The 282,890-nt window shown below is 41.8% G+C and overlaps 13 protein-coding genes across 14 annotated transcripts; 11 read left to right on the top strand and 2 right to left on the bottom strand.

Moving 5' to 3' along the window:
- Nucleotides 1–375: 375 nt before the first annotated feature.
- Nucleotides 376–74,559, top strand: ankrd6b (ankyrin repeat domain 6b). Of its 2 annotated transcripts, XM_085372911.1 has the most exons (16): nt 376–480; nt 21,359–21,709; nt 32,645–32,743; nt 51,660–51,758; nt 53,876–53,974; nt 54,404–54,502; nt 56,713–56,811; nt 59,447–59,545; nt 60,761–60,838; nt 61,190–61,294; nt 62,331–62,444; nt 63,482–63,652; nt 65,995–66,147; nt 68,760–68,873; nt 71,199–71,484; nt 72,472–74,559. In XM_085372911.1, the coding sequence occupies exons 2-16, from the start codon at nt 21,584–21,586 to the stop codon at nt 73,047–73,049; spliced, it is 2,319 nt and encodes a 772-aa protein (XP_085229037.1). In that variant the 5' UTR covers nt 376–480; nt 21,359–21,583; the 3' UTR covers nt 73,050–74,559. The 2 variants fall into 2 exon arrangements, with proteins under 2 accessions (XP_085229037.1, XP_085229038.1); XM_085372912.1 differs by lacking the exons at nt 376–480; nt 21,359–21,709; nt 32,645–32,743 and adding an exon at nt 32,890–33,177.
- Nucleotides 74,560–132,935: 58,376 nt separating this feature from the next.
- On the top strand, nt 132,936–135,057 carry LOC146617818 (ATP-dependent RNA helicase DDX54-like). The gene is made up of 5 exons (XM_085373534.1): nt 132,936–132,986; nt 133,515–133,663; nt 133,754–133,867; nt 133,957–134,186; nt 134,879–135,057. The coding sequence occupies exons 1-5, from the start codon at nt 132,936–132,938 to the stop codon at nt 135,055–135,057; spliced, it is 723 nt and encodes a 240-aa protein (XP_085229660.1).
- A 2,218-nt stretch (nt 135,058–137,275) lies between these two features.
- Nucleotides 137,276–139,976, top strand: LOC146617817 (uncharacterized). The gene has a single exon (XM_085372358.1). It carries the CDS (start codon nt 137,448–137,450, stop codon nt 139,683–139,685), a length of 2,238 nt encoding a protein of 745 aa, XP_085228484.1. The 5' UTR covers nt 137,276–137,447; the 3' UTR covers nt 139,686–139,976.
- A 6,438-nt stretch (nt 139,977–146,414) lies between these two features.
- Nucleotides 146,415–148,838, top strand: LOC146617816 (ATP-dependent RNA helicase DDX54-like). The gene is made up of 5 exons (XM_085373533.1): nt 146,415–146,465; nt 146,994–147,142; nt 147,233–147,346; nt 147,436–147,665; nt 148,660–148,838. Exons 1-5 carry the CDS (start codon nt 146,415–146,417, stop codon nt 148,836–148,838), a joined length of 723 nt encoding a protein of 240 aa, XP_085229659.1.
- Nucleotides 148,839–153,888: 5,050 nt separating this feature from the next.
- LOC146617815 (ATP-dependent RNA helicase DDX54-like) lies at nt 153,889–156,142 on the top strand. The gene is made up of 5 exons (XM_085373532.1): nt 153,889–153,939; nt 154,468–154,616; nt 154,707–154,820; nt 154,910–155,139; nt 155,832–156,142. The coding sequence occupies exons 1-5, from the start codon at nt 153,889–153,891 to the stop codon at nt 156,140–156,142; spliced, it is 855 nt and encodes a 284-aa protein (XP_085229658.1).
- A 4,965-nt stretch (nt 156,143–161,107) lies between these two features.
- LOC146617814 (ATP-dependent RNA helicase DDX54-like) lies at nt 161,108–163,361 on the top strand. The gene is made up of 5 exons (XM_085373530.1): nt 161,108–161,158; nt 161,687–161,835; nt 161,926–162,039; nt 162,129–162,358; nt 163,051–163,361. The coding sequence occupies exons 1-5, from the start codon at nt 161,108–161,110 to the stop codon at nt 163,359–163,361; spliced, it is 855 nt and encodes a 284-aa protein (XP_085229656.1).
- A 2,086-nt stretch (nt 163,362–165,447) lies between these two features.
- On the top strand, nt 165,448–168,148 carry LOC146617813 (uncharacterized). Its single transcript, XM_085372357.1, has one exon. It carries the CDS (start codon nt 165,620–165,622, stop codon nt 167,855–167,857), a length of 2,238 nt encoding a protein of 745 aa, XP_085228483.1. The 5' UTR covers nt 165,448–165,619; the 3' UTR covers nt 167,858–168,148.
- A 6,688-nt stretch (nt 168,149–174,836) lies between these two features.
- On the top strand, nt 174,837–176,641 carry LOC146617812 (ATP-dependent RNA helicase DDX54-like). The gene is made up of 5 exons (XM_085373529.1): nt 174,837–174,887; nt 175,416–175,564; nt 175,655–175,768; nt 175,858–176,078; nt 176,331–176,641. The coding sequence occupies exons 1-5, from the start codon at nt 174,837–174,839 to the stop codon at nt 176,639–176,641; spliced, it is 846 nt and encodes a 281-aa protein (XP_085229655.1).
- Nucleotides 176,642–181,478: 4,837 nt separating this feature from the next.
- On the top strand, nt 181,479–185,684 carry LOC146617811 (uncharacterized). Its single transcript, XM_085373528.1, has 7 exons — nt 181,479–181,529; nt 182,058–182,206; nt 182,297–182,410; nt 182,500–182,636; nt 182,863–182,987; nt 183,748–183,888; nt 185,577–185,684. The coding sequence occupies exons 1-7, from the start codon at nt 181,479–181,481 to the stop codon at nt 185,682–185,684; spliced, it is 825 nt and encodes a 274-aa protein (XP_085229654.1).
- A 9,727-nt stretch (nt 185,685–195,411) lies between these two features.
- lyrm2 (LYR motif containing 2) lies at nt 195,412–197,926 on the bottom strand. The gene is made up of 3 exons (XM_085373064.1): nt 197,868–197,926; nt 195,855–195,995; nt 195,412–195,674 (listed from the first exon to the last, which is right to left on the bottom strand). Exons 1-3 carry the CDS (start codon nt 197,910–197,912, stop codon nt 195,594–195,596), a joined length of 267 nt encoding a protein of 88 aa, XP_085229190.1. The 5' UTR covers nt 197,913–197,926; the 3' UTR covers nt 195,412–195,593.
- Nucleotides 197,927–199,459: 1,533 nt separating this feature from the next.
- On the bottom strand, nt 199,460–257,901 carry mdn1 (midasin AAA ATPase 1). The gene is made up of 102 exons (XM_085373568.1): nt 257,640–257,901; nt 257,217–257,443; nt 256,826–257,050; nt 255,884–255,991; nt 255,394–255,586; nt 255,109–255,318; nt 254,591–254,722; nt 254,100–254,203; nt 253,769–253,883; nt 252,926–253,104; nt 251,860–251,941; nt 251,018–251,113; nt 250,762–250,874; nt 249,182–249,330; nt 248,963–249,023; nt 246,480–246,691; nt 246,285–246,388; nt 246,058–246,202; nt 245,865–245,961; nt 245,509–245,622; nt 244,941–245,088; nt 244,673–244,780; nt 243,993–244,144; nt 243,158–243,336; nt 242,039–242,247; nt 241,701–241,847; nt 241,475–241,616; nt 241,266–241,400; nt 240,278–240,416; nt 239,168–239,300; nt 238,633–238,763; nt 236,748–236,886; nt 236,198–236,312; nt 235,800–236,060; nt 235,517–235,714; nt 234,078–234,286; nt 233,878–234,000; nt 233,551–233,748; nt 232,973–233,080; nt 230,451–230,639; nt 229,780–229,869; nt 229,422–229,685; nt 229,069–229,333; nt 228,772–228,931; nt 228,503–228,619; nt 228,043–228,251; nt 227,809–227,957; nt 226,736–226,935; nt 226,435–226,658; nt 226,137–226,250; nt 225,802–225,931; nt 225,560–225,666; nt 225,349–225,482; nt 225,065–225,231; nt 224,831–224,951; nt 224,488–224,701; nt 223,778–224,018; nt 223,557–223,680; nt 223,175–223,339; nt 222,870–223,084; nt 222,401–222,788; nt 221,963–222,075; nt 220,858–221,530; nt 220,558–220,719; nt 220,058–220,343; nt 219,738–219,976; nt 219,473–219,568; nt 215,620–215,714; nt 215,374–215,498; nt 214,922–215,074; nt 214,625–214,734; nt 214,435–214,508; nt 213,794–213,977; nt 213,561–213,708; nt 212,018–212,164; nt 211,793–211,919; nt 211,286–211,391; nt 211,045–211,160; nt 210,433–210,837; nt 210,119–210,345; nt 209,896–210,033; nt 209,199–209,389; nt 208,852–209,013; nt 208,636–208,770; nt 208,415–208,550; nt 208,130–208,311; nt 207,844–207,975; nt 207,512–207,665; nt 206,999–207,297; nt 206,750–206,905; nt 205,442–205,543; nt 205,162–205,360; nt 204,885–205,055; nt 204,621–204,778; nt 204,225–204,320; nt 203,681–203,796; nt 203,377–203,551; nt 203,105–203,178; nt 202,834–202,948; nt 201,550–201,616; nt 200,531–200,673; nt 199,460–200,448 (listed from the first exon to the last, which is right to left on the bottom strand). The coding sequence occupies exons 1-102, from the start codon at nt 257,733–257,735 to the stop codon at nt 200,263–200,265; spliced, it is 16,596 nt and encodes a 5,531-aa protein (XP_085229694.1). The 5' UTR covers nt 257,736–257,901; the 3' UTR covers nt 199,460–200,262.
- A 113-nt stretch (nt 257,902–258,014) lies between these two features.
- Nucleotides 258,015–276,098, top strand: casp8ap2 (caspase 8 associated protein 2). Its single transcript, XM_085372975.1, has 10 exons — nt 258,015–258,294; nt 259,284–259,355; nt 263,262–263,336; nt 263,433–263,533; nt 267,730–267,804; nt 268,376–268,491; nt 268,645–270,941; nt 271,375–274,024; nt 275,067–275,166; nt 275,254–276,098. The coding sequence occupies exons 2-10, from the start codon at nt 259,322–259,324 to the stop codon at nt 275,305–275,307; spliced, it is 5,502 nt and encodes a 1,833-aa protein (XP_085229101.1). The 5' UTR covers nt 258,015–258,294; nt 259,284–259,321; the 3' UTR covers nt 275,308–276,098.
- Nucleotides 276,099–278,987: 2,889 nt separating this feature from the next.
- On the top strand, nt 278,988–281,461 carry gja10b (gap junction protein alpha 10 b). Its single transcript, XM_085373161.1, has 2 exons — nt 278,988–280,379; nt 281,423–281,461. The coding sequence occupies exons 1-2, from the start codon at nt 278,988–278,990 to the stop codon at nt 281,459–281,461; spliced, it is 1,431 nt and encodes a 476-aa protein (XP_085229287.1).
- Nucleotides 281,462–282,890: the final 1,429 nt, after the last annotated feature.

The following is a 282,890-nucleotide window of genomic DNA, read 5'->3' as shown; positions in this document are numbered from 1 at the left end:
CAATAACTACAATATTTACAAGAATACTGTAAAACAAATTAATTAAATTAATATGTGCTATATTATCACTCTGGTGTTTTCCTCTTCAGACACAGGCGATAGAATGGAAGATAACAATGAAATGGTTGAATCCTGAAATCAGTTAAAGTTAAACAGTTTCTCGATTCTGCCTGTAAAGCCAACGCGTGTTTCAACTGTCTAATTATTGGTACTCCCGTTGGAGAAACTCGGGTCAAAAATATGAGATAATGTCGGAAAGAAAACTGATTCTATCAGAGGAATCAAAGTGTGCGGTTTAGCAGCACTCATGGTCTGTGTGTGAACTGCAGACAGAGAGGGAGGGGGTTGCAAAAGCGGTGCGCAGTTACGGTAGTAGCTAAAGACTGTTTTCACTCAATTTCCCAGTCCACAAGATTGTGAAACTAGCAAACAGTGAAACTCAATCTAAATCCAAGTTCCGTGTGGACGTTTCTCTCCGAGGTGAGTTTCTTCGTTTACTCTCTTTACTTTGGGTGGTTTTATCTGAATGCCTGGCTTGTAAACACGGTGTATACACTCCGTACATTGGATGAATCTTCCGTGTGGACTGACTTGAATTACGGCAGCAGCAGGGACGTAATTCTGTTTACTTCGAAAAAATAACTGCTAGTATGTTAATTATTTTAGCTAGTCCTATCGCCCTCAATTACTTTCATCATGTTAACTTACTGAATATTTTCATGGATAGACAGCTGAGTTCAACATTCTGTGTTCTTTATTTTTTGTATCCTTTCAACTTCTCGGCTGGAAAAGACGGATAGCTGCTCTATTTAGGTCGAACTACAACAACTGTAACAACAAAGTTTATAGTGGCTTTGTTTTACTTAAAAATATCAGGATATGTCGTTTACGTTGGGCCTCTCTGGTATAAATTATTCTGAAAAGTAGTGTTTGTCAGATAGGTTTGTTTTTTGTCAAATTTTACATTTATAGCTTGAAATACCCTGGTACATGTAAGAAAGCTGTTGTAACTTATGCTGTTTATTGTTCAACAAGATCAAGATATTCCCTCGGTGTGCACAATTATAGTGTTTACAAAATAAGTTTGATGTGAATGTAAAGGGTATATGAAAATAGAATAACTGCAGTAGTTAAATATTATTCAGGATCCACATTGCAACGTTCCCATGCTGGTGCAAGTTCAGCTACACCCGATGAGTAAAAGAACTACTTTGAAATAAATTAGGCTAAGATAAGCAAGGAGGGTATTTAATATGGGATATGAGCTAATTAGGAAACGCTTATCAGTGATATTTTAAAATGATAGCTTAGTACAATTTAGTAAGCTGGATCCAGAAGACAGAAAAAATAAATCTTGTGAACTAGCTTTGATGAATTACAATGTGATTTGTCATAAAGCTTCATTGTTTATTAATGCTATTTTCCCATCTAGACTCCACCAGGGCTGCCGTTTGTCTTGTAAAACTGATTTCCCCCCCTCTTTGTCAGTAATTTCATTCATGTTAACATGTGTAAACTGACTTAAATTTTGGGAAAAGGATTAGAATATGATGGTAACTGAAATTCTACTTTGTGCTATATATATGTATGTAGATTAGATGGTAGATGGACTGATTTTTATATAGCGCTTTTCTACTTCCTATATACAACATGCCACATTACCCATTCACACAAGCACTGTCTTCTATGCTTTTAAGTGCTTACTGACTACCATTCACGCACTTTCATACTCCAATGGATGCATCGGAGAGCAACGTGGGGTTACTATCTTGCCCAAGGGTAATTGGCATATTTGGGATAAGCCAGAGTATTTTCTGAGAAACTGTTAATGGATTTAAAAATGATATTTACCTGTTCAAAACTAATTATTCAAGTTAAACATAGGCAAATCAGAAGTGGCATTAGGGCTGTTCGATATAATGATATATATCGGATGACGATATAAAAACGTCTATCGTTTCATTTTACGCTATCGTTTGTTTCGTGGTGTCGCAAAATAAACTGTTTACGGCAATATTTTTTCATCGTTCTGATGGTCACTGCACTGGCTATATTAATTTCTTAAAGTTCTCTCTTTCTCTTATATTTAATGTAACCACAATACAGACGGACAAAATAAACTGAATCACGTGAAAGAGCAGATTATTTACGGATGAGAAGTAAAAAAGAGCCGCCAGGTGCTAAAAAATAAACCTTAGACTCAAATGTTAGAACAGGGTTTTCCCCGCAGCACGCTGTGTAATAAATACTCACAAAGAAAACGGCGGCCGTTACAACTTATGTCTAGAAATGTATAGTTTCATGCATCTGTTAAAACACTCGACTTCAGCTACATGACGCGCAGCTGGAAACAATTTCCGCAAGTCGAGCTGCCCGAGATTCACAGAATTTACAGAAAATGTTACATTTTTGTGATTTATATCGTTATCGGACGATAGAATTCTTATATCGGAATATGAGATTTTGGTCATATCGCACAGCCCTAAGTGGCATTGCATTGCGTTAGAAAAAAATAAATACCCCAGTACTGCTGTAAAGTAGTCCTATTTACTATTTACCTTGGCAGATAAGATAAGATAAACCTTTTAGTCCCACAAGTGGGAAATTTGTGGTCACAAGTTAAGTGCAGTAAAGATTAAGAAATAAAACAATTGAATAGAATAAGATAAAAAAAAAGAACATACTATACAAAATAGAACAAAATACTATATAAATAAAAAAAATACTGTACAAAATAGAATAAAATACTTTGTTATATTGGGAAGATTGCACTTGGTACTATTGCACATAGGAAGACAGAGCGAAAAGTTACCTGTGTGTATGGGATATGTGTGTCTGCACGTGCGTGGTCACCCACAGAGACCATGTTGTAGATTTACTGTTAAGGTTAGTGTTATGGCAGGCAGGATGTTACCCAAATGCAGGACTCAACACACACGGGGATAACTCAAAGAGGCAGCTTTATTTGACAAGGCATGGAGACATGAGGGAAAAACAGAGTCCACAACATTGAAAAAACAGTTCTGGGGATCGCCTGCGACGAGACAGTTCAGGAGGCCGACTGCGTTGAAGGCGGCAGCTCCAAAGCAGGTCCGGAGGCCGACTGTGTGGGAAGCAGCGGTGGTGCAGAAGGGACCCTCCAGGACCCCAACAGGGAAGAAAATGGGAGTGGAAATCTTCAGGTGACCTGGAAGGGGGCTGGTGTTGGTGTGGTTAGGTGGTTGGATGTGGACATGCAGGCAGTGCAGGATGTAGATGGGCAGGCGTGTTGACCTCTGGCAGAGATAGAGCTGAACCTGGTGGCGGAGCAGAAGCCGAAGGCAGCTGAGCAGGTGGCAGTGTGGCAGCCGCAGGCAGTTGAGCGGACTCTCCAGAGCCCCCAGCAGAAACAGGCGGGGGTGTGGAAGCCACAGATGGCTGGATTGACTCTCCAGAGCCCCCAGCAGAGACAGGTACAGAACCAGACAGTGTGGAAACCTCTGGCCAAGCAGAACCAGGACCAGACGGTGTGGAAACATCTGGCTGAGGTGGAGCTGGCTGGAGCTGCATAGGGCATGCAGCCGTCTCAGAATGCAGCAAGGTGCAAGTGAGGCCCGAGGATCGCCTCAAAGGCATTAAGTCCAACAGATATTGTCCTTACGTCCAAGACATGGGAACCTCACCTCACCGGGCTCTGAATCCCTGAAAAGGTACCTCTTTCGGGCTGAGTCCGCTGGGTCCATGTCTTGGTTGCGTCGTTCTGTCAAGGTTAGTGCTGTGGTAGGCAGGATGTGGACCCAAAGGCAGGACTCAACACACACAGGAATAACTCAAAGAGGCAGCAATATAAAACACAAAACATAACCTAAGCCGTGAGTTAACTAGAACCACTCAGGGAAACGAGGAAAACAGGGAGAGACACACAGCAACATGATGGTAACAAGGGCAGAGGAAAACACAGGGCTTAAATACACAAGGGAGTAACGAGGGAATGAGACAAAGGAGAAGAGCACAGCTGGAAGTGGTCCCACATAACGAACGGGGAGGAAGCAAAACTGAAAACACTGAAAAAACTGAAATAGGACCCAAGACTGTAAAAGTAAAACAAGAAACAAGAGACATTCACAAAGACACGGACTAGACACTAAGACATGAAACCTAGAGCATGGGAAGGCGTAGAAACAGAAACCTAAAGACTATGTTATGGTCCTGTGTCTGTGTCTCAGTGTTTTGCGTATTATTATTGTAATTTGTTATTTCTAGTGTTTAACCCTCTCAGGCTCAAATTAAACTTTTTGTTGGTAATGCACAACCAAGTCCTGCAGTGGTATTTCTGAGTAAAAAAAAACTTATAAAATATGTATGTGGGGTAATCAGGTTGTTAGTTTTTAACTGTTGCAAATCGGCAACGCCTGCCTTGAGAAGGTTAAAATAGATTTGGTTCAGTGCCTCTGAGTTTTGTCTATGGATTTCCTATTTTACTTTGAAGGTCTGTGTCTTATGTTGATGTTTCTAGTTTTGCGTCTACCTGGTCCCGTCAGTTAATTTGCATTAGCTGTGTTCCCCTTTTGGTCCTTGTTCCCCGTGTGTTTGCCTCTGTATTTATAGTGTGTTTCCTTCAGCGCTCGTTGTCGTGTCGTACCACCGTTCCTGCCTGTGTGTTCCGTTCATGTGCCATTTTGAGTTTTGCATTTCGCCAGCAATAAACCTGTGGTTGTTTTGAGTTCACTTCTGCCTCCACGAGTCCTGCACTTGGGTCCTTTTTCCTGCCTGCCTACACACAGACCATGGCAAATATGAAACACACAAGGAGAACAGTAAGGAAAACCAAATCTATGAATAATACTAAATCAAAGGATGTTAATTATTCAAAAAACAGATCCAGTACGGTGACATTTACAGTGATTTAGTGTGGCACTTTAATTAATTTGGGGGTACAGGACATTTTGAACAATAGTGAATGATCACATCTTTTAAACTTCATATCCCAAGTTTGCATTGCAGCATTTCTATTTTAAATATTCTCCAAACCCAAGTTAGCTAAAAGATCGTCTGTAAAAGTTTTGGCCAGTTTTGTGTTATAGAGCAACTTTTTCAACAGTCTGTCGGATTTGTTGCAATGTTAGTGATGGAGAAGACTTCTTTGCTTGTACCGAGTTAGTTTGATTGAGAGAGATGAGTCTGCAGCTCAATCGGAAACTATTCTGATGATGAATGAATTTACTGCAGTCTTTTGCTTAGTCTTACTTAAACCTTTATTGTCAGCTTCAAGAATGAATTCTTTGGCATGGGTCATTGCTCTGTCTCATATTACATCTGCTGTTTTAAAGTTCTCAGTGAATACTATTAAGGGAATTGGGCCAATATGCATGAATGGTTTCATCTTTCATTCCTGCCTGTGGCTATCTAGCTGTACAATTCCTCCATCTAAAGCACAAGTACGCACTGCAATAGTTGCAGAGCCTTAATATCTGCATATCGTCTACAGAGAAAATAACAAAGTCAATATGATAGATTTTTATAATTGTAATTATATATTATTTGTATTCATTAATACTATTTTGTAATATTTTGTTACTTTATTATTTATAGAATTATTTAATTTAATTTAGTTTAGTTAGTTACTGTTCTTAATGTCTTGAAGCAACTTTGACCACATCATTTTCTCTGATAATAAAGTATTCGGATTCTGATTGTGATATAGGGCGCTTTGGAAAATAGGGCACAGGGTTAGAATACAGGAAGATTAAAGCTTGTGTATTGGATCAGAGGTGTAAGTGTGGGAGGGAAGGGGGTTGCTGAGGGTGGAGATATGTTGTTGCTCTGTGCCACAGCCAACATGCCACTTTTCCAGCTGGATTGGAGTCAAACAGAGAAGGAGATCATCAGGATCCTGTCTATCTGTTTATGCATATTAAATTATATTTCCAGTTTACTAGAGAGGTGGTCATACAGACACTTTTTTAAATGAATTTGAATTAGGTGGACTTGTGTTGAAAGTTTGGTGGGAGAAAAAGCATAATCATGTAATAAATCATTGTCCTTTAGGAGGGTCATTGACACGCGATTAATCCAACCCGATATCACAGCACAGGGTGTAATAGGCATTCTGGTCCACCATGTCCATTTCATGCTTTATCTCTCCAAAGTGTGAAATGGACACACATGCAGAAGTTGCAGTATTAGCAAGGGGAGATAATATATTTAAAGCCAAGACATTGCAAGAAAGGTATGAAGTACATTCCAGGGCCCTTAATCAATAAACAATTAAGCTAGGTGGCTAATATGTATATGCATGTGAATGTGTTAGTAACGTCTGCTTATTTTCACGTTGGCTTCTGCATGTGTGTCCATTTCAAGCTTTCTCTCTTCTCTTACACATTTTGCTGTTTTACTGGACTAATTAACGATGTGTGTCATCACATTAGTCAAGCTGTAAAAAATAGATTGGGTAATTACCACCAGAGTATTCCATCAGTGAAAACATCATATCATCAGGCCTGCTGAGGTCACCTGATGCAAAAAAGGAGTGGCGATTGAGGCACCTGGGAAACAAACTCAAGACTACATTGTAGCATTGCATTGTAGGTGGCTAACAGTTGATGTCATAACTCACTCCCCCTGTTCAATTATGGTTATTTATATTGGACATAGATGGCCTCTTTTACGCTTCTCTGTCCAAAATGTGAATTTTGGCAGCCTTTTGTCCTGTTGAGGTTGCAGCACTGCACAGGCATTAAATGATCTTCTCTCATTAGAGCATGATCTTTTAACCAAATTTATTTCTACGCACTATGGGACAGTGTTTGATATTCTCTGTTGTGATGTTTGGATTCTTACAGTCTTACACTAAGGTCAGGCTCTGCACGGTGCATGCACTGTATATAAAAAAAAGCGTGAATACAAAATAAAAGGATATAAATAGGATAAATAATATAACAAAGAAATCAAATGTAAGAATTGTGTTTCAAAGTCAAAGTCAGAGTAAACTTTATTGTCATATCCGCTATATACAGTACAGTATGTAGGGAGACAAGACGACGAGGCTCCAGTTACATTCTGTGCAAAAGACAAACAAGAAATATAAGAAGAGTAAGAAATAAATATACACTTTAAGACTAAGGTAAAAGGATCAATAACAATTTAAATTTACAATTTACAGTTTGAATGGTTTAAAGAGACCTTGAAGTGATTTAAAGTGACCAGTGTGGCAGCTTGTAAACATGAGCAGAATTCCTGAGAGTAAGGATTGTCCATAGAGCAGCATCTGCATTACAAAGGCAGTGGTATGTGGAGTGCAATAGAGGCAGTTAACGGTTTGTGTGGGTGTGTGTGGTGGGGGGGGGAGTGGGAGAGCTGGTAGTGAGTTCAAGAGCTTGATGGCTTGTGGGAAAATGCTATCTTGAAATCTGAAGGATTGGGTCCCGATGCTGCGACAGCGTCTGTCAAATGGAAGGAGAGAAAAGAGTCCATGTGAGGGGTGTGAGGGGTCAAGAATTAGGGCTGGGCCATATTATACCGTTCACGGTAATACCGGTATAATGTTAGGCTACGATAGGAAAATGAAATATCGCGATAGAATATGAGTAAAACGCGCATGCGCAGTGCCTTTGTTTTCATACGCACATGGCCGATTGTTGAGTGAAACAGATGAACCAGAATTGGTTTGTAAAAATGGTGCAACTTCAGTGATGTGGAACTGGTTTGGTGTTTGTCCGTCAGATACACGACAAAGCACATTTTTTTGCAGAACATGCAAGCGGCCGTCGGACTAAGATGCCCTTAAATCTGGGAGTAATCTGGGTCCTAAACCCCCCTCTTCAGGTCAAACGAACACTGCAGCATCACTAAGAGTTAAAAACTGTCTAAATTCTTTCATCTTTAATAAAACGATCAGCATTGCTGCTTTACCAGGTGTAACTATGAAGTTTAACTTCCAGGCATCCATGAAAACAAAATGTATTACATTTAACGGAGTTAGAAGCTAGCAGGAAGCTAGCGGAAGTTAGCTCGCTAGTTTCGCTAGTTACCTAAGCATGATATTGCATGTTCTGACTGAGAGATTTCTGAAAAAAATCAAACGTACAGCTCTGCTATCACTTCCAACATAAATGAAGACAGGAAACTAAACAGCAGTGACGTTTGTAGGGTTACTGAAGTTGGGCTAGCTGGTATATAATGATGTGCTACGTGATCGCTAGCGACACAGCTATGTTAGCATAACATAAACAGTGAAGCTGGAGGACAAACACTAACACTTTTCCACTTATAAAAGTTAACGTTAAGGTTCCTCATGGTTAGAGACAAATGCAATCGCATGGCAGGATGCTGTAAAAGGACCAAACTTCAGTCAGGAGAACAACTGAGATAATCCATCCACAATACGAGGTTAGTCATTAATATACTGCAACAACATGGGAATAGAGCAGCTGCCAGAGAATTCAACATTAATGAATTAATGGTACAGAAGTGGAGGAAGCAAGAAGAATGAGTTTAATAAAGTTTGATTTATCTGACTGCTTTGTTTCGCTTAATGTGCCTTATAATCCCGTGCACCTTATGGTCCGAAAAATACGTACTGCACACTGCAGTTTAATGTTGCAAAGCACCTCTTTTTAACTTCAGTGGATATTATACATGGTTATGCTCAGGATATGTCAGCCCATTTCTACTGGAAATGCCTTTTGGTTAAACTTTCAGCAAGGAATTTGCATTTGCACTGTTACATTTTTATAAAGCTTTAATGTACATAAAAACCAGCTTCTTGTTTAAGTGAAAATAAATGATAGGTTGTCTTTTTGCGCTAGTAATGTTGTGGAGTTGTATTTTGTCTCGCATCAATTATATCGTCAGTTATATCGTTATCGCAAATTTTCAAATATATATCGTGATAAATATTTTTGGCCATATCGCCCTGCTCTATCAAGAATGATGCAGGAGGCCTCACTGATGCAGCTCTTGTGGAAGATGTCCTGTAGCAGAGGGAGAGATGTTCCAATGATCTTGGCAGCTGCTTTAACAATCCGTTGGAGCTGGCCGAGATCGCCGACTTTGCATTTGCCGAACGACACGGAGTTGCAGCTGTCAGAACACTCTCTATGGTGTCCCTGTAGAGCATGGTGAGGATGAGAGGAAGAAGGTTGGCCTGCTTCAGGTGTCTCAGGAAGTGGAGGTGCTGCTGGGCCTTTTTGGTGATGGAGGTGGTGTTGGTGGTCCAGGTGAGGTCTTCTGAGATGTGAACTCCCAGGAACTTGATGCTGTTAACAGTCTCTACTGTGGAACCGTGGATGCTGAGTGGTGTGTGGGTGGAGCGAGTCGACAATCATCTCCCTGGTTTTGTTCACATTCAGTGACAGGTTCTCGCTGCACCAGAACGCCAGCTGCTAAACCTTTGCACGTCGACTCGTTGTTGCTGCTCACGAGTCCAACCACGGTTGTGTCGTCAGCGAACTTGATGATGTGGTTAGAACTGTGTAGGGCGGTGCAGTCGGTTTAACATAAATAACTGACATCTCATTGTCTCATTCCAACTTACCGATTTCAAGCAGTTATCTTTTTTCTTTTCTGTTGAAACAGGCTTTCTGTTGAGTGTTTTTTTTATTGATTAATAATTTTATCTTAAAGCTACTTGTTAATCTTACTGTGTTTTATTTAATCTTTTGTATTTTTCTATTTTGGTACCTAGCATTCTTGTTTTTTTTTATCTTTTGTGTATGGCACTTTGTGACTGCCTGTCTATGAAAAGTGCCTAATAAATAAACTTTACTTATCTACTTAGTTATCCATTTGCTGAATCATATCTATCTCTTGCTAACAACTTTTTTACGTGTTTTCAGACATACAAAATACTACCGTGTCTTCACTCGAGCTCAACTTTTGACCAACTCTGCAGTGATGCATTTTGTTTACATGCCAGTTTAGGGTATTATTTTAACAATCTCAGAGATAACCTTCTTGGCACTGTGTCCTATTGTTACACAACAGCTTTGATGACATGTTCTCATGTACAATCTTGAATACCGAAAGATGAATGTCCTTTAGACACCACACATTATTGCTATAACTATGGAAGCAAATACCCGATGTTCCATTGGGAGCTTTGTGTTTTCATATAGCCACATTTAAAGTATTTCCACGGCACAAAGTAGAATACAGCCAAGAGAAAAAAAGGAAACACCTTCTTTTAGACATAAACTTGTATCTGTTTATCATACACTCGGGTTTTATGCATATGTGCACATTCTTACAATTGGTCAGTTTATTGTGCTCTTCTGTTTTCTTAGGTAATATAGTATATAATATCCATCCATCCATTCGCTTCCGCTTATCCTTTTCAGGGTCGCGGGGGGTGCTGGAGCCTATCCCAGCTGTCATAGGGCGAGAGTATATAATATTGTATGCTATTTTCATTCTCATGCTTATGTTTTTATCTGCACTATTTATTTAAATAAATACTGTTACATCTGGCCTAACATTAACGATAGAAGGTTCTTATGCATGACTGCCCTCAGGATTAGCCAGCAGTGCGCATTAGGCCCTCGTTTCTGCATGAAAAAGCACAAATTTTCGGCAGCGACTAAGCTGATTATAATGCTTTATAATGCTTTCTCTTCGCGACTACATGTGGATGATACTTTTCAGATTGAAACAGACACTTGACAGCACATAGTTTCTGGTATTTTCCTCCAGGACATACTTGTTAAGGTTTATGTTTCTTCGTAACTCTTGAAAAAAGCATCTTTTTAAAAACTTAAACTATTTTTAACCCAAGCTGACTCATCTTTGCTTGACATTCTGGCACAAGCAAGCAAACAAGTAAACTCCTGTAACGTTAAAACAAGCAAATAAACAAGGGAAGCGCACAAAACAAACAAACCTTTGATAATTTGTCTTTAAGGAAAAACAAAACCTGAAGGACCTCTTCATTTTAGTAAGGGACGGGGTTACTGGACCGCCAACCTGGAGCCAGGCCTAGGGGAGGTCCTCAGGAGCAGGGCTGGTATATATGGAAATAAATCTTGAAAATGATTTGAGAAAAAAAAATTCAAATCAGTCGATATTGATACATATCACAATATAAATTAAATTGTTATTTATGCCATGTTTAAAGGTTAATTTTGATTTTAAATAATATTTATTTTCTGTCATATGTTGAACATGATAAATGTGCTGTAGTACATTGTGTTACCATGTTTTCAATATAAACAAAAGTGACTTTTGGTGACTTTTGGACCCTCGGCTGTCTGTTAAGGTGTAAAGTTTGGCAACGCTGTTGCTTGAGTATTTGTTAACATTTTCTTTTCTCATTTTGTGTTTTATCTCACTCACACACCTAAAATCATGGTGTGTAAGGCTTCAGTAGCTTAACCATTAGTAATGTGCTTCTGCTGGTCAATCCTCCTACACTGTGTACATCACCCTAGCCTGATATGGCTGTAGAGGGTCTGGGCTCCACCACTCTGGACCTGCCCTCTTTGACAGGTGGTGTACAGGGGTGCAAACTCAGCTCAGTGAATTCAAGCATAGTACCATTATAGGATGCCACTTTTGCATCTTGCCAGTCCAGTTGTGAAATTTCCTTGCCACTAAATATTCCCCAGTCATTTGTTGCTGCTCACAAAGGAGGATCAGCGTATGCTGAGGCACATAGTGTGTGCACAGTAGGGCTGGGCCATATTATACCGTTCACGGTAATACCGGTATAATGTTAGGCAACGATAGGAAAATGAAATATCGCGATAGAATATGAGTAAAACGCGCATGCGCAGTGCCTTTGTTTTCATACGCACATGGCCGATTGTTGAGTGAAACAGATGAACCAGAATTGGTTTGTAAAAATGGTGCAACTTCAGCGATGTGGAACTGGTTTGGTGTTTGTCCGTCAGATACAGACAAAGCACTTTTTTTTTTTGCAGAACATGCAAGCGGCCGTCGTTATTGTCGTATTTGTCGGACTAAGATGCTCTTAAATCTGGGAATAATCTGGGTCCTAAACCCCCCTCTTCAGGTCAAACGAACACTGCAGCATTACTGAGAGTTAAAAACTGTCTAAATTCTTTCATCTTTAATAAAACGATCAGTATTGCTGCTTTACCAGGTGTAACTATGAAGTTTAACATCCAGGCATCCATGAAAACAGAATGTATTACATTTAACGGAGTCAGAAGTTAGCAGGAAGCTAGCGGAAGTTAGCTCGCTAGTTTCGCTAGTTACCTAAGCATGATATTGCATGTTCTGACTGAGAGATTTCTGAAAAAAAATCAAACGTACAGCTCTGCTATCACGTCCAACATAAATGAAGACAGGAAACTAAACAGCAGTGACGTTTGTAGGGTTACTGAAGTTGGGCTAGGTGGTATATAATGATGTGCTACGTGATCGCTAGCGACACAGCTATGTTAGCACAACATAAACAGTGAAGCTGGAGGGCGAACACTAACACTTTTCCACTTATAAAAGTTAACGTGAAGGTTCCTCATGGTTAGAGACAAATGCAATCGCATGGCAGGATGCTGTAAATGGACCAAACTTCAGTCAGGAGAACAACTGAGATAATTCATCCACAATACAAGGTTAGTCATTAATATACTGCAACAACATGGGAATAGAGCAGCTGCCAGAGAATTCAACATTAATGAATCAATGGTACAGAAGTGGAGGAAGCAAGAAGAATGAGTTTAATAAAGTTTGATTTATCTGACTGCTTTGTTTCGCTTAATGTGCCTTATAATCCCGTGCACCTTATGGTCCGAAAAATACGTACTGCACACTGCAGTTTAATGTTGCAAAGCACCTCTTTTTAACTTCAGTATATATTATACATGGTTATGCTCAGGATATGTCAGCCCATTTCTACTGGAAATGCCTTTTGGTTAAACTTTCAGCAAGGAATTTGCATTTGCACTGTTAAATTTTTATAAAGCTTTAATGTACATAAAAACCAGCTTCTTGTTTAAGTGAAAATAAATGGAAGGTTGTCTTTTTGCGCTAGTAATGTTGTGGAGTTGTATTTTGTCTCGCATCAATTATATCGTCAGTTATATCGTTATCGCAAATTTTCAAATATATATCGTGATAAATATTTTTGGCCATATCGCCCTGCTCTAGTGCACAGGTCTTCAACTTTGTCAAGAGATGACTGTTCTCAGAAGAGTTAAAATTGTTAAAGCTACAAAGTGTGGGTCAACAGCATATGAATGGGGTGCCACTCAAATTCATATGCGTATAGGCAGTGTTGGGGAGTAACGGAATACATGTACCATATTTAAATATTGTATTGTATTTAAAATACAAAATATGAGTAACTGTATTCCGTTAGAGTTACCGTTTAAAAAGGTGGTATTTAGAATACAGTTACTTTGTTGAAATAAATGGATTACTCGGCGGTACTTTCCTGTTTCATATTGTGGCGGGTCAGGATTGTTTGGGTTTGTTTGGCATCTCTGTTCTGTTGTTCCAGGTGGCAGCGTTACGGTTGCCATGGTTACAGGGTGACGCTCTCTCTCTGTGTTTCCTGGGTGAAAGAGCGCCTTTTTGTTGTTGTTGGTGTGGTAAGCTAATAGGCAGAATGCTACAGGCATAGCTCTAAAGAATGTAGCCTGATGGGCAGTGTAGTCCGTGCTGCAGGGAGAATGGACTGCCGTACCCGTAATGTGTCTGTGAGCGAGGGAGGGAGAAAAAGGAAAAGTACGAGCTGTCACCGAGCAAAAACGGGAGCTGGAAGCATGTAAATATAATAATAACCACTGCAGCCAAGAAGAGTGCCTGACGAGCCCAGCTGTAAGTAAGCTATTAAGACTCGACTGTACACAGTGTTCGTGTTTTCCTCCGAAACAATAAGTTCCGTTGGAGCAGCCTTTCAACGCCTCTCTCTGTCGCTCGCTAGCAAACTTGACCCAGACAACAAAGTAAAGGTCGTTTTCGGCTACAAGCCCGACACGGAACCCGACGTATTAGCCAGAGGTCCCTTTACTATGGTTCAGAGCCGCGAACCTTCAGTAATAGTAATAAATCACATTCATGTAGTTGTAAACAGCATGATAATATATTAAGTAATCCAAAGTATTCAGAATACGTTACTCCCATTGAGTAACGTAACGGAATACGTTACAGAATACATTTTGGGGCATGTATTCTGTAATCTGTAATGGAATACATTTTAAAAGTAACCTTCCCAACACTGCGTATAGGGATATGACCAAAATCTCATATCCCGATATAAGAATTCTATCGTCCCGATAACGATATAAATCACAAAAATGTAACATTTTCTGTAAATTCTGTCAATCTCGGGCAGCTCGACTTGCGGGAAGTGTTTCCAGCTGGGCGTTATGTACCTGGAGTCGAGTGTTTTAACCGATGCATGAAACGATACATTTTTAGACATAAGTTGTAACGGCCGCCGTTTTCTTTGTGAGTATTTATTACACGGCGTGCTGCTGGGAAAAGCCTGTTCTAACGTTTGAGTCTAAGGTTTATTTTTTAGCACCTGGCGTCTTTTTTTTTTTTTACTTCTCATCCGTAAATAATCTTCTCTTTCACGTGATTCAGTTTATTTTGAAAAGTCTCAATAGGATCTTGAGCTTTATTGTGAAAGGTTTATGTGGAACATAAACAAGCGGACATGCGATGGTGTTACCGTCGTTGTTGCTAACGACAACACATAAAAATAGGCGCTTGTCCGTCTGTAGTGTGGTTAAAGAGAGAACTTTAAGAAATTAATATAGCCACTACAGTGACCATCAAAACGATGAAAAAATATTGCCGTAAACACTTTATTTTGCAACACCACGAAACAAACGATAGCGTAAAATGAAACGATAGACGTTTTTATATCGTCATCCGATATATATCGTTATATCGAGCAGCCCTATATGCGTATGAAGGCAGACAAAAGAATACTTTTGGCAATATAGTGTATATTAGGTATATTACAAAAAGAAAGGATATTTTGTTTTTCATACTTTGATGAAAATCCTTTGGCCTCAATGACTGCCTTAGTCTAGAGCTCAAATGAATATCACGAAATGCTGTATTTCTTTTCTTGAGATAACCTGCTAGGCGTTTACTGCTGCCACCTTCAGTTGCTGCTTTTTGTGGCTTTCTTTGTATTCTGTTTTGTATTGATTTGTTTATTTGGGATCAGGTGACTGACTTTGCTATAAAGAATATCTCATTTCTTTACCTTAAAAAACTCTTGTTTAGTTTAATGTATGTGACTGGTATGTGTGCTTCTTGTGTACAAACATTGACAACCACAAGACAAAGAAAAAGGTTGCATAGATTAAAATAACCCTATTGCATATGAGAAATGTTGTGCAGGATAGGAAAAATAGAAATGGTCTGTCAAAATCTAGTAAAAGGTCTGGTATAAAGAATGGCGTCTGTGTCATGATCGCGGTCCGCCTATTGGTAATCCAGGCTATATAGTATCTGTGTATTGAAAGCTCATGCAGAGCACCATGGGACTCCACAGATGTACTTTACAGATATGAGCACTCACAGAAGCATAACACATGACCTAAATACTATAATGGCGAATGTTCAGCGGGCAGTGTTGTGGCTCAGAGCACAAGTTCATTTTTGTATGTTTATGATCTGCCTCATTGCACAAAGGTAATACAGCTAGAGTTTTTGATGTTTTCACCTTCAGAGTCAGAGAGTCTCAAAGTGCTATTTCTATTTAATAAGCTAAATGTGCAGGCTGTAATCTCTTTTTGTAATTTTCTAAGTTGAGAGTGCGACAGGTGAAAGCAAAACTGAACATGACGCACACCAGACAGGAGGCTATCGAAGAAAAACAGGAAGTACAGGGAACACACACATTGACACACAGACTGATGGAACCCAGGGAACAGAGGAAGGAGAGAGAGAGCGAGGGACGAGAGAAACCAGACACACACACATCCAGAGACATGACTGGGCAAACAGGGAACTAGACAAACACGAAGACAATACTGACCTAACTGGGTGAATGCTGAGGGAAGGACACAGAGACAAGACAAAGACGTGAACAGGACCAAATAACAACTTAGACGAGAAATACTGAAGAAACCCAAACTAAACTAGGAAACATAAAATACACAGAGAACTCCAGAACACAGTAAATTATTGTAATATTGTGTACTTATTTATTACATTTAAATTAAATAATCAAAACATAAATAATGGGCCTTATGTGGCATTAACCCGTAGTGACACACACTAGATGACCCTGTGCAGTCCCTTCCCCGAGGCCTCCAGCTATCACTACTGCTATTCTTTTAATCATCTCATTTTGGGTTCCTGACATCCATCTCACTCACATGTCGCAGTTTACTTCATCATTGCCGCCTTTAAGAACCTTTTTGCTTGATTAAGCAACTTTTCATACCCCATTAGTAATGTAATCAATAAACAGTATTAACAATTGTAAAACAGAAATAACATACAAACATTTATTCATAATACAGGCATTACATCTCTTTTAATAATTTTCCCTTTTCAACTTAAGAAATTCAGCTTGCATGGATTGTGCATGAGAAGGATGTTTTTTTCTGGAGTGAGCAGGTTGCAGGTTTTCCTCCCCTGACCCCTGTGAAAAGTGAGGGCTTGGCATTTCTTGTTTTTTGTACTCAGTTTTGAGTTCCTACAAGTTTGCACAAAAGCTTTGTTGTCTAGCTGTGAGCGAAGAGCCTCACTGTGACTGCCAAGGCTTCTTTGTGTGCATGGGTCTCTGGCTGAACAGACTCTTCAGCAGAATCAACAGGAATGTGGTCTGGGAGAGAATTCCCCCCTTTTTTAATTCAGTTTCACCTGGCAGCAGGGAGCCATTCAAATGTTACTATGGTGCATTGGCACTCTTTTCAGCCTCTGTCAATCAGCCTCCGAGAGTAGTGACATAGGCCTGTGAGCTTTCTTTGCCATTCCACCGTTTGTGTGATCTTATTTTAATTTTTTGGGGAAGTTTCAAGGAAACTTTCAAACCTCCAAGTCTTATAACAGACTGCATGGTTTCTACAAATCTATGTTGCTTATGGCAGCGGTCCCCAAACGTTTTTGCGCCATGGGCCGGTTTAATGTCAAACAATATTTTCACGGACCAGCCTTTAAGGTGTCGCGGATAAATACAACAGAATAAAATGATACGACCAAGACAAAAACTGTGGTATTTTGTAAATATAATAACAAACGCAAATTCACTGTGTAATTGTGTAACTTTATTAGTAGCGTCCTCCTGAAATGTGCCAACTAAACTGAAAGTAACATCCTCCTCTCTGCCCCTTAATGCTCTCTGGTTGCTGTGGTAACACATAAATATTTCTTTCAAAATAAGACACACAACTACACCACGGGAAAAGACCCAGGGAAACCAAGTTAGCAATAAAAACCCTGAAAACCATAAATTTCACACCTAAGCCTCAACTCTCACAGCCTGGTACCAAACGACTCACGGACCGGTACCAGTACGTGGCCAGGGGGGTTGGGGACCACTGGATTATGGGTTATCAGTATTACTGACTAGATGGAGATTTTGGGTATAAGTCCTGCTATGTTAAAGAGAAGCATCTCATGGTCATGTCAAAATTCCTACTCACTCCCATCTACATCTAGAAAAAACAACAGACGCATTTTGAGCAGAATCAGGCAGATGCCTACAGATAATTAAGCCATTTTCTGTCCCTCTTACTGACCACCTCCCCAGCAGACATCTAACTGATAGTCATCACAGTGCTGTAAAAGGTCCTTTGCAATGTTCTGCACGCCCCAAACGACCTCAGCTTGTCCAGCCGATAGGGCCAACTTTGCCCCTTCTTTTCCAGAGTATGAGTGTTATGTGACCAGTTCACTTTATTGGATTTCGTATTGTATTTGAAGTGCAAAATATAGAGGGTAAAGAGAAAGAGAGGGAGCAATGTTCCCTGAGGGGCCCCGTGCTGCATACCACCACCTCACAGACATAGTCCTTAATGTACTGTGGTTTGTTGGTAAGGAAGTCGATTGACACAGTCATTGTTTTTGCAGACTTTTCTTTCCTGTCTTCAATTAGGATAGAGTTTATTCATTAGGTAGATCAGAACTCCATCATATAGAAAATCTGTTGAGGGAATTTAACCTTTGAGTTCCAAAGCAGCATACAAGAAACATAAAGGATTTAGTGTCTCTGTAAAGAGGAGTAGGCCAAAATCTCTCCTTGGCTGTGTGCAAATCTGGTGACTAAGAACAAGAAAAATCTTACCGTTGCGCCACAATGTTTTACTTGAGGATCAAATATTTATTTCCCTCATGGACATCTACATCAATTTGTAACTTTAATTGAATGTGTTTTTCTGGATTTTTGGTTGTTACTCCATCTCTCAATTATTGGAAACTACCATAAATATGAGAGATTTTAGCAATTTCTTTGTAAATGAGCAAACTTACAAGTACAGTAGGGGATCAAAAAATGATTTCTCCCACTGTATCGACATGCCATAGCCTGAGGGACAGCGAATGACCCAATTATACACACAAACATGCATGTTAAAAAGATATCATACACATTAAATAACTTATAGGTGCCCAGTTGTGCAAAGGTTTAGTGATATTAAAACTAATGATGTCAGGTGGAATGAACTGGCAAAAGAAAGTTATGTACCGCCATATTTTATGTGTGAGTTAGGCTAAAAAGTTAGTGTCTCTCTTCTCTGGATTTAGCCATGCAGGCCTGTGGTGCATCGGTCCTGTTGATCTCTTCTGTGCCATGTTATCTCATTCTCTGCTGTTTCCTGTAATGGAAAAAAGAAATAAAATAGGACTGTCATCATAGATAGACTTCAGGAATCAGATGGACCATGCCTCTTCCTCTGTGGAATAGAGCTGTACAATCAGTGCTGAGTGGAAATGCTGTTTTACTCTCTCTCACTTCCTGTCTAAAACGTAGGTTACAAGCTTGTATATTGCTTTTATGATGTCCATGTAAAAAGAAATCATCACAAAGTGCAATAATTTTACTGATCATGTTTCTTTGTGTAGTGATACATTTCTCTGTTGTTGAGGTTAAGGTTACAAAGATTTTTTTTTATATTTGTTGTCATCTCCAACATGTCATTTCTTGTGCCACCTGTAGCACAGAAAAACGTTCTGGCTTCCAGGGTTTGCTGTTCTCTTATGATTGCATGGACAGCTTAACTTTAAGAGGCCAATAAGTGACAAAAGAAAACCTTCAAACAAGTTATGACTGTTAACATTGCATTGTTTGTCCACCAGAAGGCAACGTCTCTGTTGCTATTTAAGCAAATACAACAATCAGCTGACCTGAGCAGAGTTGGCTTGCAAAGAAGTAAATAACTACATGTAACAAACATTGAAATGTTGTAGCAATCTGTTTGTTGTGTATGACAGAAAGAAAAAAAGTTTGGAAGATCAGATTTTTAAATTAGACACAGAAAGACATGAGACGTGTGATACAAAATGTTGGTGTTTTCTCCCCCTTTTTTCGCCCTTTCCCCTTTCGACCCAAAGTGCTTGCTCATAGAGGGTCATATGATTGTTGGGTTTTTCTCTGTATGTATTATTGTAGGGTCTGCCTCACAATATAAAGTGCCTTGAGACAACTGTTGCTGTGATTTGGCGCTGTATAAATAAAATTGAATTGAATTGGCCGGCTGTTAATTTGTGGTTTGCTTGTTAGACCTTGTGAATTATGCTCGTTGCAGCTCTGACTTAAGCGCCGATAAACACCTCACAAATGATATGATATAATTTTCTACCAGAGGACAGAGTTTATGCAAGGGCAAAAGCCTATAGCATAGGATTAGGAATTTTAGGTTTCTGACCCAATTCATATTCCAAACAATTCAATTCTGTGTTGTTTTTATATTTACTTCACCACCAGCACCAGCCATTAGTAGGACAAATTTGGCTTAGAGACAGTTAACAGTAAAGTTTCAATTTGGAGGCATTTACTAAAACACTTGTATTTGTACGTTGTTTATGACATGACTGACATGACTAAAATCATCAAATAACATCTCATTGGCATAACTCTCTCGCTTGTTCATTTACTTTCTCTCTTATCATGTTTGGTCAGAAACATTGAATAATGTAGAAGCTAGAGGGATGTTGGTTTAGTGAAACATCTGCTTGCAGTAACATAACATTTTGTCATCAACTCAGTTGTTATTTCGCTTGAGTTTTCTCTTATCACCTTCAAACACGTGTGTGCAAGGAGGAACAAGGAGAGTAAGTAGTATGACTTTAAATGACAGCAGCATAATTACTCAAATGACTTTCGTTTAATTTATGTCTGGCATGTTGCCATTTATTTTACTAGTAAAGAGCAGTAAATTTATGTTATTTAATGTATTTGTTATATTTGATTTTACAGAGATTTGCAGCTGCTTAAGTTGAGACTGGTCTTGGCTTACACATAAAATTATTTCCAAACTCTTCCTTACAGTAAGGACTGTAGCTTATTTATTTAACATTGATATTAAATCTGTACTTGGTATTTGTAATACCAAGCCAAGGTATTGGTATTGGATTGTTTTTATAGGAATCCACCAAGCCTCCATTGCTCACCTTCAGCTTGTGCAAAATGCTGCTGCTCGATTTTTTTTATCTAGTGCAAGCAAGCGGGAGCACATCACTCAGATTTTAGCTTCAAGTGTTTTACCAGTCCATTTTAAAATTGTTTTATTTGTCTTTAAGTCTCTCTAATGGTTGTGCCCCATTTTATCTGTCTGAACCGCTGCGCCCACATGTCCTGTCTCTTGCTCTCAGGTCAGCAGACCAGATCCTTTTGCTTGGTACAAAAATGCAACACAAACTCAGAGGTGACAGAACTTTTGCAGTTGCAGCCCCAAAATTATGGAATTATTTACCATTGTACATCGGGCAGGCTGTTTCGAAATGACGTTTAAAAACACAGTTTTACTCCCTGACTTTGACCCAGTGTAAGGTGTTGACTGTGTTTTTTAGCTACTTTTTATGTCCTTTTTTATTGTTTAATCTCTACAGCTCTTTTGTGTTTCTATATCTTTTACCTTCTTTTTATGTAAAATACTGTATGGATCAGTGCAGCCCTATTTAATTTTTTTAAATCAGATTTATTGTGTGACTTTCTTTCCAGTGACATATGTAAAGAAAGTTAATTTAAGTAATGTTTGAAAACTTAAATATTCATTTAGTTTACAGCTGTTTGAGCTAGTTTCAGTGTGTATTAAGGGCTTGCTTCTCAGCAAACCAGTCATTAAATTATCAAATTTGACCCCTGTTTTGGGGTTTTACGCTCTCACTAGATTATTTCTGTTCAACTCACTTGATTCTACCAGAAATGTACATAGGCCAAGAAACCTGAAGAATAGTGGTGTCACTGTCTGGTTTTCCTGGTTGATAACCTGCTATGGCTTGTTTCCAGTTCTCTTCCAAACAGCTGTCAGGATGAAGAGGAGGAACCCTGGTAGTGTGAAGAGGTTGTAGAACAAAACAAAAGAACAGAAGAATAAACGGCATCCTCTTGGGCTCTTCTTTGGGACTTCTGTCTGCACTGGCGCTCACTATGAGTTAGAGCATGTCATAGCCCATTTCTACAGCTGCTTTTTGGAGACAGCAGCAACCACAACTGGAGACAGCACCCTGCTTCATGAACCAGCGGGATGCAGCGGAGGTCCTCGCACTCTCCGAGCGCCTCCTCGTAGCTTCACACAAAGGACAAGTTGACAGTGTGGTCCAGCTTATCAACAAAGGCGCAAAAGTAGCCGTTACCAAGGTAAGTGATATAATTATGTACACTACCAGTCAAAAGTTTGGACATAGGACTATTTACATTGTAGATTCTCACTGAAGGCATCAAGACCACGAATGAACACATATGGAATTATGTAGTAAACAAAAAAGTGTGACATAACTCAAAACATGTTTTATATTTTGGATTCTTCAAAATAGCAACCCCTTGCTTTGATTACTACTTTGCACACTCTTGGCATTCTCTCGATGAGCTTCATGAGGTCGTCACCTGAAATGGTTTTCCAACAGTCTTGAAGGAGTTCCCAGAGACACTGAGCACTTGTTGGCCCTTTTGCCTTCACTCTGCAGTCCGTATAATCCCAAACCGTCTTGATTGGTTTTAGGTCTGGAGACTGTAGAGGCCATGGTGCAGCACTCAATCACTCTCCTTCTTGGTCAAATAGCCCTTGCACAGCCTGGAGGTGTGTTTGGGCTCATTGTCCTGTGCTATTCAGTTATATTTTCAAATCCATCTGCATCTGTGCAGGGGCTGCTGCACAGATGGTGTGACCAAATCCTTTTCCTGAGCTGGGACTAATGAATGCTGGTAAGCTAAGGATATCTCAAATGGGAAGAGTTCTGTACCAGATAACATTAGTGAGTTGTGACCATACGCTATCCAAGATAAGTTTAAACTCCAGGAAGACAGAATAATAGTGGACCTATTAACTATGGAGACCATTTGATTTGAATCAAAGGTGAAATCAAATAGACCAATACGGCAAGGCCGGGATGGTCCATTTGGTAAAGTAAATCCGTTGGGCATCTTTCTTTGCCTTTAGACAATAATTCTGATGGCAAAAGAACCAAACGGGACAGGCAAAAAACAAACAAACAAAAAAACAAACTATGGAGACCAGTAATATCTCTACATAAGGAGGTAAGCAAGTGACAAAATCTAATCAAAACCTGCAACACCTGCTGGATAAGATGGTTATTTCCCAGTGTGAAGTCCTAACATTAAGGCCTTCCAGTTACCCCCTTCCACAAAGGTTAGCCTGACTTTCAGCAGGTTGCATTTTCCAATATCATAATTACATGGAACAGGTGTTAGAAGCCGGGAAAAGTAACTATAGGGGCAAAGCTTACTTTCTTGTCCTGAATATTGGAACAGGACTGGACTGACATCGGAGTCTAGAGGCATTTAACTCCACAATGAACTAAAGTTTGGGGTTGGGTTAGACCAGGATGGGTGCTGGTGTGAAACGCTCCTTAAATTTACGGAAGGCAATGTCGATTTCTGTGGACTGAGAGATGGGAACTTTGGGAGAGATGAGTTTGGTGAGTGCAGTATCTGTCTGAGTGAAGTTATGGAGGGTGGTTGGTAGTGGCCACTCATCCATAGCCTTGGTCTTCTCCAGGTCTGTCTTCACCTGCATCAACACATATTCCAAAAATGTTACACATGAAATTCTCACTTTTCAGTTTTCATGTACAGCCTTTGGGGGACTTGGTTTATATGACAGCAGTGTTTACTGAGAGATTTGAACAAGACCTAAATATTGTCAAGATATATGAAAGCAAACATGTCCAAGAAATAACTTAACACATGGTTTTTAAGAGCCATGTTAGTCAAACCAAAAGACATCAGTAAATACCCAAACTGTCCTAGGGGAGTGTTAAAAACAGTTTTCCACCCATCATTCTGTGAGTCTAAGCAGGTGGTAGGCAAGTCCAGTTTTATGAAAATGTTGGCTCTGTGTAATGGTTTGAATGCTGAGCTGATGAGAGGGAGTGGGTATTTATTTTTAATGGTGATCTGCTCTGATTAACTCCATGTTAATCTATACAAGGTCTTAAGCTTATTTTACACTAGTACCTACTCGGCTTGACTCGACTCAAGCTGAGATGGTATACCTTCTGCTAAGTCTATGGCTTGTTGTTAGACTTGGGGACCACGATCTTGGATTTTGTGCAGCCATTTCCTTCACTTTTGGGTTTCAAAAATGTTGGTTTTTGATTTCTATATAGGAATCACACTCACGAATCATCGAGTAACGCGATTGACTGGGCAATTTATGGCATGGAGTCTGTTGACGTCACATTTTTGGATGGACTCAATTCACTTGGAACCTATCAGAACAGGTGCTAAAAAAGTACCTGGTACCAAGTGGTACCCCTTAATGGAAAACCCTAAAAACCCAGTCAAATCAAGTTGAGTCAGGCGAAGTTGAGCCAAGTAGGTACAAGTGGAAAAAGGCATCAGTGTCATGTTTTTTGGTTTGGCAATAAAAAAAACCCTAACAGTAACCAGAGCAGAAGATGGCTGGATGATTCTTGCTGCTAAGCATTTCCGTGTATTTTTCCATGGCCTCTCTTTCTGGCTGAGAGAGGTTGTATAAACTACTGGTGGGTAGTGTGACTCCTGGTAGAAGGTTGATGGCACAGTCAAATGGGCAGTGTGGCGGCAGAGACAGAACTTTGTCCTTACTGAACACCAGATGTATCAGAATCAGAATCAGAAAGGGGTTTATTGCCAAATGTTGAGCAGGTTTACAACATTAGGAAATTGCTGCGGTGCTTCAGTGCAAACATAGTGTCATAAATAGCACTTAAATAGTGTCATAAATAGCACTTAAATAGACATGAAAAAATAAAAGTAGGGATAAGAATTAAAAGTGCTACGTAGAAAGATATGTGCATGAGCTATACATGAGATATATACATGAGAATAAGAATTAAGAGTGCTACGTAGAAAGATATATACATGAGTGCAGGTGGTGATCAGTGCCAAACATGGAATGATGCAGTGACACAGCGTAGGGTCATGTGTTAGTGGTGGGAACAGTCATATGGTTATTGTTCATGTGTCCAACAGCAGAGGGGAAGAAACTGTTCTTATGGCGAGAGGTTCTGGTGCGAATGGACCGGAGCCTCCTGCCTGAGGGGAGCAGGTCAAACAGACTGTGTCCAGGGTGAGAAGGGTCAGCTGAGATCCGAGCTGCACGCCGCAATGTCCTGGAGGTGTACAGGTCCTGCAGAGATGGGAGTCTGCAGCCAATCACCTTCTCAGCAGAGCGCACAACACGCTGCAGTCTCTGTTTGTCCCTGATAGTGGCTCCAGCGTACCACACGGTGATGGAGGAGGTGAGGATGGACTCGATGATTGCAGTGTAGAACTGCATCATCGTCCGTGTTGGCAGGTTGAATTTCTTCAGCTGCCTCAGGAAGTACATCCTCTGCTGGGCTTTCTTGATGACGGAGGTGATGGTGGGCTCCCACTTCAGGTCCTGAGTGATGGTGGTACCCAGGAAGCGGAATGAGTCCACAGAGGTGATGGGGGTGTCAGTCAGGATGATGGGGGGGAGTGGGGCTGTGTGCTTCCTGAAGTCCACAATAATCTCCACTGTCTTCTGGGCATTCAGCACCAGGTTGTTGTGGCTGCACCAGGACACCAGACGTTCAACCTCCCTCCTGTAGGCAGACTCATCCCCGTCAGAGATGAGCCCAATAACGGTGGTGTCATCTGCAAACTTGATTAGATTGACAGACTGGTGGGTGGAGGTGCAGCAGTTGGTGTACAGGGAGAAGAGCAGAGGAGAAAGAACACAGCCCTGAGGGGAGCCGGTGCTGATGGTCCGGGAGTCCGAGACATTCTTTCCCAGCCTCACATGCTGCTTCCTGTCCGTCAGGAAGTCAGTGATCCACCGGCAGATGGGATCAGGCACATTCATCTGGGAAAGCTTGTCTCGGAGATGGTCTGGAAGGATGGTGTTGAAGGCAGAGCTGAAGTCCACAAACAGGATCCTGGCGTAGGTTCCTGGGGAGTCCAGATGCTGCAGGATGAAGTGTAGGGCCATGTTGATGGCGTCGTCTACAGACCTGTTGGCTCTATATGCAAACTGCAGGGGGTCCAGGAGGGGGGCCGTGAGGGTCCTGAGATGGGAGAGAACTAGGCGCTCAAAAGACTTCATGACCACAGATGTCAGAGCCACGGGTCTGTAGTCATTTAGTCCAGTGATCCTAGGTTTCTTGGGGACAGGGATTATGGTGGAGGACTTGAAGCAGGCAGGCACATGACATGCCTGCAGTGAGGAGTTGAAAATGCCAGAAAACACTGGGGCCAGCTCGTTTGCACAGTGTCTGAGGGTGGCAGGAGACACGCCGTCTGGGCCGGGAGCTTTCCGAGCATTCAGGTTCTTAAACTGCTTCCTCACATCTGCTTCATGAATATGAAGAGTTGTGGTGGGAGGAGGTGGTGTGAAATCCTCTTTTGTGTGGGGTGAGGAGGGGGGTGTTGTAGGTGAACAGTTTGAAGGTGGTGATGGCTCTATGGAGGGGGGAGAGGTGGGGGAATTAGTGTCCAAAGTGCCTCTATTGTTGGGGCCGTTGGAGGTGTGAAGGCTGCCTGATGGCTCGTCAAAACGGCAGTAGAAGTCGTTAAGGGTGTTGGCTAAGAGCAAGTCATCAGTGGAGTGGGGGGTTTTAGGCTTGTAGTTTGTGATATTCCTAAAACCTTTCCACACAGAGGCCGAGTCATTCTCTGAGATCTGCTGCTGCATCTTCTCAGAGTGCTGATGTTTAGCAATGTCCACTTCTTTAGTGAACTTGTACTTGGCCTCTCTGTAGCAGTCCCTGTCTCCGCTTCTGAACGCCTTTCTCTTTTCCAGCCACAGCTTTTTGAGTTTAGGAGTAAACCAGGGTTTGTCATTGTTATAACTCACCCTGGTGCGTGATGGCACAATGCTGTCCTCACAGAAGTGGATATAGGAGGTGACAGTGTCCGTAAACTCGTCCAAGCTGTTAGAAGCAGCCTTCATTGTGTCCCAGTCTGTAGACTCCAAACACGTGCGAAGCTCCTCCACAGCCTCGTTGCTCCACAGTTTTTTAGTCCTCACGACAGGTTTGGAGAGCTTCAGCCTCTGTCTGTACGCGGGGATTAGGTGGATCATAACGTGGTCAGAAAGTCCGAGTGAAGCGCGGGGCACCGCGCGATAGGCCCCGCTGATCGTGCTGTAACAGTGGTCTAATGTCCTCTCCTCTCTGGTCGGGTATTTAATATACTGCTTGTATTTGGGAAGCTCATGGCTCAGATTGGCTTTGTTAAAGTCCCCAAGAGCAATGATGAGAGAGTCCGGGAATGTCCGCTCCATGTGCAGTATCTGCTCCGCGAGTGCGCACTGAGCTGCCTGCGCATCTGCGTCTGGCGGGATGTAAACAGCGGCCAGGATGAATGAAGCAAACTCCCGCGGAGAATAAAACGGTTTGCAGTGGATAAAAAGATATTCCAGAGAGGAAGAGCAGTGCTGAGCAATCACTGTTACATCTGTGCACCAGCCACTATTGATGTAGAAGCAGAGACCTCCACCTTTGGACTTACCGGAGAGAGCGGCCTGCCGGTCCGCGCGCAGCAGATGGAAGCCCTCCAGCTTGAGCGCGCAGTCTGGGATGTTCTCACTGAGCCACGACTCCGTAAAACATAAGACACAGGAGGAGGCAAAGTCTCTGTTCATGCTTCTCATCAGGGCCAGTTCGTCAATCTTATTCCCGAGTGAGCGTACATTAGAAAGGAAGATCCCAGGAAGAGCAGTTCGCAGTCCGCGTCTCCTCAAACGCACGAGTGCGCCGGCTCGCTTCCCTCTCTTTCGGCGTCTCGCTTTCCTGGTCAGAGTCAGCAGTAAATCTGCCGCAGATGCGACAAATATTGGAAATAAATCCACAGGCGTTGTAGTCCTGTAGTTAAGGAGCTCTTCTCTGGTGTACGAGTATCCAGAGGAGTGCCCAGACACAGAAGAAATGCACAAAAACAAAACAAAAGTAACGCACTGAAGCACCAGGGCGACCATACGCGGCGCCATCTTGGTTCCATGTAGATCATGGTATTCCTTTGAGACTGAGAAAATACAAAGCAGCAAGTGCTCATGGTGGTTCTGTCTTGGGTAGGACTATAACGATTCATCAAGTAATTAGAATATTTTGATTTAAAAAAAATTGGACACAAATGTTTTGCTTTGATGCATAGTTTAACACATGGCTCTGTAGTGCATCGATTTGTTTAACAATCATGAACATTTCACCTACATTTGCACCTAAAAACAGACCTTCAATATAAATATTTAGGAGCAGCAAGTGAATAAAAAGTCTGACAATGTTAAGCCCACATAACCAAACACAAAACAAAAACACTGATAGCACAACAGCAGCAGTGCTGATGACGTTGGCATAGTGTAACATGGAGCTGGAGTCTGTTTACATACTGCGAAGAGTAAAGAGGCAGAGCTGTTACCAAGATGATTAGCTCAAGTTGAGTGAATGAAAACGTGTTTCTAGCATCCAATACAGCAGCACTTATTCCTGTAATCACCAATAAAACCTTTACTGGGAACAAGCTATCGGGAGTCTTTCATCAAAACACCTGATCAAAAAACTCCAACGAGAAGAAAAGCAAACTCTGTAGCTTCTCCTGTTTATTTTGTCTGATGAATCCAAATTTGAAGCTGGTTTAACAGAAGAGGGGCCTGAAAACTGAAGGCTCGCTGTCTCTCATTCTGCTCATACTCTAGGAACCACATGTAAGCCCGCAGTCCGAGAGCAAAGTGCTCTAATGGGGTGATTATTCAATAATCTGCAGTAAGCCTTCAGAAGTTGTATTAAAACAGATGCAGATGACCTGTTAACTTAGTCTGATACTAGACTTGTTAAATTATACAGCTTACTGAAGGCTGACGGCAGCTATTCTATTGTATATGGAAGTGATACCTGCAGCAAACAGGGGTGAGTCTAAAGGGTGGATGGGGTGTACTTGGTCCATGTACATTTTACATATACATGGACCATTAAACTCTGAGCCACTGACCTGAGGGTTGTTAGGTTAGACACTGAATTAATATTATTAATATTAATATTAATTAATGTGTACATGCTCATAACATGTTTTCAGCGCAAAACATGTCTGCTATTAATTTCAGAAAACCTTCCAAAAAGACAGACTGAAGGTACATTTTTATGCCTTTGTTTAGATTATGTAGTTGATATTTGACTATACTTGAGATTATTTATATAATTTTTGCATTTAAGAAAACGCTGTTTGCATGTTTCAATTAAACATAATGAGTTGAAGTTGGCACTGAGCTGCAGGGATCCAGATGTTTAACACTATCACAGCTGAGCTGCTGTAGAGCCAGATGGATTCCACTGACACAGCTTCCTTAGGGCTGTGCTTCATTCTTTATATATGTCTTGGGTCGAAAGCTGAGTCCACACTATGCTTTTCCAAATAAAGTATGCATTTCTTACTCTAAATAAACAGGGCAACTCGTCCTCCCTCTGCTAGGAAACAGATTTATCAATTACAGACACTATTCAGTTGCCCGTGAACGTTAGTATATGGTTTGACTAAGCTGCTGCTATATGCTGAAATTTTCAGGATTAGTCATTGAACTAACATCAGTGTTAGCTTGCTGTTATTGGAAAATGGTAAGGTTAACATCAAAGTGTTATCCCACATTGCCTTCATTATATCTATATTCATAACTGTGTCATGTCTGCAAGAATGTTCACGATATTGCCAAAAGTATTCACTCATCTGCTTTCACATATTGGCCTACCCTTTTCCCTATAACAGCTTCAAAGCTTCTGGGAAGACTTTCCTTGTGGTTTAGGAGTGTGTTTACACCTGAGTTGAAATGAGCCAATAAGGACTCCTATTAGGGTAGGTTGGCTTGTGGGACTCCGGAGGCAACTAAGAGGTAGTGGCAGGCCAAGATAATTATGGCTCTGGTAGTAACAGAAGCAAACATTCATGTTTGGAAGGCCCTCTCCCCTGCCACCTCCTCCAGTTTGTCTGGGAGAACACCAAGGCGTTTCCAAGCATGCAATCTCTCCAATGTGGGTCTGCCCCGGGGTCTCTTCCCAGTGGGACTTGCCGGGAACACCTCACTGAGAAGGCGCCCAGGAGGCATCCTTGTGAAATGCTGGAAGCACCTCAACTGGGTCCTTTCGATGTGGGGGAGCAGCTGCTCTACTCTGAGCCCTTCCCAGATGGCTGAAATTATCACCCTATCTCTAAGGGAGAGGCACTGTGTCCCAACCTATCGTTATACGTGATTCTGAGCTTCTAAGAGAAATGGTATTAAGTGTGTTGTAACAGAATCATAAGCCCTTTTTTCATTATTACCTACCCGGATCGATTAGCCACAGATCAACACAACTCGACTCAGCTCAACTAGTTTTCCATTACAACCCAGTACTACCCTGTGTGTGCTTGTCATCATAGCAACACATCTGCACGTCCTGTGATGTAATTAATATGAGACAAAGGTGGACATCAAGCTAACGATATACCTGCTGCTTGGGCTGTGGCTTTTCATCAGACTCCAGGGAACACGGCAGTGTTTTTTGGAGCCATTTCCCTCGTTGCCAGTTTCAAAAATTGTGGTTTTGATTTTTTGAACGAGCCACTGACCAGCCAGTCAGTGGCATGCAATCTGACCACGTCACATTTATTACCTGCTCGGATTGCTTGAGCCCCGGCCGAGTAGGTACTAATAGAAAAGGGGCTATAATTTATGTGTGGTTACGCAGACAGTTAACCGTGCTTAATTGCTTAATACTGATCAGAATATAATCAGGTCTAAGTTTAAACTATATAACGAATAGCACTGTTACCTCACAGCAAGAAGGTGGAAGTTTGACTCTACCATCTAGCTGGGGCCTTTCTATGTGGAGTTTGCGTGTGTTCTCTTTGGGTTCTCTGACTTCCTCTGATTCCCTGTCTCTCTGTGTTAGCCCTGCAACAGAGTGGCAATCTATCCATCTGTCTTGCCATTTGGTAGCTGGGATAGTCTCCTGCGACCCTGATAAGGATAAGCAGGAGAGGAATGGATGGATTTTAATAACAGGCCTCTCACTCACACTCTTTATCTTCTGCGAGAGGAGCAGTTCAGAAGACAAACTTTTAACTCTTGGATCTAGGATTTTACAGTTGAAATTCCAGCAGAGACATCAGAGGAATTAACCGCTGTCCAAACTCTGAACTTAAAAACCTATTTTGTGTTTTTTTTGGCTTTTTCTCTGCTCATTTTTGCTGTGTTAGATTATAAGTCTGAAACAGCAATAGGATTTCCATTGTTTTCCTGCTAGATTACAACTTCTATTTTCCTGTGGTTTCCCGTTGGACTGTTATTATCAACACCAAAAACATAGATAAGTGCATCTTCAGGTCTGGATGTACTTGTCTCTTCTCAACATCTCTCCTCTCGAAAATTAGAAAAAAAATCTTCGTGTCAGAGTGCATTAAATAGAAAAGTATAACTCAAATGCTTTGATTATTGTTTTGTTTTATTTTATTTTTTAATAGTTTTGTTTTTGTTATTATTATTTGATTCTGCTTTGCTCCTGTTAATTGCTTTAATAAAATATTGAACATTTAAAAAGTCAAAGTGGTGGACATAAGTATAAACAGCTCTTACTACTCTAGCCTAAAAGTAACAGACTTTTAGGGACTTCGAGGGATCTAGAGGGGAGTTTCCTTTAACGGGTGTGGCTCATGAATGCTGGGACTGCAAGGCTACTTGGGGGCGGCTTTTATCAGAGGCAGTGGGGTAGACACTCGGAGGAGAAAGGTAATCAGCTCTGGGCGGGTCCCCTCACCCATTGGCTCCACCTGAGCTCTACACTGCCTACTGGATAATACCCATAGTAGGGCTGAACGATATATCGCATTTGCGATAATATCGCGACATGATCAAGTGCAATTTTCTAACCGCAAAGGCTGCGATTATACTGCGATTATATTATACAATTCATGGGCTGCATCCTCCTGAGGCCGCATTTGTAGACCGATTACGTCACAGCGACGCGCCGAAGGCTGTCCAAATTACTACCATATCCCAGAATTCATAGCGCGGCCCAGCCAAACTCCAGTTTCCAGCAATGGCGGCCGCTACTAAGTTTTAAAATTACTCATACTAATCTTTCTGGGTCACAAAATAAACTTTTAACATATTTTCAGGCGAGAAAGTAGTTGTGTAAACATCAAATATCTGCTCGGTTTATCAAGATATTGTTTGTGTGTGTGTTTATACAATTGCTATTATGTTTGCACTTTATGTGTAATGTTACTGACTGCAGAGATCAGTAAGATGTGTGTATTTTTTATTTATTAGTTTTATTTATTTAATATTATTTTTTAATTGAATGACTGTCTAGTAGTTCACAGATGTTGAAAAACTGAGTGTGGTAAAGCCACTGATTTTTTTTATGTATATTTCTGCAATCTGCACATTGTACTGACTTTCATTTTAATGTTTACACCAGGGTTCCTTGTCAGCACTTTATGCTCAGATGTTTGTAAGCTAAAAATAAACTATTGTGTATGTTCAAATATACTGTTGTGATTGAAGTAGTTAAATAAAAATGTCAGTCATCAATTCATGCATCACCTCATGTCATCATAACAGAGGTCTGTCTTCCAGGAAAGAACAGTTTAAAATTAATGTAATATAGTATTGGCCATACTATATGATGTATTGCTTGTCTTTGTTTAATAATACAGAAGACAAATACCTTAAAAAATAATCGCATATCGCATCGCAATCGCAATATTGGGGCAAAAAATCGCAATTAGATTATTTTCCATAATCGTTCAGCCCTAACCCATAGGATCAGAGATTATGGCTTTTTTAAACAGTGAGCTGATCCAGACCTCCTTTGTTTTGGTACCGTGCCCCAGATTGACAGTACATATACATATATACAGCAAAAATATGGATTCTACTGTCTAAATGTATACAATAACATTCATATTTGAGGGTCCTTATATTGGGGAGAAACACACTGTAATGCACTGTTTATTTTCTGTGCAAAATGTGTACTATACTTTTAAAGCATGGACTGAGAATTGGGTTTTCAGTTGACTCTCCAGTGATAATCTTATGTGCACTCTGATGTTGTCTTACTGTTTGTTTTATGTCCATAGTATGGCAGAAGTCCCTTACACTTGGCTGCCTACAAAGGCCATATTGATGTTGTTCGTGTCCTGCTCAAAGCTGGCTGCAACCTGGACATCCAAGACGATGTGAGTAGATTCAAGTCTGTCATCCTTCTGTCCAGTTCCAGCTCTTACCGCAGTCCTAAGCATGTCGTCACCAATAGCTGCTTCTCTTTTTGCTTCTCAATAATTTTTTTTAATTCAGCTTTTTACACAAACATAACTGTAGTTTGATGGCCCCCAGTGGCCTTGAATGGGACTCTCTGGTCTGCCCACTGATGGGTCTTCCTTCAGCATGCAAGTCCATCTTCCCCACAGACAGTGATAACCCAGATCTCTGGTATTGCCAAATTCACTCTCTGTGGTCAATGAGCTCTGCAGCAGGTTGCAGTACAGCCTCCAACACTGGGGGGAGCAAGAGATGCAGACTGAGAAAGAAGGAAAAGGACGATGAGGAAGAAGGGAGAAGCCATTGGAGAAAGGCTAAGAAAGAGCATGGAGGATCAGGGAAATTGAAAGAGGTTAGCCAAATCTGGTCCTACTGATTCAACAAAAATCTGTACCCCCCCATCTTTCCTTGAACACTGCTACTACTCAACCACTGCTCAGCTTCGTTCTAGTGTGGATTGACCCTGTTCTTTGCCTCTCCCTCGTGTTCTTTATCTCATGGAAGTCATTACTCTTTTTTTTCTTTTTGTGCTCTGATGTCAAACTACTACTACTGTCATGTCACTCACTGCTAATCTTCTCTATGGCCAGCATTCCATTTACGGCTGATCTTAAGTGTGGAAACTTTTACTGGGACTCGACTACTTTCATTTCATCACATGAACCACACTGGACAAACTGTGGCTAAACAACATTATCTGTGGTTGCTATAACTGCACCATATTAAAACCATTACTGACATAGTCAGGAATAACTCATTACCCTTAGGAATATACAAAAATGTAAACATTAGAATTAGAATAGAATAGAATTCAACTTTATTGTCATTGCACATGCACAGGTACAGGGCAACGAAATGCAGTTTGCATCCATCCAGAAGTGCTTTAGTGATATAGGTATATTACAATATATATTAGCAATAGTATAGATATGTAAGTATATTACAGAAATGGGTCTATTATGGTATGTTATAATGTACACGGTATGAAGTATGTTGTGAATATTCTATAACTAAGTATGTACAGGCTGTAGTGAGTACAAGCTATGTGCAGGCTATGAACAGGATATAAATATGAAAAACTATACAGAATATGAAATAAATAACTTTACAGAAATCTGAGATATACAGCTATACAGAAATGGGAACTATGCAAGTTGTAAACAGTTGTAGGATTAAAGATTATTGAATGTACAGCAGAGGCGGAGCCAGACATTTGAAACACCTGGGGCTTAGCCCAAAGAGTAGTATGCATGTGGGATTTTTTTTTTTTTTTTTTTTTTGGGGGGGGGTAGAAATGACTGAAAGATTAATAGGCTCTGTTCAAAAAAGAATGACTTCATATAGGGAAAAATATATATCACATGTGCAGGACACCTTAAACTAGTTTTTTAATTAAGCAGCAAGGCAGAACAAGGTCAGGGCTGTATCAAGACACGAGGACTAAACCCCAATTCGACCAGACCCAGAACTGATCCAGAATTAAAACAGGACTACAACAGTTCAAAATCAGGACTACTGAGGACTTAACCAAGACAGAACCAGAATCAGAACTAGATGATAGCACTAAAAATCATCATAGACCTGCACTACACTTATTTTTTAATTCTACCAAAGTCCACTATTTAGATTGAGAAAAGTTTATATAATTATTTAGCCTTGTTGTGCAAACAAGCCTGCAGAACTTAATAAATACAGAATTTGAAAAATAACAAACCTAAAAAGAAACATTAGGTATGAGATACATGAGGACCTATGATACGGTGATACTTTTGGTAAACAACCATTTGACTAACATGTCTGTCTCACCTGCTCTTGTTCATCTGTTCTGTCCTCGTTCTCCTCTCTCTCCCTCTTTGTGCTGACAATCATCAAATATACAGTTGAAACCAGATATTTACTCTTCAGATAAAAACACTTTTTTAATTGTAACATCAAATCAGACTAAATGTTTATTTTTTTAGATTGATAAATATAAAAAACATATTTGTTAACTTTAAGAGTAAAGAGAGAAACTATCTGTATTTCTTAATAGCAAATGGCACCAAATTGTATTCAAACTGAGCCACACTTATGGAGCTCCACAGTTCTTTTTCTGGTGTATAGGCATCCACAGGTGTGCCACCAGTTTACTCACATGGACTCTACTAACCTATCAGAAGCTTCTTCAGCTCAGAATGGAATCGTCTGGAGTTTTCTTATTAATTAACAATAAACTTAGTGTATATGTACTCCTTAATATGATGAAAGTGATAATAAATAGACAGCTCTGTCTCTCTTTATTCTGACATTTAACTAATTCAAAATATATTTCAATATTTATCTAAAACAAAAATTTACTCTAAATTGATGTTGTACAGTAAAAATGTTTTGTTTTCTCCCTAAAGTGTAAATATCTGGTTACAAATGTGAATATCCTGCTGTGTCCTGAAATCCCTCTTGTTTTGCATAGAAATATACTGAACAACATACAAAGCATAATATATAAAATAACATTTACCTGAGTTTTTTCTTTGAAAGAACCCTCGAATGTCCATTCTTATGTTTCAGTACATAACTGAAACCGATTTAGTCGGGGAGGGTAAGAACTGAAAATATGAAATAAACACACGTAAGCTAAGACTCTCTAAAAAAAAAATAGCATTTGTTCGGCTTTTCATTTCGCCATTTGTTGATTCACTTGAAGAGCAAGTAACGTAATATTGGTCAAGTGATCAGTTTCATATCAATCTTTCGTGATTCACCGTCATATTTACATTATTTGTACGGTACGAATGATTTGCTTTGGTACCTGGTCAAACTTAAGCTCTCCTTAGTATGGCTGGCTCCGTCTCTCCAACAGCGCACTCACGGGCAGCAGCTGCCCCGCCCCCTCGCTCAGTCGCTTAGTGCCTGAGCTTGGATCATACCAATATCAGGGGGGGATTCACGCACAGTCGTAAATTCCCACAGTGTGCACTATGTGCTTCGAATATTGTGTGTACTTTTTGTTTTATACAGTTGTCAGCCAGGCATCTAACTATGAAAAAATTACACTCCAAAATACCCCGGGCTTCTGACAAAACAACCCGGGCTTAAGCCCCGTAAGCCACCCCCACGCTCCGCCCCTGATGTACAGAATGATTATTTACACAGAGCTATACAGTAGTGCAGTTAAGATAAGTGAGGGTGTAGATAGTTTCTACAGAGGCTATATAAAGTGCTAGTGGTTGTGAGTGGTGGTTCACTCCATGTTATTATTATGTGTTTGAGGGTACAGTTGTCCATTGTGGGTGTGTGTGTGGTTTAAAACTACTTAGAAAAGAATAGAATTCAACTTTATTGTCATTGCACATGCACAGGTACAGGGCAACGAAATGCAGTTTGCATCCATCCAGAAGTGCTTTAGTGATATAGATATATTACAATATATATTAGCAATAATATAGATATGTGAGTATATTACAGAAATGGGTCTATTATGGTATGTTATAATGTACACGGTATGAAGTATGTTGTGAATATTCTATAACTATAAGTATGTACAGGCTGTAGTGAGTACAAGCTATGTACAGGCTATGAACAGGATATAAATATGAAAAACTATACAGAATATGAAATAAATAACTTTACAGAATCTGAGATACACAGCTATACAGAAATGGGAACTATGCAAGTTGTAAACAGTTGTAGGATTAAAAATTATCGAATGTACAGAACGATTAATTACACAGAGCTATACAGTAGTGCAGTTAAGATAAGTGAGGGTGTAGATAGTTTCTACAGAGGCTATATAAAATGCTAGTGGTTGTGAGTGGTGGTTCAGTCCATGTTATCATTGTGTGTTTGAGGGTACAGTTGTCCATTGTGGGTGTGTGTATGTTCAGTCCATGAGTTTAACGTGGGTCAGATGTCAGGAGGCAGAGTTCAGGAGTCTGACAGCTGTGGGGAAGAAGCTGTTCCGGTACCTGGTGGTCTTAGTCCGGAGGCTCCTGTGGCGCCTCCCAGAGGGCAGGAGGGTGAAGAGTCCATGTGATGGGTGACTGGGGTCTTTGATGATTTTCCCAGCCCTTTTCAGACACCGCTTCCTGTAGATATCTTTTATGGCAGGAAGTGGTGCTCCGGCGATGCGCTGGGCAGTTTTCACGACCCTCTGCAACGCCTTCCGGTCCGAGGCAGAGCAGTTCCCGTACCAGACTGTTATACAGTTGGTCAGGATGCTCTCGATGGTGCAACGATAGAAGTTCACCAGGATGTCTGAGGACAGGTGGTTCTTCCTCAGAGTCCTCAAGAAGAAGAGGCGCTGGTGAGCCTTCTTGACCAGCTTGGAGCAGTTGGTCGTCCAGGTGAGATCCTCGGAGATGTGGACTCCCAGGAACTTGAAGCTGCTCACACGCTCCACAGCCGTCCCCTTAATGTGGATGGGTGGATGTGGTTAGAAACATTAGTAGGACCTAGAGTGCTGGTGTAGTTCAGTTGTCCCTGGTTCAAGTCCAACCTGTGGACTTTTGCTGTGTCTTCCCACCCTCTGCTCTAATATTAAAAAAAAAAAGCACACAAAAAGACCCCCCTAAAAAAAGAAGAACCTTAGTTGGAACTAGGGTTGTTTGAATTTCAGGGTTAGAATTTCAAATTTGATACTGATACCCAGGAACATGCACAATACAATTTTTGACCAGGAGGAGAGAGGTTCTCTGCCAGGTGAACACCAAGGAATTTGGTGCTCTTGCCGATTTCCACAGAGGATCCATCGATGTAAAGTGGACAGTGATCTTAACAACCATCTATTAGTTTTTGGGCCTTTTTCACCTTTATTGACAGAGACAATAAACTAAGAGCAAGAACGTGGAGGGAGAGAGAGAGGGTCGGATGTCATGCGGTCGGATTCAAACCCAAGCCAGCCACTCTTAGCCGTATGGCATGTGCACACATGCTAAACTGCCCACAACCATCTCTTTTATTTTGTCCATGTTAAGAGACAGGTTGATGATGCTAAACCAGTCCGCTGTTGCACCCTGTCTCTATATGCTGACTCATTGTTCTTGCTGATAAGACACACCACAGTCGGGTCATCATCGATCTGGTTTGAACTGTGCATTGGTGCACAGTCGTGAGTTAGCGGTTAGTGGGCTAAGCATACAGCCCTGAGGGGCTCCAGTGCTCAGTTTGGCGGTGTTGGAGATGCTGTTACTGATCCGGACTGTCTGACGTCACTAAATGGTAAATGGCCTGTATTTGTATAGCGCTTTACTTAGTCCCTAAGGACCCCAAAGCGCTTTACACTACATTCAGTGATCCACCAATTCACACACACATTCACACACTGGTGATGGCAAGCTACATTGTAGCCACAGCTCCCCTGGGGCGCACTGACAGAGGCAAGGCTGCCGGACACTGGCGCCACCGGGCCCTCTGACCACCACCAGTAGGCAATGGGTGAAGTGTCTTGCCCAAGGACACAACGACCGAGACTGTCGGAGCTGGGGCTCGAACCGGCAACCTTCCGATTACAAGACGAACTGCCAACTCTTGAGCCACGATCGCAACACGTGAGCCTACGTCAGAAAGACCAGGATCCAGATGGAGAGGGAGGTTTTCAGGCCCAGCAGGCTCAGTTTTCCAATGCTGAGGAATTATTGTGTTGAATGCTGAACTGAAATCTATGAACAGCATTCGCACATATGTGTCTTTATTGTCCTGGTGGGTGAGGGCAAGTTGTAAGGTGGTGCAGTGTAACCTGCAGTGGGTCCAGTGTGGTTGGCAGCAGGGTCTTAATGTCCCTCATGATGAGCCTCTCAAAGCACTTTATCATGATGGGTATGAGTGCAACGGGAAGATAGTCATTGAGGCAGGACACTGGGGACACTGGGTACTTTTTTGACACAGGAACGAAGGGGGGTTGCCTTGAGGCACGTTGAGATGACAGCAGTGCTCAGAGAGAGGTTGACGATATCAGTGAGGACATCTGTCAGCTGGTCTGCACATTCTCTGAGCACTCTCCCAGGGATTTTATCTGGCGCAGCAGTCTTCAGTAGGTTAACTTTTTAAAGAGTTTTTCTCACATCAGGCGAGGTCACATACAGAATCTGGTTGTTGTGAGGAGCGGGTGGACTTCCTTGCCAACACGTCACTGAGCGTCAAACCGTGCATAGAAGTTGTTCAGCACATCTGGTAGGAAGGTGTCAACGTTGCAGGCAGGACTGGAGGCTAGGTTTCCATAGCAATCCGGAGTGGCTGGTACGTGTTACTGCCGTGCTGGCATTTTTTTTAATAACCTGCAAGTTCAAACTGAAATATCTCTTGTTTTTAAGTAGCTAGCTAATTTGCTAATTTACACTCAACCAGCTGGCTCAAAATGTCAAGGATGTTCAGACAGGAAATTTCATAACTCAAGGAATTGTACCTTCAACTTGCTGTTTTTTGCAACATCCCGACTACAGAATGGAACAGTTGTCAGCCACCTCCTGTACATGGATGACATCAAGCTGTATGCCAAGAGTGAACGAGACATTGATTCACTGATCCACACCACCAGGATATACAGCAATGACATCAGAATGTCGTTCGGACTGGAAAAGTGTAGTCGGATGATAACAAAGAGAGGGAAGGTAGTCAGAACTGAGGGGATTGAACTACCAGAAGGCAACATTGCAGACGTAGAGGACAGCTACAAGTACCTGGGCATCCCACAGGGAAATGGAAACCATGAAGAGGCTGCTAGGAAAGCTGCAACCACCAGGTACCTGCCAAGGGTCAGGCAAGTCCTGGGGAGTCAGCTGAACGGTAAGAACAAGATCTGGGCTATCAACACCTACGCCCTGCCCGTGATCAGGTACCCGGCTGGGATAATAAGCTGGCTAAAGGAGGAGATAGAAGCCACTGATATCAAGACAAAAAAGCTCCTGACCATGCATGGAGGGTTTCACCCCAAGCGGAAGGAAGGAGGCCAGGGACTGGTGAGTGTCAGCACCACAGTACAGGATGAGACAACGAACATCCACGAATACATCACGAAGATGGCCCCAACTGACAGCGTGCTCAGTGAATACCTCAGGCAGCAGAAACCCAAAAAAGAGGAGGAAGGCGAAGAATCATCATGGAAGGACAGACCCCTGCACAGTATGTACCACCGGCAGATAGAGGAGGTGGCTGATATCCAGAAATCCTACCAGTGGCTGGACAAAGCTGGACTTAAAGACAGCAAAGAGGCACTAATCATGGCAGCACAGGAACAAGCTCTGAGCACAAGATCCACAGAGGCTTGGGTCTATCACACCAGGCAAGACCCCAGGTGCAGGGTGTGTAAAGATGCCCCCGAGACAATCCAGCACATAACAGCAGGGTGCAAGATGCTACCAGGCAAGGCATACATGGAACGCCATAACCAAGTGACCAGCATAGTGTACAGGAACATCTGTGCCAAGTATAATCTGGAAGTTCCGAGGTCAAAATGGGAGATTCCCCCAAGGGTGGTGGAGAATGACCGAGCTAAGATCCTGTGGGACTTCCAGATAAAGATGGACAAATGGTGGTGGCTAACCAAGCAGACATAGTGGTGGTAGGCAAACAGAAGAAGACGGCGGTAGTGATCGATGTAGCGGTCCCGAATGACAGCAACATCAGGAAGAAGGAATGAGAGAAGCTCGAGAAATACCAAGGGCTCAGAGAAGAGCTCGAGAAGATGTGAAGGGTGAAAGTAAGCTTGAAACCTGTATCCCCCATAGTCGGTTACCAAGATTACGTGAAGTACCCTCAGAAGGTCTGCTAGATGATGTTAATGCAGCACTACGGACGATACCTACAACCACGATTACCGACACTAACAAGCTGATCTACAATACGGCAGCAGTGATCAGTGAGATGCTTGGCTACAAGTTGAACAGCCACAAGGGGCAGTACCCTCCATGGAGAAGGAGGCTAGAGGGCAAGATCAAAGTAGCACGGAGGGAGGTTAGCCAACTAACGGAGTTGCAGAAAGGTGCGACAAAGAAGGTGCATAAGAAATACATCAAGCTGTCCATACCTGAGATCTTGGAAACTGCCAAGCAAAGACTCATAGCCTTGGCCAGCCGCTTGAGGAGGTACACCAGAGAGATAGAAGGCAGGAGAATAAACCAGCAAAGGTGTACTCTCAGTGGCAAGGGAACAATAAGAGAACAGCACCACCACGGCTGGAGACGGAGCAATACTGGAAGAGCATATGGGAGAAGGACGCAACCCATAACGGCAATGCTCAGTGGCTAGTGGATCTGAGGGCAGACCACAGCGACCTCCCTGAACAGGGTCCAGTAACCATCACAGTGGCAGATATCCAAGAAAGGGTCTCCAGTATGAAGAGTTGGACAGCACCAGGGCCCGACATGGTTCACGCCTACTGGCTAAAGAAGCTGACTGCACTCCACGAGCGTCTGGCAGCACAAATGAACCAGCTGCTAGTTAACGAGAGACACCCGGAATGGCTAACCGAAGGTCGGACGGTCCTGATCCCCAAGGACCCCAAGAAGGGACCGGTCCCCTCCAACTACCGACCAATAACCTGCCTCAGTACTACATGGAAGCTCCTGTCAGGCATCATATCGGCTAAGATGAACAGGCACATGGGTCAATACATGAGCGGGACACAGAAAGGGATTGGCAAGAATACCAGAGGCGCAAAACACCAGCTACTGGTAGACAGAACAGTCAGCCGAGACTGCAAGACCAGACTGACCAACCTGTGCACTGCCTGGATTGATTACAAGAAGGCCTATGACTCAATGCCCCACAGCTGGATACTGGAATGCCTAGAATTTTACAAGATCAATGGGACCCTAAGAGCCTTCATCAGGAACTCAATGGGGATGTGGCGTACAACACTAGAGGCCAACTCCAAGCCCATAGCACAAGTCACCATCAAGTGCGGGATCTACCAAGGAGATGTTCTGTCCCCACTGCTGTTCTGCATAGGCCTGAACCCCCTCATCGAGATCATTAACAAGACTGGCTACGGATACCGACTACGGAACGAAGCAGTTGTCAGCCACCTCCTGTACATGGATGACATCAAGCTGTATGCCAAGAGTGAACGAGACATCGATTCACTGATCCACACTACCAGGCTATACAGCAATGACATTGGAATGTCATTCGGACTGGAGAAGTGTAGTCGGATGGTAACAAAGAGAGGGAAGGTAGTCAGAACTGAGGGGATTGAACTACCAGAAGGCAACATTGCAGACATAGAGGACAGTTACAAGTACCTGGGGATCCCGCAGGCGAATGGGAACCATGAAGAAGCCGCTAGAAAAGCTGCAACCACCAAGTACCTGCAGAGGGTCAGGCAAGTCCTGAGGAGTCAGCTGAATGGTAAGAACAAGATCCGGGCCATCAACACGTACGCCCTGCCCGTGATCAGGTACCCTGCTGGGATAATAGGCTGGCCAAAGGAGGAGATAGAAGCCACTGACATAAAGACAAGAAAGCTCCTTACCATGCATGGAGGGTTTCACCCCAAGTCCAGCACCCTGAGGCTGTACGCTAAGCGGAAGGAAGGGGGCCGGGGACTGGTGAGTGTCAGCACCACAGTCCAGGATGAGACAACGAACATCCAAGAATACATTGGGAAGATGGCCCCAACTGACCGAGTGCTCAGTGAATACCTCAGGCAGCAGAAACCCAAGAAAGAGGAGGGAGACGAGGAACCATCATGGAAGGACAGGCCCCTGCACGGTACGTACCACCGGCAGATAGAGGAGGTGGCTGATATCCAGAAATCCTACCAGTGGCTGGACAAAGCTGGACTGAAAGACAGCACAGAGGCACTAATCATGGCAGCACAAGAACAAGCTCTGAGCACAAGATCCATAGAGGCTGGGGTCTATCACACCAGGCAAGACCCCAGGTGCAGGCTGTGTAAAGATGCCCCAGAGACAATCCAGCACATAACAGCAGGGTGCAAGATGCTACCAGGCAAGGCATACATGGAACGCCATAACCAAGTGGCCGGCATAGTGTACAGGAACATCTGTGCCGAGTATAATCTGGAAGTCCCGAGGTCAAAATGGGAGATGCCCCCAAGGGTGGTGGAGAATGACCGAGCTAAGATCCTGTGGGACTTCCAGATACAGACGGACAAAATGGTGGTGGCTAACCAACCGGACATAGTGGTGGTAGACAAACAGAAGAAGACGGCCGTAGTGATCGATGTAGTGGTTCCGAATGACAGCAATATCAGGAAGAAGGAACACGAGAAGCTGGAGAAATACCAAGGGCTCAGAGAAGAGCTCGAGAGGATGTGGAGGGTGAAGGTAACGGTGGTCCCCGTGGTAATCGGAGCACTAGGTGCGGTGACTCCCAAGCTAGGCGAGTGGCTCCAGCAGATCCCGGGAATAACATCTGAGATCTCTGTCCAGAAGAGCGCAGTCCTGGGAACAGCTAAGATACTGCGCAGGACCCTCAAGCTCCCAGGCCTCTGGTAGAGGACCCGAGCTTGAAGGATAAACCGCCCGCAGTGGCGTGCTGGGTGGTTTTATATATATATATATATCAAAATAGCCACCCTTTGCTTTGATTACTGCTTTACACACTCTTAGCATTCTCTCAATAAACTTGATGTAGTCACCTGAAATGGTTTTCCAGTCTTGAAGGAGTTCCCAGAAATCCTGAGCACTTCTTGGTCCTTTTGCCTTCACTCTGCAGTCCATCTCATCTCAAGCCATCTCGATTGGGTTTAGGTCAGGTGACGGGAGAGGCCAGGCCATCTGCCATTTACAATGGCAAGTCTCCAGCTTACAATGATTATGCCCTGTTCATGGAGGGTCCCCCTTGCAGGGAAGTGGAGGTGGGGTCTCATCTACTTAATTTATGTCAGGGTAATCAATTATTGTGTCATTTCCTGTCAGAGTTCCGTACTTTGGCTGCTAAGTTAAACTGGGGAGATGCTGCTCTCCAGTCATTTTTTATGGCGGGATTGCTGGATTACATCTGAGAGGAGATGGCAGACTCTGGACGAGACTGTAGATCTCCCCTTGAAAATTGATCATCGAGTTATGTCACCACCTCGTCACACTCCTCGGGTCTATAAACCCCAGTCTCAGAGAGATATTCCTCCGCCGCCTCCCCCCTCCTCTGAAGGAGTAGCTGCTAATACCAGCAATTTTTCCACCGAGGAGCCTATGCAGCTGGGCAGGCTATCCAAAGTGGAGAGAAATATATGCTTGCCTGAAGGCCTTTGTGCTTACTCTGGGTTGGCCCAACATTGCTGCCCCCAGTGTCCTCTAGGTCTGGGAAACAATGTGGCCAGGTAGACTGTGGGGGAGTCCCACTTGGCTCCTCCTGTTTCTCAGACCCCTCCCATTTCCAGCTTAATACCAGACAAGATGGCGGCGCGCACGGGTGCAGCGGCTCTTAGCTCTCCAGTTTGGTGCTCATTTTTACTTTTAATGTGGATATTTTTGAATGTTTGCAACGCCGCCATCTCTTACAGTCGCCAGAACCTAATTGACCTAGGTTTTAAATATAGTTTGTCTGTTTCTGGCGACTATCAGCGAACACACAACATCCTGGTGGAGATAGCGAGACCGCCAGGGTCACCGTGGATGGTCTGCCCGCCCAGCAAGCGTAGAAGGTGACGGAGGGAAAGAAAGCAGAAGAGGGGATGCCGGTCGGGCTCAGACGCTAGGCTACGCAAACATCCACACCGGCCAGCACTTCCGAGCCTTTTCCTATCGAACACCAGATCCATCACCCACAAACTTGACGAATTGGAGCTACAGATAGCCAACACAAGCTTTGCACGTAACTGCAGCATTATTCTTATTACGGAGACGTGGCTTCACCCGCTGATTCCCGACGCTGCAGTCGAGTTAGCAGGCCGCACGCTACACCGGCATGACAGAAACAGCAACTCAGGTAAAAGCAGAGGAGGGGGGCTATGTGTTTACGTGCATAACGAGTGGTGTTGTAACAGCAGGATCATTCACACACACTGTTCTCCTGATTTGGAGGTTCTGGCAGTCTCGTGCAGACCTTTTTACATCCCGAGGGAGTTTACAGTAGTTATTGTGATAGCTGTTTATATACCGCCGGATGCTAACGTTAGCACGGCTCTCAGCCTCTTGCTCAACACCATAAACAAACAACAGCTTGCCCACCCCGATGGGGTTTTTATTGTCACCGGCGACTTTAACAAAGCGTGCCTAAAGACTGTGCTTCCTAAATTTGTCCAGTTTGTGGACTTTGCTACGAGAGGAGAACACACTTTGGACCATGTCTATTCAAACATCAGGCATGCTTTCAGAGCGACACCCCTCCCCCACCTGGCTGGATCTGACCACCTCTGCATGTCCCTCACCCCCACCTACACCCCCCTGCTGAGAAAAACAAAGCCCCAGACAAAGACAATAAAAACCTGGCCTGAAGGAGCCCTTTCTCAACTGCAGGACTGCTTCTCAACAACTGTATGGGATTTATTCTCCAGCCACAACCTCCAGGAGTACACGGACACTGTACTCTCGTACATCAGGAACTGTGTTGACAATGTCACCGTCAACAAAAGGGTCAGGGTGTTTCCAAATCAAAAACCCTGGATGAATAGCGAAGTGCAATCCCTCCTAAAAAGCCGCAACACTGCCTTCAAGTCAGGGGACAGGGCTGCGTATAGGGCGGCCAGGGCAGACCTGAGTAGAGGCATCAGGAAAGCTAAGGCTGCCTATAGGAGGAGGATTGAAGATCACTTTGCTGACAACGACCCCAGAAAAATGTGGCAGGGGATCAATCACATTACCAACTACAGAAGCAATAACCAGGCAACATCTAGGACTGATGCCTCACTGGCTGAGGATCTAAACCGTTTCTTCGCCCGCTTTGAGACGACCAAGCCCTCAGCTGCCACACCACTTCCACCCGCCCCCAGCACTGGCACACTAACACTTAGGGAGCACCAAGTGAGGTGTGTTCTAAGGTCAGTGAATCCCAGGAAGGCGGCAGGTCCTGATGGAATACATGGAAAGGTTCTCAGAGCATGTGCTGACGAACTGACCGGAGTCTTCACTAAAATCTTCAACCTTTCCTTGTCATCAAACACCGTCCCGCCCTGCCTCAAAACCTCCACCATCATCCCCATCGCCAAGAAGACAGCTGTGGCCAGCCCAAATGACTACAGGCCTGTTGCACTTACGCCTGTAGTGATGAAGTGCTTTGAGAGACTGGTCTGTCAGCACATCAGGGCCGGTCTGCCTCCCACTCTGGACCCCCACCAATTTGCCTACAGGACAATTCGTTCCACCGAGGATGCTATCACCATAGCGCTCCACACTGCGCTGAGTCACCTGGAGCACCGAGGAAGCTATGTGAGAATGCTCTTTCTGGACTTCAGCTCAGCATTCAATCATATCATCCCGGAGATCCTGGTCCAGAAACTGTCTCACCTGGGACTCTCCACCCCCATCTGCCTCTGGATCAAGGACTTCCTGACAAATAGACCACAGTCTGTCAGACTCGGCCCCCACCAGTCCAGCACCATCACACTCAGCACCGGGTCTCCACAAGGATGTGTTTTGAGTCCCCTCCTGTTTACGCTCTACACATCCGACTGCTCCCCTACCCATCTCTCAAACACCATCATAAAGTTCACGGATGACACCACAGTGGTTGGACTCATCTCAAGGGGGGATGAGTCGGACTACAGAGATGAGGTCAACAGACTGACTGAGTGGTGTTCAGTTAACAACCTCCAACTGAACACCACGAAAACTAAAGAACTTATCTTGGACTTCAGGAAGGGCAGAGCAGACCCGGCCCCACTTTACATTCACGGGAGCTGTGTGGAGAGGGTACACTCCATGAGGTTTCTGGGCGTGCAGATATCTGATGACCTCTCCTGGACTGCAAATACTACAGCGGTGGTTAAAAAGGCCCAGCAGCGTCTCCACTTTCTGAGAGTGCTCAGGAGGAACAACCTGGAGGAGAGGCTGCTGGTGACATTTTACAGAGCCACCATAGAGAGCATCCTAACGTACGGCATAACAACATGGTATGCAGGGTGCTCAGCTGCAGACAGGAAAGTACTGCAGAGGGTCATCAACACAGCCCAGAAGATCACTGGCTGCTCTCTGCCCAGCCTGGAGGTCACTGCAAACTCTCGGTACCTCAGCAGAGCTGGCAATATCATCAAGGACCACTCTCACCCCAGCAACCAACTGTTTGAACTATTACCGTCAGGCCGACGGTACAGGTCACATAAAACCAGGACAAACAGATTCAGGGATAGCTTCTTTCCCAGAGCTATCACCGTAGTAAATAAGCACAAAAACAATTGAACCTATTCCATACCGTCACTGTCATTATATTATGCTGCTATTCATACTGTCATTATATTAATGCTGCTATCCTGTATATATTGTACATACTATTGTTTGAGTACTTACGATTGTTTTTTTTGTACTTTTTATATTTTACATTTATATTTATTATTGAAACTTGCACCAAGGGAGTGGCACTCCAATTTCGTTGTACTCTGTACAATGACAATAAAGGCTATTCTATTCTATTCTATTCTATTAAGGTAACGTTTCACCTGAAACAAAAACAGTTCCCTCTTGAGGCTCTCATGGACTCAGAAGCGGCTGAAAACTTCATCGACCTGAATCTAGCTTCTCAACTCCACATTTCGCTAACCCCAATTAACCATTTATTCCTGTCACTTGGTAGACGGACACCGTCTCCAACCCTACCCCATTCAGTTCCAGACCCAACCAGTTCGCATGTCCATCGGGGACCACTAGGAGTAGATCCAGTTTCTCGTGGTCTCTGCTGCATCCTCTCCTCTCATCCTGAGCTAACGTTTCTGATAGGGGACCCCGATTCACCGCTAGTTTCTGGAAGGTCTTCTGCAGTCTGATTGGGGCCTCTTCCAGTCTCAGGTCTGGCTACCACCCTTAGTCTAATGGGCAGGCGGAAGGGGCCGCCCAACAACTGGGACGCTTTTTGAGATGATTCATCTCCACCCAACCGTCTCTTTGGCCCAGCTGTTGTAGACAGAGCTGTCTCACAACCTCTACATCTTTTTCTCTACCGGTCTCTCTCCCTTCGAAATTTATCATGGCTTTCACCCTCCTATCTTTGATCACCAGGAGGCAGAGGTTTAAGTACCTGCAGCCCAGCGGTTGGTCTGTCGATGTCGACTGGCCTGGATCGAGGCATGGGCTGCTATTTCTTGATGCAATGCTCAATACACCAAACAACATCGCTGCCGACACCGGCCAGGCCATTCATTTCAACCAGGGTACTGGGTCTGGCTCTCCACGAGACACCTGAAACTCCGTACTGAAGCCAAGAAGCTCACTCGCAGGTTTATTGGCCCGTATTAAATCACGGCAGAATCAATCCGGTCACTTATTGTTTACGTCTCCCACCCACAATGAAGGTCCACCCTGTTTTCCATGTGTCGCAGCTTAAGCAACGCATTACCTCTCCACTGGCACGACCCTCTCCACAGTGTTGCCAACTCCTCAGTAAGGAAAATCGCTATTGGTTGTCCTAAAAGTCGCTAGAAGTCGCGAAATGACGTCATCGCCTAATTTGCATAATTGGTCATGCTAATCTAATTGTAACCTATGTTGTTGGAGAGAGAAATAACATCGTGGAAGAGACATAAAGTGAGTAAAAAATGTCCTAAATGCATTTAGAGTTTATTTAGAACTACAAATTAAATTTCTTTTAGCAATTGTTGTTTTTTTTAATGTCACAATTCCAACCCTGCTCCTTTACCCGGGCTTGGACTGGCAAAAGTGACCCGAAATAGGCACTCTGGTGGAGTTACTTTGTGTGTGTGTTTATAAAAATGTGTGTGCAGTCTCCATCGCACTGCACTCTGTCCTCTCACACCTGGACAACAACAACACCTACGCCAGAATGCTGTTTATAGACTTCAGTTCAGCATTCAATACAATCCACCCCTCACAACTCATCAGGAAACTGACAGACCTGGGCATCAGTTCCCTCATCTGCAAATGGTTACTGGACTTCCTGACCAACCGCCCCCAACATGTCCGGCTGGATAACCGCTGCTCATCTACAATCACGATGAACACCGGTGTACCACAAGGCTGTGTGATGAGCCCTTTCCTCTACTCCCTCTTCACCCACGACTGCAGACCTGCTGATGGTTCCAACACCATCATTAAGTTTGCAGATGACACCACAGTGATTGGCCTCATCAGTGACAACGATGAGGCCGCCTACAGGGAGGAGGTGGATCGTCTGGCTGAGTGGTGCGACAGAAACAACCTGCTGCTTAACACCGAGAAGACCAAGGAGCTCATCGTGGACTACAGGAGGAATGCTGACCCACATCCACCCATCCACATTAAGGGGACGGCTGTGGAGCGTGTGAGCAGCTTCAAGTTCCTGGGAGTCCACATCTCCGAGGATCTCACCTGGACGACCAACTGCTCCAAGCTGGTCAAGAAGGCTCACCAGTGCCTCTTCTTCTTGAGGACTCTGAGGAAGAACCACCTGTCCTCAGACATCCTGGTGAACTTCTATCGTTGCACCATCGAGAGCATCCTGACCAACTGTATAACAGTCTGGTATGGGAACTGCTCTGCCTCGGACCGGAAGGCGTTGCAGAGGGTCGTGAAAACTGCCCAGCGCATCGCCGGAGCACCACTTCCTGCCATAAAAGACATCTACAGGAAGCGGTGTCTGAAAAGGGCTGGGAAAATCATCAAAGACCCCAGTCACCCATCACATGGACTCTTCACCCTCCTGCCCTCTGGGAGGCGCCACAGGAGCCTCCGGACTAAGACCACCAGGTACCGGAACAGCTTCTTCCCCACAGCTGTCAGACTCCTGAACTCTGCCTCCTGACATCTGACCCACGTTAAACTCATGGACTGAACATACACACACCCACAATGGACAACTGTACCCTCAAACACACAATGATAACATGGACTGAACCACCACTCACAACCACTAGCACTTTATATAGCCTCTGTAGAAACTATCTACACCCTCACTTATCTTAACTGCACTACTGTATAGCTCTGTGTAATTAATCGTTCTGTACATTCGATAATTTTTAATCCTACAACTGTTTACAACTTGCATAGTTCCCATTTCTGTATAGCTGTGTATCTCAGATTCTGTAAAGTTATTTATTTCATATTCTGTATAGTTTTTCATATTTATATCCTGTTCATAGCCTGTACATAGCTTGTACTCACTACAGCCTGTACATACTTATAGTTATAGAATATTCACAACATACTTCATACCGTGTACATTATAACATACCATAATAGACCCATTTCTGTAATATACTCACATATCTATATTATTGCTAATATATATTGTAATATATCTATATCACTAAAGCACTTCTGGATGGATGCAAACTGCATTTCGTTGCCCTGTACCTGTGCATGTGCAATGACAATAAAGTTGAATTCTATTCTTTTCTAAGTAGTTTTAAACCTTGTGATCCACAAAACAGCATAAGAGTAAAAGAGTAAAAGAAGAACTGACTGCATTACAGCACCCGCTGCTTGTTGAGAGTAAAAGCGATACGCACTTTCACGTCTTTTTTTAGCGACTTTTTTTTAGAAGAAAAGTCACTAAGGGGTCTGAAAACTCGCTAAATATAGCGACAAAGTCGCTAAGTTGGCAACACTGCCTCTCCAGTGCTGTTAACTTGCAATTTCTCAGGCTGGTGACTCAGATGAATTTATCCTCACCATCAAAAGTGACTCTTGGTCTTCCTTTCCTGGGGCGATCCTAATGTTAGCCAGTTTCGTTATAGCGCATGATGGTTTTTGCGACTGCACGTCGGGACACATTGAAAGTTTTAGCAATTTTCTGGATGGACTGACCTTCAATAAGGACAGATCATTAGAAAGAATGAATATGATTTATTGATTAACAAAATACAGATAAATGTTTGGCAGTTAAACTCTGTTGGCCCGTCCTGTCAGAACAGAACCCCAGCTGTGAAGGGGATTAGAGCAGGACCCCCTGGAGTCTAGACACTGGTGCTGGAGATGAGATGTAGGTGGTTTGAATGGAGTGATGAGAGTTAATTCCATATATCTTGTTTCATATATTTGATACCTTCAGTATGTGTCTACAATGTAGAAATTGGTAAAAATAAGGACAAACCATTAAATGAAGGTGTTTCCAAACTTTTGACTAGTAGTGTATATATATAAATATCTAGAGATATAAATATATCGTAACTTTAAAAATTGTGAATCAAGTCCTGTTGGAGTAACAAAATTGCTAAGCAGTGCCAGATTTCTGAAAATGAGGAGGAGCTAGTGGATCCCAGGTTTTTGCTAGCTGTTTTATCTTCTCACCCCACATAGCATGTAGCAATAGTGCCCAATGCAATGGGTACACATATGGAGGTAGGGTATGACTGAAGGCTCCGTAATAGGCACGTAGAGTCCTCATGGTAAAGCCAATAAACCAATTGCACGCCCAAGGTAAAACAAGCAGAGCTGATGGAATGGGGTATGTCTTCCATTTCAGTTGCATGGTGTTCATAGCTGATGTGTCGTGCTTTTCATCCATTGACGGATGACGATGAATGGACGGACCGCCCATTCATCCATCTTGCCATCCATCCCTCCCTCCCTCATGGATCTGGGTTGCATGTTAATTTTTCAAATCTGATGATCTTGTTTTGTTATTTTAAAATGATATGAGTTCCTATTGCTTTGAACAAAATTCAAATAATAGATTTGAATGAGGTGTGTGAATCATTGCAAGGACTGCAAATTGGGGTAACAAGATTCTCAAACACTTTACAGTTAATCAGTGTTGTGTTGTTACCATGTGTTAGTAGTCAGTTCTGTGTCTTTATATTTCTGTTGACAGGGAGAACAGACGGCATTACATAGAGCAGCAGTGGTGGGAAACAGTGACATTATCAATGCTCTGATCCAGGAAAGCTGCGCACTGGACAGACAGGACAAGGTATGATCATTTAGTATAATTTCAGATTCATATTTAATAAACTCCTTTCTGTGAACCTCTTTACAACTGGACTTTTTTGCTTTTGGTTTTTCTATAGAACTACACATCAAGTCATAAACTTAAATGGTCACAATTTGGAGACTGAATAAACAAATATACAGTGGCTTTGTTCTGTGCATAAATATTTTCAAATATTTATATATTTTTTAACCTGTTCTGTAGTCATGAGTTTAGTATTTTAATATCAACAAGCTGCAAAGCAGTATTTAAAAAAGTTGACTGTCTTCATATTTACTGTTAAATTACTTTTTTGCTTCCTACTTTCAGACTTTTTAGTTTCCGTTTAGTACATTTTGTATAATGTATAATTGCAATTCACAACAACAGTCACCTTGAGATGTTTTATATAAGGTTAGAGACAAAATTCCAGAAATCTGAAAATTCCCCCACAAAGCAAGTTTTAACAATGGTGGACACAACCAAAATGGGTTTTGGCAGAAGAGACCTCCAATATCAGCCACTTCTTTTATCTACTGCTGGTACATGCTGTCCAGGGGCCTGTCCTTCCATGATGGTTCCTCTTCTTGCCCCTTTTCTTTCTTGTGTTTCTGCTGCCTGAGATAGTCAATATGCACGTTATCTGTTGTGTTCATCTTTCTGATGTACTCTTTCTAATGGATTTGTGTTGTTTCATTCTGGATAGTGGTTCTGAAAATCTTCTTTCTTTCCATTTAGCATACAGTCTAATGGTGCTGGACTTGGGTTGAAACTAGTGGTGCAACTGATGAAAAGTCTCACGGTTCGGATCGGATCACGTTTTTTTCCTCACAGATCGGATCAATTTTCGGATCAGCAGAAAAAAAAGAAGACTTATTTAAGTATTTTTTGCCTATTAAAAAACATTCAACTCAAGAATCATTCCACGCAATTATATAAAAACAAATTAAGATGCAATATAGGGCAGTACAGGGCTTTCTATCTACCACTCCGCTGTGATATAATGAGCGGTCATGGTCACGTAGCTTTCCGTTGCCCTGGAGATCCACCCATTTGTATTTTGGGCAACAGAAGATGCCTGGGACAGTTCAGCCATAACTTTAAACTTTTCCTGCTCATACATGCTTGGACTGATCTTGTCACTGAAGTGGACGCGCAACGGAATGTCATAGCGTGGCTCAAGCACGTTCATCATAGTGTAGCGTAAATAGCGTAAATCTCGTTAAAATGACATTAATGCCATAACTGCATTGACGCGGCAAATCTCCGTTAACTAGTTACCGCGGATCTTCCTGTGCGTGGGGCTGCACGGCGTCAATGCGTTAACTAACACGTTGACTAGTTTAAACCCTTGTTTTGCACAACAGAGTACAGCCTACCGTCTGCAGCTAAACACCCCAATAGCTTTTGTAATAGCTTTAGCCTGGTCAGATTGGGCAGCAAAGGGCTGCTTAAATACAGCAAACTCCTCTGCTCCTCCACTTGGACCACTAGCGCTGGCCATAGCTATCGCTGGCGGCCATAGCTATCGCTGGCGGCCATAGCTATCGCTGGCGGCCATAGCTATCGCTGGCCATAGCTATCGCTGGCCATAGCTATCGCTTGACAGACTGACCACGCGCACCATACACATATTTTTTTCTTCTTTTTCGAACCTTCGGATCACGTGCGTGCCGAACCGTGGAGTGAGATCGGTTTGGATTACGGATCAACCGTGATCCGTTGCACCATTAGTTGAAACCCTCCATGCATGATAAGGAAATTTCTTGTCAGTGGCTTCTATCTCCTTCTTTGGCCACCTTATTAACCCAGCAGCAATGTGCTAGCAGCATGTAGGTGTTGATTGCCTGGATGTTGTTCTTCTCGTTCAGCTGACTCCTCTGGACTTGGCTTACTCTGTGCAGGTATTTGGTGGTTGCTGCTTTGTTAGTAGCCTTATGTTAGTAGGTCTACTCTTATATTGTTTAGGGGTGACTGTTGTTGTGATTTGGTACTGCATAACTAAAATTTAATTGAATAAAATTGAAACTTGATAAAATTAAGCTTCTCTTCAGTTTGAGTTGACAGAGCTGTAAACATCAATCTGTTTGTTGTTCATTTGCCTTTTTGTCTTCTGCCAGGATGGCAATACTGCTCTCCATGAGGTGTCCTGGCATGGCTTCACTCAATCTGTGAAATTGCTGGTGAAAGCTGGAGCCAATGTTTATACCAAAAACAAGGTGAACCTAGACTTAACCTGAGATCAGAGCACTGAATACATTAGCTGAAAGTTCTAATCAACATTGTTGTAGTTAACCAAATATAACAAAAATCTTAAAGTGTGAAAGATATGCTTGATCGTTGAAATTAAAAACTAGGCTTTAGGCAATAAAGAAAACTGGGGCTATAATCTATACTTGGAAAAAAAATAGATTAAGACATTTTCTACTAAAGACGCTGGTAAAAAAATGTGTTTAGTTTTTGTCTGTGTTATTTAAAATTTTGTCAATACAGCCAGTCTGTGAATGCTTGAGGACTGTGAGTCAGTTTTTATACTGTAATACTTCTTCCTGAAAAAGACGATATAAATATATGGTATATGTCACTGCAACAAAAGTATCTCCAGGGAACACCAGTAAATGTCATACTCTCTCTGCTCCTGTTTGCAGGCAGGAAATACACCTCTCCACCTTGCATGTCAGAATGGTCATGCTCAGAGCACCAAGGTTCTGTTATTGGGTGGATCCAGACCTGACAGCAAAAATCATGTAAGTTATGTGCATTTGCAAGTGTCTGGTAGTTGTTCCTGTTCAGAGATTAAATTTGGCAGGCTATGGAACCCTAATATCCACTCTGGCAGTGAAGTGTGAGAAAAAGATAGTTTGTCAGGTGTTTGGTGTTCTTAATTTGTATGCAGATCTTGTACTGTCAGGGTTTCTGGTTCGTTGACCCAGTGTTTTCACTTTGTACTTTGAGACTGTTTTTTTTCCATTTGAGTCCTGTTTTATTGTGTTAGCCTCTGTCTTTGGCTACGTGCACATTGCAGACGAAAGCGCATCAAATTCGACTTTTCTGATCCTATGCGACCAATATCTGATCATGGTATGACAGTGTGAACAGCACAAATCCGATATTTTCAAATCCGACCCAGGTCACTTTCGTGTGTGGTACTGAATCCGATACATATCTGATGTTTTAGAAAGCGACTGCTGTTTGAATGGTCATGTCGCATTAAATTCGTCTTTTACGTCACTGACACAAGACAGACGCCAATTATCAGCGCGCGAAAAAGCGCCCGAGAACGCTTCCTGGCCATCCAGTGAAACTGTTGGGAAGACAGCGTTGGAGAAACGTGAACATTTTATTTGTACTGTACAATCTGCAGACTCTAACAGAAATCTGCAGCTATCCTTTGAAGCACCACTCCTCTCTAAAACAGCAATAAGGATAATTATTAGGCCATATATAAATAACAAAATAACTTTATAACTTAAAGCAAAATTGGGAAATGTAAAGTCTGAAACAAGTCTTTATATTAAGGGCCATCAGTCAAACAATACTGTTTGGTCTGGGTCTAAACAGAGGCGTTGTGTGTGACGTCTTCTTTTGCGCATGCGGGCCGCTTTGAGGGTTCACACTAGAGTGCGTTTGCTGTCACATTTTATTTGTAGTGTGAACGAGCAGACAAAAAAAATGGATTTGATCAAAAAATCGGAATTGAGCATTAAGACCTGCAGTGTGAACGTAGCCTTAGTGCATTATGTTTGGTGCTACTTCCCATGTGTCATTAGTTCGATTTAGTTCAGCTGTGTACTCTCCTGTCTCTTATCATCATCATCAACTTGTGTATTTAAGCCCTAAATTTCCCTAAGTTCCTTGTCTTGTCATCATCAGTTGTGTGTTGTCAGGTAAGTTCAGTTCAATTCTGCCAGCCAGTCATTCAGTCAGTCGTCTCATATTCTGTTTATCCTGTCTTCACAATAAACACCGTCCACAGCCTTCATAAGCCTGCAAGTCCTGTTTTTGGGTCCTCTCTCCTCCCTCTCTCCACACACCGACGTGACATGTACTTAATCACTGTGTTCTGCTGAACCTCCAAAGCTCAATGCTCATCATCGCAAAATGCACTTTATTTGTGTGACTTTACTTGTTGTCGTTTTTCTTCATTATTAACACATCAGCAGATATAGTAAACTATAAAAAAGTATAGTGGAAAAATTTTCCAATCTTCATGTATTAATATTTATTGATATAACTTTCATGCAAATAAATGGTACTGATTTTAAAATCCTAGCAAAGTTCACACTCTGTGTTGTAAGCATCCAAGTGCACCATAATTATAGAATAGTAAAATAATAATAAAACAATCACTACTGCTGATTATTATTTTGAGTTTGAATTTAAAAAATATAAACTTGAAAGAAAAATATATACGACCTCTTTTGTTCTTAAAGATCTGATCTTTTTCAGACAGTGCATTTGTTAGGTACAGAGAAGGCAAGAATTGTCACAACAGCAGGGCCAGAGTTGATTCATTTATTGCATGGTAATGCCTTTAATGACTCATAGATGCCTTAAGTTAATCTTAATGTGTTAATGTGTTATATTATTATTTATAATAGGATTATATTTGTGTGTGTGCTGCGTGCCCTACATACTGTGCTCTGTGTTATATTATTATTCATAATATACTATTTGTAATATTGTTATATATTTCCAAACCTTGATTGTTTGAGCTTCAAAAACAAATGAACTTGTTTTTTCTTCTTTTAAAAAAAAAGTTGAATACTGTCAGCAACATTCAAGTGCTGGACAGCATCGATAACGTGGTCCCCCACACAGAGTCCTAGGCTATGTGTGGTATCTGCTTTGAGAGTGAAGGTAGTAAATCTCTTACACTGTGTTTGGGGAGATTTACTACCTTGACCTGAGGAATGTGAATGCTGTAAAATTATTTACCAGTGATTATTTCTTGCAGGCAGGTGATACCTGTCTACATGTGGCGGCCCGCTACAATCATCTGGCTGTGATTCGTATCTTGCTGGGAGCATATTGCTCTGTGTCAGAGAAGAATTTGGTGAGTTGTGGACTGACTGGGGCATTTTTCTGGTAAAAGCTACTTGATGAAAAATTAATTGGAACTTTTTTCCTGTAATGTGAAAAAAATCACGTTTGAATTATAGAAGTTTTTTTAGTAGCTCTTTCTATCCACTATAATCAAGTGCTTGTTTTTCTGATAGTTGGAGTTCTCTTTGTAATATCATAGGGTCTTTACCATATAATAAAAAGTGCCTTGACTTTATAGTTGGTGCTGTATACATGCACTCAACAGAAAGAACAAGTTTATTCCTGTATTTGACATAAAGTGTGTTAATATTTTTATTCTAAGCCCCACTTATTGCAGACACGCAAACCTAGGAATACAACCTGACCAGTCAGGCATAATTTGGTTCCTAAGTGCTGATGATTACTTTTAATACAGTTTCTTATTAACCTAGTGAAGTTTTTCATGACAAACTTAAATCATTTATGAATGCACTACAAGTGACTATTTTGGCTGGCGTCAGAGGGCCTCGGACTCTGGTGATGTGGAAACCTCGGACGCAGGTTCTGGTTGCTTGAGGCCAACAAGTACTGATTTTTGGGGGTTGAATTCTGCTGATGCAGGACTCGCTGATTCAGGCTCAAATTCAGGTGCTGGTGGGGGCTGCCTGGCAGCCTTGGGTTCTGATGCGGGCTCAGATAATGGGTGTCCTTCAGGCTCTAGCACCGCAAGCTGTGTGCCCTGTGCAACCCCAGCATCAGGAATACAGGCAAGAGGTCACAGCACTGCCGTCTGGTCCTGGTTTGCCCGAGCCAAAGGTGCTCCACTGGCCGGTCCTGAACCCTAACTCGAACCCTCCGGTGCAGAGCATGATTTGCAATGTGAATGAAGCTCTTGCAGTGGTTCTATAAGGACCAAATGGCTCATAACATCAAGCTAGACACCCCATACACCCGAAGCACCTCCCATAGAATACTCCCACAAAACACATGTAGACTGGTTGAGCAAACTCCCACCCACCCTGAAATATCCTTAAGAGGCTAGGTCCAGTGTTCCGCAGCCCGGACGAAAACCGCATTGTTCCTCCTGTATCTGAGGTTCAACTAACAGATGGACTCTCCTTTCCACCACCCTGGCATAGATTTTCCCCAGGGAGTGTGTTCACGGAGGGTTGGAGGACACCCTCCAGTCCACCTTCTTGAAGATGGAAAACACTACTAGAGGTACGGCCCTAAATCCCCACATGAGTGTCTGACACTGGGACAACAGAGTGTTAGGGTACTCTTAACTGCCGTTTGGTGCATAAGTGCAGACAACAGTTAGGAATAGTTCCCTGACACAAAGGCGCAGGGAACAGTCCCTCTCTACCACCGGGAAAAAAACAAACAAACCAACATACAGGCAGCAAGCCAAGGGGATCCCAGGATGCCCACCCTAGCCTGCTGCCTCTCACCAAGGGCAACTCCGGACTGGTTCAAGAGCCCAAGCTGTGCATTGAGTTGAGCCCAACTATATTTAGCCTTATGCAGTAGTTTAGTTTCCTTCCCCACATTCCATGTCCCCAGCGCTAGCATCGGTACCTGGAATTGGTCCACCAGGGTCTCTGCCCTTGGCTGACAACTGGCACACAGTGCCTTCTGTGGGTGCTGGGTCTACAGGAAGGTCGTTCCATGTCCCTTCTTTGGGCTGCTCTCGGCCAGGCTCCATAGGCCAAAGCCTGGTCACCAGGTGCTTGCCCTCGGGTACCCTTCCCAGGCTAGGCTCCATGGCGGGGTCCCAGTAACCCTATCCTGAGAAGGGGTTTAGCTGTTCCCTTGATCTTGTACTGGCAAGGTCTTCTGAATCGCCCTTTGTCTGGTTCCTCACCCTGGACCAATTTTCCATGGGAGACCCTACCAGTAGGCAGCAAAGCCCCCCAACAATATAACCCCTCCTCCATGATAAGGCAGTGATTCATGGAAAGGGAGACACATTTTTCCACATGATTACATATATCATATTAGTTGAACTTGTAAAAATATATAATGAAATTATAACTAGTAGATTAAATGAACCATATAAGGTGGGGATTTGCATGTTAAGGATGAGATTATATACATCATATAAGGTAAGATTAACATGGAGGAGTGAGGATATTATGTTGACTGAGTCATATTAAGATCAAAATTAATAAATGAAGAAGTTAACTGAAATAACCTTTTTATTCAGGTATATAGCTCATAGTTAATAATCAGTATGCTTTTTATGTTCTCTTGTAAATAAAATACTGTTTTATGATTTGTAAATCATAGCATTTTGTTGCTATTTACATTTTACACAGGATCCCAACTTTTTTGGAATTGGATTAGTAATTGCATTGTTTAATAGACCACAATAATAAAGAACTGGCATCTGTTTGAGATCTTCAAGTTAAGGTTAAACTTATATTAACATTACCTAACAGACCTTTTTTATGTCAAACATCATCAAAGAACAATCCTTCTCAAATAAATGCACGGTGCATTTATTTGAGAAGGATTGTTCTTTGATGATTTAGCCTATTTATCCCTTCCAAAGAGCACCTCAAAGAGACACAATTTAAATCCAGGAAGCACTCCTTTCTCCTTTGTTTTTAATATTGATGTATTTGTTTCATATTCATGTGCATGTCTGTGTGTGATGCACACAGGCTGGAGACACTCCGCTACATGTGGCAGCTACACTGAATCATAAGAAGGCGATACGCCTGCTGCTGGAGGCTGGAGCAGACAGTCGCATCAACAACAATGTGAGTGTCTCTGTAGACTCAGGAGAAGCATGTCTTTAATTTTAGCACATTGAAAAACCATAGTAGTTATAAGTGGCACTTTCTGTTGTCTAAAATGTTCACGAGTTTTATAGAAATTTATAAAAAATGTCTTGAGTTGAGGTTGGCCTATGATTTTCTATGAGTTCCTGCTTTAGTCCTCAAGGAATGGCTCAGTTTTTCTAATTTGTGTATTTCTCCAACTATATCCAGCCACTAATATGTCCTTGTTGGATCACATTTTAGTCAGCTCCTCATTATTGTCTTTGTCTGTCACAAGTTAGAATCTCAGGGGACTCAACCTCAAGGTCAGAGGTCAAGTTTTCTGAAAATCTTGTGACTGCCATGAGTTGACAACAAGCCAGCATAGAATTTTGAAATTGAAACCATAGGTATGCCTAACAGGAGGCTGTGGATTAGCACTGGCGAGTGCCAGTATTTTTTTAAAGGCAGACATATTGATAATGATGTCAGATCCATATTAAATATGATAAATTCTAACAGGAATTAACATCTATGACTACATCATTTCTCCTTCCACTCACTTGTCAAAATAACTGAAAAAGGAGTTGTCTTAAGAAATTGTAGTGGGTTGACTTGGGATAGGGTCTCACAATGCATCCACTTCCTCCATCAGCTTGCTGCCAGTCCCTGCTTCTTGCTTTTAACTCAAAGCTGTGCTATTCACCATTTCTTTGTAGAAGCAGCAGGTAGCACCTTGAAAAGCATTTGAGCAATTGACCATCAGTAGCTGGAAATTCTCTAATCGCATTACAAGTCATTATACCTTTTTTGGAGATGTCATTTCATATAATGAAATGTTAAATGGACTGATTCTTATATAGCGCTTTTCTACTCTTCTGGAGCACCCATTCATACAAGCACTTGCAGAAGTGCGTACTAACATTCACACATATTCATACTCCAATGGATCATCGGAGAGCAACTTAGGGTTGACCTGCTTTACCGCCTGAGCTACAGCCACCCCGAAATGTGTGAAGGTTCAGATTGTACATTAAAATATCCCATCAATACTAACAGGTTGCTAAGTTCACAGTGATAGAAAATAAGTTAATAATTTGCTTACCACAAGCCAGGGAAAACATCCGGTCTGCATGGAATGGAGAGGAAACTGTGACCAGCTGAAGGTGGACTCATGTTTTGTCTGTCTTGATTTGTATCTCTGGGTGTCTGCAGGCAGGTCTAACAGCTTTGGACCAGGCCAGAGAACACAACAACCCAGAAGTAGCTCTTCTACTGACTAAAGCACCCCAGGTAAACTCTCACTGTGACCAGTACAGGCAGACATAATTTATAACTATAATAAATAGTTTGATTGTTTTCCACGTATATGAAAATGTGATGTGTGATTTTTCTTTCTCGTGGGCTTTTCTAGGTTTATTTGTCATGTTTAGTAACTATAGCTCATATTTTACCAAATTTCACTGCCCAACATATAAGAAAAAAGAATCAGATCACTTAAACTATATTTAACATACTAACAGCTAAAATTGATTTTTTTTTGAAAAGCCAGTAAAAACTGTACTCATCAATACTTATCAATACAATATATACAATATATAATTCACAAATCATACTTGATGAATTGTGTCTTCTTGTGTTCAGGTGCAAAGTTTTGTGCGTGGCAGGAAAGCAAGGAAGAGGAGAGATGAGCTGAAGGCAGAAGGTCGGGCTCAGTCAGTGCCTAGAAATGCGATGCTACCCTGTAAGGTAAATATACTTAAGTGTCAGTGTAGCTGAAACTTACTGAATGTAGACTTCATCACAAAAATAGGAAAATGTGAGCAAAAACTGGAATGAGCAGGAATGTTTTTTTATGGAGGAGGGGAGTCAGGGTTGTTTCCACATATCTCTGGCGTTGGCCACACACAGTACTAGCCCTAAGGATTTTTATATTTTTGTGGGGACAATGCCTTTATCATATCCTTTAGCTAGAGTTAGCAAGAGTGCCAACATCATTGTGTGCCAGGAATTAGTTTCTCCTTCTCTCACCCCTTTTCACTCACCATGTTTTTATACACCACTCTGCATTTAATTAGGAGTTATTATTCATCTCTGGCACACTTCTACAGCATGTCTTTTGTCTTGTCTCCCTCTGCTCACCCCCAGGTGGTCATGACAGATGGCTGCCTGTCGCTGATCCTGGTTCTGCTGGAGGTTTCTTCCTGTTAAAAGGGAGTTTTTCCTTCCCAACTGTCGCCAAAGTGCTTGCTCAAAGACGGATGTCTGATTGTATGGTCTTTACCTTACAATATAAAGCGCCTTGCGGTGACTGTTGTTGTGATTTGGTGCTATAGAAATAAAACTGAATTGACATGAACTGAATTGGCCAAAAGTATGCACTCACCCATCCAAATCACTGAATTCAGGTGTTCCTATCACTTTCATGGCCACAAGTATATACAATTTGACACCAGGGCATGCTTGACTTTTTCTATAAACATTTACGAAAGAATGAGTTGCTCTCAGGACTTTAGTGAATTCCAGTGTGGTACCTTAATAGGATGCCACCTGTGCACAAATCCAGTCGTGAAATGTCCTTGCCACTGAATATTCCACTGAATATAGCAAAGGAAACGATTGGGAACACTGCGATTTTGATAGAATTGTAGACTTGAATTATTGAAAAAAGAAAAGGGAAAAGACAAAAATCCACAATATGTCTCATAATGTCCACTTTAAAATCTTTCATACTGTTTAAATGTTTCTGGAACCTGCTTAGATAAACCTTCCTCTCGTTCTACAGAGTAGTGTATCTGCTGCAGGCGACAGCCAGAGCAGTGACCAAGCTGCCTGCAAACACACTAAGGTAACTGAGTCTAACGCCAGGAGAGGAAAGAACAGGAAGCGGAAAAAAAAGGTAAGACCGTGCATATAAATATGGAATAAACCATGGAATAAAAACCTTTAAAAAAAAAAAAAAAAAGCGAAAGTAACCAGTAATGAGGGCTAACCTCAGAAGAAACTATCCCAGGTTTGTCCTGGACTTTGTCCAGCTGGTCACAGGAAGAGTCACCTTTTTAGATCCATTTAAAAACCATTTAAAACCACTGAAAAATTGTCCTCTGGAGAAGAGCAGAGAAGGTTGAAACAGTTTAATGAGTTTCTAGACCCAAGAACAGCACAGCAAAAACCAAGCAAACCTGGGGTGTACAGCCCTGGTGTTGCACAAGCAGCAGACAAAGACAGACAATGACAAAGACAAGGCGTAACAGAAAGATATAGAGAGAAGGGATATTTTGGCATCTTTCGGACACATTTATGGTTAGAGGTAATTCCGATTGCAACTTATTTATGGCCAGCAGGATATTTTTGTAGCCAAAATCAATTACTTGTTACTCATGAATTAATAACTTACGACCACATAGTGTTGGTTAACTATTGCAGTTTTATGGTCACTGCAGAGCAATAGGTCATAAGACTTGATGCATAGTGTTAGCATGAACCATTAATCTTCGAGAGGAATTAATCTAACTATAAATCACGATATATCCATTCAACATATATAATATAGAGTATATAACATAAAATATAGATACAACTTAAGTCAGTGACACACGGTGACACAGATGATGGATCACATCAAAAAATACCTGCCTGTCTGCACTCTATATGGATGTCTTCATCTTTCTATCTTTCTCCTTCCTAGCCAATGGATTGTAAAATATTATTACCTACGTAGTTAGTTAAATATCTACTACTACCACAAGATGGCAGTAATGTAAAGGATGGATGCAAACATGCCAGGAGCTTTTTAGTTTATGTCAGTTTTTACATGCTTGTCCTGAAGAAGTGCCACTGATATAACTAAAAAATGTAGATAAGGCACAATGTACACATTGCACAATATAAAAACCAAAAGCTTAACATATTAATTCCCTACAAATGCCGTTGCAGCCATCTTTGTCTGACCCTCTGCACTGCAGAGAGACCAGGCACTGTGGAACCATTCATAAGAAGAAAGGTAAACTGCGTGGAACCGCCCCTTATGTTTCCATCCCTCCACACAACTTCAAAGCCTATCAGCTGTACACGCTGTACCGAGCAAAAGATGGCAAGATAATGCAGGTAAGTGACTATCATTACCATGTTTTCGCCAACACTGAGGGTGCCAGTTTGGCACAAGTAAGGTGCTGTTAAATAACAACCAGGCTAGGTAGACACTGAGAAAAGCAAATAATTATTCTTCAGACAGTAAATGCCAGTATCTTGTATCTAGCTTGGTTACTGGTAATTACTAAAGTAGTTCTAACGATAGTATTTAACCTCCTAAGACCCTTCCACGACATGCATTTTTAATTTCTCTTTGATATTTGGGCATATTGGGGCCCGATAAATGCAAAAACAAAGAATTACCAGATTTTTTTTTACCTTGTTTTTGTTTTTAAGAAAAATGAGAGCCACAAATGAGGATATTCATTTAAAATTTTGATACAACAGTAGCAGTATAATGTCCTCGTAAGTGGATATCAGGCCCATGTAGAGCAAAATTGAGTATTTTGGTCTAAATAACCCAAAATGTGATGTCCACATATGTGGACGGCAGGTCCTAGGAGGTTAAGTCTAGGATCCAGGTACATCACAATATGCTGTGTTTTGCCCCTTGAAATTCTTTACAAAGCATTTACTACAGCCACCTTCAGATGTTGCTTGTTTGTAGGTCTCTGTTGCTTCATTTGTATCCTCAGCAATTAAAAAGCATGTACTGTTAGGTTAGGATGTTGTGACCGAGTTGGCCATTGCAGAATATCAATTTTTTGCTTCCAGAAGCTATTGGTTTGCTTTTGTAGTATGTTTTGGATAGGTTTTCATTCGCACTATGAAGTCTGTGTGATCATTTACACCACATGGCTTAATCTGAGTGGAGAGTATAGTTTTGTACATTTCATCAGCAGCCAGTTTGTTCTTGGCTGTAACTAGTGGTTTGTACCTTGTTGTAAATCCTCTGTATTTACATTCATGGACATGTCTCTGATATCTCCTTGAGTGTGTTCTTGACTTGGCTAGTCAAGTTTCTATTAATCAAGAAAAAAAAGTGATTGTCCATTTTTGTGGGCTTACAGGCTTTTTGTTGCTGCTGAGCTGGCTATTAAATTCCTTCTTTTTAAGAATGTACCATATTGTTGATTTTGCCATTCCATTTTTAATAACTATAGTATGTATTAACATGTTGAAGTTTGTATGGATATATCTTGAAAATATGACCTAGTGTCTCAATGATTTTACCTGTATAAATAAAGATGAAATTAAAAAAAATAAAATTCCTAAAGTTTTTTTTTCTATCCTTCAGACAGGTTTAGTTTGTTTTTTAAGACTTCTAACTAAACCACTACATTGGACACTGATGTGCCACCCCATACCCTGCCACCCACTGGTGTTACTATCATGTTACTATGATGTGTTTCATTGTAATTATTGTTATTTAACCCTGTCATGCATGAATTATCACAACCTCAATAAGGATTTTCTTCTTAAATATTTTTATTCTTCCTTTCATACCAACAGATAAATAAAAATACTTAAGAAAAATATCCTGATTAAAGTTGACATAACTTATGGATGAACGGGTTAGTAGTGTGTATTAAATCTTGATAAAATAATTAAGAGACACTTATACCACAGTGACCAGAGCGACTAATGAAAATTTAAAGAAAATGTCCATTTGTTTGTCGTAGCAATGCTTCTTGGCATTAAATCCTCTCTGTTGCTCAGCCCACAAATGCATTTTCCTTACAAATGTGACATCATTTAAGAGGAAATGAAAAAGCTTTCCCATTGTATGATTTATTGCTAAGAAACGTTGTTACAAAATACACAAATCAACAAAACTCGTATTTCCCTTTTTTCTGCTGGAATTTCCTTAATTTCCTCTTCTAACATTACACAAACCAAAGGTTATTATCACACTGTTCATAAACTTCTGGATTTTGTCCATTTTCTGTGGCATGCCTATGGTGGAGGTCTGAAGAAAATTGTGAATTCTGCTTTTGATTCATGCAAGGAGCTTCAGTCTACTACTCTACTACTTTCCTCTGGTGTATTTTTTCTATTTATAATAACCCTGGGTCTATGCTGAGTGTGCGCAGCTGATGGGCGCTGTGTAAAACGCCTGAATGTGGTAATGTACTACATTTTACAGGCAACCCTCCACCTCTGCCCTTCAACCTACCTGTAGACTGTAGAATGTAATGATGGGCTAAAACCCTTCATGTTTAATGTGACCATTGAGGCATATCAGGCAACAGTACCAAGCACTTACTATTTATCTGTTTTAAAGGTAAAGAGTTAATTACATCACATGTGAGTGCTCAGAATGTTTTCATTTATTCCTAATGAACATCCTTGTTTCTGTCATTTTTCCACTACAATACCTTAATGATTTAAATATGGATTGCTGGTTTGTGTTACAGGCTCCTCTGAATGGCTGCCGCTGTGAGCCTCTCATAAATAAACTGGAAAACCAGCTGGAAGCTACCAAGGAGGAAATGAAAACTGAGATCCACATCATTCAAGACCAACTGAACAGCAAGATGGGCCAGCTCGACCGCAAGAACAAACACCAGGTAGCATATACAGTTGCTCATTGCAACTGATCCACAAAAGAAAGTAAGCACTCACATAACATTAACTGCAGTTGGTGCTATTCACGAGGTTAACAGCATTTCAGAGGCCTCCCTACCTCTCAACTCTGCCGCCCTATTTTTTCCCTTCCTTCATGAGTGGTCTTTCTGTGTGGAATTTATGTGGGTTCTCTCTTCTTCTCACAAGTGAGGTTAATTGATGATTCTAAATTGCCCATAGGTGTAAATGTGAGTGTGACTGTTTGTCTGTCTCTATGTGTCAGACTGGCGATCTGTCCAGGGTGTACGCTGCCCCTCACTGCTGCGTACACCAGCGTACACCCTGGACATGACTGAGGCCATTTCTGATAAGGTCTCATGAAGTGTAGATAGATCAACTGAACGGCCAGATTAATTCCTTAAGGACTAAGGCTTTTTAGATACTGTTCATCTACCGTCTAGGTTTTTTTTAGGCCTGCCTTTTGGCTTCATCTTTTGGTTTCCACTTTTCCAAGTTTTCTTACATTTTCAAGGGCGTACTGCACACCAAGTCGTGATATGCCAAGTTTTCTGCTAATGAGTCTTTGGGAATCCCCTTGTTGACAGATTGTTGAAATGGAAGCAAGTTATAGTGCATCCAAAAAAAGTATTTACAGCACATCACTTGTTCCATATATTAAAATCTTACAGCCTAATTCCATAATGGATTAACTTCATTTTCACTTTCACCTCATTCTAGATACAATACCCCCATAATGACAAAGTGAAAAAAGTTGTTTGAAATTCCTTAAAAAATGTATACAAATCCAAAATATACCACACACATAAGTATATAAACATTCACGGACTTTGCTACTCAAAATTTGAGCTCAGGTGAATCCTGTTTCTACCAATCATCTGTCAGATGTTTCTACAACTTAGAGTCCTGCTGTTGTAAATTGGCTAGGCTATTGTAATTCATTGTTATAATTATTATCAGGCTGTCCTACTCCCTGAAAAGCCTTCAGTTGATTCAGAATGCCGCATAGAGAGAGAGATGTCTTCCTTCTCTCTTCCCAACGGTCAAGATGGCCGCCCTCCATGAGCCTGGTTCTGCCGGAGGTTTCTTCCTGTTAAAAAGGAGTTTTTCCTTCCCACTGTCGCCAAAGTGCTTGCTCATAGGGGGTCAATTGATTGTTGCGGGTTCTCTGCCTGTTTGTTTTTTTATTGCAGGGTTTACCTTACAACGTAAAGCTCACTGAGGGAACTGTTCTTCTGATTTGGTGCTATACAAATAAAATTGAATTGAATTGCAAAGATGGGAAAATGGCTGTGCACTGATGCTCCCCATCCAACACGATGGTGCTTGGAAGGTTCTGCAAAAGGAAACTGTCCAAAAATAGGTGTACCAAGTTTGTAGCGTCATACTCAAGACTTAAGGCTGTAATTGCTGCCAAAGATGCTTCACTAAAATAACAAGGCTACATGTACATGTTATATATAAATTTTTATATAAATGTTTTATTTTTAATAAACTTAAAAGAATTTCTAGCAAACTTTTTTTTACAATTTGTCATTATAAGGTATTATGTCTAGAATTTTGATGTGAAAAATTAATGTCATTCATTTTTGAATATGACAAAATGTTGAACAAGTGAAGCGCTGTGAATACTTTCCGGATGCACCTTAGTTACTCCTATTAGTGTGAGTAATTATTTTTATGTGTTATGTGTGTGTGTTGTCTGCAGAAGTAGCAAAAGTACAGAATTTACTTATCTAAGTAGAAGTAAAGAGGTTGAAAGCTACTCCAGTAAGATTGAAGTACTGAAGCAACTTTTTTTACTCAAGTCAAAGTGAAAAAGTGCAGGCTCTGGAATGTACTCCAAGTAAGAAAGTAAAAAGTAGCTCCTTGAAGGACAATTCTACCAACTATTTTTGTACAAAGGTAACTGAACCTTGCGCTATATTCATATAATAATAAAATAATATTAGTACATGAGAATAAAAAATTCAGAATTGGTTTTAGTTACAAAGAAGGAAATGATTTCTCTTTTGGCATATAAACACGGTGTGGTAAGAGGATGCATGTGGTCAGACTGAAAAACACACAAACAGGGAAGAGTGGATTGGTACAAAACAAAATATGGACAGATGGTAATGAACAGATTGCACCATCGTGCAATAAAGAGAATGTATGTTCGATCACAAAACAGCCGATCAATTTGTTTCACCAAGTTTGTTTCTACACGAGTCATTTTGTAGAGGGTATGGCAGCATTGACAGTTTGTCTTAAAACAGTAACTGTAATGTGCACATTTTGGCTTTTTATTATGACTGTTTTCTTGAAATAAAACTTTATTCTCAATTTTTTTTCTTAATGTGGCCCTAATACACCTTTGTAAAACTGTGACAGAACAGAATAAACAGAACAAGGATGTCTGTCTATTCTTGGGTTTTTAGTGAAGCCTAAACTTGAATGCATTTGTAGAATGAAGGTGAATAAAGCTCTGCCTTTAGCCTGTGTGACAGCAGGGTTTGAATGCAGACATGCAGTAAAATGATAGGAAGCACAGTAGATAAATCCTTTATCTTTTTAACGGTGTCAGCCCTGTTTTCACGTTGTTGTCTGTGATTAGATCTGGGCTCTTGACAAGATGACAGTGGAGAGAGCGTCAGCAGAGAGAAGCAGCTGTCTGAAGAGGATCGAGCAACGGGCCCTGCAGGAACGACGTGAAGCAGAAAAGAGACAGGTAACACTGTCAGGATACCTCTGACTGTGGAACTCTGACTGCTCTGTGTATGAAGCCATCACAGAATGATGTTTGTTGTGTGTGAAGTTTGTTCATGAAGAAAAAGGAAATTTAACATATTTGACCTTTTACTGTAATCTCCAGATCAAACAAAGGCAATAGAAAATGTTAACCGGGGTCTGCATGACATTGGGACACAACAAGCTATCGAAATTGGGCATCATCATTGAGTGCTGTGATAAAGTGTTTGCCCCCATCCTAATTTCCTATTTTTTTGTATGTTTGTCATACTTAAATGTTTTAGATTAACAAAAAATCTAAATATTAAGCAAAGATAACACAAGTACACACAAAATGCAGTTTCTAAATGAAGGTGTTTATAATTAAGAAGATAAATTAACTGTGGTGTATCACATCTTTGAAATGCTGAGTTCAATTTCTCTAGTCACACCCAGGCCTGATTACTACACGCCTGTTCGGAATCACTTAAATAGGACCTGCCTGACAAAGGGAAGTAGACCAAAAGATCCTCAAAAGCCAGACATCATGCTGCGATCGAAATTCAGGAAAAAATGACAAACAAAGTAATTGAGATCTCTCAGTCCGGAAAGGTTATAGCAGCAACAACTCATCCAACAGGTCTCAAAAGACTCCAGAATAACATCTAAAGATTGCAGGCCTCACTTGCCTCAATGAACACTGACCTTAGTCAGTGTTCATTTCTCCACCATAAGAAAGAGACTGAGCAAAAATGGCCTGTATGGCAGGCTAAGAGTTCCAAGACGAAAACCACTGCTGAGCAAAAAGAAAATAAAGGTTCATTTCAGTTTTGCCAGAAAACATCTTGATGATCCCCAAGACTTTTGGGAAAATACTCTGTGGACGGACGAGATAAAAGCTGAACCTTTTGGAAGGTGTGTGTCCCATTACAGCTAACGTAAAAGTAACAGAAAAGGAGTACCAGCAAAACCAGGCTGAGGGAGGGGCATTCATCTGCTGTGACTAATTGAGGGTGAGAAGAGGACAAAAGACATGCTGTGCAAGAAAGCCAGAGAATAATAACTAATTATTAAGTGCAAAGTGGTGTAAACACACAGGTAAGTGAAGAAGCACCCAGTGCATCATGGGAAACTGTAGCAGCCTACACCTATTGCAGCATAACTAAGGGAGGATTCAAGGTCACCTGATCCAGCCCCAACTTTATGCTTTCCTCAAAAAGGAAAGTTTAAACCTATTGTTAGGCTTCCACAAAAGAGGGGCTCTGCCTCCCATTCTACTTTTAAATATCCTAGATACCCCAAGTAAACCAGCGTCTGGGAGTGAAGTGCTCTATTGGAATGTTTCACAGGGTAACCAATGCCCTCATGGCAATTGTTATAGTTTTATTACATCTAGCCAACAAAATAGAATTGTTGTTTTAATTGTGAATGTGAAGCTATTGGTGCTGTGGCCCATTCCTTTAAGTCATAAGTATGTGAAGTAGAATAGATGTTACTGTAATTTTTCTAAGCATTTCTTAAGTCGTCATGATTTTCATACTAATAATTACACAGTGGGCCCAAACATTCAATTGAATTAAATTGAAATAACAGTATTGCAAATGCTCACAATTATAGATCACATTCTATGAACCTATAAACTGGATGTGGATGCTGTTGAAGGCAGAGGAATATCTTGCCGTGTAATTACATTAGCACATTCCACCCAGAGTCATTTCACTGCCTCATTCGCACTCAGCTGGCTGTGGAACCCCAGAACATTAAACTAGTCAGATGTTCTCGATATATTACGTATAAAATTTTGTCAACTGCATCATGTTCACACGAGCTGAATCTAGAGACGGTCTATCCAAAGAGATTCCAGGACTTCTCTTATAGCTTGATGCTGTACAAAGAGGCACTGTAATATTAATAGGGTGCAATTCTGTCTGGTCTCTACTTCTTTTAGTAATATATGCTTCAGTATGTCTATTGACTCCTGCAGCTAGCATTATCATTCTTTTTCTGTACTGGTCCACAGTATGCTGAAGTGCCCGTATATCTGCAAGCAGGGGACCTGATCAGTTGACCTGTGCACAATTAATTAAACTGAACTGTACACAACTTTTCAATCTCAGTAGGTGATCTTATACGGGACTAATGTGCTGGATTAGGTGGATGTCAGGATATAATGATGAATAGATGAACTCCATTAAAGATTACATCATTGTTTTCTTTTAATCTACTTTTAGGACAGTGTATGCATTAAATGAATGGGAACTGATCTAATGAGCTCTTCTGTCATTAATAGAACTCTTGTGTGTGGTTCATTGTGTCCCCTAAGCAGACAGCTCTGGCCAGTGAACTGAAGAGCTGGTGTCTGTCCAAACTGCAGAACATGGAGGGCCGTGTCACAGGAGAGCCCAGCAGCACCAAGTTACAGCACTCCTCTACTGTGGCCGAAGCTAATGTAGCACCCTTCGCTGTGGTGCCCATTGGACAAGGGGGCAGCTCCCAGTGCCTTGAGCACCACAGTGACCCTCCACTCCTGGAGTTCAGCCGGGAAGAGTCTAGTGTGGCAGAGGGTGGCACAGCCAGTCACTACTTTGTTGTTCATGTGGAGAGCTCTCCAGGTAACAAATCAGCATAAACAAAGATGCTTTGTTTTGTTTCAGAAAAAAAAGAAAAAAAAGAAGAAGCTTCAAATCAAATTTAAAACAGCGACCCTGTAAATTAATAAAATGAATCCAATGAAACCTCATTTTCCTGTTCTGAGCTGATAGGAGTGATAACTGGTGTGGTCTTCTGCTGTAGTTCAGCTGCTTCAAGGTTCCACATGTTATGTGTACACTGTTCAGTAATGCTCTTCTGAATACCTTGGTTTTAATGAGTTACTGTTTCAGGAACTCAGTTTGCCCATTCTCAACTAGGCATTCGTGCCTAGAGAACTGCTCACAAAATTGTTTTCCACATTTTTCTGTGTATCGTTGTGTGGGAAAATCCCAGTAACCCAGCAGTTTCTGAAAAATTCAGAACAGCTGGTCATCAAAGTCTGTCTTGATAATGTCTAAATGCTAAGTGGCCAGTGATATGCAAAAGAAAACAGCAAGTATCTTCAGTATACATAAACAAATAATAAAAAATGAACAATTATATAATTCCTACCCATTCCCACCCAAATTTGGCATCAGTTCTGGAATCTGAAAAAACAGGAATTCTATACAGCATTTATAGGTCTATTCACACCATGAAAATACAACAGAGAAAATGCTACATGCTATTCGTGACTGCAGATTTGCATTGCATGCTAATTATCAGGCTGCCTAGTGGGTTCTATTCTAATCTTATTTATACAGCAACAGACAGGCTTCAGGGGTCTGTACCTTTGCATTGTAAGGTACAGACCCTAGAATAATACAGAGAAAACCCCCAATCAGACACTCGCTCATGAGTAAGCAGGATGAAAATCTTTGGAAGAACCAGGCTCGGGGAACGCCAACAGGATTAAAAAAAACACACACACATGATTTTTAGGGCCAAATACAGTTGTATCTGAATTTAGAAGCACAGCAGGGTACCGTGAAGCTTAATGTTGGCTGAACCTCTTGTGAATTGTACAGATGGTGATAAGGATCAGAATACTGAGGATGACTCTCCCACAGCAGCCAAGAACCCCCCATCATCTGTTCAGGTGGTTCGGCCAAAGGAGCGCTCTGTGACCTCTGCTGACACCAAGAGGAAGAACCAGGAGCTGAATGATGTGGACATAATGAGGAGTGGGGCCAGGAGCCAAAGATCCAGCAGCTTCTCTCCAGCCACGGAGCGGCGCTGCAGCAGCAGAAATGACATAGGGATCAGAGAGAAGGAAGGACACTGTGATACAGGGAAGCACCAGAAGAAATATTTTCAGGGTAGGACTAAATTGAGAGGGGACATAAAGGTCAGGCCTCCAGAGGTCTTTGGAGGCCAGCCTACGTTTACTCAGGAGAGGGACAACATGCATGCCATTGAGGTGACCCAGTATTTCTTTGAGACGGTCTCGACTCAGATGGAGCGCTGGTATGAGAGGAAGGTGCAGGAGGCTCAATGGCAGGCAGATCAGAAGGCTCAGACAGAGAAAGATGCTCTGATTAATAGGATTGCCTACCTGGAGGATGAGCTACGTATGCTGAGAATGCATCGGGACGAGGACTGTTAAGATACAATCCATTTGCTGGAGAAAAAAACTGCTGAGATCTGTCCAGCATTGACCAAACATCATATAAATGTGATTCCTCTTGAGGACCAGTATACAAAACTGCAGAACCTCAGAACCACAGTCTTAGAGCAAAGTGCTCCATTGGGGTGGTGTGGTAGTATGAAGTTTTTAAGATAAGATGCAGCCTGATTATAGAAGACTTTATGAGGCAAAGGGTTTTAAATTTGATTCTGGATTTGCCAATGAAGCCAATGAATGGAAGCCAGTACAGTAGAAATATGCTCTCTCCTTCTAGTTCCTGTCTGAAGTTTTTTCGGACACCCTGATAATAATGAATTACAGTAGTCCAGCCTAAATGTAATACATGCATGAACTAGTTTTTCAGCTTCGTTCTGAGACAGGATGTTTCTAATTTTGGAGATATTGTGTAAATAGAAGAAAACAGTCCTACATGTATGTTTAATTGTGGTGGAGGTGTGGTCCCTGGCTCAGCTGCAGGGGAGGGGTGGCGCAGCGAGTTCAAGGGGCAGTGCCAGGCAGGTGAGTGGACAGGTAGTCGTGTGGCACTGATGAGCTCTCTACTGTTGTCAGTGATGCTGGAGTGGAGAGGAGGAAAGGCTTTAGAAGGTGTGCGCAACGCCGGGAGAGAGCTGTAGTGAGAAGTGTGTGTGCCAAACCTTAAAAGTACACTGCTGTGTGTCGAGAAGTAAAAAGAAACGTTTCGTACACTGTTTGTGTGGGTCCGGTCCTTGTACAGTGGTGCTGAAACCCAGTGGAGTATGTCCGAGCCTCAGGCCGCGCCACAGGCGCAGCCACTCCAAATCCTGGCTCAGATGCTGGCAGAGATGGCGACCGTGAGCCGTGATCAGGCGGGCGCACAACAGAAGCAGATGGAGCAGTTGTGGGAATAGCTGGACCGGCAGATGGGGGACCTGGAGCAGCTGGTTGCGGTTGCCGCGCCGTGGGGCATTGTTGGAGGCAGAATGGATGGAAGTGAGATGTGTTCATGGTGATATTCACAAGTATCCTATTGTGCCACTGATATTAAAATACAAGGACAAAACACATAGGATTAAGGGTGCGGTTTGCTCGTGCCTGTCGCTCCCCCTAATTCTGGGTATGGATTGGCCAGTCTAATAAACTGTTGTGGCAGTATGCAGGGATGCGATTACAACCATTAATAGCCTCACTAGAAGGTCCCGCCAGCTTGGGAGGTTCACTTTATGGGAGATTTTCCACTGGAGCAGTCTTGTGATAACATTCTAGGCTCAGCCAAGTGATAGAAATTGATTATCACGTGGTGCGCCCTGAAGCCGTGCAGACCTCCCGACTATGTGTTATTAAAAGATTTATCGAGTGAGTCGTGACACTCACGAGAGGAGGAAAGGCTTTAGAAGGTGTGCGCAACGCCAGGAGACACCTCCAGTGAGAATCGTGTGTGCCAAACCTTAAAAGTACACTGCTGTGTCGAGAAATAAAAAGAAACGTTTCGTACACTGTGTGTCTGGGTCCAGTCCTTCTACATTAATGTACGCTTTGAAGGACATATCCTGTTCAAAAAGTATTCCTCAAAATGTTACTGGAGGCCAAGGTAGTGTCATCCAGAGTAGCCATCTGGTTAGAGACCATATTTTGACGATTTTTTTATAACCTCAGTTTTCTCTGAATTTAGAAGCAGAAAATTTGAGGTCATCCGGGTCGTTTTGTCTTTAAGACATTCCTGCAGTTTAACTAATAAGTGTGTGTTATCTGGCTTCATCGGTATGTAAAGTTGGGTGTCATCTGCATAAAAGTGAAAATGTATGCTTTGCTTTCTAATAATACTGCTACGGAACCCTGTAGAACTCCATAACTAACGAGAGCACTACCTTTAATACCTACAGCATGCTCTAATCACTGTAATAAAATATTATGGTCAACAGTATTGAGTAAGATAAAGATCTGTAAATTTCTCTTACTTTACTCACATTTCACAGAATGTATTTTTAGTAATAAGTCTGATATGAATTATTGTGGATATGGGCAAGTGTACGATAATGGGGAATTTAATTTTTACTTTACAATCCTGTTTTAGTGTAATATTTATTGTGAAGTAGTACTTTCTTGCTTATTTCATTTTTATGTACTGTTCTTTTAATACACTGTAATTGCACACAGGGGGAGCAGTCAGGCTTCTGCACTGTGGATAGTGGAGGCTTTAACTAGCTGTGGAATCAAACAGTTTTCTTACCGTGTCGGGCAGTGTACAGGGACATTCAGGCTGATTCTTGTGAATTCAAGACTGTGGAAACATATGTTTTCAGAGGGTTTTCCCAGCAAGTGATCTAGTGGATTTTTAGTGTCTCCTCTCTCTGCTTCTCTTCCCCTCTGTTTTTCTTTCCCTCTCTTTTTCACAGTTTCTCTTGTCTTTCTCTTTCCTATCCCCCGGTCCTGTTGTTCCATTTGTAATAACTTAAAAGTAAAATAAACTAGAAAAAGTTGCATTTCCTGCGAAAATGCAGTGTGAATGCCGTGTAGTGGAATCTGAAAACAGCAGAAGGAGAACTCCGCTGAAAACACTGTGTAGAAGCTGAACTCTGCTTTATTTGAAAGACACCACAGAAGAGTGTCAAGAAAGCAGGGAGAGTTCAAGGATGGAAGACGTGCAGCAAGCACCACAGGTAGGATCTGAACCAGCGCCAACTGGTCTCAAGGCAGCTGCTCATTTCACTGAGCCAAACTTGTTCTCAGGTGACTGAAAAGATATGAAACTGAAAATTGTCCTGAAAAGAGGTGAAGATGCTGAAAATTCTGTTGAAAAGTGTCACGGACCGCCGGGGCAGACCGTGTGGAGTGAGTGGAGGACCCAAGAGCAAACAGAGGTGAGGACACAAAACCGGACTTAACAGAAGGCGAGCCTTTATTTAGGGCCGAAAACATAAGGAACAAGGCAGCAAAGGAACTGAGGGAAAACCTGAACATAGACTGGGAAAACTATGGCTAAACAAGGTACAAACTAGGACTAGTTGAGGCTGGGGAACTATGACAAGGGGTAGGGGAGATAACACAGACGACGCGACACAGACTACATGAAACACAGAGACTAAATACACAAGAGGGATGATCAGGGGAAGTGGCCACACATGGGAACACAGCTGACACAGATAAACATAACAAGACATGGCAGGAGTAAACAACACTGACGGGAGACTGTCAAAGTAAAACAGGAAGTACACAGAGGTGCAAACAGGAGGAGAGAGAGAGAGCACGGGCATAGTGGGCTGGGGAAACATGGAATAAAACATAAGGAGAGACGAGGGCTCACAGATACACAGAGGGGCACACAGGGGGCAAAAGCCACGAATGGAAAACACTAAGGGAACAACACAAGAGGGCAACTCAGAAAACATGGCCTAAAATAAGGAACGAAATACAAAAATACAAAGAACTAAGAATACTGGGCCCACATGGCCCAGGACCATGACAAAAAGAGCAGAAGAGCCTGAGATTTGTGCTGATAAGAGGTGAAAAAGCTAAAAATTCTGCTCAAAAGAGGTGAACATTTTGAACTTTCTGCTGAAAAGAGATGGAGAAACAGAAAATTGTGCAGAAAAGGGGTAAAGAAACTGAAAACTGTTGAAAAGAGCAGAAGAGGCTGAGATTTGTGATGAAAACAGGTGAAAGAGCTTAACTTTCTGCTAAAAAGAGTTGAAAAAAATGAAAATTCTGCTGAAAACAGGCCAAGAAACTAGAAATTCTGCTGAAAAGACGTGAATTAGCAGAATTTCTGCTGAAAAGAGGTAAAGAAGCTGAAGTTTGCAGTGAAAACAGCGAAAGAAGCTGGAATTTGTGCTGAAAAGTATTGAAAAATGGAAAATTCTGCTGAAAAGAGGTGAAAAAGCTGAAATTTGTGTTGAAAAGAGTTTAAAAAAAAAGTTGAACTGTTTACTGAAATATTTTTTTTGTCATAAGTGGGATTTGCCAAAAAATGGCATAAAAAGCTTAATATCTCAAAAAGTATGAAAGGTATGAGCACCAAAAGATATAGCTGGCATTAGCATAGGGAGCAGAACAGATTAAAGTTTAAATGGTGGAAATCGGCTGAAAACTGAGCGAGTAGTTAACCAGCAAAGGTCGGAGCAACTAGAATAAGGTAGAACTAGAAAAATTTGCATTTCCTGCGAAAATGCAGTGTGGATGCTTAAAGCTGAAGCTGTATGCAAAAAGTAGATGAAAAAGCTGAAAAGTTGCAGAAATTGTAAAAACTTTGCAGAAGCAAAAGAAGTTTGCTAAAATGGAATAACTTAGCAGAACTGCAATATCTTAGAGGAAACATAATACTTGGCAGAAATACAATAGCATAGCAGAATTTAGCAGAAATATTGTAACTTACCAGAAACATGATAACTTCTCAAAAATACAAGAATTTAGGAGAAATAGTATAAGATAACAGAAAGAATATATTTAGCCAAAAATACTTAAACATTACAGAAACACTATGATTTAGAAAAATAGTACAACAGAGCAGAACTAGAAAAAATTGCATTTCCTGCGAAAATGCTGTGTGGATGCCTTACGCTGAAGATTTCTGCTGAAAAAAGCAGAAAAAGTTGAAAAAACAAAAAACATTGCCCTGAGCGAGATTCGAACCTGGCCTTTCTGATCTATAGGCGGCGTCTCACCTTACTGGACCAAACTGATTCTTACAAAGAAGAGGTGGAGAGACTGACAATTCTGGTGAAATTAGCAGAAGCTGCTTAGTATTGTGCTAATAAGAGGTGAAAAGGCTAAACATTTAGCAGAAAAGAGGTGAATCAGAAGAAGTTCTGCTGAAAAGAGGTAAAGAAGCAAAAAGATGAGTTGAAAAGAGGTGTAGAAGTGCTTGCTGAAGATGGCTGTATGTGTAATGACACACTGGAGAGTGTCAAGAAAGCAGAGCGCATGCAAGCAGGGAACATGTGTAGCAACTGTCACAGGTAGGATTCGAAACTCTGCCCCCGGGTCTCACGGCAGCTGCCCTACCCTCTGAGCCAAATGAGTTCTGGTCTCAAGCAAATATATGATGAGAGAGAAAATGTGCACTGTGGAGCAGAAGCTCAAATTAGCAGAAAAGAGGTGAAGAGGAAGAACTTTGTTGTGAAATGAGGTAAAGAAACTGAAATTTGTGCTTAAAACAAGTGAAAAAGCTGAACTCTGAAATCCTGCTAAAACAGTAGTAGAGGCTGATATTTTTCAGCTACTCACTGAGCCAAACTGGTTCTCACGTAACTGAAAAAAGGTGGAAAAGCTTAAAATTCTAATGAAAACAGCAGAAGAGGCTAAGTGCACTGTGGAGCAGGAGCTCTAATTAGCAGAAAAGAGGTGAAGAGGAATAATTTCTGCTGAAAAGAGGTAAAGAAGCAAAAAGCCGAGTTGAAAAGAAGTGTAGAAGCAGAAGTGCTTGCTGAAGATGGCTGTATGTGTAATGACACACTGGAGAGTGTCAAGAAAGCAGAGCGCATGCAAGCAGTGAACATGTGTAGCAGCTGTCACAGGTAGGATTCGAACCTCTGCCACCGGGTCTCACGACAGATGCCCTACCCTCTGAGCCAAATGAGTTCTGGTCACAAGCAAAGATATGATGAGAGGGAAAATGTGCACTGTGGAGCAGCAGCTCAAATTAGCAGAAAAGAGGTGAAGAGGAAGAACTTTGTTGTGAAATGAGGTAAAGAAACTGAAATTTGTGCTTAAAACAAGTGAAAAAGCTGAACTCTGAAATCCTGCTAAAACAGCAGAAGAGGCTGATATTTTTCAGCTACTCATTGAGCCAAACTGGTTCTCACGTAACTGAAAAAAGGTGGAAAAGCTTAAAATTCTAATGAAAACAGCAGAAGAGGCTGAGTGCACTGTGGAACAGAAGCTCAAATTAGCAGAAAAGAGGTGAAAACAGCAGAAGAGGGTGAGATTTGTGCTGATAAGAGGTGAAACTGCGGAACCAATCAGAGGTACTGCTTCTGTCTGCTTCATCAGGCTGTGTACTTGTATGTATTTCTGCCATAGACTGTTAACCAGAATCTGAGGTCCATATTAGAAAAGCTGCTAAAATCATTAAACTTTGCAGAATTGTAATAAATTATCAATATGAATTACCGGTCTGTGATAGTGTATAAATTTGTAGTTAAAAAAAAAACATGTGGGCCAAGGTGGAATCGAACCCACGACCTCTGGTCTGAAGAGCGGTGTCATTACCAATCGCGCCACCTCTAAGGGGGCGGGCGCTTTGAAAAAAAGGGTGATGAGGAGTCAGAATTAGATCGCGGTGAGACGCGAAAAACGCCGTTTTTTGGAGTTACAAAACGTCGTGTAACTCAAAAACTAGGTGGGATAGAAGCATAATTCTTGCACTGGGTGAATCAGCGGACTTTGGTGTACTTTGACTGCGATTTACATAGCTCTTTGTATCTCCGTCGCGGAGATATGACGAGAGAAGAAACGGCTTCATTTTCGGAATTTGAAAAATGAGAGGAGGACAGATTTCCACCCCTCAAACAAGTCTAACTCATCTCAGAACGGTAATAGGTGAGAAAATAATTCTTGAATTGTGAGTGTCAGGAGTGTCTGAAGATATACAGGGACAAGCCTCATGTCTTAACTTTGCTTCGTTAAGGAGATATGACGATTTGAAAATGCCTTCAGTTTCAGTATTTCAGCTCTGAGTTTCACAACCTCCCCATAGACTTTGAATGGGGAGTTTTTAGACCATGTGTCACTTCGAGGCAAATTGTGAAAAAAACGTAACTCTCACAATAATTATAGTGACACTGTCTTAAAGCCAGCAAAAATACCTACGTTTTGATGTATAATTTGTGGAAGTTGAGTGGAAATTGAGCGAGTAGCAAGGAGTTGTTCAGACATGAAGAGAAAATTCAGAACGGACGAGTGTGCAGTGGGAGTTAATTGCATAGCAACCATAGCAACACATGTATTTTCTGAAAAATCACAAAGTTGTAACTGAAAACTTAAAGAGTCATTACATGAAAACGGTAACAGATATGAAAAAGCTGAATCACACAGGAATAGCCCAATCATCTGAGAACGTTTTAAAGTTTGAATGGAGTTTCTAGGTGAAAGTATGAGGAAGTAGTTAAGTTTCAAAGACAAGCAAGTTTTAGCAGAATTGTAGAAGTTTCCCATTCATTTCAATGGGACAAATTAAAGGAAAAAAGTGTAATATTTTAAAAAGTATAATAGTAATAAGTACCAAAAGATATAGCAGTCGAAAGCAGAAATAGCAGAACAGTTTAGAGTTTGAATGGTAAAAATCGGCTGAAAACTGAGGGAGTAGTTAAGCGGCAAAGAAACGGAGCAACTAGAATAATAAAGGATAAAGAATAAAGAGAAACAGGATCTCAATAGTGTGGATGCCTACGGCATCCACCCAATAAAGTTTAAAGAGAAACAGGATCTCTTGAGGCATTCACACAATAAACAGGAGACAGTTTTTGGTTGTATGAGTCTCAAACATACTGGTGCTAGTCCGAGTACATATACTGGGTAAGTGACCTGGAAACTTACTGGAAGGTGACTCTAACGCATGATAGGTGGAGCAACATGTGAAACCACAGCCCCTAAATCAGGGGTAGGCAACTCCAGGCCTCGAGTGCCGGTGTCCTGCAGGTTTTAGATCGCACCCTGGGTTAACACACCTGAATCAAATGATTAGTTCATTACCAGGCCTCTGGAGAACTTCAAGAAATGCTGAGGAGTCATTTAGCCCATTAAATCAGCTGTGATGGATCATGGACACATCTAAAACCTCCAGGACACCAACACTCGAGGCCTGGAGTTGCCTACCCCTGCCCTAAATGTTTGTTTACACTGTCTTCTTGAAATATCTACTTGTGTAATTGTGTCTTAAATTATCTGTGTCTTTAAAACAGATAAACGTATGCTTTTATATGAAATTTTCAGACGACTAAAAAGGACGATAACTAAAAGGTGTTTCTTGTAATTCTGTCAGTCTGTAGTCTGTGATAAATGTCTTATAAAAATAATTTATGTGCCACAGCTGTGGCTGTCAAAAATTATCTTAAATAAATACAATGAACTTTGCAAATTCTTCTTTAAGCTGACTGTCCAGAGATAAGCTATCAAACCTGTGATAGATCAATATGCCAGATCTGCAAGTTTTTTTAACTGAAGGAAAAAAAGTGTGTGACTGAGGAAACTTACAGTTTTGCAAAACACCCCAAAAACACATTTTCAAGAAAATGATAAAAGGAATCTTGAGTCTATGTAAACCTGTTTAGAGCAGATGGTTTACTTTATTTTTACAAACATATAAACTTCATAGAAAAAGTAAGGAAACTTATATTTGGGCAATCAGTTCTTTGCTGTCGCACTTCTTCTTGGCAAAAAAACTTGTGCTATTGGAAAGTGTTAGGTCTGCGCTTCCACAGGCCCCGCTGGTTTAGAGACTTATTCCCGTTAACGAAGCAAGACGAACAGCTCAACCGGTTTTTCACATGCTAGCAAAGGAAGGATCTCAGAGCAGCCCTTCTGTCCTCGGTGTCAGACCACTTCAAAGAACAATCAGCCTTTTATTTCTGTGACACACAATTTACACAAACACCCATTATAAAAATAAAAAAAACCCTATGGTTATAAAACACACACTGTGTGTGTGTGTGTGTGTGGGGGGGGGGGGGGGGGGGTGCATTTGTGTGACCTCCTGTTCACCAAAAGGGTCATGAAAGCAGAAAATTTACTAAACAAGAAAACAGAACCTTCACCTGGGATGTGCCTTTAATAAAACACTACAGCCTCCCCCACCTTTCAACAGGCTGGGGAGGGGGTCAGAAACAAAGGAATGTCTTTGATCATACAGTTTGAACTAAGACTTACAGATTTAAGTACAAGAATGGCAACATTTAACATGGCAGGAGTAAACAACACTGACGGGAGACTGTCAAAGTAAAACAGGAAGTACACAGAGGTGCAAACAGGAGGAGAGAGAGAGAGCACGGGCATAGTGGGCTGGGGAAACATGGAATAAAACATAAGGAGAGACGAGGGCTCACAGATACACAGAGGGGCACACAGGGGGCAAAAGCCACGAATGGAAAACACTAAGGGAACAACACAAGAGGGCAACTCAGAAAACATGGCCTAAAATAAGGAACGAAATACAAAAATACAAAGAACTAAGAATACTGGGCCCACATGGCCCAGGACCATGACAAAAAGAGCAGAAGAGCCTGAGATTTGTGCTGATAAGAGGTGAAAAAGCTAAAAATTCTGCTCAAAAGAGGTGAACATTTTGAACTTTCTGCTGAAAAGAGATGGAGAAACAGAAAATTGTGCAGAAAAGGGGTAAAGAAACTGAAAACTGTTGATAAGAGCAGAAGAGGCTGGCATGGTGCTGGACGGGCTCCTCGGGCCCTCCAGCAGACGTGGCATGGTGCTGGACGGGCGGCTCGGGCCCCCCAGCAGACGTGGCATGTTGCTGGACGGGCTCCTCGGGCCCTCCAGCTGACGAGGCGTGAGGCTGGACGGGCCTCTCGGGCCCTCCAGCTGACGTGGCATGGTGCTGGACGGGCTCCTCGGGCCCCCCAGCCGACGTGGAAGGAGGCTGGACGTGCTCCTCGGGCCCTCCAGCAGGAAGAGACGGCTGAAGCAGAAGGCAGTCTGAGGCGGAGAGAAAGCTCACGCCATTCCTAGCAGGCCGAGAAGCAACCTGTACAGCAGACGTGGCATGAGGCTGAACGGGCCCCTCGGACCCTCCAGCGGAGACAGGAGGCTGAACGGGCTCCTCGGGCCCTCCAGCTGGAAGAGACGGCTGAAGCAGAAGGCAGTCTGAGGCGGAGAGAAAGCTCACGCCATCCTTAGCAGGCTGAGAAGCAGCCTGTACAGCCGACGAGGCATGAGGCTGAACGGGCCCCTCGGACCCTCCAGCGGAGACAGGAGGCTGAACGGGCTCCTCGGGCCCTCCAGCTGGCGTGGCAGGAAGCAGCGGAGTCGCTGCGGGGTGCCGGCCTGGCACACCCGGGCATCCAGCAGCAGATGCAGGTCGGGCTGCGAACTGGGCAGGGAGCTGCGCTGCTAGCTGGGCTGAAGCCTGTGGCGAAACAGACCGCTGGGACATAACTCCACGCTCTGAGAGGGCAGGTGAAGAACTGTCCTTAGCACCTGCAATCTTCAAACAGGGGTCAAGAAAGTGAACGCTTTTAATGTTCACAGTACCGGCGTTAGACTCCGAGAACACAATGTCTCCTGAGTCAACAGTCTTAGAATCTTTAAACTCAGAGTTCATTGTCTCAGGTTTAATGTGAGAAAACTTGGTCACATGGACGACCTCCACATGGCTGCCAGCGGAAATATTGCCTAGGGGTACGTTTCCAGTGTCACGATCAGTAACACATACAATGTTATTCGTCATGTCACAGAAAACCAAAGTAGACTGCACTTCAAACTCAGCCTTGGGATCATTAGCTTCATGGGGCGTGGCTGAGGGAGCAACACCTGAAACAGAACTTTGTCCTTTTAAGCCATTAACGTGGCTTCTGCTGCCCTTGGCTGCCCTCGCTGTGGAGCTAAACACAGTTTCCTTATCTCTCACAGCATCCAGAACACAGTCCAGGTTATCCATAGACCCTCTAGCATGAGTCATGACTGTCTCAGGCCGAGCATGTTCTGACACACAATACACCTTCTTGGCTAACGTGCCCATGTACTCACTGTTTATCAGTTCGCCACCTGGTCTCAGGTCCTGGACTGAATTACTCCTGGCAGAGGTGGAAACAGGTGCCCTGCCCTCACGGAATGGAGGAGGGTTAATTTCTGGGTCTAAGTTCCCATGCCTAGAATTCACAGTGGCGTCCTCACCAACTAGAGTGGGTTCATGGTCACAATTCTCAGACGCATTCAACTGGGAGTCAAAAGGCTCAGTTATATAAGCCACACAGGAAACAGTCTCTGGTTTCTCTAAATCATTAACATGGTATCGAATTTCCTTATCTGCTCCCTCAGAACAGGTAGACACAGCCCTGCCATCCTCGCTACATGACACTGGCAGGGTTTCTGTTGGCGCTTGTACGGCCACATGAAGAGCTTCTACATCACAATTCCTGGAAACCCCACTTAATGGGTCACGCTCAGTTTTGCTCACATTTCCAGCAACAAGAATGCCCCCAGACTCATCATCAGTGATTGAGTGGTGGTTAACACAGGTCACACATGGAAACGCTAAACATTCATGTTGAGACACTCTACAACCCTTGGGGGGCCTCTCTAGCTGTTCAATTTCAGTCTTGCTGCTCGTAGTATTACTATCAGCTGGTCCATTTACAGTCTCTTTAGTCTTGGCCGGTAAAACAGATATTTGCACGGACTCTGGCTCTTTGATACGATCGCCTCTCTTATGGCTGAGCCCGCAAGGCAGCAGTTCAGCAGTGGGCATGATCTCGCCCATGGAAAAGACACGTGGAGCAAAAGCACAGTCACTCACCTCCATTTCGGAAGGGGCACGAGATGAAACAAGACCCTCCCCAACCGCCAGCTGCCGCGCGGCGCCACGGTGACGTCGCCGTCGCCTCTTCCCTGAAGGCGACGCGGTGACGGAAGCTCCGGTTGCAGGGGAAGTGAAAGGGGGCAGGCCCTGGTAGCTCCGCGGGCCCCCAAGAGCGAGGCGCGTTCCCCGAAAGACTTGCTCACAGTCGGGGGTCAGCCACGGCTTCCACCGGAGCTTCTCCTCCAGCTCCGCGAGAACCACCTGCTCCCGTTCAGCGATGTCCTGGGCAGTGATTTGTGGGGACATCTCCTCAGAGCCGAAAATCACTGCTGACACGGACTCGGAGGCGGCTTCGGCCAGCGGTTCCGGCCCAGGCGACTGCTCTGACGACACCCCGGACTCTGGCTGCGCTGACGTGCGGCGGCGACGAAGGCGCCGCTTCCTCCTAGCAGCGGCTGTTGACACAACATTGATAGCTGTGACGGCTGGCTCCTCATCCTCCGACCACATCCGTGCCAGAAAGGAGGCTGGAGAAGCGAAGTCCGAACGAAACGGCGAGGGTGAGCGGCTCGTGTACGAAGGAATGGATGGTAGCGACCCCAGGTTGCGTCCGAGTCTCAGTGAGCCAACTTTAATCACCCCGGAGCCGCAAGATGGTGGAGGCGGTGATGGAGAAGTTGCGTGACAGCGGAACGGTGGTGACACGGCCCGTGCGCTGGGCGCCTGCTCCTGAGGTCGGGGTTGGAGGATGGTGCGGAGGTAATCAGAAATCAGGGGGGGGTAGCGCCTCCCACAGCCAGGGGAACACGGTTACGCTCACCCGCAATGGGTGAAGCAACTCCTCCGTATCCTCCTCCCCGGAACGCTGCATCCACTGGCAGCATAGCGCTTCCACTGTCTGAACGACCTCCCTTCTCTGTGTCGCTGGGTCCATACTGGTCGCGTCGTACTGTCACGGACCGCCGGGGCAGACCGTGTGGAGTGAGTGGAGGACCCAAGAGCAAACAGAGGTGAGGACACAAAACCGGACTTAACAGAAGGCGAGCCTTTATTTAGGGCCGAAAACATAAGGAACAAGGCAGCAAAGGAACTGAGGGAAAACCTGAACATAGACTGGGAAAGCTATGGCTAAACAAGGTACAAACTAGGACTAGTTGAGGCTGGGGAACTATGACAAGGGGTAGGGGAGATAACACAGACGACGCGACACAGACTACATGAAACACAGAGACTAAATACACAAGAGGGATGATCAGGGGAAGTGGCCACACATGGGAACACAGCTGACACAGATAAACATAACAAGACATGGCAGGAGTAAACAACACTGACGGGAGACTGTCAAAGTAAAACAGGAAGTACACAGAGGTGCAAACAGGAGGAGAGAGAGAGAGCACGGGCATAGTGGGCTGGGGAAACATGGAATAAAACATAAGGAGAGACGAGGGCTCACAGATACACAGAGGGGCACACAGGGGGCAAAAGCCACGAATGGAAAACACTAAGGGAACAACACAAGAGGGCAACTCAGAAAACATGGCCTAAAATAAGGAACGAAATACAAAAATACAAAGAACTAAGAATACTGGGCCCACATGGCCCAGGACCATGACAAAAAGAGCAGAAGAGCCTGAGATTTGTGCTGATAAGAGGTGAAAAAGCTAAAAATTCTGCTCAAAAGAGGTGAACATTTTGAACTTTCTGCTGAAAAGAGATGGAGAAACAGAAAATTGTGCAGAAAAGGGGTAAAGAAACTGAAAACTGTTGAAAAGAGCAGAAGAGGCTGAGATTTGTGATGAAAACAGGTGAAAGAGCTTAACTTTCTGCTAAAAAGAGTTGAAAAAAATGAAAATTCTGCTGAAAACAGGCCAAGAAACTAGAAATTCTGCTGAAAAGACGTGAATTAGCAGAATTTCTGCTGAAAAGAGGTAAAGAAGCTGAAGTTTGCAGTGAAAACAGCGAAAGAAGCTGGAATTTGTGCTGAAAAGTATTGAAAAATGGAAAATTCTGCTGAAAAGAGGTGAAAAAGCTGAAATTTGTGTTGAAAAGAGTTTAAAAAAAAAGTTGAACTGTTTACTGAAATATTTTTTTTGTCATAAGTGGGATTTGCCAAAAAATGGCATAAAAAGCTTAATATCTCAAAAAGTATGAAAGGTATGAGCACCAAAAGATATAGCTGGCATTAGCATAGGGAGCAGAACAGATTAAAGTTTAAATGGTGGAAATCGGCTGAAAACTGAGCGAGTAGTTAACCAGCAAAGGTCGGAGCAACTAGAATAAGGTAGAATAAAGTTTAAAGAGAAACAGGATCTCTTGAGGCATTCACACAATAAACAGGAGACAGTTTTTGGTTGTATGAGTCTCAAACATACTGGTGCTAGTCCGAGTACATATACTGGGTAAGTGACCTGGAAACTTACTGGAAGGTGACTCTAACGCATGATAGGTGGAGCAACATGTGAAACCACAGCCCCTAAATCAGGGGTAGGCAACTCCAGGCCTCGAGTGCCGGTGTCCTGCAGGTTTTAGATCGCACCCTGGGTTAACACACCTGAATCAAATGATTAGTTCATTACCAGGCCTCTGGAGAACTTCAAGAAATGCTGAGGAGTCATTTAGCCCATTAAATCAGCTGTGATGGATCATGGACACATCTAAAACCTCCAGGACACCAACACTCGAGGCCTGGAGTTGCCTACCCCTGCCCTAAATGTTTGTTTACACTGTCTTCTTGAAATATCTACTTGTGTAATTGTGTCTTAAATTATCTGTGTCTTTAAAACAGATAAACGTATGCTTTTATATGAAATTTTCAGACGACTAAAAAGGACGATAACTAAAAGGTGTTTCTTGTAATTCTGTCAGTCTGTAGTCTGTGATAAATGTCTTATAAAAATAATTTATGTGCCACAGCTGTGGCTGTCAAAAATTATCTTAAATAAATACAATGAACTTTGCAAATTCTTCTTTAAGCTGACTGTCCAGAGATAAGCTATCAAACCTGTGATAGATCAATATGCCAGATCTGCAAGTTTTTTTAACTGAAGGAAAAAAAGTGTGTGACTGAGGAAACTTACAGTTTTGCAAAACACCCCAAAAACACATTTTCAAGAAAATGATAAAAGGAATCTTGAGTCTATGTAAACCTGTTTAGAGCAGATGGTTTACTTTATTTTTACAAACATATAAACTTCATAGAAAAAGTAAGGAAACTTATATTTGGGCAATCAGTTCTTTGCTGTCGCACTTCTTGGCAAAAAAACTTGTGCTATTGGAAAGTGTTAGGTCTGCGCTTCCACAGGCCCCGCTGGTTTAGAGACTTATTCCCGTTAACGAAGCAAGACGAACAGCTCAACCGGTTTTTCACATGCTAGCAAAGGAAGGATCTCAGAGCAGCCCTTCTGTCCTCGGTGTCAGACCACTTCAAAGAACAATCAGCCTTTTATTTCTGTGACACACAATTTACACAAACACCCATTATAAAAATAAAAAAAACCCTATGGTTATAAAACACACACTGTGTGTGTGTGTGTGGGGGGGGGGGGGGGGGGTGCATTTGTGTGACCTCCTGTTCACCAAAAGGGTCATGAAAGCAGAAAATTTACTAAACAAGAAAACAGAACCTTCACCTGGGATGTGCCTTTAATAAAACACTACAGCCTCCCCCACCTTTCAACAGGCTGGGGAGGGGGTCAGAAACAAAGGAATGTCTTTGATCATACAGTTTGAACTAAGACTTACAGATTTAAGTACAAGAATGGCAACATTTAACATGGCAGGAGTAAACAACACTGACGGGAGACTGTCAAAGTAAAACAGGAAGTACACAGAGGTGCAAACAGGAGGAGAGAGAGAGAGCACGGGCATAGTGGGCTGGGGAAACATGGAATAAAACATAAGGAGAGACGAGGGCTCACAGATACACAGAGGGGCACACAGGGGGCAAAAGCCACGAATGGAAAACACTAAGGGAACAACACAAGAGGGCAACTCAGAAAACATGGCCTAAAATAAGGAACGAAATACAAAAATACAAAGAACTAAGAATACTGGGCCCACATGGCCCAGGACCATGACAAAAAGAGCAGAAGAGCCTGAGATTTGTGCTGATAAGAGGTGAAAAAGCTAAAAATTCTGCTCAAAAGAGGTGAACATTTTGAACTTTCTGCTGAAAAGAGATGGAGAAACAGAAAATTGTGCAGAAAAGGGGTAAAGAAACTGAAAACTGTTGATAAGAGCAGAAGAGGCTGGCATGGTGCTGGACGGGCTCCTCGGGCCCTCCAGCAGACGTGGCATGGTGCTGGACGGGCGGCTCGGGCCCCCCAGCAGACGTGGCATGTTGCTGGACGGGCTCCTCGGGCCCTCCAGCTGACGAGGCGTGAGGCTGGACGGGCCTCTCGGGCCCTCCAGCTGACGTGGCATGGTGCTGGACGGGCTCCTCGGGCCCCCCAGCCGACGTGGAAGGAGGCTGGACGTGCTCCTCGGGCCCTCCAGCAGGAAGAGACGGCTGAAGCAGAAGGCAGTCTGAGGCGGAGAGAAAGCTCACGCCATTCCTAGCAGGCCGAGAAGCAACCTGTACAGCAGACGTGGCATGAGGCTGAACGGGCCCCTCGGACCCTCCAGCGGAAACAGGAGGCTGAACGGGCTCCTCGGGCCCTCCAGCTGGAAGAGACGGCTGAAGCAGAAGGCAGTCTGAGGCGGAGAGAAAGCTCACGCCATCCTTAGCAGGCTGAGAAGCAGCCTGTACAGCCGACGAGGCATGAGGCTGAACGGGCCCCTCGGACCCTCCAGCGGAGACAGGAGGCTGAACGGGCTCCTCGGGCCCTCCAGCTGGCGTGGCAGGAAGCAGCGGAGTCGCTGCGGGGTGCCGGCCTGGCACACCCGGGCATCCAGCAGCAGATGCAGGTCGGGCTGCGAACTGGGCAGGGAGCTGCGCTGCTAGCTGGGCTGAAGCCTGTGGCGAAACAGACCGCTGGGACATAACTCCACGCTCTGAGAGGGCAGGTGAAGAACTGTCCTTAGCACCTGCAATCTTCAAACAGGGGTCAAGAAAGTGAACGCTTTTAATGTTCACAGTACCGGCGTTAGACTCCGAGAACACAATGTCTCCTGAGTCAACAGTCTTAGAATCTTTAAACTCAGAGTTCATTGTCTCAGGTTTAATGTGAGAAAACTTGGTCACATGGACGACCTCCACATGGCTGCCAGCGGAAATATTGCCTAGGGGTACGTTTCCAGTGTCACGATCAGTAACACATACAATGTTATTCGTCATGTCACAGAAAACCAAAGTAGACTGCACTTCAAACTCAGCCTTGGGATCATTAGCTTCATGGGGCGTGGCTGAGGGAGCAACACCTGAAACAGAACTTTGTCCTTTTAAGCCATTAACGTGGCTTCTGCTGCCCTTGGCTGCCCTCGCTGTGGAGCTAAACACAGTTTCCTTATCTCTCACAGCATCCAGAACACAGTCCAGGTTATCCATAGACCCTCTAGCATGAGTCATGACTGTCTCAGGCCGAGCATGTTCTGACACACAATACACCTTCTTGGCTAACGTGCCCATGTACTCACTGTTTATCAGTTCGCCACCTGGTCTCAGGTCCTGGACTGAATTACTCCTGGCAGAGGTGGAAACAGGTGCCCTGCCCTCACGGAATGGAGGAGGGTTAATTTCTGGGTCTAAGTTCCCATGCCTAGAATTCACAGTGGCGTCCTCACCAACTAGAGTGGGTTCATGGTCACAATTCTCAGACGCATTCAACTGGGAGTCAAAAGGCTCAGTTATATAAGCCACACAGGAAACAGTCTCTGGTTTCTCTAAATCATTAACATGGTATCGAATTTCCTTATCTGCTCCCTCAGAACAGGTAGACACAGCCCTGCCATCCTCGCTACATGACACTGGCAGGGTTTCTGTTGGCGCTTGTACGGCCACATGAAGAGCTTCTACATCACAATTCCTGGAAACCCCACTTAATGGGTCACGCTCAGTTTTGCTCACATTTCCAGCAACAAGAATGCCCCCAGACTCATCATCAGTGATTGAGTGGTGGTTAACACAGGTCACACATGGAAACGCTAAACATTCATGTTGAGACACTCTACAACCCTTGGGGGGCCTCTCTAGCTGTTCAATTTCAGTCTTGCTGCTCGTAGTATTACTATCAGCTGGTCCATTTACAGTCTCTTTAGTCTTGGCCGGTAAAACAGATATTTGCACGGACTCTGGCTCTTTGATACGATCGCCTCTCTTATGGCTGAGCCCGCAAGGCAGCAGTTCAGCAGTGGGCATGATCTCGCCCATGGAAAAGACACGTGGAGCAAAAGCACAGTCACTCACCTCCATTTCGGAAGGGGCACGAGATGAAACAAGACCCTCCCCAACCGCCAGCTGCCGCGCGGCGCCACGGTGACGTCGCCGTCGCCTCTTCCCTGAAGGCGACGCGGTGACGGAAGCTCCGGTTGCAGGGGAAGTGAAAGGGGGCAGGCCCTGGTAGCTCCGCGGGCCCCCAAGAGCGAGGCGCGTTCCCCGAAAGACTTGCTCACAGTCGGGGGTCAGCCACGGCTTCCACCGGAGCTTCTCCTCCAGCTCCGCGAGAACCACCTGCTCCCGTTCAGCGATGTCCTGGGCAGTGATTTGTGGGGACATCTCCTCAGAGCCGAAAATCACTGCTGACACGGACTCGGAGGCGGCTTCGGCCAGCGGTTCCGGCCCAGGCGACTGCTCTGACGACACCCCGGACTCTGGCTGCGCTGACGTGCGGCGGCGACGAAGGCGCCGCTTCCTCCTAGCAGCGGCTGTTGACACAACATTGATAGCTGTGACGGCTGGCTCCTCATCCTCCGACCACATCCGTGCCAGAAAGGAGGCTGGAGAAGCGAAGTCCGAACGAAACGGCGAGGGTGAGCGGCTCGTGTACGAAGGAATGGATGGTAGCGACCCCAGGTTGCGTCCGAGTCTCAGTGAGCCAACTTTAATCACCCCGGAGCCGCAAGATGGTGGAGGCGGTGATGGGGAAGTTGCGTGACAGCGGAACGGTGGTGACACGGCCCGTGCGCTGGGCGCCTGCTCCTGAGGTCGGGGTTGGAGGATGGTGCGGAGGTAATCAGAAATCAGGGGGGGGTAGCGCCTCCCACAGCCAGGGGAACACGGTTACGCTCACCCGCAATGGGTGAAGCAACTCCTCCGTATCCTCCTCCCCGGAACGCTGCATCCACTGGCAGCATAGCGCTTCCACTGTCTGAACGACCTCCCTTCTCTGTGTCGCTGGGTCCATACTGGTCGCGTCGTACTGTCACGGACCGCCGGGGCAGACCGTGTGGAGTGAGTGGAGGACCCAAGAGCAAACAGAGGTGAGGACACAAAACCGGACTTAACAGAAGGCGAGCCTTTATTTAGGGCCGAAAACATAAGGAACAAGGCAGCAAAGGAACTGAGGGAAAACCTGAACATAGACTGGGAAAGCTATGGCTAAACAAGGTACAAACTAGGACTAGTTGAGGCTGGGGAACTATGACAAGGGGTAGGGGAGATAACACAGACGACGCGACACAGACTACATGAAACACAGAGACTAAATACACAAGAGGGATGATCAGGGGAAGTGGCCACACATGGGAACACAGCTGACACAGATAAACATAACAAGACATGGCAGGAGTAAACAACACTGACGGGAGACTGTCAAAGTAAAACAGGAAGTACACAGAGGTGCAAACAGGAGGAGAGAGAGAGAGCACGGGCATAGTGGGCTGGGGAAACATGGAATAAAACATAAGGAGAGACGAGGGCTCACAGATACACAGAGGGGCACACAGGGGGCAAAAGCCACGAATGGAAAACACTAAGGGAACAACACAAGAGGGCAACTCAGAAAACATGGCCTAAAATAAGGAACGAAATACAAAAATACAAAGAACTAAGAATACTGGGCCCACATGGCCCAGGACCATGACAAAAAGAGCAGAAGAGCCTGAGATTTGTGCTGATAAGAGGTGAAAAAGCTAAAAATTCTGCTCAAAAGAGGTGAACATTTTGAACTTTCTGCTGAAAAGAGATGGAGAAACAGAAAATTGTGCAGAAAAGGGGTAAAGAAACTGAAAACTGTTGAAAAGAGCAGAAGAGGCTGAGATTTGTGATGAAAACAGGTGAAAGAGCTTAACTTTCTGCTAAAAAGAGTTGAAAAAAATGAAAATTCTGCTGAAAACAGGCCAAGAAACTAGAAATTCTGCTGAAAAGACGTGAATTAGCAGAATTTCTGCTGAAAAGAGGTAAAGAAGCTGAAGTTTGCAGTGAAAACAGCGAAAGAAGCTGGAATTTGTGCTGAAAAGTATTGAAAAATGGAAAATTCTGCTGAAAAGAGGTGAAAAAGCTGAAATTTGTGTTGAAAAGAGTTTAAAAAAAAAGTTGAACTGTTTACTGAAATATTTTTTTTGTCATAAGTGGGATTTGCCAAAAAATGGCATAAAAAGCTTAATATCTCAAAAAGTATGAAAGGTATGAGCACCAAAAGATATAGCTGGCATTAGCATAGGGAGCAGAACAGATTAAAGTTTAAATGGTGGAAATCGGCTGAAAACTGAGCGAGTAGTTAACCAGCAAAGGTCGGAGCAACTAGAATAAGGTAGAATAAAGTTTAAAGAGAAACAGGATCTCTTGAGGCATTCACACAATAAACAGGAGACAGTTTTTGGTTGTATGAGTCTCAAACATACTGGTGCTAGTCCGAGTACATATACTGGGTAAGTGACCTGGAAACTTACTGGAAGGTGACTCTAACGCATGATAGGTGGAGCAACATGTGAAACCACAGCCCCTAAATCAGGGGTAGGCAACTCCAGGCCTCGAGTGCCGGTGTCCTGCAGGTTTTAGATCGCACCCTGGGTTAACACACCTGAATCAAATGATTAGTTCATTACCAGGCCTCTGGAGAACTTCAAGAAATGCTGAGGAGTCATTTAGCCCATTAAATCAGCTGTGATGGATCATGGACACATCTAAAACCTCCAGGACACCAACACTCGAGGCCTGGAGTTGCCTACCCCTGCCCTAAATGTTTGTTTACACTGTCTTCTTGAAATATCTACTTGTGTAATTGTGTCTTAAATTATCTGTGTCTTTAAAACAGATAAACGTATGCTTTTATATGAAATTTTCAGACGACTAAAAAGGACGATAACTAAAAGGTGTTTCTTGTAATTCTGTCAGTCTGTAGTCTGTGATAAATGTCTTATAAAAATAATTTATGTGCCACAGCTGTGGCTGTCAAAAATTATCTTAAATAAATACAATGAACTTTGCAAATTCTTCTTTAAGCTGACTGTCCAGAGATAAGCTATCAAACCTGTGATAGATCAATATGCCAGATCTGCAAGTTTTTTTAACTGAAGGAAAAAAAGTGTGTGACTGAGGAAACTTACAGTTTTGCAAAACACCCCAAAAACACATTTTCAAGAAAATGATAAAAGGAATCTTGAGTCTATGTAAACCTGTTTAGAGCAGATGGTTTACTTTATTTTTACAAACATATAAACTTCATAGAAAAAGTAAGGAAACTTATATTTGGGCAATCAGTTCTTTGCTGTCGCACTTCTTCTTGGCAAAAAAACTTGTGCTATTGGAAAGTGTTAGGTCTGCGCTTCCACAGGCCCCGCTGGTTTAGAGACTTATTCCCGTTAACGAAGCAAGACGAACAGCTCAACCGGTTTTTCACATGCTAGCAAAGGAAGGATCTCAGAGCAGCCCTTCTGTCCTCGGTGTCAGACCACTTCAAAGAACAATCAGCCTTTTATTTCTGTGACACACAATTTACACAAACACCCATTATAAAAATAAAAAAAACCCTATGGTTATAAAACACACACTGTGTGTGTGTGTGTGTGTGGGGGGGGGGGGGGGGGTGCATTTGTGTGACCTCCTGTTCACCAAAAGGGTCATGAAAGCAGAAAATTTACTAAACAAGAAAACAGAACCTTCACCTGGGATGTGCCTTTAATAAAACACTACAGCCTCCCCCACCTTTCAACAGGCTGGGGAGGGGGTCAGAAACAAAGGAATGTCTTTGATCATACAGTTTGAACTAAGACTTACAGATTTAAGTACAAGAATGGCAACATTTAACATGGCAGGAGTAAACAACACTGACGGGAGACTGTCAAAGTAAAACAGGAAGTACACAGAGGTGCAAACAGGAGGAGAGAGAGAGAGCACGGGCATAGTGGGCTGGGGAAACATGGAATAAAACATAAGGAGAGACGAGGGCTCACAGATACACAGAGGGGCACACAGGGGGCAAAAGCCACGAATGGAAAACACTAAGGGAACAACACAAGAGGGCAACTCAGAAAACATGGCCTAAAATAAGGAACGAAATACAAAAATACAAAGAACTAAGAATACTGGGCCCACATGGCCCAGGACCATGACAAAAAGAGCAGAAGAGCCTGAGATTTGTGCTGATAAGAGGTGAAAAAGCTAAAAATTCTGCTCAAAAGAGGTGAACATTTTGAACTTTCTGCTGAAAAGAGATGGAGAAACAGAAAATTGTGCAGAAAAGGGGTAAAGAAACTGAAAACTGTTGATAAGAGCAGAAGAGGCTGGCATGGTGCTGGACGGGCTCCTCGGGCCCTCCAGCAGACGTGGCATGGTGCTGGACGGGCGGCTCGGGCCCCCCAGCAGACGTGGCATGTTGCTGGACGGGCTCCTCGGGCCCTCCAGCTGACGAGGCGTGAGGCTGGACGGGCCTCTCGGGCCCTCCAGCTGACGTGGCATGGTGCTGGACGGGCTCCTCGGGCCCCCCAGCCGACGTGGAAGGAGGCTGGACGTGCTCCTCGGGCCCTCCAGCAGGAAGAGACGGCTGAAGCAGAAGGCAGTCTGAGGCGGAGAGAAAGCTCACGCCATTCCTAGCAGGCCGAGAAGCAACCTGTACAGCAGACGTGGCATGAGGCTGAACGGGCCCCTCGGACCCTCCAGCGGAGACAGGAGGCTGAACGGGCTCCTCGGGCCCTCCAGCTGGAAGAGACGGCTGAAGCAGAAGGCAGTCTGAGGCGGAGAGAAAGCTCACGCCATCCTTAGCAGGCTGAGAAGCAGCCTGTACAGCCGACGAGGCATGAGGCTGAACGGGCCCCTCGGACCCTCCAGCGGAGACAGGAGGCTGAACGGGCTCCTCGGGCCCTCCAGCTGGCGTGGCAGGAAGCAGCGGAGTCGCTGCGGGGTGCCGGCCTGGCACACCCGGGCATCCAGCAGCAGATGCAGGTCGGGCTGCGAACTGGGCAGGGAGCTGCGCTGCTAGCTGGGCTGAAGCCTGTGGCGAAACAGACCGCTGGGACATAACTCCACGCTCTGAGAGGGCAGGTGAAGAACTGTCCTTAGCACCTGCAATCTTCAAACAGGGGTCAAGAAAGTGAACGCTTTTAATGTTCACAGTACCGGCGTTAGACTCCGAGAACACAATGTCTCCTGAGTCAACAGTCTTAGAATCTTTAAACTCAGAGTTCATTGTCTCAGGTTTAATGTGAGAAAACTTGGTCACATGGACGACCTCCACATGGCTGCCAGCGGAAATATTGCCTAGGGGTACGTTTCCAGTGTCACGATCAGTAACACATACAATGTTATTCGTCATGTCACAGAAAACCAAAGTAGACTGCACTTCAAACTCAGCCTTGGGATCATTAGCTTCATGGGGCGTGGCTGAGGGAGCAACACCTGAAACAGAACTTTGTCCTTTTAAGCCATTAACGTGGCTTCTGCTGCCCTTGGCTGCCCTCGCTGTGGAGCTAAACACAGTTTCCTTATCTCTCACAGCATCCAGAACACAGTCCAGGTTATCCATAGACCCTCTAGCATGAGTCATGACTGTCTCAGGCCGAGCATGTTCTGACACACAATACACCTTCTTGGCTAACGTGCCCATGTACTCACTGTTTATCAGTTCGCCACCTGGTCTCAGGTCCTGGACTGAATTACTCCTGGCAGAGGTGGAAACAGGTGCCCTGCCCTCACGGAATGGAGGAGGGTTAATTTCTGGGTCTAAGTTCCCATGCCTAGAATTCACAGTGGCGTCCTCACCAACTAGAGTGGGTTCATGGTCACAATTCTCAGACGCATTCAACTGGGAGTCAAAAGGCTCAGTTATATAAGCCACACAGGAAACAGTCTCTGGTTTCTCTAAATCATTAACATGGTATCGAATTTCCTTATCTGCTCCCTCAGAACAGGTAGACACAGCCCTGCCATCCTCGCTACATGACACTGGCAGGGTTTCTGTTGGCGCTTGTACGGCCACATGAAGAGCTTCTACATCACAATTCCTGGAAACCCCACTTAATGGGTCACGCTCAGTTTTGCTCACATTTCCAGCAACAAGAATGCCCCCAGACTCATCATCAGTGATTGAGTGGTGGTTAACACAGGTCACACATGGAAACGCTAAACATTCATGTTGAGACACTCTACAACCCTTGGGGGGCCTCTCTAGCTGTTCAATTTCAGTCTTGCTGCTCGTAGTATTACTATCAGCTGGTCCATTTACAGTCTCTTTAGTCTTGGCCGGTAAAACAGATATTTGCACGGACTCTGGCTCTTTGATACGATCGCCTCTCTTATGGCTGAGCCCGCAAGGCAGCAGTTCAGCAGTGGGCATGATCTCGCCCATGGAAAAGACACGTGGAGCAAAAGCACAGTCACTCACCTCCATTTCGGAAGGGGCACGAGATGAAACAAGACCCTCCCCAACCGCCAGCTGCCGCGCGGCGCCACGGTGACGTCGCCGTCGCCTCTTCCCTGAAGGCGACGCGGTGACGGAAGCTCCGGTTGCAGGGGAAGTGAAAGGGGGCAGGCCCTGGTAGCTCCGCGGGCCCCCAAGAGCGAGGCGCGTTCCCCGAAAGACTTGCTCACAGTCGGGGGTCAGCCACGGCTTCCACCGGAGCTTCTCCTCCAGCTCCGCGAGAACCACCTGCTCCCGTTCAGCGATGTCCTGGGCAGTGATTTGTGGGGACATCTCCTCAGAGCCGAAAATCACTGCTGACACGGACTCGGAGGCGGCTTCGGCCAGCGGTTCCGGCCCAGGCGACTGCTCTGACGACACCCCGGACTCTGGCTGCGCTGACGTGCGGCGGCGACGAAGGCGCCGCTTCCTCCTAGCAGCGGCTGTTGACACAACATTGATAGCTGTGACGGCTGGCTCCTCATCCTCCGACCACATCCGTGCCAGAAAGGAGGCTGGAGAAGCGAAGTCCGAACGAAACGGCGAGGGTGAGCGGCTCGTGTACGAAGGAATGGATGGTAGCGACCCCAGGTTGCGTCCGAGTCTCAGTGAGCCAACTTTAATCACCCCGGAGCCGCAAGATGGTGGAGGCGGTGATGGGGAAGTTGCGTGACAGCGGAACGGTGGTGACACGGCCCGTGCGCTGGGCGCCTGCTCCTGAGGTCGGGGTTGGAGGATGGTGCGGAGGTAATCAGAAATCAGGGGGGGGTAGCGCCTCCCACAGCCAGGGGAACACGGTTACGCTCACCCGCAATGGGTGAAGCAACTCCTCCGTATCCTCCTCCCCGGAACGCTGCATCCACTGGCAGCATAGCGCTTCCACTGTCTGAACGACCTCCCTTCTCTGTGTCGCTGGGTCCATACTGGTCGCGTCGTACTGTCACGGACCGCCGGGGCAGACCGTGTGGAGTGAGTGGAGGACCCAAGAGCAAACAGAGGTGAGGACACAAAACCGGACTTAACAGAAGGCGAGCCTTTATTTAGGGCCGAAAACATAAGGAACAAGGCAGCAAAGGAACTGAGGGAAAACCTGAACATAGACTGGGAAAGCTATGGCTAAACAAGGTACAAACTAGGACTAGTTGAGGCTGGGGAACTATGACAAGGGGTAGGGGAGATAACACAGACGACGCGACACAGACTACATGAAACACAGAGACTAAATACACAAGAGGGATGATCAGGGGAAGTGGCCACACATGGGAACACAGCTGACACAGATAAACATAACAAGACATGGCAGGAGTAAACAACACTGACGGGAGACTGTCAAAGTAAAACAGGAAGTACACAGAGGTGCAAACAGGAGGAGAGAGAGAGAGCACGGGCATAGTGGGCTGGGGAAACATGGAATAAAACATAAGGAGAGACGAGGGCTCACAGATACACAGAGGGGCACACAGGGGGCAAAAGCCACGAATGGAAAACACTAAGGGAACAACACAAGAGGGCAACTCAGAAAACATGGCCTAAAATAAGGAACGAAATACAAAAATACAAAGAACTAAGAATACTGGGCCCACATGGCCCAGGACCATGACAAAAAGAGCAGAAGAGCCTGAGATTTGTGCTGATAAGAGGTGAAAAAGCTAAAAATTCTGCTCAAAAGAGGTGAACATTTTGAACTTTCTGCTGAAAAGAGATGGAGAAACAGAAAATTGTGCAGAAAAGGGGTAAAGAAACTGAAAACTGTTGAAAAGAGCAGAAGAGGCTGAGATTTGTGATGAAAACAGGTGAAAGAGCTTAACTTTCTGCTAAAAAGAGTTGAAAAAAATGAAAATTCTGCTGAAAACAGGCCAAGAAACTAGAAATTCTGCTGAAAAGACGTGAATTAGCAGAATTTCTGCTGAAAAGAGGTAAAGAAGCTGAAGTTTGCAGTGAAAACAGCGAAAGAAGCTGGAATTTGTGCTGAAAAGTATTGAAAAATGGAAAATTCTGCTGAAAAGAGGTGAAAAAGCTGAAATTTGTGTTGAAAAGAGTTTAAAAAAAAAGTTGAACTGTTTACTGAAATATTTTTTTTGTCATAAGTGGGATTTGCCAAAAAATGGCATAAAAAGCTTAATATCTCAAAAAGTATGAAAGGTATGAGCACCAAAAGATATAGCTGGCATTAGCATAGGGAGCAGAACAGATTAAAGTTTAAATGGTGGAAATCGGCTGAAAACTGAGCGAGTAGTTAACCAGCAAAGGTCGGAGCAACTAGAATAAGGTAGAATAAAGTTTAAAGAGAAACAGGATCTCTTGAGGCATTCACACAATAAACAGGAGACAGTTTTTGGTTGTATGAGTCTCAAACATACTGGTGCTAGTCCGAGTACATATACTGGGTAAGTGACCTGGAAACTTACTGGAAGGTGACTCTAACGCATGATAGGTGGAGCAACATGTGAAACCACAGCCCCTAAATCAGGGGTAGGCAACTCCAGGCCTCGAGTGCCGGTGTCCTGCAGGTTTTAGATCGCACCCTGGGTTAACACACCTGAATCAAATGATTAGTTCATTACCAGGCCTCTGGAGAACTTCAAGAAATGCTGAGGAGTCATTTAGCCCATTAAATCAGCTGTGATGGATCATGGACACATCTAAAACCTCCAGGACACCAACACTCGAGGCCTGGAGTTGCCTACCCCTGCCCTAAATGTTTGTTTACACTGTCTTCTTGAAATATCTACTTGTGTAATTGTGTCTTAAATTATCTGTGTCTTTAAAACAGATAAACGTATGCTTTTATATGAAATTTTCAGACGACTAAAAAGGACGATAACTAAAAGGTGTTTCTTGTAATTCTGTCAGTCTGTAGTCTGTGATAAATGTCTTATAAAAATAATTTATGTGCCACAGCTGTGGCTGTCAAAAATTATCTTAAATAAATACAATGAACTTTGCAAATTCTTCTTTAAGCTGACTGTCCAGAGATAAGCTATCAAACCTGTGATAGATCAATATGCCAGATCTGCAAGTTTTTTTAACTGAAGGAAAAAAAGTGTGTGACTGAGGAAACTTACAGTTTTGCAAAACACCCCAAAAACACATTTTCAAGAAAATGATAAAAGGAATCTTGAGTCTATGTAAACCTGTTTAGAGCAGATGGTTTACTTTATTTTTACAAACATATAAACTTCATAGAAAAAGTAAGGAAACTTATATTTGGGCAATCAGTTCTTTGCTGTCGCACTTCTTGGCAAAAAAACTTGTGCTATTGGAAAGTGTTAGGTCTGCGCTTCCACAGGCCCCGCTGGTTTAGAGACTTATTCCCGTTAACGAAGCAAGACGAACAGCTCAACCGGTTTTTCACATGCTAGCAAAGGAAGGATCTCAGAGCAGCCCTTCTGTCCTCGGTGTCAGACCACTTCAAAGAACAATCAGCCTTTTATTTCTGTGACACACAATTTACACAAACACCCATTATAAAAATAAAAAAAACCCTATGGTTATAAAACACACACTGTGTGTGTGTGTGTGGGGGGGGGGGGGGGGGTGCATTTGTGTGACCTCCTGTTCACCAAAAGGGTCATGAAAGCAGAAAATTTACTAAACAAGAAAACAGAACCTTCACCTGGGATGTGCCTTTAATAAAACACTACAGCCTCCCCCACCTTTCAACAGGCTGGGGAGGGGGTCAGAAACAAAGGAATGTCTTTGATCATACAGTTTGAACTAAGACTTACAGATTTAAGTACAAGAATGGCAACATTTAACATGGCAGGAGTAAACAACACTGACGGGAGACTGTCAAAGTAAAACAGGAAGTACACAGAGGTGCAAACAGGAGGAGAGAGAGAGAGCACGGGCATAGTGGGCTGGGGAAACATGGAATAAAACATAAGGAGAGACGAGGGCTCACAGATACACAGAGGGGCACACAGGGGGCAAAAGCCACGAATGGAAAACACTAAGGGAACAACACAAGAGGGCAACTCAGAAAACATGGCCTAAAATAAGGAACGAAATACAAAAATACAAAGAACTAAGAATACTGGGCCCACATGGCCCAGGACCATGACAAAAAGAGCAGAAGAGCCTGAGATTTGTGCTGATAAGAGGTGAAAAAGCTAAAAATTCTGCTCAAAAGAGGTGAACATTTTGAACTTTCTGCTGAAAAGAGATGGAGAAACAGAAAATTGTGCAGAAAAGGGGTAAAGAAACTGAAAACTGTTGATAAGAGCAGAAGAGGCTGGCATGGTGCTGGACGGGCTCCTCGGGCCCTCCAGCAGACGTGGCATGGTGCTGGACGGGCGGCTCGGGCCCCCCAGCAGACGTGGCATGTTGCTGGACGGGCTCCTCGGGCCCTCCAGCTGACGAGGCGTGAGGCTGGACGGGCCTCTCGGGCCCTCCAGCTGACGTGGCATGGTGCTGGACGGGCTCCTCGGGCCCCCCAGCCGACGTGGAAGGAGGCTGGACGTGCTCCTCGGGCCCTCCAGCAGGAAGAGACGGCTGAAGCAGAAGGCAGTCTGAGGCGGAGAGAAAGCTCACGCCATTCCTAGCAGGCCGAGAAGCAACCTGTACAGCAGACGTGGCATGAGGCTGAACGGGCCCCTCGGACCCTCCAGCGGAGACAGGAGGCTGAACGGGCTCCTCGGGCCCTCCAGCTGGAAGAGACGGCTGAAGCAGAAGGCAGTCTGAGGCGGAGAGAAAGCTCACGCCATCCTTAGCAGGCTGAGAAGCAGCCTGTACAGCCGACGAGGCATGAGGCTGAACGGGCCCCTCGGACCCTCCAGCGGAGACAGGAGGCTGAACGGGCTCCTCGGGCCCTCCAGCTGGCGTGGCAGGAAGCAGCGGAGTCGCTGCGGGGTGCCGGCCTGGCACACCCGGGCATCCAGCAGCAGATGCAGGTCGGGCTGCGAACTGGGCAGGGAGCTGCGCTGCTAGCTGGGCTGAAGCCTGTGGCGAAACAGACCGCTGGGACATAACTCCACGCTCTGAGAGGGCAGGTGAAGAACTGTCCTTAGCACCTGCAATCTTCAAACAGGGGTCAAGAAAGTGAACGCTTTTAATGTTCACAGTACCGGCGTTAGACTCCGAGAACACAATGTCTCCTGAGTCAACAGTCTTAGAATCTTTAAACTCAGAGTTCATTGTCTCAGGTTTAATGTGAGAAAACTTGGTCACATGGACGACCTCCACATGGCTGCCAGCGGAAATATTGCCTAGGGGTACGTTTCCAGTGTCACGATCAGTAACACATACAATGTTATTCGTCATGTCACAGAAAACCAAAGTAGACTGCACTTCAAACTCAGCCTTGGGATCATTAGCTTCATGGGGCGTGGCTGAGGGAGCAACACCTGAAACAGAACTTTGTCCTTTTAAGCCATTAACGTGGCTTCTGCTGCCCTTGGCTGCCCTCGCTGTGGAGCTAAACACAGTTTCCTTATCTCTCACAGCATCCAGAACACAGTCCAGGTTATCCATAGACCCTCTAGCATGAGTCATGACTGTCTCAGGCCGAGCATGTTCTGACACACAATACACCTTCTTGGCTAACGTGCCCATGTACTCACTGTTTATCAGTTCGCCACCTGGTCTCAGGTCCTGGACTGAATTACTCCTGGCAGAGGTGGAAACAGGTGCCCTGCCCTCACGGAATGGAGGAGGGTTAATTTCTGGGTCTAAGTTCCCATGCCTAGAATTCACAGTGGCGTCCTCACCAACTAGAGTGGGTTCATGGTCACAATTCTCAGACGCATTCAACTGGGAGTCAAAAGGCTCAGTTATATAAGCCACACAGGAAACAGTCTCTGGTTTCTCTAAATCATTAACATGGTATCGAATTTCCTTATCTGCTCCCTCAGAACAGGTAGACACAGCCCTGCCATCCTCGCTACATGACACTGGCAGGGTTTCTGTTGGCGCTTGTACGGCCACATGAAGAGCTTCTACATCACAATTCCTGGAAACCCCACTTAATGGGTCACGCTCAGTTTTGCTCACATTTCCAGCAACAAGAATGCCCCCAGACTCATCATCAGTGATTGAGTGGTGGTTAACACAGGTCACACATGGAAACGCTAAACATTCATGTTGAGACACTCTACAACCCTTGGGGGGCCTCTCTAGCTGTTCAATTTCAGTCTTGCTGCTCGTAGTATTACTATCAGCTGGTCCATTTACAGTCTCTTTAGTCTTGGCCGGTAAAACAGATATTTGCACGGACTCTGGCTCTTTGATACGATCGCCTCTCTTATGGCTGAGCCCGCAAGGCAGCAGTTCAGCAGTGGGCATGATCTCGCCCATGGAAAAGACACGTGGAGCAAAAGCACAGTCACTCACCTCCATTTCGGAAGGGGCACGAGATGAAACAAGACCCTCCCCAACCGCCAGCTGCCGCGCGGCGCCACGGTGACGTCGCCGTCGCCTCTTCCCTGAAGGCGACGCGGTGACGGAAGCTCCGGTTGCAGGGGAAGTGAAAGGGGGCAGGCCCTGGTAGCTCCGCGGGCCCCCAAGAGCGAGGCGCGTTCCCCGAAAGACTTGCTCACAGTCGGGGGTCAGCCACGGCTTCCACCGGAGCTTCTCCTCCAGCTCCGCGAGAACCACCTGCTCCCGTTCAGCGATGTCCTGGGCAGTGATTTGTGGGGACATCTCCTCAGAGCCGAAAATCACTGCTGACACGGACTCGGAGGCGGCTTCGGCCAGCGGTTCCGGCCCAGGCGACTGCTCTGACGACACCCCGGACTCTGGCTGCGCTGACGTGCGGCGGCGACGAAGGCGCCGCTTCCTCCTAGCAGCGGCTGTTGACACAACATTGATAGCTGTGACGGCTGGCTCCTCATCCTCCGACCACATCCGTGCCAGAAAGGAGGCTGGAGAAGCGAAGTCCGAACGAAACGGCGAGGGTGAGCGGCTCGTGTACGAAGGAATGGATGGTAGCGACCCCAGGTTGCGTCCGAGTCTCAGTGAGCCAACTTTAATCACCCCGGAGCCGCAAGATGGTGGAGGCGGTGATGGGGAAGTTGCGTGACAGCGGAACGGTGGTGACACGGCCCGTGCGCTGGGCGCCTGCTCCTGAGGTCGGGGTTGGAGGATGGTGCGGAGGTAATCAGAAATCAGGGGGGGGTAGCGCCTCCCACAGCCAGGGGAACACGGTTACGCTCACCCGCAATGGGTGAAGCAACTCCTCCGTATCCTCCTCCCCGGAACGCTGCATCCACTGGCAGCATAGCGCTTCCACTGTCTGAACGACCTCCCTTCTCTGTGTCGCTGGGTCCATACTGGTCGCGTCGTACTGTCACGGACCGCCGGGGCAGACCGTGTGGAGTGAGTGGAGGACCCAAGAGCAAACAGAGGTGAGGACACAAAACCGGACTTAACAGAAGGCGAGCCTTTATTTAGGGCCGAAAACATAAGGAACAAGGCAGCAAAGGAACTGAGGGAAAACCTGAACATAGACTGGGAAAGCTATGGCTAAACAAGGTACAAACTAGGACTAGTTGAGGCTGGGGAACTATGACAAGGGGTAGGGGAGATAACACAGACGACGCGACACAGACTACATGAAACACAGAGACTAAATACACAAGAGGGATGATCAGGGGAAGTGGCCACACATGGGAACACAGCTGACACAGATAAACATAACAAGACATGGCAGGAGTAAACAACACTGACGGGAGACTGTCAAAGTAAAACAGGAAGTACACAGAGGTGCAAACAGGAGGAGAGAGAGAGAGCACGGGCATAGTGGGCTGGGGAAACATGGAATAAAACATAAGGAGAGACGAGGGCTCACAGATACACAGAGGGGCACACAGGGGGCAAAAGCCACGAATGGAAAACACTAAGGGAACAACACAAGAGGGCAACTCAGAAAACATGGCCTAAAATAAGGAACGAAATACAAAAATACAAAGAACTAAGAATACTGGGCCCACATGGCCCAGGACCATGACAAAAAGAGCAGAAGAGCCTGAGATTTGTGCTGATAAGAGGTGAAAAAGCTAAAAATTCTGCTCAAAAGAGGTGAACATTTTGAACTTTCTGCTGAAAAGAGATGGAGAAACAGAAAATTGTGCAGAAAAGGGGTAAAGAAACTGAAAACTGTTGAAAAGAGCAGAAGAGGCTGAGATTTGTGATGAAAACAGGTGAAAGAGCTTAACTTTCTGCTAAAAAGAGTTGAAAAAAATGAAAATTCTGCTGAAAACAGGCCAAGAAACTAGAAATTCTGCTGAAAAGACGTGAATTAGCAGAATTTCTGCTGAAAAGAGGTAAAGAAGCTGAAGTTTGCAGTGAAAACAGCGAAAGAAGCTGGAATTTGTGCTGAAAAGTATTGAAAAATGGAAAATTCTGCTGAAAAGAGGTGAAAAAGCTGAAATTTGTGTTGAAAAGAGTTTAAAAAAAAAGTTGAACTGTTTACTGAAATATTTTTTTTGTCATAAGTGGGATTTGCCAAAAAATGGCATAAAAAGCTTAATATCTCAAAAAGTATGAAAGGTATGAGCACCAAAAGATATAGCTGGCATTAGCATAGGGAGCAGAACAGATTAAAGTTTAAATGGTGGAAATCGGCTGAAAACTGAGCGAGTAGTTAACCAGCAAAGGTCGGAGCAACTAGAATAAGGTAGAATAAAGTTTAAAGAGAAACAGGATCTCTTGAGGCATTCACACAATAAACAGGAGACAGTTTTTGGTTGTATGAGTCTCAAACATACTGGTGCTAGTCCGAGTACATATACTGGGTAAGTGACCTGGAAACTTACTGGAAGGTGACTCTAACGCATGATAGGTGGAGCAACATGTGAAACCACAGCCCCTAAATCAGGGGTAGGCAACTCCAGGCCTCGAGTGCCGGTGTCCTGCAGGTTTTAGATCGCACCCTGGGTTAACACACCTGAATCAAATGATTAGTTCATTACCAGGCCTCTGGAGAACTTCAAGAAATGCTGAGGAGTCATTTAGCCCATTAAATCAGCTGTGATGGATCATGGACACATCTAAAACCTCCAGGACACCAACACTCGAGGCCTGGAGTTGCCTACCCCTGCCCTAAATGTTTGTTTACACTGTCTTCTTGAAATATCTACTTGTGTAATTGTGTCTTAAATTATCTGTGTCTTTAAAACAGATAAACGTATGCTTTTATATGAAATTTTCAGACGACTAAAAAGGACGATAACTAAAAGGTGTTTCTTGTAATTCTGTCAGTCTGTAGTCTGTGATAAATGTCTTATAAAAATAATTTATGTGCCACAGCTGTGGCTGTCAAAAATTATCTTAAATAAATACAATGAACTTTGCAAATTCTTCTTTAAGCTGACTGTCCAGAGATAAGCTATCAAACCTGTGATAGATCAATATGCCAGATCTGCAAGTTTTTTTAACTGAAGGAAAAAAAGTGTGTGACTGAGGAAACTTACAGTTTTGCAAAACACCCCAAAAACACATTTTCAAGAAAATGATAAAAGGAATCTTGAGTCTATGTAAACCTGTTTAGAGCAGATGGTTTACTTTATTTTTACAAACATATAAACTTCATAGAAAAAGTAAGGAAACTTATATTTGGGCAATCAGTTCTTTGCTGTCGCACTTCTTCTTGGCAAAAAAACTTGTGCTATTGGAAAGTGTTAGGTCTGCGCTTCCACAGGCCCCGCTGGTTTAGAGACTTATTCCCGTTAACGAAGCAAGACGAACAGCTCAACCGGTTTTTCACATGCTAGCAAAGGAAGGATCTCAGAGCAGCCCTTCTGTCCTCGGTGTCAGACCACTTCAAAGAACAATCAGCCTTTTATTTCTGTGACACACAATTTACACAAACACCCATTATAAAAATAAAAAAAACCCTATGGTTATAAAACACACACTGTGTGTGTGTGTGTGTGTGGGGGGGGGGGGGGTGCATTTGTGTGACCTCCTGTTCACCAAAAGGGTCATGAAAGCAGAAAATTTACTAAACAAGAAAACAGAACCTTCACCTGGGATGTGCCTTTAATAAAACACTACAGCCTCCCCCACCTTTCAACAGGCTGGGGAGGGGGTCAGAAACAAAGGAATGTCTTTGATCATACAGTTTGAACTAAGACTTACAGATTTAAGTACAAGAATGGCAACATTTAACATGGCAGGAGTAAACAACACTGACGGGAGACTGTCAAAGTAAAACAGGAAGTACACAGAGGTGCAAACAGGAGGAGAGAGAGAGAGCACGGGCATAGTGGGCTGGGGAAACATGGAATAAAACATAAGGAGAGACGAGGGCTCACAGATACACAGAGGGGCACACAGGGGGCAAAAGCCACGAATGGAAAACACTAAGGGAACAACACAAGAGGGCAACTCAGAAAACATGGCCTAAAATAAGGAACGAAATACAAAAATACAAAGAACTAAGAATACTGGGCCCACATGGCCCAGGACCATGACAAAAAGAGCAGAAGAGCCTGAGATTTGTGCTGATAAGAGGTGAAAAAGCTAAAAATTCTGCTCAAAAGAGGTGAACATTTTGAACTTTCTGCTGAAAAGAGATGGAGAAACAGAAAATTGTGCAGAAAAGGGGTAAAGAAACTGAAAACTGTTGAAAAGAGCAGAAGAGGCTGAGATTTGTGATGAAAACAGGTGAAAGAGCTTAACTTTCTGCTAAAAAGAGTTGAAAAAAATGAAAATTCTGCTGAAAACAGGCCAAGAAACTAGAAATTCTGCTGAAAAGACGTGAATTAGCAGAATTTCTGCTGAAAAGAGGTAAAGAAGCTGAAGTTTGCAGTGAAAACAGCGAAAGAAGCTGGAATTTGTGCTGAAAAGTATTGAAAAATGGAAAATTCTGCTGAAAAGAGGTGAAAAAGCTGAAATTTGTGTTGAAAAGAGTTTAAAAAAAAAGTTGAACTGTTTACTGAAATATTTTTTTTGTCATAAGTGGGATTTGCCAAAAAATGGCATAAAAAGCTTAATATCTCAAAAAGTATGAAAGGTATGAGCACCAAAAGATATAGCTGGCATTAGCATAGGGAGCAGAACAGATTAAAGTTTAAATGGTGGAAATCGGCTGAAAACTGAGCGAGTAGTTAACCAGCAAAGGTCGGAGCAACTAGAATAAGGTAGAATAAAGTTTAAAGAGAAACAGGATCTCTTGAGGCATTCACACAATAAACAGGAGACAGTTTTTGGTTGTATGAGTCTCAAACATACTGGTGCTAGTCCGAGTACATATACTGGGTAAGTGACCTGGAAACTTACTGGAAGGTGACTCTAACGCATGATAGGTGGAGCAACATGTGAAACCACAGCCCCTAAATCAGGGGTAGGCAACTCCAGGCCTCGAGTGCCGGTGTCCTGCAGGTTTTAGATCGCACCCTGGGTTAACACACCTGAATCAAATGATTAGTTCATTACCAGGCCTCTGGAGAACTTCAAGAAATGCTGAGGAGTCATTTAGCCCATTAAATCAGCTGTGATGGATCATGGACACATCTAAAACCTCCAGGACACCAACACTCGAGGCCTGGAGTTGCCTACCCCTGCCCTAAATGTTTGTTTACACTGTCTTCTTGAAATATCTACTTGTGTAATTGTGTCTTAAATTATCTGTGTCTTTAAAACAGATAAACGTATGCTTTTATATGAAATTTTCAGACGACTAAAAAGGACGATAACTAAAAGGTGTTTCTTGTAATTCTGTCAGTCTGTAGTCTGTGATAAATGTCTTATAAAAATAATTTATGTGCCACAGCTGTGGCTGTCAAAAATTATCTTAAATAAATACAATGAACTTTGCAAATTCTTCTTTAAGCTGACTGTCCAGAGATAAGCTATCAAACCTGTGATAGATCAATATGCCAGATCTGCAAGTTTTTTTAACTGAAGGAAAAAAAGTGTGTGACTGAGGAAACTTACAGTTTTGCAAAACACCCCAAAAACACATTTTCAAGAAAATGATAAAAGGAATCTTGAGTCTATGTAAACCTGTTTAGAGCAGATGGTTTACTTTATTTTTACAAACATATAAACTTCATAGAAAAAGTAAGGAAACTTATATTTGGGCAATCAGTTCTTTGCTGTCGCACTTCTTCTTGGCAAAAAAACTTGTGCTATTGGAAAGTGTTAGGTCTGCGCTTCCACAGGCCCCGCTGGTTTAGAGACTTATTCCCGTTAACGAAGCAAGACGAACAGCTCAACCGGTTTTTCACATGCTAGCAAAGGAAGGATCTCAGAGCAGCCCTTCTGTCCTCGGTGTCAGACCACTTCAAAGAACAATCAGCCTTTTATTTCTGTGACACACAATTTACACAAACACCCATTATAAAAATAAAAAAAACCCTATGGTTATAAAACACACACTGTGTGTGTGTGTGTGGTGGGGGGGGGGGGGGGGGGGGGTGCATTTGTGTGACCTCCTGTTCACCAAAAGGGTCATGAAAGCAGAAAATTTACTAAACAAGAAAACAGAACCTTCACCTGGGATGTGCCTTTAATAAAACACTACAGCCTCCCCCACCTTTCAACAGGCTGGGGAGGGGGTCAGAAACAAAGGAATGTCTTTGATCATACAGTTTGAACTAAGACTTACAGATTTAAGTACAAGAATGGCAACATTTAACAATTTGACTCTAACAGAAAGTCTGTTTATTTGCCCTTAAATGGGGCCATGTTTGTAAGGAAAATGTATTCATGCGTTGAGCAGCATAGGTGAGTATGTGGATTATGCCCATAAAAAATTTATCAGATCTTCTTTGCCAGTGCTAAACAGCTTATTCTGCTATTGACTCTTGTTTTTAGCTTCAGGTACCCCAGGTGCTTACAATCCAGTGCCTGATTGGTGCCTACTTAGTATCTCCTGTGAGCACGGACCCTGGTGCAGCGATCACATGCTCCAAGCACGCTACATTTAACTGATGTGGATAGAGCCCGTGCCATAGGGCAACTTCAAACTTGGCATCACAAGAAGACAGTTTCCGCTCACTGACTGCATTTAGAAACCATAAGCGGTCTGCTACAGATTTGCAGTCAAAGTTTGCAGGATGATTTTGCCAATGGTGCTCTGTCCAGACAGTCCATCAAGCCCATAAGCACCGACGTCAGCGACAGGTGCACTAAGCATGAGCGTGAGGAGAAATTTTAGCAATGAATACAGATTCTGCCTTTAGCAGCTGGATTGTAGTGTCAAAGTGTGGAGAAGACACAGAAAAGCTCTGAGCACAGATCCATCGAGGCTGGGGTCTATCACACCAGGCAAGACCCCAGGTGCAGGCTGTGTAAAGATGCCCCTGAGAAAATCCAGCACGTAAAGGTTGGGTGAAAGATGCTAGCAGGCAGGAAACTCCACAACCAAGTGGCCGGCCTAATATACAAGAACATCTGTGCTGAGTATGGCCTGGAAGTCGGTAACCGCAAGGGTGTATGCTTGGTGGAACACTCCATATCCCACAATTCATAGCACGCCTCTACCGAGTCAAACAATGGCAGCTGCCACTTCGTTTAATATATTCCTCTTATTCGTGTTTCTAGGTCACAAAATAAACTTTTAAGATATTTTCAGGCGAGAATGTAGGTGTGTAAACGTCAAAAATCTGCTCGTTTTGTCAAAACATCCCATATTAGCAACAGTTTTCTCACGATGTTGCTGCTAGCCGGCTACCACCGTGAGGTGGACCCACCTCAGCGGCATCTGCAATCACGCCTCTCAGGCGTAAAGTCTGTGCTCTCTCGGCTGGTTTTTTTTTTTTGTATGTGTCGGGCTGTGAGATGAAAAGCTACAGCCAGCTGTGTGGGTACAGCAACTATGTGTGAAAAGTGGTCCATAACGTAATGCTTCAAAGCGTGTTCATGCAAACATTGTCGGGTCTGCTCATGAACCTCTGCGCACAGCGTCTGCAAATCGGGGCTGTACGAAGTCACCTCATCTTTACACAAAACTGTAAGCTGTCATCTGTGAGGCGCGAGCGGTGTTTGTTTTTACCATAGTTCATGGTGGAGAATGGCTGCTCTGCTGAGTTTTGCTCTCTGTAGCCGTTTGAATGGCAAACTACACTGATTAGCGGCGGCATAGGCACACTTAAAATTTCTTCTGAAATTTTCGCTTTCTAGTTAGTTTTAATCTTTTAACTTTATGCATCAAGCAAAAATTAAATTATATGCAACATTCTCTGACTGGAAGAAATTTGTTTAAACCTATTTTCTGCACATTCCAGCACATAAAATAAAAATTGTTTTTTGTGTTTACACTCAGTCTTTCAAATAAATGCATGTAAAACACAGCAGAAAATAAATAAAATCAAACACTCAGCGGTCCTGTTTTACCCTGCTTAACAGGAGTGGGGCAGGCGGAGGTTTGCCCTGGTGCAGGTGTGCCGCATGTCAGTGGAAGAATCTTGGAGTTTCTCTGTGAATTTCGCATTCCCGTGGCTGCGTACTCGGTGCTTGCTTGGAAGTTTAGGCGTTTTTCCGCTGTAAAAAGAAGTTTTCTTCCCACACAGTGTACAGCAGATGCTAATGTTTTTGTCACTTTTTACAGAATCAAACGCTGCACGGTCATACTCTCTCCCGCACTCGTTATATTATCCATTTTTGATCTGCTCACAGCTGTTGCCACGAACGCCGCACTCGCTTACATCATTGTAACGAGACACTCGCGCAAACGAAATCACGGCGGATTAGTACCACAGTACTGCAGCGTGCTTACAGGACAGTAACAGTAATCTAATTACCTTTTTTGCAATAGTAATCCCTTACTTTACTCGTTACTTGAAAAAAGTAATCAGACTATGCGGTGTTCCCCATCTCTGGTCCACATACAGAAAGTATCATAGAAAGATTTAAGGTATCGTACCACATTTGACCTCTGACCTCTTGTTCATGGTTAATAGATTAAAAGTCAAAGTGAAAGACAAATTTGAAACTTTGTTACTTACTACTGTTGTTTGGAATAGATAAATATATAATTCCCTATATTCCTATTTAAAGACATTTATTTAAAGATATTTAAAGACAGCGTTGTCAAGAGAAAGAGAATGACCTGCCTAGTTAATAGGAAATTTACTTTACTATAATATATAATAAGCTCAAGTTATTCATGTACTTTATTATTAAACATTTAAACAATGAAATGAATGTTACACATGTAGTATATCTGCATATCTGTATAAATGAAAAAGAATGTCAAGTATAGTAAAGTGGATTTCATCAGGACAAAATAAAAGCCCTTGCTCTTGTTTTTATTTCAATACAAATTTCTTTAAGGAAAAACAAAGGAAATAAATAAATACAAAACATCACACTGTCGCCCTTTAATTATTTTTAAAAACCTGACATCTGTGCAGACCACAACTAGACAGATAAGCACATTGGATTCAGATTTGATTTAAACTAACATCAGTCAGTCTCTAGAAGTCTAAAAAGTCTGTTTCTACCATTAAACATCCAATATACTCAACTTCCTAGATAGTTTTGACTTCACGTGTGAAAATAGGAACGATTTTTGTGGTGTTTTGTACCACGACATGAGCTCAGATATTACCCTGCATAGCATTCAGCCCATGTTTAAACAAAATGTGGGATTTTCTGCTATTTGTAGCTCTGCTCTAAAAGTAGTACATACCTGGGCCCGCCTACTATCCTTGAAAACGTAAAATGAAGGGCTAGAATCCAAAGTGTATGACATCTCAGGAAAAAAAAAGCACCGAAATGTGCGCTGCTTTTCGGTCTCGTTACTACCGTTTTTGCCATAGTGGCACCGGATACCGGTACCGATCCCTATTGGCATGTTGGATGAGTTATTGCCTTCCTTGTGTAATGTTTACCAGTTTTAATTTTTTTTGGACTTTATGAAACTCCCTCCCCTCTGTGGTGAGAAATAACTTTGCTATTACAGAGCTAAATTATTCAACAGGTTAATACCTTTGCGGCAAGGTCACCTGCGGCATGAGAAATCCATTTTCATGTTATTTAATGTACCTCGGTACAATGACAGTCCTGTAATGAAGTGCCTAATTTAAAATGTAACATCACCTATTGGTGAAACGAGCTTAGATTATAAGACTCACATGTTTTCATTTCTAGTCTTTAAAACCTGTCTCTACCCATCTAGTATTAATTCCTTCTGGGATACAAGTTACCCATTTCTTGTTTTTATACCTAAGATGAATTATTGTTGAATGAAGACATTTTTCAAACACATGTAAAATGTGGCCAATTGTGTTTATTGGGTAAACGAAAAGGTAGAAGGGGGAAAAAGAGGGATAGAAAGAAGGAAAGAGAGAGAGGAGAGAAAACCCCAACAATCCCCTCTGAGCAAGCACCAGGCGACAGTGGATAGGAAAATCTCCTTTTAAAGTGAAAGAAACCTAAATGAGAAACTTATGGCAGAAGGCAAGGCAAGGCAAGGCAAGGCAAGTTTATTTGTATAGCACAATTCAACAACAAGGTGATTCAAAGTGCTTTACAGAGACATTAGAAACAAGAACAAATAAAATGGCAGAACCAGGCTCAGGAGGGGGCAGTCAACTGCCGGGACTGGTCGGGGGGTGAGCGTGAAAAAAGAAAAAGGAGGGAGGGGACGGGGGAAAATTAAGATGGAATAGAGGTGGAAAAAGACAAGGTTAGATCAGGTGGAAGCGTTTTTTCTTCTTTTCTTCTTCTGTTGTTCTTGCTTTTGTGCCTGGATTTCAGTGTTTTTGTACCTCGTTTCATTATACAATTCTTGGAGTTCTTGATTTTTCCTCTGAAGAATAAGTTTTTCTTCTTCCTGTTGTATTTTCTGTTGGTCTTTTTCTTGAAGCAGCTCTTTATTTCCGTTCCGTTTTTTCTGTTTCATTTCCATTTGCTTCTTGTCGTGAAGCAACTGTTGATTTTTGTGGAGAGTTTTGTCATGCTTCACCTGCAGCATCCATGGCTTGGAGTTTGCTCTGCAGGTCTCTCTGCTCGGCCTGTTGTTTCTTGTCTTGGAGGAACTCTTTATTTCTTTCCAGAGCTTCATCAAGTATTACTTGCAAGCCTTCGTTGTGTTTCTCAATGTTCCTTAGCTTGCAATCCATTTCTTCCTGATGTATTTTCTGTTGGTCTTTCTCATGAAGCAACTCTTTATTTTTGAGCAGTGTTTCCTCAAGAGTTATTTGGAGCATTTTGTATTTTTCCTCCAAGACTTCAAACTTGCAGTCTGTTTCTTTCTCAAGCTTTTCTTGTTGCTCTCTCTCTTGAATGAACTTTTTATTTCCGTGCACTTTTTTATCAAGCCTGATTTGGAGCAATCTGTGTTTTTCCTCCATCTCGTCAAGCTTGGAGTCCATTTCTTTCTGTTTCATTTCTTGTTGTGAAGCAACTGTTGATTTTTGTGGAGAGTTTTGTCATGCTTCACCTGCAGCGCTTTGTATTTTTCCTCCATGGCTTGGAGTTTGCTCTGCAAGTCTCTCTGCTCGGCCTGTTGTTTCTTGTCTTGGAGGAACTCTTTATTTCTTTCCAGAGCTTCATCAAGTATTATTTGCAAGCCTTCGTTGTGTTTCTCGATGTTCCTTAGCTTGCAATCCATTTCTTCCTGATGTATTTTCTGTTGGTCTTTCTCGTGAAGCAACTTTTTCTTTTTGAGCATTGTTTCCTCAAGAGTTATTTGGAGCATTTTGTATTTTTCCTCCAAGACTTCAAACTTGCAGTCCGTTTCTTTCTCAAGCTTTTCTTGTTGCTCTCTCTCATGAAGGAACTCTTTATTTCTTTCCAGAGCTTCATCAAGCATTGCTTGCAAGCCTTCCTTTTGTTTCTCGATGTTCCTCAGCTTGCAATCCATTTCTTCCTGATGTATTTTCTGTTGGTCTTTCTCGTAAAGCATCTCTTTATTTTTGAGCAGTGTTTCCTCAAGAGTTATTTGGAGCATTTTCAGTTTTTCCTCCAAGACTTCAAGCTTGGAGTCCGTTTCTTTCTCAAGCATTTCTTGTTGCTCTCTCTCTTGAATGAACTCTTTATTTCTCTGCACCGTTTTATCAAGCCTGATTTGGAGCAATCTGTGTTTTTCCTCCATCTCTTCAAGCTCGGAGTCTATTTCTTTTTGCTTCATTTCCATTTGCTTCTTGTCTTGAAGCAACTGTTGATTTTTGTGCAGAGTTGTATTATACTTTACCTGCAGCGCTTTTTTTTTTCCTCCATGCCTTGGAGTTTGCTCTGCAAGTCTCTCTGCTCGGCCTGTTGTTTCTCTTCTTGGTGGATTTCTTTAAGTTTTTCCAGAGCTTCGTCAAGCTTTTCTTGGAGCTCCTGATTCTTCTTGACCATGTTTTCCTGTTTTATGCTCTCTTTTTTCTCCTTTTGGATGATATCTTTATTTTTTTCCAGAGCTTCATCAAGCTTTTCTTGGAGCTCCTGATTCTTCTTGACCATATTTTTCTCTTTTATGCTCTCTTTTTTCTCCTTTTGGAGCAGATCTTTAATTTTTTCCAGAGCTTCATCAAGCTTTTCTTGGAGCTCCTGATTCTTATCTTGGAGAGCCCATTGTTTCTCCTCAATAATACCTTCTTTTTCTTGAAGTTGGTAGGATAATTTTTCTAATTCAGCTCTCTTGCTCTCATTTTCTTCCGTCAGGATCTTAATCTTCTCTCTGTTCATGAGATTTTTATTCTCAATTTCTTCCAATCGCTTTTCCTCTAATTCTATCTACTTGTTCGTCCCAAGGAAGAGAGCTGACATAAGGGTCTAGGGACTCATACCATGGAATAGAGCTGGGGTCAACTTCTTGTCTTTCTTGATTTTTCTGAGACATGTTGGAGTCTGTATACCGTGAGTATGAAAAGGATCCAAATGTTTCAAAATGCTTTACTGGTGAACGTTCGAATGCTGCTAACATAAGTGCTGCAAATAACGGACTAAAAGTTGTACATCCTCACCCCTACTTAAGGATTCATGAGGATCAAAGCTTCAAAGGATCAAAGCTTTAGAAGATTGTGACATCAGAATTCCATAAGCCAATAAGGTTGTCACTAGGGATGGGTATCATTTAGGTTTTATCCGATACCGGTGCCAAACCGGTACTTTTGAAACGGTGCCGGTGCTTAAACGGTGCTCAAACCAGTGCTTAAAGAATGGAGAACACAAAATTGGTCCAAAAACCTCATGTTCAGATGTTTTTTTTTGTAAAAAGATAACAATGTTAGCCTTTTCTGCAGCTATGGGGCATATATGGTAACATTCTTGGCTGGAAGCAGTGCTTAAACAATGGAAAAAACAAACTTTGTCCAAAAACCTCTCATGTTTAACTGTTTTCCACTTTTTCTTTGGTCATTTTAGCCTTTTTGGCCAGGGTGAAGGGAGCATCTGCCATCAAACAAGAAGACAGTCGCATGTAGCTATGATGATGTTTGCTAGTTCACCTTACATGCATTAATGTAATAACGTGGTTAGCCTACTCAACGTAAATCACATACGAACAACATTAAGCTACTCACGCAGAGAAGAACGGCTGCTGCTGCCATCCTCATCATTTCTGCTACACTGGCAGGGCTAGGGGCCAGGACTCTCCTCTTCGGATTTTTGGGGGATGTTGCTAACTCCGGGTCCGATAACAGGCAACCCACCCGCAGTAGATGTGCACGGTGTGAGGTCTCGCAGCAAGCTATCAAATATGGCGCATTTCTTGGCTTTTTAAAAAAAACCCGCTATGCGTCGCCAGGTGTTTCATCGGATTTGAGGTGTTACCTCCTTTGACAGTATCACAGTATCAGCTTAAAGCACTTGTTGCAGGCTGCTGAGTTTGCATATTTTGCTGTGAAGTACAGCCAGACTTTTGACCGCTTTGCCTTGGGCATTTTTAATCTGTAGCTCTGCTCTAAAAGAACGTATGTACCTGGACCCGCCTACTATCCTCGGAAACGTAAAATGATTGGCTAGAATCTAAAGTGTATCACAGCTCAGGAAAAAAAAAGCACCGAAATGTGCGCTGCTTTTCGGTCTGGTTACTACCGTTTATGACAGAACCGGTGCCATCATCCCTAGTTGTCACATGACATTCTTGAATGAGGTCATATTTTTGTATGTATTTTTTAAAATAACATCAACATTCCGTAAGCCAGTGAGGTTCTTACATGACTTTTGAATGAGGATAATTTTTTGGTTTGGAAAATTACCAATAAAGTTTCAACCCCTGTTATTTTTGTAAAAAAAAAAAAAGTGTTATTGCAATAACATAAAAAGTGAGTAATGAAAGTAAGTAAAAGTACAATTTTATTTATATAGCACCTTTCAAGACAAATTACTTTTGTTTGAGTTGTTTTGCTAACTCGTTGAAGTGTTACTGGGTATCATAACCAGACAGTTTGCGCATACAGTGAGTGAAAGCCTTGGGTGGACTGAATCAGGCTAAATTAAATTGATAGAACTGAGTGGAGTTCTATCGATTGTATTGACCAGACAGTTAGAACAACAACTAAAAGAAACTTTGATTAATCTGAAAGGAACAAATATACACTCTAAAAAGTAATTAATGGGATCTTTAGTCATTACTTACATATATATGTTGTTGTGAAATGAAAAATCAAGTTCATAAATACTGTTAGACTTCCTAATTAAAATTTTTATTTTATTGAGTTCGGGTGACACATAAATTATGCCTCTTTACTCAATATATAATCGTGATTTGTCTGAATTTAAAATCTTCTTTTAATCAAAAAACAATATAATTTTAAGTTCTGTCGATGTAAAATACAACTTGATGACGTGTAAACAGCTCATAGTTCCCTTCTTCTACACAAGCGGACATATTCAACAGCACGTGTTCAAGGTTTATCAAGAGCTGTGTTCGTCGCGAACGGTGAGTAATTTTATGCGAAATTACACATATCTGCAGTCGCTCTGGATTTTGTTAGTTTACTTTAAAACAACGACGTAACATACATAACATACATCTTAGCTTGCCCCCGCGTTTGTGTGTTTTAATATACACACAGCAGCTAATTCCGCGATAGCATAAATTGTTGGGCTCTTTTTGGAAAATTTAACACTGACGTTACTCTAATGCAGACCACTGTAATTGTCTTATAATTTTTAAAAGATAGCGGACGTTGTTCGCCCCGGCGCAAACTACTATGCTAACGTAGCTAGCCAAGCTAAGTTGTGTTCACTGTGATTTTATTTTTGAAATGTGAAATTTATTTTTTGAAGGGAAGCATTTTATGTTAGTAATTGTTAAGAAACGCTTCTAAATTTTCGTAACGTTACGGGGTGAAGTTCAACCCCATTGGCTTCTGCGCAGGAAGTGCGGTCGCCATTAGTCCGGTGTGTCTGTTGACCGCTAAGAGCGGTTCTTCACCGGCTGCTCGGCCTATTTTCACAGGTAAAAGACCAGACTTAAGTGCACTGTGCCGCATATGGTAGGCTAGTTAGCTGTCCCTAATTTTTGGGTACTTTCCGTGTTTTGTAGAGACGTAGAGGCGACGTGCATTGGCACTGGCTGTAACATTGATATGCCTCAATAAAGGTTGAAAGTAAGAAAAAAATCAATAGCGGGCCGCCATCTTGGTTGGGTCCCCATTCGCCACCAGTGCATTTTTTCTACTGAGGAATGTATTCACCCATGGTAAATAAGGAAAATGTTTAAATATTTTTCCAAACAGATAAGGCAAGAAAGGTCAATAATCCCACATATGGTTTCAGTAGTATGCCAGTTTTTGCAACACTAGGGTGCACAAAAATGACCATAGCTGCTGACTCAGCATTGATTCCAATTTGGTTTTGGAGAATGAAATGAAAACAGATCAAGTGGGATTATTGACATTGTAGCTTGTGTATAAAAAAGTTTGGGTTTTTTTTCGTATTTACTGTCAGAAATGATTCTGTCCTGTCATGCCACACCTTATGTTTGCTTTTGTTGATAAAAAAAAAACTATATATATATATATATATATATATATATATATATATATATATATATATATATATATATAAAATTTTATTTTATTTTATTTATTTATTTATTTATTTTTTGAGTTAACACATTCCTCAGTAGAAATACATGCACTGGGGGCGAGTGGAGACCCCTCCAAGATCGCGGTCGTTGGGGATACACGCTCCAACAGACTGGCCCAGTCCATGTCACCTCTATGTATATTTGATCTATGGAAAGCCACGTTAGGCCTTCCAGCACCCAGTGTATTCAGGTCTATGTAGTTTTGAATGTTTGGTTCTAGCTCACACAGCTTTGACAGGTGAAACTTATTCACTGTATTGAAGACTCACAGGTGAAGTTGAAAATACCATCTTTTGTATTTTTGTGCAGGCACAACTTTCTGGTGTTATACACTGTCCTGGCGTTGCAGATCTAGGGGTTCCAGTTAAGACGTGGTCAGCCTTCTAAAGAAAGTGGGAATCTCACCGAAATATTCAGTTACTTTGCTGTGTTTCTTGCCAGGACAAAGGCTCAAACCATCATCTTCTCCTGGTATCGAATACCAAGGGACCTTCTGAAGTAAGCTTTAACAAGTAAGCTTGAATTGAGTAATTCAGAATCATGAAGTATGGATTGGCCTTGCAAAATCTGTAAATTTGCAACCTCCACTAAGGAAGAGCTGATGAAACATTATAGGTTACGCCATATCCCCAGTGTACAGCCTCTGCCATGTCCTTACCTAGATTGTTTTTGTTCATTTAAGTCATGGGGTAGCCAAAAATCACACAGATCAAGGAAACACTCAACTCACTCAACAATGAGAACCTCTGAAATACTCAGTTTCTGTTGCCAGTTCTGTAATGTGGGCACATTTTCCACTGAAAAAGAGTATTTTGAACACCTATTTTTTTCTATCAATCAGGACAACACAGTTGAAAAGCGCAGAGAAATTGCTATTCGCTGCCTCATAGTCTATCTTGGAGAGAAGGAGGAGGATCTTTTCAAACAATACAGCGCAAGTACTTGAGTTGGTTTTTAATTTTTTGTTTAGTTTTGAATGCATGTCTCTGTTGGGTCTTTGTGTTTTGTTCATTGGATTTTCTGTTCAGGGTTGAGTATTTAAGTCATTCAGTGCCATAGACGTCTTTAGACGTCAAAATGAATCCGAACGCTCAGTGCCATAGACGCCTCTTGAGCTTTTTATTGAATTGAGAAGGTGGTGGAGTTGATTACATGGATAAAATCCCACCAGCGTGACAGTCGGCTCTACTGAGAACGAGTATTGTGGCGCGATTTTTGATCCAGCTCGTCATTTCGAGCTTGAGGTGTCTGCAGCCTGACGTCATGGTTTTTCTAGCGATTCCAGTGAACATGAACCGGATTTATCTGACCAGTATCTCCTGTTAGAAACTTCTGAAGGCAGCAGGGACCAGAATAATGAACGATTTGCTGCATAAAACGCACAGAAATTGTTGATAGACGAACCGATGGCCGGGTGGGGGGTGAACAGACTAAGTCGCGCACTCACTTGTGCGGGAGTAACACACACACACAGACTCTCTGAATCATAAATCAGTCGCTTTTTTCTTATATATTTTTCAAATGTTGAAATTGTCTATAAACAACTATTTTTATACAAAAAATAATCTGCCAAAAGTACATTTTTACAGGTGATTTTTTTACTTCATAGTAGTAAAACATAGTTGAGATGTTGCATGAATCATTGAAACACGAAATATTTACATCAAAGTCACTGATCTGCTAGAAAAACCTATTTACACAAAGCGCTTTTGATCCAGAAACAGGTGTTTTGTCATGAAAGTTTCTCTTTTCTACTGCAGATTTCTAAATAACAGAGGTAGAAACATTTTTTTTTGCTGCTGAAAGAAGAGAGACTCATTTTTGTCATGGTGGTTTCAGAATTCACATAGTCATAGAACAAAATATTCTGTGAGCCTTCAAAATCAGTGAAAAAGCTAAATATCTCTGGCACTGAGGGGAGTATGAAATCTGAGAGTGGCTGGCACTGAATGAGTTAAGGGACATTCCAACCCTAAGTGAAGATATGTCTATTGCCATGTATAAGTGAGAAAAAAGCATTTCAGAATTACAATCTGAAGATGTTTATTGCCATTGTCATTGAACATAATTTGCTGAATAGAAACCTGTTTCCGTGATAAGGTGCAACATAAACACACAGGATAAAAAATTTTGTAGCCAGCGCAGTCATTTTCCTGATCTGGCAGCAGCTTTAGCAGAGCATAAACAATGGAAGTGAATGGCAGGTACTAGCATTTTGTGTGCAAAAGTGATTAAAATCACTCAATAATGATACCAAGTATTCCTGGGGAGCTCAACAATCATGCTGACTGCAAATGAAAAGTATGAATTGACATGAAGGATTTTCAGGAGCCGATTTAGACTTGGGACTACATTACGACAAAGCACTGCTGTAAGCCTCCACATGGTTATAACACAGCAGTTGAAGCCACTGCCGACCAGTGTCTATAAACCAACATGCTATTTGTGCAATATTTCTTCAACAAATCAAAGACCCATCCATTGTTACTGCAGCTTACCATGCTTGTATAGTAGTGGCTGTGTGTGTTTGTTTATGGAAGCTGGAGGCTTTTCCAACTGTTGCGTTATATCCATGCACCATGCAGTGGATGTTTACAGCGGTGTTTGTCGTAACTGCAATGTAGTCTCAAGTCTAAATCAGCTTCTGCAAATCTTCCGTGTTACTTTTGCACTTTTCATTTGCCGTGAACATGATTACTGAGCTCCCAAGAAATATTTGTTTTCATTACTGTTTTCATTTTTGTTAGTCATTTTAATCACTTTTGCACACAACATGCTAGCACCTGCTATTCACTTCCATTGTTTGTGCTCTGCTAAAGCAAATGGATTGCTTCCGGATCAGGAGAATTAGTGTGCTGTTTACAAAAGGCTTGTTTCTCACTTTCTAACTGTGGCAATATGGCAATAGATAAAATTTCACTTAGAAGTGGAATAACCCTTAAAAATGATTTATTAGATTTTCTTTTCAAAGTGGAAAAACAAAACTGTGAAAAACAAGACATTTTTTATTTTAAACGTTGGATTATGGTTTAATTTAGCTTTTAAAAATTACAGAATGACAAAGTAAAATCACTGAAAAACACAAAAGACAACCTGTTTTAGCTTATTTTCCTACCTGTAGTAGTTCATTCCCTTATGCACGTCATCCTGAAGTGCTTGAGCTATGTATTTTATACATCCTAACATTTAATTTCTCCTACAAGGATGAGGAGGAGCTCAACGCAGACCTTGCAATGCAAATCATGAAGATTGCTATCATTGGTGATGGGCCTCCAACCATCATCGTTGAGGGATCCAAGATCCTGGAGAGGATTGATGTTGCCAGATCCTGTGCTTTGATGATGGGAGTAATCTACGCTCTGAACCTTACCTATCCCAAGCAGCTGAAATTTACCTTTGAGGTATTTCAAAAGCTATGCCTTGAGCTTGATGGACAAAAAGCCAGCTCTAAAGTAATGAATCTTTAGTTTGGTATTTTCTAGAGCAGACTTGATAGACCATTCGTGAGTGAGTTTCACAAAAACCTTATTCCTGCATTTCTGGCACTACTTCATTGTGTTTTACTAAATTTTAAAGCGCTGTTCTTAAGTCTTCTGAGTTAATGGTTTACTGTGTCTTAAATGCTGTTATTTGCACATTTTTAAGGAATGCGTTTAATTTCTCCCATGACCTGTGTTCTGAGGGTATTGGTGTGTTTTAAAGTTTGTGTAATGCCCTCTTTAGCTGGCCTTAATCTTGAGGGTGAAAAGTCAAATATGGAAGAGAATCAAGAATACTTTGTAAGAGTGCTGACAAAGTTGAATGAAAGAAGCTTTGCTCATTTTATGTTTAAATTAGTGCATTTAATGTATAGCAGCCTGTCATCTTTTGTTTTGATTCACTGTCACATGTTAAAGTAAAAAAAAGAGGATTCAAGTAGTAGGTTTTATTACAATTTTAATACACAGTTCCTTAAGTTTCAGCGGGCAATTTGTGTTCTAGGAAACTGAAGCCCACAAATCTTGCACTTCGCATGCACGTTAAAGAATTGTGATGTTTGTTATTGTAATTAAATGGGTCTAACTCATTTGAATACATCTGTCTGAATTTCTATTCTTTCTGAGCACCAGGTACGAGTCCGTTAGCTGATGTCCAGGTATTTGGCATCACATCTGCCGCATTCAAACAAATACACACAACATCCATTTCTTTTTTCTGAAGGTCATGACACAAGCGCACACACAGCCCATGTTAAGGCTGACGTTCGTTTGGGGAAAAAAGTGATCGACAAGTTTCTAAGGTCTTAGAACCTTGACTTCTTTGTGGGCAGGCACCACCATGCATGAGCCTGCCTACGCGGTAGTCATGGTTATAAGACACAGCCAAATGATCAAGGTTGTATTTTGGAGCGAATTAGCCTGCTGGGAAACAGGTAAATACCCTTATAGAATCTCCTGTGGGACCAAAAAATTACTACACTGTAACCAAAATATCATATTTGACCAACATAAATACTATTTATGCCGACAGTTAAGTTCATTTTAATTATAAATGTGTTTTATTTTGATCAAAAAGTTACTTCACCATACATAAATATAATCTTGGATCAACTTAAATTCCTGTGTATTTGTTGACAATTATTAAGTTCATGTTACTCAGAATGTGTTTTTTTTTTGTGGCCAAAAAGTAACTTCACTATACATAAAATTCACGTTGGATCAACTTAAATTTTTGTGTTCTAGTCGAAAATTATTAAGTTAATTTTACTTAAGAATGTTTTTAATTGTGGCCAAAAAAGCTACTTCACCATACTCAAAAATATTGCTTTGAATTAATGTTATTCTGCCAGAAGTTGGCTTAACTCAAAAATTCTAGTGGAAAACGTTAACATGTTTTTTTTATTTGAACCAATGTTTTACTTATTAGAGTGTAGGTTAACTAGTAGCTGATACAAATCAGGATTTAAAACCATTTTTTGTTTGTTTTTCTGTTTGACTCCTTGTTTTGTTTAATATTGCAATTTATATGATAGTATTATGGGTTTGTTAAACTTTTCGATGTGCAAATGTTGGAAAATGAAATATCACAGCTGGAAATCAATGAAAGTGGAAATTCAGAAGAAGTTCTGTCCAATATCTCAGTCTTTCCATGTTCTGTGCAAAATATTTTGGCTCATGTGCAATATCTTGGTCCCAGTAGAACTACCATCTCCACCCTAAATGACCATAGCCCTTCCATCCTTATTTATTTATTACATTATATAATTGCCCTTGTATACAGACCCACAATGTTTCTGTTTCAATATTTCGTACACATATACATTGCTTTTTATTTTATTTTATTTATTTATCCCCCCCCCCCCCCCCCCCTTTGTTGTATATTGGTTTCTCTTCTTCTTACTTTTGCACCTTTGTGGTCAAGCTACCCAATTTCGCTGTACAAGAAACTGCACAATGACAATAAAAAGCTCTAAGTCTAAGTCTTTTCCTCATTAATGCACAACATAGATAACTATGTAATGTGTCTGTTGCACACTTTGTATGTCAGGAATAACCATAAATGTGTTGTCTTACAAACGGCTGTATCAGGTCTTTGCATCCACAATAAGCGAGGATAACAGAACTCCTGGAAAGCAGAAAAAAAATCTGGTTCTTGTTTTTAAGACAGCTATCTTTAGTTTAACGTCCGTCAAAATCCGTCAGGAGGGATCAGGAGAGAGCAATGGTCTGCCAAGCCATTCCCTGTTTCAAAGTTTAATAGTTTTGCACCTGCTGTCGCTTTAATATTAAACTAATGAGGTTGAAATGGACTCACAGTGGTTTCTGCTTCTTAATTGGACAGATTTATATCCCTTAAGTATAACCAACTTTGTGTTATCTGCAACCCGTTCTCACTCCCAAAGCGTAACATTTTACGCTAGGTGACAAATCGTCACCATATTACGTTTTCGGTTACCCACCACGTTCCTAAATGACGACCTCGGAAAAAGAGGAAATATGAGAACCGTCTGGACTGCACCTACACATGTTCGCTCTTATTCTTCAAATCGCTTAGAAACACGCTATTTAACATCATTAAAGTCCTGGTTAAGGTCAGGAATAAGGTTATGGTCAGGGCTAGGGATAAGGTTAGGTTTAGGGCTGGAATACAGGGCTGGAACATCTATTACCGCGGAAGCGTCATTGCACTGGATCCCAGCCATAACCCGCCGCGTACCATAAGAACGCCGAAGGTCTCCTTTCGCGTTCCTCAGGAACACCGCGGGACGTGACAAAACGTCGACATGTTACGCCTCGGGAGTGAGAACGCTCTGACATGTCAGTTATGAGGAGTGAAGGAAAAAATACAAGATTGATGATACAGGATCTGGATCAGATGGAGAAACAGGCGGAGGAGGCAGGAAGCCAGCAAGAGGTAGGAAGGCATCAAAATGAATAGCACAAACATGTCTGCCTGTTAAATATAGAACATCAGCCACCATGTTTTAACTCAACTCTAAAGGTAAATACTTCAAGTCCCTCTTCCAGCCTTGCGAGCTATAACCTCCAACCTCTTTGTTGTGTCGTGCCTCTCCCAGGTCGTGGCCGTGGCCGACGAGGTCCAAACGTACAGAGCTCCGGTGACCACAAAGCACGCTCGGAGCTGAAAACAAAGGATCAGATCATGAAGCAGCGCAAGAAAAAGCAGAAGCACCATTCCTGCAGGGCGGGGGGATGAGGAAGCTCCGCTCCAAGAACAAAAAGTGGCTCGGATAAGTTAAAAAGTCAGGTTTTGGAAGGGGTGGCCATAAGAAAGGCAAGCTGAGGAAGAAACTGGGAGGAGGACAGAGGGTTGATGGTGTGGAGGACATCACGAGGAACTGGGTGATAAGCGTCAGAATCATCTGAGAACAGGGACGTGCAGAGGGGGGGGGCTAGAGGGGCTTGAGCACCCGCCCCTTTCCTGATGAGTGCCCAAAGTGCCCTTTTGTTGAGGCAACTTTTAAATTTTTTTTATTTATTTATTTATTTATTTTATGTGTGTGTGCGTGCGGAGTCCTGTCTGTGCCCCTCAACAATAATATTTAACTATTAATCATAGTTTTGCTAAATAAAAGGATCTGGCTTGCATCAGTCACATGATCACATTTAACCAATGATCGCCCTCGACGGCAGAACGCGCTGGTTACGAGCCGGGAACGAGCTCACAAAGAGCACGCGCATTTGTTGCGGTCCGGAGCTGTAGGAGAAACACAAGTTAACTCAGAGACACAGACTGATGCGACAAACCCAGTAAGTAGGTGTACAGCGCACACTGTAGTGTGTAGCACACAGGAGTATTAGCTTATTACATACACGTTGGTAAGCTGTCTTGTTGCAACTGACGAACTGAAACAAACGAGCGTGCTGTGTGTGCAACAGCGTGACAAACATTACCTGTCCTTTTATTAACTGCACAAGTAGTGCTGGTCATAGCTGCTGGCTACCTGTGTAAGGCTGTCATGGGTCTGTAGCTCTGTCACCGTTTTAGGGAACATATTTAGTTTTAAAGTAAGTTTCTGGGCATTTCCTGCCTTTCTGGAGGGATTATATTTCACTAAAAAACGATCTAATATGCATGTCCACATAATAATTATTATAATTATAATATATTAAAAAACACACGCTGTATTTTAAAGAACATACATTAAGAAGCAGATTATATTAGATTTATATTTTAAATAAGACAAAAGTTGGATTTTACAGCAGTAAAATGATTGTATCTCTACAGTTTAAAAATGTAATAAGCTTTGCCCTGCACAGAGTGGATAGTGAAACAAATGGAATCATCATAAATACATTATTTCATATTTATTACTTCCCCCTCCTCATTGCTTTATTATTGTAGCTCTAGTAATAAATAATAATGTAAGGATGCCCATAGTATATACAGTATTCTGAAGAAGGTCTAAAATGTCACTGTGTGTGCATGTGTGTGTTTTATTTAGCTGGATTTAAAAAAATATTACTCATGATATAACATTGTGCAGACATGGCTGGTAAGGACATGAGGAGGAAACAGTAGGAGCTGTATGAGGCTACTAAAGGCAGGGCTATAACATTTTGCTGTCATCATTTTATTATAGATTAAGTGCAAGAGTTGTTAGGTGTGGATAATTAGATTATAGTTTATTGCAATAGCAAGTTGTGCCTTGTTCTCAGATAGACAGCAAGTGGAGAGTGATATATGAAATGATGGGAAGGAAGGAAGAAGAGAAGCAAAGAGTGATTCACAGGCAGAGCCGAGTTTATGTCACAGTTTTTCGTTGCCTTATGGTTCCAAGCGCTGTCACCAATCTTTGCATTTTGTTATTATCTCATGAAACTTGTTTAATCAGCTACCATCTCTCCTGTGGACTTTTTAATGTCTACAGTCTCAGATCAACACAGCCCTGCCCTTCCCATATTAGATTCTTGATGAATGTGTGTTGTTGTTATTCAGCATGGTTCAATGTGCCCCTTTTTAACTTTGAGCACCCGCCCCTTTAAACCTCTCTGCACGTCCCTGTCTGAGAACATCACCAAAGATTTTCCTGGCGCTTTGTGTGACTGTAGATTAAGGAGAAAATCATTTGTGAATCTTTACACTGCAGAAATGCACGTCACTTCTTCCTTGATGGCCTGCTGAACTCTGCGTTTGCCACAGAGTTATGTTTAATTATGATCCACTAACCTGGATTTACTACTTGTAAGCATGTTGGCAGTCTAATAAAAGTGTTTTGGAGTACTGAAATATGTCTTATCAAAATGGTAAAATACAGATATTAAATATTGTGTGCTTAATTTGCAGTTAGTTTCAAAAATCGTCTCGCCCATCTTTTCTTAAAATAAGAGGTGCTCTATAAAAATGACATTAAATTCTGTAAACGTGCTCTATTTGCAATTATTTATCATTACTGTTGTCCAAGTGGTCTCATTTCAAAGTTGAAAGCGAGCATCGGAACGGGCAAGAAAGGCGACTTTTAATTGACTTTGAATGTGTTGTGGTTACTGATATCAGATGGGCTGGGTTGAGAAACTGGCTTAGAATTCCTCTTGCCTTCAGCATGGCCACGCCCCTCTGACTTCTGCAATCAACAAGGCATTTTTACCCAGGGAAATGTTTATTTCGCTTTTCAGTTTGGACTGTTCTCTGTAAATTCCTGAGAAAATTTGAGAAGATCAGGAGTGTCTGAAAAACGTAAAACAGCCCATCTGTCACCAACAGCAATGCTGCCTTCAAAGTCACTTAAATCACCCTTTTTTTTTTTCTGGCATGTGATTGGCTGATTAGATATTTGCATTCACAAGCAGCTGAATAGGTTAGTGCAGCAACCTGCGGCTCTTTAGTCCTTTTAGTGCGGCTCTGCGTGGTTTGGGAAAATAAATTATTTTTTTAAGTAATTAGCTGAAGTGTATTTTATTTGTGTTAGTTCTTTTTTAACTTGTAGTTCTAAATTGGAAGATTACTGTGATATTGAAATGAAATATAAATATAAAATTATATTCTATTAGTTTTTGAACGCTCAAAATAAGCGTCACACTTGCGGAAGCCGATATACCCGCCGAAACGCCGTGCATTTATCGAGACTTTCAACCCCAGGTAGGCTAATTATCAATCTTCGGATCCACATTATGTCAGCAGCTCCACCGTGAACTATGTTAAAAACAAACACCGCTCACGCCTCACAGATGACAGCTTACAGTCCTGCGTAAAGATGAAAGTGACTTCATACAGCTCCGATTTGCAGACGCTGTGCGCAGAGATTCAGGAGCAGAAGTCCCATTGTAAACATATCACGGCAGACCCAACGATGTTTCCATGAACACGCTTTACAGCTTCTCTTTATTGACCACTTTTCACACACGGTTGCTGTATGCATACAGCCGGTGTTAAAGCTCACAGCCCGACACATACCAACACAACAGCATAGAGAGCACAGACGTTAAGGCGCCGAGGCGTGATCGCGGGTGCCGCTCAGGTGCGTCCGCCTCCCCTGCAGCGGCGCTGCAGACCACGCCCCGCCACACACATTAACCAGGTAAAATACATATTGTCAGGGTTCCTGGGTCGGTGACCCAGTGTTTTCAGTTTTGTTCATGTTCATATATATATATAGCATATAGTAAACAATGAATCTGTAAACGACAGCTGTTGACATTTTTAAAAAATGAATGAAAAAGCATATTTAAATAATCAACATACATGATTTAAATATAAACACACACGTGACAAGAGACAGAACGTGTAGAAGATATATGCAGAAAGAGCTTTCAGTGGTCAGCTGATAACATGATATCTAAAAAATACATAGCTCATGTTCCTGTCTGTTAGTTGGACATGCTAACCTGTTAACAAGCTCCTATATTCACCCATACAGTTTGTAGATCAGTTTGCTAAAATAGGTAAAATCTCCACTCTTTCAGGGCACTAATAGGCTAAAGGCATATTACAAAAGGTCATTCATGTATTCACAGATTCTCTGTAGTTATTCTGCTGCTCATTCACCTGTAAAAACCACACCAATCATTATTTCAACAGCCTTTTTATTTTGGAACAAAAGCATTTGACGATATGACTTACAGGACGTTACCAAATTCATGAAGCTATATTTGTGAGTTTATTTATCAATATCAGTTTAATGTAAACAGACTGATGTAGTAATAGACAGTAAAATGTTGGTGCGTGTGTAATATATGAGCGTTTATGTTTCTCTACATGGGTAAAAGTACTCCATGTCGCCCTCTGGTGGTAGCAACCAACTATGAAAAGAATGGATGTTGGATCTTAACTAAATGATAAAAAGTTTTATTACTTTGTATTACTTTCTTTAGTTTGGTAAAATTTACAGTTTTAATCCCGTAAGAAAATAAATCACTATCATAGAGAGGGATATTAGTAATTCGTTTGTTAATAACACTTTGTTTGTGTTTGCTAATGTTTCGACAGGAAAATGGTTTTCTACAAAGTTGTTTCATGTACAGAGTAACACACACACACACACACACACACACACACACGCACACACACGTATGACTTTGCCGGTTTCAGCTGAAACAATTTCAGTGTTTCAAACCATGTTCCAGGATTTTTCCTTCACCATTTATGAGGTTTCAAGAAGAAGATAAACGACAGATATGATTGTTTGAAAAAGTTATAGATGAAAAGATGAAAAATACTCAAAGGATAAATTCAATTGGTTTATTGTTTTATGAATAAGTTGAAAAAGAAAAAGTTAAACAAGTAAATAATGAAACAAGGTAAAATGAAGTAAGAACAAAACGTCAACAAGTAAATAATGAAACAAGGTAAAATGAAGTAAGAACAAAACGTTAACAAGTAAATAATGAAACAAGGTAAAATGAAGTAAGAACAAAACGTTAACAAGTAAATAATGAAACAAGGTAAAATGAAGTAAGAACAAAACGTTAACAAGTAAATAATGAAACAAGGTAAAATGAAGTAAGAACAAAACGTTAACAAGTAAATAATGAAACAAGGTAAAATGAAGTAAGAACAAAACGTTAACAAGTAAATAATGAAACAAGGTAAAATGAAGTAAGAACAAAACGTTAACAAGTAAATAATGAAACAAGGTAAAATGAAGTAAGAACAAAACGTTAACAAGTAAATAATGAAACAAGGTAAAATGAAGCAAGCACAAAAAGTTAAGTAAATAATGAAACAAGGTAAAATGAAGTAAGAACAAAACGTTAACAAGTAAATAATGAAACAAGGTAAAATGAAGTAAGAACAAAACGTTAACAAGTAAATAATGAAACAAGGTAAAATGAAGCAAGCACAAAAAGTTAAGTAAATAATGAAACAAGGTAAAATGAAGTAAGCACAAAACGTCAACAAGTAAATAATGAAACAAGGTAAAATGAAGTAAGAACAAAACGTTAACAAGTAAATAATGAAACAAGGTAAAATGAAGTAAGAACAAAACGTTAACAAGTAAATAATGAAACAAGGTAAAATGAAGTAAGAACAAAACGTTAACAAGTAAATAATGAAACAAGGTAAAATGAAGTAAGAACAAAACGTTAACAAGTAAATAATGAAACAAGGTAGAGGAGAGAAAACCCCAACAATCCCCTCTGAGCACGCACTAGGCGACAGTGGGGAGGAAAAACTGCCTTTAAACGGGCAGAAACCTCCGGCAGAACCAGGCTCAGGAGGGGACAGTCAACTGCCGGGACTGGTTGGGGAGGTGAACAGAGGTGGAGCAAGACGAGGCTACACCTGCTGAGGAAGCAGTAGAGTTCCTCCTCCAGGGCCAGCGGAAGCGTTTGTTCTTCTTTTTCATGCAGTTTTCTACAAGAGCTTTTTTTTCCAGGATGAGGGTTCTCAACTCATCGATGGTTTCTTTGTTTTGTTTCTCAAGCTTCTTGCACGTTTTCTCCACCTCTTCCAACGTTGCTTGTTTTTCTTCAAGCTTTTCCCTGAGCTCTTTGGATGTTTCCTCCTGCATTATCTTGTCCTTGTGCATGTCTGCGTTTCTTTGTTGTACTTCTTTGTACATGTCTTGTAGCTCCTCATTTCTTTTGTGGATATCTTGGAGCGTACGCTGCAGGTCGTCATGTATGTTGTCTTGTTCTTGCTTTTGCGCCTGCATTTCAGTGTGTTTGCGCTTCAAGTTGTTGTATTCCAACAATATCCCCTTAGTGAGCTCGGAGTTGTTTCTCGCCATTTGCTCCATCCTTTTCTGCATGTGCGAGCATTGTTTGTCCAGTTTTTCTTTTTCCCCTTCTAGTTGCTTTTTCTCGTGAAGAAGGTCTTTATTTTGGCGCAGAGTATCATCCACCTTCTCTTTCAGCATTCTGTATTTTTCCTCCGTGACTTTGAGTTTGTGCTCCATGTCTCTTTGCCTTTTCTCCTGTTCTTCCTTCTGTTGGAGGATTTCTTCATTTTTTTTCACAGCTTCATCGAAGTTTGTTTGGAGCAGCCGATTCATTTGGTCCATATATTGGAGATCCCATTCTGTCTTCTCAACAGTAGCTTTGCTGTCTTTAAGCTGGTTGGACATCTCCTTTAGTTCCACGCTCTTTTGCTTGTTTTCCTTAATTAGGAAGACAATCTGCTCTCGGGCTTGTCCAAACTTGATTCCCCAACCCTCATTAATAATATTTATGTCGGGCTGGCGTTTTTGTCTTTCTTCCAGGTTCTTATTTTGCGCTTCCATCTGTCTACACTTCTCCTCCAGTTGAAGTTTCTCTTCTTCAATCTGTTGAATTTTATTCTGGAGATGGTAGTTTTCCTTCTTACTGTCATGTAATGCCCTTTGGACGGCTAAGAGGTCATTTGGGGAAATTGGCCGGCCACGACAGGAAGGAGAAGCGGCGTAATCTTTTTGCCTTGGTTGGTGTCTTGTTGGATACATGTTGAAGGTTGTACACGACAACTCTGAAAAGGTTTCCAAAAGTTTCTGTGGTGAACGTGTGAAGGCTGCAAACACAAATGCTGCGAAGACACGAACTAAAAAACTGCTGTGTGTCACCCCTGTTTAAGGAAAAACTTCAAAGGATCGTGTAGTGACATCATAACTCCGTGAGCCAATGAGATTGTCATGTGACATTTTGGAATGGGGATATTTTTTTTTAAACCGTTTTCAAATTTAACTTAATATTTGACTGTTTCTTAACTGACCTGTTTAGCTGATTAAGAAATGAATTGAAACGAGCATCACTAACGTTATATAACAGACAACAGAAAAAAAACAGGTTTTTTTCTAAGTAATAGAGGTATAATACATTTTAAAAAAATTTTTTTTAAATTATCCTACTTTTTATAAGAGGGAACATTATTTAAAGAATATGTATTTAATTGGAAAACTCTCTATTCGTCTAAAGGCTATAACAAGAAAGGTGAGCTTCCTGCTCAAAAATGAAATGACCAAAATAAATGGAGCATTTCTCTGCAATTACAAAGTCTGTGTAAACAATCTTGGTTTCAAAATAAGGCTAATGCTGGTGAGATGTCATCACAGGTGTAAATATTACTGCAGATGTTACTATGTCAAAGTTTCACAACTGTCTTATGTTTATTTATGTAGGCAAGACCTACTTTTCACTTTTTTGCTTTGCTATATGTTCTTGAGTGTATTAGTTTGCCAGCAGCACGAACATGTACTAGTGTCAATAATAATAGTACGGTGGATTAGAAAACCTGCTCACAAGTTGAATAAACACCCAGGATTGTTTCATCATTTTCATTCAAAACCAATATTTGAGTCAAAATGAGAAAGTTGTTTGTGCTGTCTGATGAAGAAGAAGCAAAATAAAGTGCAGTTTTGATGTAGATGATGTTGTATACAAACTAGAAGAGGAAGATAGTAGGATCTCTGTATCATGCTTTGTCACTTTGTACCATGTAATTCTTTCTATTTCCACCAGGGGGTGTTTTCAGAAGTGGTAGGTGGTAAAAGAAGAGGTCAGCAGGAAGATGGCGAAGAGCGACCAAAGACCAAGAAAAAGAGGCAGTCAGGCAAAGATGAAGAGTATTATATCCCTTACAGACCTAAAGACTTTGACTCTGAGAGAGGGTGAGGCATTAAACTGTTGCATCTGTTTCTTTAAAAAATGTGAATGGCTTTGTGTTTTATGCTGTTTTGTCCTGTGTTATGCGTCGACAGGTTGAGTCTCGGTGGAGAGGGCAGTGCTTTTGAACAGCAGGCCTCTTCAGCTGTCCTTGATCTCATGGGAGATGAAGGCGATCGCCTTAACCAGCAGAAGAAAATGATGAAATGGTACAAATTTCCCTATGTTTGACTCAGTATCCACCAAATGGTCATTTCAAACTATAATTTAAAGTCTTTTTTCCCCCTTCTTTTTTTAGGGACCGTAAGAGGAAGCGTTTTGTGAGAGAAACGGGAAAAGAAGACCAGAAGAAGAAGATCAAAACAGACAGCGGTCAGGTTATCAGTAACAAGAAGAACAGGAAGAACTTGTATCCTTCCAACAAAAAGCTTCTCTGTGTGCTGCTCTCAATGACCCTCTTCTCTACTCCTATGACAATATTAAGCTGTACTGTGAAGATGTTGTATCACTTGACAACATGTCCAACCCGTTCTCACTCCCAAAGCGTAACATTTTACGCTAGGTGACAAATCGTCACCATATGACGTTTTCGGCTACCCACCACGTTCCTAAATGACGACCTCGGAAAAAAGAGGAAATATGAGAACCGTCTGGACTGAATCTACACATGTTCGCTCTTTTTATTCAAATCGCTTAGAAACACGCTATTTAACTTCATTAAAGTCCTGGTTAAGGTCAGGAATAAGGTTATGGTCAGGGCTAGGGATAAGGTTAGGTTTAGGGCTGGAATACAGGGCTGGAACATCTATTACCGCGGAAGCGTCATTGCACTGGATCCCAGCCATAACCCGCCGCGTACCATAAGAACGCCGAAGGTCTCCTTTCGCGTTCCTCAGGAACACCGCGGGACGTGACAAAACGTCGACATGTTACGCCTCGGGAGTGAGAACGCTCTGACATGTCAGTTATGAGGAGTGAAGGAAAAAATACAAGATTGATGATACAGGATCTGGATCAGATGGAGAAACAGGCGGAGGAGGCAGGAAGCCAGCAAGAGGTAGGAAGGCATCAAAATGAATAGCACAAACATGTCTGCCTGTTAAATATAGAACATCAGCCACCATGTTTTAACTCAACTCTAAAGGTAAATACTTCAAGTCCCTCTTCCAGCCTTGCGAGCTATAACCTCCAACCTCTTTGTTGTGTCGTGCCTCTCCCAGGTCGTGGCCGTGGCCGACGAGGTCCAAACGTACAGAGCTCCGGTGACCACAAAGCACGCTCGGAGCTGAAAACAAAGGATCAGATCATGAAGCAGCGCAAGAAAAAGCAGAAGCACCAGTTCCTGCAGGGCGGGGGGATGAGGAAGCTCCGCTCCAAGAACAAAAAGTGGCTCGGATAAGTTAAAAAGTCAGGTTTTGGAAGGGGTGGCCATAAGAAAGGCAAGCTGAGGAAGAAACTGGGAGGAGGACAGAGGGTTGATGGTGTGGAGGACATCACGAGGAACTGGGTGATAAGCGTCAGAATCATCTGAGAACAGGGACGTGCAGAGGGGGGGGCTAGAGGGGCTTGAGCACCCGCCCCTTTCCTGATGAGTGCCCAAAGTGCCCTTTTGTTGAGGCAACTTTTAAATTTTTTTTATTTATTTATTTATTTATTTATTTTATGTGTGTGTGCGTGCGGAGTCCTGTCTGTGCCCCTCAACAATAATATTTAACTATTAATCATAGTTTTGCTAAATAAAAGGATCTGGCTTGCATCAGTCACATGATCACATTTAACCAATGATCGCCCTCGACGGCAGAACGCGCTGGTTACGAGCCGGGAACGAGCTCACAAAGAGCACGCGCATTTGTTGCGGTCCGGAGCTGTAGGAGAAACACAAGTTAACTCAGAGACACAGACTGATGCGACAAACCCAGTAAGTAGGTGTACAGCGCACACTGTAGTGTGTAGCACACAGGAGTATTAGCTTATTACATACACGTTGGTAAGCTGTCTTGTTGCAACTGACGAACTGAAACAAACGAGCGTGCTGTGTGTGCAACAGCGTGACAAACATTACCTGTCCTTTTATTAACTGCACAAGTAGTGCTGGTCATAGCTGCTGGCTACCTGTGTAAGGCTGTCATGGGTCTGTAGCTCTGTCACCGTTTTAGGGAACATATTTAGTTTTAAAGTAAGTTTCTGGGCATTTCCTGCCTTTCTGGAGGGATTATATTTCACTAAAAAACGATCTAATATGCATGTCCACATAATAATTATTATAATTATAATATATTAAAAAACACGCTGTATTTTAAAGAACATACATTAAGAAGCAGATTATATTAGATTTATATTTTAAATAAGACAAAAGTTGGATTTTACAGCAGTAAAATGATTGTATCTCTACAGTTTAAAAATGTAATAAGCTTTGCCCTGCACAGAGTGGATAGTGAAACAAATGGAATCATCATAAATACATTATTTCATATTTATTACTTCCCCCTCCTCATTGCTTTATTATTGTAGCTCTAGTAATAAATAATAATGTAAGGATGCCCATAGTATATACAGTATTCTGAAGAAGGTCTAAAATGTCACTGTGTGTGCATGTGTGTGTTTTATTTAGCTGGATTTAAAAAAATATTACTCATGATATAACATTGTGCAGACATGGCTGGTAAGGACATGAGGAGGAAACAGTAGGAGCTGTATGAGGCTACTAAAGGCAGGGCTATAACATTTTGCTGTCATCATTTTATTATAGATTAAGTGCAAGAGTTGTTAGGTGTGGATAATTAGATTATAGTTTATTGCAATAGCAAGTTGTGCCTTGTTCTCAGATAGACAGCAAGTGGAGAGTGATATATGAAATGATGGGAAGGAAGGAAGAAGAGAAGCAAAGAGTGATTCACAGGCAGAGCCGAGTTTATGTCACAGTTTTTCGTTGCCTTATGGTTCCAAGCGCTGTCACCAATCTTTGCATTTTGTTATTATCTCATGAAACTTGTTTAATCAGCTACCATCTCTCCTGTGGACTTTTTAATGTCTACAGTCTCAGATCAACACAGCCCTGCCCTTCCCATATTAGATTCTTGATGAATGTGTGTTGTTGTTATTCAGCATGGTTCAATGTGCCCCTTTTTAACTTTGAGCACCCGCCCCTTTAAACCTCTCTGCACGTCCCTGATAGAGACAGGTTTTAAAGACTAGAAATGAAAACATGTGAGTCCTGTCTTTAAATAAAAATATATAATTCCCTATATTCCTATCTATTCTTGACATTGAAGCTTTACTCTTCTTGATATTGTGACAAAATACTCTTGGGTTAACCACGAGCTTTCTAAAAACTTGCATATAACAATTGTGCACCATTCATTCCTCATCTTTGCTGCCCATCATTACAACTTTGCTAATGATGGGCAGCAGGTTAGTGTCATGATGTCACCTCAGACATAGTTAAAAGCCCTGTTAACGTAGCTGCTTCTCGCCGGGTGCGGTGGCGCGTGCCTGTAATCCAAGCTACCGGGAGGCTGAGGTTGGAGGATCGTTTGAGCTCACGAGCTCTGAGCTGCAGCAGGCTATGTCGATTAACACAAAATAATTATCCTCATTCAAAAGTCATGTAAGAACCTCATTGGCTTACGGAATGTTGATGTTATTTAAAAAATTCATACAAAAACATGACCTCATTCTAGAATGTCATGTGACAACCTCATTGGCTTATGGAATTGTGATGTCACAGGCTTCTGAATCCATAAATAGGGGTGAGGAGGTACAACTTTCAGTCCGTTATTTGCAGCACTTATGTTAGCAGCATTCAAACGTTCACCAGTAAAGCATTTTCAAACATCTGGATACTTTTCGTACTCACGGTATACAGACTCCAACATGTCTCAGAAAGAGCAAGAAAGACAAGAAGCTGACCCCAGCTCTATTCCATGGTATGAGTCCCTAGACCCTTACATCAGCTCTCTTCCTTGGGATGAACAGGTGGAATTAGAGGAAAAGCGATTGGAAGAAATGGAGAAGGAAAATCTCATGAACAGAGAAAAGATTAAGATCCTGACAGAAGAAAATGAGAGAAAGAGCGCTGAATTAGAAAAATTATCCTACCAGCTTCAGGAAAGGGAAGGTATTATTGAGGAGAAACAATGGGCTCTCCAAGATAAGAAGAATCACGAGCTCCAAGAAAAGCTTGATGAAGCTCTAGAAAAAATTAAAGATCTGCTCCAAAATGAGAAAAAAGAGAGCATTAAAGGGGATAAAATGCTCAAGAAGAATCAGGAGCTCCAAGAAAAGCTTGATGGAGCTCTGGAAAAAAATAAAGATCTGCTCCAAAAGGAGAAAAAAGAGAGCATAAAACAGGAAAACATGGTCAAGAAGAATCAGGAGCTCCAAGAGAAGCTTGACGAAGCTCTGGAAAAACTGAAGGAAATCCACCAAGAAGAGAAGCAACAGTCCACACAGCAGAGAGACATGCAGAGCAAACTCCAAGCCATGGAGGAAAAATACAAAGCGCTGCAGGTGAAACATGACAAAACTCTGCACAAAAGTCAACAGTTGCTTCAAGACAAGAAGCAAATGGAAATGAAACAGAAGGAAATTGACTCCAAGCTTGACGAGATGGAGGAAAAACACAGATCGCTCCAAATCAAGCTTGAGAAAACAGTGCACAGAAATAAAGAGTTCATTCAAGAGAGAGAGCAACAAGAAATGCTGGAGAAAGAAACAGACTCCCAGCTTGAAGTCTTGGAGGAAAAACTGAAAATGCTGCAACTAACTCTTGAGGAAACACTGCTCAAAAATAAAGAGCTGCTTCAAGAAAAAGACCAACAGAAAATACATCAGGAAGAAATGGATTGCAAGCTGAGGAACATCGAGAAACAAAATGAAGGGTTGCAAGTGATGCTTGATGAAGCTCTGGAGAGAAATAAAGAGTTTCTGCACGAGAAAGACCAACAGAAAATAAAAAAGGAAGAAATGGATTGCAAGCTGAGGCACATCAAGAAACAGAATGAAGGCTTGCAAGTGATGCTTGATGAAGCTCTGGAGAGAAATAAAGAGTTTCTTCACAAGATAGACCAACAGAAAATAAAAAAGGAAGAAATGGATTGCAAGCTGAGGAACATTGAGAAACAAAATGAAGGCTTGCGAGTAATGCTTGATGAAGCTCTGGAGAGAAATAAGGAGAACCTCCAAGAAAAGAAACAAGAGCCCGTAGAGCAGAGAGACCTGCAGAGCAAACTCCAAGCCATGGAGGAAAAATACAAAGCGCTGCAGGTGAAACATGACAAAACTCTGCACAAAAGTCAACAGTTGCTTCAAGACAAGAAGAAACTGGAAATGAAACAGAAAGAAATGGACTCCAAGCTTGACGAGATGGAGGAAAAACACAGATCGCTCCAAATCAGGCTTGATAAAAAAGTGCACGGAAATAAAGAGCTTCTTCAAGAAAAAGACCAACAGAAAATACAACAGGAAGAAGAAAAACTTCATCTCCAGAGGAAAAATCAAGCACTCCAAGAATTGTATAACGAAACAAAGTACAAATCAACTGTACTGGAAGAAGAAAAGAAAAAGCTGGAAAAACAATGCTCAGCGATGCAGAGTAGCATCAATGAGATGCTGAGAAAAAATACCGAACTTGAGGAACTTTCTAAGACCTTGAAGTACAAAAACACTGAAATCCAGGCGCAAAAGCAAGAACAACAGAAAACACATAAAGACCTGCAGTGTAGACTTCAAGAAATCCAGAAGAGAAACCAGCAGCTGGAAGACATGCACACAGATGTGCACAAGGCAAAGCGAATAGAGGAGGCAATAGTTAAAGAACTGAAAGACAAGCTTAAAGAAAAACAAGAACAATTAGAAGACATGGTGAAAAGATGCAACAAACTTGAGAAAGAAAACGCAGAAACAATCGATGAGCTGAAAACCCTCATCATTGAGAAAAAAGTGCTGGTGGAAGAGTATCTGAAAAAGAAGAAAAAACGCTTCCACTGGTTCTGGAGGAGGGGCACTGCTGCTTCTCACCTGATGTAACCTCGTCTTCCTCCACCTCTATTCCATCTTCATTTCCCCCCTTCCCCTCCCTCCTTTTTCTTTTTTCACCCTCACCCCCCGACCAGTCCCGGCAGTTGACTGCCCCCTCCTGAGCCTGGTTCTGCCATAGGTTTCTCCTTTAGGTGTCTTTCACTTTAAAAGGAGTTTTTCCTATCCACTGTCGCCTGCTGCTTGCTCAGAGGGGATTGTTGGGGTTTTCTCTCATCTCTCTCTTTCATTCTTTCTATCCTTTCCCCCCCTTCTGCCTTTTCCTTTACCCAATAAACACAATTGCCCACATTTTACATTTGTTTGAAAAATGTCTTCATTCAACAATAATTCATCTTAGGTATAAAAACAAGAAATAGGTAATAGCTGCATGTGTGTTTGTGTGTGTGCATAATATACATACTTGTTTCCCAGAAAGATTTAATACTAGATGGATAGAGACCAGGGACGTGCAGAGGGTGGGCTAGAGGGGCTTGAGCACCCGCCCCTTTCCTGATGAGTGCCCAAAGTGCCCTTTTGTTGAGGCAACTTTTAAATTTTATTTATTTATTTATTTATTTATTTTATGTGTGTGTGCGTGCGGAGTCCTGTCTGTGCCCCTCAACAATAATATTTAACTATTAATCATAGTTTTGCTAAATAAAAGGATCTGGCTTGCATCAGTCACATGATCACATTTAACCAATGATCGCCCTCGACGGCAGAACGCGCTGGTTACGAGCCGGGAACGAGCTCACAAAGAGCACGCGCATTTGTTGCGGTCCGGAGCTGTAGGAGAAACACAAGTTAACTCAGAGACACAGACTGATGCGACAAACCCAGTAAGTAGGTGTACAGCGCACACTGTAGTGTGTAGCACACAGGAGTATTAGCTTATTACATACACGTTGGTAAGCTGTCTTGTTGCAACTGACGAACTGAAACAAACGAGCGTGCTGTGTGTGCAACAGCGTGACAAACATTACCTGTCCTTTTATTAACTGCACAAGTAGTGCTGGTCATAGCTGCTGGCTACCTGTGTAAGGCTGTCATGGGTCTGTAGCTCTGTCACCGTTTTAGGGAACATATTTAGTTTTAAAGTAAGTTTCTGGGCATTTCCTGCCTTTCTGGAGGGATTATATTTCACTAAAAAACGATCTAATATGCATGTCCACATAATAATTATTATAATTATAATATATTAAAAAACACACGCTGTATTTTAAAGAACATACATTAAGAAGCAGATTATATTAGATTTATATTTTAAATAAGACAAAAGTTGGATTTTACAGCAGTAAAATGATTGTATCTCTACAGTTTAAAAATGTAATAAGCTTTGCCCTGCACAGAGTGGATAGTGAAACAAATGGAATCATCATAAATACATTATTTCATATTTATTACTTCCCCCTCCTCATTGCTTTATTATTGTAGCTCTAGTAATAAATAATAATGTAAGGATGCCCATAGTATATACAGTATTCTGAAGAAGGTCTAAAATGTCACTGTGTGTGCATGTGTGTGTTTTATTTAGCTGGATTTAAAAAAATATTACTCATGATATAACATTGTGCAGACATGGCTGGTAAGGACATGAGGAGGAAACAGTAGGAGCTGTATGAGGCTACTAAAGGCAGGGCTATAACATTTTGCTGTCATCATTTTATTATAGATTAAGTGCAAGAGTTGTTAGGTGTGGATAATTAGATTATAGTTTATTGCAATAGCAAGTTGTGCCTTGTTCTCAGATAGACAGCAAGTGGAGAGTGATATATGAAATGATGGGAAGGAAGGAAGAAGAGAAGCAAAGAGTGATTCACAGGCAGAGCCGAGTTTATGTCACAGTTTTTCGTTGCCTTATGGTTCCAAGCGCTGTCACCAATCTTTGCATTTTGTTATTATCTCATGAAACTTGTTTAATCAGCTACCATCTCTCCTGTGGACTTTTTAATGTCTACAGTCTCAGATCAACACAGCCCTGCCCTTCCCATATTAGATTCTTGATGAATGTGTGTTGTTGTTATTCAGCATGGTTCAATGTGCCCCTTTTTAACTTTGAGCACCCGCCCCTTTAAACCTCTCTGCACGTCCCTGTCTGAGAACATCACCAAAGATTTTCCTGGCGCTTTGTGTGACTGTAGATTAAGGAGAAAATCATTTGTGAATCTTTACACTGCAGAAATGCACGTCACTTCTTCCTTGATGGCCTGCTGAACTCTGCGTTTGCCACAGAGTTATGTTTAATTATGATCCACTAACCTGGATTTACTACTTGTAAGCATGTTGGCAGTCTAATAAAAGTGTTTTGGAGTACTGAAATATGTCTTATCAAAATGGTAAAATACAGATATTAAATATTGTGTGCTTAATTTGCAGTTAGTTTCAAAAATCGTCTCGCCCATCTTTTCTTAAAATAAGAGGTGCTCTATAAAAATGACATTAAATTCTGTAAACGTGCTCTATTTGCAATTATTTATCATTACTGTTGTCCAAGTGGTCTCATTTCAAAGTTGAAAGCGAGCATCGGAACGGGCAAGAAAGGCGACTTTTAATTGACTTTGAATGTGTTGTGGTTACTGATATCAGATGGGCTGGGTTGAGAAACTGGCTTAGAATTCCTCTTGCCTTCAGCATGGCCACGCCCCTCTGACTTCTGCAATCAACAAGGCATTTTTACCCAGGGAAATGTTTATTTCGCTTTTCAGTTTGGACTGTTCTCTGTAAATTCCTGAGAAAATTTGAGAAGATCAGGAGTGTCTGAAAAACGTAAAACAGCCCATCTGTCACCAACAGCAATGCTGCCTTCAAAGTCACTTAAATCACCCTTTTTTTTTTTTTCTGGCATGTGATTGGCTGATTAGATATTTGCATTCACAAGCAGCTGAATAGGTTAGTGCAGGGGTCAGCAACCTGCGGCTCTTTAGTCCTTTTAGTGCGGCTCTGCGTGGTTTGGGAAAATAAATTATTTTTTTAAGTAATTAGCTGAAGTGTATTTTATTTATGTTAGTTCTTTTTTAACTTGTAGTTCTAAATTGGAAGATTACTGTGATATTGAAATGAAATATAAATATAAAATTATATTCTATTAGTTTTTGAACGCTCAAAATAAGCGTCACACTTGCGGAAGCCGATATACCCGCCGAAACGCCGTGCATTTATCGAGACTTTCAACCCCAGGTAGGCTAATTATCAATCTTCGGATCCACATTATGTCAGCAGCTCCACCGTGAACTATGTTAAAAACAAACACCGCTCACGCCTCACAGATGACAGCTTACAGTCCTGCATAAAGATGAAAGTGACTTCATACAGCTCCAATTTGTAGACGCTGTGCGCAGAGATTCAGGAGCAGAAGTCCCATTGTAAACATATCACGGCAGACCCAACGATGTTTCCATGAACACGCTTTACAGCTTCTCTTTATTGACCACTTTTCACACACGGTTGCTGTATGCATACAGCCGGTGTTAAAGCTCACAGCCCGACACATACCAACACAACAGCATAGAGAGCACAGACGTTAAGGCGCCGAGGCGTGATCGCGGGTGCCGCTCAGGTGCGTCCGCCTCCCCTGCAGCGGCGCTGCAGACCACGCCCCGCCACACACATTAACCAGGTAAAATACATATTGTCAGGGTTCCTGGGTCGGTGACCCAGTGTTTTCAGTTTTGTTCATGTTCATATATATATATATAGCATATAGTAAACAATGAATCTGTAAACGACAGCTGTTGACATTTTTAAAAAATGAATGAAAAAGCATATTTAAATAATCAACATACATGATTTAAATATAAACACACACGTGACAAGAGACAGAACGTGTAGAAGATATATGCAGAAAGAGCTTTCAGTGGTCAGCTGATAACATGATATCTAAAAAATACATAGCTCATTTTCCTGTCTGTTAGTTGGACATGCTAACCTGTTAACAAGCTCCTATATTCACCCATACAGTTTGTAGATCATTTTGCTAAAATAGGTAAAATCTCCACTCTTTCAGGGCACTAATAGGCTAAAGGCATATTACAAAAGGTCATTCATGTATTCACAGATTCTCTGTAGTTATTCTGCTGCTCATTCACCTGTAAAAACCACACCAATCATTATTTCAACAGCCTTTTTATTTTGGAACAAAAGCATTTGACGATATGACTTACAGGACGTTACCAAATTCATGAAGCTATATTTGTGAGTTTATTTATCAATATCAGTTTAATGTAAACAGACTGATGTAGTAATAGACAGTAAAATGTTGGTGCGTGTGTAATATATGAGCGTTTATGTTTCTCTACATGGGTAAAAGTACTCCATGTCGCCCTCTGGTGGTAGCAACCAACTATGAAAAGAATGGATGTTGGATCTTAACTAAATGATAAAAAGTTTTATTACTTTGTATTACTTTCTTTAGTTTGGTAAAATTTACAGTTTTAATCCCGTAAGAAAATAAATCACTATCATAGAGAGGGATATTAGTAATTCGTTTGTTAATAACACTTTGTTTGTGTTTGCTAATGTTTCGACAGGAAAATGGTTTTCTACAAAGTTGTTTCATGTACAGAGTAACACACACACACACACACACACACACACACACACACACACACACACACACACACACACGTATGACTTTGCCGGTTTCAGCTGAAACAATTTCAGTGTTTCAAACCATGTTCCAGGATTTTTCCTTCACCATTTATGAGGTTTCAAGAAGAAGATAAACGACAGATATGAATGTTTGAAAAAGTTATAGATGAAAAGATGAAAAATACTCAAAGGATAAATTCAATTGGTTTATTGTTTTATGAATAAGTTGAAAAAGAAAAAGTTAAACAAGTAAATAATGAAACAAGGTAAAATGAAGTAAGAACAAAACGTTAACAAGTAAATAATGAAACAAGGTAAAATGAAGCAAGCACAAAAAGTTAAGTAAATAATGAAACAAGGTAAAATGAAGTAAGCACAAAAAGTTAAGTAAATAATGAAACAAGGTAGAGGAGAGAAAACCCCAACAATCCCCTCTGAGCACGCACTAGGCGACAGTGGGGAGGAAAAACTGCCTTTAAACGGGCAGAAACCTCTGGCAGAACCAGGCTCAGGAGGGGACAGTCAACTGCCGGGACTGGTTGGGGAGGTGAACAGAGGTGGAGCAAGACGAGGCTACACCTGCTGAGGAAGCAGTAGAGTTCCTCCTCCAGGGCCAGCGGAAGCGTTTGTTCTTCTTTTTCATGCAGTTTTCTACAAGAGCTTTTTTTTCCAGGATGAGGGTTCTCAACTCATCGATGGTTTCTTTGTTTTGTTTCTCAAGCTTCTTGCACGTTTTCTCCACCTCTTCCAACGTTGCTTGTTTTTCTTCAAGCTTTTCCCTGAGCTCTTTGGATGTTTCCTCCTGCATTATCTTGTCCTTGTGCATGTCTGCGTTTCTTTGTTGTACTTCTTTGTACATGTCTTGTAGCTCCTCATTTCTTTTGTGGATATCTTGGAGCGTACCCTGCAGGTCGTCATGTATGTTGTCTTGTTCTTGCTTTTGCGCCTGCATTTCAGTGTGTTTGCGCTTCAAGTTGTTGTATTCCAACAATATCCCCTTAGTGAGCTCGGAGTTGTTTCTCGCCATTTGCTCCATCCTTTTCTGCATGTGCGAGCATTGTTTGTCCAGTTTTTCTTTTTCCCCTTCTAGTTGCTTTTTCTCGTGAAGGAGGTCTTTGTTTTGGCGCAGAGTATCATCCACCTTCTCTTTCAGCATTCTGTATTTTTCCTCCGTGACTTTGAGTTTGTGCTCCATGTCTCTTTGCTTTTTCTCCTGTTCTTCCTTCTGTTGGAGGATTTCTTCATTTTTTTTCACAGCTTCATCGAAGTTTGTTTGGAGCAGCCGATTCATTTGGTCCATATATTGGAGATCCCATTCTGTCTTCTCAACAGTAGCTTTGCTGTCTTTAAGCTGGTTGGACATCTCCTTTAGTTCCACGCTCTTTTGCTTGTTTTCCTTAATTAGGAAGACAATCTGCTCTCGGGCTTGTCCAAACTTGATTCCCCAACCTTCATTAATAATATTTATGTCGGGCTGGCGTTTTTGTCTTTCTTCCAGGTTCTTATTTTGCGCTTCCATCTGTCTACACTTCTCCTCCAGTTGAAGTTTCTCTTCTTCAATCTGTTGAATTTTATTCTGGAGATGGTAGTTTTCCTTCTTACTGTCATGTAATGCCCTTTGGACGGCTAAGAGGTCATTTGGGGAAATTGGCCGGCCACGACAGGAAGGAGAAGCGGCGTAATCTTTTTGCCTTGGTTGGTGTCTTGTTGGATACATGTTGAAGGTTGTACACGACAACTCTGAAAAGGTTTCCAAAAGTTTCTGTGGTGAACGTGTGAAGGCTGCAAACACAAATGCTGCGAAGACACGAACTAAAAAACTGCTGTGTGTCACCCCTGTTTAAGGAAAAACTTCAAAGGATCGTGTAGTGACATCATAACTCCGTGAGCCAATGAGATTGTCATGTGACATTTTGGAATGGGGATATTTTTTTTTAAACCGTTTTCAAATTTAACTTAATATTTGACTGTTTCTTAACTGACCTGTTTAGCTGATTAAGAAATGAATTGAAACGAGCATCACTAACGTTATATAACAGACAACAGAAAAAAAAACAGTTTTTTTTCTAAGTAATAGAGGTATAATACATTTTTAAAAAAAATTTTTTAAATTATCCTACTTTTTATAAGAGGGAACATTATTTAAAGAATATGTATTTAATTGGAAAACTCTCTATTCGTCTAAAGGCTATAACAAGAAAGGTGAGCTTCCTGCTCAAAAATGAAATGACCAAAATAAATGGAGCATTTCTCTGCAATTACAAACTCTGTGTAAACAATCTTGGTTTCAAAATAAGGCTAATGCTGGTGAGATGTCATCACAGGTGTAAATATTACTGCAGATGTTACTATGTCAAAGTTTCACAACTGTCTTATGTTTATTTATGTAGGCAAGACCTACTTTTCACTTTTTTGCTTTGCTATATGTTCTTGAGTGTATTAGTTTGCCAGCAGCACAAACATGTACTAGTGTCAATAATAATAGTACGGTGGATTAGAAAACCTGCTCACAAGTTGAATAAACACCCAGGATTGTTTCATCATTTTCATTCAAAACCAATATTTGAGTCAAAATGAGAAAGTTGTTTGTGCTGTCTGATGAAGAAGAAGCAAAATAAAGTGCAGTTTTGATGTAGATGATGTTGTATACAAACTAGAAGAGGAAGATAGTAGGATCTCTGTATCATGCTTTGTCACTTTGTACCATGTAATTCTTTCTATTTCCACCAGGGGGTGTTTTCAGAGGTGGTAGGTGGTAAAAGAAGAGGTCAGCAGGAAGATGGCGAAGAGCGACCAAAGACCAAGAAAAAGAGGCAGTCAGGCAAAGATGAAGAGTATTATATCCCTTACAGACCTAAAGACTTTGACTCTGAGAGAGGGTGAGGCATTAAACTGTTGCATCTGTTTCTTTAAAAAATGTGAATGGCTTTGTGTTTTATGCTGTTTTGTCCTGTGTTATGCGTCGACAGGTTGAGTCTCGGTGGAGAGGGCAGTGCTTTTGAACAGCAGGCCTCTTCAGCTGTCCTTGATCTCATGGGAGATGAAGGCGATCGCCTTAACCAGCAGAAGAAAATGATGAAATGGTACAAATTTCCCTATGTTTGACTCAGTATCCACCAAATGGTCATTTCAAACTATAATTTAAAGTCTTTTTTCCCCCTTCTTTTTTTAGGGACCGTAAGAGGAAGCGTTTTGTGAGAGAAACGGGAAAAGAAGACCAGAAGAAGAAGATCAAAACAGACAGCGGTCAGGTTATCAGTAACAAGAAGAACAGGAAGAACTTGTATCCTTCCAACAAAAAGCTTCTCTGTGTGCTGCTCTCAATGACCCTCTTCTCTACTCCTATGACAATATTAAGCTGTACTGTGAAGATGTTGTATCACTTGACAACATGTCCAACCCGTTCTCACTCCCAAAGCGTAACATTTTACGCTAGGTGACAAATCGTCACTGTTGGCGACTATCAAGCCTTTGAGTCGCCGAGCAGCTGAATAGGGGAATATTGTTGACGCGCCCGCTGTTTAAAACGTAAGTCAAAGTTCCAAGTTAAAACTCCTTTATTTGTTATCAAATCCTTAAAATCCGTAGAAAAACAGTGATCAAAAACATTCCAAGCTTGAGCGGTCAGCAAAAGTCGACTTCCCCCATCACCCACTCATTCACAAAATTTCCCTCGGGCCGTGAACAGGTGATATAACAATCACTATTACTGACACCACGTGACCCAAAGCTACGCCTATCCATAACAGTCACCATATTACGTTTTCGGCTACCCACCACGTTCCTAAATGACGACCTCGGAAAAAAGAGGAAATATGAGAACCGTCTGGACTGAATCTACACATGTTCGCTCTTTTTATTCAAATCGCTTAGAAACACGCTATTTAACTTCATTAAAGTCCTGGTTAAGGTCAGGAATAAGGTTATGGTCAGGGCTAGGGATAAGGTTAGGTTTAGGGCTGGAATACAGGGCTGGAACATCTATTACCGCGGAAGCGTCATTGCACTGGATCCCAGCCATAACCCGCCGCGTACCATAAGAACGCCGAAGGTCTCCTTTCGCGTTCCTCAGGAACGCCGCGGGACGTGACAAAACGTCGACATGTTACGCCTCGGGAGTGAGAACGCTCTGACATGTCAGTTATGAGGAGTGAAGGAAAAAATACAAGATTGATGATACAGGATCTGGATCAGATGGAGAAACAGGCGGAGGAGGCAGGAAGCCAGCAAGAGGTAGGAAGGCATCAAAATGAATAGCACAAACATGTCTGCCTGTTAAATATAGAACATCAGCCACCATGTTTTAACTCAACTCTAAAGGTAAATACTTCAAGTCCCTCTTCCAGCCTTGCGAGCTATAACCTCCAACCTCTTTGTTGTGTCGTGCCTCTCCCAGGTCGTGGCCGTGGCCGACGAGGTCCAAACGTACAGAGCTCCGGTGACCACAAAGCACGCTCGGAGCTGAAAACAAAGGATCAGATCATGAAGCAGCGCAAGAAAAAGCAGAAGCACCAGTTCCTGCAGGGCGGGGGGATGAGGAAGCTCCGCTCCAAGAACAAAAAGTGGCTCGGATAAGTTAAAAAGTCAGGTTTTGGAAGGGGTGGCCATAAGAAAGGCAAGCTGAGGAAGAAACTGGGAGGAGGACAGAGGGTTGATGGTGTGGAGGACATCACGAGGAACTGGGTGATAAGCGTCAGAATCATCTGAGAACAGGGACGTGCAGAGGGGGGGGCTAGAGGGGCTTGAGCACCCGCCCCTTTCCTGATGAGTGCCCAAAGTGCCCTTTTGTTGAGGCAACTTTTAAATTTTTTTTATTTATTTATTTATTTATTTTATGTGTGTGTGCGTGCGGAGTCCTGTCTGTGCCCCTCAACAATAATATTTAACTATTAATCATAGTTTTGCTAAATAAAAGGATCTGGCTTGCATCAGTCACATGATCACATTTAACCAATGATCGCCCTCGACGGCAGAACGCGCTGGTTACGAGCCGGGAACGAGCTCACAAAGAGCACGCGCATTTGTTGGTAGATTAAGGAGAAAATCATTTGTGAATCTTTACACTGCAGAAATGCACGTCACTTCTTCCTTGATGGCCTGCTGAACTCTGCGTTTGCCACAGAGTTATGTTTAATTATGATCCACTAACCTGGATTTACTACTTGTAAGCATGTTGGCAGTCTAATAAAAGTGTTTTGGAGTACTGAAATATGTCTTATCAAAATGGTAAAATACAGATATTAAATATTGTGTGCTTAATTTGCAGTTAGTTTCAAAAATCGTCTCGCCCATCTTTTCTTAAAATAAGAGGTGCTCTATAAAAATGACATTAAATTCTGTAAACGTGCTCTATTTGCAATTATTTATCATTACTGTTGTCCAAGTGGTCTCATTTCAAAGTTGAAAGCGAGCATCGGAACGGGCAAGAAAGGCGACTTTTAATTGACTTTGAATGTGTTGTGGTTACTGATATCAGATGGGCTGGGTTGAGAAACTGGCTTAGAATTCCTCTTGCCTTCAGCATGGCCACGCCCCTCTGACTTCTGCAATCAACAAGGCATTTTTACCCAGGGAAATGTTTATTTCGCTTTTCAGTTTGGACTGTTCTCTGTAAATTCCTGAGAAAATTTGAGAAGATCAGGAGTGTCTGAAAAACGTAAAACAGCCCATCTGTCACCAACAGCAATGCTGCCTTCAAAGTCACTTAAATCACCCTTTTTTTTTTTTTCTGGCATGTGATTGGCTGATTAGATATTTGCATTCACAAGCAGCTGAATAGGTTAGTGCAGGGGTCAGCAACCTGCGGCTCTTTAGTCCTTTTAGTGCGGCTCTGCGTGGTTTGGGAAAATAAATTATTTTTTTAAGTAATTAGCTGAAGTGTATTTTATTTATGTTAGTTCTTTTTTAACTTGTAGTTCTAAATTGGAAGATTACTGTGATATTGAAATATAAATATAAAATTATATTCTATTAGTTTTTGAACGCTCAAAATAAGCGTCACACTTGCGGAAGCCGATATACCCGCCGAAACGCCGTGCATTTATCGAGACTTTCAACCCCAGGTAGGCTAATTATCAATCTTCGGATCCACATTATGTCAGCAGCTCCACCGTGAACTATGTTAAAAACAAACACCGCTCACGCCTCACAGATGACAGCTTACAGTCCTGCGTAAAGATGAAAGTGACTTCATACAGCTCCGATTTGCAGACGCTGTGCGCAGAGATTCAGGAGCAGAAGTCCCATTGTAAACATATCACGGCAGACCCAACGATGTTTCCATGAACACGCTTTACAGCTTCTCTTTATTGACCACTTTTCACACACGGTTGCTGTATGCATACAGCCGGTGTTAAAGCTCACAGCCCGACACATACCAACACAACAGCATAGAGAGCACAGACGTTAAGGCGCCGAGGCGTGATCGCGGGTGCCGCTCAGGTGCGTCCGCCTCCCCTGCAGCGGCGCTGCAGACCACGCCCCGCCACACACATTAACCAGGTAAAATACATATTGTCAGGGTTCCTGGGTCGGTGACCCAGTGTTTTCAGTTTTGTTCATGTTCATATATATATATAGCATATAGTAAACAATGAATCTGTAAACGACAGCTGTTGACATTTTTAAAAAATGAATGAAAAAGCATATTTAAATAATCAACATACATGATTTAAATATAAACACACACGTGACAAGAGACAGAACGTGTAGAAGATATATGCAGAAAGAGCTTTCAGTGGTCAGCTGATAACATGATATCTAAAAAATACATAGCTCATTTTCCTGTCTGTTAGTTGGACATGCTAACCTGTTAACAAGCTCCTATATTCACCCATACAGTTTGTAGATCATTTTGCTAAAATAGGTAAAATCTCCACTCTTTCAGGGCACTAATAGGCTAAAGGCATATTACAAAAGGTCATTCATGTATTCACAGATTCTCTGTAGTTATTCTGCTGCTCATTCACCTGTAAAAACCACACCAATCATTATTTCAACAGCCTTTTTATTTTGGAACAAAAGCATTTGACGATATGACTTACAGGACGTTACCAAATTCATGAAGCTATAGTTTAATGTAAACAGACTGATGTAGTAATAGACAGTAAAATGTTGGTGCGTGTGTAATATATGAGCGTTTATGTTTCTCTACATGGGTAAAAGTACTCAATGTCGCCCTCTGGTGGTAGCAACCAACTATGAAAAGAATGGATGTTGGATCTTAACTAAATGATAAAAAGTTTTATTACTTTGTATTACTTTCTTTAGTTTGGTAAAATTTACAGTTTTAATCCCGTAAGAAAATAAATCACTATCATAGAGAGGGATATTAGTAATTCGTTTGTTAATAACACTTTGTTTGTGTTTGCTAATGTTTTGACAGGAAAATGGTTTTCTACAAAGTTGTTTCATGTACAGAGTAACACACACACACACACACACACACACACACACACACACACGACTTTGCCGGTTTCAGCTGAAACAATTTCAGTGTTTCAAACCATGTTCCAGGATTTTTCCTTCACCATTTATGAGGTTTCAAGAAGAAGATAAACGACAGATATGAATGTTTGAAAAAGTTATAGATGAAAAGATGAAAAATACTCAAAGGATAAATTCAATTGGTTTATTGTTTTATGAATAAGTTGAAAAAGAAAAAGTTAAACAAGTAAATAATGAAACAAGGTAAAATGAAGTAAGAACAAAACGTCAACAAGTAAATAATGAAACAAGGTAAAATGAAGTAAGAACAAAACGTTAACAAGTAAATAATGAAACAAGGTAAAATGAAGTAAGAACAAAACGTTAACAAGTAAATAATGAAACAAGGTAAAATGAAGCAAGCACAAAAAGTTAAGTAAATAATGAAACAAGGTAGAGGAGAGAAAACCCCAACAATCCCCTCTAAGCACGCACTAGGCGACAGTGGGGAGGAAAAACTGCCTTTAAACGGGCAGAAACCTCCGGCAGAACCAGGCTCAGGAGGGGACAGTCAACTGCCGGGACTGGTTGGGGAGGTGAACAGAGGTGGAGCAAGACGAGGCTACACCTGCTGAGGAAGCAGTAGAGTTCCTCCTCCAGGGCCAGCGGAAGCGTTTGTTCTTCTTTTTCATGCAGTTTTCTACAAGAGCTTTTTTTTCCAGGATGAGGGTTCTCAACTCATCGATGGTTTCTTTGTTTTGTTTCTCAAGCTTCTTGCACGTTTTCTCCACCTCTTCCAACGTTGCTTGTTTTTCTTCAAGCTTTTCCCTGAGCTCTTTGGATGTTTCCTCCTGCATTATCTTGTCCTTGTGCATGTCTGCGTTTCTTTGTTGTACTTCTTTGTACATGTCTTGTAGCTCCTCATTTCTTTTGTGGATATCTTGGAGCGTACCCTGCAGGTCGTCATGTATGTTGTCTTGTTCTTGCTTTTGCGCCTGCATTTCAGTGTGTTTGCGCTTCAAGTTGTTGTATTCCAACAATATCCCCTTAGTGAGCTCGGAGTTGTTTCTCGCCATTTGCTCCATCCTTTTCTGCATGTGCGAGCATTGTTTGTCCAGTTTTTCTTTTTCCCCTTCTAGTTGCTTTTTCTCGTGAAGAAGGTCTTTATTTTGGCGCAGAGTATCATCCACCTTCTCTTTCAGCATTCTGTATTTTTCCTCCGTGACTTTGAGTTTGTGCTCCATGTCTCTTTGCTTTTTCTCCTGTTCTTCCTTCTGTTGGAGGATTTCTTCATTTTTTTTCACAGCTTCATCGAAGTTTGTTTGGAGCAGCCGATTCATTTGGTCCATATATTGGAGATCCCATTCTGTCTTCTCAACAGTAGCTTTGCTGTCTTTAAGCTGGTTGGACATCTCCTTTAGTTCCACGCTCTTTTGCTTGTTTTCCTTAATTAGGAAGACAATCTGCTCTCGGGCTTGTCCAAACTTGATTCCCCAACCCTCATTAATAATATTTATGTCGGGCTGGCGTTTTTGTCTTTCTTCCAGGTTCTTATTTTGCGCTTCCATCTGTCTACACTTCTCCTCCAGTTGAAGTTTCTCTTCTTCAATCTGTTGAATTTTATTCTGGAGATGGTAGTTTTCCTTCTTACTGTCATGTAATGCCCTTTGGACGGCTAAGAGGTCATTTGGGGAAATTGGCCGGCCACGACAGGAAGGAGAAGCGGCGTAATCTTTTTGCCTTGGTTGGTGTCTTGTTGGATACATGTTGAAGGTTGTACACGACAACTCTGAAAAGGTTTCCAAAAGTTTCTGTGGTGAACGTGTGAAGGCTGCAAACACAAATGCTGCGAAGACACGAACTAAAAAACTGCTGTGTGTCACCCCTGTTTAAGGAAAAACTTCAAAGGATCGTGTAGTGACATCATAACTCCGTGAGCCAATGAGATTGTCATGTGACATTTTGGAATGGGGATATTTTTTTTTAAACCGTTTTCAAATTTAACTTAATATTTGACTGTTTCTTAACTGACCTGTTTAGCTGATTAAGAAATGAATTGAAACGAGCATCACTAACGTTATATAACAGACAACAGAAAAAAAAACAGTTTTTTTTCTAAGTAATAGAGGTATAATACATTTTTTTAAAAATTTTTTTAAATTATCCTACTTTTTATAAGAGGGAACATTATTTAAAGAATATGTATTTAATTGGAAAACTCTCTATTCGTCTAAAGGCTATAACAAGAAAGGTGAGCTTCCTGCTCAAAAATGAAATGACCAAAATAAATGGAGCATTTCTCTGCAATTACAAACTCTGTGTAAACAATCTTGGTTTCAAAATAAGGCTAATGCTGGTGAGATGTCATCACAGGTGTAAATATTACTGCAGATGTTACTATGTCAAAGTTTCACAACTGTCTTATGTTTATTTATGTAGGCAAGACCTACTTTTCACTTTTTTGCTTTGCTATATGTTCTTGAGTGTATTAGTTTGCCAGCAGCACGAACATGTACTAGTGTCAATAATAATAGTACGGTGGATTAGAAAACCTGCTCACAAGTTGAATAAACACCCAGGATTGTTTCATCATTTTCATTCAAAACCAATATTTGAGTCAAAATGAGAAAGTTGTTTGTGCTGTCTGATGAAGAAGAAGCAAAATAAAGTGCAGTTTTGATGTAGATGATGTTGTATACAAACTAGAAGAGGAAGATAGTAGGATCTCTGTATCATGCTTTGTCACTTTGTACCATGTAATTCTTTCTATTTCCACCAGGGGGTGTTTTCAGAGGTGGTAGGTGGTAAAAGAAGAGGTCAGCAGGAAGATGGCGAAGAGCGACCAAAGACCAAGAAAAAGAGGCAGTCAGGCAAAGATGAAGAGTATTATATCCCTTACAGACCTAAAGACTTTGACTCTGAGAGAGGGTGAGGCATTAAACTGTTGCATCTGTTTCTTTAAAAAATGTGAATGGCTTTGTGTTTTATGCTGTTTTGTCCTGTGTTATGCGTCGACAGGTTGAGTCTCGGTGGAGAGGGCAGTGCTTTTGAACAGCAGGCCTCTTCAGCTGTCCTTGATCTCATGGGAGATGAAGGCGATTGCCTTAACCAGCAGAAGAAAATGATGAAATGGTACAAATTTCCCTATGTTTGACTCAGTATCCACCAAATGGTCATTTCAAACTATAATTTAAAGTCTTTTTCCCCCCTTCCTTTTTTAGGGACCGTAAGAGGAAGCGTTTTGTGAGAGAAACGGGAAAAGAAGACCAGAAGAAGAAGATCAAAACAGACAGCGGTCAGGTTATCAGTAACAAGAAGAACAGGAAGAACTTGTATCCTTCCAACAAAAAGCTTCTCTGTGTGCTGCTCTCAATGACCCTCTTCTCTACTCCTATGACAATATTAAGCTGTACTGTGAAGATGTTGTATCACTTGACAACATGTCCAACCCGTTCTCACTCCCAAAGCGTAACATTTTACGCTAGGTGACAAATCGTCACCATATTACGTTTTCGGCTACCCACCACGTTCCTAAATGACGACCTCGGAAAAAAGAGGAAATATGAGAACCGTCTGGACTGAATCTACACATGTTCGCTCTTTTTATTCAAATCGCTTAGAAACACGCTATTTAACTTCATTAAAGTCCTGGTTAAGGTCAGGAATAAGGTTATGGTCAGGGCTAGGGATAAGGTTAGGTTTAGGGCTGGAATACAGGGCTGGAACATCTATTACCGCGGAAGCGTCATTGCACTGGATCCCAGCCATAACCCGCCGCGTACCATAAGAACGCCGAAGGTCTCCTTTCGCGTTCCTCAGGAACGCCGCGGGACGTGACAAAACGTCGACATGTTACGCCTCGGGAGTGAGAACGCTCTGACATGTCAGTTATGAGGAGTGAAGGAAAAAATACAAGATTGATGATACAGGATCTGGATCAGATGGAGAAACAGGCGGAGGAGGCAGGAAGCCAGCAAGAGGTAGGAAGGCATCAAAATGAATAGCACAAACATGTCTGCCTGTTAAATATAGAACATCAGCCACCATGTTTTAACTCAACTCTAAAGGTAAATACTTCAAGTCCCTCTTCCAGCCTTGCGAGCTATAACCTCCAACCTCTTTGTTGTGTCGTGCCTCTCCCAGGTCGTGGCCGTGGCCGACGAGGTCCAAACGTACAGAGCTCCGGTGACCACAAAGCACGCTCGGAGCTGAAAACAAAGGATCAGATCATGAAGCAGCGCAAGAAAAAGCAGAAGCACCAGTTCCTGCAGGGCGGGGGGATGAGGAAGCTCCGCTCCAAGAACAAAAAGTGGCTCGGAGAAGTTAAAAAGTCAGGTTTTGGAAGGGGTGGCCATAAGAAAGGCAAGCTGAGGAAGAAACTGGGAGGAGGACAGAGGGTTGATGGTGTGGAGGACATCACGAGGAACTGGGTGATAAGCGTCAGAATCATCTGAGAACAGGGACGTGCAGAGGGGGGGGGGCTAGAGGGGCTTGAGCACCCGCCCCTTTCCTGATGAGTGCCCAAAGTGCCCTTTTGTTGAGGCAACTTTTAAATTTTTTTTATTTATTTATTTATTTATTTTATGTGTGTGTGCGTGCGGAGTCCTGTCTGTGCCCCTCAACAATAATATTTAACTATTAATCATAGTTTTGCTAAATAAAAGGATCTGGCTTGCATCAGTCACATGATCACATTTAACCAATGATCGCCCTCGACGGCAGAACGCGCTGGTTACGAGCCGGGAACGAGCTCACAAAGAGCACGCGCATTTGTTGGTAGATTAAGGAGAAAATCATTTGTGAATCTTTACACTGCAGAAATGCACGTCACTTCTTCCTTGATGGCCTGCTGAACTCTGCGTTTGCCACAGAGTTATGTTTAATTATGATCCACTAACCTGGATTTACTACTTGTAAGCATGTTGGCAGTCTAATAAAAGTGTTTTGGAGTACTGAAATATGTCTTATCAAAATGGTAAAATACAGATATTAAATATTGTGTGCTTAATTTGCAGTTAGTTTCAAAAATCGTCTCGCCCATCTTTTCTTAAAATAAGAGGTGCTCTATAAAAATGACATTAAATTCTGTAAACGTGCTCTATTTGCAATTATTTATCATTACTGTTGTCCAAGTGGTCTCATTTCAAAGTTGAAAGCGAGCATCGGAACGGGCAAGAAAGGCGACTTTTAATTGACTTTGAATGTGTTGTGGTTACTGATATCAGATGGGCTGGGTTGAGAAACTGGCTTAGAATTCCTCTTGCCTTCAGCATGGCCACGCCCCTCTGACTTCTGCAATCAACAAGGCATTTTTACCCAGGGAAATGTTTATTTCGCTTTTCAGTTTGGACTGTTCTCTGTAAATTCCTGAGAAAATTTGAGAAGATCAGGAGTGTCTGAAAAACGTAAAACAGCCCATCTGTCACCAACAGCAATGCTGCCTTCAAAGTCACTTAAATCACCCTTTTTTTTTTTTTCTGGCATGTGATTGGCTGATTAGATATTTGCATTCACAAGCAGCTGAATAGGTTAGTGCAGGGGTCAGCAACCTGCGGCTCTTTAGTCCTTTTAGTGCGGCTCTGCGTGGTTTGGGAAAATAAATTATTTTTTTAAGTAATTAGCTGAAGTGTATTTTATTTATGTTAGTTCTTTTTTAACTTGTAGTTCTAAATTGGAAGATTACTGTGATATTGAAATATAAATATAAAATTATATTCTATTAGTTTTTGAACGCTCAAAATAAGCGTCACACTTGCGGAAGCCGATATACCCGCCGAAACGCCGTGCATTTATCGAGACTTTCAACCCCAGGTAGGCTAATTATCAATCTTCGGATCCACATTATGTCAGCAGCTCCACCGTGAACTATGTTAAAAACAAACACCGCTCACGCCTCACAGATGACAGCTTACAGTCCTGCGTAAAGATGAAAGTGACTTCATACAGCTCCGATTTGCAGACGCTGTGCGCAGAGATTCAGGAGCAGAAGTCCCATTGTAAACATATCACGGCAGACCCAACGATGTTTCCATGAACACGCTTTACAGCTTCTCTTTATTGACCACTTTTCACACACGGTTGCTGTATGCATACAGCCGGTGTTAAAGCTCACAGCCCGACACATACCAACACAACAGCATAGAGAGCACAGACGTTAAGGCGCCGAGGCGTGATCGCGGGTGCCGCTCAGGTGCGTCCGCCTCCCCTGCAGCGGCGCTGCAGACCACGCCCCGCCACACACATTAACCAGGTAAAATACATATTGTCAGGGTTCCTGGGTCGGTGACCCAGTGTTTTCAGTTTTGTTCATGTTCATATATATATATAGCATATAGTAAACAATGAATCTGTAAACGACAGCTGTTGACATTTTTAAAAAATGAATGAAAAAGCATATTTAAATAATCAACATACATGATTTAAATATAAACACACACGTGACAAGAGACAGAACGTGTAGAAGATATATGCAGAAAGAGCTTTCAGTGGTCAGCTGATAACATGATATCTAAAAAATACATAGCTCATTTTCCTGTCTGTTAGTTGGACATGCTAACCTGTTAACAAGCTCCTATATTCACCCATACAGTTTGTAGATCATTTTGCTAAAATAGGTAAAATCTCCACTCTTTCAGGGCACTAATAGGCTAAAGGCATATTACAAAAGGTCATTCATGTATTCACAGATTCTCTGTAGTTATTCTGCTGCTCATTCACCTGTAAAAACCACACCAATCATTATTTCAACAGCCTTTTTATTTTGGAACAAAAGCATTTGACGATATGACTTACAGGACGTTACCAAATTCATGAAGCTATAGTTTAATGTAAACAGACTGATGTAGTAATAGACAGTAAAATGTTGGTGCGTGTGTAATATATGAGCGTTTATGTTTCTCTACATGGGTAAAAGTACTCAATGTCGCCCTCTGGTGGTAGCAACCAACTATGAAAAGAATGGATGTTGGATCTTAACTAAATGATAAAAAGTTTTATTACTTTGTATTACTTTCTTTAGTTTGGTAAAATTTACAGTTTTAATCCCGTAAGAAAATAAATCACTATCATAGAGAGGGATATTAGTAATTCGTTTGTTAATAACACTTTGTTTGTGTTTGCTAATGTTTTGACAGGAAAATGGTTTTCTACAAAGTTGTTTCATGTACAGAGTAACACACACACACACACACACACACACACACACACACACACGACTTTGCCGGTTTCAGCTGAAACAATTTCAGTGTTTCAAACCATGTTCCAGGATTTTTCCTTCACCATTTATGAGGTTTCAAGAAGAAGATAAACGACAGATATGAATGTTTGAAAAAGTTATAGATGAAAAGATGAAAAATACTCAAAGGATAAATTCAATTGGTTTATTGTTTTATGAATAAGTTGAAAAAGAAAAAGTTAAACAAGTAAATAATGAAACAAGGTAAAATGAAGTAAGAACAAAACGTCAACAAGTAAATAATGAAACAAGGTAAAATGAAGTAAGAACAAAACGTTAACAAGTAAATAATGAAACAAGGTAAAATGAAGTAAGAACAAAACGTTAACAAGTAAATAATGAAACAAGGTAAAATGAAGCAAGCACAAAAAGTTAAGTAAATAATGAAACAAGGTAAAATGAAGTAAGCACAAAAAGTTAAGTAAATAATGAAACAAGGTAGAGGAGAGAAAACCCCAACAATCCCCTCTGAGCACGCACTAGGCGACAGTGGGGAGGAAAAACTGCCTTTAAACGGGCAGAAACCTCCGGCAGAACCAGGCTCAGGAGGGGACAGTCAACTGCCGGGACTGGTTGGGGAGGTGAACAGAGGTGGAGCAAGACGAGGCTACACCTGCTGAGGAAGCAGTAGAGTTCCTCCTCCAGGGCCAGCGGAAGCGTTTGTTCTTCTTTTTCATGCAGTTTTCTACAAGAGCTTTTTTTTCCAGGATGAGGGTTCTCAACTCATCGATGGTTTCTTTGTTTTGTTTCTCAAGCTTCTTGCACGTTTTCTCCACCTCTTCCAACGTTGCTTGTTTTTCTTCAAGCTTTTCCCTGAGCTCTTTGGATGTTTCCTCCTGCATTATCTTGTCCTTGTGCATGTCTGCGTTTCTTTGTTGTACTTCTTTGTACATGTCTTGTAGCTCCTCATTTCTTTTGTGGATATCTTGGAGCGTACCCTGCAGGTCGTCATGTATGTTGTCTTGTTCTTGCTTTTGCGCCTGCATTTCAGTGTGTTTGCGCTTCAAGTTGTTGTATTCCAACAATATCCCCTTAGTGAGCTCGGAGTTGTTTCTCGCCATTTGCTCCATCCTTTTCTGCATGTGCGAGCATTGTTTGTCCAGTTTTTCTTTTTCCCCTTCTAGTTGCTTTTTCTCGTGAAGAAGGTCTTTATTTTGGCGCAGAGTATCATCCACCTTCTCTTTCAGCATTCTGTATTTTTCCTCCGTGACTTTGAGTTTGTGCTCCATGTCTCTTTGCTTTTTCTCCTGTTCTTCCTTCTGTTGGAGGATTTCTTCATTTTTTTTCACAGCTTCATCGAAGTTTGTTTGGAGCAGCCGATTCATTTGGTCCATATATTGGAGATCCCATTCTGTCTTCTCAACAGTAGCTTTGCTGTCTTTAAGCTGGTTGGACATCTCCTTTAGTTCCACGCTCTTTTGCTTGTTTTCCTTAATTAGGAAGACAATCTGCTCTCGGGCTTGTCCAAACTTGATTCCCCAACCCTCATTAATAATATTTATGTCGGGCTGGCGTTTTTGTCTTTCTTCCAGGTTCTTATTTTGCGCTTCCATCTGTCTACACTTCTCCTCCAGTTGAAGTTTCTCTTCTTCAATCTGTTGAATTTTATTCTGGAGATGGTAGTTTTCCTTCTTACTGTCATGTAATGCCCTTTGGACGGCTAAGAGGTCATTTGGGGAAATTGGCCGGCCACGACAGGAAGGAGAAGCGGCGTAATCTTTTTGCCTTGGTTGGTGTCTTGTTGGATACATGTTGAAGGTTGTACACGACAACTCTGAAAAGGTTTCCAAAAGTTTCTGTGGTGAACGTGTGAAGGCTGCAAACACAAATGCTGCGAAGACACGAACTAAAAAACTGCTGTGTGTCACCCCTGTTTAAGGAAAAACTTCAAAGGATCGTGTAGTGACATCATAACTCCGTGAGCCAATGAGATTGTCATGTGACATTTTGGAATGGGGATATTTTTTTTTAAACCGTTTTCAAATTTAACTTAATATTTGACTGTTTCTTAACTGACCTGTTTAGCTGATTAAGAAATGAATTGAAACGAGCATCACTAACGTTATATAACAGACAACAGAAAAAAAAACAGTTTTTTTTCTAAGTAATAGAGGTATAATACATTTTTTTAAAAATTTTTTTAAATTATCCTACTTTTTATAAGAGGGAACATTATTTAAAGAATATGTATTTAATTGGAAAACTCTCTATTCGTCTAAAGGCTATAACAAGAAAGGTGAGCTTCCTGCTCAAAAATGAAATGACCAAAATAAATGGAGCATTTCTCTGCAATTACAAACTCTGTGTAAACAATCTTGGTTTCAAAATAAGGCTAATGCTGGTGAGATGTCATCACAGGTGTAAATATTACTGCAGATGTTACTATGTCAAAGTTTCACAACTGTCTTATGTTTATTTATGTAGGCAAGACCTACTTTTCACTTTTTTGCTTTGCTATATGTTCTTGAGTGTATTAGTTTGCCAGCAGCACGAACATGTACTAGTGTCAATAATAATAGTACGGTGGATTAGAAAACCTGCTCACAAGTTGAATAAACACCCAGGATTGTTTCATCATTTTCATTCAAAACCAATATTTGAGTCAAAATGAGAAAGTTGTTTGTGCTGTCTGATGAAGAAGAAGCAAAATAAAGTGCAGTTTTGATGTAGATGATGTTGTATACAAACTAGAAGAGGAAGATAGTAGGATCTCTGTATCATGCTTTGTCACTTTGTACCATGTAATTCTTTCTATTTCCACCAGGGGGTGTTTTCAGAGGTGGTAGGTGGTAAAAGAAGAGGTCAGCAGGAAGATGGCGAAGAGCGACCAAAGACCAAGAAAAAGAGGCAGTCAGGCAAAGATGAAGAGTATTATATCCCTTACAGACCTAAAGACTTTGACTCTGAGAGAGGGTGAGGCATTAAACTGTTGCATCTGTTTCTTTAAAAAATGTGAATGGCTTTGTGTTTTATGCTGTTTTGTCCTGTGTTATGCGTCGACAGGTTGAGTCTCGGTGGAGAGGGCAGTGCTTTTGAACAGCAGGCCTCTTCAGCTGTCCTTGATCTCATGGGAGATGAAGGCGATTGCCTTAACCAGCAGAAGAAAATGATGAAATGGTACAAATTTCCCTATGTTTGACTCAGTATCCACCAAATGGTCATTTCAAACTATAATTTAAAGTCTTTTTCCCCCCTTCCTTTTTTAGGGACCGTAAGAGGAAGCGTTTTGTGAGAGAAACGGGAAAAGAAGACCAGAAGAAGAAGATCAAAACAGACAGCGGTCAGGTTATCAGTAACAAGAAGAACAGGAAGAACTTGTATCCTTCCAACAAAAAGCTTCTCTGTGTGCTGCTCTCAATGACCCTCTTCTCTACTCCTATGACAATATTAAGCTGTACTGTGAAGATGTTGTATCACTTGACAACATGTCCAACCCGTTCTCACTCCCAAAGCGTAACATTTTACGCTAGGTGACAAATCGTCACCATATTACGTTTTCGGCTACCCACCACGTTCCTAAATGACGACCTCGGAAAAAAGAGGAAATATGAGAACCGTCTGGACTGAATCTACACATGTTCGCTCTTTTTATTCAAATCGCTTAGAAACACGCTATTTAACTTCATTAAAGTCCTGGTTAAGGTCAGGAATAAGGTTATGGTCAGGGCTAGGGATAAGGTTAGGTTTAGGGCTGGAATACAGGGCTGGAACATCTATTACCGCGGAAGCGTCATTGCACTGGATCCCAGCCATAACCCGCCGCGTACCATAAGAACGCCGAAGGTCTCCTTTCGCGTTCCTCAGGAACGCCGCGGGACGTGACAAAACGTCGACATGTTACGCCTCGGGAGTGAGAACGCTCTGACATGTCAGTTATGAGGAGTGAAGGAAAAAATACAAGATTGATGATACAGGATCTGGATCAGATGGAGAAACAGGCGGAGGAGGCAGGAAGCCAGCAAGAGGTAGGAAGGCATCAAAATGAATAGCACAAACATGTCTGCCTGTTAAATATAGAACATCAGCCACCATGTTTTAACTCAACTCTAAAGGTAAATACTTCAAGTCCCTCTTCCAGCCTTGCGAGCTATAACCTCCAACCTCTTTGTTGTGTCGTGCCTCTCCCAGGTCGTGGCCGTGGCCGACGAGGTCCAAACGTACAGAGCTCCGGTGACCACAAAGCACGCTCGGAGCTGAAAACAAAGGATCAGATCATGAAGCAGCGCAAGAAAAAGCAGAAGCACCAGTTCCTGCAGGGCGGGGGGATGAGGAAGCTCCGCTCCAAGAACAAAAAGTGGCTCGGAGAAGTTAAAAAGTCAGGTTTTGGAAGGGGTGGCCATAAGAAAGGCAAGCTGAGGAAGAAACTGGGAGGAGGACAGAGGGTTGATGGTGTGGAGGACATCACGAGGAACTGGGTGATAAGCGTCAGAATCATCTGAGAACAGGGACGTGCAGAGGGGGGGGGGCTAGAGGGGCTTGAGCACCCGCCCCTTTCCTGATGAGTGCCCAAAGTGCCCTTTTGTTGAGGCAACTTTTAAATTTTTTTTATTTATTTATTTATTTATTTTATGTGTGTGTGCGTGCGGAGTCCTGTCTGTGCCCCTCAACAATAATATTTAACTATTAATCATAGTTTTGCTAAATAAAAGGATCTGGCTTGCATCAGTCACATGATCACATTTAACCAATGATCGCCCTCGACGGCAGAACGCGCTGGTTACGAGCCGGGAACGAGCTCACAAAGAGCACGCGCATTTGTTGCGGTCCGGAGCTGTAGGAGAAACACAAGTTAACTCAGAGACACAGACTGATGCGACAAACCCAGTAAGTAGGTGTACAGCGCACACTGTAGTGTGTAGCACACAGGAGTATTAGCTTATTACATACACGTTGGTAAGCTGTCTTGTTGCAACTGACGAACTGAAACAAACGAGCGTGCTGTGTGTGCAACAGCGTGACAAACATTACCTGTCCTTTTATTAACTGCACAAGTAGTGCTGGTCATAGCTGCTGGCTACCTGTGTAAGGCTGTCATGGGTCTGTAGCTCTGTCACCGTTTTAGGGAACATATTTAGTTTTAAAGTAAGTTTCTGGGCATTTCCTGCCTTTCTGGAGGGGTTATATTTCACTAAAAAACGATCTAATATGCATGTCCACATAATAATTATTATAATTATAATATATTAAAAAACACACGCTGTATTTTAAAGAACATACATTAAGAAGCAGATTATATTAGATTTATATTTTAAATAAGACAAAAGTTGGATTTTACAGCAGTAAAATGATTGTATCTCTACAGTTTAAAAATGTAATAAGCTTTGCCCTGCACAGAGTGGATAGTGAAACAAATGGAATCATCATAAATACATTATTTCATATTTATTACTTCCCCCTCCTCATTGCTTTATTATTGTAGCTCTAGTAATAAATAATAATGTAAGGATGCCCATAGTATATACAGTATTCTGAAGAAGGTCTAAAATGTCACTGTGTGTGCATGTGTGTGTTTTATTTAGCTGGATTTAAAAAAATATTACTCATGATATAACATTGTGCAGACATGGCTGGTAAGGACATGAGGAGGAAACAGTAGGAGCTGTATGAGGCTACTAAAGGCAGGGCTATAACATTTTGCTGTCATCATTTTATTATAGATTAAGTGCAAGAGTTGTTAGGTGTGGATAATTAGATTATAGTTTATTGCAATAGCAAGTTGTGCCTTGTTCTCAGATAGACAGCAAGTGGAGAGTGATATATGAAATGATGGGAAGGAAGGAAGAAGAGAAGCAAAGAGTGATTCACAGGCAGAGCCGAGTTTATGTCACAGTTTTTCGTTGCCTTATGGTTCCAAGCGCTGTCACCAATCTTTGCATTTTGTTATTATCTCATGAAACTTGTTTAATCAGCTACCATCTCTCCTGTGGACTTTTTAATGTCTACAGTCTCAGATCAACACAGCCCTGCCCTTCCCATATTAGATTCTTGATGAATGTGTGTTGTTGTTATTCAGCATGGTTCAATGTGCCCCTTTTTAACTTTGAGCACCCGCCCCTTTAAACCTCTCTGCACGTCCCTGATAGAGACAGGTTTTAAAAACTAGAAATGAAAACATGTGAGTCCTGTCTTTAAATAAAAATATATAATTCCCTATATTCCTATCTATTCTTGACATTGAAGCTTTACTCTTCTTGATATTGTGACAAAATACTCTTGGGTTAACCACGAGCTTTCTAAAAACTTGCATATAACAATTGTGCACCATTCATTCCTCATCTTTGCTGCCCATCATTACAACTTTGCTAATGATGGGCAGCAGGTTAGTGTCATGATGTCACCTCAGACATAGTTAAAAGCCCTGTTAACGTAGCTGCTTCTCGCCGGGTGCGGTGGCGCGTGCCTGTAATCCAAGCTACCGGGAGGCTGAGGTTGGAGGATCGTTTGAGCTCACGAGCTCTGAGCTGCAGCAGGCTATGTCAATTAACACAAAATAATTATCCTCATTCAAAAGTCATGTAAGAACCTCATTGGCTTACGGAATGTTGATGTTATTTAAAAAATTCATACAAAAACATGACCTCATTCTAGAATGTCATGTGACAACCTCATTGGCTTATGGAATTGTGATGTCACAGGCTTCTGAATCCATAAATAGGGGTGAGGAGGTACAACTTTCAGTCCGTTATTTGCAGCACTTATGTTAGCAGCATTCAAACGTTCACCAGTAAAGCATTTTCAAACATCTGGATACTTTTCGTACTCACGGTATACAGACTCCAACATGTCTCAGAAAGAGCAAGAAAGACAAGAAGCTGACCCCAGCTCTATTCCATGGTATGAGTCCCTAGACCCTTACATCAGCTCTCTTCCTTGGGATGAACAGGTGGAATTAGAGGAAAAGCGATTGGAAGAAATGGAGAAGGAAAATCTCATGAACAGAGAAAAGATTAAGATCCTGACAGAAGAAAATGAGAGAAAGAGCGCTGAATTAGAAAAATTATCCTACCAGCTTCAGGAAAGGGAAGGTATTATTGAGGAGAAACAATGGGCTCTCCAAGATAAGAAGAATCACGAGCTCCAAGAAAAGCTTGATGAAGCTCTAGAAAAAATTAAAGATCTGCTCCAAAATGAGAAAAAAGAGAGCATTAAAGGGGATAAAATGCTCAAGAAGAATCGGGAGCTCCAAGAAAAGCTTGATGGAGCTCTGGAAAAAAATAAAGATCTGCTCCAAAAGGAGAAAAAAGAGAGCATAAAACAGGAAAACATGGTCAAGAAGAATCAGGAGCTCCAAGAGAAGCTTGACGAAGCTCTGGAAAAACTGAAGGAAATCCACCAAGAAGAGAAGCAACAGTCCACACAGCAGAGAGACATGCAGAGCAAACTCCAAGCCATGGAGGAAAAATACAAAGCGCTGCAGGTGAAACATGACAAAACTCTGCACAAAAGTCAACAGTTGCTTCAAGACAAGAAGCAAATGGAAATGAAACAGAAGGAAATTGACTCCAAGCTTGACGAGATGGAGGAAAAACACAGATCGCTCCAAATCAAGCTTGAGAAAACAGTGCACAGAAATAAAGAGTTCATTCAAGAGAGAGAGCAACAAGAAATGCTGGAGAAAGAAACAGACTCCCAGCTTGAAGTCTTGGAGGAAAAACTGAAAATGCTGCAACTAACTCTTGAGGAAACACTGCTCAAAAATAAAGAGCTGCTTCAAGAAAAAGACCAACAGAAAATACATCAGGAAGAAATGGATTGCAAGCTGAGGAACATCGAGAAACAAAATGAAGGCTTGCAAGTGATGCTTGATGAAGCTCTGGAGAGAAATAAAGAGTTTCTGCACGAGAAAGACCAACAGAAAATAAAAAAGGAAGAAATGGATTGCAAGCTGAGGCACATCAAGAAACAGAATGAAGGCTTGCAAGTGATGCTTGATGAAGCTCTGGAGAGAAATAAAGAGTTTCTTCACAAGATAGACCAACAGAAAATAAAAAAGGAAGAAATGGATTGCAAGCTGAGGAACATTGAGAAACAAAATGAAGGCTTGCGAGTAATGCTTGATGAAGCTCTGGAGAGAAATAAGGAGAACCTCCAAGAAAAGAAACAAGAGCCCGTAGAGCAGAGAGACCTGCAGAGCAAACTCCAAGCCATGGAGGAAAAATACAAAGCGCTGCAGGTGAAACATGACAAAACTCTGCACAAAAGTCAACAGTTGCTTCAAGACAAGAAGAAACTGGAAATGAAACAGAAAGAAATGGACTCCAAGCTTGACGAGATGGAGGAAAAACACAGATCGCTCCAAATCAGGCTTGATAAAAAAGTGCACGGAAATAAAGAGCTTCTTCAAGAAAAAGACCAACAGAAAATACAACAGGAAGAAGAAAAACTTCATCTCCAGAGGAAAAATCAAGCACTCCAAGAATTGTATAACGAAACAAAGTACAAATCAACTGTACTGGAAGAAGAAAAGAAAAAGCTGGAAAAACAATGCTCAGCGATGCAGAGTAGCATCAATGAGATGCTGAGAAAAAATACCGAACTTGAGGAACTTTCTAAGACCTTGAAGTACAAAAACACTGAAATCCAGGCGCAAAAGCAAGAACAACAGAAAACACATAAAGACCTGCAGTGTAGACTTCAAGAAATCCAGAAGAGAAACCAGCAGCTGGAAGACATGCACACAGATGTGCACAAGGCAAAGCGAATAGAGGAGGCAATAGTTAAAGAACTGAAAGACAAGCTTAAAGAAAAACAAGAACAATTAGAAGACATGGTGAAAAGATGCAACAAACTTGAGAAAGAAAACGCAGAAACAATCGATGAGCTGAAAACCCTCATCATTGAGAAAAAAGTGCTGGTGGAAGAGTATCTGAAAAAGAAGAAAAAACGCTTCCACTGGTTCTGGAGGAGGGGCACTGCTGCTTCTCACCTGATGTAACCTCGTCTTCCTCCACCTCTATTCCATCTTCATTTCCCCCCTTCCCCTCCCTCCTTTTTCTTTTTTCACCCTCACCCCCCGACCAGTCCCGGCAGTTGACTGCCCCCTCCTGAGCCTGGTTCTGCCATAGGTTTCTCCTTTAGGTGTCTTTCACTTTAAAAGGAGTTTTTCCTATCCACTGTCGCCTGCTGCTTGCTCAGAGGGGATTGTTGGGGTTTTCTCTCATCTCTCTCTTTCATTCTTTCTATCCTTTCCCCCCCTTCTGCCTTTTCCTTTACCCAATAAACACAATTGCCCACATTTTACATTTGTTTGAAAAATGTCTTCATTCAACAATAATTCATCTTAGGTATAAAAACAAGAAATAGGTAATAGCTGCATGTGTGTTTGTGTGTGTGCATAATATACATACTTGTTTCCCAGAAAGATTTAATACTAGATGGATAGAGACCAGGGACGTGCAGAGGGTGGGCTAGAGGGGCTTGAGCACCCGCCCCTTTCCTGATGAGTGCCCAAAGTGCCCTTTTGTTGAGGCAACTTTTAAATTTTATTTATTTATTTATTTATTTTATGTGTGTGTGCGTGCGGAGTCCTGTCTGTGCCCCTCAACAATAATATTTAACTATTAATCATAGTTTTGCTAAATAAAAGGATCTGGCTTGCATCAGTCACATGATCACATTTAACCAATGATCGCCCTCGACGGCAGAACGCGCTGGTTACGAGCCGGGAACGAGCTCACAAAGAGCACGCGCATTTGTTGCGGTCCGGAGCTGTAGGAGAAACACAAGTTAACTCAGAGACACAGACTGATGCGACAAACCCAGTAAGTAGGTGTACAGCGCACACTGTAGTGTGTAGCACACAGGAGTATTAGCTTATTACATACACGTTGGTAAGCTGTCTTGTTGCAACTGACGAACTGAAACAAACGAGCGTGCTGTGTGTGCAACAGCGTGACAAACATTACCTGTCCTTTTATTAACTGCACAAGTAGTGCTGGTCATAGCTGCTGGCTACCTGTGTAAGGCTGTCATGGGTCTGTAGCTCTGTCACCGTTTTAGGGAACATATTTAGTTTTAAAGTAAGTTTCTGGGCATTTCCTGCCTTTCTGGAGGGGTTATATTTCACTAAAAAACGATCTAATATGCATGTCCACATAATAATTATTATAATTATAATATATTAAAAAACACACGCTGTATTTTAAAGAACATACATTAAGAAGCAGATTATATTAGATTTATATTTTAAATAAGACAAAAGTTGGATTTTACAGCAGTAAAATGATTGTATCTCTACAGTTTAAAAATGTAATAAGCTTTGCCCTGCACAGAGTGGATAGTGAAACAAATGGAATCATCATAAATACATTATTTCATATTTATTACTTCCCCCTCCTCATTGCTTTATTATTGTAGCTCTAGTAATAAATAATAATGTAAGGATGCCCATAGTATATACAGTATTCTGAAGAAGGTCTAAAATGTCACTGTGTGTGCATGTGTGTGTTTTATTTAGCTGGATTTAAAAAAATATTACTCATGATATAACATTGTGCAGACATGGCTGGTAAGGACATGAGGAGGAAACAGTAGGAGCTGTATGAGGCTACTAAAGGCAGGGCTATAACATTTTGCTGTCATCATTTTATTATAGATTAAGTGCAAGAGTTGTTAGGTGTGGATAATTAGATTATAGTTTATTGCAATAGCAAGTTGTGCCTTGTTCTCAGATAGACAGCAAGTGGAGAGTGATATATGAAATGATGGGAAGGAAGGAAGAAGAGAAGCAAAGAGTGATTCACAGGCAGAGCCGAGTTTATGTCACAGTTTTTCGTTGCCTTATGGTTCCAAGCGCTGTCACCAATCTTTGCATTTTGTTATTATCTCATGAAACTTGTTTAATCAGCTACCATCTCTCCTGTGGACTTTTTAATGTCTACAGTCTCAGATCAACACAGCCCTGCCCTTCCCATATTAGATTCTTGATGAATGTGTGTTGTTGTTATTCAGCATGGTTCAATGTGCCCCTTTTTAACTTTGAGCACCCGCCCCTTTAAACCTCTCTGCACGTCCCTGTCTGAGAACATCACCAAAGATTTTCCTGGCGCTTTGTGTGACTGTAGATTAAGGAGAAAATCATTTGTGAATCTTTACACTGCAGAAATGCACGTCACTTCTTCCTTGATGGCCTGCTGAACTCTGCGTTTGCCACAGAGTTATGTTTAATTATGATCCACTAACCTGGATTTACTACTTGTAAGCATGTTGGCAGTCTAATAAAAGTGTTTTGGAGTACTGAAATATGTCTTATCAAAATGGTAAAATACAGATATTAAATATTGTGTGCTTAATTTGCAGTTAGTTTCAAAAATCGTCTCGCCCATCTTTTCTTAAAATAAGAGGTGCTCTATAAAAATGACATTAAATTCTGTAAACGTGCTCTATTTGCAATTATTTATCATTACTGTTGTCCAAGTGGTCTCATTTCAAAGTTGAAAGCGAGCATCGGAACGGGCAAGAAAGGCGACTTTTAATTGACTTTGAATGTGTTGTGGTTACTGATATCAGATGGGCTGGGTTGAGAAACTGGCTTAGAATTCCTCTTGCCTTCAGCATGGCCACGCCCCTCTGACTTCTGCAATCAACAAGGCATTTTTACCCAGGGAAATGTTTATTTCGCTTTTCAGTTTGGACTGTTCTCTGTAAATTCCTGAGAAAATTTGAGAAGATCAGGAGTGTCTGAAAAACGTAAAACAGCCCATCTGTCACCAACAGCAATGCTGCCTTCAAAGTCACTTAAATCACCCTTCTTTTTTTTTTTCTGGCATGTGATTGGCTGATTAGATATTTGCATTCACAAGCAGCTGAATAGGTTAGTGCAGGGGTCAGCAACCTGCGGCTCTTTAGTCCTTTTAGTGCGGCTCTGCGTGGTTTGGGAAAATAAATTATTTTTTTAAGTAATTAGCTGAAGTGTATTTTATTTGTGTTAGTTCTTTTTTAACTTGTAGTTCTAAATTGGAAGATTACTGTGATATTGAAATGAAATATAAATATAAAATTATATTCTATTAGTTTTTGAACGCTCAAAATAAGCGTCACACTTGCGGAAGCCGATATACCCGCCGAAACGCCGTGCATTTATCGAGACTTTCAACCCCAGGTAGGCTAATTATCAATCTTCGGATCCACATTATGTCAGCAGCTCCACCGTGAACTATGTTAAAAACAAACACCGCTCACGCCTCACAGATGACAGCTTACAGTCCTGCGTAAAGATGAAAGTGACTTCATACAGCTCCAATTTGCAGACGCTGTGCGCAGAGATTCAGGAGCAGAAGTCCCATTGTAAACATATCACGGCAGACCCAACGATGTTTCCATGAACACGCTTTACAGCTTCTCTTTATTGACCACTTTTCACACACGGTTGCTGTATGCATACAGCCGGTGTTAAAGCTCACAGCCCGACACATACCAACACAACAGCATAGAGAGCACAGACGTTAAGGCGCCGAGGCGTGATCGCGGGTGCCGCTCAGGTGCGTCCGCCTCCCCTGCAGCGGCGCTGCAGACCACGCCCCGCCACACACATTAACCAGGTAAAATACATATTGTCAGGGTTCCTGGGTCGGTGACCCAGTGTTTTCAGTTTTGTTCATGTTCATATATATATATAGCATATAGTAAACAATGAATCTGTAAACGACAGCTGTTGACATTTTTAAAAAATGAATGAAAAAGCATATTTAAATAATCAACATACATGATTTAAATATAAACACACACGTGACAAGAGACAGAACGTGTAGAAGATATATGCAGAAAGAGCTTTCAGTGGTCAGCTGATAACATGATATCTAAAAAATACATAGCTCATTTTCCTGTCTGTTAGTTGGACATGCTAACCTGTTAACAAGCTCCTATATTCACCCATACAGTTTGTAGATCATTTTGCTAAAATAGGTAAAATCTCCACTCTTTCAGGGCACTAATAGGCTAAAGGCATATTACAAAAGGTCATTCATGTATTCACAGATTCTCTGTAGTTATTCTGCTGCTCATTCACCTGTAAAAACCACACCAATCATTATTTCAACAGCCTTTTTATTTTGGAACAAAAGCATTTGACGATATGACTTACAGGACGTTACCAAATTCATGAAGCTATATTTGTGAGTTTATTTATCAATATCAGTTTAATGTAAACAGACTGATGTAGTAATAGACAGTAAAATGTTGGTGCGTGTGTAATATATGAGCGTTTATGTTTCTCTACATGGGTAAAAGTACTCCATGTCGCCCTCTGGTGGTAGCAACCAACTATGAAAAGAATGGATGTTGGATCTTAACTAAATGATAAAAAGTTTTATTACTTTGTATTACTTTCTTTAGTTTGGTAAAATTTACAGTTTTAATCCCGTAAGAAAATAAATCACTATCATAGAGAGGGATATTAGTAATTCGTTTGTTAATAACACTTTGTTTGTGTTTGCTAATGTTTCGACAGGAAAATGGTTTTCTACAAAGTTGTTTCATGTACAGAGTAACACACACACACACACACACACACACACACACACACACACACACACACACACACACACACACACACACACACACGTATGACTTTGCCGGTTTCAGCTGAAACAATTTCAGTGTTTCAAACCATGTTCCAGGATTTTTCCTTCACCATTTATGAGGTTTCAAGAAGAAGATAAACGACAGATATGAATGTTTGAAAAAGTTATAGATGAAAAGATGAAAAATACTCAAAGGATAAATTCAATTGGTTTATTGTTTTATGAATAAGTTGAAAAAGAAAAAGTTAAACAAGTAAATAATGAAACAAGGTAAAATGAAGTAAGAACAAAACGTCAACAAGTAAATAATGAAACAAGGTAAAATGAAGTAAGAACAAAACGTTAACAAGTAAATAATGAAACAAGGTAAAATGAAGTAAGAACAAAACGTTAACAAGTAAATAATGAAACAAGGTAAAATGAAGCAAGCACAAAAAGTTAAGTAAATAATGAAACAAGGTAAAATGAAGTAAGAACAAAACGTCAACAAGTAAATAATGAAACAAGGTAAAATGAAGTAAGAACAAAACGTTAACAAGTAAATAATGAAACAAGGTAAAATGAAGTAAGAACAAAACGTTAACAAGTAAATAATGAAACAAGGTAAAATGAAGCAAGCACAAAAAGTTAAGTAAATAATGAAACAAGGTAGAGGAGAGAAAACCCCAACAATCCCCTCTGAGCACGCACTAGGCGACAGTGGGGAGGAAAAACTGCCTTTAAACGGGCAGAAACCTCCGGCAGAACCAGGCTCAGGAGGGGACAGTCAACTGCCGGGACTGGTTGGGGAGGTGAACAGAGGTGGAGCAAGACGAGGCTACACCTGCTGAGGAAGCAGTAGAGTTCCTCCTCCAGGGCCAGCGGAAGCGTTTGTTCTTCTTTTTCATGCAGTTTTCTACAAGAGCTTTTTTTTCCAGGATGAGGGTTCTCAACTCATCGATGGTTTCTTTGTTTTGTTTCTCAAGCTTCTTGCACGTTTTCTCCACCTCTTCCAACGTTGCTTGTTTTTCTTCAAGCTTTTCCCTGAGCTCTTTGGATGTTTCCTCCTGCATTATCTTGTCCTTGTGCATGTCTGCGTTTCTTTGTTGTACTTCTTTGTACATGTCTTGTAGCTCCTCATTTCTTTTGTGGATATCTTGGAGCGTACGCTGCAGGTCGTCATGTATGTTGTCTTGTTCTTGCTTTTGCGCCTGCATTTCAGTGTGTTTGCGCTTCAAGTTGTTGTATTCCAACAATATCCCCTTAGTGAGCTCGGAGTTGTTTCTCGCCATTTGCTCCATCCTTTTCTGCATGTGCGAGCATTGTTTGTCCAGTTTTTCTTTTTCCCCTTCTAGTTGCTTTTTCTCGTGAAGAAGGTCTTTATTTTGGCGCAGAGTATCATCCACCTTCTCTTTCAGCATTCTGTATTTTTCCTCCGTGACTTTGAGTTTGTGCTCCATGTCTCTTTGCTTTTTCTCCTGTTCTTCCTTCTGTTGGAGGATTTCTTCATTTTTTTTCACAGCTTCATCGAAGTTTGTTTGGAGCAGCCGATTCATTTGGTCCATATATTGGAGATCCCATTCTGTCTTCTCAACAGTAGCTTTGCTGTCTTTAAGCTGGTTGGACATCTCCTTTAGTTCCACGCTCTTTTGCTTGTTTTCCTTAATTAGGAAGACAATCTGCTCTCGGGCTTGTCCAAACTTGATTCCCCAACCCTCATTAATAATATTTATGTCGGGCTGGCGTTTTTGTCTTTCTTCCAGGTTCTTATTTTGCGCTTCCATCTGTCTACACTTCTCCTCCAGTTGAAGTTTCTCTTCTTCAATCTGTTGAATTTTATTCTGGAGATGGTAGTTTTCCTTCTTACTGTCATGTAATGCCCTTTGGACGGCTAAGAGGTCATTTGGGGAAATTGGCCGGCCACGACAGGAAGGAGAAGCGGCGTAATCTTTTTGCCTTGGTTGGTGTCTTGTTGGATACATGTTGAAGGTTGTACACGACAACTCTGAAAAGGTTTCCAAAAGTTTCTGTGGTGAACGTGTGAAGGCTGCAAACACAAATGCTGCGAAGACACGAACTAAAAAACTGCTGTGTGTCACCCCTGTTTAAGGAAAAACTTCAAAGGATCGTGTAGTGACATCATAACTCCGTGAGCCAATGAGATTGTCATGTGACATTTTGGAATGGGGATATTTTTTTTTAAACCGTTTTCAAATTTAACTTAATATTTGACTGTTTCTTAACTGACCTGTTTAGCTGATTAAGAAATGAATTGAAACGAGCATCACTAACGTTATATAACAGACAACAGAAAAAAAACAGGTTTTTTTCTAAGTAATAGAGGTATAATACATTTTTTTTTAAAAAATTTTAAATTATCCTACTTTTTATAAGAGGGAACATTATTTAAAGAATATGTATTTAATTGGAAAACTCTCTATTCGTCTAAAGGCTATAACAAGAAAGGTGAGCTTCCTGCTCAAAAATGAAATGACCAAAATAAATGGAGCATTTCTCTGCAATTACAAACTCTGTGTAAACAATCTTGGTTTCAAAATAAGGCTAATGCTGGTGAGATGTCATCACAGGTGTAAATATTACTGCAGATGTTACTATGTCAAAGTTTCACAACTGTCTTATGTTTATTTATGTAGGCAAGACCTACTTTTCACTTTTTTGCTTTGCTATATGTTCTTGAGTGTATTAGTTTGCCAGCAGCACGAACATGTACTAGTGTCAATAATAATAGTACAGTGGATTAGAAAACCTGCTCACAAGTTGAATAAACACCCAGGATTGTTTCATCATTTTCATTCAAAACCAATATTTGAGTCAAAATGAGAAAGTTGTTTGTGCTGTCTGATGAAGAAGAAGCAAAATAAAGTGCAGTTTTGATGTAGATGATGTTGTATACAAACTAGAAGAGGAAGATAGTAGGATCTCTGTATCATGCTTTGTCACTTTGTACCATGTAATTCTTTCTATTTCCACCAGGGGGTGTTTTCAGAGGTGGTAGGTGGTAAAAGAAGAGGTCAGCAGGAAGATGGCGAAGAGCGACCAAAGACCAAGAAAAAGAGGCAGTCAGGCAAAGATGAAGAGTATTATATCCCTTACAGACCTAAAGACTTTGACTCTGAGAGAGGGTGAGGCATTAAACTGTTGCATCTGTTTCTTTAAAAAATGTGAATGGCTTTGTGTTTTATGCTGTTTTGTCCTGTGTTATGCGTCGACAGGTTGAGTCTCGGTGGAGAGGGCAGTGCTTTTGAACAGCAGGCCTCTTCAGCTGTCCTTGATCTCATGGGAGATGAAGGCGATCGCCTTAACCAGCAGAAGAAAATGATGAAATGGTACAAATTTCCCTATGTTTGACTCAGTATCCACCAAATGGTCATTTCAAACTATAATTTAAAGTCTTTTTTCCCCCTTCTTTTTTTAGGGACCGTAAGAGGAAGCGTTTTGTGAGAGAAACGGGAAAAGAAGACCAGAAGAAGAAGATCAAAACAGACAGCGGTCAGGTTATCAGTAACAAGAAGAACAGGAAGAACTTGTATCCTTCCAACAAAAAGCTTCTCTGTGTGCTGCTCTCAATGACCCTCTTCTCTACTCCTATGACAATATTAAGCTGTACTGTGAAGATGTTGTATCACTTGACAACATGTCAGTTATGAGGAGTGAAGGAAAAAATACAAGATTGATGATACAGGATCTGGATCAGATGGAGAAACAGGCGGAGGAGGCAGGAAGCCAGCAAGAGGTAGGAAGGCATCAAAATGAATAGCACAAACATGTTAAATATAGACCATCAGCCACCATGTTTTAACTCAACTCTAAAGGTAAATACTTCAAGTCCCTCTTCCAGCCTTGCGAGCTATAACCTCCAACCTCTTTGTTGTGTCGTGCCTCTCCCAGGTCGTGGCCGTGGCCGACGAGGTCCAAACGTACAGAGCTCCGGTGACCACAAAGCACGCTCGGAGCTGAAAACAAAGGATCAGATCATGAAGCAGCGCAAGAAAAAGCAGAAGCACCAGTTCCTGCAGGGCGGGGGGATGAGGAAGCTCCGCTCCAAGAACAAAAAGTGGCTCGGAGAAGTTAAAAAGTCAGGTTTTGGAAGGGGTGGCCATAAGAAAGGCAAGCTGAGGAAGAAACTGGGAGGAGGACAGAGGGTTGATGGTGTGGAGGACATCACGAGGAACTGGGTGATAAGCGTCAGAATCATCTGAGAACATCACCAAAGATTTTCCTGGTGCTTTGTGTGACTGTAGATTAAGGAGAAAATCATTTGTGAATCTTTACACTGCAGAAATGCACGTCACTTCTTCCTTGATGGCCTGCTGAACTCTGCGTTTGCCACAGAGTTATGTTTAATTATGATCCACTAACCTGGATTTACTACTTGTAAGCATGTTGGCAGTCTAATAAAAGTGTTTTGGAGTACTGAAATATGTCTTATCAAAATGGTAAAATACAGATATTAAATATTGTGTGCTTAATTTGCAGTTAGTTTCAAAAATCGTCTCGCCCATCTTTTCTTAAAATAAGAGGTGCTCTATAAAAATGACATTAAATTCTGTAAACGTGCTCTATTTGCAATTATTTATCATTACTGTTGTCCAAGTGGTCTCATTTCAAAGTTGAAAGTGAGCATCGGAACGGGCAAGAAAGGCGACTTTTAATTGACTTTGAATGTGTTGTGGTTACTGATATCAGATGGGCTGGGTTGAGAAACTGGCTTAGAATTCCTCTTGCCTTCAGCATGGCCACGCCCCTCTGACTTCTGCAATCAACAAGGCATTTTTACCCAGGGAAATGTTTATTTCACTTTTCAGTTTGGACTGTTCTCTGTAAATTCCTGAGAAAATTTGAGAAGATCAGGAGTGTCTGAAAAACGTAAAACAGCCCATCTGTCACCAACAGCAATGCTGCCTTCAAAGTCACTTAAATCACCCTTTTTTTTTTCTGGCATGTGATTGGCTGATTAGATATTTGCATTCACAAGCAGCTGAATAGGTTAGTGCAGGGGTCAGCAACCTGCGGCTCTTTAGTCCTTTTAGTGCGGCTCTGCGTGGTTTGGGAAAATAAATTATTTTTTTAAGTAATTAGCTGAAGTGTATTTTATTTATGTTAGTTCTTTTTTAACTTGTAGTTCTAAATTGGAAGATTACTGTGATATTGAAATATAAATATAAAATTATATTCTATTAGTTTTTGAACGCTCAAAATAAGCGTCACACTTGCGGAAGCCGATATACCCGCCGAAACGCCGTGCATTTATCGAGACTTTCAACCCCAGGTAGGCTAATTATCAATCTTCGGATCCACATTATGTCAGCAGCTCCACCGTGAACTATGTTAAAAACAAACACCGCTCACGCCTCACAGATGACAGCTTACAGTCCTGCGTAAAGATGAAAGTGACTTCATACAGCTCCGATTTGCAGACGCTGTGCGCAGAGATTCAGGAGCAGAAGTCCCATTGTAAACATATCACGGCAGACCCAACGATGTTTCCATGAACACGCTTTACAGCTTCTCTTTATTGACCACTTTTCACACACGGTTGCTGTATGCATACAGCCGGTGTTAAAGCTCACAGCCCGACACATACCAACACAACAGCATAGAGAGCACAGACGTTAAGGCGCCGAGGCGTGATCGCGGGTGCCGCTCAGGTGCGTCCGCCTCCCCTGCAGCGGCGCTGCAGACCACGCCCCGCCACACACGTTAACCAGGTAAAATACATATTGTCAGGGTTCCTGGGTCGGTGACCCAGTGTTTTCAGTTTTGTTCATGTTCATATATATATATAGCATATAGTAAACAATGAATCTGTAAACGACAGCTGTTGACATTTTTAAAAAATGAATGAAAAAGCATATTTAAATAATCAACATACATGATTTAAATATAAACACACACGTGACAAGAGACAGAACGTGTAGAAGATATATGCAGAAAGAGCTTTCAGTGGTCAGCTGATAACATGATATCTAAAAAATACATAGCTCATTTTCCTGTCTGTTAGTTGGACATGCTAACCTGTTAACAAGCTCCTATATTCACCCATACAGTTTGTAGATCATTTTGCTAAAATAGGTAAAATCTCCACTCTTTCAGGGCACTAATAGGCTAAAGGCATATTACAAAAGGTCATTCATGTATTCACAGATTCTCTGTAGTTATTCTGCTGCTCATTCACCTGTAAAAACCACACCAATCATTATTTCAACAGCCTTTTTATTTTGGAACAAAAGCATTTGACGATATGACTTACAGGACGTTACCAAATTCATGAAGCTATATTTGTGAGTTTATTTATCAATATCAGTTTAATGTAAACAGACTGATGTAGTAATAGACAGTAAAATGTTGGTGCGTGTGTAATATATGAGCGTTTATGTTTCTCTACATGGGTAAAAGTACTCAATGTCGCCCTCTGGTGGTAGCAACCAACTATGAAAAGAATGGATGTTGGATCTTAACTAAATGATAAAAAGTTTTATTACTTTGTATTACTTTCTTTAGTTTGGTAAAATTTACAGTTTTAATCCCGTAAGAAAATAAATCACTATCATAGAGAGGGATATTAGTAATTCGTTTGTTAATAACACTTTGTTTGTGTTTGCTAATGTTTCGACAGGAAAATGGTTTTCTACAAAGTTGTTTCATGTACAGAGTAACACACACACACACACACACACACACACACGACTTTGCCGGTTTCAGCTGAAACAATTTCAGTGTTTCAAACCATGTTCCAGGATTTTTCCTTCACCATTTATGAGGTTTCAAGAAGAAGATAAACGACAGATATGAATGTTTGAAAAAGTTATAGATGAAAAGATGAAAAATACTCAAAGGATAAATTCAATTGGTTTATTGTTTTATGAATAAGTTGAAAAAGAAAAAGTTAAACAAGTAAATAATGAAACAAGGTAAAATGAAGTAAGAACAAAACGTCAACAAGTAAATAATGAAACAAGGTAAAATGAAGTAAGAACAAAACGTTAACAAGTAAATAATGAAACAAGGTAAAATGAAGTAAGAACAAAACGTTAACAAGTAAATAATGAAACAAGGTAAAATGAAGTAAGAACAAAACGTTAACAAGTAAATAATGAAACAAGGTAAAATGAAGTAAGAACAAAACGTTAACAAGTAAATAATGAAACAATGTAAAATGAAGTAAGAACAAAACGTTAACAAGTAAATAATGAAACAAGGTAAAATGAAGCAAGCACAAAAAGTTAAGTAAATAATGAAACAAGGTAAAATGAAGTAAGCACAAAAAGTTAAGTAAATAATGAAACAAGGTAGAGGAGAGAAAACCCCAACAATCCCCTCTGAGCACGCACTAGGCGACAGTGGGGAGGAAAAACTGCCTTTAAACGGGCAGAAACCTCCGGCAGAACCAGGCTCAGGAGGGGACAGTCAACTGCCGGGACTGGTTGGGGAGGTGAACAGAGGTGGAGCAAGACGAGGCTACACCTGCTGAGGAAGCAGTAGAGTTCCTCCTCCAGGGCCAGCGGAAGCGTTTGTTCTTCTTTTTCATGCAGTTTTCTACAAGAGCTTTTTTTTCCAGGATGAGGGTTCTCAACTCATCGATGGTTTCTTTGTTTTGTTTCTCAAGCTTCTTGCACGTTTTCTCCACCTCTTCCAACGTTGCTTGTTTTTCTTCAAGCTTTTCCCTGAGCTCTTTGGATGTTTCCTCCTGCATTATCTTGTCCTTGTGCATGTCTGCGTTTCTTTGTTGTACTTCTTTGTACATGTCTTGTAGCTCCTCATTTCTTTTGTGGATATCTTGGAGCGTACGCTGCAGGTCGTCATGTATGTTGTCTTGTTCTTGCTTTTGCGCCTGCATTTCAGTGTGTTTGCGCTTCAAGTTGTTGTATTCCAACAATATCCCCTTAGTGAGCTCGGAGTTGTTTCTCGCCATTTGCTCCATCCTTTTCTGCATGTGCGAGCATTGTTTGTCCAGTTTTTCTTTTTCCCCTTCTAGTTGCTTTTTCTCGTGAAGAAGGTCTTTGTTTTGGCGCAGAGTATCATCCACCTTCTCTTTCAGCATTCTGTATTTTTCCTCCGTGACTTTGAGTTTGTGCTCCATGTCTCTTTGCTTTTTCTCCTGTTCTTCCTTCTGTTGGAGGATTTCTTCATTTTTTTTCACAGCTTCATCGAAGTTTGTTTGGAGCAGCCGATTCATTTGGTCCATATATTGGAGATCCCATTCTGTCTTCTCAACAGTAGCTTTGCTGTCTTTAAGCTGGTTGGACATCTCCTTTAGTTCCACGCTCTTTTGCTTGTTTTCCTTAATTAGGAAGACAATCTGCTCTCGGGCTTGTCCAAACTTGATTCCCCAACCCTCATTAATAATATTTATGTCGGGCTGGCGTTTTTGTCTTTCTTCCAGGTTCTTATTTTGCGCTTCCATCTGTCTACACTTCTCCTCCAGTTGAAGTTTCTCTTCTTCAATCTGTTGAATTTTATTCTGGAGATGGTAGTTTTCCTTCTTACTGTCATGTAATGCCCTTTGGACGGCTAAGAGGTCATTTGGGGAAATTGGCCGGCCACGACAGGAAGGAGAAGCGGCGTAATCTTTTTGCCTTGGTTGGTGTCTTGTTGGATACATGTTGAAGGTTGTACACGACAACTCTGAAAAGGTTTCCAAAAGTTTCTGTGGTGAACGTGTGAAGGCTGCAAACACAAATGCTGCGAAGACACGAACTAAAAAACTGCTGTGTGTCACCCCTGTTTAAGGAAAAACTTCAAAGGATCGTGTAGTGACATCATAACTCCGTGAGCCAATGAGATTGTCATGTGACATTTTGGAATGGGGATATTTTTTTTTAAACCGTTTTCAAATTTAACTTAATATTTGACTGTTTCTTAACTGACCTGTTTAGCTGATTAAGAAATGAATTGAAACGAGCATCACTAACGTTATATAACAGACAACAGAAAAAAAAACAGTTTTTTTTCTAAGTAATAGAGGTATAATACATTTTTTAAAAAATTTTTTTAAATTATCCTACTTTTTATAAGAGGGAACATTATTTAAAGAATATGTATTTAATTGGAAAACTCTCTATTCGTCTAAAGGCTATAACAAGAAAGGTGAGCTTCCTGCTCAAAAATGAAATGACCAAAATAAATGGAGCATTTCTCTGCAATTACAAACTCTGTGTAAACAATCTTGGTTTCAAAATAAGGCTAATGCTGGTGAGATGTCATCACAGGTGTAAATATTACTGCAGATGTTACTATGTCAAAGTTTCACAACTGTCTTATGTTTATTTATGTAGGCAAGACCTACTTTTCACTTTTTTGCTTTGCTATATGTTCTTGAGTGTATTAGTTTGCCAGCAGCACGAACATGTACTAGTGTCAATAATAATAGTACAGTGGATTAGAAAACCTGCTCACAAGTTGAATAAACACCCAGGATTGTTTCATCATTTTCATTCAAAACCAATATTTGAGTCAAAATGAGAAAGTTGTTTGTGCTGTCTGATGAAGAAGAAGCAAAATAAAGTGCAGTTTTGATGTAGATGATGTTGTATACAAACTAGAAGAGGAAGATAGTAGGATCTCTGTATCATGCTTTGTCACTTTGTACCATGTAATTCTTTCTATTTCCACCAGGGGGTGTTTTCAGAGGTGGTAGGTGGTAAAAGAAGAGGTCAGCAGGAAGATGGCGAAGAGCGACCAAAGACCAAGAAAAAGAGGCAGTCAGGCAAAGATGAAGAGTATTATATCCCTTACAGACCTAAAGACTTTGACTCTGAGAGAGGGTGAGGCATTAAACTGTTGCATCTGTTTCTTTAAAAAATGTGAATGGCTTTGTGTTTTATGCTGTTTTGTCCTGTGTTATGCGTCGACAGGTTGAGTCTCGGTGGAGAGGGCAGTGCTTTTGAACAGCAGGCCTCTTCAGCTGTCCTTGATCTCATGGGAGATGAAGGCGATCGCCTTAACCAGCAGAAGAAAATGATGAAATGGTACAAATTTCCCTATGTTTGACTCAGTATCCACCAAATGGTCATTTCAAACTATAATTTAAAGTCTTTTTTCCCCCTTCTTTTTTTAGGGACCGTAAGAGGAAGCGTTTTGTGAGAGAAACGGGAAAAGAAGACCAGAAGAAGAAGATCAAAACAGACAGCGGTCAGGTTATCAGTAACAAGAAGAACAGGAAGAACTTGTATCCTTCCAACAAAAAGCTTCTCTGTGTGCTGCTCTCAATGACCCTCTTCTCTACTCCTATGACAATATTAAGCTGTACTGTGAAGATGTTGTATCACTTGACAACATGTCGCTCTGCAACATCAAGCATAACCTATTTTTTAGCAGTGTAAAACCATCTCATATGAAAGATCTCATATGAAAGATCAAATAACAAACATAATGGAGGTTTTGGGCTTAACGACTACTTTTCTCTCTTTTGTCTCTTTAGGCACTAGGATCAGCACCTTCACGCAGGCTGACCTGGCATCATGCAGCATCAGGTACGTCGACATCAGTGAAGAAGAGAAACATGCCGACTGGTTCTCCTTCACCGTGTCCGACGGGACAAATGAGGTGAATGGCAGAAGATTTTTACGATACCTGGTAGCTTAACATGTTTTAAAATTCATTCATGAAGGAGGTCTTGATGCAGATATCTACTGACTACAACAGAAGCTCTGAAATATTATTTGTTCTTCCTAAAGACTAATTGGGTTTTAAAAATAACTTCCCATTTTGGCCAAGACATAAGTCAACAGTCCTTGTGTGTCCAAAGAGGGACCTTTAATCTTTAAAGTGCAGGGAACAACCTTAAATGGTGCAGAAGCTGTTGACAGGAATTAAGAAAGAAAACCAGAAAGAGAAATGTTTTCTGATCACTTAAACACTTAGCTTAATTAAAAAAAAACCTTAACGGTGTCATTAAATTGAAAGGCATTAAAGAAATGCAAAAAAACTAACAAACTCTACAGCTTTTATAACAGTGGGAAAGTAGCAGCTTCCTGTCCCGTCATCTCATGCATAAATCTGCCTTGCTAATTCAAACTAATGAGGATCACAAGGACTCGAGTAAACATGTAAAAAAGGTCATCTGACCTTCACGCCTGGCTGACTGCAATGTGTGGAAGCTTTGTGGCCACTGTGGTGCTTGGTGAAGTTGTGTAGCCCTTTGGGGTTAAACTTTTTCATCACAATGAAACTTTTCTATTTGCTCAATTGTTGAGAAAGTTCTCAGTGAAAAGTAGGAAGTTGCTGGCAGAAGGTAGTTTTGGTTACACATATGTGTATCGCTCATAGGTTGTTTCATCATCTTATTATTGTTCTTTGTCTTCAGGTTGCTCAGACTTTCTACATCACTGTCAAGCCTGTGGACGACTCCCTGCCTCTTCTTCAGGTCCCTGGCATGAGGGTGCAGGAGGGTGGGGGAAAGACCATCACTGAGTTTGAGCTGAAAGCCACCGATGCGGACACAGAGGTAACACACTGGCTACATACGTTTTCTGCAAATCTTTCACAGCTTTAATTACAGTATATGCGTGACATTATGACAAGAATCAGGTGTCACCTTCTTTGGCGGGAACTACAACAGAGACGCTTTGAGCACTTCAGAAGGTCTTAAAATAAAACAAAACAAAACTTTTCAAATGTTTAACTGAGGTCAAAATACAGCATTCAAGGGCTGATTTCTTCAGCATGCACGCTCATACTTCTCCTATAATTAAGGCTAAACTAAAGCAAATGTTGCTCTCCATCCTCTGCTGCATATATTGTAGAGTTAATAATATGCATGAAGTACTTTAAATTATCTTATTTGCCTTTTTCCTTCTTTAAGCATCTGATTCCCTTTATGAGCTGCACAATACAAACAGATCATATCTTTGAAGCTTGGTATGATTTGTGAACTAATTGGCATCATGTTTGGAATCATCCCAAAGCACTACAGTTACCAGTTTAGAAAAGAGCTGGAGCTCTGAATATTTATTTTGAGATCATTACCTAAGCTGGCTAAACTAAGCAGCCGGTTTAAAGGATAATCCAACACTGTTAGTCCCATAAATCTGTATTATTCTGTATTCTCAGTAAAAACTTGAAGATTTATTTTCTACTGCCTTATTGTAGAATTTTACAGAATAACACCCAAAAGTGATGTTAAGGTTCGCCACTATAGATATTTTGAAGCTGATTCCTGAATTTGAGTTCTCACTATTTTGCTGGTTTGTTGGTTGTGGAGAACAAACACTGCTTCTTTATGTAGCTTCATCCTAGGGAGACATTGCAGGCAATATCACTGCAATGTGATACGATGGCACCTGCTGTACAGTTTTATTACAGTGGGATGATTGAAATGGCAGAGTGAGGCTGTGTCTGCGAGAGTGTGCGTGCTCTTTTGTGAATTTGTGGGTGTATTCATGTGCTTCTGTCTTTGTGAGGACATGTTTGGAAGGACAGGATATTTCTGTAGCATGGAAGGAGCAGCTTCATGTTTTCAGCTCACCACAGGTTGAGCAAAAGAGTGGGTGAAGTTTTGCCTTTTCTCATCCTCCTGTAAGCTTTGATATTTTTTGCTTTTCCTGCTTCAAATATTCATAAAAAAATTAGGATAATTTTCCTTTTTGTGTCATAGTGAATACTAAAAAACCATATACTACATGTTCATTTTAAAAACACATCAATTGGCTGATGGTGTATGATATTAAAAGGAAATGAAGGCTACTTTTTGATAAGGTATGCAGCAAATGCTGATCTTATCAGGTTAGTGTGGGATCACTGCAGTTATAGTTGGGATACACTGTGTACAACTGCAATTAGTGCCAATTTATGTTTCCAAATCAAACCCTTATGACTCCTTAAAATGAAGTCATGGCTTTCTGACTCCCTTCAAGTTCAATCTTTTTTCTATTCTGAAATAGTTTCATTTGAAGGACTTTTTAATACCTGAAGATCAGCTATGCCTCAGAGCTGTTGGGACTCACAAATTGGAAACCGCTGCTCCTGGGCTTTCCTTCTAAACTCCCTCAGTGGATGACATAAACCACAAAGACTTCTCTATCAGTGTATAGAGAGCCACCTGTTTCCTTCACTGCATCCAGTTTAGTGTTGCATCGGTGCCCGCATCCTGCATCCTTCGTGCTGCTGCAGATAAAACTCTGTGCCTGTTGGAAGGTAGAGGAGGGGAAAACAAAAGACTCCTTTAGATTTTGCCTTCACAGTGAGAACGAGGGCCAAAAGCTTGACCTCACATTCTTCGCCCTGATCATTTCTCCTGAATGACTCCATGTATCTGCTGTATTTTCTGTTGCGCATGTTTACTCAGCTAATTTTCAGTTTAAATCAGCAGTTCTCTCATTATGAGCCTGCTTATGTTCACCTCAAGGTTGCAGATGAGGATCAGTGTCCATCTGCTGTTGTAAAATGTTGGTCCTCCAGGCTGCAGAGAGCCACTTTAATGTGTCGCATGCTTAATTTGAAGCTTGTAAACATCATTTTCTTAATGATAATACATTTCCAATAACTGAAATAAACCTTAGCCTGAGCGCGAGAGATGGAGTCAATATGAATAAATAAAACAGATGAGATTTCTAGTTCAAACTGTAAACATCATCCCGACTGTGAGCATTTGCTCCCATATTCTGCCAAATGCTTGTACTCAATCTAAAAATATGTTTGAGATATTACTATTCTGGATATTAATGCATAATCTCTGTGGTGTTTATGCTGAGCTTCCTGAAGGTCATTTGGCCAATTTTGAAGCAGTGGGGCTCTCATCTAAGTGTTTCCTTTTCTACAACCTTCTGTGGAAGGTGTAAATGAGCAGAAACCCAGAGCCAATAATAACTTTCATATTTGATATTTTCCAAGAAATTCATTATTCGCAAAAGATTTTTACTATTAAGATTCAGTCTTTTTTGGGTGTCTCCCTCCTCACAGTAAAATTGTGTGCAAGCATAAAAATCCGCACTAATTGTCTTTAAAGACCATCGTGTGAATTAGGTTCTCCTGCTGATTTAAAAAACCTGCTGCAGTGCTTTGTAACATTTTTTGGCATATTTAAAACATTATTTTTAACCCATTTTGAACCTGTGTGGTTATTTTTGACTGACTCCTATCAGACCTGATCTGGAAACCATGGACAACTTCAAGTTCCTGGTCTAAGACAGTAAACCAAATGTGGTCAGTGACAATGGTACCCTCATAAGCTTTGAGCACAAAAGGTCTGCACCATTTCCAAAAAAATATACATATTTTATAATGATTACCCGTTGCCAGTGTAGGGACTAACGCGTTATTAAGTAACGCGTTACAGTAACTACGTTATTATTGTGGTAACGAGCACGGTAACTAGTTATTATGCCAAAATCAAGAACACGTTTATCATTACTGGGAATTAGATAGGGTCGTTACTTCGTGTGTTACGTTCGACTTACCTCGGAAATCGGACACGGACCAGGGAATGATGTCACACTCGAGTAAACGGCGTTCTGGTTAGCCTCGTCAGAGAAGTCGGGACTCCAATATGGCGACGCCCTCGAAAACGGTTGTTTTGCTAGCCCTCTATAAAAACAAATTACTACTAAACACATATGCAGCTCATCTGCAGTCTGGAGTTACCTACATCTTCCTACTCGGAAGGCAGAATTTCCGAGTTCTGAGTACAACCGAAAGCACCACGACTGCAGTTTCCATGGTGGACGTAAAAAGCGCACGTGACGCTGTGACGTAGGCTAGAATTTTAGACCACTGAAGCACTTAATCTACCATCATATTTTATTGATCTACATGGCCTGACTGGAGGAAATATTATTTTGGTTAAATATTGACTATTGACGTCCTCAAGACCTGTGCCCCCCAGCTGTGTGGAGTCTTTCATAAACTGTTTATGCTGAGTCTGAGTCTGCAGAGGGTCCCAGTGATGTGGAAGACATCATGCCTCGTCCCTGTACCAAAGACACCACGTCCCAGTGGCCCCCCGGATTACAGGCCCGTGGCACTGACCTCCCACATCATGAAGACCCTGGAAAGGCTCATCCTGGACCAGCTGCGACCCATAGTAAGACCACACCTGGATCCCCTTCAGTTCGCTTATCAGCCTCGTCTTGGAACTGAGGATGCCATCATCTACCTGCTCAATCGTGTCTACACCCATCTGGACCAGCCGGCGAGCACTGTGAGGGTCATGTTTTTTGACTTTTCTAGTGCTTTCAATACCATCAGGCCGACCCTCCTGGGTGATAAGTTAGCAGCGATGCAGGTGGATGCTTCTCTGGTGTCCTGGATTGTAGATTACCTGACAGGAAGACCACAATATGTACGTCTCGGACAGTGTGTGTCTGACAAGGTGATCAGCAACACAGGGGCACCACAGGGGACTGTCCTCTCCCCCTTCCTCTTCACCCTCTACACCACAGACTTCAGCCACTGCACAGAGACCTGCCATCTTCAGAAGTTTTCTGATGACTCTGCGGTGGTTGGATGCATCAGCAGGGATGATGAGACAGAGTACCGGGCTGTGGTCGACTCCTTTGTCACGTGGTGTGAGCAGAATCATCTGCAGCTCAACGTGGCAAAGACCAAGGAACTGATCGTGGACTTCAGGAAGACCAGGAAACACTTGACCCCTGTTTCAATCCAGGGGGTCAGTGTTGACATTGTGGAGGACTATAAATACCTTGGAGTACACATTGAAAATAAACTGGACTGGGCTAAAAACACCACAGCACTTTACAGGAAGGGCCAGAGTCGTCTCTATTTTTTGAGGCGACTGAGGTCCTTCAGCATCTGCCAGAAAATGCTGAGGATTTTCTATGAGTCTGTTGTGGCCAGTGCGATCCTCTATGCTGTTGCATGCTGGGGGAGCAGGCTGAGGGTCGCAGATGCCAACAGACTTAATAAACTGATCCGTAAGGCCAGTAATGTTGTGGGGATGGAGCTGGACTCCCTCAAGGTGGTGTCGGAGAGGCGGATGCTGTCCAAGATAAAGACAATGTTGGATAACACCTCCCACCCACTCCATGACATGCTGGTCAGTCACAGGAGCACGTTCAGTGAGAGACTGAGATTACCGAAAAGCACCACTGAACGACACAGGAAGTCTTTCCTGCCTGTGGCCATCTCCCTGTACAACGCATCCACTTAACACACTGGTTACTGCTACAACTACACGTTTCTTTTCCAGCTATTTAGTGACTTATGTATGTATATATATGTATATATTGTACTATTCTTAGTTAGCGTATTGTCTGTTTTGTCTTAATGTTGGTTTATGTTGGTTTATAATGGAGCACTGTAACAAAAAATAATTTCCCCCAGGGATCAATAAAGTATTCTGATTCTGATTCTGAGGCTGAAAATACTTATTATTGTGTGGATGCTTTAAGTATTTGTGCTAAAACATAGTATTAATTTAAAATGACAATATTCATAGTTCATCACAGTGTCTCTGGTAAATCACAGTATTTCTGCTATGTTGTACTATTTTTCTAAATCATAGTGTTTCTGTAATGTTTAAGTATTTTTGGCTAAATATATTCTTTCTGTTATCTTATACTATTTCTCCTAAATTCTTGTATTTTTGAGAAGTTATCATGTTTCTGGTAAGTTACAATATTTCTGCTAAGTTCTCCTATGCTATTGTACTTCTGCCAAGTAGTCAAAGGAGCTTGGAAAGAAAAGCGTCTGGACTTCTTTAAGTTGCTTGAAGACGTTTCACCTCTCATCCGAGAAGCTTCTTCAGTTCTAAGGTCAAATGGTGGAGAGTCCCAGATATAAACCTAGTGGTAGTGACCCCCCACAGAGGGACAAAAGGACCCCCTGATGATCCTCTAATCGCCTGAGCCAAGGTGTGAAACTGGGTGTGGGTCCCAATCAGCCAGAGTTTCGGGTGTGTTCATTGTGAAACCTGGCCCCACCTTGTCATGCGAATTCCTGAGGTCAGATGGCCCAGGATGTGAGTGGGCGTTAAGGCGTCTGGGAAGGGATCTCAAAACTGGATTATAGATGGCAGAGAGTTGGTGTCGTAAACCCCCGCCTCTGTTCAAAGATGGTCGCTCACAGTGGACATAGATGGCTTCTTTCACTCCTCTTTCAAACCATCTGTCCTCTCTGTCCAAAATGTGAACATTGGCATCCTCGAAAGAGTGACCTTTATCCTTTAGATGCAGATGGACAGCTGAGTCTTGTCCTGTGGAGGTGGCTCTTCTGTGTTGTGCCATGAGCTTATGAAGTGGCTGTTTGGTCTCTCCAATGTAGAGGTCTGAGCATTCCTCGCTGCACTGTACAGCATACACCACATTGTTAAGTCTGTGTTTTGGCGTTTTGTCTTTCGGGTGAACCAGTTTCTGTCTGAGTGTGTTGCTGGGTCTGAAATACACTGGGATGTCATGCTTGGAGAAAACTCTCCTGAGTTTCTCTGATACACCGGCTACATAGGGGATGACAATGTTGTTGCGTCTGTCCTCCCTCGCTGGTGTCTGGTCACCAGACACCAGCGAGGGAGGTGAAACGTCTTCAAGCAACTTAAAGAAGTCCAGACGCTTTTCTTTCCAAGCTCCTTTGATTACGATGACCTGGATGACTGAGAACCTTCACAGACATTCTGCCAAGTATTATGTTTACTCTAAGATATTGCAGTTCTGCTAAGTTATTCAATATTAGCAAAGTTCCTTTGCTTCTTCAAAGTTTTTACAATTTCTGCAACTTTTCAGCTTTTTCAGCTAGTTTTTGCAGACAGCTTCAGCTTTAAAGCATCCACACTGCATTTTCGCAGGAAATGCAAATTTTTCCAGTTTATTTTATTTTTCTTTGTGAGGCTGAAAATACTTTTAAGTTTGCCCATCATTACTGAACATGAGGTCTCCAGTTGGTGCAGTTCAGCTGTTTTCAGTTAAGTTTACAAAGAATGGACAAACCTCACTGTGTTTATGTTGAACCATTTTTGCACTGCATTTTTTGATACCTACAGCTCCTAAATGGTCTGAGCCACAGTTTAATGTTGGCACTGCTAAAAGTAAAGTTTCTACCCATTTCAATGGCAAAAATAAATATACTTTTCAAAAGTTTTAACACACTGTATGTGGTGTTTTGTGATCCACTGCTTCTTCCTAGTGATACTACGTACAATGATTTGTGATTTATAACACTGCTGCATCAACCCCAAAATGATGTGTTTGCATTTATAGAGGTTTGAAACAATATAAATAGATTAAAACAGACAGATAAAAAGTGACACATAAAACAAACATTGTTAATTTCTAATTTAGTTTCATTCATTTCATCATTAACTTGCACTCGCACTACTACACTGCCATTTTACGTTCAGGCCATTAGGTGGCACAGTGCACTTGTGGCAGGATAGTGCTAACATGTAAACAAGATAAAAGACTGGCATCCTTGCTGGTATCCAGTTAGGGAAGCAACACATTCATAAGAGAATTCTGAGTAAAACCAAAGTTAGTTAAAGTAACTAGTTACTACAAGTAACGAGAAAGGAACGAGTAACCTTTGATAGAAATAACTACTAATGTAACTAAGTTACTAATTTAAAGTAACTTACCCAACACTGTGCACATGTATTTTTATTTTCTTTTGTGCACTTGTCTCAAAATTTCAACAAATTTAAGCAAACTTTGTGTGGAAACAGTGATTGAAAGCCTCAGCTGTGATGCAAGAAACTCAATAACAGTTAAAGGTTTGCACACACCTTTTAAAATCACCACATAAGTGAAGAGATAAAGAGAGAAGCACCCCCAAAATGAATCAAAGCACCCTCAAAGATTTCTTACTTTTTTTTGACAATACAGTACTTGGTTGAGACGTAACATTTTAACGACAAAAGTATACAACCCCCCCCCCCCCCCCCCCCCCCCAAAAAAAAAACAAAAAAAAACAAAAAAAAACAAAAAAAACAACTTTCCAGCTCTCTAGCACCCTTGCTGCCAGACCGATGGTGGCTAAGAGGCAGCGGAGCGGAGGTGTAAGTGTCTGGCTTAAAACAAGACATATTAGTTGCATTTAACCTTCAGTTACTCTTTATATAGTTAGGTAGGCATCAGGCCATGTTTCTTTTTAGCTGAAAAACATTACACCCAGATAATCTGCAGTCTCGAAAACCTTTCCATCGATGTTTGCTACCCTACAATCCGTCCTGCTCTGTAGTAAAATCAGCGACATTTGACCATAATTTTTCATCTAATTGAATCTATTTGTGTATGATTGTCAGTCCAAAGAGGGTAATATGAGGAGAAAGTACAAGGTCAGGAAGAACCAGGTAAGAAAACAGACAGGGAACAGTGACAGGCACAACAGCAACTGTTAAACTGACAAAGAGAAAAAAAACCTGATTTTACTCACACAATCTGAAAGTTGTGTTCTCCCGATATTAAAGCTGATATACAGAATCTGCAAAACAAACTGGGTTGAAACATTTCTGACCCTCTTTAACAACATTCCAACATAACATTATCATTGATTGGGGAGATTAAAATTAATGATATATTTTTATGTGGTTCAGCCACAACTTTACTAAAACCTCAGCCAGTAATAGGTAGGCCAACTTTTGGACCGTCCAGTTGTCTGTATGACTGCCGCAGTACGTACATCACATTTGAGCACTATCAGAAAGAGCCAAACAGCCCTGGTGGAGTGAGGAGCTGTAAAGAGAAGCAGAGTGCACTGTTTATATTCTAAAAATGTTTTAAGCTGGTTTCAAAGATTCTGTACTGCAGCTTTAAATGTTTTCCAAAAGCACGCATACACTTATCAGTGTTTCTCAAACTTTTTACAGTGTGTACCACCTGAGAAAAATGTCAAGCTCTCCCAAGGACCACTATGAATGTATGAAACTCATAAATCTTACAACACAAAATTAGTATTATTAAATTAATAAAATTAGTATGTGCAGTAAAGTTTTTTTTCATACATTATATACATTCTACCACAGGCAAAGTTGCCTCCATCTTTATAGTTTTTTATTAATATTTTGTAATAATTTATTCTGTTTTGGGAGTGTTTTTTTTATGTATCTGTATTATACTGTTTACTTTTTACTCACTATTGGCGTCATTCATTGTCATGTTTTGTGACGAGGACCCAGGCACGGAGAGACTTGATGAATTTAAGAATCGTGAGTGTTAATTTAAACATTGATCTAGGGATTTCCACCCATTTAACACGTTATTCTATTATATTTTATTTTTTATTTTATACATTTGATTTTGTGATGTGATGTGAGCGCAGGTGCAACCCAACAGGCCCCAAACATTCCTGGCAGCAAGTAAAAATGAAATATAAAAATATAGTCCAAACAGGTAAGGTGTAATTGTATTATGAGCCATAGTGCTTGGTCTGTTTGTAAATCAATTGCAGTTAGAGGCTACATTAATTTTCTTTCTGTAAGCACTTATTGAAATTATCTGAGCACATTACAAGTACATATTTGCTTACTCTGTATGCTCAAATGTGACCCGTTATGGCCAACAGAAAAAAAGCGGAGGTCCGAAAAACAGGTGGGGGTCCTCCACCACCACCACTCACAGAGGCTGAGCAGTTGGCTTCCACATTTGTGATAATGTTGGCAGCATCACATATGATCTTCACAGTGCAGAGAACACAAATTAGCATCCATTACTATGATGAAATAATTTGTTAGTTTGAAATGCTACAGGGAACTATGTACCTGCACATTAATGCTGTGGAAAGACTTCCTGTTCACATAGTCTCCTTCATTTACTGAAGGAGCAATGATTGGAATGTGAGTGCCATCTGTACAGCCAATCACGCCTGGGAACCGTGAGAATAAATGTAAAATTTAAGTAGTAGTTCAAGTATCACCACATCATGAATTAAGTTTCGTTCATCCTGCTACCTGCAATTTTGTGGCATCCCTCTTTGATAAATCTTGTGGGTCTATGACCGGGGAACACCACAGACGAGTACAGGAGACATTTCAGTGCAACTGTAACATTCCTGACTGCCCGACAGACGGTAGCCTTGGAAACGTGCTCAGCATCACCAATATTATACAGAAAGCTCCCGTTTGCAAAAAAGCGAAGTGCGATACAAATAATATGTACAGAACTTAGAGGATGTCCGCGATGTGTCACATGAGCAATATTAGGCCTGAGGATGTTCTTCAAATAAATTATAGATTGTGCTGAAAAACGGTAACGTTCACACAGGAAATCATCAGGAAATGATAAAATGTCCGAACGCGCTCTAATCACTCTCTCCCGGCGGAGAGCTCTGCGGAGAATTTGGGCTTCAACATCTACTGGCTCTTCAAGGAAGGAGCACGCCATGTCTGACACTTCCTACAGTCAGGTTTCTGACAAAGAGGCGGAGAAGGTCAGGGTTAGTTGAAGTAAACCTGCTAGGGGGCAGGTTAGCTTCACGGAGTGTGTTGTCATAGTAACTCGCTCAGAATTAATCTAAACTCGCTTTGTGAAACCGAAAACCCAGAGTTTTCGTTAACTCAGGGTATACTTACTCAGAGTTTGCACTAAACCGGCTTCCTGAAATAGGGCCCAGGTGTTTAAATGCACCAAGGAGACAGTCATAGAGAACTTGGGACAACTGGAGACATTTAAGGATGCGGGGACTGAAAGAGACAGGGAAGAAGTCTCATCGTGACGTGTAAAGTTTATCTTGCTTGGCTGGGCAGCTCTCTGGGTGCTCAGCACCCCCAAAGCTCTGATCCTAGAATTGCCCCTGTTCTCAGGTCATCTTATTATGGCAACAGACTCTGTGAATGGTTATTTAACAAAGTTAAAATAATAATAATAAAAAAAACACACACATTCTGACTGAACTCTTACCTGTGTATTTCAGTGGCATAAATTGCAAGCTAGCATTTTAATTCTGATATCACCAAGCAGTTCACAAAAATGTGAAGTTGACTGCTTAACACCTGCTGCTGATTTCTAAATCAGCAGCAGGTACACACATTAACTGGAAATAGTGACAGAGGCAATGTGCCTAGTATAGTATGGAGGGGGTTGATGGATGTGCTGACACCGATTTGAAGAGTAGGTGCACTTTCTAAATATGTCTATATATTCTTACTGTTACTTTTTATGACTTCATTTAAATGCCAGAATAAGCGCTGTTAAAAATGTGTTCCATTCATATGTTCCTTATCAAGGCTGTGGGGGGGCTGGAGCCTATCCCAGCTGTCATAGGGCAAGAGGCAGGATCGCCAGTCTATCGCAGGGCTAACACAGACAGACAACCATTTGCACTTACATTCACACCGATGGGCAATTTAGAATCATTAGTTAACGTAACCCCACTAATTGCATGTCTCAGGTTTGTGGGAGGAAGCCGGAGTACCCAGAGAGAACCCACAGAAACACGGGGATAACATGCAAACGCAGATGGTGGAATCGAACTCAGGACTGTGAGGCGACAGTGCAGTGCGTGCCATATCAGGATGATGAGAAGATCATAGTGGCTTTACTGTTACATAAAGGTTGAAGGTTCTGTGACACTAATCTGCTCCAGAGCAGGTTAGGGACATAGCTCAAATCATCATGATTTACCCCAGAAAGAAGTGAACGAACTTTGTTGTACAGAAAATCAAAGGTTTCTGAATTTGAGAGGTTCTCTGGTCTGCAGATGCTTACATCTTTTGGAACATTAAAATCTTTAAAGATACCAGCTGACTTTGAAAAAAAAAAATCCAAAACCCTCTTTAAGACTGTCCTCTCCTGGGTTCCTGTGTACAGTGAGTGTATACTATAAGGAAAGATGCAAAGCAATACATGCTTGCTCTTTGTGGTAAAATCCAGGAATATCATGTTTTTCTATACCACCAAATCGCAATAACTGTTCCGTCATTGTAAGGTAAAGACCCTACAGTAAGTCAAAACCCCACATCGCTCCGAGTGTCCCCGTAAGGACACGTTGCCATGTTGCAGTATTACTGTCTGCTGTATCACTACAGTTGCTGTTACTCTATTTGATACCAGAAAAAATGCATTAAAAAAGGATCAAGGTGTTTGTCATTTCATACATTATTCTTTATTTAACACATGTACAGTATAAACAGTGCCAATATACACACGTGGCAGATGGGTTCAATCAGACTCTCAGGTGGTCTCGATTCCCACATTCCCACACCAAATATTATTCCTCACTAAAAACCAGTCAAATAGAGTACAAAACAGGAACTCCAGCAGCTTGCAGTCATTAACTGTGGGCCAACGCCAGAGACTTCTGCAGCTCCGCCAGGTGATTGGAAGCTTGTGTGATCATCATACGGATTGCATCCTGAACTGACCAGACAGACACATTAAATAACACAGTTTGAACATTTAGTCCAAGAGGGGAAAAACTGAGATGCTGCTAAGTGTTTATTTTCTTTTACCTATATCTAACTTCTGATCTGATGACACAATGACCTTTAGTGGACCTGGTAAAACAAAAGTGAAAAAAACAACAACTGTGTACCTCATGTGTGACATTCTTGTTCCTATGGAATTCCTCTCTGGCCCAGTCTCTCAAGAACTTCCTATCTGCCTCATCTGGCACCCGTCGTATGGTCCTCAGCATGTTTCTGTAGATCCCCAACACATTCTGCCTGTGTAAAAACTTAGCCAAACGTATGCTATTAGGGCACACAGTTTAATATATGCGGTTGTGCTAGGACCAAATCTGGCTTAATGCTTTTAGTGCCACTGTTAATAATGTTTGAAACTTATTTAAAAACATGCAGTATTGCTCTGATAATATGCACAGATTCCTTAGAGACTCTTCTAACCTAAGTATGAAACAACATACTTAAAAACAACATCCCTGCACTAAGTAACCACAAAATTTTTAAATTGTTGTTCTGCGACACATAGAAAGAAGAGGACATTTGTAATTTTCTATTGAGTAAATATTTTCATTTCTACATTGTTTTTACAGAACTCCTAAATACTATTTAAACTAATAATGGATTGGATTTATATAGCGCTTTTCAAGGCACCCAAAGCGCTTTACAATACCACTATTCATTCACTCTCACATTCACACACTGGTGGAGGCAAGCTACGGTTGCAGCCACAGCTGCCCTGGGGCAGACTGACAGAAGCGAGGCTGCCATATCGCGCCATCGGCCCCTCTGGCCAACACCAGTAGGCAAGTAGGGTAAAGTGTCTTGCCCAGGGACACAACGACCAGGACAGAGAGCCCAGGGATCGAACCGGCGACCTTCCGGTTACAGATGCGATTCCCAACCCCCTGAGCCACGGTCGCCCAACTAAGAAGACTATATAATCTCAACATTTGGTATAATTTAGATAGATGACTTTGTGCTCTTATTTTATTGGTCAACTCTTTCTCACAAAAATATCTTGCCATCTACTCGTTTCATTTGTTTTGACAATGTCTGTATTCCTTAATGGTAGAGGTGGGAATCACCATACATCCCACGATACGATATTATCACAATACTTAACACACGATACGATATTATTGCAATTTTTAAAAATATTTTGCGATATTCAGATTCTGTACATAAAGGTAAACTTTATCAATATTCATTTTATCTAATATCAAAGTCTCGCACTCAGTCTTTCTCTCATTTCAGTCATTTTTATTGTTGTACTACAGTCTAGTCCAACTTAACTGAATGCAACCATCTGGTACAATTATAGCTATTCTGAACTATGCAATTTAAGAAAACTATGCAGCCCCTTCAGCAACTGAAGAATTTGAAAGTAAATTAAAACAAAATATAATTTTACATTAAATAAAAAAGTTTTAAACTTAATTAAAATAAAACATGTCTTAAATTAAAATAAATAAACTGTCATGTTTATTGCTGCCAAAAAAAAGTTAAACACATTTGGACAGTGAAGGAATGTCAGGATTCTTGCTCAGAAAAAGGAGCTGATCAACATGCTCTGAAGTCAGAGCACAAAAACCTTTTTTGTAACAAAATATCACGATACTACACAGTATCGATTTTTCCCCCCACCCCTACTTAATGGTCTGTCCAGTGTCTGATACTGTGTGTGTTTATTCCAAAGTTCGATAACTTTTTCTTCAAGAAGGAAAAACTAAACAAAACACTAAGAACTGGGGTTATTTTTGTACAACTCTTCAGAAAAGGCCACTGATGTCACAGTATGCTATCCCAGCAAAGATTTGGACCTTTAATGACTGTTGTTTTTTCACGATGTCTTGCAGCGGCTGAAAAACAGTTTCAAAATAAAAGGTGAAAAGGTTTCTAAACAGAAGGCATAAATGTCGACTTTCCTTTTTGCCGGGGTACCCTGAACACTTTGGGCCAGAACATGACGTTCTTTTTCACCATGTTTACTAGGAGGTGACGGGCGTACATTGGGACTAGCTAGTAGTAGGGTACAGAGAACTAATAAAGCTAGTCTGTTAGCTACTCAACTTTTTTAGATTTTACACCTAACACTGCTGTAGATATTTCATATCATATATATATATATATATATTTTTTTTTACCTGCTTTAAAGAAAGCGCAGCAGACGGCAACCGTGAAACGGTCATATTTACTCGGCACTTTCACAGGCGGATGTTGAAATGACGCTAATAGCGCCTCACTGTTTCTCGCCCCCTGGTGGAGCGGAGGACATAACAAGAACCAGTACCGACAGAAAGTGCTAAGTTTTATTTTTGTGGCATTTGATGGTGACCCTTTATTTCGGAGTTGCAAACGAATTAATACACACACACAATCGATTTACTATGTTTATCATTACCCCCACTTGCCCCACAGAGAGAGGAAAAAAACTGAAATATGACCAGATGAAATATGACCAATATGTTGAAATATATAATAATTACACATACTACTAGTCATCAATTTCATGTTCTTCCAAAAGCACGTTCCAGTTTGTTTTTTTTTAACTGAATAATGGTTGAACAGGTCCATCCACAGTTTTAATAAACGGAAATACAAAATGTCATTAGATTATCGCCCCCTTCCGTGTCAATACACTTCCTGGCAACATATTACTTTACTATCATTATACATAATTTGTGTGCTTTATATTTTAAGATTAATTTTAAGATTAACTGTTTAACACATTAACTGTTCTTGAATTTAAGATTTCAAGATTTTTGACTACAAAAATAGTGTTAGTGTGTGGGCTGTAAAGCCTGCTTAATTATTTCAATTGTTCTTTTCTGAAGTTTACATAAAGTTTACATAAAGGTTGAAGTATGTATTTCCCCAGACTTCTAAACAGTACTTAAGGCAAAAAGTAATGCAAAAGATGGTGTGCATTACTCAGTGCAGAGATGCTCTTGACAGTTTTGCTTGTACCATTTTTGTGAGGTTTCCCAGAAATGTGCCAACAACTTGTTCCATCAGCTTGTTTGTACTCTCTGCTCATATTGCCTTCATATTAAATAATTTTTGCTTTTTAAAGAACTTATTTTAATATTGCACTCAACAACAAACAAAGCTCCCTAAAAGAAAAATGTAACTTCAAGGGCCAAATTGCATTGTACTTCTTCACGTCAATATAGTAGGGGTGACGTGGGCCGTGATAGCAATCTTAACCTCCTAAGACCCGAACTCTTCCACGGAATGCATTTTTAATTGGGAATATTGGGAATGTAAAAACAAAGAATTACCAGATTTATAAATCTGGGTACTCCGGCTTCCAGATTTATTGTTTTACCTGATTTTTGTTTCTAAGAAAAATGAGAGCCACATATGAGGATATTCGTTTAAAATTTCGATAGAAATGTAGCAGTATAATGTCCTTGTAAGTGGATATCAGGCCCTTGTAGAGCAACATTGAGTATTTTGGTCTAAATAACCCAAAATGTGATGTCCACATATTTGGACGCCAGGTCCTAGGAGGTTAGAACAACATATTTGGGGATTTTTCTTTTTTGAAGAACTGCTCCACATATAAAATCAACAGTCTTCCATCATCTTTGATTTGTGGAATTCTCCCATAGCTCAGGATTCTTCGACTGCTGCATCTCTGTTAAAACGAGGTTCAAGGTTTGGGTGGCTCTCTTCTCTGTGGCTTTTAAAACAAGTGAGTCACAGACAGTGGGATTTTGTTCATCTCATGATTTAATAGACAGATGCAATTAACTCGTTAAATATGTATACATGTATGTCCACATTAAAGAACACACATTTCAGTACACATCATGAACATGTTTCCACAGACAGTCAGCTGTGTCACACTACAAAGGGAAGATGAACACAACTGAAGTGTTTCTAAAGCACAAAGATGGGTTCTCCCAGAGGCCTTTATAAAAAGCGGACTCTGCAGCTGCTGTGCTTCACAGTACATGACTGAAACAAACTAGTAAAAATCCTGATCTGTCACCTGCTACTTGAGGTGTGACATGAGATGCAGTGCTGTTCTTTCCAAGGCACATGTTTGAGTTCCTTTAATATCAGCTCCAGCATGCTACTGTTCAGTTTAGCCTTGAAAAAGGCTTCTATTATACAAAGCTCAGTCCTGCTGTTGTGCTCAGGGTGAAGATAATTCTTTGATCTTCATAACACTGACTAAACATTCAAACAAATGTAAAACAGGGCTATCATACAGGGACAGAGGTATTTACTGATGCTTAACTACGGTATTTCACGCACATGGAAATCACATTTTTGTTTCTGTTATTTAATTTCAGACGTGCAAGTTAAAGCAATCCTTTGTTACATGACAAAAGACACCAAATTCCCCTGATGCAGACAAAACAGCAACACTTGCTATCCAACTCGACTAGAACCTACAGTAATAATAAGAAAATAAAGGCACATTTACAGCTCAGTCTCTGATCTCTGACAGGCTAGCAGCAGACTGGCATTTTGCGGTGGCTGCTGCCCATTTCCCTCTTTCCTGTAAAAAGATGGCTCCTCATCAGCCTACTGCTCAGCCACAGTAACAAGTTCAAACCACTGCCTGAGTGCGTCGCTGAGTGTTGCTGGCAAGGCGTTGATGTCTCGCAGGATCACGTAGAAGGGAAAGGGAAACTCATCCATGTAGGAGTGGATCTCTGGCAGCTCTCCTGGCCCTTTGAAGATGGGCACCTTGATGTCTAGAATGGAATCCTGCAGCACAGTATCGAGGTTTAGTTACGATTTGAGACTTAAACTTTGGAAAATACCCAACAATCACATTCTGGTCTCGTACCCGGGAGTTCGGATTGTCCAGCACCATGAAGATGATGAAGATACCAGCGCTGCGTGCTGCACGCACAGCGGCCATTACCCGCTCCTTTCCCTCCAGGAAGAGCCCCCGACCATCAGACACGATCACAAGCAGCTGGGCTGTCTCTATGGAGGGATATCACAGATCAGTTTAAGACTGGACATCTGGTGAGTATGAATGAGCCACAGGCTCCTCTTTAGTTCATGACTATGACAAACTCCACCTCTTTGTCTAAAGAGAACAAACAGCATCTGTCTATCAGACGTTCTTCTTCATTGACACAAATTCCACCTGAGACTCATTCAGAGAAGCTGAACTATCCTTATGTAGAAGTTACAGTTTTCTCTGGGTACCACTGGTTAATATAATATAATGATGATCAAAATTTCAGCTTTAAGGGGGGGGGGGGGGGGGGGGGGGGGGGGGGGGAATTGTTGGTCACGTGTAATCAGAGGCTCCACATGAAAACCTCAAGAATGTTTATTTAAAAAAATGCTGCTCATGTAGGACTACAGTGAGTATTTTATGACAGCTGCACACTCATGGCCTCCACAGAGGCCACAGTCCTGCACGTAATAGTCCTTTAAGCCCACAACAGAGCATCTCAATACTGAACTAAGTGGCTAAACTACTTCCTATTGCTCTTCTAATTGGTTGAATCTCAGAGAACCTAAATGTGAACTGGATCACACCTACTCAGCAGGACAGTAGAACTTTTGTTTTCAAGCGCTCGTACACAGTAACTGCAGCTGGCTGTTAGGTGCATTAGGCATGGATATTGATAATAAAAAATGAACAAAACTATAAAACATTTAACACATTTGGTTGTATACATACTTGTACAATATAAACACTTCACGTGTCACATTCATGTGACAATCCCATGACTGTTAGGGTTCATTATATATTCTAATCTGCATACTGCCTGCAACCTTTTTGTTTTCTCAGGTGTTTGATCTAGTGTGAGGTCCAGTAAGCTGAGGAGCAGAATGAGGAGTCACCTGAGTTCATAGATCCTGGAATCTGCTGCCGTGCTGCCAGAAACATTTTAACTGAGGTCTCCAAAAACTGTAAATGACAGAGAGAGAATGAATGCAGCAGCACAGCAACATGTTCAGCACATGTCATCATGTTTAAGCAGAAGCTACAGTATGAGCACATTCAGAGCTGTGCTCAGGGGCGTGCCGATGATCACGCACACATTATAATAGCTCACTGAAGGCAAGTCGCTGACTTTGTACCAGTCAACAGTAATGTAATGCAAACATAATATTTATATGCCTGTAAATAAATATTACATTTCTATCATCCCAGCTGTATATGACTGTAATTCAGAGCCATGTTACTTTGTGATTCTTGTTCTAGAGCAGCACCACACCCATGGGAAGAGCTGCTGCTCTGAGATCATGTCGCTCCGAATGAAATCGTTAGCCTTTGCTAAAGAAGTTTCCTTTGACATTTACACCAAAATGCAGGCAAGCAGAAAAAACCCCCTCAAATACTTCTACTCACTCTAATATACAGAGAAGTTTCCACAGTACAATCAGTTCTGTCTTATCTATTTTATATTCTTGCTCTTAAAGAAACCAGCCTTTGTTTCCTTTTGAGTTTGCCTCATAAACCGCTGGACTGGACTGACATTTAGATTTGAGTGCTTTAGAGGTGCAAGGGCAGACTGACTACTTAAAGTGTGTTAGGCTACAAGACTTCACAACCATTTCCAATTTAGAATAACAAATTAACCTAACATGCATGTCTTTGGACTTAGGAGAAAACACACTTTTCCTGGTGACCCTGAACCTTTCCTCAGTTATGCTGCTGGGGTCTTCTTCACTCTCCATGTGTTTATACAGCACTTTGCATTTGTTCATTCGTTATTATTCATCTCTGGCTCTCCTCCACAGCGTGTCGGCCACAGCAGACTTCTCTCTGAGCCTGGTTGTGTCAGAGATTTCTTCCCACTGTTGCCAAAGTGCTTGTTCATACGGGTCATATGATTGTTCGGGTTTTTTCTGTATGTATGATTGTAGGGTCCACCTTACAATATAAAGTGGCTTGAGGTGACTGTTGTTGTGATTTGGTGTTATATAAATAAAACAGAATTTAACTGAACTGAACTCTGTACCATTCTATTTATTGTTAGATGAACTGGCTCTCTGTAGCTTTCTGTTATCATATTGCATTACTGTGTCTTACTTTCCTCATATAAGCATTGAAAAGATTTTTAAAGTATAATTATTTGTTCTTTTGTGTGATGATTCAGATAGCTGGAGGAGGATTCCCACCTGTGCTATTCTGGTCTTCTTCTGCTGGAACTGACAGAGCCTGAGAATCCGAGCCCCAGACTCGTCATTAAACTGATGCTGGAAGGGATGCAGCAGCTGCACCTGCTCCCCAAAGCTGCATACAAGAGCAAAAGTTCATTTATTTTAATGATGACATCACAACTGTACAGTACATGAAGCCATATTCACGCTGGTTCGTTTTTTTGGTTTTAGATCATATCACACAGCTATTAAAATTAAATCACAACATACAGAAAGATGAAGCTCTTACCTACAGACAGACACCTGGCCTACCTCCAGCAGAGTGAGGGCATTGATAATCACTGCCAGGGATTCAAATGCCAGCTGTGCATGGACGCAGACACACAAACACACATGCAAGTTTTAATTAATGCAAACTTTAGATAAGATATGGGAAGCAAAAGTTGGGCATTATAGGGAAATGGCACATGAAAAACCATCAGTTAATAATAAGCACTAAATACACCGTTACTATTACTGATCGTTTCTGATCGGCATCTGATTGTAACTGGAGCCTCGAACCTGTTTAGAGTGGTTGTCCACCATGCTGGAGGAGTCGTCCACAGCCAGGCAGATCTGGTACTCTCTCTTGCTGGGCTTCGTCCGCCTTAACCAGATCTTGTCTTTGCGAAACTGACTGGCGATATAAGGGATCACCTTCCTCATGTTCAGACGCTTTCCTGTTCGGTAATCACCCCTGAGGACACGCACATATAAAGACACAAATATACAGTTGATACACACACACACAGCATCAGCTCACATTAACAGTGGACCAGTTTCACCACAGCAGAGAGAATCAAGATTTCCTGTGTGCTTTACTGACTTTAGTTTGGCGGCCTGTGTGGGCTCCAAGATGAGACGGAGCTGCTCGCACAGCTGCTGAGAGAGAGCCGAGGTCAGAGTTTGGTACTGCTGCCACATGGAAGCCGCTACAGTCTCCTGAAACACAGCGACAGTTGCAGTTAATCACAGGAAAGAACCACGTTTTTCCTGTAAGCCATCACTCTGAGACGCTTTTCTTTTTTTTTATTATATAAAACACAAATGGGACACATTTAACTATTCCACCGTCTCCTGAGTGAAGCTTTGTGTTTTAGAAAATACATCAAATATATTCCCAACTTTCACATGATCCTCGTTATGTTCACAAGGACAGCATTTTTATTCAGATTTCCTTTATTTAAACATATTTGAATCTGCAGTGTGTTTGTGTCAGCATTCTTCAACAAATGCAACAAAAACGTATAAAAGACAAAACTTCTCAAGTCTCTTCTTCAGTTAACTGAAGAATAGCAGTGCAAGTCACACTTTCCTACGTGACAGCCACAGTTGAACATGTTTGGTTGAGTCTCCCGGGTCACCCTCACCTCCTCCTGAGTCCCCGGGGCCAGTTTGTGCCAGGCCTCCAGCTGCAGCTCCATCTCCCTCCTTGTTTCTTCTGGGTCTCTCCTCTGTGCTTTCTCCTGGCACATAAGCGCACACACAGACATACAGAGTTATCTTCACGTGTGTAACATTAAACTGATATGAACTGATGTGGAACTGAAGGCTTTGTGACTTTTTTAAATGTAATTAACTCTTTATGGCAGTCAGTGTACGAAAATCACAAGTGTAATGTGGCCTACACTTATTTACATCACTGTAAATCATCTCTTTGTCCACATTACTCAGTTATATGTAACAATAATCAATAATTAACAGTAATTTCAAATACGTTCACTTCTACAACACTTGACAGCAACTCCTTAGAGCGTACTGTGTACCTGCGCAGAGTCCAGAAGCAGCTCAGGAACAACATGAATTGTAGAGTCTGTGCTTCTGCTTGCTCGCTCTTCTTCTTCGGCTTGTTGTTTTTCTTTCCACCTCTCGTCCTCCTGCTCCTCTCCCTGCCTCTGGACCTCCATCTCTCCAGGGTCTACACCTGCAGTACAACAACACTAGTCAAGAGATGCTTCACATCTGAGAAGTTTAAAAATTGTTGAAATGAAAAAAAAAAAAACGAGCAGGAGAAGAAGAGAATTTGACACCTGTCTGGGAAGCCTTTGAGGAGTCCAGCTGTTCAGGCTTCAGCTCCTGGACCTCAGCCGCTTGCAGATCAACCTCCTGGTCCTCTGTCTCCATGGACAAATCCTCTTCTTTGTCATCTTCATCCTGGCCCCGAGGCCCTGCTGTGCTCTCCTGCTCTGCACTGGCCACATCTAGGTGCAGTCACACCAACAAACAACAGTTATGTACTTGCTTTGAAAGGCTTAGTTTAAACTCCAGCCAAACCATCACAGACTCAGCTTCCAGGTGATCACCTACCATATGTCTGAGTGTCATAGTTCTGGTCTCCGTGCTTAATGTGCTCGTACAGGTCTGACACCTGCTGGGTGTCGCTCTGCCTGTTGTTCTCGAGGCTCTCTTTGCTTCTTTCGACTGTGCGCAGGCGCTTGTTGACTGGCTTGTTGTAGTCGCCTATAGAGCGTTCACTATCTGCTTGGCCAGGTTTCCTCTTCAAGCTCTGGAAAGGAAAAAAAAAACTTAATTAAGAGGAATAAAGGGACACCGAACAGCAGCGGTGAGGCAGAGAATTTTGCCACACCTGAGTCTGACTCTGAGTTTGTCTGTGTGAAGCCATTGTTGCTGTCAGCTTTGACTGGTGGCCCTCAGACTGGCTGGCGTCAGCTGCTCCACTGCCATGCTCCTGTAAAACCATAATAGCATAAATATAGATACAAAAATCATGGCAGACATATTTTATACATGTGTACAAAAACCAAACCCAGCTAAAGTTTGGTGTGGAGGGCTTCACCGCTCTGTGAAAGTAACCAAGCAATTTTTTTGGATGCCATCATCTACTGTAAATTGCTATACAAAACAGTGACACTTTTTCATCTATACACCTTCAGGACAATTTCTGAAACCATTAGCAGTTAATAATGTTTTTCACAAGTGCAAGTAAAACTCTACATCTAGGATCTATATTCTATATCTAGAAAGAGAAATTTGGACCTCTTCAGCGCAGCCATGGAGAGGGAGAAGCTTTCAAAATGCCCTTACCCACAACCCCACCAGGTGCCAGGAGTGGGCTTTGCAGCAACAGCAGCTGCTGTGAGGTCAGGCAGTGTGTGAGAGACCAAGATGCAGACAAGACCAGGACCAGGACCACAGTCTGCCAGGTAAGTTGAGGTAGAAAACCCAGAGGCCCTTGCAGTGACTATTGCAAAGAACGAGCCGTCGCATCCCAGGGAAGGAAAAAACCTAGCACGCCTCCAGTATTCCCTGTCAGCTCTCTCTCCTACCTCATGGTTCAAAGGCTCCTGAGGTTCCCAGGTCATCAGGCCTCTCTCAGTCCCCCTCTCCTCTAGACTGGAGAGACGAGACTCTCCAAGTACTATCAAGAATCCCCAGACACTGCATTGTGTTTTGGGGTAACAAAAGAAAAACTTGTGCTCCACACAGAACATATTATAAAATACAATACGTCAGCATTTGTGTGGCTCTCAAGCTGCACTGTGGCACACAAGAAGGCCCTTCAAAGGTGGACAACTTGTTTGTGTAACAGCTTCTCTGTCACACAAACAACCAATCAGAAAGAAGGGAGTCTCACCAGTGCTTTCACTCTTCCCACTTTCTCATTCAGAAGAAAGACAGATCGTCACACTCTGTCCTATTCTGTACTCTTTGTGTATTGAAGGAAAAAAGTACACATTCAGAACTGTCACACACAAAGCGCTCTGTCATTTAACTCACAATTCACATAGGCTAGGCATCAGGATATTCAGTCATATGCGGCCATCAAATATGCTCCTGATCACGGGAGACTCCGCTGTGAATCACTTCATAATCAATCAGAGTCACTTCGAGCCCACACAGAGTATCTGGAGCACAGTGTAGATTTGAATGTTACCTCTTTGGCCTCGTCTCTCTCCGAGGCTTCTCCTGCCAGCTCCACAGCAGTGTCGCTTTGAATGTTGTCCTCTCCTGTCTGACCGTCGGTGTCGTGCCATTTCCTCTCAGCGCACTCGGGCAGCTCCTCATCTTCACCACCACCTTCCTCCTCCTCCTATATACGCATTAAAAAAAAAAAAAAAAGGTCACATCAGTCAATACTGTTGCTCACGCCATGCATTGGTGTACTTATTTTGAACATGCACACCTTTGGCTCATGCCCTTTTTCATTTGATGAAGTCTTCGTGTCCTCGTCTCTTCCTGACTCCCGCTCCCTTTCCTCGTCCTTCTCTTCTTCATCTTTATCAGCCGAATCATCCTTTTCTGCTTCCTCTCCTCCCTCCTTCTCCTCTGCAGTTTCAGGCTCCCCATTGTTTTCTTCTCCATTTTGGTCCTTGTCCAGCTCCTCTGCTCCTTGCTCGTTTTCTCCTCCATCTTTCTCACCATCCTCCTCCTCATCCTGATCTGCTTCCATCCCTCTGTCATCGATGTTAAATGGATTATCCTCTGAAAAAGGAAAAAAATTGAATCATTCATTTTCAGCAATTTGTGACTTTTACATCTGTGAAAAGCTCTTTACAAATACACTTACTACACTTACTTGCTTACAATGACCCAGTCTAAAGCCAAAATTGAGCATCACATAAGACATCACTGATAATAAAGCATGCGTGTTTCTCGACTGTGTTAGTAAAGCTATAATTTAAGCAGCAGGCTTCACCTTCACCTTCACCCTCATCTCCATCATCATTATCCTCTCCATCCTTGTCACCCTGGTCCAGATCGAGTTCCTCAGGCAGATCCATGGCCTCGGGCTCAGGTCTCTTGTCTTGTTGACCTTGGTAGGGGTCTACTTCATTTTCATCAAACTCTCTCTGGGACAAATAACAGAAACACAGAGCATGACACACTTGTCCATCCATGCAAATCCTGTTCTTCGCTCACACCGACATTTGCAGTTCAAAGCCCTAACGACTGTTTGTTGTCTATTACCGATTTTACTTTTGACACGTATTAAAATGGAAATCATGGGAGTTAGGTGAGAAGAAAAACCTCATCTCCTTGTTCATTGATCATGTCTTTCTCCTCTTCGTCCATCTGTTGGTCTTCATCCTGGTTCTTGTGATCTTTTTTGGGGTCTGCTGCATCCAGGTTGTCATCTTTGGCAACCAACTCAGACTCACCCTGAAAAAAAACATATGACCATTCATGATGTTACACAGAGAAAACTTTAACTAAAGCTTTCTGGTGGCTGCTTTATATAAATGAAGGTTTAAGATTGGATGCAAACTGCTCTGTCATATGTACTTTTTAAATTGTGTTAATGTTGTGGAGATACCTGATCCATGCCCTGACCAGACTCCTCCTCCTTGTCACTTCCTTCCTCCTCCCCCTCATCATCATCATCATCATCATCTCCCCACATTTTTTCATCCAGTGTATCTGTCTGGCCTTCACCCAGGTCACCCATTTTTTTGTCCAGTTCTTCGTCGTCCTCTTTATCTGATTCCTCGTCGTCACCTTCAGATCAAGCAAAGAAATGCAGAGAAAAAATTCAATCATGGTTACCAATTATCTTGTATAGAACCAGCTTGGGATTCCTCTGCTATCCAGCTTAACTGACCTGGTTCTTTCTCATCAGCGTCGCACATCTGGCCATCAAAGTCCTCTGACATCTCAACGGCATTGTCTTCTGACTTAATATCCTCTTTCTCATGCTGTTCAGTCTTTTCTTCCCCCTCCTTGAAGGTGTCCTCCAGCTAAAGGAAGCAAAGGGCAGGAAGACTTGAGTCAAAGTAAACAGTCATACAGTTCACACTACTTAGATGCCAGTATTTTCATCACCTGATCTTCATTCTCGATCTTGTCGCTGACATCTTTCGTGCCCTTTCCCTCTCCTATACCACCACCTTCATAATCGTGAAACTGTTCTGCTCCTTCTCCATCTCCAGCCATAAGCTCCTGAGGCAGGCAGAAACCCTGAAGGAGACACCACATCAACTGCTTAGTTAAAATTACACTGATGGCATTATTATTTCTTAAATAGGACCATGTGAGTACCTTCTGAGCGAGTTCAGTGAAGATGCTGGCCAGTACAGACAGAAGTTTGCCTGTGCTTCTATGTGCTCCCAGTGACACAGCCAGGTAGTAGCATACAAGGTCAGAGTAAATTCCTAGTAGAGGCTCCAGACGAACCAGCATCCTGCACGCCCTGTTTACCTCCTAAAAGTCAGCAGAAACATGTTAAGGTGAAGAGATTCTGAAGACAAAAAAGCCCTTTCATTGCACCTAAACAGATTTGAGTGCACTCAGACTTCCATTCACAGGTTAATATTTAATTCATTTAACCTATAATGAACTTATACTTTGAAAGCACATCTCTGAACAGTTCCAGATGTTCTTGGTACCTGGAAGTGTGGCGGCTGAGAGGAGTCCCTTTGTGTCTTTAGGTGGCACAGAAGCCTCTCCAGCCCAGTACTAACATCTCCCACACGCAGAGCCTCCACCTCAGCCTCCAGTTCCTCCTCCAGCAGGCGAGTCAGGTGACCAGGCTTTAGCAGGTCCTCCAGAGGCTCCTCCTTGTCCTCTTTGGCACCCTCTGAGATAATACATAAACGGAAGAGGTAACCATCATTGCATTATGAACACTGTATATACATTTGAACTGGCTGGAAACAGCCATATGCCAATGGCATGGTTGTAAGACCTACTAAGGATTTTATTCTCAGGATAAATTAAAACCACTTAGAATAACTGCCCCATCCACCACTGCTCTCTCATCCCTCATCTCCACCTCACTCTCTTGAACACAAGTCGGGGCTCTAATATTGAAAAATGTACATAAACATGTTTATATTATTCCAGCAAGTGTCCATTAAAAAATACATTTAAAAACAAATATAAACAAATTTGAATTCATTCTCACATTGCTCAACTATTATGTCACACGAGGCCAAGATTAATGACATCTACAGTAAGTATCCAGTTAGGCACCCCATTACTTTTAGGGTCAAGCACTAAACTAATATAATGCTTTCTGACTACCAATCCAACATTTTACCAGGTCCTAGGTTACCACTGCTGGTTTGAATGCAACCTTCTGACCTCTCTTGGTGTCTCCATGCTGCTCCCTTTGTTGTACTCTCTCCCGTTTCTTCACGAGTGTCTGGACAGAACACAACAATGTGTTGATGTTTGCTTCAAGCTCAGCAGAGAACTCCGTACAGAAGGTTTGCTGGTGATCTGTAAGGGAAATAAAATAAAACATGAAACTGCTGACCCATCTGAAACACTGTTAGTTATTCGTGCAGCTGCTCAGTGCTTTGACCTGTGTCATCGTGTCCCAGGGAGAGCACATGAATCCTCCACGTGGTGAATTCTGTGACGGTGGCCTCCACCTGTCCTCTCACATACTGGAGACTCTGGATTACAGCTGGTTGGTTGTCTGGAGTGCCGACACACACATCTGAGGTGAAGATCTGCTCCACAATGGGCATCTGAGCCCCTATAGCTCCCAGACGGTTGAAGGCCGAACAGCATTCGGTAAAGTAGTTCCTGTGGGAAACAGCAGTGCTGTTGCAACCGTTTTGTATTTGTTGCTGTAATGTTAGACTTGAAAAACGCCAGACAATAATGTCTTACCATGTATGAAGAACACCATCAGAGATTGGCTGTGCTGCACAGTCCAGCTCCACCTTCAGGCTCTGCGTCTGCTCCAGCATTGTAGTGACACGCTGATGTAGTTGGCACCATGCAGCGTCACCCCTCCTCATCAAGCAGCCAGGGGGTTGTCGCTGCGCTGCCAGTGGGGATGGACACCTCAGGGTGTGCTGCTTGCAGCTGCTCACCTCCTCCTTCTGAAGGTCTTCGGGGCAGCAGTGCAGCAACCAGGCCAGCTGCTGCAAAAGGGTATTACACTGGGCTGCGAGCGCTTGGCCCCTCTTCACCCAGTCCTGGAGAGAGGCTTGGGGTGGGAGGGTGCAGCCTGGCTCCTCACTCTGGCTTTGTAGGTAGGCCTTGATGCCCTGGACATTGTCAGTTAGCCTCCTGGGTGAAGTGATAACAATTAAGTTAGATGCTGCAAAGTTTCCATGGCAACATCTTATTTTTTTAGTTTGATATAAAACATAAATCTAAAAAGAAATAGTAATGGTGTTCTGACTGAATAGCCTGTGATGCACCTGTGCCACAGCAGCCTTTACTTCTAAAAGCAAACCTACACTTTGACATATAATGTTATACTAGCGTACTGACCTGAGATGGACCCATTGTTCAATGAGTTTGGCCAGCCGTCGCCTCTGTTTGAGGAGCAGCTTGAAGAGGTGAGAGGAGAAACCCCTGCATCGCTCTACATTCCCCAGACCCAGCTCCTACAGCAAACATTGACACACATGCATCACAATGAAGATAACACATGCTAAACTTTAAGTTCCTCATTGTGATGCTTGATTTTCATCTAGTTCATAGGTACAAGTGTAAGTTGTGCATGTCGCACCTTAGCAGCGTGCTGCAAAGCAGTCTGCAGGGCAGTGTTCCTGGCCCAAGACTGATAGAAGTACTTCTGACAGCCGTCCCATGCTGTCAGCAACTCAGCAAACAACCTACAATAGGAAAAAAGAGAAAACAGTGTCTCACTGCAAAACCAGAGCATGTCCACACAATTACAGGCGACGCTGTAGTTGGCCTTTTAATCTCTTCATTGTGCAGTATGTCACTGGCCATCTGTTCTGTAAAGCAATAGCTAGCTACATGTGTTGCTTGTTTGATAGAATCCATCCACACACTTCACGATTACATCTGTTCTTGAGTGTTGGAGTGTAATTCGTTTAATGTTGAGGTAACTACTGAAATATTAAAATCTACATTAATATTGTGGCTTACTTCTGTGTTTGTTTTAAGAACTTCAAAATAAAAGCACTGTTGCATGACAGAAAGATTAACCCTCATGCAGCGCACGAGGCACTGATTCAGAACAAGGCCTCTGTAAATAAGTTCTAATTACATGCTCTCTGCATTCTCCTGAGTCTTGACAGCTGAGAGAGCGGTCGTCATCTCCAGCGGCTGCATGTACAGAGCCTTCTCTGCATATGCTGTCCTGTTCCATATTAGGCCTTTGCGGTACGACAGACCTTAAAAGCCAATCATACAGAAAAAAAAATTAATTCTATTTAAAAAAAAAAAAAGTATAGAAGTTAATTGAAAATGTAAGTCAGTGTGGGGAACCGACCTATTTCTGTGAGCATCTTGAACAGGTCAGACAATGCCCTCTGTTTCTGCTGTAGGATGTGCTTTATCTCAGCTTTCTGCTTGTCTTTATCTGCTGATGTGTTTATTGTGAGGCTCTGCAGGTCCCGCAAGTTGCTGATGACCTCGCCTGAAAGAAAAAATATTTATAAAGATTTTTTTTTTTTTTACATTTACAGTATATATAAATAAAGGTTCACACACACACACAGTCCATTTAGCTGGATTTGAGCAGACAGTATGTCTGAACACCTCAGCATTTGTTTGGCTTCTTCTGTCACATCATCAATAAACACTAGTGTTCCACTGTCACTGGCAGCCATGCACGTCCAAGCCATCACACTGTCTCTGCCGTGTTTTACAGATGATGTGGTGTGCTTTAGATCATGAGCTGCTCCATGCCTTCTCCATACATTTTTCTTGCCATCATTCTAGTAGAGGTTAATCTTGGTTTCATCTGTCCAATCAATGTTTTTTAATTTTTTTTTTTAACAAAGTTCATTCTAGCCTTTCTGTTCTAATGGTGGTGCGTGCGGTGCTGAAGCCTGACCTTCCATGATGGTTCCTGACTGCTCCTCTTCTGCTGCCTGAGGTATCTTTTATCCTCACTAATTTCAAGCTAATCTTTTCCCCACTTTGTTATTATGAGGTATTGTGTACTGAATTTTAGAGATCAATAATGAATTTAATCCATTTTGGAATAAGTGTGTAACAAAACAAAAATATGGAGCATGTGAAGCACTCAGGCATTTACAAGAATATTCAGGTGTATGTTAACACAATGTCATATTTTTCCCAGAAAACAACATCCTAAGATCCCGAGGTCAATGTGGTGGCTGTAACTCAGAACGCAGAGCTAATGTACTAATCGGAAGGTTGGGGGTTGCCAGACAAGGGAAGGACAATGAAATGAAGACACTATTAGAGTATAAAAGTGCCTACAAAAAACCCCAAAACAAAACAAACAATAAAAAAAAAAAAAAAACACAACAAGAAGGGAATCGTATAAGTTGCTTGGAAGAAATAATATGTAAGCACGGCTCATCTCTGCAAAGTTGCCAAACCATGTTTGGTGAAAACTAAACTTATCCGAGCCATGCAACATAACAGTGACTCCAAGCACAGCACCAATCTACAGAATAATGATTCTGGTGGTTGTTGGTTTAGTTAAAATCCAGACTTCAATCCTTAAGACAGCTGTGCATAAATAAACCCACCAACCTTGATGAACTGCACCAAAATTCCTCCACAACATTTTGAGAGAATAGTAGTCCAACTGAAAACGGCTACTCGTCAAGGTTCTTGCTGCTTAAGGTGTTTCCACAATTTATCCAATTAGATGTACTTTTTTGTCGTTTTTCAAAGGACTTCATAGAGTGCTTACATGACTGCAGTTGTAGCCTGCAGTAGTAGGCTTCAGTAATCTATACTCTAATGTCAGGACAGTCACAGGATGGTGTCGAGTCCAACAACATAACTGAATTATTTCAACTGTGATTTTAACTATCCAGCAGTAGCTTTCTCACCAGTGAAGCAGTCCAAGTCTTCAGCCAGCTCAGGGACAGGGTTTTTCTTCAGCAGCTGGATGCACATCTTCTTCATCTTCCTGGACAGTACAGGCAGAGATATTTGTAGAGAAGAAGCTTTGAATCCTTCTTCTTCTTCTCCATCAGTCTAAAATATAAAAACATAGTTGAGTGATTAAAAAAAATGTTGAAAGAGAAAATTAAAGACACTGTGTGTTCTGTGAGATCTGTACCTGTAGAATCCTGCACTTTAAAGGCAGGGTGCTCTTTAGCAACTGGTGAACTCTGTGGATGGGCATTTCCTGTGGGTTAGCGTCCACACTGTCCAAGCTCGCGCCGCTTCCCTGCTCCACCAGAGCAGGAATACTCGGACCATTCAAAGCCTCTTCAAACTGCTTGATAAACTTGAAGAGTGTACTGAAAATCATAAGGTGATTACCATTAAAGCAGTCATTTATATATTGTTACACTTGGCTGAGGCTCAACTATCTTGACTTGCTACAGGTCAAGATCATTGTGGTCAACTAAAACTAAAATTAAAATCTGGTGCAACAAACATTTTAGTCAACCAAATAAATAAGACCCCACTAACATTTGCACTTTAAAAAAAAACAAAACTTAAAAAACTGTAATAAAAATATGTATCAAATGTGTTTAGTTTTATTAATCTAGATAACACTGCTTAACAGCCAGATGAGGCGACTCTTGTTCATACTGATTTAGGATGTCCACACGAATCAATTCACATTGTTGTGTCTACTGGAATACTGAACCTTCCAACTTCTTGGAAGCTATTATTTAAACAGTAAAAATGAAACTGAAACTAGACACCTGAACCTGGAAGCTAACTGTGAAACAAATGCCGGCCACATACCGATGGGTCTTCTCCACTGACTGTTTGATGGACCAAAAATTGACATCATTCCATTTGCAGATCTTGACAAAGTCCTAAGAATACAAATTCATATGTAAGACAATGACAGAAAACTTTGCAGTGAAGTTCAGAGATTCAGAGGCAAGTTTGAATAAGTGTTAAGAGTTTGATAAGATTTATAGGGATATACCTTGAGGTCCTTTTCAATGGTCTGCCTGTGTTGAGTAATTTTGGTTTGAATGCCTTGAGAAAACTGATTGTAGTATTTGTACAGGTTCCAGAGAAGACTGGACAAAGGCTCTGTAAAAGCAAGCAGTACTGTGTCAGAATAAACTCAAGTACATGTTAAATGACACCTGAGATAAAAACAAAGTCCACGGTGATGTGAAATGTGTGATTTCGAAATTTCAGCAAAAGGCCGTTTCAGTGCTGGTCCAGTAAGCAGGTCTGAATGTGTAGTGTACAGGAAACAGCAGTGATAGCTGACCTTGCCCGGACTGCGGGGGGACCAGCAGGAGGTGGCAGTGGAATGTGAGCAACATGTTCAGACGAGTGTGGAACTCCCCCAGGGTGGAGCCCTCCAGAAAGGCCTGAAGGGTGGAGGACACTGAAGACAGGGAAAGGTGTTCTACCCCTTCAGCTGGAGAGGAAGACAATAATAAATATCTCTTGGCATCCTTTATTTCCTTGTGCTTTAAATTTGAAAGTTTGAAGTTAAATGCACCAGTATTTTCTGCAGTTTGCATCTCACAGAAATACAGACAGAGAAGCAGAGATAGATCCTCGCTTCCCTTCAGCTGATAAAATTTACACCTTTAATCTGATATTCACCCCCCCCAGAAGATTTATTTTTATTTTATTATATTAATTTTTAATTAATTAACACCTTTAATAAGACCACCACACTGAGTCAGCACACACAGATTTGTTAGCTTGTACCTGTACAAGTCTCCGTCCTCTGTTCCTCTAGGTATCGCTCCAGCAGCTGGTAGACAGAGAACCAGTGTTTGGTGGACTTCTCTGTGTGACGCTTCATTGCATTGTCAAGACTGCGCGACCAACAACTACAACACAAAAACCAGAGTTAAAAAGCTCCTTATCACAGTGCTTAATTTATGAGCTAGTTAGTGATTGGTTTATATCCAAAAAGTAACAAGTGAATGGATTTATTCATCTTTGTCTTACCTGAGCTCCAGCTTGCGCCACTGAATAATGAGCTGTGTGACGGGTTCCAGTTCCTTCCGCAGAGACACTGAACGGCTGGCGTTATTCTCCCAGTCCTAATGAGGGGAGCAAGGAAAATCAAAGAAAACAGAAATAGATGAGCCCTGTACAATAGGCTCATTTGGATGACCCAATGTCTGCTATTGATGGGCCTCGTTTACTAAAGTATGTAGCAAAATTATTGCTATATGTTTACAAAAAAAAAAAGGAGCGGCTGTGTCAAGTTACAAATGAAATGTGCTGACAGACAGAGGGGTAAAAATGAAAGGTCATCAGACCGTAAGAAAAATAATAAAAAAAAAAAAAATGGTGGGTGACAAAGAGCAGTTATAAAAAGAAATTCACTGCAATATCAAAAATACTGGTGGCTGCCAGCGCTACCTCTCAGCCTCATATATCTCTCTCTCTCTCTCTCTCTCTCTCTCTATCTATCGATCTATATCTCTATCTATATCTCTATCTCTCTATCTGTTGGAATGCTACTACGCAAGTAACCCCGGCGGAAGGGGCTACATGAATAGGATGAGGGACCTATGGATTCTTCGATACCCAACATCCACAATGACGGCGAAACAACTAGTAGCTCAGTGTTCCAACATTCGAAAGAAGGGACTGCTCTCACAGCTAGAGATTGACGAGGTACAACACAAATGCTACGGCAAGGAGGAGCCAGGACGCCAGGTCAGGGGGGCGATATCATCACCCCCACCCGAGATTGGGTACATAGCCCCAAGTGCGATAGGAGAAGGATTGTTGAGTGCGAGAGGAACTGACCTGAAAAATAGGATCATGGTCAAGCTTGAAACCTGGATCCCCCGTAGCCGGTTACCAAGATTACGTGAAGTACCCTCAGAAGGTCTGCTAGATGATGTTAATGCAGCACTACGGGCAATACCTACAACCACGATTACCGACACTAACAAGCTGATCTACAATACGGCAGCAGTGATCAGTGAGATGCTTGGCTACAAGTTGAACAGCGACAAGGGGCAGTACCCTCCATGGAGAAGGAGGCTAGAGGGCAAGATCAAAGTAGCACGGAGGGAGGTTAGCCAACTAACGGAGTTGCAGCAAGGTGCGACAAATAAGGTGCCTAAGAAATACAGCAAGCTGTCCATACCTGAGGCCTTGGAAACTGCCAAGCAAAGACTCACAGCCTTGGCCAGCCGCTTGAGGAGGTACACCAGAGAGATAGAAGGCAGGAGAATAAACCAGCTGTTCTCCACAGAACCAGCAAAGGTGTACTCTCAGTGGCAAGGGAACAATAAGAGAACAGCACCACCAAGGCTGGAGACGGAGCAATACTGGAAGAGCATATGGGAGAAGGATGCAACCCATAACGGCAATGCTCAGTGGCTAGAGGATCTGAGGGCAGACCACAGCGACCTCCCTGAACAGGGTCCAGTAACCATCACAGTGGCAGATATCCAAGAAAGGGTCTCCAGTATGAAGAGTTGGACAGCACCAGGGCCCGACATGGTTCACGCCTACTGGCTGAAGAAGCTGACTGCACTCCACGAGCGTCTGGCAGCACAAATGAACCAGCTGCTAGTTAACGAGAGACACCCGGAATGGCTAACTGAAGGCCGGACGGTCCTGATCCCCAAGGACCCCAAGAAGGGACCGGTCCCCTTCAACTACCGACCAATAACCTGCCTCAGTACTACATGGAAGCTCCTGTCAGGCATCATATCGGCTAAGATGAACAGGCACATGGGTCAATACATGAGCGGGACACAGAAAGGAATTGGCAAGAATACCAGAGGCGCAAAACACCAGCTACTGGTAGACAGAACAATCAGCCGAGACTGCAAGACCAGACTGACCAACCTGTGCACTGCCTGGATTGATTACAAGAAGGCCTATGACTCAATGCCCCACAGCTGGATACTGGAATGCCTAGAATTGTACAAGATCAATGGGACCCTAAGAGCCTTCATCAGGAACTCAATGGGGATGTGGCGTACAACACTAGAGGCCAACTCCAAGCCCATAGCACAAGTCACCATCAAGTGCGGGATCTACCAAGGAGATGCTCTGTCCCCACTGCTGTTCTGCATAGGCCTGAACCCCCTTAGTGAGATCATTAACAAGACTGGCTACGGATACAGACTACGGAACGGAGCAGTTGTCAGCCACCTCCTGTACATGGATGACATCAAGCTGTATGCAAAGAGTGAACGAGACATCGATTCACTGATCCACACTACCAGGCTATACAGCAATGACATTGGAATGTCGTTCGGACTGGAGAAGTGTAGTCGGATGGTAACAAAGAGAGGGAAGGTAGTCAGAACTGAGGGGATTGAACTACCAGAAGGCAACATTGCAGACATAGAGGACAGTTACAAGTACTTGGGGATCCCGCAGGCGAATGGAAACCATGAAGAGGCCGCTAGAAAGGCTGCAACCACCAAGTACCTGCAGAGGGTCAGGCAAGTCCTGAGGAGTCAGCTGAATGGTAAGAACAAGATCCGGGCCATCAACACGTACGCCCTGCCCGTGATCAGGTACCCTGCTGGGGTAATAGGCTGGCCAAAGGAGGAGATAGAAGCCACTGACATAAAGACAAGAAAGCTCCTTACCATGCATGGAGGGTTTCACCCCAAGTCCAGTACCCTGAGGCTGTACGCTAAGCGGAAGGAAGGGGGCCGGGGACTGGTGAGTGTCAGCACCACAGTCCAGGATGAGACAAGGAACATCCAAGAATACATTGGGAAGATGGCCCCAACTGACCGAGTGCTCAGTGAATACCTCAGGCAGCAGAAACCCAAGAAAGAGGAGGGAAACGAGGAACCATCATGGAAGGACAGGCCCCTGCACGGTATGTACCACCGGCAGATAGAGGAGGTGGCTGATATCCAGAAATCCTACCAGTGGCTGGACAAAGCTGGACTGAAAGACAGCACAGAGGCACTAATCATGGCAGCACAAGAACAAGCTCTGAGTACAAGATCCATAGAGGCTGGGGTCTATCACACCAGGCAAGACCCCAGGTGCAGGCTGTGTAAAGATGCCCCAGAGACAATCCAGCACATAACAGCAGGGTGCAAGATGCTAGCAGGCAAGGCATACATGGAACGCCATAACCAAGTGGCCGGCATAGTGTACAGGAACATCTGTGCCGAGTATAACCTGGAAGTCCCGAGGTCAAAATGGGAGATGCCCCCAAGGGTGGTGGAGAATGACCGAGCTAAGATCCTGTGGGACTTCCAGATACAGACGGACAAAATGGTGGTGGCTAACCAACCGGACATAGTGGTGGTAGACAAACAGAAGAAGACGGCCGTAGTGATCGATGTAGCAGTTCCGAATGACAGCAATATCAGGAAGAAGGAACACGAGAAGCTGGAGAAATACCAAGGGCTCAGAGAAGAGCTCGAGAGGATGTGGAGGGTGAAGGTAACGGTGGTCTCCGTGGTAATCGGAGCACTAGGTGCGGTGACTCCCAAGCTAGGCGAGTGGCTCCAGCAGATCCCGGGAATAACATCGGAGATCTCTGTCCAGAAGAGCGCAGTCCTGGGAACAGCTAAGATACTGCGCAGGACCCTCAAGCTCCCAGGCCTCTGGTAGAGGACCCGAGCTTGAAGGATAAACCGCCCGCAGGGGCGTGCTGGGTGGTTTTTTTTTTTCGATCGATCGATAGATCGATAGATAGATAGATAGATAGATAGATAGATAGATATATGCATGCATGAGTTTACGCAGAGATTTGTACATGAGGCACACTGTCACTCATTTCTTTTACAGAAAATCAACACTTCTTGGTACTGAGGGTGCGTGATTCAGGAGATCTCTTCCTGACAGAAGTCACCTGTGCTTTGCTGAGCAGGATCTCTAGGCCGTTCAGAAACTTAGCCACCGGGCTGGCCAGATTGAAAGCCTTGATTCTCTCCATCACCACATTCAGCTGAAAACACCACATACACATACAGGAATATATGTCAGAAAAACAGAACAAAGTGTAACTGTTGGGATTCTTTACACTGTCCCTGTGAAAGCTGAATTAATGAATATGTATTTATTTGAATCACAATTATGCAAAAATGCTGTATCGAAACCACTTATGGCAAACTTACCTGTTCGAGGGCAGGGTGTCCAGGCCAGTCCTCTAGTCTCTGCTTCACTGCCACACTCAACTGTTCCAACACAGGGAGACAGAGAGAGGCCTCGCTCATGTTAGGGTGCTGGTAGAAGTCATAGGGTCCATCAGGGGTGATGGCCAGACCCTCGCCACCACCAGAGCCCTGCACAGTGTTCTGGAGGATGGCAGAGAGCAGCAGTTCACTGCCTGTCAGCTGCTGGTCCAGGTCAGAGTCTGAAGGGGGAAACAGAGGTTTATACAAGTACACTGGAACTTTGTTACAAGAAAAGGATGCATACAGGCAAAGTTACTAACCAATGAGGTGATAGAAGTGTGACATCACTGGAGAAGCAATCTGATAAGACGAAAGCAGGGCTTTGATGTGTTCTTTACTGTGATTGGCTGGTGCTGTGCTCTTGTACCAAAGCGATTGAGCATATCCCAGACACAGGCGCTGATGAACCTGGATCACTGTATTCAGGGTAGCGGGAGAGAACGCCTTCATCTCAAAAGACTCTTCGGGGGTTTTGTCTTCGAGCCCTTCTAGACTTGTGCCAGCTGCTCCTTCTAAACTTGGCTCAGACACGATGTCTGCAAAGTCCTGGATTCAATATCGACAGAAATTGAGCTTCAAGTGGATATTTATGCTTTCCACATGCAAACAGCTTTTATTTCATTTGGCCTTAAAATATAAAAATGATTGTACTAGATCGTCACCATATGATCCAATATGAGATATGATGGTTAACGTTAGGATCGGATAATCAGAGAATTGATGGGTCATTATTTGCTGTACAACAGCTGTACTGCAGTACCTTGTTGAACTGAGGAAACTGTCGTCTGAAGTCTCGCTCCTCCTGTTCATCCTCAGTCAGTCCTGAGCCGTGCAGTCGGCTACGGCTGCGGTAAAGACTGGCCTCCATTTCTTCATGCTCTTTCCTTCGCCTCTCTCGCTCATCCCACTCATTCACCAAAGCCTGTAAAGAATGACAATAGAAGGAGCAAAGGAAGAGCAGATTTTGCAGGATTTAACAGTTTGGAACAGAAAACTATTTAGATTTATTTAAAGTCATTAGGATGACATCTCTCCCAGTGAAAAGTCTTAAAATCCTGACCTGACAGATGTGTCTGAAGATGCTGCGTGCCTCGTGGCTGAACTCTCCCGTTGACAAGGTGTGACACTGGACATAAAGCAGAGCACTGAGTAGCAGAGTGCAGGACTGAGGCATCACACATGCAGTGTCCTGCTGGGGCAGAAGTTTCACCAGGCTGCGCAGAGTGTCCATACAAACCCTGGAACACAGAAAGTCTGCCCGGACCAGGTACGACGGCAGGCTCGGGGACAGGAATGGGAAAGCCAGAAGGCAAGACACCAGCCTTGGCAAACCAGGTACAGGATTTAGCAAGGCAGCCACCTGGGAGGCTACCAGCCTCATACCGTACCGGAGCTGAAGGATACCCGTCCTCACTGGCCCAACAACATCAGGATAAAGGGGATAGTCCTCCAGCAACCTCTGGCAGAAACGCTGCTGGGAGTTCTGCCAAACAGCCTCCTCCTTCAGGACGGCCTGGACTGCTGACTTGGATTTTGAAGCCGAGGAGCCCTCCAGCGTATTGAGCAGCTGGGACAGCAGGTCCTGTATGGCTGATGTCTGACCAATGCTGCACAGGTAGTGCTGGAGCTCCTGGTACAACTGACCATACTGAGGCTCATGAGGACGACAAGCCTGCTTCCTGGAAAGCTCAGCTATCTGCTCCTTCACCTGCTGCATGCGGATCCATAGATACCTAGTAAAGCAAACATCAGGCAGTATAACCTAGAGCTCATTGCATTGCTTCTCAAAGACCTTTTATGGTGGTATTAATGACTCTTTCAAAATGACAGCCTTTGTTTGCTTTTAAAAGTTAATCTTCTTAACAGCGGCTGGTTGTCATTTCATCCAAACGCACAGTAAACATTTGGCTCAAGAGTCCTTAAATTTGCTTAACTACAACTTAAAGTTTGAGAACCCCACAGAATTACTAGTATTTCTAAATGCGTCACTGCCGCTAGAATAAAAAAACAAAAAACAAAAACAGAATCAAATTAATGCACAATGACCAATTATATCAACTCCATTCCCACAGTAAAATCTTCAGAGAGGAATGGGAGTAGTTCTGATTTTCCCTGTGACTTTGATGCAACCGTGACATGCTGAGAGATCAGCATCCAACTCTTACCTGATTCGAGGATGCTGGAAGCCATCAGTTGTGCTGCTCTCCTCCAGTTCTGCTCCGGTCATCAGCTGAGACCACAGGCTCCGCCCTTTCCATTCTTCCTGAAGCAGAGCCAACTGCGACAGACAAAAACAGAGTACTTTTGAGTGTTTTATTGTAGAAAGTACTCTTCATCCACCACATTCCATCCTCTAAAAAAAAAAACCTCATCAGAAAATAACATGTTTGAACATGATCTTATAGTGAACTTGGAGTTTATTGTTCAAACCAGAAGACCTCATGTTTTCTTCTAAAGCAGTCTGAAAAGAAAAGGTTACCTTTTTAAAGAAAATTACTTACAATGAACACTACTGTTACATTCACATGAAGCCAATGGTTGTGTGTATTTATACTGACTCAGTTACAAACACTTTACACCTTTGTCAGGAGAGTACTACAGACCTCCTGCTGAGCATAGTTCAGTTTGTAGGCTCTCTTTACAGCTGGGTCAAAGATGGTCTGCGGTGTCCACACTTTGATCTGCAGCAAGCCCATGTTGACCCAGAACACTCCAGAGCGAGCCAGTGAATTGGAGCCTTGGACTTTGCTCTGGACATATTGCTGCAAGCAGGTAAGGCAGGCTTCCACCAGGCCATCAGGGAGTAGTTTAGGAGGCAGGAAGTCTCTAAAGACCGTCTGGATCTCCTGGGCAGCAATAAGAGGGTCAGGGTCTTCCACCAGGCTCTCACAGCTCTCCATGTAGCCTTCCTGCAAGGTGGGAGGCAGCACGTCAGCCATGCTTTGAAGTTGCCGACGCAGGACTGCACCTTGGAGCCTAAAGTCAGTACCCCTGAGGAGAGATAATGCAACTGTCATCAGCAAAGCCCAAAATAAAAATTGCTGGTTAAGGACATTTAATGTTCCATTATACCTGAAATCAGCCAGCGCACGGATGCTCATGTTGTCCCAGAGCACAGCAGAAAGATCCTGCAGCTGCTGAATCCTCCCTTTCCAATCCCCAAGTCTGACATTGGAGAGGGAGAGAAAAGCCTCTCCTGAAGGTTCCCATGAACCACCCGTCTTACTACAGCTGAGCACTTCCAGTACGCAATGGGACCGCACTGCTTTGCTCAGCAGAGCTGGACCCTGGAAACCATATTGCATAAATGTATTAAACAAGCTGAAAACCAGCAGTGTTTGTGGAACAGCGAGTTTGGAGATATTAATAGATGTTACCAGGTTATCTGTTCCTTGGTGCTGCTTTGGATCCGCCTGGGTCTCAGGATGTAGAGGGTCCCATTTAAGCCAGTGTTCTGGGTTTGAGGTTATGCTGCAGGTCCACAGGGAGGATAGAGCCTCCGACAGGAGCTCACACCAAACAAACGGCAGCTCCTCAGCTGGCTGGAAGATAACACATATTTCAGCTTTAAATGGGGATTTTCGTTTGAAAGGCTAACTTCTGGACATGAAATGTCCCGTGTGAGAAATGTGAGTAAAACTGTTCTCAGCAATTGGTTCTTAATGTTTCAACCAGATATAAGTTGAACAGTTGTGATGTAACAAACTCTTTTAGCCGAATATCAACATTTTATATGTGGTCAAACTCATAACTACTGACCCGGTCACTACTGAGCAGGAACCACAGTGGCTGCAGCTGTCTGACATTCATCGGGGTGGACTGGAGGCAGTAACGAAGATGTCTGGAGAGGTCGCGACGTATGCAGTCCTCGGCCTCCTGGTCACTGCAGGTCAACATGAGGAGTTCAGTATACAGTCCATCAACAACATCCAGAACAGGTGCTTTTCTATTTTTGATTACACGACAAAGATGAGCCTTACCTAGGAGAAAGAGCTAGATGCAGCAAGTCTGTGCTAAGTCGTAGCTGATTTAGGACGGCAAGTTCCTCCATCAGGGGCCAGAGCTGGGCCCTGCGGCTGAGCTGCTGCAACTCCTCTACGGACAAAGGGACTCCGTCTGTGGACTCGTCATGCTCCGACATGGAACAGACTTCCAAGAGCCCTCTGGAGGTCATGCAACACTCCTGCTGCTCCACACTCGACACCAACCTCTCCATCACCCCTTATGGGAAGACATATGGGACGCATGCCATCATGTAATGTTTCACATTCATGCTCCTGAATGTTTTAATACCAAATGGTATTTCTAAAAGATTTATATTGTATTTAGTTGAGAATCTTGAAGCAACTCTCTAGATTCCAGAAAACATGTTCAACAAAATCTGACTCTAAAAATAAAGTTCAAGATCAACTCCGAGATGGCAACTGAACTTTCCTGTTTCAGCACAGATGAGCAAAGTAAATTCAGTAAGCCGAGCATGTGAGTTAAGCACACAGAAACAGCCATCATCAACGGAGCTCCAGAAACATGGAGGCTGTACAGATTGTATTCTGATTCTGACGATATATCTGTGATGCAATCACAGTCACTGTTTTTATATATTGAAAGTATATAAGAATCTTATTCTGAGTCCCATAAATATCCAACAATCACATTTTATGGCAAAAGCTTTTCTGCAACTCAAGCTCACCTGACTTTTGAGGGTCCAACTGGTTGTTTGCTAAGAGAATGAGGCCCCAGGCTTCCAGGAGACTTTCTTTGATGTCCAGTCCGAGTCCAGCACCCTGAAGTCGAACCAGCTCTTGCTTCGAATGAATCATGTTGTTGTCCAGTTTTAGATCACTCACATCCAGGGCTTTACTCAGGAGCCTGAGCTGAGATGCACACTTAACTACTGACTCCAGCTGAAAAGACAGATGGATATAGTTTCATCTCATAAATATAAGAATATAAAAGAGTGAGTGACAGATGGTACTTAAACTGGCTTTTATATTACTTTATTATTAGACCTAGCTGATGAATTATATCCAGACCTTAAAAGGAAGAGTTTTCCCCAGGGTTTTCTGAATGCCCTTCAGAGCTGTAGCTACAGACACTGGGGTGGACAGAACAGTCTGGATGGCTGTTGAGGTGGCCTGCAGCTCCTGGTGACCTCTATTTTTAGAACAGCAATTTCAGAAGAAAGTACTTCAGACTAAATAAAAATACATATACAAATACAAAATACTTGTATAAATGATACAAGTATTTGCAAGAAAGGGATTTACTCAAACGTGACATCAGCGTCTCCCAGGAGAAGCTGTGGCAGTCGGAGGATGAGGTGTTTCTGGACCCACTGCCAGTGCAGAGACAGCACAGAGATGCCCTTAGAGTCGGGCGTCAGTGTGCTGCACACATCCCAGAATCGATCGAGCCACTGTAGCAGCTGCAGAATCTAAACGCACAATTACAGTGTTGCAGTTGGAGACCATTCTTGTCAAATTTTAAGGTTTTATTTAAATAAAAGAAGAAAGACAAAAGAGTAGATTAAAGAGTCAGATAGCGTTCTAACCTCAAACATAATGTGGTCTGAGATGTAAGGTTGTCCGGTCTGAACAGCCTGCAGGATGAAGTAGCCCCACAACTCAAAGAAGGTTTGCAGGTGCATCAGCACAGGGTGTGGCAGGTGACCAATATCCACAGTCCCTGTGAGGAGGATTTGGGTATTTGTTAACTTTTAGAAGCACTAAATTATATTCTAATATAAAAACCAAAGTGCATACCTTTACTGAAGGCCGTGGCTATTTGCAGTACAGAATTCGGACCAGACAGGTTGACAGCGCAAGTGCATACAACAGACCTCTCTTCTCTGTCCATCATCAGAACGATCCTAACACACAAACCGCTCATTAGCAGTCCATTTGTTAACACAGCAGATCTGCATAACTTGATATAAGACTCGGAATTAAGAGAATGGCTCCTTATTATTTCAAGAGTGGAAAGGCTAGATAACAATTAGTCCCACCTGTTGGCAACTGCGTTTAGTGCCTCTAGGAACTCCGTGTATCTTTCTTCATCCTCAAAGTTGCACTTGTTGGCCAAAATGTCCAAGTATTGCTTATTCCACCGCATATCCACCAAAATCCTGTATTCATCTGGCAACACAACATTTGTTTAGATGTTATCATTTACTGATAGATACATTCAGTTTTCTTGAAGTTTTCCTAAAGTCATCTAGTAGCAGAAACAGGCAGTAAATTAAAAAACAAACAAACAAAAAAACTTTTATTAAAACTTCAATATTCTAGTGTGCGAATAGATTTCACTTTTCTTTCACCGAAGAACAAGAAAACTGTTTACCTGTGCTGTGGGGCTGGAGTAATTCTGCTAGTGACTTGCCCTTAGCGGCAAGCTTGCTACCAAACACAGCCTTTAAAGCCCTGTTTCCTGCTTCCACCTGGACCAGCGCGGCATCTGTAAGAGTAAACCATCACATTATCAGGGGATCTGGAGCACTGAATAGCCCTGCCATCGATTTGCAAAACAATTTAATTTGACTTTTTGACATTAACTTTGTTTCGAAGAATAAAGCACCTTTGCTGTAGTCTAAATGTTTGGGTTGTTGTGTGTAGTGTAGTTTGTTTGCACTGTAACAAACCAGGAGCATATTTGTGGCTCTTTCCCAAGTGTGACAGCCAGCTGCTGCGCATGATCCAGTCTCCGTGAGAGGCTCTCTCTGTGAGCAGTCTCACTGCCGTGGGGATCAGCCTCAGAGCATTTCCATCCTCCAAACCCCCCACTGCTTCAGAGAACACCAGGCCTTCATGGACACCGCTGTTCTGCAATACCCTCTGTAGGTCACTCAGACTCAGAGGCTGGCTCCTGCAGAAATAAAACTTATGTAATCACTTCTTTAATGAGAAAATGTATGATTTAGCTGGCGTGACTAATTGATTTACCGTTTGCCTTGGAGGCTGAGTGTGTTCAGACAAAATAAGAGGACCTGTCCATCTCTGATAACAGTAGAGAAGCAGGAATCCTCTGTAGAGAGGAGGGCAGAGGGGAAGCTGTCAGGCCAGACTCCAGCACACAGCAACCCACAGCCCCATTCTTCTGTGTCCAGGATGCTCAAGTGCTGCTCAATCACCTGCTGGGCTTTCTAGGAAGAAAATGTACTCATGTTTATTCATCCTTTATGAAGGCTGACCATTTCAAATATTTCAGGTTATCCAGAGTTTCCCCTGATTTTCAGTGGCCTATCAGGGTTGTTGAAGGGTGGTGGTGTCCACCCTTGACTGCATTTAGCTGGATCTGAACAGACAGTATGTCTCTGAACACCTCAGAATTCATCGGGCTACTTTTGTTCTAATCACTAGTCTCCCAGTGTTGCTGGCAGCCATGCATGCCCAAGTCATCACACTGGCTCTGCCGTGTTTTACAGATGATGTGATACGGGCTGTTCTACCTTCTCCATACTTTTTTCTTTCCATCATTCTGGTAGAGGTTAATCTTGGTTTCATCTGTCCAATGAATGTTTTTCCAGAACTATGCCAGCTTTTTTTTTTTTAAAAGCAAAAGTCCAATCTAGTGACCAATCAAGTGGCTTGTATCTTGCAGTGAGCCCTCTGTATTTACTTTCATGCAGTCTTCTTTTAGGGTAGACTTGGATATTGATACGTCTACCTCCTGGAGAGTATTTGTTCATTTGCTTGGTTGTTGTTGCCTGTTGAGAACGGGTTTCTCTTCACCATGGAAATGATTCTGCGATCATCCACCACTGTTGTCTCCCATGGAGTTCACCAGTGCTTTCTTTCTCAGGATGTACCAAACCGCAGATTTTGCCACTCCTAATATTGTAGCAATTTTGCATTTTTCTTTTCTCAGCTTAAGGATGGTTTGTTTCACCTGCATGGAGAGCTTCTATCTATCTATCTATCTAGATATAGAAAAGGTAGATAGATATGGATTCCTATACAATATGGAGAGATCGATAAAGAGATATATCTTGAAAAAAAACATAACAAAAAAATACCTTCTGGTTGGCAGAATTGTGCTGACAGAAAGAGTAGGCCTCCCCACAGGCATGCTGCAAGGCGCTAGGCAAATCCACACCTCTCTGTAGCTGGCAGCTCAGCAGAGTGGCAGCATGAAGAAGAGAAGCCACTGATGAGGCTGGGGAGTCTAACAGGCAGAGGCCAAATGCTTTGATAACTGCTACAGACAAACCGAGGGCTTATTTATTTATTCTTATGCTGTTAGCACTTACCCCAGATAGCAGATTTAACGGCCTTATGTATTTCAATCAGCAGATCACACACACAGTCCCCGGTCACCCCAGCAGTGTGAAGCAAAATCTTTAGGTCTAGTGTGTCCCAGCACACAGCTTCGTGTTCCCCTGGAATGTAAATCTCCACCCCTCTGTTCCTCATAGCTCTGGAGAGCTCCCCGTGCACAGGATCCATGGTCAGGAACAACCTGGGAAGAAAAACAAACAAACAAAAACACAAAACACACATCTAAGAACTGTTGATGAATGGTAAATGGCCTGTATTTGTATAGCGCTTTTACTAGTCCCCCCTAAGGACCCCAAAGCGCTTTACACACCCAGTCATCCACCCATTCACTCACTGGTGGAGGCAAGCTACAGTTGTAGCCACTGCTGCCCTGGGGCAGACTGACATTAGTGAATGCAACAAACCAGTGATAGTTGTACTTTTTTATACTACCTGAAGTTAGGGTGTGGGGTGATTTTGGGAGTGCTCCCATCTATGACACCACGTTCGTTGATGACGAGTGATCCACCAGGCTCCAGCAGAGCATTGAGGCGATCCAGCACTGAGGCACTAATTACATAAATGCACAATCAGTGCAGTTGGTTATAGTGTTCGTGTCACGGCTGACTTTTATACAACTACAGTTCTTGCTTCACATTTCACAAGTAAAACATGTTTAAGATGAAGGAGAACACAGTTACACATAAGCTAACATTTCTCACTTGCAGAAGTTGACGTTGTCCATAAGCAACCAGTCGCCAGACTGAAGGGCCTGGACGAGCATACCATCCAACCACTCAAAACCTCCGTTTGTCCAGCCGTCCTCCAGCTGAGCCAGACGCTCCTTCAGCAGCGTAAAGTCCATCTGAAGCTTAGACATGTCTGAGGACAATACATGTAATGTTATAATATTTTACATACTTGACCAGCAAAAAAAAAACAACCAAAAAACAAAACAAAACAAGACACTTGAAACTGTTCCCTTTATATTTTGTCTGTACTCAATAATTGGTTGTTACCAGTGAACACTTTGAGCTTGGTGTTGAGTTTCTGCAGCAGGAGGATGATAACCTCCAGCTTGTTCAGTGCCTCAGAGTTGATTGTTCCTCCAGTTCTTTGCAGTCCTTCCTGCTTCAGCCAATGGCAGAACAGGCCCCATGTCTGCAGCAAGAACTCTGTGTCCTGGATGCCACCATCAAGTGACATCAATCCACGCCTTATTACCATGGCAACTATGTAATCTACACTCTCCAGAACTTGCTGCCACGGGCGCATGATATCCACCTGCAATGAGGAAAAAAGGGAAAGACCGCAGGATGACGTGGTCTGCTATTTTCAGGTTATAAACAAAGACCTGAGTTCTCAGTGTCACCTGCTCAAAGCCTCCCAGTAGCTCTGTGGTGTCCATGGCACTGTTCATGGCCATGATTCTGAGGCGATGTCCAGTCAGTAGAGAGAGCAGTCTCACCAGGCTGGTCTTTCCACTTGCTGTGGGGCCGACCAGTATGGTCATCCAGCCCATCTCCACACACTTCATCAGGGACTCCAGAGGCCTTAAGCACTGATGTGTGATGGACAGCGGTGTGTCTGGAGCCACATTGGCTCCACCACTGCGATGCAGCACAGAGTAGCCCACCTGCAACAGCAAATGATTGGAGGGTAATTTGCAAACTATGATTTGAAATGAAATAAAACAAAACAAGTTTTATTGTTTTGACAAATCAACAAACCTGTAGGTTGAATGGAGTGATGTGGAACTCTCTGGGGCCGCAGTAAGGCTCAAAGTCCTCCCCAAACACCTTCCTGAACACAGACAGCACCTATACGGCACGGGAGGAGGTTCAGTATTGCCACTGGTCATGAACTAAAGTATAACTGACTCCCAGTACCTAATAACTGAACACAATTCAGTTCAGCCACCAGCAGCACAGTTTCCAACATGCTTCTGATAAGAGGTTTTTGCAGTGAAAGTCCTGCCATATTGGAGAACAGTCCTAGCCCCTCCTGACATGAATATCACCAAGCCAGCCAACTTGGTTTTAAGCTTCTGATAAAATCACAGTGGAGGTATTCCAATAGTGCTATTCGTTGCGATTTAATGTTCTTTTCTCTCCTTATAGGAAGTCAAACTGTTAGTCCGTAGGATATCGAGATATTTCAATAAGAGGAAATTCAAACTTGTAGTGGGCTAAACACAAACCCTTGTAGAACACCACATTTAACAGATTGAAAAGTCCAAAGTTACCGTTTCAGTACACTTGGCTTATGACAATGGAGTTTTCTTCCTCGTCTGAAGATATGCGATTCTAAATTGACTACATATGTGATAAGGAAAGAGCACTTAAACTGTACGTCATTCACATACTTAGCAGGCTATGAAAAAGCTGGTAAAACAGTTTACCTGAGCTTTATCAGACTCTGTTCTCATTCTGTCAGCATACACCAATGCCACATGCTGGCCTGGGTTAAAAAATCCAGGTGCTTGGTCAGCCTGCATAAGTTGACACCAACGGAACAAGTCACGCAGGTTGAACTCCCAGGGACTTCCTCTCTGACCCCAATGTCTGTCTTTACACACTTCCTGGACAAGCTGTGGAGAGAACACATTAAAAAAATGCATTAAAATAAAAAAGTATCCTTTAGTCTTTTCTTTATATTTTGTTACATACAGTGCACATACATTAATGCTTTTGTGCATTAAAAATAGCCAAAGTTTAAATAATGAGGTTAAATGATAAATGGTAAATGACCTGGAATCACCCAATGTGAATTGGGTGCACTATCCATGGACTGTCAGTGTGTAAATATTGATGACAAGACCCAGCAACAGCACACTCTTTAAAGAGTTTACTTGGTTGTTAAAAGGGATCAATCTCATGTAGGAGTGAGCGGTTTAGCCACTGCCAAGTTGACGTAAGCATCTGGTGAAGACCCATACTTTGGACAATGCCTCTATCTGGCAATAGAGCTCACTGCTGGCAGACGGGCACCCCTGGAGTGGAGTGGACAGTGAACACGCTACCTTTATGGAACCAAAAAACCAGCTTTACATGCTTTCTAACCTGGCGCTATGATGAAGAGTAATAAATTGAAAGACGCAACCCACACTAGCATCTGGTGACCAAGGTGTAAAATGTGATTTTCAGTCCATCATGGATGGCGTTTTCTCTGGTCTGGTGATGCATTATACCTAACACTCATCACTGTGAGAGATCCATGTCATATAACTCTAACATAACAGGAGGCTTGTTTATGTGACTTGATATTTCACAGAGACAAAAATGGTTTTGGAGTTTGAAATTCTCAAAACTGGACGACAACATCCAATTCAGAAAAGAATTCAGCAGATCAGTTTGCCTAGGTTTTCATGGCGGTATGCTTTAGATAATTCTGTTGAAATGTAAACCTCCACACAAGCCTGGAACCCTGAGCACTCAGTAAAGCGGACTGGATGGAGGGAACATATTGATGTGGTGACACTTACTGCAGGGTGTCCTCTAAAAAGAAAGCACACAGGAAATTACTGCCAGACAGTGCAATCCTGGTTTCACCAGAACAGATCAGGTTCATTTGAGCAAACTCTCATTAGGTCATCATGTCTTTTAGCAAGCAATTAGCCCACTTTTCCCTTAAAGCCTGAAGAAATGCACTGATGGATTTTGGCATAGACAAAATATAAGCATGGATCCATGCTAGCTTATCAATGGCACCCTGCTGGTGGCAGGGTAACAGCATGGAGATATTTCTTGACCTACACTTTGGGTGCTTTAGTACCAACTGACCATTGTTCACATGCCAAGCCTACCTGACTGTTGTTGATGAAAGAGACAATCGTCTCTGTCCACAGTGGACACATATTCTAAAGGTTGCTTCTAGCAAAGTAACACATCAAGTTGCAAAGCTCAAATCACTACAAACTAATTGTTTGACCATGAGAACGAGTTTGCTGTGCTCAAATAGGCTACACTGTCAATCCAATACAGCATCTTTGGGATGTGGGGGAACGGCAGATTCGCTTCATGGATGTGCAACCGACAAATAACAACCAACTGTGTGATGCTATTATACCAATATGGACCGGAAACTCTAAGGAATGTTTCCAGCACCTTTTTAAATCTATGCCACACAAAAATGAATCTAGTTTTGGAGGCAAAATGAGTCCAACCATGTTCTAGCATCATTGAAGTAAGTAGATATAATAAATGTGCGGAAAACCTAACAGAAACCAACAAAATAAAGGAAAAGAGAAAAGCATACTGTGATGGCTGCACTTACAGCCACACAGTGGTAATACCCACCATGTTAGTGTAGAGGCTTATAAGTAACATTGCATTCACATTTCTTTCTTTAAATATAGGAATTTATTTACAGGACAATAAATAACTGGTTTTGGTTTAGAATTCATTCACATATCCACATAACACTGCATTCTAAAATAAGTGCGCACATTTTAGTTTACACTGTTATGTATGATTAATCTTTTGTTTTCTGAGTTACCTTAGTTGCAGCTGTTCCAGTCCCTTGATTAAGGAGCCAAGAGGTGGAAAAGGGGCGGAGCGAGGTTTAAAGGAAGGCTACAAATTGGTTCACGCCATAATTCAGGACCGGGGGGGAATTAGAGTTCATTATGTTTGGTTTAGTTAGGTTTTGTGTGTTTTACCCCTTCTCCTGTTTTTGTGGGCTGATCAGCCACTATTTAAGTTTCCCCTTTGTCTCGTTAAGTTAGGTCAGTTTGTTTGTGTTATCGGTTGTGTTGTCAACTTTGAGTAGAGTTTTGTTAGTTTGACCTCTTTTATGGGCCCAAGATTTTGATTCTTTTTGCATGAGTTAACCAATTATGTTTTTTGGGTTAAATAAAAAAACATTTTTTTGGACTTTAACCTGTGCCTAAGTTTCCTTCACTGCTCGGTCCATCACACATACCCTGTTACTGAATTCGACCATTTTGATAACAATTTCCTTGTCGATACTGGGAAAAATCAAGTCTCCTATGAACTCCATGTCCTTGCTGGTAAGCTGGTCCACAAAAACCTGGGAAGACAGGGCCAGATAAGAGTTCATGAAAAACAGCAACCAGAATATGAATGATGGAGTAGCTCATCTGGCTGATCCATCATAGTTCAGAGGTCATTTTAAGGTTACTTTGTAGAAATGGAGTGTTTTACAAAAACTGCCTACATTGTTTTTGCACAACTACACAACTTTTCTGAACAGGCACAGATGTCACCACTGTAGTTTTCACATGTTTATGGTGTGATAAGCAATCACAGTGACTGAAATTATTCACAAAAAAAAAAAAACAAAAATAGCTGAAACCTGACACACCAAGTCTTCTTTTATCCCCTGCAACAAGCACATTATAAAAATCTTACTCTTAATTTTTAAGTGGATCTGGTCAACTAAATAACTGTCTATTAAGACTATTCTACCGCACATAAAAGCTTTTCTATGAAAATAAAAAAAATAAAATAAAAAAGCAAAAACCCTTAATCAGGTCTTACCTGAGTGAATCTGTTGAGGAAGGATTTGGGCAGCCCCTTACGCCCCCCACCTTGAGTGAAAGGGTTCTGGCATCCAAAGATCTTCGTCTTGTCATGCTGTACCTGAAAGCTCATGGCCAGTTCTGGAATGTAGATCTCTGCTCGGTGATCAAAGCAGGCATTAAGACCTTCCAGCACTGACTGAGAGGCCAAGTTCAACTATGATGGAAAAACACCAGTAATACAGCTGATCAGTCTAATCAGATTGTTTGGAGTTTGAAAAATGTTAGAGCAAAACTATAAAATCAGTGTACAAAACTGCAAGAGTGTTAAAAGAGTGATCCCTACCTCGTCCAGTACCACCCAGTGCCCTGCCTTCAAAGCAGCCAAAAGGGGGCCATCGCGCCACGCAAACTCTCCTCCCTTCCCACCCTCCACTGGGAGATCTGTCCCAAATAAGTCGGTGACATCCTGCAGAGAGTGTATGTCATCATTACCAGAGGCTTTACAGTCAAGTTCAGAGCACAGTGCTGAGCATGTCAATTTACCGTTTGCTCCGACAGGTTGATTCTGACCAGATGGTTTCCAGAAGCTTTTGCTAGTGCAGCCACCAGGCTGGTTTTTCCCACGCCAGGTGAGCCCTCGAGGAGCACAGGCCTCTGCAGCTTCAGTGCCCGCAGAATCCTCTGAGCATTCACTGCAGTGGTGCCTGCTGCAATGGCGTAGTTTGACAGGTTACGGCTCTCGGTGTGAGGCCCTGGAAACAAAGGCATTATAAGACATTACGCAAACATCAGTGAACTCATCACAAGCACTTAAAGAGTTGTATGTGTGTTATCATGGAAGACAGGTCCACTGTACACTATCGGTCAAAAAGTTATTCTAGTTATTTATTACAATTCAAGTCATTCAAGTCAAATGAATAGCTTGAAATGGTACAAAGGTAAGTGGTGAACTAACTGCCAGAGGTTAAATAAAGAGGTAAGGATACCCAAAAGTGTAACATGATGTACATTTCAGAATGATACAAAAATGGAAGACAGACAGTCCATCATAACACTTATAAATGTAGGTGTTTCCTACAGAGAAACTGCAAACAAAGTCAAGGTGTCAGTGAGTACAGTTTCCTTCACCATTAAAAGGCACTCAAAAACAAACTCTGACAGGAGGAGGTTTGACAGACCCAAAGACATAACTGAATCAAGTTCCTGGGAGTTAACAGCTTGCATTGTCCAAGCTATGCCAGAACTGCCTCAGGAAAAAGAACAAGATGGTAAGCTTGAAAACATGGAGTGACCAGCACAGTCTCCAGACTTAAACCCCATGGAGATGGTTTGAGATGAACTGGACAGAAGAGTGAAAGCAAAGAAACCTACAAGTGCCACACATTTATGGGAACTTCTGCAACAGATATGGGAAGAACTTCTACTGGTTTTTATTGTAGAAAGAATGCTTTCAGCTGTTATATCTGCCAAAGGTGGTTACTTTGACGAGTCAAAAGTTTAGAATACATTTTGGTCTATAAATTGATTCCTCCAATTGCTTATTTGTACGATGCTTTCATTTCAGAGTGCAGTGAGACATCAAAGCGGCATCATTTTCAATAAAAAAAAAAAAAAAAAAAAAAAAAAAAAAAAAAAAAAAACAGGAAAAATGGGGTGTTCTAAAACTTTTGACCGGTAGTATACATGAGCATGTGTAGTTTCATGTAAAGAAAGTCTTTGTAGAAGTGGTGCAGAACAGGATCCACATCTCGGAATAAAGCAGCTGTTCTAGAGCGGCAACTAGCCCGCTATGGGAGGACATAGAGCTACTGCATCACGTTGTACTGAACTTTATTGCACTAAAAACTCAGCTTGAATTAGATGACACACTTTTCCCAACACTGTTAATGATTAATAAAATTAAAAAAATGGTGTGGATATGTCCAGGCTATTCTAGCCCGGTGATTCCTTAATAGTACATTAAGGAATCACTAAATGTATACCTAATGCGATGTAGAAGGGATCAATGCCAAAGAAATCTTCTCCCCACTGAGGCTCCCGTGGCAAATTGCTGTCATACACTCTCAGGGCATCCATTACATCCTGGTCCAGCTTGGTCATCTTGCTTAGTCTCTGCTGCAGGAAGCTCAAGCACAGACGACGAGCAAGGAGGACACCGTCTGCACAGGAGGCTGTGGTCCCTGCAAAGAAGCCAGAATGGATCTACCAACAATTTCTTTCAGTGCCAAACTTTCAGCAGAATTTAAACATAAGCCGTCAGCTCACCTGAGCCAATGCCATCGATATAAACGAGACAAGCAGCGTGGATGAAGGCGGTAACAGTGTCCAGACGCAGGTCCCACTCGGCTTCATCTTCGTCTTCAATAGCTCCCATGGTCATGAAGCTATCTTCATCCCGCTCGCACACAGCATTGAGGAAGTTGACCCATGAAAGAATGTCTCTAACACTCAGGATGCAGCGGCGGCCAAAGTCCTGCTGTGTGAGCCACTCGATGAAGTCCAGCATTAGCTCTGCAACATCCCCACCTGTGTTCAATTAAAAAGTTATATTCACCTGCTTGAAATCAGTCATTTTAATTATCACCTTCTTTAACCTCTAATGAGAACGCTTTTTAAACTATGCACTTGGTCATTTTAAACTCGGTGAACTGTAAATGGGTTACCATCAAGAGAGAGGCCTGAGCGCAAGTTGTGTTGGATGATCTTAACCAGGTCACTGCGATTGTTGGTCTGAGGGCACCAGATCTCTGTGAAACGATTTCTTAAGGCTGGAGAGAGCTGTGAAGAAACATACATGCACAAGTATAATCAGATAACACCTATGTAAAGTTCCATCTCACACCTTCAGCACATAAATAAGTCCATCATCATGACTTTGTGTTTCACCAGCCACTCTAGGTATAATATGTGCAATGTACAATAAAAGGCAAAGTTTAATGTTTGTGACAGATCTGTACAACAGGTCTAATTTCTGCAATATTCAGATATTTTTTGCAGTGTAATGCTGCATAAAATATGTGTGGTAGGTTTAAAATGTTCAATGCGTGTTTTCTGGGGCTGTGACTTGCAACAGTTCACGTGATGCGTTTGTGTCTTCTTTGTTTTTGTTCTATTATAAATGTGGAAGCAGCTATTTTGTGCAGCATCAAAGTCTAACAAAAACTTCCCTACAGGAAAAACAGTAGCTTGTACCATTTTGCATCATTTCATCACCTCTTTCTTGCCAAAGTCTCCTCCAGGGTTCATGGTGGCGACCAGACGGAAATTTGCAGCTGCTTTTATCAGCTCCACGTCACCACGATCTCCGCTGCCCTTCTCTGCCAATACAAGGGACTTCTCCGTCTCCAGAACACTGGTAGCAAACAAACGCACTATCAAAGGTCAAAGCTTGTGCAGTGTTTTTAAAATTAAATGTTGGCAAGTTTACGCTCAGAGGAACTTTTCACATTCCAAAAAGTCAATTCTGTGCATTTCCTTACCTGGATGACTGAGCGTGCATCAAGACATAACTTTTCTTAAGTACCAAACAAGTGAACGCTACAACTACAAGCAATCGAGTGCAAATACAACTTAAGGTTGTATGTTAACAATGTTAACTTAAGACTTTTTGACCAACAGGACTCAGAAAGCTTGGGTCAACAACTCTCTTTCGGTTTCTGTTCCACCTCCACTGGCTCCCCCCAGGGCTGTGTGCTCTCCCCCTGCTCTTCATCCTCTACAGCGATGACTGCAGATCCACACAGCCCAACTGTCACCTGGTGAAATATGCTGACGACACAGTTCTCCTGTCACTGCTGTCAGGCCCCTCACAACACCACGGGCCCACTCTTCAGGAGTTTGTAGAGTGGTGTGACAGCTCCAAACTTAAACTGAACGTGAGCAAAACCAAAGAGATGGTGGTGTCCTTCTCCAGTAGGCAGAGGGATCTGGCTGCTTCAGTCACCACCACCATCCACGGGAAACCAGTGGGGGTAGTTGAGGAGTACAAATACCTGGGAACCATCTTTGACAACCTCCTGAAATTCTCTGCTAACACAGAGGAGATTCTCAGGAGGTGCCACCAACAGCTATACCTCCTTAGGAAACTCAACTCCTTTGGAGTCAGCACACCCATCATGATGACTTTTTACTATGCCTTCCTGGAAAGCATCATGGCCTTCTCCATCACCTGCTGGTTCCACTCCCTCAGCCTTCAGAACAGGAACAGACTGCATCAGTGTGCTCTAAAATCATTGGCCTGCCTGTCAGAACGCTGGCACAGGTTTTCAGCCAACAGGCCCTTAGACAGGCAGCCAAAATCATCAACGACCCCTCTCATATTCTTCACCCCGCATTTCAATGGCTCCCCTCCACTGCATTTCCTGCAGGACTGAGAGGAGGAGAGCCACCTTTGTCCCCAAAGCCACTCTGCTTTTTAACTCCAGCCGATAAGATCATTTCCCACACCAGAAACATAAACTACACTCTTCTTATACTACCGACACTTTATTCACTTTTAGTCACATTACAGTTATTTATTCACCTTTCAGTCACTTTAATTTTAAAACTATGTAATTTTAAAACTGTGTATATACTGTATATTCTGTGTGTATTTATCTCACTCTTATTGCCTGCTTATGCCCTGTCCTTATCTTCAACGTCATGCTGCTCTGTTGTATCTTAATTGCTGATTCTGATTAAGATATAATGTTAATGCTATTTGTGAAAATACCCAAGATCCCAACATATCACTATTCTATCAGTATAATAAAGACATATTTATTCTGTTATGATCTTGCTAACTCTAATTTTCACAAAGCATTTTGGGCCACTTGATAAGGTTTTTTGTTTAATTGTTTAAGTTAATGTGTTAAGTACAAACAGCCTCCTATATAGCAACTTTTCAGTGGCAGAAAAAAAAATACTGATTACTAGGTAAACTTCAATTTGCAGCATGTATAACATTCAGAACAAAATACTGCAAAATACTACTGTACAGTTTTTCTGTTTTCTAAAGCATCTAAACAGTTTTCTTCTTTTATTTTACTTTCTTAAGCTGCAGGGTTGTTGACCCTCAAGATAAGTGTAGATATGGAACATGTATATTTTGTGTGGGTACCTGTTGAGTCTCTCTAGGACAGAGTCGTCTGCCAATGAGATTTCATCCATGAGGAAGACACCTCCCTCCTTCATGGCTTGTACCAAGGGCCCATCATGCCACTCAAACAGTCTGCCGTCCTCCCCGTCATTCTACACAGACATGCACAGATATTTAGTTTAGTTTAGAAGTTTGTGCTTCTACACTACTAACCAGGATTTTCTTTATAATGTATCAACATCAACACAAGTCCAATTTAATAATAAGAATTTACAGAAATGCATCACAGATGTATAATAATTTTATATATATATATATATATATATATATATATATATATATATATATATATATATATATATATATATTTAACTTTCTAAGTTAACTAACTAACCCGCCCACCCCACCCCAGTTGACATGATGGGGGCAAGAATCTTTCCACTTTTTGAATGAGATGAACAACAGATTCAGATGAACAACTTTCAGTACTGTGGAGAACATATTTTCCTCCACATTTTGAATATCACTAGCGGTCCCAGTGAGGACTTATCACTACCTGATGTGTATGTCTGACAGGCCGGAGTCCTCCCAGGAAATCAGATGTCTCCATGTGGAGGTGACAGTTGACTGAAAAGAACTTCTGTCCAGCCAAAGCAGCAAACAGCTGACAGATGGTGGTCTTTCCACATCTGGTGAAGGAGCAGGAGCACATACAAAACACATGACATTAGACATTTATGTATAAAAAAAAAAAAAACATATATGCACAGTAAACATGAAGACATGACTCTCACAAATCTGTACATTATGGGGTTGCTATAGCTCAGGAGTTAGAGCTGATCAATCAAGATCCTGAACCCCCAAGATGCTCCCCAATGTGTTCAGTGGATGAATGTGTGTGAATGTAAGATAGAAAGCACTTAAGTGTAGGAACAGAGACTGACTGGAGTTGCACTTTCAAACTGACTCAATTTACTTGGAGTTCAAAAACTACCTGGTATGTCGGTATATCATCTAATGGAAAGCATATGCGAGAACCCTAAAACCGGTTCTAGTGGCTCAGCATGGGGAAAAGAATCACAATCCTCTACACTATGAGTACACTGTTTATGTTTCTTTATATTATAGACTATAAAGTTTGTATGAAGGTTGAATTCAGTGAATTAATCAAAGCATCGTCACCTCTGCTACACCTGATATCAAATTATGACCATGGGCCCCACAGCCACACACTAGTCTGTACTTTGAATCCATCACAGTAGAGTCTTTTAAATAACACGATTAGTCTACCTTTGGTTGTTATACACCACACTTCGCAATATGAAAATAGGATCATCTTTCGTGTATTAGGCCCATAGGGATGTGAAATAACAAGTCCCCTCAAATTTGTTCAAGCGAATATAACAAGTCTGTTTTGAAAATTTGAGTAGAAAGTTCAGATATTTATTTAACCTCCTGAGAGTTTAGTATTTTGGTCTAGACAACCCAAAATGTGATGTCCACATATGTGGACGCCAGGTCCTAGGAAGTTAAAAATATAGAGTGTAAAAGTAAAAGGTTGTCAGAAAAAAAAAATACTCTAGTACAGATACCTAAAAATTATACTCAATTAGAGTTAAAGTATTTCATTACTTCCCAGATATTAAGAATAATATCTTAATATTACCCCGTGTTTCCTACAAGCAGGACAGACTCGCCAAATCGCAGCGCTCGACCGAGGAGCACAGCCAGTCTCCTCATGTCCTGTGTCCACACCACATGTCGGAACTCCTCTGGGACTCCAGCAATGCTGTCGATGAAGGGACCTGTTGAGATCATCAAACAACACGACACTGTGTTGATCACGAGCTTAGTTAAAACGACTTTTTTGTGTTCTAATATAATAAGCACAGTACAACAGTAGTCGCCTCAAGGCAGCGGTCGCTGTGATTTGGCGCTACCCATGTACTCCGCCCATGTACACAATACTGGTTACAGGCTTTCAACATCATACTTAACTCTGTTCACTGTATCTGAATTCTAAATGTCAGTGCATGAAGCAGATGCTGCAGATTTTAAGCAAGTGTATATTACAGTGACACCTGCCATTGTTTTTACAAACAGATAAAATCAGCAATGTTAAGTATTCCATGTCAACTAAAATGTTAACAGTTAACATTGAAACCTGAGAGAAAGTGCATGCAACTTGAGTGCTGCTATCATTAAAGTAATGTAAGCAGACTAAACACTCACTAAATACTAGTGCAAAGTAAGGAAAGTGTCAATGGAAAATTGTACTTAGTAGTCAGTATAGTCTTATAATGATATATATATTGTACTATTCTTAGTTAGTGTATTGTCTGTCTTGTCTTAATGTTGGTTTATAATGGAGCACTGTAACAAAAAATAATTTCCCCCAGGGATCAATAAAGTATTCTGATTCTGATTCTGATATAAGACCCAGGAAAACCGAGTTAACGATAAAAACGATAACAAAATAACGCTGAAAACCGATAAAAACCCTGAAAACCATACATTTCACACCTGAGCCTCAACTCTCCAAACGACTCACGGACCGGTACCGGTCCGAGGCCCGGGGGTTGGGGACCAGTGTTTTAGAGTACATCTCTTAACAGAAAGTTGGTGATGAAAATGTCATGCAATACGTGACTCACTGAACTGGCTGGCAACCTGTTTCTGAGAGAACAGATATTCCGGGTTCACCGTTCGTTTGAAGTGCTTCTCCAGGATGGACAGGATGATGACCTCTTCTTCAGGTTTTCTCACACGTCCTGCCAGAAGCATATACCCTGTCGGGGAGTGAAAATTTCAATTTAGGGTCTCTGTGTGGAAGTGATTTAATGGGTTGTTTAATGAGCCTCACCATCATCTGCTAAATGCTGCAGCCAGTCCCGAGAGGCCTCTGCCTGTTCCTCCAGCCTGTAGCGGTCCGCCCAACGGAAAAGATCTCTAAGGGTGATGAAGCCCTGTTTGCCTGCAAACACTGAGGATCCTTTGCGCAAGGACTGTAGAACAATTAGTCAGGATCAACGAGAACAGGCAAGTAATAGAAAGATACGAGTAGACGCGAGAGACAGTGCAACACTTACCTGAAGGTCTTGCATGACTTTCACTAGCTTGGTGCAGTAAGATGGGGGAAGGCTGCACCTCTGATGAAGGATGATCTCCAGCTCTGCACTGGGAAGCTCATCAAAGTGTAGCTCCACAAAGCGATTCCTAAAAGCCCTGGAGAGCACCTAGATAGTGTTGCATAGAATATATATATGTATGATGAATACACACGTTCTGCCAACTTTTTTGTGTGTGTTTTCATAAAAAGGCCTGTCCGTACCTTTATGATCATGTAAAATCTTCATGATTTCTATCCAAATAATATTTCACTTCACAGCTACTTTATCCATCTTCCTAAGCTAAAGGAATGCTATACCTTTCTACCACCGTAGAGACCAGGGGGATTCTGGGTAGCAAACAGCATGAACCTGGGGTGAGCACTGATGACTTCCTGAGTTTCAGCCATAAAGAGTTCTCTGTTGTCGTCCAACAATCTGTTGAGGGCCTCCAGAACATCAGTGGGGGCCAGGTTCAGCTCATCTAGGATGATCCAGTAGCCTTTCCTCATAGCATCAATAAGAACGCCTTAATCAAAGACAAATAAAATTAGCCATGTGGACTGGGGCCGAGCTACTTCACATTAGCAGTTAAGGTAATTAACTGTGATTCTCATTTATTAGCAATTTTTATTCTCTGACAGTTTCCCAAATGGTTTGGATGCTTTGTGAAATAGAAAGTCTTGATTTTTATTTACATTATTCAGCTTTTTCAGAGGAGGTCTTGAGGGAAGATCTATAGTAAGCCTCTGGATACAGTCCAACCTCACACGTGTTGCACAAATTTACAGTCTTTTGTTACCTCGTTTCAGTTTTTTTCCCTTTTACATGTTGCTTCCATCAGATTCAAAATGACGAAGTATATAAATGTCTCAATTTCAACATCTGTTACCTTTCTTCCATTTTACAATAAATATAGTTTTAAATTATGAAACTAAATGTTGTTTGTTTTTCGTTCACACTTCATTTTATTAAGCCTTACTTAAAAAACTGGGTATTTACATACAGAGAAAACCTTTCAAGTTTTCAATGCATTGATTTTTTTTTCCTCTTTTGCAAGTCACATGACTGCTTCGCTCTTCATTGCTGTGAGTTACTCTTTACAGGACAACATAATGCAGCTTCTTATTTTTCTTTGCACAAAACACTGCCATTGGGACAGGGAACAGAGTCGATAGGCGTTTATCTTTCCTAGTCTTACTGACCATTACAAGTCGCATTTAACTATACAGTGATTTATTCTGCTCACTTTAAGCTCCTTCTGTCCCTTATTCTCAGCCAATTAAGAATCCCCATTTAACCCTACATGCATATGTTTGGACTGCACGAGGAAGCTTGAGTAACTAGACAAAAACCATGCAGGCACGGGGAGCATGAAAAAGCTGATTCCCTAGAGAAAAGCCCCAGGAGTCTTGTAACACTATTTTAAATGCTCATACCCTCTTTAAACACCAGCTTGCCCCGGTCATCTGATGAGTAACAGCCAATGTACTCCTGGACATCGGTGTGCTCATGGTTGTTGATTCTCACACACTGGTTCCCGGTGGCAGCAGCGAGCCACCTGATCAAACTGGTCTTCCCCACAGATGTCTCTCCCTGGATCAGCACTGGGTGAGTCCTGTAAAGCCAAAGCAACATTCGTGACGTTATTTCCTGACTATTTCCTTAAGAGCAGCTAAGTGGTGAAGGACCTCTGAGTTATAAACAAAACCAAACAAAATGCTTTGAACCTTTTCTGTTTGTGACAACAGAATACATTGAAGAAGATGGAGTCAGACTCAGGAACTTTGTGCTGTGAGGCAACACTACCAACTACTGGCCGCCTCCTGTTGCACACATATTGTTCACATTTAAAGCCTGTAACAAACTGGTATGATTTTCAACTCAAAAATCTTTATAGTTGTGATATGCACTGGCCCCAAAATTCTAAAAGTAAGAAGTGATGTCCTCACCATTCACATTTAAGTCTGGCATGTTAATGTTGCGTAGGAGCAGAAAGGAATAGACAAATGTATCGCTTTGGAGAAACACAGGAAAGCTGATGGCTGAATCACAGCTCTTTCTTTCCACTGTTATAAAAACATCAAAGCCTCCTGTTTGGTAGGCCACTGACTGCAGGGCAATTCAGTCCAACCACAGATTTGTCCTGATGCACTCTGGTGCATCATTTACTGAAGGGCCTGAATTAGCTCTGTCAACATGAATATCTAGAGATTTATAGATGAAACCATTGATTCAGGGGGGAACAAGGGGTCAGATTGGGTGATAGCTCACCCTGCAGACACCACTCTGGCAAGGTCGCGAAGGTTCAGCTTGACTGAGGGAGTGAGAATGTAGCTGGGGTCGAGACCTGGTTCCATCTCCCCCTGGGAAACCCAATAGCCTTCCATTTCAACACAGGGTCGGCCTGAGGGTGCCGGGATGGACTGTAGGAAACACAGTGCACAAACATTTTACAGAAAGGTTGCATATAATTATGCCTCCGTATCACTTCGCCCTAAACTGGTAAATGATAGCACGTTTCTACTCTGAGCACTCAAAGTGTTTTATACAACTTGCCTCATTCAGCCATTCACACAAGCACTTTTTGCTTTGAGTGCTACATCTATCTAACATTCACACGTTCATATCTTGCCCAAAGATATTTGGCATGCACGTCTTGTATTAGGGATCGAACCACAAAGCTTCTACTTAGTAGATGGTCTGCTCTACCTCCTGAGCTACAACAAGTCACTTTTCAGAACTTTAAAATCCATTTTAGCTCATGCTGAAAAATGAAACATTTTTCACATTGAAAGCTTATTAGAAAAGAGAAAGAGCACATATGAAGTGTGTTGAAAGTGATAACGTCTTTGGTTTGTGGTATCTTCATCTAAGATTGTTTTATGCATACACACACACACTTTTTGGGGTTTTCTCATCATTTTTTTAAAGCACCTCTGATAAGATCTTACTTGTTTCAGACACTTTGTGTTTCCCATCAGGATGTGCTGACACACCAGTTTCTGGACCACAGGGTGGGAGCTTCTGTCCAGCTGAGTGAGGAAGCTCAGGCAGAACCCCTGCACACAAGACGCAGTTGAAGAACAGGTATAACAAGTACAAAAACATCAAACCTTCAAATACTAAAATAATAACAATAATGATTAAAAAACACAGGGCATTAAACAAAACTGACCATTCTCAATATGACTACTTATAAATAAGAGATCTGGTTCCCACCTCATAAAGTGAGCGCTGCACGTTGTTACAGGGGTTTAGCGCCACATACTTCAGGGCCCTGCACAGAGTCCGCAGACTGTAGTGGGGTCTGTGGCCCCTTCCATCCACCAGACGTGAGCTTGCTTCCTTTCGTACTGTCAGATAAAAGCTGCAAAGAAATACATTTGACAAATAAGCCATTCAAAAGGTAGTGTAAACCTACAGCTCACACACACTTACATATATATCCTATCCTAAAGCTAAAAGTGTCAGAAGCCGAGGGTGAAAAAACAACAATAAAATGTAACAGCAAGCTTGTAACGCAAGCATCTATGGCAGTTTGATTATGATGCAATTAACTAACCCAAAATGAGTAAGGATGTTTGTTTGATGACTGCATCAAAAACACAAAAGGCAAACACGCTCTTGAAACTACGCTCTACCTATTCGAGTCTACAATGCATCAGGCTGCATATAGCATCAACAAAGAAGGTATATTGTTGGATGGTGTACAAAAGAAATACACTCGTTCAGCAACGTCTTTAAAAAAAACGATCTTTTAAAAGTTCAAGCATTTATAAGAGCCAACCTTATAATGCCACTGATGACACTTCGATGTGGATTTAAGCACTTGAGGTAATCTGAAATCAGGATCCTCAGGTCCGCTTCATTCTCCAGCTCCTCCACATACAGCTCAGTAAACCTAAGCGAAACATACAGAGGTTTAGAAATGAAGCATTGTTCCCATTTTGGAATTAATTCTTGTATAATAAAGGAAGGAAAATAGAACATTTGATCAAAAACATACACATGCTTACTTAGATTTAAAAATATTTGTATAGAAATATACATATAATATATAAAAACAAATACTTTTCGATCAGTCGAGCATTATGCCTGTGGCATAAAGCTTCTTGCGTAGTCTGCAGCGCTGCATAGTCTCACCTGTTTCTGAGGCCCAGAGGCAGGTTCCTCTTCCCAACATCAGTAGCTGGGTTCATACAGGCAAAAAGCCGGAAGTCTGGGTGGCGTACTAGGGGCTCTACTCAAAAAAAACAAACAAAAAATTACAGAGTTCTAACTTTGGAAGTATTTAATGAAGGCTTTCAAAAGGGGGCAAGGTAATGGCAGTCCTCACCGGTGTCTCCACGATCCAGCAGTACTAGAGATCTGGTGTTGCCCTCAAGAAGTCCACTCAGACACTCGAGGGTCTCTGCTGCTGCCAAGTTGATCTCATCCAGCAGGATCCAGTGGCCCTTCTTCACTGCCTGAGCTAATGTTCCCTATAAAGCAAAACATACACAGGTAAGGGTTACCACGCTCTGATCCCCGAACATATGTGTGGTTATTTTTTTAAGTCTTTACCTCCACAAAGGCAAAGACCATGGCTGTCTCACAGGCCCTAATCTGCTGCTGGGTCTGATTAAGTTTTGAAGCCAGTGCCTCCCACTGCTCCTGCAACAAAGCAGCTGCACGGACACAAACACGCACACGCAGGAAAACGTCAGTGTTTTACTCTAACACAGCCGGTGTAACCATCTAGTAATTCTGGAGCACTACCATCTGATTTCTCTTGCAGCTCCTTAGTGAGAGCAGACTTGCAGACGTGGTCCATGAGTTTAAGCAGATCCTGCCAACGCTTGCCTCTGAAGCAGGTTTGCACGTGACCGAGGAAGGTCAGGTTCTGCTTTCTCGAGTAGGTCTGGGAGAACAGGTCCTCGAAGGCCTCACGCAGAGGGAGCAGGATCTGCTTTATGTCCACTGGCTTGTACCTGTTATTTAAAAGAAGAAAAAAAAAAAGAAAAAAAAAAGGAAAAAAGTTTAAGCTAAGAAGAAATCATCAAAAGAAATTACTGGGACGTTTTGGGTTTTTTTACTACTTAATAGAGTTTGGCACCAAAGTGTTACCAAAAGAATGACTTAAAACCAGTGGAAAAGATTTATTTTTTTATTTTCACAATTTGGGTTTTGTTCTTTGCTACAACTAAAAGATTGATGTATCCATTCGTATTGAGAATATGACACTGATTTAAGCTCTGGTCCATCCAGTTTTTTCCTTGATAACCTGCAATAACCCATAGTGACATTCCACTTCAAGAAGCCAAACCTGAGAGAGGTCAAGCAGGTTGTCAAGGCAAGTAGAAGTACCTCAGCACCAGGTCCAAGTGGAGTCTCCTACATTGTCTACATCAAGTGGCCCAGACTCCATCAAGGTTAGCTGGAGGATAGGAAAAGTTGCACAGCAGTGGAAATATGAAGAAGATGTCACTGAACAATTTGGAATCGCCTCACTCCTCGACTTTGAGGGGAAGATATACTTTAGCTTTGTTGCCAGATACATAGAATCCCTTTTAAGCAATCCATATATCGACACTGCTTCAGCGCTCCATGGGTATTAGATCATCGATCAGACAGGAAATGTCATTTAGCTTATCCAGGAGGGAAATGCTGACCTTGCAGTTCTGCGATTTGACCTTGCCAATGCTCATGGGACAGTCTCACACAAACTGGTGGAAAGCACACTCGTTCAACACATATTCAAGACAAGATCAGAAACCAAATTTTGGACTATTACAGCTGCTTCAGTTACAGTAAAGACGGCTGGACCAGTAACATCTGCTTTCTATGGGCTAGATTAGGGAATAATCATTGGGTGTACCCTCTCAGAGATTTTGTTTATTTTGACCATGAATATGCTTGGCCCCATTTTGGGCCCCCAATGAGGGCTTTCATGGACAATCTGACAGTGATCACAATATTGACTCCTGGGATAAAATAGATCCATCAAGGTCTCAAACACCTGATCAACTGGGTATAGATGGACTTTATGACAACCAGGTTCTGATCTCTAGTTGTGTAGAAGGGCAACATATGCACTAGGAGAAGTCCAAATTCAATCAATACCTGGGAAGCCAATTAAGAGGAAAGGCCTGGATGTATCAGCAGGTGGTTTACCATGTCCCATCATTGTGGTGGGGGCCTTTGAGAAGATTATCAAGATCCTGCACAGGTGGGTTGGGTTTTTTCCTGCAGTCTAACACTGCAAGCAGCCTTTCGAAGGAATTCATGGATATTCAGGCAAGTGCTGTTGCTGTAGAGAGAGTCTCTTTGGCTAGCATAGAGGTGAGGAAAAGCTGGAGGTGGAGGGCTCAGGAGGGTGTTGATCAGGTGGACAAGTGGCTGTGACACAGACAGCTGGTGGGGACAGTTGCAGTAGGATGGGCAGGACCTGGCAGCACCCCAAGAACTCAACATGTCAGTTAGCCCAGAAAGAAATCCAAGCATGGGGGGAGAAGGATGCAGGATGGTTGGGATGAAAAGCAAGGAATATGGACTAGATGGGCGCAGGCAATAGACCAGAACATCTTGTGTTCAGGACTATTGGAAGGTCAAATCAAATCAAGGTTCAGTCAGTGAACGATGCCCTCCCAAACCTAACCAACCTTTCCTCCTGGGGCCCGGCAGAGAACTGAAAATTATTAGCATATGTGTTAAGCTGTTAGCTCTGGGAGAAGGATGTTATTAGTGGCACCCTGACTAGGTGCTGAGTTATTACAGAAGATATCAGCAGATCTCTCAACAGGTTACACTAGGCAACAAAGCACTATTGTTTTTGTCAAGGCTAGAGAAAAAAGAAACAGGATACAAGAGGACTTCTGACAACAGCTCAGGCCTGGCAGTTGGAAGGCTAACCTAAGGAGACAGCTCGAATTCCCTGACACAGTAGTTGTGACAACCAGGCCTGACATATCGAGGCAGGTGGCCCTGCTGGAACTGACTGTACCCTTAGAAGAATGCATTGGAGAGGTATTTGAGAGGAAGAGGGCCAAGTATGAGGAGCTACTCCATTGATGTCAGCTGTCAAGGTTTTGCCAGTTCCAGTTACAGATGAGCTTCCCAACCCCCTGAGCCACGGTCGCTCCCACAATGTGAATGACTCATTGCCAGTTGTCACAAACACTTGACTGCTGTTCTTATCTATATAGTTTTAGTGACAGAGTATTATTTTTATGCAATTAATGCACAGTTGCTGTGTGACTCACCCTCCAAGCAGATCTGCGGTATCACTCTGCTGGTTCATGTTCACAACCCGCAGCCTGTGTCCTGGATTGAACAAACAGGAAATATTTCAAATAGGATGAACCATTCACAGAGCTTTATGGAGATAATTGGAGTTTAAAGACATAGTGACAGGGGGAGGGAGGGTTCAAACCACCAGTGAGCCACAGCCAAGTTTTATCTTTGCGCAAACCTGAGCTCACCTGTGATTCTAGCTAGTTGTTGTACAGTAGAGGTCTTTCCAGTTCCAGTCTCCCCCACCAGAAGAACCGGCTCTCCCTTGGCCACACACACTGCCAGTTGTTCAAGTAGCACGGCAGATGGTCGTGTAGCAGCAAATGTGTGGTTCTCCCTGTTTAAAACAACACATTAACAGTTAATATTTGCACATTGCAGAAAAACAACAAAAACACTTTTTGTGTCAACATTGAAGTTAATGTTCACCCACATAAACACGTGGATGCAAAAATATTACACTTTTGCATTCGGCCCTTATATAACTGTTGCAAGAGCCTGGTTTGCATTGCCGACTTGGGTGTCTACTTTTCGCAGATGATGTGGTTGTGCTGGCTTCACGGTGGTGGCCTCCAGCTTGAGTGTGAAGTGGCAGAAATGTGAATAGCACTTCCAAGTCTGAGGCCATGGTCCTCAGCCAGAAAAGGGTGCATCACCCACTATGGATGAGGGATGAATTAAACTCCCCTCCACTTGATGCAGTGGAGTTTAAGTATCTCTGGGTCTTGTTTACAAGTGAGGGGAGCGGGAGATTGACAGATGGATTGATGCAGCGGTTGCAGTGATGTGGACCCTGTACCGGTCCATTATGGTGAAAAGAGAGGCGAATTTTAAAAAAAAAATCTAAATCAAAAAGCTCTCAATTTACCGGTCGATCTATGTTCCTGCCTTCACCTATGATCTTAAGCTCTGGGTAGCAACCAAAACACCATGGTACAAGCGGTGGGAATTTTGAGTTTTGAGGGTGAGAAGCTCAGCCATCCAGGAGGGGCTCAGAGTAGAGCAGCTGCTGATCCACATCGAAAGGAGCCAGGTGAGGTGGTTCGGGCATCTGACAAGGATGGCTCCTGGGTGCCTTCTAGGTGAGGTGTTCTAGACATGTCCCCCCGGACCAGTCTCAAGACACCCTGGAGAGATTACAGTCACTTTTCCATTTGTACCTACTCTGGTCGCTCACCACGGTTTTCCCTTAGGTGGTAGCTTTTTTAGTACGCATCCCAATGGGGCCCCGAGCAATCTCGGATGATCACATCAGTGGATTAGCTAGTCACTTGATGAGTCATGAAAGCATCTCCTTCATGAAAATCAAAACCGCCACTTTTGAAACCTGGCAACAGGGAAATCGCCGTGGTCCCCAAGTTTCACAGAAAGTCACAGACCGAGCAGGTATAACATCACCTGGAAGTCCACCTTTGTCATGGCGTTCAAGTCGCAGACTAATTACATCACAGGACACTTGACCATGTTGCTATAACCACCCCACACACATTAGGTGGTACTCGATCGTAATGGAAAACAAGTCAAAGTCGCATCCAGCCAATCTGAGTAGGAACGAATGAATAACAAGCATTTTTTTCCTTTGATAAATAAAATCATCATTTACATACAGCATCTTGCTGTTTTTAGAAGTCATCTACATCTAATATTAAAGTCAGTTTAATGACCTGAAACATGACAAAAATAAATCAGAAAAGGTAAATACTTTGTCACAGCACTTTATATCGTGGAAACATAGAAAGGATTTGCCAGAGTAGGATGTCCCACTTACACACTCAGCTGAACTGCTTCAGTCTGTTTCCGAATCAGAGTCACTCTGCCCACTGAGGCCTCCAGCTCAGTTAGCAAGATGCCAGGCTGATACATCTGACAGAAGTGCTGGGCCTGGAAAAAAGCAGATGCCACAAATTAAAAACCAAGATTACAGTTAAATTGGATTTCAGTGGCATCAGAATGGTCCTCTATCCAAATCTGAAACATATGCTTCAAACTGCTTTCATTTACCATAAAACTGTTCACTCAAATACCTTCTCTCTGGAGATGTTCAGTTTGCTTCCAATGATCTCAGCCATTCGCAGTCTACTTTCGGGATGAGACAGCATGGCTGTGAAGCAGTCGAGAGCCTGAGGGAGACAAAGACCAGAAAATGACTCAATTCACAGAGTAGCGCTTTATAAAAAAATGTGGTTAATCACAGCCAATTCATTATTAAACAAGGTGGTGCAATCCTTTTCCACACAGGGCCACACAGGTTTCTTTCTTCTTTTTTTCCCCTTAATGATAAAACACCCTCATTTAGACATTTACTTGCCTTATCTTTTTCTAATATCAAAATTTGTTTCGTGATCTAAAACATCTCAGTGTTACAAACATATAAAAAAAAAAGAAAAAAGAAAGAGGAAATTAGGAAGGGGGCAAATACGTTTTCACACCACCGTATGTCGCATGTAGTTAGTGATCTAGTTAACTGTGTTCCTATGATTTTAGCCAAGCAGTTAGAGAAACAACTAACTACATAGCTATGGAACAGGGACAATTTTGTCCTGCCAGAGTAGGAAGATCACCAGTACTCTTGTTCATCTCATGTGTCCCTTTCATGCCGAAACTATCCAAAATGTCTATTGCGAACAACATCCTACGATTCAGTTACTACACAGTAAATGATATATTCTCATTTTCATAGTCACTGCATAAAAAAAATAAATAAAAAATAAATAAATAAATAAAAGGTGTTTCAAGGCTGGCTCTGAAATACGTGGATGAGTCTTGGAGGTTACAACCGTGTATTGGTTTCTATGGTAACATCGTCTGGCATGTGTATGAATGAAACATCCATATGTGATCATTTTCATAAATTGAATTCACTGACCTCTAGGAAGACATGTTGTGCTGTAGCTGACGAGGTGCAGTCAAAGTTGACGCTGATTCGCTCACACCATTTCAGCAGGTCCCTGTAGAGTGATAATGGAGAAGTATCCAGAACATATTTTTTAGACTTCTTATCTTTCTAACCTGATTTTGGTTGTCACAACAGACACGGGATCACAAATTTTCACCCATCTACCAAACTAAAAGAACGTGGAAAGAACACAGAAATTTCAATGAGCACTTTAGTGAGTCCGCTTTTACTTAAATGCACTGATGTGACCTGATTAATCTGTGATTCCAGTTTCCTGCTCTAAGGACATTTTAATCAGTAAACTATGGATCGCAGCAAAGAGTTTATTGAAAACCAGTTCATCACATGAAGACTGAACTGCAGACTGGATGGAGGGGATAATGTGATAGATTTAAGACCATAAATTCCATGGTCATGGTTCTGCGTATGCCCCAAATGGCTGCGATGACAATACAGCTTTTGTGGATTATAGGCCAGATGTTCAAGAAACAACGTATATCAAAACCCCATGATCCTATATGCAGTGATTGATCTTTAATGATTTAAAACAAAAAACAACAACAACAACAACAACAACTGGGTGGCACAGGTTTACATTTATTTTGGATTTTCTCTGATCTACACATGGTCAAAAGTATAACATACTGGGTCAGAAGTATAACCCACTAACATTTGGTTAAATGTCACCTTCAACAGACACTGGGGGCTTTGGGAAGTCCACTGCAGAACCTTAATGTTAGCCTGCTTTGTCTGTTCCAGAATCAGTTTTGATGCGCTGCAATCATTGAAACATCTAGTTTTTTGTTTCAGCTGTCGGGTTGGGGTGAGTTGGTTTGTGTACCTTTAAGTATGTTAAACAACCGGCGTACTTTAATTAATAATAGATGTTATTAAAACTGGCAGCCTTAGTCACCAGCGGATAAAATTCAGTGGAATTTGATGTTTTTAGTGCCACAGGTCAATTTGATGTGTTGATTAGAATTTAAATGTTAGACAAAGGAAAAAGGAGAAGAGAGAGCAGCAAGCTGGGGCTCACCTCAGTGAAAGCGCCCTCAGCTGTGTGCTTTTGTCGTCAGAGTTGTGCTGCTGGCTGTTGTCAGGCATTGGAGGGCTGTTTGTGTCCAGCTCAGAGTGTCTCTCCCCAGTCAGCTGGCAGAAGATTTCCAGGAGATGGTCTGACACCACAGACAGCCTCGGATATCTACTAATGAGCACCTACATACACGAGGGATAGGATCAGCTTGAAACAGATACAACAGAACTTACAGCAGGAATGCACGATGGAGAAAAAAAAAAAAAAGATTTAGGATTTTTATACTGCAAAAAAACGGATTAAAACCCTGTAGCAAAAACATCATTTTTGACTTGCTGACCAGAAATCTTAAGTTTGTCCCTAACTGCAGCAGAAAAGATCATCTCAAAGTTTCTAAATATCCAAATCGATGAAAATATACAGGCTTTGACTCCTATGACTTCCATGTGTCCGAATATCATGCAACTTCATAAGTAAAAGGAAAAAAACGATGCTTGCTGCTGCCTGATTTAACTTGCTTGAATTCCTCCTTGGTAAGGTGCTAGGTGTTTTTAATTAAGCATTTTTAAAGACATCCCTCTATCCAATCAAAAAAAGTTGTGTGCGTCTTCTAGACACAGCAAGTCCTTTTAAGAACAAGTACGGTTTCATGAGCGTGAAGGAGATACCAAGGGATGGACCATTATACAAGGAGAGGAGGAGTTCCCTTACTGGTTAAATAAAACACTAATTGTAACACTAAAGCTAATGTCTTGTTTTAGAATACAGGCACATATTTTTGCAAAAAAAAAGGGAATCTACTGTTGAAACCACAGTGAAGTTAAACATGAAAACCCTCCCAATCACCTTCTTCAGCTCTTCTCGTGTCATGTTGCCCATTTGCAGCTTCGTCCAGTACTTGTCCAACAGCACTGCATGGGAGTTCTGGGGTCTGTGCCAGCTTCCACCACTACAATACATCCTACAGTCCACAAAACACAAGTTACTTGCTACTAAAATCTGACAGGCCAGTGTTCATTGAAACATGCATTACTCTTTAGTACATCTCAATTGTACATACAGTTTGAAATGATTAACCGTACATAGGATTACACATCCCAGCGTCACAAAGCACATGTGACAGGTTCAGTAGTCATATCAGAATTTCATATCCCTTAACAAATCGCTGTAGTCTGACCTTCTGGTTGCAAAAAATTGGAATCCAGGCGCAACATCAATGCAGTCCTCTCGCCCCGGAATCATCAGCTTTTTATTCTCCATCAAAGGGAGGAGCGCAGATATCTGAGAGAGGGAAAAAAAAAAAAAGAACTTTTTTAGGGCTAGTTTTTTCCTTGCCAGTGACAACTCAGTGGTGTAACGGTTAGCAGTGTCATCTTGACAGCAACAACTTGATGGCTCAAACCCCCGACTAGAGAATTTCTATGTAGAGTTTGCATGTTTTCCTGCGTGGCTTTTCTCTGAGTACTCTAGCTTCCTCCCATAATCCAAAGACATGCATGTTAGGTTAATAGGTGATCCTCAACTGCCCATGGATGCTGGGCCAGAATGAAACACACTACCAATGTAAAATGGGACTTGTAATCTTGAGAACTTTGTTTGGATGCTTTATAAATACCAGTCCATAGTTTTCAATTCATTCATATTTAAAAAGGTAGGGTATTTACTCACCACATCCAGAGGAGCATGGTCAATGTCCTCCAAGAGGATCCACTGGCCTGAAGACACGGCTTGTGTTAGTGTTCCAGGCTGCCATATAAACTTCCCTGGTATATCAGTGCAACGGTACATTCCCAGGAGCACCTGTGATATAAAACAAGGACATTTTGAAATGTTCAGCCTTCAGACTAAATGAGTTATTAGAAAACTCAAAAAAAAGTTTGTGAAACTAGAAGAAACACCTTCAATTCAATTTTATTTATACAGTGCCAAATCACAACAACAAGGTGCTTCAACAAAATATCATCAAAAAACAAAACAAAACACAACATCAACAAAATATTGTGAATATTACATCAACAGTGGCCAGGACGTTCTGATTTGAGTACATATGGGTGCAAACCTGCAAATCCTACAATTCTGACAGTTTGTAAAATGTTTGTTTTATATATTAAATGTCAAATATAATGCTTCATCACTTCCTATAGAACCATAAGAAACAACATGTTTTTTCCTTTTATGTCTCTCACCTTGCTGTCAGTTTGATCCCCAAGCTGCACCTTGAGGATCTCCGTAGTTTTGGCATGTCCGGTGACAGCAGCCATAAACTCTACCAAAGCAGTTTTACCGCATCCAATAGGACCCTCGAGCAGTACAGGTTTCTGGGAGGCCACGGCCAATGCCAGTCGTCTCAGATTGCGGCAGGTTGAGTCAACCAACACCAGATCCTTTTGATTAATCTACAAGTAGAAACCAATATTAGGAAAAAAAAAAAAAAAAAAAGCAGAGACAGATATATCGCAAAAATTACCTACCTGTTCAGGCTGCCTAGGAACTATCCTGGGTAGCACAACACCACAGACTGCCACTACATTCTGCGACAAGTCCTCTGATACCACCTGGCCTCTAGTAAACTTGTTGGCCTTCTCTTGGCACCACGTCACATAGCCCTGATTGGCTAAAACCAGGGCCTTCTCAAACTCCAGCTGCTGAGTTTCTTCCAAACCCCTAAAGAAGCATCAATGGTAAAGGGATGTAGCGCCACAATATCAGATTTACAATTCATGACTGTTGTTGATAAAATAAGTTCAGACATGTGCATAAATATGTGGAAAAAATAAAGAAATAACAGCAATGACACTATAAGGCTGTGTCCTATATTTTTGTTTATTGTGAAATGTATTTATATAATACAAGTATATGTGTTTGTGTGTATGTAACAGTAGCATCCCATTACAATAACACATTTAGACTGCGAATGCGAATGGCTGGGTCAAGTGTCCACACCAAACACACGGTACATACTTCATTTTCATGTGTAGGATCTCATCACTCGTCAGCACCTTCCTCAGGAAGATGGTTTTCTGGTTATCAGTCATATGAGAGACCAATGCTAAACAGTGGGCGGTGTACCTGTTAGAGTGACAAGTGACATTAACTGTAATTTGCAGGTCAAGTACAAAACAAAGAATAAATGTTGACTGTTAAATATAATAGCATTGGCTATAAATTACTGGTTAATATTTTGAGCAGTTAAACCAGAAAGTGATTCGAATAGCAACACTAATGTGCTGATAGCATACTTTTGGCTTTGTCTAACAGCATTTTGCGATTAAATCTTCAAGTAAATATAATCCTACGTTAATTGCTATGACAAAATATGCAATTAAATTATAGATACTAACCAATTTGTGATGATTACAAAGGGCTTCTATCCAAATATAATATCTTTGGTAAACGCTAACATGTAGAAGGTAACATTCTTTCTCTCGTTTTGCATCTTTTGTCCGTCCAGTAATGCTTTCATTTGGAATACTGGCTCAGGATTTTGGATTGAGAGTGGAATGACTTATATCTTATATCAAGACAGGCTCCATGCTTTAGCATTATGCACTCAAATCAATTTAATACATCTGAAGTCAACTTTTTGAACTTAACACTAGCTGTGACTAAATATGTGCAAGTATTGCAACTAGTTGATTTTGTTTATTATGATTTATTAATGACTTTACGTTGTAGCAAAAGCTTTTGAAACAACTAAGCCAGATGGAGTAGCCAGCTAAAGAGTGCTCTTCTCCACCAACCTGAGCGTGCAGCCGAGTCAGTCCTGACAGGAGAAGGCTCCACCTTTATTTCCTTAAAAAAAGCTTCCCGTTTTTGTTTTTTTCCAGGACGCTTTTCCCCATATTGAAAATCCAATATCTATATCTAATGATATCTAGGTCTAAACATGACGCAGGCACATACCATCGCACCATGACATCACTGGTGAGGAGAAGGGACATGCAGGGGCTCCAGTCCCAGAGCATTCGGAACTTGGCACAATCACTCTGGAGGAAACGCAAAGTGGCACCCATTAGGTCACGCAGCTTCATCCTTCTGGGGCCATACTGCACAGCTGATGACTCTTCACTGGTGAAGAAGAGCCTCTGAAACACCGGAGGGGCATTGTCGAAGTACCTTGCACCAAACCTTGAGGAGAGGTGCTGAGAGTTAGTCAGGATACACTGTTTACTTTACTGTGTAAGAGTGTCACAGCACAAATGAAGATCAAGAGTCTCTAGGTCTGCACTGGGTTAATGAGCACAGGATTTAATAAGACAAACGTCAGCACCAGTAGTTTTCTCAGAACACTTACGTTTGTGCGTCAGGACTGATGCTGAGAAGCTTGCTGAGGGCCACACACAGGCGCTCATGGAGGTCATGGTTGATGCTGCCTCCAGCTTTCACCCTCTCAGCATTGCGCTCCAACAGGTCCAGTGTCAGAGGACGCAAGTGCCGTGCAATCAGTAGAGTATAATCCTTTTCTAGCAGCAGCTGAGCCAAACAATCCAGAATACACTGCCTGTCCTGCTGGCTCCATATCTGAGGAGACATCACGTGGGCCACACGTTTTACTATCAACCCAAAATAATTAAATCCTGTGGGTTACCGAGCCTGAACGTAATCTACAGGGTCGTGATCGCTAACACGTAAAGGAAAGGTTAACGATGCAGAGTCTCAATGTGAACATAAACACATTATTTCCATCATAATATGCTCAGGAAATAACAAATCTTACCTGCTTTGCTAGGTACTGGCTCAGCTGGCTGTGACTTTTGTCAATATGTCTCGCTATGGTGCCTAGTGATGACAGACTCAGTACTAAATTCTCCATCTTCTCAAATGTCTTTTCGTGGAGGGCTACAGCAAACACCAGACTCTGGGATGTGTTGGCGATAATGTTTCCCTGCTACTGAAGAAAACTGAGAGGTTCATCACTCGCGTGTATATCTCAATACACAAACACGTTCTCTGGCGTTAAAACGCCATCCACATGTGAGTGAAGCCAGACTCCTTCCGGGTCAACTTCGTTACCTCCCCCTCCCACACTGCTTCCGTTTTCTGTCCTTATGTCGCGTGGTGATGACACGACCCTAGCCTGGCTGTCCATTTTTCCGGGAGTGAAGCAACAATTTGGGCTTGAGTGGAGCGTTAATTCTGTCTTTAACGCATTTCATTTTCTTTCTGACTCGGCGGCAGGAGCATGTTAGTTGCTCGCGAAGGCAGTGAGCGACAGTGTCGCAAATCTACCTAAGTGTTGAAGAATATTTTTGCTAGCGGAGAGGAGTGCGCAGGCTGCAGTGACAGACCGCGGGAAAATGGTACTTCCTGTGCAAAGAAGTCTTGGCGCGGCTTTACAGCTGTAAACAACAGGAGGGCACAACAATACGCAAGTAAGTTAGTAAGACGACTAAATCACAGCCACGTTACTCTAATGTTCTGCAGGCTAATTTTAAGTCACTTCTTTTGCTGACCAACTTTCTTGTTTCCTCCGGGTTAGTTAAGCAGACAGTCCCGAGTCGCTTTATTTGTTTGAAGTAATGTCCAGAAATGTAAAAAACAAAATAAATAAGCAGTCCATCACTTGGCTTTAAGAGGTAAAATGTGTCGTGAAATGTCTGACAAGATAAAAACGTTGTGAAAGGAGATGTTTGTTTGCCATCCTTGTCTTTTGTGTTTGTGTTAGTTTAATTCGGGTCAAAGGTAACAAGGCTAGGAACAAAAGAGTCAAAAAGACAGTGTTATATTTATTCAACGAAATTAACTCGGGCCCACAGTTTGATCGTTTGTTTTAACCTGAAAGGTTATGAGATTATCATTCTGCTTGGCTTTGTTCTTTGGTGTCTTTGAGCAGTAGGACGGGCTCTAGCTAGCGCAACATGTTACCGCCATTAGTCCACATTTGTCCAATATATCAACCGTCTGTCAACCGACATTATCTCTGGAATTGTGTATACCATTAGGTGTATGTCACAGTCGATCTCTGGGAAAATTCAGCTGTGTATCTATTTATTTATCTGGTTGTCTATCGATCTTTAATTGGCGACTTGTTTTTTGCCCAGCACTTCACCCATTTCTGATGTGGATCTGCATATATGTTATTATTCATAAAAGTAGTTTTATAAGAAATATTTGAACAATGAAAAAGTGTTGTTAAAAATAATCATCTTACCAAAATAAACAGTATTGCTCTCCTGCAAACATTGATTGAGTAAAAGGGCCTATTACTATTATTGGACCTTTTTGCCCAAAGTAACAGTAATTTATGGAAACTTGTAGAGCAGACTTTTAAGATTTTTTTTTTTAAAGCAACTTTTGCATCAATCTTTTGTTTTGGCTTGGACAATAACAACCATCAATTTCCCTTTGGCTTTGACATCAGGTAGTCCTTAAGAAACTGCCACAGGGATCTTTGACAGGATGGAGAACGTTGACACCAGCCATGCATCTGGTCGTAAGTATACATTGCTACTTAAGAACTTGGAATTACTCATCAAAAATTGAATGAAAACGAATTCAATCCCACATTTGTAGATACTCTATTAAAATTGATTAAGACTGATTTTTGTTGGTCATTAACAGACCTTGGAAGCTGAATGTCCTATCTTCCATAACCTTAAATTATTGTTTGGGCCTCCATACACTGTCAGTGCTCGGCATTAAAAACATTAGTTGAAAGTTCAGGTTGTAAACATGCATGCTTTTAGTTATTAATTTCATGCTTTTATTCTTCTTTGGACTGGTGTTTGGTTGGCTGCAGTCAATAGACTTACATTAGTTTATGTTAGCTAACTAATACCAGACCCAATAACTCAGAAGAAAACAACACTAAGACTAAAACTCAGTTTAAGGCGGTCACTTTTGTGCTGCTTCTGGCTGCAACAGTGTGTTTATGTCAAAACAAAGGATATACTGTCATGTAGAGCTGGGCGATAGAACGATAACGATATGTATCGCGATATAACTTTTACTCGATAGAGAAATTAAGCTATCGCGATAGACCTCGCCGCTCTTGTCCTCTTAAAAAAAAAAAAAAAAAAAAAAAGATCAGCCAATCCAAATTAAGTAGCGCAGAGCCGAACCAATCACAGCCGCAGCGTCACGTCGCGTGACTTGTAACGTACAGCACAAGTGCCAAGCCGCACGTGTGTTTGTTTGGGAAGCAGCCAGCGGGTAATGGAGGAAATGAGTGTGCCGACTAGAAAAATCAACCGAGCGTGACCGAAGAGAAAACAGATAATGGTTCCAACGCCGGAGAGATTGTCGAACGGAAGAGCCATAGAAGTTCCGTAGTGTGAAGGTATTTTGGCTATTTCAAGTCTGACAAAAAACAGAGTAGCGTGCACTGTAAATTGTGCCGAAAGCAAGTCTGGAAATACAATGAACTGGTGCATGCGTCACACTGTGCGCCACGTTATTGTTTCGGTGAAATGAATTTCTACAATACTGTTAATTCTACTCCCTGCAGTGTTTAAATGCTTACATATACACACAGTTACTGTCCGTCCACACATACGACTCGGTTCTGCTTCTATGCCCCAGCTTTGTTTACTTTTTCCCACCAAGGCTTCTAGACTTCTGATTGGCCAATATTTCTGCACGGTTAGGAATCGAGCGCCACCTGCTGCTTTGGCATGTTCATAGCAGCGTTTTCCTTCATTTCTCCCTTTATGTGTGGACGGGATTATTTTTTAAAACGAAAACGGAAAATCTCAGTTTTCAAAAATACCCGTGTACGTGTGGACGTAGCCTCAGTCTCTGACTGGAAGCGCTAATTCGTCATTCGGCTTTTGTCAGACTAAAGTAACTGTTAAAACTGTTTGAAAAGCTAAGCTATACAACAAGGAGAGATTGAGAATTTCCTTTTAGTTCTCAGTTTATTTGATATTGACAAAAGTTAGTCAGTTTTGTCTGTTCTTCTGTAACACAAACTAAGATTTATTTTTAGAATTAATATTTTGTTTCTAAGTGGAATTGACAATTTAGTCTGTTTCGTTTGTTCTATTTTGAAACCTAAACGCTTTAGCGGCTGCCTTTTGTGTAGTTTGCAATATTTGCCTTTATTTATCTGAAAAAGTCTCATGTTCCTTAAGTACATCTACCCTGTTGAACTTATTATGGGAAATAAATATTTAAATAAAAACAAGCTGCTGATTATTTCACATTTTACTTGTGAGCAACGGCACATTTAAATCTTACAAATATAGTTATTTGGCTTATATCGTGATAGATATCGTTATCGCCTGAAATGAAAAAAACATATCGTGATATGAAAAAATCTCATATCGCCCAGCTCTACTGTCATGTTTCACTGTCTATCTCTTAAGCATTCAGTGGTTATTTGTTGTTGTTTTTTTAGCTGCTCTGAAACGGGAAAATCCACCTGTTAGCTGTAATTTTAGGGTTTGTTAAGCACTTTATACATGAGGAGCTATGTGGAGGAGAGCCTACTTGAGTCACCAGACCAACAAGGAGTGTGACATGTCAGTTTTTTTCTCAAAAGGTTGGCTGTAAAGAGCCACCCAACTATGTGAGTCTATTGACCACAACCAACCAACCCGGTGATGTCAAATTCTGTACTGGCACAAGCTGGCGCTAAACATCTTCTAAAAACGTAGAACTCTTAGCACTTATTTCTTAAATCCAGCTTCACAGACAGAGCTACATCTATGCCAGTTTTTAAGAGGAGGTCTCCGTGATGTAAATTAGCCTTTATACATGAAGTGTTTCATGTTCACTTTAATATGACTTCCATTGCATGCTTGCAATACTGCAGCTTGCCTTTTAAGTGGAAGCACCAAATGTGACAACAATACTCAGACTTTAGAGTGTTTCAAAGTTTGTGGAAGTCTTAAATGGACAAGCGTCATCATTACTTGCCAGACTGCTACAATTTTACATACCAGCCAGTCACACAAAAACCAGATGCTCTTGGTGGTTTTAAAATGTAAAGTAAAACAAAATGATTATTTGAGTTAAGTTCTTGTACTTCATTTGTCTCATTAGTTGGACACGTAATTCTACTACTTTCTCACGGCTCTTAATCTGTTTCAGTTTGAAAGTTTATAATTTGAATAAAACCAGTCTGCTTATTATCCACTGTTTTATTTATGTATGTACTAGGGCTGGGTATCGTCACTGATTTCTAGAATCGATTCAATTCCGATTCACAAGGTCCCGAATCGATTCGATCCACGATTCGATTTAAATCGAATCAAATCGAATTAAAGCTGGGAAATTTTGACAGTCAGAAATATTATAATTCAGATCAGTACATTTACATATTTTTGTATCAATAAAAAGGAAGCTGACACATGCAAGACTTTATCACAGGTGTAAGCGTCACAGCAGATGCCTTTGTGTCAAAGTAGCTGAAGATAAAACACAGAAAAACATGAAGGTGATTTTCCTGGCCTGGGATTTATAAAAATATTCTGCAGTACATCAAAAACGAAAGAAAACCATTAATCAGCATATGAACATTACCTCTGAAGTTACAGCGGTTTTATTAGAGACACGGTTAAGCGTTTTTGCATTTTGAATAATTTTAAAAAGTTTCAATTTGTTCAGTATTGAACAGCAGAAATGAGGTTTTCTTTTCGGAAGAATGTAAAAGGGAAAAAAACAGCGGCCGACAGCCTGTAAACAACAGTAGACTTGTGCGTAACAAGCAAGCGAATAATGAAGAAAGGGAAACTGTTCTTGAAGTACAGAGAGAGAGAGAGAGAGAGCTGTGCATCGCGGTGGAAGCAAAACAGTAAAAGTCAGAGTGAATTCATGACGATTTTATGTGAAGCGTTTGGATCTTCTTTTGCTGCTGGTTCGGTCAATATTGTTTGGAGAGAGATAAAACTAACAGCTTTAGAATCGGCGCATAAAGGGCGTGAACACAAAGCGCAGACCGCCGACACATCAGAATCAGCGAGCTGTCGGCTTTCAGCCCTGACTGTGAGAAAGGCGACATCTAACTGATTCTGATCCGCGGGTCGCGCTGTGTGTTTAAGTCTATGTGCAGAATCCGTGTACCTGCTCTCATTTACTGTCTTAACTGTTTGGTGGTTCTTGAAATTTTGTGAGATGTCACCAGAGATTCTGGCATTTTGGGCAAAATAAATTTATATTAAAAAATCGATTCAGGATTTTAATGAATCGATTTTACGTTATCCAAGCCAGAATCGATTTTAATCGATGAATCGATTATAAAAACCCACCCCTAGTATGTACATAAAAACATTCCTTAGAAAACATAATTTACATGAATGTAAGATTTTCGGACGCTACCATAATCATGACTTAAGACTTATGTGTAGAAGCTCTCTAACTACTGATGTATACTGATATATATGTATAATATCTACAGTCTTGGTATCTGAAGTAAGCGAGGAGTCTGTGGATATATACGATGGTCTGGACATCGGTTTTAACAGAAGTGCAGGTAAAAGCCCTTTCTGAAATGGTTTCACTTTGATCGGATGCATATTACCACTACTCTTGCTGTCGTAGTCTGAGCACTTTTTTTCTTTTTTTACAGAGGAGCCACCTTTTGTTGGTTCTCAGTTGAAAGAGTCAATGGATTTGTATGAAGAAATTGTGACAGAGGAACAGCAGAACAGAGAGTCATCATACGCTGAGGTAAGCAATTGCTCATTTGGGAATTACCGTATTTCCCGGACTACAAAGCGCACCTGAATATTAGCCGCACAAGCTAAAATCAGGGGAAAATCCTGTTTTGTACATACATTAGCCGCACCTGACCAAAAGCCGCAGGTGTTTCAATGTTGACTTATCATATGTAAGAGAATATGCACAAAGGGAATTGTCAGGAAAGAGATGGCTGTTTGGAGACATCACTTTTATTAATATTTTTAAAAACAAGTTATGGTACATATTTGCATAACTTTTTAGGTATATGTACAAGTAGCGGTAATTACAAGTACGAAACATGTACTGTGCTTCATAAATGAGTAACAAATGTAGTACATAACAATAACCTACAGCACACCAGAAAAATAGATTCAGACTACCTTTTAGGCTCAGGTGCAGTGACACGGCTTTAACAAGAAGAAAAGTCAGTCATTCACCACCATCTTTCTCTTCTTCCTGCGCACTAAAACCACCAAAGTCCTCTCCTCCAGTGTCGGATACAAACAGGCTCAGGGTGGCTTCGTCATCCACTCTCAGCTTCTTTCATTCGTTGTCACTTTCAAAACCAAAGAAATCGAACACCCTCTGAAGGGCCGTGGCGGTGTCCTCCTCTCCATCATGCAGCAGTCCAGCCCTTCGAAATCCGTTGGTGAGCGTGGATGTTTTCACACTTTTCCACGCTGTCAGATTCCACCGGTGGAGTTGAGCATAACTTGCTTTTCGCAAGTTTATCGCCGCTCGTCATCCACGCCTCCCGCTGAACGCGTAGCGCTACTTTGAAGTTTGTTTTTCGCGCTACTTGTACAGCACTATGTTGCCTGGCGGATGGACACGTGACCAACATACCACTCTTGAACCCCAAAACTGGTGTCTGATCACATGCCCTGCCGCCAGGCAACGTAGTGCCGTACAACAGCGGAACAAACAAAACAAATAGCCTTACGATATGACAAAAATCATGGACAATCCATAGAAAAGCCGCACCTGACTAAAAGCCGCAGGGTTCAAAGCTTGTGCAAAAAGTAGCGGCTTATAGCCCGACAATTACGGTATTTATTTTTTAACATGGGAATTTTTTGTACTGATAATTAGCTGTGAGGCACTGATAAGCTGTTTTTGTTTTTTTTGGGGAGTGAGCTTGACTGCTGCTGTGTAGAGCAGGGCGATATGGCCAAAAATATTTATCACGATATATATTTGAAAATTTGCGATAACGATATAACTGACGATATAATTGATGCGAGACAAAATACAACTCCACAACATTACTAGCGCAAAAAGACAACCTTCCATTTATTTTCACTTAAACAAGAAGCTGGTTTTTATGTACATTAAAGCTTTATAAAAATTTAACAGTGCAAATGCAAATTCCTTGCTGAGAGTTTAACCAAAAGGCATTTCCAGTAGAAATGGGCTGACATATCCTGAGCATAACCATGTATAATATCCACTGAAGTTAAAAAGAGGTGCTTTGCAACATTAAACTGCAGTGTGCAGTACGTATTTTTCGGACCATAAGGTGCACAGGATTATAAGGCACATTAAGCGAAACAAAGCAGTCAGATAAATCAAACTTTATTAAACTCATTCTTCTTGCTTCCTCCACTTCTGTACCATTGATTCATTAATGTTAAATTCTCTGGCAGCTGCTCTATTCCCATGTTGTTGCAGTATATTAATGACTAACCTCGTATTGTGGATGGATTATCTCAGTTGTTCTCCTGACTGAAGTTTGGTCCGTTTACAGCATCCTGCCATGCGATTGCATTTGTCTCTAACCATGAGGAACCTTCACGTTAACTTTTATAAGTGGAAAAGTGTTAGTGTTCGTCCTCCAGCTTCACTGTTTATGTTATGCTAACATAGCTGTGTCGCTAGCGATCACGTAGCACATCATTATATACCAGCTAGCCCAACTTCAGTAACCCTACAAACGTCACTGCTGTTTAGTTTCCTGTCTTCATTTATGTTGGAAGTGATAGCAGGAAGTGATTTTTTTTTTTTTCCAGAAATCTCTCAGTCAGAACATGCTATATCATGCTTAGGTAACTAGCGAAACTAGCGAGCTAACTTCCGCTAGCTCCCTGCTAACTTCTAACTCCGTTAAATGTAATACATTTTGTTTTCATGGATGCCTGGAAGTTAAACTTCATAGTTACACCTGGTAAAGCAGCAATGCTGATCGTTTTATTAAAGATGAAAGAATTTAGACAGTTTTTAACTCTCAGTGATGCTGCAGTGTTCGTTTGACCTGAAGAGGGGGGTTTAGGACCCAGATTACTCCCAGATTTAAGAGCATCTTAGTCCGACAAATACGACAATAACGACGGCCGCTTGCATGTTCTGCAAAAAAATATGCTTTGTCGTGTATTTGACGGACAAACACCAAACCAGTTCCACATCACTGAAGTTGCACTATTTTTACAAACCAATTCTGGTTCATCTGTTTCACTCAACAATCGGCCATGTGCGTATGAAAACAAAGGCACTGCGCATGCGCGTTTTACTCATATTCTATCGCGATATTTCATTTTCCTATCGTTGCCTAACATTATACCGGTATTACCGTGAGCGGTATAATATGGCCCAGCCCTCCTGCTGTGTTTCAGTCTTTATTAGAGATGGCACAATACCACCTTTTAATGTCCAATACGGATATAAATTTGGATATTTGCCAATACCGATATGAATCTGATACAGTTTTTTTATAATCAATAAAACTGTTTTTTAAATGTCTTGCCACATTTTGTATAAGTTTATGCTCAAGTTTAAAAAAACAAAACACTAAAGCTATTCTATTATACTTGTATGCAAAAAATACACTTCACCCAAAATATTTTGCAGTTCAGCAATACTGATCTTTTTATTTAAACTTTTAGCCAAATTTTAAATCTAAATATTTAAGTAATATTCAAAAAGTATTTTAAAATGCAGGTTCATGCAGAAAAGAAGTGCAATATCAGCACAAAATAATGTTTATATTCAACAACTTAAAAGAAAACCCTCCAAGTTGTATAATGGACAATTTTATACTTAAAGCTTAACTTAAATGGACATCCAGAGTGGAAAGCAGTGCAAATAAATGCAAACACGGTTTCATGATACTCATCTTTTATCAAGATCAGGGCTGGACTGGGACTAGAGACCGGCCCACCAGGTATTCTAGAAAAAGCCATAAAGCCTTTGAATGAAAACAAACGCTGTTGTGAGAGTGATGTACACTGTCTTGTTGGTATATATGTATTATTTCTATACATTGCACATAAGATAACCACTTTGGTTGTAAGATTCAGATAATTATTTATTGAAAGCTAGACATTTTAAACGAGAATAAGAAAGAAAAGTATTACTTTGTGTCCCCCTTTCCCTGTTAATGCCCTACCTGGCCCCCTGGCAAAACTTTGCTAGACCCGCCCCTTCACAGTTACCAGCTGTTAGCTCAATAGAAAAGGATCCTGGTGTTATTTGTCTCTCAGAAACAGTTCATAACTTCCCTTCAACTCATTCATGTCACCTAAAAGGTAAATCTGTTTCTCCATCACCTGTTCAGCTCAGATGATTCAGTAATGACATCTCCTGGTTTCATCTTCGTGTTTCCCTCTCATGCTAAGGTCATGAGCTGGATTATGCCATGTCGCAAGTTTTTTGAGGTGCTTTTGTGATATTTAATAGATTGAATTACATTTTTTTTTATTTCTCCCCGATATCTGAACCAGTAATTTAGGTCAGGATCGGACCAATACTGGTACTGTATATCGGATCGGTCCATCTCTAGTCTTTATATTATCATGATGTTCTACAAAGTGTAGAAACCTTGTTATTGGTAGGTGAATATGGGTTAGTCTATGAAATTAGAACCACACTGCTAAAAATAAGTCCTTTGTCAGTTACAATAAATATTAAATTAGTACTCTAGATCTGATTATTTCTGTATAAATCAAGCAAATTCCAAAAAGAATCAATGAAGTGAACTGATGGACTGCTTAATGATTGAGTCGATTACAAGCAGATAAGCTGAGACGCTTCATATTTCAGCAAAGGTGACCCTTGCTCAATATTTGGGATCATGATTGCCATTTTTGTGTAAGCAGAGAATAGCACTTGGATATCACAGGACGTTGAACGTTTGCCAGAAGTCATCATGCCAGCTGTTTCATAGGCCTTTTGTTTTTGTGTCTCTGCAGCTGAAGTCTGGGTTCAGGACAGCCCAAAACCATATTAAAGAGTTGCGCAGGAGACTGGAGCAGTTGGAATTACAGGTGTGGGTTTTTATTTTTGTTTTTATTTTTTTAGGGGGGGGGGGTTTAAATAGAGAGTAGGTTGTTTCATGAGAATATATTTTACTCGGCCAGCTTTCATTTATCGTTTTGGAAAAAATCATCTGAAGAATCGGATTAGCCTCAATCACCTTTGTAGAAAACAAAGCAAATGTGTGTGTTGTATGTATGTTTTCACCCAAACCAAAAAAAACATCTGTTCCATGATTTTTTTTTTTTTTTTTTTTTTATTGGAGGAGCCAGTAGGGTCTGTGTAGGTTCTCAGTCCTACAGGTCCTCCAGGTCATGGTAATCTAAGGAGCTTGGAAAGAAAGGGACTGAATTTCTTTACCTTTCATCTGAGAACTTTCTGCAGATGAGAGATGAAATGTCTGTCTTCAAGAAACTTAGAACAAAGTTACCATAAACACTACTATCTTCACTAAGACAGTTTTGTTTTAAGAAAGACTGTGTTTTCTGTAGGTGGAATGGGTCTACATTATTGAACTGCATGGTTTGGTTATACGAATTCATTTTACCACTAACATTTTGTGTGCCTTCTGTTTGAATATAGAATACAGGTTTGAGAAAGGAGAACTACTCTCTCAAAAAAAACATCTCTACACTTTTACAAACGGCTAGAAAGGAGGTGATACGAAAAGACGCAGAGATTCAGAGGCTGAGTCAGAGGTACGTTGGTTCTTTTTCGTCCTTCTCCGTTAGGTTACACTGAATACTGGTTAACGTTATGCATAAGGGCAATATCATAAGACACGTAGCAAGGTGTGACATCAATTATTGGCTATACTGAAACAGCAATGTTTTAATTGTTGGGTTTTGCAGGTCTGAGAGAGGGCAGTATCATCATTATCCATCTTCCATACAAAATGTGCGGGATCCAAATCTCTCCAGTCACAGCTCCACCAGTAGGCTGGTTTCTCCACCATCCCGTCCGCCTCCTTCTCCACCACTACCGCCATCCAGTAATTTTCCACCTCCCAGCGTAGACCAGCCTCCAAGAGATGCACGTCAGTCCATGAGGAAAGAAAGTCATAGTTTGCCCAGAGCATCAAAAGCATCTTGTCATAGCCATTCAAAACGAGACGGTGAAATAACTGACAAACAGACGGAGTCAGATAAACACAAATCCAGTCACAGAGAGCACAGCCATCCCAGTCAACATTCTGAATCAATACATAGGAGACATAGAAGTGTTTCAGATGCTAACAATGACAGATTTCACAGAGCAGACAAAGACTTGGTACAAAGGTGTGATTCAAAGTCATGTCAAAGAAAAAGCTACTCGCACGATGGGCACCGCAGATCAGATGAGGTTAAATCCTCACCCACGATTTTGCAAACTACAGCTTCGGATGACAAAAAAGATGGCAGGAGACACGATAAAGCTAAAACGGCTGCATCGGACCCTAAACACAGTGCATCTCACAGCTCAAAAGAGAGCTACAGCCGAGAGCTTGAAAAAATCAAGACTACTTGCAGCTCTTCCAGAAGTTACAACTCAAAGGACTGGAAAAAGTCTTCTGTAGATCAACATGTTATACGATACAGAGATTCCTCCAAAGAGAGGGAAGGGGCTAGACAGAGAGATCATCAATGGAAAGGGGAAAAGCAATATAAAGATGAAGTAAGAAAAAATCATATCAATGACAGTCAGTCCCACACAAGCAGAAAATGTGAGAAGCTGAGAACCAAAGAATCAAGTAAAAGTGACAAGGACAGATGCGCAAAGACTAACACGGTCTTTAAAACATCACCTGAAGAAACCAATATAAGCAAGAAAAACTCTGAGGAAACTAGTCCAAACAGGAAACTGTGCTTTATGGAAACATTGAATTTAACCCTTTCACCAATTAAGAAGCCAGTATTACCTTTTGGTGGGAGCCTGAAAGATCCTGTACCAGTGGGAAAGGATGTTGAAAAGGGCTCAAAGGAAGATAATTTGCAGCCTAACATGGAAGACATGTGTGTCATTGATGACATAGAAAACATTGAATTAGAAGGAGAGTTGAGAGATATTACAGAGCAGTCTCTGAAGAACCACAAAGTTTTGAGTTGTGAGAGGACACTTGAGGCATCAGATGTGGAAGGTATTCAGGAAAAAGACACAGTCTGTAATAAAACTGCCGTAGCTGACAATTCAGTCCAAACTACCTCAACTAACAGCCAACCCTTGGATATTACAGCAAAGCAAGTGAGTGCACACCTTGCAGCAAAATCACCAGGGAATAGTTATGCAAAAACACCAGACGTGTCAAAAAATAATGAAGAAAATATGAAGCTAGTCTCAGACAGTAAGGCAGCTGAATGTAGAATGGCGGAGGCCAGAGACCCCATAAATCCAGTTGACAAGCCAGGAAGGATTTCTAAACAAATTCCAAGCTATGACCTACAAAAAGCTTACTGCGAAAATACTGCCGATTCATGTGCTGAGATTACTGTGGAGTCCACTGTGGAGCATCTTGAAGCTGCAGTACAGCAGAATGCCTCTTTGGAATCACGTGCAGAAGATGCCGATTCATCACAGCCAAAGAAAACAGATATGACTGACGAAACTAATCCTGTGTGTCAGACTTCCCCGGCTATCAAGTCTCAGGTCTGTCAGCAAGGTTCTCCTGCTTCTTCTACTCCAATTCATCTGAAAGGGAATTGTGAAAAGCAAGACTGTCGTAAAGATGCAGATACAGTGTCCAGCACAATCAGCCTGGAGTCCCTTCCACAAGAAGGATTGAGTTTGAAAGAGGCTATTTACGTTTTAACACAGACAAATGAAGACACTGGAGACAGTAGCGCTAGCGCAATTGAGCCGAGCTCTTCAACTAACTGTATCGGAGTGTCCAAAGTTAGCAGCACAACAGAGGAGAAGACCCTACTAAAAATTTACAGTGACATGACCACCACACCCAGCAAGAGCTGCAGCCCTAGAAATGGACAGGAAAACCATTTGAAGCCTTCAAGCTCTGTGCTATTACTACATGATGAGGACTCTATGATGCGCACACTGAATAATCTGAAGAGAATCCCAGATGCCATCAGTCCTTTGAGGAGTCCAGTACGGGTAATCAAGAGATGTCTTCTCCATGTGCATAGCAAGCCTGGTCATGTAAAGAGCCTTCAAAAAGGTAGTTATCCTCCTTTCAAGTCTAGTAATCTATATTTCAAAACTGGCAAGTTTTCCATTGAATGCTTTCCATCTTGCCAAGGATACTGCTTACAAGCTTTACTATAAGCCTTCTCTTTACTAACTGCTAATTTCATCTCATTTCTCATCTCACTGTGTCTTTTATGTGCCTGTCCTCTGTCACAGCTGCATCAGCACAATGTATTTTAAGAAATTGAACACCTCATTTCTCCTTTATAAAATACATGTTTGGACTTTACCTTAATTAGCATTACCTGTTACGTTACAGTAGTGCTTTTGACATCCCCAGTGGATCTTTGTTACTGTTCTGAGTTGGGTTTAAAATTAGCTCTGGCAAAAAATACAAAAATGTACCATCTTATACATTTGTTTGACTCTTCTATCTGACTGTTATCTATTTCTTTCCTGTGCAGATTTTTCCAGTACAGCTGTTGATGCCAACTCGGAGAAGTTGGATGTAAATAAGGAGAACAAATATCCAGGTTCTCCTGCAAAGCGAGACGTGGTAAATTCGGTGGATAAAGTGTCTGACTTGAATTCAAGTCGTTCAGACACAGATCTGGAGGAAGGAGAAATTTTAAGTGAAAGTGATGAGACGGCGGCAAGTTCACCCACTACTACAACAAAGAGGGCAAAACTAGCACAGCCAGTCAGAAATAAGTCAAGTCCTAACTCTGTTTTAAAGAAGAAGCTTGCAGAGAGACGGGCTGCTTCTGAAGAAAGTCGTGAAATTTCAGGCGTAACGACACAAAGTCCAAAAAGTCGTTTTAAAACAGTTTGTCCCGCAGCAAGTAAAGCTTCTTTTTGTACCATCGAAGAAATAATGGAGACGTTTAAGTTAGTCCGTGCCGAGATCCGGAAAAAGTACATGAAGCTTCATAAAACTTTTCCCAGGAAGAGTTTCTATGGAATGATGGATAATTTCCAAAGGTCCTTTTTAGAGTTTGTGGATGGTGCTCATTTTGGTAAGATATGTGATCAACCAGGGGAGCTCAAGTCCAGACTGAAGAAACTCATTGAATCTGTGTTTGGCAAAGTGTCAAATAATGGCATTGTGAAACGAATATTTGAACAACAAGCAGTGGATTTGAAGCAAAAGCTGTGGGACTTTGTAAATGTCCAAGTTGACTACTTGTTTGTGGATATTCACACAACGTTGAAGAGCTTTTGCAAAGCCTCAAGACCTCTGCCAGAGGACAGTGACGGTGAAAATGTATCTCAACAGCCTCCCATGAGAAAGGCATCATATGAGTCGAACCAAGCACAGCCGGCTTCCACCAGCCTGAATCAGGCCAAATCCTGTGCTGTGGTGTCTTACAAAAAGGGCCTTGGAAGCAGAGGCAAGGACATCAGAATCACACACGGGTCTGAGTCGCATCCACTGAACTCCCCAAATACACAAGCAGAGTTCCTTCTTCCTAAAAATCCACCTGCAACTCCTGAAAAAAATAATATACCTTCTTTGGTGGTCACTCAGAATGGCTCTTTGCTTGACAGAACTGACTTTGAGCTACTCACTGAGCAACAAGCTTCCAGTTTAACATTCAATCTGGTCAGAGACTCTCAAATGGGTGAAATTTTCAAGTGTCTTCTGCAAGGTTCTGACTTGTTAGAAAGCAGTGGTATCGCTGGAGAAAACACTGCCTGGTCCCTCAGTACTCCAAGGAAAGATGGAGAAAGAAACATAAGCATCATCACACCATCAAAATTTGAGTATCGATCTAAGCTGCTTTCCCCAGCTAAATTTGATACCCCTTCTAAACTTTTTGCCACCTGGTCTAGTATTTCACCTCGCAAAATATCCTCCTCTTGCTCAAAAGATCAGACCACACTGAACCCGGCTTTACTTGATGAAAATTGTCTGTTAGAAGTTCCATCGCAAAATCGAGCACTGTTGCAGGCCAACTTGGCCTCACAGAAGTCATATTCACTTCTAGCTGAAGATTTGGCCGTGTCTCTCACCATTCCATCACCTCTGAAATCTGACAGTCACCTCAGCTTCCTACAGCCATCCGCCTCAAGTATGTATGTCACATCCACGCCAGAGAACGTCATCAGCGCCCACATATGCGAGGATGCTCTGCTGGACGGGGAGGATGCCACAGAGCATGACATACACCTGGCTCTTGACACTGATAATTCCAGCTGTGGCTCTGGCAGCAGTTTGGCCTCAGAAACACCTGCCACGTCTTTTGTGTTTAAGCCCGACATGGCGATGCAGGCGCTAGTGATGGAAAAGTCCAACGATCATTTCATTGTGAAGATTCGGCAGGCGAATCCAGAAGCAGATAGAACTCTAACTGCTAATGAGAGCTTACGTGAAACACTAACAGAGGAGCAGCACATAGAAGATAACACTGCAGCTCAGGATAGTGAAGCTGGTGTTGCAGAAAAGTTTGAGAAAGCTGTCTCTTTGGCGGGCAGTTTCTCTAACGTTGCTGAAAGCTCTGTTTTGTGTCCAGCTGGTACTGAATCCAGTGTCTGTCTCACTGAAGGTAAAGACTTAACACTATTAAACAATCAGCCAGATGACATGCTAACTCGACACACTTTTTCCAAAGAGACCCTGAAAAATCGGTCTGACGGTTCTCCTTCAGATAAGTGTTTGAACAATGTTTCTGAAAACACAGTTGTTAATGTTAACATAAGCCCTTCAAAAACTGTCTCAAACAAGTCTCAGAATAAACTCATTCCCTCTAAATGTGCTGTGTCAAATAACTGTCAAACTACTGAAAGCTCTTATACAAATCAGAGGAGCCGAAAATTGTCTTCACACGTGTCAGACTCGAAGAACAATGATGTGGACATATCTGAGTCAGAGAGAAGCCTCGTGATAGCAGAGGACACGAGCAGTTCACCCGACAAAGGCAGAAAACGAAAGAAGCACCAGGACAAATCAAAAGCGAAGAGGTTGAGGAAGGAAAAAAAGAGTCCAGAAGTCGTGCTTCCTTCCAAGGAAGCAGATGAAGATTCCAAATCATCTATGGGCTGTCTGTCTCCCAGCAGTCTGTCTGCCAAGAATGTCATCAGGAAGAAAGGCGAGGTGGTGATGGCCTGGACTAGGTCAGTAGTAAAGTGCATCGTGTTCTCTCTTTCCAAGGAGTGTCTGAATAGAAGAATGAATACTAGTTGCATATAGTCAGTATTGGTTTCACAATATTTCAGCAGAAAATGTCAAATAGAAGTTGACCTGTGATGGACCCGTTGGCCTCCTCGCAGACTCAACATTGCAACTTATAGACACTGCATATCTGTAATCCCTGGCCATACTGGTCTAACGTCATCTTTCTAACAAAGCTGATATAGATTAATATGGCTTGCTGGTTGTTAAGCTGTGGAAATGTTAGACAAAATAAAGCCACACTGAAATGGTGTCAGCTGGTTTGAAGTCAACTCCGTCTAAACATTAAATAAGTTAGCTCTGACACTTGCAGCCTATTGATGAAACATTTTCTCTCTCCTTGAATGAGCACGTCAACGAACCAGCTGAGGTTACAGCTCTAGTACATGTGCTGTTCAAGTGGCTGTCAGTTTGGCTTTTACTGCTGTACACTGTATAAACATAGGAAGTCCTTTGAGTGCTAAGATTCAAAGGGCTCTGTATGAGTGCTGGTCCATTCACTACAAGAGCTTTGTTAAATATGTCTGTATTTTGGGGGGAGTTGAAACTAGTTTTGCACACTGTCCCCCATGTTTAGAAGTTAAAAATTAATTGATGAAACTAACAATATAATAATCAAAGTAATTTTAATACACAGATAAGGCTCCTTGGGATCAATAACTATCTGAGGGCTAGAACCTGTGGACATTAATAAATATTACATTTTTGGGTTGTTTAACTCATTGTGGTGGCAAATTTGCAGTTATCTGAATGTATTGTGTCTGTGTACCTTGTATAAGTGTTGCCAAAATTCAGCCTTGTTATCAAAGAAGAGATTTTGATCTGGTAGTTTATGCTCATCTAATCAGAATAGTCTCACTGAATGTATTTTTAATGTTTCATTCTACATTATAGGGCTGCCACTAATGATTATTTGTATTGTTACTGTGTAAGAAGTTTAGCTAATTAAATAGACTACTCAGTATCTTTCATCTCCTTCATCAGAGATGAAGATCGAGCTATTCTCATGGACATGAAGACAAAAGGCGCTTCACGCGAGACTTTCTCTGCTTTGTCAGAGAAACTTAACAAGCCTTCAGGCCAGGTAGATAAATCTTGTTTCTTTCTTTCTTTTTCTTTACTTTTGTTTAGTGTAAGCATCCAGTAACTGTTAACTGTTTGTTTTCCCCAGATTGCTCACAGATTTTATCAGCTCATGAAGCTTTTTAAGAAGATGGACACCTGATGCCTCTGAATATTTGTGTATATGGTTCTTATTTTGGAGCATATTCATACATGTGCCAATAATTAAGGTGATATGATGACTTGATCACCACACAGAGTGCTGTATCTGTCAAAATCTGGAGCTTGGTTTGAGTCAAAGGCTGGGAATTCATAACTGTCTCTAAGGATATTGTGTTACAGATGCAGAACTGTACCTGCTCATGCTGTTGAGAAAGGAATTCAAAACGTTTGAGATTTTTAGCAAGCCACACAGGATCATCACAGAAGGACGTGATGTGGGCCACAGGATTCCACCTTTTTTACCTTCCTATCTCGACTTTTGCAGACATTGCAGATCTCAAAACAGTTAATGAGTCATAATATCAGTTCCCACGTCCGTAAATTAGTTTTTCTCCAAGCATTTGGGGGAAACTACCCTCATAATGAGAAGATTTCAGGTTCCAAAACAAGTATGCTCACTATATTTTACATATTGAGTCAGATTCTTAGTTTAGAGGTTAACACATGACCTGCCATTAAACCTTGATCTACAGGGCTCATAGTTTTAGTCTTTTGACTTGGAGTCAGTGTTAAATTTTGTGTTAAATGTTGGATCTTGTTTTAATAGATGTGTTTGTGTGTGGGAAGGGAGTGCTTCATACATTTGTTTACATGCTCACTCCAAGTAAAAGACATTACATCATTACATTCATTTCTTAATTTGTGAGTGCGTGTGTGTGAGAGAATGACTGAATGAACCCTCGTATCTGTGAGCTGCAGTGACAAGTTTGCTTGTTACTAATGAGAACTATGTAATGACATATTGTAAAAAATTCTTTACTGAAAATAAAAGTTTTATTTATTTAATGGACTGGTGCCACACTTTTCTACATACAAGCTGGATTCATCAAATACAGTCGTTCAAGTGTTTGTTTGTTTTTTCCAATTACTATGTGCTTTTTAAATCTGATGGGTGCAATGATCCAACTGTGGGTTCAGCATCTTCAGTTACAGACTGAAAATGAAGGAGGGTTCATTCCTCATTTCATTAAAACTCCTGAACCACAACAAGCCACATTAAACTTGCTAATTTTTGAAGGCATATAAAATCAACAATATGGATTTTGTCATTACGTGCAGGGGTTACGATGGGTCAAAGCTATGCAGTAATCATCTCATTTGTTTTCTTGAATGATTAATATGTTTTGCAGTGATGTCTCCAAAGGTTTATCCAAATGATCCTCTGTTCTGCTTCCAGGTGATACTGCAGAGAAAACAATGTCACCCCATGTTTTGCCATTTTGCACATTTTCAATTGTTTTATAAAAGAGAAAATGGTGATACATGTATTTCAAAACAACATGTGTGGACAAACCATAAAGAACTAGCTGGATATTTTGTGTAGAAATCACAGTACAGCATCTTTCTTATTGAGTCATTTACTTTGCTTCTCTGCTACACCAGCATTTATTGTTCACCAACCTGCCAAATCTCACTTTAAGCCCTGGTTCTCTTTCAGACCTCACTATGGGGGTGCCTTCTGGTGCACTCAATCATTGAAGCTCCACTTCCACCACATTGGTCTAAGACCGATCAATCATTTCAAGGGCACAGGGTCCCCTGACCCCCTTTATAATAGAGTGTTCACATGTTCAGCTGATTTGATTGCATGTGCTTCTAGCAGAAAGAAAGTGGAGAAAAATATCCATGTTCTGATATGCAGCCTATTTAGTTTAGATTTCATCATCAACTGTAACAAGAGTGCGCTGTCTCTCACTCACGGAATAGAATATTTGGGTTATAATAAACTTTTGGTTTTTCTGTCACAAAATTGGAAAAATTTCACTAGTACTAGCTCTGTTCCCCAAGGTAAACAGTCACATTTAGAGCTTGTTTGCACTTGAGTGGGCTGTTGGCCTCAGTAATCACTATCATCCTAGAGACTGTTGAGGATGCTGCATTTTGAGCACTGGGTGTCCTCTCTGCTTTTGGACGTTGGATACCCCGTTTGGTGAGAAATGTGTGTTTTTCCCCAAATGTGTGATGGCTCTCCATCGCTGCAGACAAACAAATGTTCATCACCATTGTACCCTTGTGTTAGGTGACTTTGGGGAAAACTGAATGCAGATGTCATGGTGCATGCTTAATCAACCAGGTTGATTCTGTTCATCTGGGGGTAGCGTTTTCAGTGGAAGAAACATTTCAGTCATGAGAGTAACCTGTAATAGCTAACTGATCCTGAGACTGTCTCATCTGTTAGCAGCTGGTTCATTTGTGCTGCCAGACAAACTTTTTTTGCATTTCCCCAGTAAAATATGATGTTTCTAAAGGAATTTGACCAGCTCAACTCAAGACATCAGTTTTGTTCTATTGGGGAGAATTTATGAGAAAAACAGAAAGCAAAGTTTAAAATGTAATCATAAAATATTTAATAATTCATTGATTTTGACACGCTGAACTCCAAAATATTTAATTACCATTTCTGTATCAGGTAAGACTCATTTACACATTCAACGTTTTCATGTCACTGGTTGCACAGGCCTATGGAATAATATGAACTCTCAACAACAGCAACCTCTCAGTATTGACGAGCTCCACTTCAGTAAAGTAATGCAATATATTACTTAAATTACTCGCAAGAGAAAGTAATTTGTGTTACTGCTACTTACTTTCTCGTTACTCCTAAAATGGCGCACTCTCCCATAATTACCAGTTAACAATATAAACGTTGGGCACATACCAACACAAATCCCTATCCTTCTGAATACAAACAAAGACTCTTCTGGATTGTAGTCTAGGTTTGCGTTAACATGTTATCTATGCAGATGATAGTTCTGTTAGCACTATGTTATTTCTGTTCTGTCCACTTTACCACTGCAATCTTGTCCTTTTAAGTAATAATAAAATTCCACATCGCGTTACAGTGGTGTGAAAAAGTGTTTTCGCCTTTCCTCATTTCCTATTTTTTTGTATGTTTGTCACGCGGAAATGTTTCAGATCATCAAACAAATCTAAATGTTAGAGAAAGATAATACAACACAAAAAATGCAGCTTCTAAATGAGAGTGTTTATTATGGAACCCGCAGAGCCCTGTGTGAAAAGGTGTGATAGTGTAACTGACAGTGTGCTAGCTCCTTAGCTAGCACACTATACAAACAGTATAAAAACAGTTACAACAAAGATGAAAGATTATTGAAGACATGCATGCTGGCACATTTCATTCACTGCATAAAACCTGAAACTATCAAAAACCTAGAGTTCAAGATTTAGAAAAAGGTTGCATGAAGATTAGAAGTAATGAGTCTGAAAACATTGTCCAGAGCTGTGTATTGGCATCTGAGTTGGTGCTATTTCTAGTTTAGTGTCCTGACAAAAGTGGCAGGATGAACCTAACCTCAGGGCATTATAAGGTCATGGTACTGATGGATCAATAGCTTCAAACCGACCTACTTTCCAGCTTTAAAATAGTGTCAGTCAGACTGCACAGTAGGGTGTTGTCTGTCTCCAAGGGATTAAAATATCACACTTACACCACACTCGAATCTACAATTTGATTAATGGCCTTATGCCAAAACACACAGGGACGAGGACTCTAGAAAATATGTAAGTAAAGTACATTTTGCTGCATGATTTAAATTTGTAGAAAGACCTGCAAACTACAAAGTTTTCTTTTGTTCACAGGTAATATTAATATGACAGAAGATGGGGGACTGGAATCTATTAGGGAGTATTTTAGAAGAGGTCCACATTCATTCCACCATCGTTGGGAAGATATGGCTCACAATCCTCTTCATTTTCCGGATGCTTGTGCTCGGCGTCGCAGCTGAGGATGTCTGGGATGATGAACAGAGCGAGTTTGTTTGTAACACAGAGCAACCTGGCTGCAAGACTGTCTGTTACGACCAAGCTTTTCCCATCTCTCTCATCCGCTACTGGGTCCTGCAAATTATCTTTGTATCCTCACCCTCTCTGGTCTACATGGGTCACGCCTTGTATCATTTGAGGACCCTTGAGAAGGAGAGACACAGGAAGAAAGCGTGTCTGAAAGCTGAGCTGGAAGGTACAGATCCCGTCCTGGATGACCATAAAAGAATTGAGAAAGAGCTCAGGAAATTAGATGAACAGAAGAAAGTAAGGAAAGCTCCTCTCAGGGGCTCTTTGCTGCGTACATATGTTTTCCATATTTTGACCAGATCTGTAGTGGAGGTGGGTTTCATTATAGGACAGTTTGCTCTGTATGGGATTGGACTGTCTGCACTCTACAAATGTGAAAGGATGCCTTGCCCTAACAGCGTTGATTGTTTTGTGTCACGACCGACAGAGAAGAACATTTTCATGGTTTTCATGCTGGTTATTGCCGGAGTTTCTTTATTCCTCAATCTCCTAGAGATTTCCCATTTGGGGGTGAAGAAGATTAAACAAATCTTGTATGGATATAAATATGGGGATGATGAGAGTATGTGCAGGTCAAAGAAGAACTCCATGGTGCAGCAGATCTGTGTGCTCTCAAATTCCTCACCACAGAGATTAATCCAGCTCACGCAGATGACCTGCTCTGCTGTGCCTGAAACTCACGGAGAGAGTCAGCCTTTGAATTTGGCCTTAGTGGCCCCTCAGAGTATCGAAGGTCACAGCATCTCCTGCCGCCCCAGCCAAGCTGAAATCCAAGGTCTGCACCAGCTGGGTGTCATGGAACGACGTTACACTCTGGAAAATCGCAAACCGTCATGCAGCAGCGATGACTCAAATGGACCCCATGGTTCTGGTAAACCACACTATGTGGGGCCTCGACCTACACTGACGGCCGGCCACATGGAAATCCCAGCAGCCCTTAGAAACCCACAGAGGAAGCAGAGCAGAGTGAGTGTATGTAAGGAGCTCAGCGATATGAGTGATTCTCCGGAGAGTGAACACTATCCCACAGCCAGAAAATGCAGTTTTATGTCCAGAGGACTGTCGGAGGGCAAGCTGGCCAGTCCGTCTGACAGTGGAGACTGTCAGAGTGGAACGGACAATGCATCCCAGCATCTTAGCGAGGGGGAGAGTCCAGTGGTGTCTCCACCACCTCCAGCTGGAGGGAGGAGGATGTCCATGGTAAGCTAATGTCTCTTTTTGGCTATTAATAAAGGCTTATAGTCTCATATGTGTGATTTAGCGTGTACTTGTTTGTTGAAAGATTTGGTTATAGATACACTGTTTGTTTGTTGTCTGATCAAGTCAAGCTACCTTAAATTCCCTCCAACTCCACTTTTTTTGTCAATTCAAGTGTAATTAGTCCGAATGATGTTGTAAGATGGAGTTATGACCAAAGAAAAAATTTACCATAGATTGTAATGAGAAGTTCCTGAAGTACACAGCGTTGCAAGTCAAGCGGTGTTTTCCATTGCTTTTATTAGAGCAGCCTTCCAGCTACCTTTGTTGCTTCACACCACACACACCCGTCAGGTCACGGCAACCCGGGGAGGCTGTGTGGGTCAGCCTCCCATGACACCACACCCCAAACCCATCGCTCCACCCCTCTCCTGCAGCTGAGCCACAAACCACACCCAGTCACATAGATATATATTTTTAATTTCATTCTGTCAAAAAGTAAACATAAATATTGAAAATCAAATGCAGCTACATCTACAATGTAAAGCTCAGCTGATCAGATGATCTCAGTGCCAGTCCAGTTCATACCCTTTTACATATCCAGTTGGAAAATCTCATTAGCTGGCCCACAACTACTTTACATTTCCTGCTGCTTAATAATCAACATCATTCTCAGTTCCTCCCTTCCTTGGTGAAATCTGTTGTCAGTGATAGCAATCAACTTTACTTGAATAAACTCAGTTGAAAACCCTTTTTATTTCATTAATTCCAGTGATCATTATGAATTGAGTAATATAAAATAAAATAAATAAGTAACCTGTCAGTTTCAACCACAACAAAGGTCAAGCTTGTTTACAGACATTTTCTCACTATCATATATTTTTCTAATACTGTTCAAGACAAGATAGTCTTGAGATATTAGCAGAAAGTCAAACATTACTATTTACTATATACTACTTGAGGTTAGAAAACAAAACATAAACGTGTCATCATGACTATGACAAGAATAATAACTATACATTGTACCTATTTTTTTCCCTTTTCAGAGCATGATTCTGGAGCTGTCTTCAATCATGAAAAAGTAAACTATAAAGTACAGTTCTGGGACCAAACGAGTGCCAATGGGAGTTCTAAATTAGCCAAAGGAGCCTGATTTCAAACCGAGTCTCATCCTGTTTCTCTGCAGCAACATTATATGTCCACAGTGTGCTTATACAGTATGTTTTCTGCATGAATAATTTAGTTATTTTCCACATCCAAGAGACACTTAATTTGCTTTATGTAATGTGTGATTGCTATTCCTATCAACTGTTTGATTATAAGTTTACACCAGATAAAAGAAGTATTGAAAACGTCAATACTGACGTTTCTAAATAAATCTATTTCAAAAGGTTTGTTGACATCACCAGATGTCGGTAACTACCCATCCAATCCACTCATGCGAGAAATCAAATCATAGATGTCCAGAAATTAAGCTATGTGTGAAAATGAAAAAATGGCATTGGGAGAAAGTACTGAATGCATGAAGAAAGCAAAAAGGCATGGAGAGTCATGGCACCAGCTGAAAGCAATCCTGCCACTTCAGTTCCAACAAATGGCCTAAAAAAAGGTGTCTCATTACCAAGATGTCACACAAGAAGCATCTCATGATGGGTAACTGATGATACTGATGACACTGGTTACAGAAGAAATTACTAAAGAAACTACTAAATTACTGAAGGTTCCAGTGAGCACTGTTGGGGGCATAGTTTGAAAGAGGAAAGAACAAATGTCACCACAAACCGGCCGCTACCAAGTGCTTCCCTCAAGATTTGAGACAGAAGGTGAATGTAGCTCAGGCAGTAAACCAAGTCATCTGAACTCAATTAAATTCAGTTTTATTTATACAGTGCCAAATCACAACAGTTGCCTCAAGGCGCTTTATATTGTAAGGTAGGTCCTACAATTGTACATACAGGGAAAAACCCATCAATCACGTGACCCCCTATGAGCAAGCACTTTGGCGACAGTGGGAAGGAAAAACTCCTTTTTAACAGGAAGAAACCTCCGGCAGAACCAGGCTCAGGGAGGGGCGGCCATCTGCTGTGTAATCTGCTAAACAGATGATTAGTGGTTTGATCCCTCCAGTTTGCATGCCAAATATCCTTGGGAAAAATGCAAGATACTAACCCCAAGTTGTTCTCTGATGCATCGGAGCATGAATGCGTGTGCATGTTAGACAAAAAGAGCAAAGAAAAAAGTGCTGGTGTGAATGCGTGAATTAAGCAAGTTGTGTAAAGCCCTTTGAGTTCTCAGATAGTGTAGAAAAAGTGCCAATCCATTTACTAGAAGAATGAAAAGAATGATCAAAAAAGTTGTCCAAGGACTACTTGAAACAGCAGGTATCATTATTTCAAACGGTCTGGTTTAGGATTTGAAGACTGTGTGGACAAATGGACCAGAATCACACCTGAGCAATACATGCAACTAGTTGCTCCATACAGGAGGCATTTTGAAGCTGTCATCACCACCAAC

The sequence above is a fragment of the Diplotaxodon limnothrissa genome, linkage group LG15, assembly GCF_057381915.1.
Source record: "Diplotaxodon limnothrissa isolate DT_005_m linkage group LG15, D_limnothrissa_male_GT1.1, whole genome shotgun sequence".
Taxonomy (NCBI): Eukaryota; Metazoa; Chordata; class Actinopteri; order Cichliformes; family Cichlidae; genus Diplotaxodon; species Diplotaxodon limnothrissa.
Note: the sequence above shows the minus strand (reverse complement) of the source record. Positions and strands in the feature narration are given on the sequence as shown.

Bases quoted from the DNA above. Each gene is read 5' to 3' on its own strand.
- LOC146617816 (XM_085373533.1), top strand. From the start codon at position 146,415: ATGTATTTAATTGGAAAACTCTCTATTCGTCTAAAGGCTATAACAAGA. The intron at 146,466-146,993 runs GTGAGCTTCCTG...TATTTCCACCAG, and splicing joins TAAAGGCTATAACAAGAAAG to GGGGTGTTTTCAGAGGTGGT. The intron at 147,666-148,659 runs GTTCTCACTCCC...TGCCTCTCCCAG, and splicing joins CTTGACAACATGTCCAACCC to GTCGTGGCCGTGGCCGACGA.
- casp8ap2 (XM_085372975.1), top strand. From the start codon at position 259,322: ATGGAGAACGTTGACACCAGCCATGCATCTGGTC. The intron at 274,025-275,066 runs GTCAGTAGTAAA...CTCCTTCATCAG, and splicing joins GTGGTGATGGCCTGGACTAG to AGATGAAGATCGAGCTATTC. The intron at 275,167-275,253 runs GTAGATAAATCT...TGTTTTCCCCAG, and splicing joins TTAACAAGCCTTCAGGCCAG to ATTGCTCACAGATTTTATCA.
- LOC146617814 (XM_085373530.1), top strand. From the start codon at position 161,108: ATGTATTTAATTGGAAAACTCTCTATTCGTCTAAAGGCTATAACAAGA. The intron at 161,836-161,925 runs GTGAGGCATTAA...ATGCGTCGACAG, and splicing joins GACTTTGACTCTGAGAGAGG to GTTGAGTCTCGGTGGAGAGG. The intron at 162,359-163,050 runs GTTCTCACTCCC...TGCCTCTCCCAG, and splicing joins CTTGACAACATGTCCAACCC to GTCGTGGCCGTGGCCGACGA.
- lyrm2 (XM_085373064.1), bottom strand. From the start codon at position 197,912: ATGACCGTTTCACGGTTGCCGTCTGCTGCGCTTTCTTTAAAGCAG. The intron at 195,996-197,867 runs GTAAAAAAAAAT...CGTTTGGCTAAG, and splicing joins CTGCGCTTTCTTTAAAGCAG to TTTTTACACAGGCAGAATGT. The intron at 195,675-195,854 runs GTACACAGTTGT...TGGTCAGTTCAG, and splicing joins ACAAGAATGTCACACATGAG to GATGCAATCCGTATGATGAT.
- LOC146617818 (XM_085373534.1), top strand. From the start codon at position 132,936: ATGTATTTAATTGGAAAACTCTCTATTCGTCTAAAGGCTATAACAAGA. The intron at 132,987-133,514 runs GTGAGCTTCCTG...TATTTCCACCAG, and splicing joins TAAAGGCTATAACAAGAAAG to GGGGTGTTTTCAGAAGTGGT. The intron at 134,187-134,878 runs GTTCTCACTCCC...TGCCTCTCCCAG, and splicing joins CTTGACAACATGTCCAACCC to GTCGTGGCCGTGGCCGACGA.
- LOC146617817 (XM_085372358.1), top strand. From the start codon at position 137,448: ATGTTAGCAGCATTCAAACGTTCACCAGTAAAGCATTTTCAAACATCT.
- LOC146617811 (XM_085373528.1), top strand. From the start codon at position 181,479: ATGTATTTAATTGGAAAACTCTCTATTCGTCTAAAGGCTATAACAAGA. The intron at 181,530-182,057 runs GTGAGCTTCCTG...TATTTCCACCAG, and splicing joins TAAAGGCTATAACAAGAAAG to GGGGTGTTTTCAGAGGTGGT. The intron at 183,889-185,576 runs GTAACACACTGG...GCCTGTTGGAAG, and splicing joins CCACCGATGCGGACACAGAG to GTAGAGGAGGGGAAAACAAA.
- gja10b (XM_085373161.1), top strand. From the start codon at position 278,988: ATGGGGGACTGGAATCTATTAGGGAGTATTTTAGAAGAGGTCCACATT. The intron at 280,380-281,422 runs GTAAGCTAATGT...TTCCCTTTTCAG, and splicing joins GAGGGAGGAGGATGTCCATG to AGCATGATTCTGGAGCTGTC.
- ankrd6b (XM_085372912.1), top strand. From the start codon at position 32,890: ATGGCCCCCAGTGGCCTTGAATGGGACTCTCTGGTCTGCCCACTGATG. The intron at 60,839-61,189 runs GTAAACTCTCAC...TCTTGTGTTCAG, and splicing joins TACTGACTAAAGCACCCCAG to GTGCAAAGTTTTGTGCGTGG. The intron at 62,445-63,481 runs GTAAGACCGTGC...ATGCCGTTGCAG, and splicing joins ACAGGAAGCGGAAAAAAAAG to CCATCTTTGTCTGACCCTCT.
- LOC146617812 (XM_085373529.1), top strand. From the start codon at position 174,837: ATGTATTTAATTGGAAAACTCTCTATTCGTCTAAAGGCTATAACAAGA. The intron at 174,888-175,415 runs GTGAGCTTCCTG...TATTTCCACCAG, and splicing joins TAAAGGCTATAACAAGAAAG to GGGGTGTTTTCAGAGGTGGT. The intron at 175,565-175,654 runs GTGAGGCATTAA...ATGCGTCGACAG, and splicing joins GACTTTGACTCTGAGAGAGG to GTTGAGTCTCGGTGGAGAGG.
- LOC146617815 (XM_085373532.1), top strand. From the start codon at position 153,889: ATGTATTTAATTGGAAAACTCTCTATTCGTCTAAAGGCTATAACAAGA. The intron at 154,821-154,909 runs GTACAAATTTCC...TTCCTTTTTTAG, and splicing joins CAGAAGAAAATGATGAAATG to GGACCGTAAGAGGAAGCGTT. The intron at 155,140-155,831 runs GTTCTCACTCCC...TGCCTCTCCCAG, and splicing joins CTTGACAACATGTCCAACCC to GTCGTGGCCGTGGCCGACGA.
- LOC146617813 (XM_085372357.1), top strand. From the start codon at position 165,620: ATGTTAGCAGCATTCAAACGTTCACCAGTAAAGCATTTTCAAACATCT.
- mdn1 (XM_085373568.1), bottom strand. From the start codon at position 257,735: ATGGAGAATTTAGTACTGAGTCTGTCATCACTAGGCACCATAGCGAGA. The intron at 244,781-244,940 runs GTGGGAACCAGA...TCTTGTGTGCAG, and splicing joins TGCAGCGCTCACTTTATGAG to GGGTTCTGCCTGAGCTTCCT. The intron at 239,301-240,277 runs GTAATATTAAGA...CTCCTTCACCAG, and splicing joins CTGCTTGTAGGAAACACGGG to ATGTGGAAAGACCACCATCT.